The sequence below is a fragment of the Strongylocentrotus purpuratus genome, unplaced genomic scaffold, assembly GCF_000002235.5.
Source record: "Strongylocentrotus purpuratus isolate Spur 01 unplaced genomic scaffold, Spur_5.0 spur5_scaffold_14, whole genome shotgun sequence".
In the NCBI taxonomy this organism is placed as follows: Eukaryota; Metazoa; Echinodermata; class Echinoidea; order Camarodonta; family Strongylocentrotidae; genus Strongylocentrotus; species Strongylocentrotus purpuratus.
In genome coordinates, this window is record NW_022145599.1 from 12,697,030 (window position 1) to 12,968,113 (window position 271,084).

General features: G+C 36.8%; 11 protein-coding genes across 22 annotated transcripts; 8 read left to right on the top strand and 3 right to left on the bottom strand.

Annotated features, from left to right (window-relative positions):
- Positions 1-1,642: 1,642 nt before the first annotated feature.
- On the top strand, positions 1,643-6,892 carry LOC579227 (brain protein I3). Of its 3 annotated transcripts, none has more exons than XM_011683499.2 (3): positions 1,643-1,773; positions 2,490-2,622; positions 6,305-6,892. In XM_011683499.2, the coding sequence occupies exons 2-3, from the start codon at positions 2,511-2,513 to the stop codon at positions 6,616-6,618; spliced, it is 426 nt and encodes a 141-aa protein (XP_011681801.2). In that variant the 5' UTR covers positions 1,643-1,773; positions 2,490-2,510; the 3' UTR covers positions 6,619-6,892. The 3 variants fall into 3 exon arrangements, with proteins under 3 accessions (XP_011681801.2, XP_784448.2, XP_030840074.1); XM_779355.5 differs by having other exon boundaries at positions 1,644-1,773; positions 2,485-2,622; XM_030984214.1 differs by lacking the exon at positions 1,643-1,773 and adding an exon at positions 1,912-2,086 and having other exon boundaries at positions 2,485-2,622.
- Positions 6,893-16,907: 10,015 nt separating this feature from the next.
- Positions 16,908-122,989, top strand: LOC590908 (TRIO and F-actin-binding protein). 2 transcript variants are annotated; one of them, XM_030984215.1, is made up of 21 exons: positions 16,908-17,928; positions 43,775-43,826; positions 46,573-46,676; positions 58,134-58,279; positions 64,026-64,246; positions 70,930-71,038; positions 73,372-73,480; positions 78,953-79,047; positions 80,509-80,626; positions 104,022-104,177; positions 107,968-108,110; positions 109,574-109,706; positions 110,501-110,673; positions 111,503-111,632; positions 113,152-113,228; positions 114,045-114,155; positions 115,727-115,828; positions 116,434-116,572; positions 116,956-121,143; positions 121,659-121,833; positions 122,415-122,989. In XM_030984215.1, exons 1-21 carry the CDS (start codon positions 17,838-17,840, stop codon positions 122,506-122,508), a joined length of 6,666 nt encoding a protein of 2,221 aa, XP_030840075.1. In that variant the 5' UTR covers positions 16,908-17,837; the 3' UTR covers positions 122,509-122,989. The 2 variants fall into 2 exon arrangements, with proteins under 2 accessions (XP_030840075.1, XP_011681803.2); XM_011683501.2 differs by lacking the exons at positions 16,908-17,928; positions 43,775-43,826; positions 46,573-46,676; ... (4 more) ...; positions 78,953-79,047; positions 80,509-80,626 and adding an exon at positions 88,313-88,838.
- Positions 122,990-130,596: 7,607 nt separating this feature from the next.
- On the bottom strand, positions 130,597-133,183 carry LOC105446534. Its single transcript, XM_011683505.2, has 2 exons — positions 133,068-133,183; positions 130,597-131,970 (listed from the first exon to the last, which is right to left on the bottom strand). Exons 1-2 carry the CDS (start codon positions 133,086-133,088, stop codon positions 131,302-131,304), a joined length of 690 nt encoding a protein of 229 aa, XP_011681807.2. The 5' UTR covers positions 133,089-133,183; the 3' UTR covers positions 130,597-131,301.
- Positions 133,184-133,508: 325 nt separating this feature from the next.
- LOC583713 lies at positions 133,509-153,112 on the top strand. Its single transcript, XM_030985072.1, has 25 exons — positions 133,509-133,705; positions 134,410-134,440; positions 134,974-135,090; positions 136,485-136,602; positions 137,725-137,790; positions 138,119-138,184; positions 139,078-139,219; positions 141,689-141,728; positions 142,028-142,178; positions 142,779-142,936; positions 143,525-143,729; positions 144,212-144,273; positions 144,668-144,727; positions 145,083-145,194; positions 145,533-145,800; positions 145,987-146,000; positions 146,109-146,153; positions 146,510-147,565; positions 148,096-148,218; positions 148,944-149,061; positions 150,130-150,283; positions 150,962-151,024; positions 151,348-151,420; positions 151,866-151,919; positions 152,365-153,112. Exons 1-25 carry the CDS (start codon positions 133,519-133,521, stop codon positions 152,527-152,529), a joined length of 3,648 nt encoding a protein of 1,215 aa, XP_030840932.1. The 5' UTR covers positions 133,509-133,518; the 3' UTR covers positions 152,530-153,112.
- A 783-nt stretch (positions 153,113-153,895) lies between these two features.
- LOC587145 (protein phosphatase 1 regulatory subunit 7) lies at positions 153,896-165,506 on the top strand. The gene is made up of 16 exons (XM_030984216.1): positions 153,896-154,228; positions 155,365-155,602; positions 156,406-156,495; positions 156,845-156,916; positions 157,292-157,350; positions 157,900-157,952; positions 158,347-158,489; positions 158,971-159,057; positions 159,404-159,475; positions 159,908-159,969; positions 160,389-160,512; positions 160,986-161,068; positions 161,442-161,560; positions 162,373-162,454; positions 163,494-163,634; positions 164,350-165,506. Exons 1-16 carry the CDS (start codon positions 153,999-154,001, stop codon positions 164,402-164,404), a joined length of 1,710 nt encoding a protein of 569 aa, XP_030840076.1. The 5' UTR covers positions 153,896-153,998; the 3' UTR covers positions 164,405-165,506.
- A 3,268-nt stretch (positions 165,507-168,774) lies between these two features.
- On the bottom strand, positions 168,775-172,445 carry LOC100887969 (transmembrane protein 220). The gene is made up of 6 exons (XM_003731312.3): positions 172,302-172,445; positions 171,846-171,875; positions 171,292-171,352; positions 170,292-170,433; positions 169,709-169,768; positions 168,775-168,940 (listed from the first exon to the last, which is right to left on the bottom strand). Exons 1-6 carry the CDS (start codon positions 172,392-172,394, stop codon positions 168,775-168,777), a joined length of 552 nt encoding a protein of 183 aa, XP_003731360.1. The 5' UTR covers positions 172,395-172,445.
- Positions 172,446-172,664: 219 nt separating this feature from the next.
- Positions 172,665-179,052, top strand: LOC100888250 (cytosolic Fe-S cluster assembly factor NUBP2 homolog). The gene is made up of 8 exons (XM_011677871.2): positions 172,665-172,831; positions 174,350-174,438; positions 175,262-175,365; positions 175,801-175,872; positions 176,415-176,497; positions 177,016-177,126; positions 177,644-177,713; positions 178,277-179,052. The coding sequence occupies exons 1-8, from the start codon at positions 172,703-172,705 to the stop codon at positions 178,426-178,428; spliced, it is 810 nt and encodes a 269-aa protein (XP_011676173.1). The 5' UTR covers positions 172,665-172,702; the 3' UTR covers positions 178,429-179,052.
- A 1,820-nt stretch (positions 179,053-180,872) lies between these two features.
- LOC574569 (exocyst complex component 7) lies at positions 180,873-203,583 on the top strand. Of its 6 annotated transcripts, none has more exons than XM_030984217.1 (24): positions 180,957-181,191; positions 182,556-182,690; positions 183,238-183,303; positions 183,822-183,921; positions 184,553-184,637; positions 185,046-185,051; positions 185,543-185,648; positions 186,071-186,188; positions 186,781-186,819; positions 187,326-187,513; positions 188,499-188,563; positions 190,229-190,263; positions 190,978-191,093; positions 191,847-191,951; positions 194,345-194,464; positions 195,244-195,342; positions 195,852-195,911; positions 197,174-197,243; positions 197,739-197,804; positions 198,211-198,331; positions 198,976-199,071; positions 201,226-201,346; positions 202,021-202,154; positions 203,181-203,583. In XM_030984217.1, exons 2-24 carry the CDS (start codon positions 182,640-182,642, stop codon positions 203,275-203,277), a joined length of 2,064 nt encoding a protein of 687 aa, XP_030840077.1. In that variant the 5' UTR covers positions 180,957-181,191; positions 182,556-182,639; the 3' UTR covers positions 203,278-203,583. The 6 variants fall into 6 exon arrangements, with proteins under 6 accessions (XP_030840083.1, XP_030840077.1, XP_030840078.1 ...); XM_030984218.1 differs by having other exon boundaries at positions 180,957-181,181; positions 182,558-182,690; XM_030984219.1 differs by having other exon boundaries at positions 180,968-181,091; positions 182,558-182,690.
- Positions 203,584-207,858: 4,275 nt separating this feature from the next.
- LOC100890455 (cleavage and polyadenylation specificity factor subunit 6) lies at positions 207,859-214,127 on the top strand. Of its 4 annotated transcripts, none has more exons than XM_030984224.1 (4): positions 207,859-208,492; positions 208,652-208,843; positions 209,539-209,553; positions 213,571-214,116. In XM_030984224.1, exons 2-4 carry the CDS (start codon positions 208,670-208,672, stop codon positions 213,637-213,639), a joined length of 258 nt encoding a protein of 85 aa, XP_030840084.1. In that variant the 5' UTR covers positions 207,859-208,492; positions 208,652-208,669; the 3' UTR covers positions 213,640-214,116. The 4 variants fall into 4 exon arrangements, 3 of the variants coding, with proteins under 3 accessions (XP_030840084.1, XP_011676972.2, XP_011676971.2); XM_011678670.2 differs by having other exon boundaries at positions 207,859-208,249; XM_011678669.2 differs by having other exon boundaries at positions 207,859-208,843.
- Positions 214,128-225,982: 11,855 nt separating this feature from the next.
- On the top strand, positions 225,983-237,664 carry LOC581340 (CDP-diacylglycerol--glycerol-3-phosphate 3-phosphatidyltransferase, mitochondrial). Its single transcript, XM_030984225.1, has 10 exons — positions 225,983-226,077; positions 228,142-228,418; positions 229,196-229,273; positions 229,798-230,081; positions 230,744-230,925; positions 231,369-232,141; positions 232,668-232,830; positions 234,920-234,985; positions 235,946-236,028; positions 237,391-237,664. Exons 2-10 carry the CDS (start codon positions 228,173-228,175, stop codon positions 237,508-237,510), a joined length of 1,995 nt encoding a protein of 664 aa, XP_030840085.1. The 5' UTR covers positions 225,983-226,077; positions 228,142-228,172; the 3' UTR covers positions 237,511-237,664.
- Positions 237,665-250,895: 13,231 nt separating this feature from the next.
- LOC581559 (WD repeat-containing protein 13) lies at positions 250,896-267,010 on the bottom strand. The gene is made up of 14 exons (XM_030984227.1): positions 266,710-267,010; positions 265,657-265,712; positions 264,794-264,885; positions 262,919-262,970; positions 261,514-261,644; positions 260,776-260,858; positions 259,894-260,034; positions 258,811-258,977; positions 257,499-257,642; positions 256,181-256,239; positions 255,310-255,429; positions 254,267-254,385; positions 253,493-253,641; positions 250,896-252,841 (listed from the first exon to the last, which is right to left on the bottom strand). Exons 1-14 carry the CDS (start codon positions 266,786-266,788, stop codon positions 252,776-252,778), a joined length of 1,458 nt encoding a protein of 485 aa, XP_030840087.1. The 5' UTR covers positions 266,789-267,010; the 3' UTR covers positions 250,896-252,775.
- Between the last annotated feature and the right edge of the window lie 4,074 nt (positions 267,011-271,084).

The following is a 271,084-nucleotide window of genomic DNA, read 5'->3' on the forward strand; positions in this document are numbered from 1 at the left end:
GGAATATAATTTGTATGTGTTTTATTATTCTTATTTTCTTTTTGGTTAAAAAATACAAAGCATTTTTACTTCTTTACTGCTGATTTTTTTCGGGGGCGGCGAAAAATGCGTTTCGCACCCCCCCCCCCACACACACACACATACACTTTTTGATCGGACCCCCCCCCCCCCTTACCGGCGCCATAGAACCATCTTCTCATCTTCGAAAAATCCAGAGTCTAAACTGGGAATAATCTTACTCACCTTAATTTTGCACATGCACTGTCGGAAGATATTACTGTGCGTTTGAATTTCTAAAGTAAAAGAAACTGAACAACATATGCAAGAAATTAATTTTTGATAAATACTTTTCAAAAAAATTGCCAATTATTAATTTTTTTTATAAACGGGTGAAAATCGGGGTGTCTGGACTGTCTCCTAAGGAAAATCTCAATCCAGTGCATGGGCCACTTAATTGTTACCAAGGCGTGGAAAAAGGAGGAACATGGAGAGAAATAGAGAAATATAAAATTCGAAAGAGGTGAAAATAACGATTGAACTGCGTCTGCGGCCGCTTTAAGTACAAAGAGATTTGCGCTTTCAGTCTAAATGCCGACTATATATCTTTTCATTGGAAAAATTAGCTGCTGTATTATGCCTTTTCCTCCAAAAATGGAAAGACATCTTTCCACGTTTAATAAACTTTCAAGATTTTTGCATTAAAGATTTGAAACGTTTCGTCATATTACTCCTGTACTACCCTATCTCGTTTTAGTGTAAAAACTGTATGCTGCTCCCTGATATAATTTTCTGTTTTAAAAAATGGATTGAAAATGCTATCACATATTTACATTCACTAAAGGAGAAAATGAGAATGCTTGCTTGCCTGCTATAATGTGCATGGTCTGTTTCAGACATTGGCGATATAAGTCTTTCCATCCATTTTTATCTTTGGTTCTTTGTAATGTAATCTTGCTTCTGTTTCCATGCAGTTAGTATTCTGTTTTCTGTGCCTTCTCTTCTCATGATATACCCAACAAACTGTAGTTGTCTTTTCTGTATGATGTTAAGAAGGGATCTATCGACACATGCCTTATTTAGCACTTCTTCGTTTGATATCCTGTTAGTGTCTGACTGTCAGTCCAATTGGTTTCCTAAGCATTCTTCTATTAAGAACCACATTTCTACTGCTTGAATTTTGCTGTTAAATGATTTATTGAATGTCCAAAATTGTCCACTTTCGCAGCCGTACAGAAGGACGGACCATACATAACACTACAGTACCGGATATTAGTGGTCATGTTTCGATTTCTTAGCACATTCCCCATTTTGGTAAAGGGGGAATCAAAAACTACCTACATGTAATTATGACAGCCAGCCTGGTTATAGACTCGCTGATCAATGCCTGTATTTGTGCCAATCGGACGTACTAGGAAAAAAATGGCAAAGAACAACTTTAAATCTCTTTTTTGTCTTCAATGCTGTAGCTACGTTACCCAATACGGCATATAAATTTCAAAATTTTCTTAGAACCGACGTATATCATAAGGAGAAGTGTTTCGTCACATGTCTCGAAGTTTTAAAGAAATGCCGGTTTTATTCGAGCTGTATGCGCTCCTTGTGGTTGGGGAATTCCCTATCCTCTTCGCGTTCCATACTCAATCATGACGTCATTATGTCAAAGAGTGATGGATAAACATCTCGTGACACAAGCTGAATTCTCTATTTGAAAAGTGTTATGTAATAATTTCTTCTCCATTTCTTGGCTAATTGATTTACCATTTGGGATCTTCTGTAAGTACAAGTTATGTTCTATAGTTTACAGGTTTACTGCCGGCTTTGCTAGTCTGTCAAATTCAAATTTTCGTCTGGAAGAGGGATCTTATGTTATGGGAATGCACTTGTTAATCGTGTAGTCTACGTAATATTTGTACCTGTAATACCGGTATATTTGTACCTGTTTATTATGCCGGTATGTACCGTACGCTGACTGTCTCGCGACTGTTTGCATCACGGCACGTACTGGCATTGGCATTGATGACACTCTACAGCCATTTATCCAGAGTACTACTACCAATCTTAATGACCACCAGCTGCCCAGCATTTAGTAAAATCTTTGAAAAGCGAAAAGTGTAAAATGTTGAAGTTGCAATTAAATGAAATGTAGCTAGGCTTAATTGAAATTGTGTAAATCATGTTTCGCATTTAGATCTAGATCTATGTCATTATGAAACCTGCGGTGTGGGTGGGCACGCGTTTGTGTACGCGTACTTATATTGTGCATTAGGTGATACATGACTCCCAACAATTATTTTAAACATAGACCTATATCACACCTTTTTTTTGGGGGGGGGGGGGCTTTCAATATTTTAGAAAAAAAGCTTATCTGTCGTTTAACAATCAGGTTTACAATCATCTATCACAAGAAATAGCCATTCAGCGCCAATCCATAGGCCTAACTTTAGTACTTAAAAACATACTTAATTTTCTTCTTTTTGATCCTAGTTTAGACCTTCTCCATAAAACCAAAGATGGCATCAGGTTCAGCACCACCGCTGTACGCAGGAACAACGAGTAAACCCCCTCCATACACTCAACTGAAGGAAGAAGGTCCTCCGTCGTATGGATCAATCACTCAACATCGTAAGTCTCTAAATCTTTCTTGTCATACTATACCCAACTACTACATTTACATGTAGGGTGCTGCAGAATGCAGACATTCTTGCCTTTGATGATATTAAGTCATATTAAAAATGTAGGTGTACCGGTAATACTAATTGGTTGCCTTTTTATTTCTCTCTCAAATTTAATTACTGGTTTGTTTACACAGGCAAATGTAACTAATATTCTAACATTCATATTAATTTTCGAACATTGTATTGATCAAGTTGTCCTTAGTGTAATTATTTCTTTTAGTCCCCCTTGCTCATACAGACATTGGTTTCTCAAATCCTAGTTTTTGAAGATGAAAAAATTGAAAAATTTATTGTGGTTCTATAAAAAGAAGTTATTATGGAACTACATAAAACAGGAACACGGAAGAATAGGTCTATGATAATGATTTCGATTGAAGGATTGTACTTTTCAAGTTTTGGGGGGTGAATACAGATAGCAGCATTGTGTTTCTAGGAAATGGGGATAACCAGGAAAAAAGTAAAGATATTTGTTCACATCTGAATGTGCATGAAAGTATGATTGCTTGATAATACAGTGTACACAGCATATTTTTATGATACTGTAGGTATATCATGTTTTGAGGTTCATTTATCTTAAAAATTTCCATTAAAGGGTGAATGAATGTGTTAATTTGTCCCATACAACATAAATGTATGACATCATAAATCCATTTTTTTCATCCATGAATGCAACATCTCTTGTAATATGTGACAATGACTAATCTTTCTTGTGGTAGTAGTACCATGACACGTTACTCACCTTTGATGTATGGTGGTAAAGATTTAGAATATGAACTTACATTAATTTATTTGTTAATGTGTAATAATATGATCATAGGACATTGTTATTCATTTCAATTCAATTCAATAAGGGTTTATTCGTATGATGTTCTGGCAGCCGAAGCTGAATTGCAGATCATTTGTACAAGTTAAAAACATCATGATATTTAAAATACACTGAGCATTATACATGTTGACATAAAATAAAATTAATGACATATAAAAGGATAAAAATACTGGACACATTTATACACGTAATAGGCAACATCATTAAACATAAACATATACAAAAATATATGAAGCTTACTTTTTTGAATAATAATCGTTTAAGATACGAACAAAATAGGGAATATAGCTGTTATTAAAGCGACTAGTTTTACAAATAAATTGAGAATATTTCTGTACATTTCGTAAATTAAATTTAACAATTCTTTGACTTGGTAGCCATAACGAACACAAATCATGCTTTTCTAATTTAATGGCGAAATCAAAACAAAGTTTATTCCTACGTTCTTCCAACGTTAACAAATTGCACAGTTCTAGAGCATGATTATATGTTTCATAATTAAGTCCCAAAATAATTCTACATGCCCGTTTTTGTATTCGTTCAATATTATCTGTTTGTATACGTGTTAGGTTGGAATAAAAAAGTGGTGCACAATACTCTAAAATTGGTCTTATGTATCCGGTATAAACAATAACGAGATCAATAATAGGTAAATTAAAACGTTTCAAGGTACGTAACATATATAACTTTCTATTGCACTTCTTTAACATTTCCTTTACTTGAGTATTCCATTTTAAATCACATTGAATATAAACTCCAAGAACTTTGATTACATTTTCTTCATTTAAAAGTGTCTCATCAATATACAACAGTTGGTGAGTTTGATTTTTCATAAAAGAGACTGTCATAGCAATGCATTTAGTTGGGTTAAGTTTCATATTATTGAGTAAAGACCAATTTTCTAATAACAATAATTCCGATTGCAATTTTGATATTTGTGTCCAAGTCCGGCTTTCTACTATAGTTAAATCATCCACATACTTATAAAAAGGGAGTAAACAATCATGACACGCATCGTTAACCATAATTAAAAATAATATAGGCCCCAATTTTGTACCTTGAGGGACTCCTACATTGTTATTTTTTACATTTGAAATACGACCTTTATACCTTACTACTTGTTGGCGGCATTCTAAAAAATCTACTATTAATGAAATGACACATGGTCGTACATACAATTTAACAAGTTTACAAATTAAAATATTATGATCAATCCGGTCAAACGCTTTAGAAAAATCGGTTAAAACTATTGTTGAAATTGTTTTTTGTTTATCTGCATTTTTGTATAAATTATGTAACATTGCAATTAAATAATGGCAAGTAGAAAGACCACGACGATTTCCATACTGGTTTTTATCAATAATATCACCAATATCCTCACACAACCACTTAGTAATGAAAGTTTCAGCTATTTTAGCAAAGTAAGAAGTTAGGGCTATGGGCCGTAATTCAAGTAGAGTTGGTGGATATGATTTGGGTACTGGTACTATCTCAGCATACTTCCATACTTGTGGAAACACCCCTTGCTTAAATGCAAAATTAAGAATATAACATAATGGAAAAGATAACTCATAAGCAAATTCACGTAATATTCGGACAGGTAAGTATTAGACTACACAGTTTCTTTGACTTTGTGTACATATTTCTACCATTGTTATCTATCTGTATGACTATGTATTTTTACTTTTATTTGAAATCCAATTTCAAATTTTTGTTGCAATAAAGAAATGATAATAAACAAATATACCATGCACTGAGAGGCTCTAGCTGAAATAATGGACCAAGTTGGCGGGACTAGCACTATTTTTCAAGGGGCATAGCCCCCCCCCCCCAAAAAAAAAAGGTGCTATTTCTGTTGCCGAGGAATCCATAATTTCACTAGTGGCTTGAAATAGTGCATGATATATTTGTTTTTATATTTTTCAAACCAACCTTCATACAAATAATAATAATGATATTATACTGTCACTGAAGAAGTGTAGAGAGCATTGAGAGCAGCGCAGACGACCGTACGTATACCGCGACCTAGCTGACAACAATATCACATTGATCTTGATCGATCATCATCGTCATCCATGGTATAGTGCCACTATACCATGGCTGACGTCATGGTATAGCACATTTTTCTTATCGATAACATCATAGCAATGTTATGTTTGGTCAAATGATGCTTTGTTGATCAATCACTGAAAAGGATTTCATTAATCAAAATTATGATAATAAATATCATTGATCTACATGTAGTACCTGTTAGTTTGATGACCTGGATGAATCAGGTTCTGACAAACTGTCATGTGATTGTCATTTAAATGTTAAGCACTTTCCCAGATCAATACACCCACATAATTAGAAGATCCTGTTAGATGATCCCTGATCACGAGAAACCCACTGCTGCATGTGGTAATTCATTTGTCAGTCAAAACCACAGATGATCTTGTTTGACCTGTTTTATAAAAGCCTTACAACATACATGTACATGCCCCCCCCCCCCCCTTGAAGATTGTCCATCATTTGATACCAAGTCTGCAAAAAGTACAATATTTAGACTGTTTGGTTCAATTTAAACTTCCAAATTTAATTTATTTTCAGGACATGAAATGAAATTTGACCATGCTGACCAAATACACCTTTATTGAGCTCTAACCTAAAATCATTCTATGAGACCTATATGCGGGTGGATGGTGCATGGTCACAAATGGAGTCAAACGTGTTCACTTTTTTCTTCTCTGTATTAAAGGGGAAAACCATCAATGCCATTTCTTGATAAATTATGCTCATTTTTTTTCTCTTTGCATAAACATAGCCAGCTACCCAGGACAGCAGCCCGCACCCGGCTACCCCCAGCAGCCTGGCTTCCAGCCTCAAGGGGTTCCTCCACCACCCAGTGGCACCCAGTACTACCCGCCCCAGCAACAACCTATGGTAGCTCGGCAGACGACGTACACAACGCAGGTGGTGGTGGTAGGGGGCTGCCCCGCCTGTCGCGTTGGAACCCTGGAGGACGACTTCACACTCCTCGGCCTCTGCTGTGCCATTGTCTTCTTTCCTCTTGGCATCCTCTGTTGCCTGGCGATGAGACAGAGACGATGCCCCAATTGCGGTGCCACCTTTGGATGATGCGGCCACGCCCACCTGTCAATCAGGTACTCCGGAGGAAACCTCTGGGTTTTCCTCAATAGATGTGATCTTCAAACTCTAAATCTCAGCGCAGCTTTATGATAACCTAATAAAGCGTCTTTGATCGAAGTCTATATGTCATACATGATTTTCTTCTTTTTTTAATCTAAAATTTTATCAAATGATCTACAATCAAGGTTTCCTCCTCGATGGGGGAGGGGCCCTATACTCAGGTTTATATATTCATGAAATGAATTTTTCATTAAATGCAAAATTAATTAATTACCACGAAAAGCATTTAGTCATCTCAAGAGAACTTCAGTGACTTGAATCAATATTTTACTCCTTTCACGCTCTATAATCACTACTCATTCAAGTTATTTTACATTTTTTGAGGATCCTACAGGATAACCCACCAAATAGCAAGCTTACTTTATGATGAATGAACTTGACCTTGCAAAAATACCCCACTTTGAGCTTTTTTGATAACCTTTTTTTAAATCCATGAATCGAATTTACTGTGAATTTTAATTATAAGGTGCTGAGATTATCTTAATTTCATAATTTGTTATTGCACTTCAACCTTTGCACTTCGCAGTGATTATGTATGAAAAAGCTCCTAGTTATTTTTCAAACGCTAAATGTATTATTGTAAGCTTTGATGATATCTACTGGTACTAATTTAAGATATAAATATCACTTATGTTATCACTGGTGCATATTTCAGTTTCAATTTCTAGTTTAAATGAGAATAACCTTTTAAATTGCTTTACGATTTTTGTTTAAACATTTATATATACACTCTTTGACAGTTACAAGAGTGCGCATGCGCCGACATGGGCGCCATTTTGAATTGCGAGTAACGCCATTTTGAATTGCAAGTAAATATTGCGAGTAACAGTTATTTTATGCAGCATGCAACGCACATGTATCGATATGATGTGAGTGCGCAGCACAGTCAGTGACGCAACAATACATGGGCGTCTGAAAATGCTGATGATGCAATGTTTACTCGCAAATTAAAATGACGGCCTTAACCTTGAAGAGGTATATTTGCCTTTGCTCTACAATAGATAAGAGAATAAATAACTTTGATATTGCTGAACTCGATAAAGATCAAACCAACAAGTACATTATCACACTCTTTTACTTATACTTTTTTGCAATTCAATCAAAATATAGAAGGAATTCACAGTAGGATAGTGCAAAATATGTGGAAAATAATCTTGCATAGATGCAGAATTAATGTTAAGGTTTTTTTTTTTTTAAGTGTCTGATCCAAATTATATTTTACAAAGTTTTGGTCCTAATACATTTTTTTGCTGAATCTCAATTTCCTGCTTTTTACCCCTCAGTAAAAATAAGCTTTAGTATGATGTAGCCTACATTTACATGTAGCTTGTCCAGTGTTTGTTATAAATGAAGGAGAAAATGTGGTTATGTTCGGAAGCAGTGAATCATCTCTTATAAAGCAAAGTTTAACAAAAGAATACCTGTAGTGATATTAATAAATTGAATTGGTCAGTCATACATGTAATTCTAGTTGTTAAGTATGCACCACCTTTGTCCTTTTAATGCTTTTGAGCATTGCCATAGGATAGTTTCAACAGCCTTCAAGATAAAATCCCCTTCTTAATTCCTTTCCTGTGTGACACTACCAATGAATCAAACCGTGAACAGTGTCTAATTCATTCCATAATCCCTGCGCTCTTATCCATAGGTTGTATTCAAGCAACAATGTACATGTAATTTACCTTTTTGACTGAAATGTACATAATACATGAGTAGTACTATCCCTTATCATTTCATTTGGAGCCATACTGCTTATCACTACCTATTTTAACAGTGATAAAATAAACATGATATAAATCACAATACCACACACAACAAAATATACAAGTACCGGTATGTGAAATTAATAATAATAATAATACACAATATTTATAAGGCGCTTAATACTGGTGTCTCTAAGCGCACCATATTCTGACTAAACAATTATTTACCAAAACTTATAATAAACACACAACTTAAACATCTGTTCTTTATTCAATAAATCATGCATATATAATTAACAGACAACTACCTTTGCCATTATACATTTGCTTATTTAGGCACAGGTATTCAGAAATAAAATTGATATATTAGTTTGGTTCCTAATTTTGTGGGTTAGGAACTTAGAAAGTGACTGTGCAATAAATATAGAGCAGGCTTTACTTTTTGTGGAAAAAAATTCTTCGAAAGTACCATCCTTAAATCATGAGAAGACTAAAAACATCATTTTGTATTGAAATTCACAGGCGTAGAATCTGGAAAATGCTATGATACATATTTAACCATGGTAATTTGGCATGGCCGAGTGTATGAAAACATCCAAAATAGTCATTTGAGAGGGTTTCATAGATGCTTAAGATGCAAGTCATGCAACTTTATTAAGAGTGATAGAATTACCTGCCATAAGCTACTGTTCTGTATTTGAATTCTTCATCAATTGATCTCACTCGTATACAAGTTTGTCTCTTTTCGTATAAAAATTGTCACACCTATTATAATGATGCCTGTCTATGTAAAGACAACCCAAGGGAGACAATAAAAGTAGTCTTCACAGAGAGGTGGTCTTTATGTACAGGTTCCTTTAGTACGTGCTTCAATGAGAAACCATATTCAAGGGAAACAAAAAAATTGTGGTCTTTGTAGACAGATGGTCTTTGTAGACAGGTTCCTTTAGTACATGTTTCAATGAGAAACCATATTCAAGGGAAACAAAAATTTGTGGTCTTTGTAGAGAGGTGGTCGCTAAAGCAGGTTTGATTGTACATGCAGGTGGAAATACTAAGAGCAACAAAAAGAACTGGTATCACATATTATGTAACAAATTTTATATTATATTACTGGCTCTGAGATGTCTGCACTTTTATTAATGGTGTTATAGTTTTGTTCAATTGCCTTTTATGGACAGGTGAGGGTTACATATTATCTGGAGAGCCAGAAGGGCATTAACTTGTATCTTTTAGAGTTAAAACCCTAATGCCTCCAGACCAGAGATATATGATGACTGATTATACATGATTTTTTAGCTTTAGAAGGATGTATCAGTGAACACAGAGTTACCCTAGGCCTAGTCAAAATAAAATAGTCTCAAAAGTAGTCCTAAAATAGTGAAAAACAGTCATATTATATTTTACTACTTTTGTTCATCTAGATATGTTTTTCATCTACTGTTTTGTTCCAAATCCTTAGTCTAAAACTATAGTGTGTTGTTTTTTTCCAAAAGGAAGTAAAAGTACAAAAAATAATATATTTTATAGGAAATACCATACAAATACAGAGAAAATTTAATATTTTTTTTTGCATTTGAAAAGTGACTAGGGTAACAACACCCTTCTGCCTCTTAACAGATGTAGCATGTTATAGATTTCTTTTGTGACTTCATTCTCGTTGTCAATAACCTTTGATCAACAGCCAAGCCATGGTTAACATTTGATGTACAGGCCTGTATGTGACTGCCTATTGCATTACAACTTCCATTCATCTAGGGAACATGTGATGATGTGATTGAAAGTTATTTCATGTTATAAGGTGTTATAGATGTGTATGAGAGAAAGAGAGAGAGAGAGAGACAGAGACAGAGAGAGAGAGTGACAGAGAGAGAGAGAGAGAGAGAGAAGAAGTTGAAAATGCGTATGGAGGAAGATAAAAGTACCCAGGATTTATATTGTTATGTAATCTTAAATAAATATATATTCTTCATTGAAATAAGCGAATTTGAATTTTTCAATGTTAATGAAATGTGAATCATACCCATTTCATATTTTGCATGCTAAACTTCTATTTCAAGTTGTCTATCATGCTATTGCCGTATTTCTTTTGTAAACTTTGCATTCCATTATGCCTTCATTGTTTAACATAAAAAAGTATCTTGATATTTGTTATCCTCTTTTTGTTTTGAATTATGGTTATTTTAATAGGAAGGTAGCCAGCATGATCATGTCTCAAAATATATCGAGAGAAATGTTTGTTAGTTTGTTATGCTTGGATGTTACTGTAAATAAGATTCTTTTAGGTCATATTTTTTTCATTTTCTTTTGATGAATATATTCAAGATATTTTATTATAAAATTGACAATCTTGTGTGGACAGTGTGGTAAGTTGTAACCATACCAGTTTAAAGGTACTATTATGGAGTTATGATGCAAGGTCAGCTTGCAAATATCAAACAAACATACCACAAATTCAGATGTAATTTCCTATTGATCATATTGAACAGTGACAATTTTGTGTATAATAAAACTTTGCAGTATTTCTTTACAAGAATTTAAACATAACACTTGCAGCTTTTAGGTATAATTCAACTATTTTGGTTGTAGCTTTGGGTATTTTACTATTGTTTACATGCATCCTCAATTCTCTTTCAGGACAAAGTAAATTCTCATTATGAATAAGAGGAAGTTTTTGTTTATTTTAAACATCTTCCAACCACCCTTGACTTTAACAATATTGGTTACTGCAATGTCTTATGCATGGAAATTCTCTATTTTGTTTTGCTTACTCTAGATTCATCTTGTTACGAAAGTATAAACATATAAATCACTTTTGCCTTATATATGTAGCTATTATATTATATTATATATTGCGTAAACCACTTTACTATACTTCATTCTTGAATGTATGTCTGGTATATTTTGAATCAGTATTGTCAGAAGTCGAGCTCATTCAACAAATTGAAGTATATTGTTAAAGTGATTCTAAATGAGTCATCTTCCTCATGTTGAAGAAATAAAATAAACAGAGGAAACATTCTCAGGGTGACTCATCCCATTAGGCCTAAAAAGAAAGATGTTGTATTGCCCTTTTGGTGCCAAAACATGGGTTGGTCGCTCAGAAATCTTTTTTTTTTTTCTCTTTTTTTTTTCTCCGTCCCTCTTTGGGCTGATATTTCTCAGTTTTGAATGCTTTAATACATATTTTGTTATTCATTAAACACTTCCTTTTTTTTAAACCTTTAAAAAAAAAAAAATCCAACCGTAGATTTCAAGTTTTTGGGTCGGTCACAAAGGGCAATGCAACGTCTTTTTTTTCTTTCTTTTTTTGTAGGCCTTATCATGATACTGATTTGTATTATCATTTTCATTTTTACTAATCTTGGATATGATCTGTACTCCAGTTGACATGAGAAATAAGTACTAATTAATTCGTGCAAGCACAATCTTTGATAAACGCTCAACTGATATTTATAATCATACGCATTGTATGTAATATAACTTGTATTATTAAAATGATTAATTTGTTAAATCATGGTAGAATATTGTTTTGTGTGGTGTCATTGAGAAAAGGGGGTGTTTCAAAATTAAGATTACTAAGAGAAGAAGAGAGTGAGGGTTAGTAAAGATAAATATAAAGACGAGTGTGGGGGAGAGAATGAGAGAGAGAGAGAGAGAGAGAGAGAGGGAGGGGTGAACTGACAAGGTATGAGGTCAACATGAGGATATGATATTGGAGTTGGAAAGAAATTACTTGGGGAAGAAAAAAAGAGTGGAGAAAAGTTTGAAAAACAAATAGGTATCTACTGAGAATATACAATCCTCCCGATAACCTGACAAATGAGGGAGAGAGAAATAAACGAGAGGGAGAAAAGAAAAGGAGCATCCCTTACACAGTGGTCCTGTTAATTAATAGCATTTCTTACCCAATTAATATCGGTGCACCCTCGGCCCCTCCCGCCCGCTCCTTGATGCCAGTGCCCCATTAATACATAGACACAAATGGATTTACAATGAAAATGTGGGCGTTATACAGAGAGAAGAGGACAGAGAGATAGTGTATTTGTATACGATGAGAGGAAAAGATGAAGAAACCAAGAAAGACGGAGTTGGTAAAGAGACAAAGAGAGGAGAGAGGATGTGAAAAAATGTCAGAGGTACAAAGTCGAGGAGATCGGAGAGAGATACAGATAGAGAGAGAGAGAGAGAGAGAGAGAGAGAGAGAGAGAGAGAGAGAGAGAGAGACAGACAGACAGAGACAGAGATGAAGATAAGGAGGGGGAGAGAAAGGTAGAGAAGGAGTGGAAGGATTATCGACTTCCAATATTTCTAATCTGTAATCAAAATTGGGTCCATGATGACACTGACATTTTCTTAAAAACATAATAAAAAAAATTACTATTATGAAAGAGATTCCAAATGCTCTTCCAAAAGTCTTTAAAATTTAAAGTTTTTAAACGAGTCAATATAATGATATGAAGCTTGATGATTAATTTCAAAAGGAATAGGTAGAAAAGGCTTCAACAGGGCATGGAGGAAGTTTTGGTGAATACAAATACATGTGAAAGTAAAAGAAGGATATGTAACATACAGCTTCCATTTGTCTAAACATGTTTTTTTTCGGGAGAACAAAGTTTGCCACGGCATGCTCAGGCAATAGCGCCATCTTTTGACGTGATACGGTGCACTTTTAAAAACAGCAAAGACTTGAACTATCGTAATCATAGAGATTAAGTATACATCTCTATGATCGTAATAGAACAATAAATTTCTAATTTCGACTGAGCATCAAACGTAACCATAACGAAATAGCTTTTCCATATGGGGGACGTATCTACAATAACTTGAGAGCCATTGTTTTCTCACTTTAACCAGAGTATAACAATGGCGTAGATGAAGAAGAGAAACTATTTAAAAAGTTGGCCATTTATTTGCATGGGTGGGAGGGGTTGTTTGATCTTCTTCTTTTCACATTATTTTTGCTTCCCTTTTCTGTAACCTTACTTTCTGTGGCTTTTTTTTCTCCGTGGAAGGGTGGGGGCATTCGCAAGGAAACGTAAATGCAGTCACTCAGGAAGCGCTGGTGATATATCTTGAGGAAAAGGGATGATGTAAGCAGGAGGGGTCGAGTCTTTTCTTCTTCTTTGTTACCCCCATCTCTCTCTCTCTCTCTCTCTATCTCTCTCTCTCTCTCTCTCTCTCTCTCTCTCTCTCTCTCTTTCTCTCTCTCTCCCTCTCTCTCTTTCTTTCTTTCTTTCTTCTAAAGTTGTCAACAGATCATTAATGCAGAACGCAGCAAGCGCTCATTTTTTAATGATATAATATGATATAAATATATATATGATTGTTCATGCCACCATAATGAGGATACACCCATCCAACCTATCCGTCGTAAAAGCAAAACGCACTCTCATCGATCAGTAACATCTGTTATTGAGAAATATCCGAAACGTGTCAAATTCCATTTTCTTACTAGAAGAAGAGAGCTCATCCACCTCATGAGTTGGAGGGAAAAAATTGGAATTTAAAAAAAATAATCGAAGAAGAAGAAAAAAAAGGAGACTAATAAGGTGAATTAAAAGGGAAAAAAGAAGGAGAAAAAAAAGGAGACAATTAAAAGAAGATGAATTAGAAAAAAAGGAAAAGAAGAACAAGAAAAAGAAGAACAAGTAAAAGAAGTATATCAAGAAAAAAAAAGAGCAAGAAAAAGAAGAACAAGATGAAGAACCAGACCAAGAACAAGAACAAGACGAAGAGAGAGAAGGAGAAGACGAAAAAAGAAAAAGGCTGAGAAGAGGGTGGGGAAGACTGGGTAATCAGGCATAACAAGCCCAATATCGTCATGTGAGATGACATCTCCTGCATGACCAAATATCAACACTCCCTTTTCTTGAAGTTACGAGTGAGCGAGCAAAACTTATGATAATTTATAGTAACAGCATTATTTTGGCGTTTTTTCCAGCAAAATATAAGATAGGAAAGAAAAAAAATCAAATTGGTTTATAGTTCGCAGCCCAAATATTATTGATATTTGGCGTATATAGGCCTATAACCAGCTTTTTGTTATAAATTGGGGAGGAGGATATAACGTCGATAATCGATATATCTCGTCACATATTATATGTATTTATATATATATACCTCAAGTAATTTTCTTCACTACACATTCATCATTGTCTTGCTTTCTTAACGATAATTCGATGACATTTATGAAATCAACCAGGCCAAATTGAAGAAATTTGTTTGACTACTTTATTATTTGTTTTCATGTGACAATATCAGACTCTAGACCGAAAGAGCCGTATCAATATTAAATGATGATCCAGCAATCAACACATTTTACATGTAAAAATATGCACAGTCATTATGCTTCTACCGTTTTATTTTGTTCCCACGTTTTTTCAGCTCATTTCTTTTTCGGGGGGGGGGGGGCGTTTGCCACAACATGGAAGGGGGTCGGGTAGGACATGAGTTGTTGTGAACGTTTTTGTGCAAAGTGTGACTTTCCTAAAAAAAAAAAAAACTAACGTGCTTTTCAACCCTTGATGTTAATCACGCGTCAATAACTCAATAACATGCAGACTCTGGAATGATGAGCGGAGAAGGGTGGATACACCCACACCCTTCCCAAAATTTCAGGGCCCGCTGAGGGAGATAATTTGAATAAAGATTATAACATTTCCATCGGCTTAATTATCCCATTATGCTGACCCAATCGTTAAAAATAAAGTGTGTAATGTGAATTTTGATATTGGGAAATCATTATAACGAATGCTGCTTGATATATATTCATAATATATTTTTTGGTTTGTTTAGGAACTGTAAAGTTTCCATTTCGTTTTATAAGTTATTTAGACTCACAGTAAATCAATCGTTATGTAATAATAGGCCCTATATTGTTTTTCTTAAAATAAAGGGAATTATGTTGAGTGGATTGGATTTTCAATCAGTGTCAGTATATAAAGCAACCTCACACAAAAACAAAAGTTATTCTTGGAGATTGCGCTTTCCATTGCACCACCCAAACTTTGGAAATTGGCCCTAACCTATCACTAGATAGTAGATAGACCCAAGAATAGCCTCATCTGTTTTAATCGCAGTTTTGTTTGAAGACGCACTACGGTTTTCAGCAGCTTTCGAATACCGGTAGTTTTCTTTCATTGTTTGTCTGTAAAGTAGCAGTGTTGAGAGTTTTGTTTTCATCACAACGCAGTAGCGTATATTTATATAGGCCTACTTGTGTATATAGCTGTGCTATATAAATAGCTCTAGTTATTATTATTCATTATTATCTTTAATATTTTTTTTCTTTCTTATCTCTGTAAATGATACGATTTCAAGTTTTAAATTAATAGTTTTGTTCATGTATGAAGTATGCCGGGGACCCAACTGGAAATAACATGAGTAAAGTAGCACTGTTTGGAGTTTTGTTTTCATCATAGCGCAGTATAGCGTATATATTTTGTGTGTGTTTATACCTGTGCTATATAAATAGATCTAGTTCTTATTATTCATTATTACTGATATTAAGTTTTTTTCTTCTAATTTTATCTGTCTGTAAATCTGTCTGGGAGTGTCGTGGTCGAGTGGTTTAAGGCGCTTGACTTGAGATGCGAAGGTCGAGGGTTCGAATCCCGACACGGCACTAATATCCATTGGCAAGATATTAACCTGCACTTGCTACTCTCCACCCAGGTGTTAAATGGGTACCCGGTAGGATGCGACCGTCACTGTTAGTCAAACAGCTTGTGAGCGTCACGTAACGCCCGGCTGGAATGCTCCCCAGGGAGTGGAGGTTGTGCACACAGTGTGTGCGGGAAAGCACTGAATCCATTGACCGGGGTAATAGTATATTTGTAAAGCGCTTAGAGACATTTGTATTAAGCGCTATATAAAAATTAAATATTATTATTATTATTATTTTTAATACGAGTTTAAGTTTTTAACTTACTAATTTTGTAGATGTACATGTATTTCGGGGACCCCACTGGAAATAAGCTCTCGAGCTTTCCTGGGTTATCCTTTTTTAAGCTGACCTAATGTTGATTTGTCATTTTATATCGTTGTATGTTGGAGCCTTGTCGAATAAAATCAATCATAAAAATGTTACTGAATGCCAAAACTGAAAACTTAGCCATGACAGGACCATGCAAAATAAATGACAACAAAACCTTGAGTTATATAAACTGTCGCCCATTAATTACTGAAAAAATTCTATTACCTCTTTTTATAATTTGTGAAAAAGGTGATAAATATCATTTCAAATGTATATTTTCTCTAGATCAATTTGACTCTCAGATTGATCAATAAAGTTCTGCGAAAATCTAAACTTTATCAATCAAGAATAAATCATATTGTCACAATCATTTAATAAAAGATAGGTACGAAATTTGTATTCTAACATTATGTGCACCAGTTTAAATAAAACAACGACAACACAATCTTGAGTTCAGCGATATACGGGGCCGAGGCAAGGAATATATTGTGGCCGAAGTTTAGCTTGGTGCCAAAATTGGAAGCAAACGAATCGTCTAGAACCCACGGGTGCGTTGATGGATGAAAATGGGTTGGCAGGTGCACTCGAATTTCAGACTCTCATCACTTGGCTATGCCGTAATTTCTTTCGCTTCGTTTCATCCGTTTAATGATTGTGGATTAACTGACAACTTCCTTTATTACTCTGCTCATCTTAATTCGGAGCAATCCGTTGGATATATTTAAGGAGTAATTCATGATTTCTTCTTGGGATCGGTTTTGCAACTGCTGCGGAGAAGATTTCGCGGAGAAGGGTGTGTTACGTAGTCCAAGGCAAGGGGAACGGCGCGGGATTAGGCCCATTCAATGAACACTCGACCGCGTATGCAACACTGGAAGTGCCGCTGAATGGAATGAACCCGCGATTGTTGTGGTTTCTATTCTCGTTCCATGCCCGCCTACAGAGCGGCCGCCTCCCCGATCAGCAATGCTGTCATCTTTCTTGCTGTTCACGAAGTTGAGTACAACTAGCTTAGCTAGATAATATTTGGAGTGTACGAAATTAGAGACGTGAATTTTGGCTCACAATGATTTAAATTACAAACCTATCGAGAGATGGAATTACTGTCAGAAGGCATGGATAATAACAGTGGAGGTTAACTGCTTTCTAAAACTTTCTGTGATTCCTTGCAAGAGTTGTAGTTCATTATCGACAATGACATTATTCATCATGATGAACTTATTTGGTTATATGATAAGTTAGTGACGACTGTACTGTTCAGAAAAGAGAGAGAGCTAACAACAGTTCTGTGTTGGCTTGGACCCTGCCCTGGCCCTAATTTGTCCTTGGAAGTTGGATTTAAAGTTGGACTAAAGTACTACTAATTGGGAATACATGTAGCTGTAGCTGTAGACGGACTTTGTGGCAAATTTCCATCACATCACCACCATCATCATCGGCCTGTTATCTGTCGATACTCCACCAACATGGGGAAGGACAGTGAACTTGTTCAGGCTGTGAAGAATGAGGATTTACTGACTGTCCAACGGATTATCAGTAAATTAAAATCCAAACTCAGTAAGTTAATCCAATTTCCTTTTGCTTGTGTCGTAAAATGAAAGATTTTGTTGAAGCAGCGTGTGTGTTATTATATTATGTTGGCCCCTCTATTTCTCTCATGATCTTGTAACCTACAATTAATGTTAAATTGTGTTAAGGACAATACAGCTGAATAAAAGGAAAATAGTAATTTGAAAAATGGTAAGAATGATAAACATTCAACAAATTTTGAGTAACCAAATTACATTGATTATGTAACTGTAAGTGAATTATAAAAATGAAACTTCTGAATGAGGAGAATAATGATTGTTGCACCGCAGAACCACCAATAGTAAAGTGGAAATTATGTTGGTTTATTATAACATTTAAGGCTCGGTTTGAAAAGACCATTGTTAAAGTAATTTGGCAGTGATGACACTTGTATTTAATCACTGTCAAATAATTTTAAAGACTAAATTATAATTTAAAAAAAAATCAAGAAATAATAATTTCATGATTTAATGATACTTTGATAGCCATAATTTAATATCCTTTTCAGATCAGAAGAAATACATGTATATAATATATGCATAAAGAAACATATTTAAAGAATAATTATTAAGCAAAAACAGGTGTACAAACTAGTTGGCCTTGTATAAAGAAAAGAAAAGAAAAACAGTTTTCAAGAGATCAATTGACATGACAGCTGGCCATTCGTGACAGTGTGTGCTCACTAGTATAAAGCCATGCGAGTTTTATGATTTTCAGACTAGAATTGGACCCTGAATCTTGACCAAGTTTTGCGTTTATACAGGTATCTATCTTCAAACATGCATTTTGCTATACAATGTTTTATGATATGAGGTAAAGACTAGAATAATAATCATTGTATTGCAGGGCTTGACACCAACAGGCATCTGGAACACATGGATGCTCAAAATCTAAGGCCGTCCCTCCAAACATTAAAAAAAATGTACGTACATGTACAGCTCAGGCATATACTTGTAGAGAACAGAATTTAAGAGAAGAACAAAATCTGAACCCCCTTACAAAAAAAGTATGAAGCCCTGTGAATTCTAGTAACAAGTCTTAATACAACCTTTACTTGATCTAAAGATAAAGACAAACATGAAGAGTGCTACATAACCTCAATGTACAATACATGTATATCTTTTTAATTTTGTGAGAATGTAAGTTGAACTACCCTGTATGATTAGAATAAGAAAAAAGAAAAGAAATCAACCACTTACTGTACAAACACATCAACCACTTAACAAAAACAAACACAAAACAAACCAATAAAAAACAACGTTGATTTCCCTTATTTTACTGTACTACAATCACAATGTTCAATTTATTATGTTGTACCAAGTACAAAGTGTTAAACTTTAAGCTGTAAAAATGATTAATGAACATCTACTTGTATGGTACATGTTTCTATATTGCCTACAAAAGTCATTTTACATTGTATATCTCTTGGAATCTATCCCATCTCGTAAATACTTGCAAATGTTAAATTGAACTTGCTATTCATGGCTGAAACTTTAATGAGACATCTACGTACCAGTAAATATACTAAATAACTCTTCATGTGATAGCGCATTAACATGTAACGGACTGGTATCAACTTACCGTACCCCAGTACCTACAGGTACATATAATCTATGCATCGCAAATACATACTGGTACTTATTGAACGTAGTACTCTGTATGCACATTTCATTGTACATCTCGATGTGCAAGTTGTCCATCCATGCCTAGTTAACTTAATCCCCCACACAGCCTATCTGATGTTTATCAGCCAAGCCAACTGTCTGCTCAGAAGATTTAAACTTATGTCTGTTTATCATTCTAAACACATTGTGCGTGACAGACATTTAAGTACAAGATACATGTACATCCATGTTTTCAACTATACTATTTCCTTTGTATTCAGCATCTTAGCATACAGAAAAAGGTTTTTATTTGTTTAATTAGTCACTGGATGTTCTTGTCTTGATAAAGGATGAATACATGTGTACACACAGCACAGTGCGTGCTAGAGGGTGCGATTGCATTCATTCACTTTTCAGTCAGCTTTGCAGTGCCTCGCATTAACGAGACGATTATGCATAATAGTTGTAGTGACTGTAGTCATGAATGAGAAATTATCTACTGTACATGTACATGTATGTATGTCTGTTTTTGTTGTTAGTCTTGTCAAAGAATTTCAAGGGAAATTATCGGCTTACTGGTAGTTTGATTCAGGTTATTTGCCTGTGTACAGTATATACACACTGTAGGTCTTTCAAACAATTGATCATTGTGTTGATTGAAAGGGGATATACATTGTAGACCTTCAAATAACAGAATTGGATACCTTAGTCATACTGTGGATAGATGCTATTTTGGTTGCTCTTGCATTATCTCTCAACACTCTTGTGGAGAAGATGTAAAAATACATCCTAGATTAGAGGTTTATTACAGCAGAAGACATGATTTAATAATAGCATCTCCACTGCGCCAGTCGATCAGAAAAAGTTATTCCAATTTTCATGGGAGGGTGGCTAAAATAAACAAGACCTTTAAAGTCCAGTGCTTCTCGCACAAACACGGAGGAGGGGTCAAGTATGGGGCACGAGGCATTCTCTCTCCACAATATGTGACGACTGAAGTGGGATATCCTAGTCGCGCTGTATAGCACAGTCCATTTGCCAAATGCCCAGCTTCAATCTCACCGATGACAAACATCGTGGGTCAGAACGGGATGCGACGGCGAGATGTGTAAATTGGCTGAGCATCTGGTTAGAGTGCCGTTAGCGGATCACCGAGGGATTTGTGTATGCATTGAGCTGGCATCCTTCCGGCAACATTGTCTTCATAATGAACGCCGCGAATTGGATGAGATAGAGTCGCGCTATATTCAAGGCCGTTCGGTTAGAAATCGCTATATAAATGGACATGTCTTGCACAGTTTGATTGGTGTTTCAATACACTGCGGTAACCTGCGATTGAAAGATCAATTTCCATGCAGGTACTGTGCCGGGGTTATTAAGGGAAACCCTGCTCCTGAATGAATATTGAACCGAGTGCACGCAGATGAAATTTGAGACATTTGGTCAGAGGCAGTCTTGTAAACTGTCGATTTCCATCGAGGGGTCGGAAAGGGTAATGTAATGGAAGTGTAAATCAATACTCGAGGGACTGCACTTGGCGATATTTGACTTTTGTTAGAACAAATAGGTACATTTTAACCAGATAGAAAACAAATGGCTACATGAGCATTTTTTTACAGTTGAGGAGGAGTTGAAATTGAAGAAGAAAAAAATGTACTATTGGACTTGTCTCAAAAAGAGCCTAAGAAAAGTCTCCTAAAATAAAAAGAACAGAATGTAGACCTGAAACATGAACATGTATTTACCAATGTACAGTATGTTTTACTGTAGAATGGAAATGATTTCATTCTTCAAAGTCTTGTTTATACATTGTGTACTTGTACATGGTTATGTTGAGTTTGATGATTTATTGAAGCCTAGAGTACATGTACCTGTACATGTACAGTGTACATGCAAGGAGGATATTCTCTTTGGTACATGTACATGTACAATTCTCTTTCAGTCACTCCTCCTCTCTTCCCCTTTTCCCCAACCAATTTCTCTGTGCCTTTTAATTTCACCTCAATTATCAAGTCTCCCTTGTAGAATTCTCATCTCACATCAATGTCTATTAAATAGTCAATACACCCTGCACTCGTCAGATAATTCTTTAAGAACATATATTTGAATGATGATGCTGTTTGCACTTGTGATGTAATATGACACAGCAAGTTTGTGAGAGATGAATTGGCTCTGTACACTGTACATGTATGTGGTCTCATTGCCTCCATGTTCATGAAGCAGCTAGGGTCTTTGTTTGGAATTGTGTCAAGGGAACGGAATAATTACGTCTTAATTATCTTAATCGATTGGGTCAAGTCTTGGCATTCCACTGTGACATGAGTTAGAATATTTGTTTATATTCTGTAGTAACATTATACAAGTATGCTACATGTATGTGTGCAATTGCTGCTTTAATACATGGATGAACATGTACATGTGTAGTTGTGTACATGTACATACATGTGCATCTTGTATGATTAATGAATTGTATTGATTCATGTAAAACCAGTCTGCATAGGACTCCTGTACATGACTGTAGTTTCAGATTCATGTCAATACAAGCAATGTTGTTGCTTGTGTTTATAAATGCGATTTTAGTGTGATTTTATTCCATTTCTCAGTCATTTCAATCTGAATGAAATTAAGGATTTACAACCAAATACAGACAAACCCAGAATAAACATCTTGGGAATGTTGCACTATTTTCAACACTGCCAACTTTACTTGCCCAACTATAGGCTTTAATAAAATGTACAGTGTTCATGTACATTGTATATAAAAATGATATATACACCTGTACATTATTCCCATCAATATTTTCTTCACATCTCTAATCAATGTACAGCATGTGTAGCTGATCTCATTTTATTTCTCATCACACTAGTTCCCGGCAGCAGCAAGTACACTGTACATGTTATATTTTCTCATCAAGTAGACTGAAAGAATGGACTGCCTGAAGATGCTATTACTATGTGTCTCATACATACTGCAGTTGTTGGCTTTATGACAAGATCGGCATGCTATGCACACATGAGCCCACCCTCTTTAAATTGGATTCTGGTAGAATGGCCGCTGCTCGCTCCACAAATATAGCCGTAATGGTTAGATAGCCGACAGGCAGCATGCATCCCTTGACTCATCTAGACCCATTTAGAGGGGGGAGGCTACCAAACAAATCTGTCTTCGGCAGCTGTATGGGTGTATTGTGCTGCCAAAACAGAGTTAAAGAGAAAAAAACGGAGGGACAATGCTATTCTCGTTTCAAATTGAACCAAATTGAAAGCAAATGTTTTGTGGCAACATTCAATTCAACCCTGAAAGGGTTTTTATCGATGGGGTCCTCTTTCTCTCGTTCATTTTGTGAGGGTGGAATAAAATGGTGGAAAGGGTAAAAGGTGAGATAAAATTCATGCTTCATGACTAATCCAACTACCCCAATTTATAATATCAAAAGTACTCTTCTTATTTTGCAAAACTTTGTATATTCCCAATCATTTTTTTTCTTCCCTCACTGGATTGCACTTCTTGTGACGCTGGTTCGGGGGCCCCCTCCAGCAATTATGTGTCAATAGAGGATTGTCACCTTTCGCCCTGGAATCTGATTTGAAAGCTTTTAGAAGCAGCACCACTGATAGAAGATCAGTTTTTCAAATTAAACCTTAACAAGATTGTAGGGCTTTAGCCGTTACCATTGTACTTTTCACCTGCTTGCTTGTGCTGTCGGCCTCCCGATGAATAGGGTTTCGTGCATTATTGAAGAATGTGTCGTAGCTGTCCTGAATGATGGCTACATGTACCTTTTATCTGTGATATATTAAAACAGGGATTTACCGGTTTCAGGCTTTACATTAATAATTTTTATATTCCTCAGTATTAGGAATACCCTGGGAGCAATAAAAGAGAGATGAACTTTATAGTCATGAGAACATTTTGTTGGTGGTTATGGGGGGGGGGGGGAGGGGCTGTGAGAGCTGAAGCCTGAAGGTCATTGATAGTTAAAGATGGATGGTATTGGAGTGCACATGTTTTCTATATGATTTTTTTTAATTTGTATAGATATATTTATAAATAAAAAAACTGATGTAATTTGCCTTCATTCTTTATGTACACTGTACTATTAAAGCAAAAGTTAAAAAAGGTGAACGAAGAGTAGTAATTCTTATCATTTTAAATACTTTTAATACCTGTACAGTATGTGTTGGCTATAATTAGATATTATACCAGTAGAATAGACTTGTACAAATGCACATGTTCATTTTTCTGTGACATTAATGTTGAGCTGACAGTCTCAACTTAACCTACACGTACATTGTATTTGATGAAGAAAACAGAACATTCTTTCAAGTTGAGTACATGCAACAGTAGGTCCACATCTCACTCCATTCCATGGTGTCCATTTTCCTCCCAATTTTTTTCTCTCCGCATTACAGAGAAGACATATTCAATGCGATACAGGTACTGTAGATGTATTTTGTATCCATCTGTATTCTGAACTCGATACGTTATTTCACACATGCCCTCAGCAAACGCAATCCCTGAGAAGCATAAACACACATTTAGTCGCACAAAAGGCCATTCCGATTGAAGAGCGGGTTCAAGTTATCAAAGGCCCGGGGTCCTCAGAAGAGGGGCATTCACACATGATACCTGTGTACTGCACTCACATGTACAGGTATCTCCTTGAAAATTAAGTTCGGGAAGTTGTGTAGTGAGAACAGGACTTTGGGCTGTGAAGTAAGAACAGAAGTTTGAGAGGAAGTTTCTTGTGATCTGTCCAGTTTGGAAAGTTTTGCAGCAAAAGAACTGGATTTTTATGGGAAGGTTCTTGTGAGCTGTCACGACATCAATTGTTCCAACATAAAGTGCATACATCGTACACAACATGCATAAATGTACTAACCTTATATTTGAGCTACAAAAATGCAACGTAAAAAACTTAGCCTGTCAGAAACTTATACTACAAATTTAGTATTTTCATAGCTCAAAATAGTTGTTTTTCTTTTAAAGAAAAAAAGCAGGGAATGTCTCCTCAGTAGGTCACCTTCATTGTCCTCAGGAATGACCAGCAAATTCTTTCAGACTATGTATTTTTCTTGAGGACTCTTCTCATCAATTTGTTGACCATGAATTTGTGTCCAAGAAGGGAACTTGTAGGGCTATTTGGAGACTCGCAATTTGCATTTAAAAAAAAAAAGGGGGGGGGGGAAATCATTCCTTACTCATGTCTTACACATTAATAATTACCCTTTACCCCAGTATATTTTGAGACTTACATGTATTTGACTACATGAAATTGAGCATTACCTTTACACTGTATATAAAGGGAATATTCTGTAATTATGATACGTCTAGAAGATTTGCTGATGTGAAGTATGCTGCTGGAATTGTTGCCTATCCTAAGGAAAGGTAATCTTAAATGTGAATGCAGCTATAGAAGAGAAGGAATTGCAGGAACTGTATCCCCTTTGAAGTATGCTGCTGGAATTGTTGCCTATCCTAAGGAAAGGTAATCTTGAATGTGAACGCAGCTAAAGAAGAGAAGGAATTGCAGGAACTGTATCCCCTTGGAGGGACAGGTGCAGTAGCAGTATAAGCCAGCCAAGAGAGGAATTCTTTAGAGGGATGCAGAGGTATGATGTATCAATGGTTAAACATCTTAAAAGAGAGGGGGTAGAAATACGCCGCATGTCATTACGCAGATGTATCGCACAGCAACGATGAATGAGTGCCCTCACACTGTAATAAAAGAGTCCAGGATGATGCTATAGACATAGTCTTTGGATGTGATTAAACTTGCTGGATGTTATTCATTGTTGAATAATTTGAAACTGTTATTCAGAGCTTAAAATCCAGTTTCTGTTTACCGGTAAAAAAGATTTTAAGGCTATCGTGATGGCATACCTGTACATGTAAATCAAACCAAGAATAAGGTATTAAATGAATTTGCTATTTTCATAAAATGATGGAATATGTACACAGAATTAAGTCTTCTTGTAGTGAGTTCTGCGGGCAGATGAAAGACCCCTTTGCAGTTGTACAAGTATACATGTATAGGTAGTATGTCCCCTGTTCAGGGATACAGTATAATGGCTCTTTTAGATTGTACTACTACTTTCCATTTTAAGGTTGTGTGAGTTAAAATAACAAGGACAAAAACAAAAATACTGTTTCCCCTTGAAAGAGGGTCAAGTGAAAAAGTAAATTATGTACACTGTAAATAAAATTATTGGAAAGGGCACATTATCTCATTCAAGTACAGTATGTTCCAGTCATATTTTTGTATGAGGACTTGAAAGAAATGGAGAGAAACATGGATAGTGATTTACAGTGTTCCGTTGTAAAAAGGCATGTACATGTACAATGTACATGTAAATGTTAGTCATATTACCTCCTGAAAAGTTTCAAAAATGTTGAGGTCAATAACAATAGAGTCTCTTTCCTCTAATCCTCTTGTGATGATGGAGTAAAAGGTGAAGTGAGTGACCCACTTCTTTCAAGATAATAAAGTTCATGAAAGTACATGTACTTGTACAATTGTACATGTCCTACAGTAGTACATGTACACTGTACATTGTATATTTGATTAAATCTGTTGACATTTATGTCTGCAACCAGTCTACATGTACACATTACAGATAACTGTTTTGTTTTGGTTGTTTCAGGATTGTTTTCATTGGGCAAGACTTCTACATGTACATTTGTGAATATATTTTATAGCATTGTTAAAGCAGTAATGAAGCGAAATACTGAACCAAACAGATTCAGAGCTTTCATCCACAAATGTACAAGTACGTCTACAATTTTTGTTTTGTTCATAAAAAGATCAATTACAATTTACAAATTAAGAAAGGCAGACATTGTTTCATAAGACATATTGTCTTAACATGTATTTAAATAGTGATTGTTTTGCCCATGGTAGAAACAAAATAGGCCTACAAGCTACATGTACATTACATCTACATATTTTCATTTCATACATGAGCAGTATCTGGCATACATGTACTCTGTATTCTGTACGTCATCTCTATCAAAGGGTTCTTGAAATATGATTCCATTTTTCCCCATAGGCTTAATCCAGGGACGACCCAGTTCCTGTATGCAATTGGTTAAGATCTTTTCTGTATCCATTGTGTAAAATGTCCACTTTCTTTGAAGACACAGGCCACCAAGAGGTACATGTACATGTACATTGTAAACGAACAGAGAAAAAGCATACATACTGTAGACCTCACTAGCAGATACCAGAGACAATTTCAGTCAATCAACCTGGTGCTGTCGTCAGAACATTGGGGGTATTGAAGTAAATTGGGTCCCTGTGAGGATTGTATGTTTTATGAATCAGTTTATCAAGTATGACAAGCCAGGCATTCTCATAAATCAGGTATCAGAGACGAGGATAAAATGTGCACTTGCTTGAAAGCTTCCACTGTCACATTTTCCCCCTCTTTTACCCTCTCCTAAATGGGCAAAGACATAGCACGAGGAGCAAGTTCATGTTGTCTTTTATGCCTTGGACGATATTGATACCCAATCCATGCACGTAAATTATAGCAGATTGGTCGGATAAAATTGCCTCTGGTATTTGATTGGGTCATTCCGATTGCTCTATCTGGGTTGCTCAAGATTCGTTGTCCTAGATTAGGTCATTGATTTGTTTACGAGGATGTTTTGACATTCAAATTGAATTTTTGAGAGAAATTGCTCACATCGATGTCATTGGTATGCATTACATTAATGTAATACTGCTGTAAATCACACATCCAATGAATACATCAATTGTGTACTTTTTATTAAGGGTTTGGCTTGTTATTTGTTTCTGAATTTGAATTGTAGTTGGAGCGTGTAGTGTGCCTTGGGCTGAAAGAAGTACAACTTTAGGCCTTTACACTTTATGTAAATGTAGTATTGTAGGTCAATGTTGTATAGAGATCTGAATGTTGAGTTGATAAATAATGGTTACTTTGCGAGTCCACTGTGTTACCATTTTGAGTGATTTACATGTATGGCATTTCCTGCACAAAAATAGCATGTGATCATAAACATGTTGGCTTCCTCAGCCAGCTTTTTTTCAAGGATCTTTTGTTTTCTCATATTGAACTTGGGGAAATTTGCTCAATACATTTGCTAATCCCATGAGTGGTAAAGAATTATATATACTCTTTTCACACTGGTTTTGCTTAACCCCGTACTTTGCTTAGCCCCGTACTAAGGCTGCGACGGGTAGTCGAATGCTCGAGTACCCGCACGGTTGACAACTACTTGGGTACGATTTCTTGTACCCGAATATTCGGCCGCAAAAAAAAAAAAATGTCCAGACCCACGCTTACCCGTGCCAGGGAGAGCGGCGTCCGCTGGCATGGTACCGTCGGTAAAAATGTTTCCCAACTCAAGCACTGTCAAACTCACCTTTCAGAAACTGGGACCAAATGTCCAGATTTCTGTTTGGACTTGGAGGAAAATGGATTATTCTGCCATCTTTGGTTTTTAAAACAGCATTGTTTACTGTTATTATTCTTATTAAATCGGCGCCTTCAACTGCAACTCAAAGTAAAGTTGCATGCGTTTTCAGCGAGGGACCTGAGAAACTGCCGAGTGGTATGGTAGTGGCAAAAAAAAAAAAAAAAAAAAAAAATCCAAAAATCCAAAAATTAAAAAAAATCAAAAAAATTCAAAAAAAATCAAAAAAATTCAAAAAAATTCAAAAAATTCAAAAAAATTATAAAAAAACATGGCGTCCGAATATTCGAGTATTCGCCTGTGAGCCTGGGAGTGTACTCGGGTACCTCATTACACTGTTGTGCACAGCCCTACCCTGTACTATCCTTAACCCCGGACTATTTTTTTTGGCTTTTCACACACGCTGTTTTTAGTCCCGTACTAGCGCCTTTTCTGGAATAAGAAAATTCTCGCTGTTCTCACTGCATTTCGTTAACCCCGGATATCGTGAATGTTATTATTGGACATACTTCGCATCTGGCCAGCTGCGATACGCTCTATTGCGTAGTACCGGACTATTTTTCATTTCTGTTCTCATTCATTTGCTTAGCACCGCAATTGCGGGGTTAGCAGGAGTTAGCACCACAATTTCTGAGTTACCCCTGCTATTTTGCAGGGTTAGTTAACCCCGTACTATAGGTGGGGTTAGCCAACTTTAGCCCACTTTGGTAAAAACCAGTCTGAAAGTGTGAAAACAGTAATAGTTTCTTGCTGGAAAAAAGAAGAAGAAATTGAATTAGAACCCTGAATTTGTACTATTCGTAAAACTTTTTCTGCTGCAAGAATGGAACGGTGTACATGTAGTTGTTTTCAATTTGCAGCAGCTTGAGGTACATGTACATACAGTATGTACATGTAGCAAAAATTATTAGCTCTTTAGATTTTAATTGTAAAACTGAGTTATTCTAAATTTTCAACATTATCCATCTGTAAAAATGAGAAAGGCCTATTACAAATGGGCATTTATAGTTTGCAGTACTTTTATGACACAGTTCTTTCATTCATCTCTGTAGGCACTTAATTTTTCTTCAATCACATGTGTCGTCTGAATGAAAAGCGAACGAGGCTTTTTCCTTGATTTCTTTATTTGGGATGCGAGCAGAATAGCCACGTCCCATTTATGTATATATCGAGGGATGGGAATGTCCCACTCTGAACAAATATCCGCTATGGTTGATGAGCTTAATTAGAATAACCTTACTGGAGGCTTGCATCACTCATTGCTAACCTGTGGGGGAGACGATAGGCGTCCGACTACCGGTACTTGTGTAATTTGGAAGTGGATCTTTCCTATCTCTGAAATGATGGAGTACAATTGATAATGTAATGGAATTATTCTGCTGGACTGAATGCTAGCACGCAGAGAATGTTCACATTGGCGCCATTATATTGCATGTTTTTATTGTTAGAAATAATACAGTATATTCAGTTGCAAATGATTTCAGTATTTAATGCTACGGTCACAAAAGTTCGTACGAACAATAATTTCGTACGAATCTCCCTGTCTTTCCATTGTCTTCCCGAATTTCTATTGTATGAAAATCGTTTGTACGGCGTTCGTAGCAGTTCGTAATGGCATTTGTGACCTAGGCTCAAGTCACATCATAATGGAAACAATGTTGTTTGATATCATACTCTTTGTAACATATAAATGTATGTTTACTATTTCACAGGGAAAAAATTAATATTTATTTTTCGGGGGCTACTTTTCAAGCTTGCCTGCCTGAAAATAACATTCTAAAATTGGTTTTCTATTGAACTCTATGCAAATTTATGAGGGCTCTTTCCTGATTTTAGGGGGCTCTTTTGGGCATTTTGGGGGCTATTTCGCCCCAAGCCCCTGTGTGTTTTTTTCACTGCTATTTAAATCAATTCTTTATTCAATTTGAGACTGAAAAAGATTTGTTGTTGTTGTCATGGCATACATTGGTCTAAACATGTACAGTACAGTACATGCAGTGACGATGCAGTTTGGCCCATGTATTTTGTAATTTTTGTTTGTAATATTGAAGCTTATATACATTGTAGAGGGATAAGAAGAGAAATTGTACAAAAGAGACCATACAAAAATAAATGCACCCTGAATCTCGAGTAGATCATGACTCGAGAAGGCCAGAGGTATACTCTGAAATACATGAAAGTACTCAAATTGCCGTAGTGCATCACCAATACTCAATCATGTAATGTACGTGACTGTACACACCCTCCAGAACATTTCTGGTAATGACTTTGCAGGCCGTTGCATCACATGCAGAGGCACTTCGCGGAGTTGACAGCCCGACAAGACCGAGCTGCAAATACCATCATCCAAATTTTGGTTGCTTGGATACCAGAATCAAGATGGGTTTGGGACCTTCACATCTTGTACAAGGAACAAGATGCAAGTCATGGAAGTTCATTATCACAGTGAGGACATCTGTGCGCCACCGCGTAGGCCTCCTTGCACTTTCCTCAGCTGAAGAACCCCTGCATCATGGCTCTGTGCTTGTTTACGATGATCATGGTAGGGTAGGGTCCATGTTTTGACGATGGTCACATTGATTTAGGAGGCCAAGGGTTCTTGGACGATGCGCAATTATCCATTTCAGTTTTTCATCTCTAGGGTTGTAATCAGTTTTAAAAAGAAATTTTAAAAAAATGAGAATAGAAGTTGAATTATATACTACGGTATGTACATGTATGTATGTAGGCCCATCAGAGTTTTAACAACTACCATACAGTTGTATCCATAATCAATTGGGAGTGCTGTGTATTTACAGGAAACTGTGACTGGATTTAAAATGTAATATGATAGTTTGATGAGCCTCCTTTACACAGGGGGTTCACCTACATTGTGCATGGTCCTTCTGCTACACTGGGGCAGTGTGAAAGTACCCCTTGTTTGTTATTCCTTGTGTGTGGAGTTCTCCATAGTAAACATCCCTGATTTATGGTGTGCCAAACATGAAAAGGTTATCCAAACGGGCTTTGATGTACCCATCTTCCTGTGATACTTCCACATTTTAAAGAGCCTTTGTGATTGTGCTTCAGTGATGGCCAGGTCTGACAGAAACTTGTGAACTAGACATTTGTGTATTGAATAGATCCTGAACAGAATTTGAACCGATGTTGAGCAGAAATAGAACAGAATTTGATCAGAAGTTGAACAGAAGTTGAAGAGAAATTGAAGAGAAGTTGAACAGAAGTTGAGCAGAATTTGATCAGGAGTTGAATGGAAGTTGAACAAAAGTTGCAGAGAAGTAACATGTACATGTAACAGAATTTGAACCTGACTTTTTGTTGGTATTGATCGGAACCAAACAAGTTTCATGGAGTGTTGCCCTTGTAGCTACCATTCTTATAAATTTACCAGATTGGGCAAATTTGATATGTAGGTTAAGATGTGTAACGTACAGTGTGTACAGTGTACACATTTTCCAGTTTATGTTGTAAGTAATTTGCTAGTATTGAGTGCCCCCCCCAAAAGTGCTTTAAAAATATGCAAAATGTATATCTGACAGTCCTGTTAGTTCCTGAGTCTCAAAGCTAGACTCCTATGGTGATCACCACACACCACACAACATTTATATGTTGGCATATTTTTAAAACTCATCCAGAAGAACCCTCCTATTCAATTGTACATGTAATGTAGCTTCTTGGTTTACTCAAAGGTTACTTGTAAAATTGATACTCTTGATCTAATAAAGTATTAAAGTAACTACTTCAGGTATATCGGTAGTCCTTTGGGCAAAGAAAACAATTCTTGTTTATTCTAGAGTATTTGATTGAAAAGACCCTGGCTCGCACTGGTCATGGTTTATATATGAGGGTATTGAATATGTTATTATTTAGCGGCGTAAATGTAATTGTAGAAGACTATTGGCTTTATCCTCAGGGGATCACTCGCGCTGCATACTGCCGTGTCGGTCGGTCGCAAGGGGGGCCCCAGAAGTATGCACGTGTATGCTCCGGCATCTGAAATTCTGCAGCATGAGATAGCCCAAAATACCCTGTGATGGCTCGAGAGATAAGCTTGACTGATGTTCAGGGGCCCGTTTCACAAAGCCTTTATTCAATGACAAATGACAAAAATCAGTGACAAATCTGCTGATAACCAATCAGAAGCAAGGATTTCAGTAGCTTATAACAAAAACTGTCATTTGGCACTGATGACAAGTTCTGTGAAACGCCCCCCTGGTTGTCTGGATGACTTCAGGAGGAAAGAAAGAGAGAACAAATCTGTAGCAACTAGCAAGGAATGAAGGCAGGGTAAATGCCTGTGAGCACATGTGATTATGCTGCCTAATGCGCACATATTATAAGCAAGTTGTTTGGAATGGTTATCGTCTGCTCATGATGCATTGCAATTTATATGCATGCATGTGCTCCCCAACCAACGTCTCGATACAGGGGGGGGGGGGGGACATGTGTAGTGCATTCACGAATGTAGCGAGTGTTTGCATGTAGCCAAGTGACTGAGTTTGCTGGTAAATATTCTTGACACTTTAATGGTGGTATAACAAAAGAAAAGAGCAAATATGACATGCATTAAAATCAGAGTGAATGATGGTTTATAGAACTTGTTCATTGTACATTACATGTACATGTACAGTAGTTCTCATGTACATGTAATGTAGTTTTCTCTTTGATGAGGTGTGAAAATTACTTCTTTGTTCATGAAAGCTTTTTTGGATGTATAGCAACTTTTTAGGTCATTGTATGTTTTCCAGAGGTCTTAAAGAGCTTCCCAAAACTACAATGTACATTAATACATTTAGCAGTTGATGATCCTGAGCCTCTGTCAGGTTAAATGGAGGAGTTTTCTTGCTGAAGATCTATTTTCCTTTCCTTTAAAAAACATAGAATTCTCCATTTGTTGATATTTATGTACCTGTAGATCACCAGAATGCAACGTACCGTACACTGTAGAGCAAATATTGTAATGTCAGCCTGCTTTGTATGAATTATGCCTGTGGTGTTTATTGACGACATTGTGTTGTGGTGAGTCGAACATATTGCCGATGGGATCACGATGATGGAAAACCAATTGGCATCATCGCAACCTCTCGCAAGTTTGCAATTAAAAAGTGGGATGTCATATATCGCTTGCATGATTGGATATGTCATTTAACATTCATGTGCATTGTGCAAAGATCTGCACGTCTCTCATGCACATACAATCCATAGCAACATGTACCCTTCTCTCTATGATGAACCTGTCAGATTAAATCCTGCGCCAGTCCGTATACACAACCCATCCCGTGCGCAGAGTGCAAAGTCGCGATTTTGCCAGCATACGACTGAGTGGAGATTGAACGCCATGTGACAACCGAGAATATTAAATCTATCCCCTCTCGCTCCCTCTCTCTCTCTATGACACTGATTCCGCGAGCCTAATAATCCAATTCACCGAGATGACTGAAACTCAGGCATTAAGCTAATGAGTCAAATTGCTCTATGCTTGGTGTAGAGGTGGATGGAGTGAGTGGAATTGCGCTTAATTAAAAGCACTCCTGAATAGAAGGAGTACAGGCTCTAAGCCAGGCAGCAGACCAGGAAGATTTCTTCTTGGTAAATTTAGCAATGATTGATTTTTTAGTTCCTAATTTAATTGGTCTGTGAGATAAGTCCTCTGTTGAGAGCCAGAAGGTCTATGGTACCCTGTGTTAAATACCCTTCTAGCTCTCTGGAGACGATTTAAATAAAATGTACGAGCATGCATGCATGAGCTCATGGCATAAGATCAGTTTGATATCAGAAATTAGTATTTTTGGACTGAAAAATCTCTGGAAACCTATTTAGGGGTGTAAATTTTGTAAGTGAATTAAAACGTTTCAGCGAATCCAGTAAAAATTATATACACTGTATACATGTACATGTAGGATTGCCAAAACATTAATTACACTAACAAGATACCGCTCACTAATTTGAGAAAGATAAAGATGCTGGATGAAGAATTAGGAGATTAAGAAATTGATTAATGAGTGATGGTACTGGGAATAATCACTCGAGTTATAATTAAGTACATGTAATTCTGTTAATGTCTTGTATATTATGTAAAATTATACCCATCAAGAGGGATAGTACATGTACATATAAATTGGTCAGGGTGTGTTATAAAGCCATCGCCATGGTGTTTGAAATTGATGCAGGTTGGGAGAGCTTGTTACGAAGGCAATATGAAACTTGCATAGGTCATCCTGTCCATAAATTTGAAGCTCCACTAGTTCATGGATGAGCGTGATCAGTGAGGCTGTTCACACCGCAATGAGATAGCGCGGTCTATCGTAGCACCCCCTTTTTTCTAGCTCGCGCTAGACCGCGCTATCTCTCGTGGACCACCCCCAAGAGGTGCTCCAGTGGCACGCCGTTTTGGCTCGCCGTGGCTCGCTGTTGGGCGGACCAAAACGACGTTGTACCTTCCAAACCGCAGAGATAGCGCGGTCTAGCGCGCGCTATCTCTGCTGGTGTGAACAGCCTCAGTGACTCTCAAGTACATTTATACATGGATCATATATCCGAGAGAGCAATGCAGGAAATACAGGATTATGTGGTGGTTTATGGGATGAGTGTTTAATGGTATAAACTTTATAAGAGGATTTATATAATATGTGCATCAAGATAGCTGAAATTTGAATACTTACATGCATGTATATATGTACTGTACATGTAGATTTTTTAATTTGCATTCAGATTGAGGACTACATATATTAAACAAGATGGTATTTTGGACTTAAAACACGGGAGAGAAGGAAACAAGATTAAAGAGAGAGAGTTAGAGAGAGAAAGGGAGAGAGAGAGAGAAGGGAAAGGAGAGAAGGGAGAGGAGAGAAGGGGAGAGGAGAGAAGGGGAGGAGAGAGGAGAGGGCAAGGGTTGGGGCTGGAGAAAGAAACGTTTTCATGCATGTCGACCGTGCTTATTAAATGCCTATCACGCAAGGAAGGCAGATTTGAGTGCATTTAGATCATGAGACTGTTCTGAAACTGGTTTTCCACCCATTGCATTGTATGATAATGGCTCAAGGGGGGCTGTCACCAAAATTAAAGTCTTTCTCAGCGAGAGGCCCCACGAAGCATGCACACCTCTTAAATACAGAGGTAAACCACACCAGTGTATTGACTCGCTCAGTTTCTATAGCGTAGGACTACTTGAGGTGCCCCGCTCACACATACACACACACACACACACTCCTAACTTGCCTGCTGGCATTCTACAAAGGGATTAAAATCTTTCTTTTACAGACCGTCCAAGTGAGAAAAAAAAAAGAAGATAAGTCCTGGAGATTTTCGAGGTAATCCTGTCCCATTTTGGTGCCACTTGCATCAGTTTGTGCAAGCATCTTTAGAATTGACGGGCCCTCCCGAAGTGATTTATATTTCATACTGCTTGATGTGCCATAGATTGGTACAAAGGCTGGATTAATTGGATTGATTTGCAAGGTTTTTCGTTAAGAGAACTTGCATGTCACATGTCATGCCTGACACTTTACATACAACAGATTGTAAAGTTGTTATAACCCGGTCTTTAGAGAGAATCCATTGTGGCGTTAAAGTGCAAATGTACGTGGCTAATGGCATCAATCTCTCTTCTCTTTCTTTTTTTCTCTCCTTTCCTTCCCTCTCATTTTTCTCCCTAACTCCCCCCCCCCCCTTCTCTCTCTCTCTCTCTCTCTCTCTCTCGTTCAATCTGTTTGTCCTTTTCAATGGGACAAATTAAATCATCCAGCATCACTCCTAAGGTGTCGATTTTTACTGTCGATTTACAAAGATTTATCTGCTGAGAGTAAGAGGGCAGTTAATTCATTTTTTTTTAAACTGATTTTATTCTGTGGTACAATTGCCTCTTTTTGAAGTAAAAAAAACTCCAACATAAATGTCTGTGTCTCAAGAAACTTTCATTTTTAGCAAGGTACTGTGATGGTTTCATGTATAAAGGCTACATGTCCAGTCTATTAGTGGCTGCGTAATTGCATAGAGCAATGCTTTAGAAATGTAAATTACTGCATTTATGTGATTTCAAATGGATGTTGGTCTATATACAATGTGCACAATTACAGAACCAATTTGTCCAAATGGCATAAACGTAAAGTGATTTTCAGTAATTTCTTGTGTAGTGAACAGAAGTTAAGAAACAATAATTACACTTTTGTGAGAGTGTAATGTGAAAGATGTAAGTTATTAAAGTACACATTGAAACATCGGTGCAATAGATAATTGGAAGCAAGATGGTGCTGACACTGGTATATATGTACATGTTAGAATGTAATTTTTAAAATATATACATGTACATGTATGGTACAAATTAAACAAAATTGTTAGTAGCATTATTAAATGTGATCATTCTTTTGAAGTCAAATAAATTCAACTGCATTCATGACCATGTCAAATCTTGAATATATGTGTGACCCCTTCATACCTTTAATGGTCAATTTATTATTCATAATCTTTTGTCAGGGTAGCCCATTCATCGATAAGTAGTGGTCTTCCATGGGGCCCTGAATAAACATGAACATATATTTACATCAAAAAGCATAATGCTTTTACAGAACAGTTAAAATAAAATTCCAGAGTACAATTCATGTGTTTGGAGCCGGAAGGGCGTTAGTTATTCATGTACTTCCAAACATAGATAGTTAATGCCCTTCAGCCGATGAACAGATGAATTATACTTAAACTCTTGCTGGAGAATTCTATTTCATATACATGTGTAAGTGCACTGTAATACTGTTTTCACACTGGCAATATTTTGCTTAACCCCGTACTATAGGTGGGGTTAAGGGGGGTCTTAGCCCCACCTATAGTACGGGGTTAAGCCTATTCCACTTTCTGTTCAGACTGGCTTTTACCAAAGAGGGCTAAAGTTGGCTAACCCCACCTATAGTACGGGGTTAACTAACCCTGCAAAATAGCAGGGCTAACTCCGCAATTGTAGTGCTAACTCCTGCTAACCCCGCAATTGCGGTGCCAAGCAAATGAATGAGAACAGAAACGAAAAATAATCCGGTACTACGCAATGGAGCATATCGCAGCTGGTCAGATGCGAAGTATGTCCAATCATAATATTCACGATATCCGGGGTTAACGAATTGCAGTGAGAACAGCGTGAATTTTCTTATTCCGGAATAGGCGCTAGTACGGGACTAAAAACAGCGTGTGTGAAAAGCCAAACAAAATAGTCCGGGGTTATGGATAGTACGGGGCTAAGCAAAGTACGGGGTTAAGCAGAACCAATGTGAAAAGAGTATAAGTGCAACATTCCTCCAAGTATCTGTTGCATTCTTTTCTTTTATATTGGGATATACTTTACATGTACTTAAGATCTTCTTCAACGGGGGCCCTATACCTATCTGGCTTCTTGCTTCATTGGAAGTCCACCAACTTTAGTGGGAAAAGACTGTAATTAGTGGTCCAATGTGACATTTCTTAAGTATCCAGACACAAAAAATGCTCTAAAAATCATTTAAGCAACTAATCCAGGGAAAATATTTGGGAAGAAGTGAAGCAAATCCCTGTTTCTGAAGAAACCAAGAAGCGAAACAAATCCACAAAGTCTCGGGACTCACAACGTTTCTACACCCACCCAGTCTTTAAGCCATTTTTACAAAGTTAGGAATGTCATGTTGATCTGACAAAATAGGTGTTTAGTGCAACGGGCCTTGATTGAATAGATTTACCCGAAATCTACATGTAATTTATAATGCAGTGTTTTGTAGTTGTCCAAGTCAGTCAACATATATATCTTGACTTCAAAGTAGGCCTTCTTTTTTTGTTTTTTTAAAAGATGATCAGAGGTGCTAGTAAATGTAATGTACACATACTGGTAGGTAAAATAAACATAAGTCTTTTGAAAATGTTAATGCATCGCTTGCTTGTTTTGTTTATGTTGTAAAATATACTAAAAGAGCAGGTACATGGACATGTAGCTTCAATATATAGTGTTAGATTCTGAAGTATATTTCCATGTACATGTAAGTTAGGAATGGTGGAATGTCCAATTTATTATCCACCCAGAGGGTGCTCAAGGCGTAAATGAAGGAAAGTGAATGATCTGCAATCACATATTGGATCACCTCTCCATGATATGCTGGCATTCCAGTTGTTCATCCGAATTACAAATTTAAATTGTATATTGATTTCCTTGATAAATAACAAAGTAACTAGTGTCTGTAGACCCCTTGAAGGCCCCATACCTTTTTCCTTGCAATCATAGGGAACATCACCAAGTTCATCATCACAGCACCAATAAAAAGAAAGAGAAAGAAAAGAAGGACAAAAATACTAGATAGATAGATAGATAAATGGTATTCATTGATTCATTTCAAGTAACTGAATTGCGCATGAATAAAACATTGATGGAATAGACAAGTGTACATTTCAAGAGATACATGTATCACAGTAAAAAGGAACTGAATTGCACATGAATAAACAAATTAATGGAAAAGACAAGTACACTGGGGAAAAAAAAAGAGGCAAAAAAAAAAAAGAGGCAAAATCATCATTATCATTCACCTCATCATCTCACTCATTGCCACAGTACATTGTATATCATACTGTCATCACCATGGAAACCACCCTCATCAGGCCATCCTCCTCCTCATCAATCCTGCCACCCCCAATTTTCAAATTGAGTGAATATTTATCTCCACCTTTGCCCTGTACAAACAATCACATACAAATACAAATACAAATGTCATCTCGATCCCTTGGTTCCCTACAGTGCGCACCTGTCTTCGGTGCTCCTAGACAGTCTGTGACCTCAGATGACCTTTGCTTCCTCGTACATGGAGAGTTTCTCAGCATATACCCATATTATGTAGTTAATATCGTTTCCTGTATTTCTGCTTCTTTTTGCCTTTCATTCATTGTCTCTTGTGTTGTCTATGACCTCTGACCTGACCTTGTGCCTGTTCCCAGGGACTGAATGATTAGCAGATGCACCTTTCAAGATTCAGAAGGGCTTCACGTACGATTGCTTTTTTTAATCAAATCTGTAAATTGTATACAAGTTGTAAAATCCAATAAAATATTGATTAAAGCCCGTCTGCAATAGTTTGGCCAGGAGGTATTAGATCTGCTTGCATGGTCACTGATATGTGGTTGACCCATCAAATCAGCTCTCAATTAACATAAGAAAAAGGGGACCATGGGAGACCAATGGTCACCGAATATACATTGTATGCTATATAGAGGACGCATGTAGCTATAAGTAGTGCAGTGGGGCTTTAATACACTTAAAATGACAAAAGGATGTGAGTTAAAAGCCCTTCTGGCTCTCAGCAGAAGGCATCATTTTAATAATAATAGTTCGTGCTTACATATATACATGTAGCGCTTTTCAGGACCGCAGGCCCTCTCAAAGCGCTTTACAGATACCGGTATACATTATTGTTTTGAACTGTCGTGATCATTGGGTTCATCTTTGTAGCCTTCCTAAGAAACGATTATGGACCATGGGACTCGCTAATGGAAATCAGTTGAGCTTCATCTTTAATCAATGAGCTTGTAGGACAGATCCCAAAGACACTTGACACTCTCCTCATGCTCTCCGTCTCTTTCTTCTCTGCCTCTCTCTCTTTCTTCTGTCTGTCTGTCTCTCTCTGTCTCTTTCTCTCTCTCTCTCTCCCCCTCTCTCTCTGTCTCTCCATTTTCTGTCTCTCTCTCGTCCTGCATGCCTCGTGATTCCTTTCCATCTTTGTCAATCCTTGTGGGTCCCTCTTCCTTCTCTGTCATCCTCTCATTATTTCTTTTTGTCTCTCCATTTACTCTATCCATCTGTCTCAGTCTCTGCGTCTATGTTTCTATCCTTCTGTCTCTCACTCATAAATATACATTTACATGTGCAGGTATGTCCTCTCTCATGTTTTGTTCATCTATTTTCTGTAATGCTTTCCTGTTTAATACTAGTCATCTTTCTCCCTATTCATCTGTTGGAGGACTGTCCATCAATCTTTAGAAATGCCACTATACTCACAGTGCACAAAGTAATTTTTTCAAGAACATATTTTTAGAATTTATAACCATTTGAGCGCTATTGATCATAGACCAATCATTTACTCCTTTCCTGCTGCCTTTAAAAATTGAACCAATTTTAGGGTTTTGTGAGAAATGATTTCTCATGACATATTGGTAATATTCTCAATTGTCCATTATTTTGATGAAATGCCAAGTGAACATAAATATCTGTGTTATTAGAACAAAATAGACATACCAGTGCTTAATTTGCCTTTATCAACCTATTGCAGGAAGCCAGGAACCAATCTGTTTCTGTCAATCCTGTTATGTATGCTTGAATGGGAATACCTAAGAGAATTCAGCAGATAAGATATTAACAATATCAGTGTTGCTAGTTATGATGCATGCTGATAATCCCATCATTCTTCAATGAGTAAATACTTTTACAGTAAAGATACAAGCTTTTCTTGTGGAACTGAATTGTTTCCCTTTTCAATGCTGGTTTCTTCTGTCATTCAGTAGACAGCAATCAATCTTCCTCATTTTACTCTCTCATTGCAACGCGTGTCTCGACAGAAATTTGAGTAGTTTGAAAAGTTGTTTCAAGAGGAATGATTCAATTTTGATGTTGTCCACTGGTGGCATAGCTCCTTGGGGTGCATCTATCGCAGCACTCATCATGGATGTATTATTCCACGCACATTTCCTTTCTAGTACCCCAAATCATGCACTCTTCATGTAACCCCCATTTACACTATCAAAATTCATGGTATACACTTACGGTACAGTAGTTGTACAGAAAACTGTATAGCCATATTTGATAAAGTGATTAACTTGTCCTAGTCTAAATGTCGTATAACAAACTGTCCTATAAGTTGTTAATGCTTGTTTAAGCATCATTTAAAAAAATAATACTTGATAAAATATCAGGGTTCCCTTTTCGTTTTAACCTGGTATCATATGAGACTGTATGGCAGGCTTATCGTGAGGGCACACTGATGACCGGTAAGCTCTCCTGTCAACTGACCTCTTCAAAAGAATGTTAGTATTGTTATTACATAATTATATATGATACTCATTTTGAAGTGTGTTCGCCCTGTCTAGTATATACGTTTCTTCATACAAGTTTGGTATAAATTCCCTCTCGGATGAACAGGCAGCTACAGTGTACATGTAAAAAAAACTGTACATGTTAGTTGGGTATCCCCCTTGATCTCTCATGATTATTCATGCCCATGCCCTGCTGTGCGATCCTACCTTTTGCTCTGGCCACCTGAGGTCAATTGCCTTATTTTTTTCTCCTCCTCTATATCCATCTAGTCTTAGAATACAGACGCTTTTGCACGTTGACAGTGACAATGACCTTCAGCTTGTTAGTTACAATGAATTTTGAGTAGGCGGTTTGGGAGAAGGTATTATCGATAGGAGAAATTGTGGGAAATGACTACTAGGTGCAGCTCGGGTACAGATCAGGTACAGAAGCAATTCTACATGTTTTTGTCTTTTGTGATTCTTTCTTTGTTTGCTTTGGCCACATGCAGGTGATGAAGCTATATTTGCAAAATGATATTGCATACAAAAGAGAGGTAATATCTTATCTTCAAGTATATGAAGTTTACATTTGATGGTGATCCCCATCATAAAGCCTTGAGCCTTTAAAAAAAAATGTATGTATTCAAACTTTAGGAATCTCGCATTCTTTCTCTATGTACAGTACATATAAATGTAAACATTGACATTATATTCTGTTGATACAAGAAGAATCTGTTTCTGTATCTAAATTTTACGGTGCTCCAAAAATTTGATGATAGGCAAAGATATGAACATAAATGTGATTGTTACCAATCATATTCATTGCGTATTGTGTTGCCCTGCGATCTTGCCTGAAATATTGGAGACTAATCCTGCGTGTAGCCCCTGCATAAAAAAACGGGTCCAGGTAGCCGTGTACACAGCCTGAAAAACAGCCTCACTTGATTTGTTTTTAGACTTGAAATAGAGACGTGTGGGAAAAAATCCAATTCAATTGTGGAGTAGAGAATTGGCGAAAAGGATTTGCAGTCTTATAGGGGAAGGAGGAGGGGGTCGAGCTTTTAGACTGTTTATTGTAGAATCAGTAGTTGTGTATTTTATGCCAACTGCGGGTGAAATGTTCTATTCAGTCGGGGGAAAGGGAAGCCGGACCTCCCCTCTCGTTTCGCGAAACCAACATACACGGAATGTGGATTGATTAGTCATCGTTTGGAGTGAATGGCGCAAAAAAATACAACATTTGAATTACATATTTGCAGGTGTTTAGGAATGTGCTTGGTTAGTGTTGCCTTTGAATGGCTCGTCGATAGCTCTTGGCATTGGCGAAACTACAATGTGGCATTAGTGTTCAAACTCAAACATTTGTGTGTATCGAATATACCGGGAAGAGCGAAATGGGTTTTATCGCTTGCATGTATGATGTATGGTATGTACTGTAGTATGCGGTTGGTGTAACAGTCTGATGATATATTAAGCAGAAGAGATAAGATACCGTTAATGAAAGAGGATTGAAATAATTATGATAAAAATAGAAGGAGACATGAAGACACTAGAAAATGTAGGAAATTGATATGAGAGGAAGAGGGGCATACATTTATGAGGTAGAATGAAAGAGATAGGGAAGAAGAGAGGTAGCTTAGAGAGAGAGAGAGAGAGAGAGAGAGAGAATGGACGAGAAGGGGGAAGGAGAGAGATATAGCTTTAGAGATGGACAAAGGGAGAGGGAGAATGTAAAAGAAAGGGAAGGAGAGAGAGATGGACAAAGGGAGAGGGGGAATTGAAGAGAAAAGGAAGGAGAGAGATAAGGCTTAGAGAGACAGAGAGATGGATAAAGGGAGGAGATAGGGGATGGAAGAGAAGGGGAGAAAGAATGAGAAAGATGGAGAACAAGAGTGAGAGAGAAAGAGATGGAGAGAGAGAGAGAGAGAGAGCGAGAGAGAGAGAGAGAGAGCGAGAGAGTGAGCGAGCAGAAAACAGTCATTAATGTCCCATTTCAGTGAATCACAATATTGTTAGGAAACATATATTTGAATACATCTTTAGTTGTTTCTACTACATTGACATGGCTCTCGTTTACCGTCTGTGATTCAATGAGATCCCGAGGACTGTATTATTGGAGTAATATGGTAATAAGTGCTTTACCCTGCCGCGGCCTGGGGGATTAAATTGAAAAGACGAGGGCCAATTTTTCCATGAGATGATTTTTGAATGACCAGAGAGTATATTTTTGTGATGGAGTCATTATTTGGCAATGATATTCAATTTGGTTGGGGCCATGTGGTGGTTAGTGAAATGATGAAAGTATGATTGCCTGATTTTTATTTGCATGGCGATGTCAATGTGCGATTGTACCCTGTGTGTTTGAGGGAAAGGATAGGAGTGGGGGATGGGGATTGGGGGGGGGGGTAGGAATGGAGGTAGGTGAGGTGAAAAATACATGTACAGGTAGGTAGGGGCATAGTAGGGTGGGATGTGGAAGAGATTGCTTGATTTTAATTTGCATGCCATGCTGATTTCAATGTCAATAGCCTGTGCATATATTTGTGACATAGATATTTAACACCTTAGTGTGAATGTCTACGTGTATGTGGCATCAGAGATAAAAGACTATCACATGTCTGAAAGTTTGTACTATTACTCTGACCGCCAACATATATACAATCTATCATTTGCCATGTGACCGCATTTAGACCAATAGTGTTGCAAGATTATTGGTATGTGAGAGATAAACATGAACTATACTTTAAAGCTGATTAAAAAAAATGTCTCTTTTGTTTTTGTCTCTGCAGGAAAGAGTGTGTCTTCCAAGAAATCACCTCTCAACTTCCAAGATGATGTTGGGTAAGCAAGCAAATATTCTTTTTCTCATCTATATAATTCATCATTTACAAGCATCAATGCATTGTACCTTGTGGGTGTGAATTTGATGACAATTGCAATTTTTCATGCTTAAGTAGATAAAGTGACGAGAGAAAAGTCAAGTCAACAAAGAATTTAGGCAAAAACGACAGAGTGAAAGAAGGCAGGGAGAAGGTGAAGTTCAAGGATTATTTGAAAGGATTTCTTAAAAAGATGAAAAGGATGATGAATTGTTTTGACAGCTTCAGGGTTTGCCAGACTTTTCTGTCGAGGTGTTCGGCCCAGCGTGAATGGTTTCCGTGAGTACATTCACTCATCCATGTGCTGTCAAAAATTTGAAGTAACAAAACACAAGCAACATGGAAGTCTGAAGAAGCCTGCAATAATTGAGTAGTTTTCAAACTGTTCACAATCTGTTCTGTTCTTCCTTCCAACTTGCAGTTTTATTTATTATTTTCTAAAGCACTTTGAAATAGATTATTCTTAGAATTTTTTAAAAGAAATATTATTTTCATATAAAATTTCTACCATGATAATCCTATAATTAGGATTAAAAGAATGAGAAGGCCTATATTTACTTTAACAAGAACTCATCCTCCTCTTCATACCATTGAGGATGGTTAAAGATAAACTTGAGTTCTGGTAAAAAAAGAAAATGAATTCTCACAGAATCTAACGAAACTTACACTGAATGTTCAAGATTACAAATAAATGTCGTGTGCCAAACAATTTTGGAAGAAAATGTATACTGGCTGAGTAATGAGCATAGAAAGATAAGGAAATCAGGGTAGTACTAGCCCCGACACAATGTGTGTTGTCCCATATACATCTATCTGTGTAAGTAATTGTTACTTTACCAAGACTCTGCCAAATTTATGATGATTTTGATGACTCTAGAACCTTGCATTACACACCATTACTTACATGCTATATGATCAACTTTTCTGATCCATTCCACACCTTTTCTTTCACAATGCAATCGCATTACCAGTACTCAAGTTTATCTTTAAGTGCACACTTTTCTATGAAGTACAAAACACTTTTCATGAGGCACAAGTTCCTGCTCTTGTTTGTCTTGATTTCATAATTAATTACTTTCTATTGGCAATTCAAGCAATTAGGCCCTGATAGATACTTATTGAAAGTAGCATGCCAGTGACTTGCGGCTACACGCATGATTGATGTTTCCTCTATTAAAGTAATTAATTCATGAAATTAATTGAACAAAATTAGCTTTATCAAAAGGAGGGTGTGGGGGGCTGAAGAAAGAAAAATATGACATGAGGCAACAATGTACTTCAAGTTATATTCCAAAGTTGTTTAGATCAAGGAAATGAAAGGTTTGGGAGAAAAATTGCACAGAGAGAGAGAGAGAAATAAACACACATGTTATTCCATTTTCTGGTTTCAGACATTACTTGCCTCAGGCTATGTCATTTTGTATTGCAGTGTTCTGGATGAATGGGGTTTCACGCTATTCATTAATTTAGTGGGATATGGTACAGGTTACATTCATACAGACGTGGTTGTGGTTCAACGAGATTAAATCGGTAGATCAGACAAATAAAAACACAAGTGCACAAAACCTTTTTATTGGGATATGGTACAGGTTACATTCATACAGACATGGTTGTGGTTCATCAAGATTAAATCGTAGATCGGACAAATATAAATAAAAGTGCACAAAACCAAATCAAGTTGGATTCTTATTATTCTATTGAAGCACTACGCATGCATTTACCTCTTACATACATGTACATGTAATTAGCATATTTGAAATCTCTTGTAAATGTATTCTATATAAAGCAGAACTTACAATGTAGGACAAGTACAAAGTTTTTGTTCTGAATACCATTGCATATCATTTGTGTTATATTTTTCTATCCTTTTTGGTGGTTCAAGGCAAGTTTATTTTGATTTGGCAAAATTCCAATTTTGCAAATTATGATAACATCAAAAGTGCCACTCATATTCTTGTTATACAAATCATAATGCATTTGAAAAGTGTTGTAGTAATGTAGTGACATTATTGGTTTTAATTGAATTCAGGTCAGCCGTTAGCATCCAGCCTTCATATCCAAGTTAATATGATGTAGCATAATTACAGTGATAAATTCATTATCACCTCCACCACTTCTACTATCACTGCCACTACCACTGCTACAGCTACCTTAACACTTCCAGTACCACTACCACTACTATTATTACCAGCAATGCTACCCCTACCACTATGTCTTCTGATACTGCATCCACTACCACCACCACTATCACTACCAATACCACTACTACTTCCCCTACCATTTCCACCATCTCCACCCTTACCACCCTTACTAGTTCTACTACCACTATCACTACCACAACTTTTACCACTTCCATTACCACTTTCACTACCACTTTCACTACCACTATCACTACCACTTCCAATACAAAGTGTCGCCATTACTAGGTACTGTACCACCATTACTGCTACCCCTACCACTGTCACTTTCATGACCACTGCTACTAACATTACAACTTTTCCGACCACTAATTCTGCTGCTATCACTACCACTTTTCCAACCATTGATTCTGCTACTACATTCATACCCACTTTCAACAGCTACTACTTTCTCTAGTCCTGCTTCAACCACTACCACTCCCTCTACCACAGTCACCATCCGGTTTGTATCATTAATTTCATGATAAACAATGCGTAACAACCATTCATTGATTACTCCTCCTCATGCAGATTCTCCGCACTGCACCACGCCGCCCTCAACGGGAACTGCGGCATCCTGGGAACCCTCCTGGATAATCACCATCACATCATCGTCGATCTCAAAGATAACAAAGGTGAGAGGGAGCCAGGGGACCCATTCCGCCTCGGAAGTGGGAGATGGGGTCATTAAGGCCATTTGCGGAAGATAAATGGCATCATTTGGCGGTATCCATAGGGATACAGTCACTCCTATGGGGATTTAATTGGTGTGATAATGGGTAGTGGATCGTATCTATCGGAAGGCATTTTGAATCCTGTCTACTCCGACAGATTCTGCATGATTTACTACCCCATGTATCATTTTAATGGAGTCTGAAATTTAATAACTATTTGTTCTTCCTCTGACTGCTTTTCTACCGTGTTTGATGAATAGATTATTGAATTGAATGGTAATGGGATAATAATTGCTCCTTTTCCTATACAGCAACTCTACCTGGAGTTGATAAAATTGTAGTGATCTAGCACACACAAACATAATTTATTCGGAGAATGGTTAGAGTCGTTAATCAGGCTTAAAGAGAAGGTTGAGTTCTGGGAAGAGGTAAAAAATAATTTGAGAGCGTTATCATTCTTATTATGCAAGTGTGGAAGAACATCAGATAAGACATGTTCCCTGAAAAGCATGGCTCTTCAAATGCCTTCATATTCTAAATATGTCATGTAACATCGTAAAACTCGGGGGGGGGGGGGTTAGGATTTTTACGCCCCGTGTTCGTGTAGTCCCATGTGTGTACAGTGTTTGTAACTTTACCAAGACTTGGCCAAATTTCTTATCATTTTGATGATTCCAGAACCTTGCAATACACACAAATTCTTATATGCTAGATGATCAACCTGTTCTGGTCGATTCCACACCGTTTCTTTCACAATGCAATCGCATGACCAGAACTCAACTTCATCTTTAAATACAGGTACAGTTTTAAGTGCTTTCTTCTAAATAATCTTCCTAGTCAATATTCTCAGGAGGATTTTATACATTTCAAGAGAAATCAACAAGCTACATACAGTTGTACTGTACATGTAAACCTCCATGCATTGTGAAAGAATTGCCTTGGATGTTTATAACCACAATCCCTTATGCATTGTTGGTAAGCTCTTCTAACCAATTTGTCAGATTTGCCTTGAAAGAAGTTGATAAATGATGATCCCAGCCCCATTCTCAGTGGCTTCAAGCTCTTTTTCACCCCCTAAAAGCAGTATCACATAGCTCCTACATAAAATGTGTTTTCTGTTCGTTTTCATATTAAACATTTTCAAAGTAAATTCCATTCTTGTGGCTTTCTAGAGCTCGTCAACATGTATATAACAAGAATGTGTCATTAGGTAATGATTATGATACTTGACGTACATCTACTGTTAATTGATGAGACACTTATCAGCAAATGTGCCTGTATTTACCACAATAAATCAATGTATCTATGTATTATTTGCTAGTTTATCAAGTTTGGCCTGTCTACAAATTTCATTTCTTTATAAAGCCAAGAAGGGAAAAAAGGGACAATGTTCATATAACTTTGGTAATCACAAAGAGAACTTTAAAAAAAAAGAAAAAAGAAAAGGGAACTTATAAAACTTGAAATGAGCTTTAAACAAGGACAATCACTGATAATATAACTATCTTAAGATATGTACTGAAGCAAATCTCAAATAAGCTCCTGTGAACAAAAATGCTATTTTCTACATTGCTTGCCGATGTTACACTGTACAAGTGCTGGAAAACTAGGTTTAGATATCGTGCTCAGAATGCATCTTGTAAGGCTTTGCGTATGTTTCTTGAAAAGGTCACGTTATGATTATTTGAACTCCTTGGGGATTAATTGACCCGCCTGCACACCTTGAAGTAGAAGCTTGAGTTTCCCTGGCAATAGCTAGGTTCGCACGACAGACCGGAAAGTTTAAAGATTAGCTTGTGGTTTTAAACTTTGAGGTTACATGTATATTGTGGTGAAGGACTTGCAGACATATTCTTAGTTGTGTTAACTTGTAATTTTAAACCTGGAGTGACTGTATGGTTAACGTGAAATCTATGAGCAACGAAGGTCCTCACTCAAAGTTACATACCTTGCAAACATAATTTTAAAGAGGGTTACCTTTTGCAGCATGTATTAAAACAACTACTTCCCTGGAATGTAGTTTAAAACTTCAAGCAGTAATTTCTGTGCGATCTGACCCTGTGTTGTTGTTTAATAGTGGATTGTTTGTTAAAACTTTGATGTTTCACTAATAAACTTAAAGTCTAAAACTGTGATGGTTTCATGGGAACATAGCATATGATAGTTTAAAGCTTATCTGCCGTAGTTTACAGGAGGGATTAGACCGCTCTGCAAGGTCACTGGACAGGTGGTTATCTCATCAACTCAGCTCTCAGTTAACATAAGAAAAAGAGGATCATGGGGGACCAATGGTCACCGATTAGGCATTGTTTGTTATATAGAGGGCGCAAGTAGCTACCAGTAGTGCAGTGGGCCTTTAAGAGATTGTGAGAGATGTGAGAATATTTGTAAAAACATTTTTTTCCCCCATGTAAAATGATTGAAATATCAATGGGGCGAGCAATTCATTCACCTCTATACACGCATTAACGTTGAGATTTTAATCTTGATTTGAATCACTTCACAGGGACATGTAACAATTTATCACTCAAAACACGTTTTCATTTTTTTCCCTCTGGTATACATACACTTACCGAGATGAGATGTTTTCAACTTTTGGCCCAGTATTGGTGCTTGAAGTCAGCCAAACATGGCCTTTTTTATTTATTATATAGCATCGCCTTCAGCCACAGCGGAAGTTTGATCAACAAACCATCCAATCTCTATTCATTAGCACAAAGCATTCAAACAATCAAATCAAATTGTAATTTGGTTCACAGAGAGGGGGGCAAAAGGTTGCTCTGAATACCCCGGTTATGAGAGACCCTCTCGAATGGGAGCTATTTGTTGAGGTGAATTTTGAACTTCTAGAAGTTTGCTGTTCTGGGGTTTGACTTCCAAATTTCCCCCACAAAAGCTAATTTGTTGTTTTGCAAACTCGCGATGAAATGAATGAATGTAAACAAAGGGGGCGACAATGAACCGAGCGAAGAGTCAGAAAGTCTGCTTGATGTTCATGTAGGTTGTACAATCTCAGTCAAATGTGGGTAGACAAAATGATAGAAGTCAGAGATAATGTACATTCATGTTGACGGGGTTCGGAATCCCATAGTTGGCTAGGCTCCATGGGTTGTGATTCTAATTGATTTCACAATGCCATGGCTTATTTTAGGAAAGGTTTGTGGCCGGGTTTCTGGGTTTTGTGATCTCCGTACTACAGTGTATGTCTAGGGATGCCACCCTGTGCAGTTACCTTGTACCTTGTACAGTTGCTCTGACAACATTTGTTCTGGGCTCATTTTTTTTCAAAGATAGAGGGTTAGGGTTAGGGTTGCAATTGGGTATTGGGTTAGGTTTTGGTGTTAGGGTTAAGTATTGTGTTTGGTTGTTGTTAAACTCTTCACTTAGTTCATGAAATTGACCGGCAGTTGTCGTTGGAGTATCTATAAAAGAATTTCCCTAGCCCAAGTATATTTTGAGTGCTGGATACCATGTAATAAACAAAATAGATATAATTTGATTTAATATACTAGGATCCATCCATATAGGCAATTAAAGAGTTATGGTTTATTAAGAGGAACCCATTTTCCTGCCCCCATCTAAAAAACTTTTTTTGTTGGGGGGGGGGGGGGAGAAAGGAGTCTCTCCCCCTCTTTCTTTCTACTTAGAAACCATGTTGACTCAGCTACTGATAGGGTATTGAATTGAACGTTCACATAAATTTGGATTTGTAATTAAACCAGTTTTTATACTAGGTACCACAATCAATAGTAGGATGATGCAAGACGAGGTGTATTATTCAACAAGTTCACGTTTTTCCAGCTACATTTGTCAAGGACACAACATGCTCTTTGTGACACAATAACTCGTGTTTGGATCAATAAACTGGTGCTATGAACAAGTACAGTCCACCTCATTCGACCTCTAATGCTATTTGATATTACAAATATTTTGTTCTATTGATAATAGTATTATCATTGTGATATTTATATGCTTTCTCTTATTTGTAAACATTGGAGTATCCTGTCCTCCAGTATCATGTAAAAAAAAAGCCTTGAATTTGTTGGAGAAAAAAAAACATTAACAAGTTTTATTGTTCAAAATATAAAAAAGTTGAATATCAAAAATGTTGGCCATATATATGAATGCAAGACTCATGTTGATATATTCAATTGCTTTACCTTGAGTCAAATTGAAATATGCTTTCATCAGCATTGATGTAAAGAGAAAATCAGCACGGGGTGGGGGATATGAATTACAAGGTGAGACTCATGTGGGGGGGGGGGGGGGGGTAGAAGGAGGATCTTACATTTTCTGGCCCAATTATATCATACTCTTGTTTGTGTTAAGCTCTGACTTCCAATGTAATGGCAAATTGTCTCCATCGCAAATTATTGCTACTTGATGTAGGTAGAAGGAAACCAACTATGGTGGGTGGGTAGGCATGGGTGGGTAGAGCTCTAGAAAGATCAGCTTTCTTTAAATGCCACCTAATTCCTCCTGTACATGTATATCAGAAGGGCATTGATTCTGTGAAACGGCATATGAGTTAATGCCCTTCTGGCTCCGAACAGATGATATATATTCGCCTGGAAGTATTGGGTGTGAAGCCAAGGCTCGATGAGCAGCCAAGACCTTGAAACGTACCAGTCAAGCGGAATGAACAGAACTGGCAGCGCACAGCTAATCTTCTTATTCGTAGACCTATTAATCGACCAGTGGTATGCGGATAGCCTTAAAGGCCTATCCTATGCCCTACATGTACACATATGTGTTCATCCATTCTTAGTAGGTCCATGGTTCATCTATCTCACGAACCTGTGTGCCTAACACCTATTCAACCCATTTCACTTAAAATAGCTCAAGTACCATATGGAATTCCACATAATTATAGCATGTTTTGAAAAAAATTGGGCATGGGAACATATGGGAAACCTCTCCTCTGCCTGTTTACGATGAAAGGATTTTCCTCGACTGCAGCAAATGAGCAGTGAAATTATATGATAATGATAGGAAGTGAAGAAGCCATAGAGTTGGAGAAGGTGATGGGGCATTTTATTGATTGAGGGACCGATTCATAAATAAACGAGGGGGAAAATGTAATTTCTTTCTTCATGAAGCAAGCTATACAGATAGAGAATAATAGCTGCAGCTACTTTGAAGATTTGAATACCGGTAAGTCATTTGATGTGCGTGATGGATAATATGCATGATAACTTGAGCCCTTTGAGAATTTTAACGAAATGAGATTTGGAAGAAAAGGCTTATAGTTCAGATTTGGTGGGGGGGGGGGGGGGGGGGGGGAGCTGGTACGTCTGTTCTGAGCCCGAGTAGCGCTAACTCTCTGTTAAAGTTTATGAGTTAAATATTGCCCTGATGGCTTCAGACAAAATATGGTGCATAAGCTGAAAAATTTGAAAAGAAAGCAATGATCAGACATTTCCATTACATTACTTATCGGAATTCAATGATTGTAAATTTAGTAATTACAATTTCCCCCCCATTTTTAGTAAGAATAGTAGTAATGTAATTTTTGTTAAGGGTCTCTAATTTCAATAGTGATCGTATCGTTTCTTATGTTTTGGGTAAGCCTAAAGTTCAATTTTAAAAGTAGAAATGGCATCTATACGACCTCTAGGAGCCGAGACATTGATTTGTATTAACGCTCCTGAAGCTTATGAGCTATTTTTAAAGGGCTAATCTATCTTTGTTTATGCTGTGTGTAGGTGTAACAATTTTTGTGAACTTTATACATGCAGACTTGACTTGTTTGAAGTAAATGTAGGCGTTGGTATCATGTTTATTTGAATGTCTAACCACCGTTCAATACTGTGGTAAGATACATGTTAGCTAAGTTCACATGAGACTCTGTGAACTTAAAATTTAGCTTTTGGTTTTAAACTCAAGGATATTATCTTGTACTTGAGGACTAAACTTTCAACTTTGCTTGCTTGAAATTTCATACCACAAGCAATGTTATGATAAACATGCAAACGACTATCAAAGTTTACTCTTCAATTAAATGTATACGCCGTGTGAATACAATTTACTTTGAGGTTTTTCCAGCTTAGAGTTGCAATCATTGCTTGCCTATCTTGTAGTCGATTATAGCGAACGCTTGTTTAGGTCCTGTGTGAACGCGATTTGTTTTCAGTACGGTCCCGTGCGAACATTGCTATAGAAATCTATCCGTCGCTCAGTAGACCGAGCATATAGTAGAGTATGTTTTGAATGGTTCTCATCGTAGGCGTACTACTACATGTACTACACTTCATACGTTCTTATTGAACTGCTAGGTATGTCAAGTATTAATGAGTACCTATTAAGTGTCTCACGGTGGGCATTTAACAAGCTTGTTGTATTTGAGTAGATGTGTCTGTAGTCTCAATTCCAAACCCAACTTCAATTATTAAGATATATGTGTATTGATTGACATTCTGTTGATTATGTTAACAAGTCAACATGATGTGATGAAAAATTGTAAAAGCATGTATTTCCATTGGCTTTTTCTTTGAACTATGATACTTTTAGGTCTTCAGTGTATCTAATGTTTAACAGGCTGTTAAAAGGTGTCAATCATTTATTAAGCCTGAACCTATAGACTACTTGATATCGATTATGAAAGGATACTTAATTGATGAGGTAGGGATTAGGAAGTCAATTCAGGTAATACCCCTGGAGTAGTATGAAGTCTGCATTGAGACATCCAATAAGAGGTTCATCACAGAGATTTACGTTTCTGAGAAGAGAAATTATCATTTGCTTTCTCATCTGTTTCCATCTCTAGTCTATTTCCACGTTCTATTTCCACGTTCTATACTTTATTTGATAATGCCCTTTTTGCAACTTCTTTGCAACTTCGTTCCAAATTTCCAATATTGCTATACATGTACTTTCTATTGGTTAATGCTACAGTGTATTTTCATCTATATATATATGTAAATCTATAACAGCCTCAAATATTTCATACATATACACTGTACATGATCTATAGCTCTATTTAGTGCCAGAAGGGCATTAACTCATATATTACACATACATGTACATGTACTTTAACACAGTGTTGACACCATTCTGGCTCTGATCAGTTGAATTATGTTCTTTTGAATTAACCATACCCATTACAGATACCTACTCCTAGTATAAGTAGATGTCCTATTGGATCTAGACATATCAGCATTTCCTGTAGGGTAGCAGGGAGAAAGTGAATGCATAATATCCAAATCAAACAGAGATATCTTGCGCTGCATGCATATTACCCCCGAACCCCATCTCATTTTCTTCAAATCCACCCACTCCATCATGATCAAAGATTGTTGGCAGGTAATATGCTAAGCGCCGGGTAAAAGACGATGGGAAAGGGTTCCCCATTGAGCTGCAGTCAGGTATGTCCTCCGCGTGGCTATTGAGGCACTTCCAACCAGAACAGCGCAGGAGTGAAGGTTTATATAAAGGAAGACCACAACAATACCTTTTATTTTTATAATGGGGGTATATGGATTATACTGACCTTAACTGGTTTTAGATTCCTTGACCAAGCCTTGGACTGTAATACCTGTACCTTGCCGTGATGAGATCTAATAGTTTAAATAGTACACGTAGGTGATCATTAGCCCCCTCTCTGTATTAAAGGCCAATGGGTCCAGTGATCATTGTGCAGGCATTGCCCTAGCTGAAGGCTTTTCTAGGCTCATTTACATTGTAAAAAAACCCAATTTGAATAACCATTATTTTTTCAGTATCATTACACTACTGAGAAAAACCCGTCAAAAATGTGGGTGTTAGCTAATTCTGATTTGTGTGTGTGTGTGTGTGTGAGTTGTGCGCCTGAACTTCTTGTCGCTTCTCTGAATGCAATAGCATTGGAGTTAGGAGAGTCACGTGAGTAAAAACCGGGATAATGAAACAGATGTTTTTTTCGAGAGCAAGCATTTACACTTAAAAAAACAGCAGTCTACACACCAGAGGTATTTTGTTTAATTTCGTTTTTTTCGTCGTGTTTATGGGTAGTTGCGTAGCACTTTCCGACAACAATTTGGAATGAGATAAGTGTAAATGCCCCTCCTGTATCCTTGAATGATTCAGTTTATAGTAAAGAAGATTCAGGTTTTTAAGAAGATAGATGTGATTAGTTTGGATTGATGTATTGTATTGGAATGTTCTAATCTGTCATTGACCTAAAAATCCATGATCTACTGTACGTCATAACATAAGAAGAAGAAAAGCGTTCAAGAAATGCACAATAACTTGATGAGTTACAACGAGGACCTACTGTATTTAAATTCAGGAAAGCATTAGACATATGTAACAAGATGCTTTACACAGGAAGATGTCAGTCGATATTTAATTGATTCAGTTATCTTGGCATGTTATCGAAATGACTGTTATATACATGTATCTTCATTCGTAAATAAAATAAAATATTTGATATTCAAATAGTAATTTGATGCCTCTTGATTTAAACAAAAAGTTTTGTTGACAGTGCTTAGAGCCTTTCAGGGATTTTGTTTTCAGGAAAAGGTAGGCCTAGGTACTCACCCGATGTACCTGTGTAAAAAGAGGCAACTTTACATAAAATGGTTTAAGTGTATTGGCATGAAGAAGAATTTTTTTTTAAAAAGGAGAGGGAGGAAAAGTAGGAGGAGGAGGGGGAGAAGTAGGAGAGGTAGGAGGAGGGGGAAGAAGAGGAGGAGGGGGAAGAAGAGGAGGAGGAGGAGGGGTGGACTTTAGCTTCCTCTATAACATTGTCATAAAACTGAAGGCATGATAGATGGATTTCATGTACATGTAGATGTATATGAATGCATGGGAAATGTCTGAATTTGCTGTCAATTTTTCCTCACTCTACTATCATTCAACACTTGACACTCAAGGCAATATGGCCTCAGATATAGGCAGGTGGTCACACTTCAACTTATATTCTGTTCTTAGAGTCAAGAGCGGTCAATCACTCGCTGGCCAATGGCCCGAATTAAAGCATCATTACCATATAGGGGACACACATCTGTAAAAGGCATCAGCGGGTAATGTGTCGATAATGGCAGTCCCGAGTGTGCTTTTGTTATGTCATGTGAGCAGTTGGCCAATTCCCCTTGTTTACAAGTCAGGATATATGAATTGACATTCCAATGTCATGTTTCCAAAATATGTTTCTTTTCTCTTGATTTTTGTTGTTGCATGAAAATAGTGATTTATTACAGCAAATTAACACATATTTACTCAGATTTAAGTTGTTTATGAAAAAGAAATGGATATTTACACGAAAATGCCTAAGCTTGCAAGTTGCAGGGAGGGTGTTTATGAAATGTTCTAAATTTGGCACTAAGAAGTGGAACAGTTTAGCGTAAATACCACCCAACAAAAGGCAAGAAAATGTGAGTTTCTATTCAAGCATGCTTTAGGGTTCAGAAGTTCAGCTGTTTTTCCATCGAAAAGGGATGTAAACATGGTGTGGCTCGAAACTATTTTGCAGTTTAACAAATATCAGCTTGGAATGGAATTAGCTTTGATCGAGAGCTCAGCATATTGCAGACCTGTAAACATATGACGGGGACTACACAAGTACATCTCACATGTTTTCCAACTCTCAATAAGAGAAAAAGACTTAATTTTTTATCTGGCTTTATTGTTTTTCAAGGTTTTTTTGTTGGTAATGGTGAAATATAAGGGAAGCTTTGAAAGAGAATTTGATAGATGATATGAGAAGGTGGCGGCCTGATGCTCAATCCATGACTCAAAATTTCTAGAATCAAGAATCTTTCCCGGTGGGGTCACTCAATGTGACTTCCAGACCACATGACCGTTACCAAAATCGCGGAAAAAGGGGTCAATTTCAAGCACTGTCCGCGGACAAAATATTCCTCGAAATAAAGAAAATAGGGGTGCACAGGTGTCCCCGAAATTGATAAATAGGGGTCAGGAAAAGGGAAAAAAGAAAACCGGGAAGGGAAAAGAGAAAACCGGGAAGAAAAATTCTCGGAGCCGAGTCTTGTCCTTGAAATATGGTAAAATAGGGGTAAATTTGCGAAAGTGTCCTTACAATCTTATAAATAGGGGTATTCCAAAGTACGATTTTGTCCTTGTTTTGAAGTAAAAAAGGGGGTTAAATTTCACAAAATGTCCGTGAAATTGACCGCAAAAGGGGGTTAAATGCATTGGTGGTAACGGTCATATGTGTCACTTTTTGCAGGGGAGTGACCCCACCGGGGAATCTTTCTGAACAACCTATATTGTACATGGGTACAAGAGTTGACAATTCATCTGCTAAGGGCCAGAAAGGAACTAGGAACTAATTGATAATACATGTAGATGTATTCCCTGCTCACCCTTAGCAAATTTTGTTGACAGTTTTGACAAACATGTAAGAATCTTTTAAGAATTTACAGGCATTGATCAATAAAATAGATAAAAAGATGGCATTTGTTATTGTGTCTGTTATATACATGCAGATACGTTCATGATGTTGCCATTTTGATGCAAAGTTTACTCAGAGCAAATAGAAGAGTATATATTGACAGCATGTGAGGTCAACCATGGTTCTTTGGTTAAACAGTTTTGTTTGGCAGGCTTCCTTGGTTAACACGGATTTCTTGTGGTAACAGGGAAAGGACATTGTTTAAACTGTTCAGCGTGAATGACTTTGACTTTGAAAGTTTATCAGTTCACAAATGTTTGAATTTTGAAACTGTACATTTGTAAACACATTTTAACGTACAGTTTATTGTTTGTGTTGTCGTTATTGAGATTCTGGATAGGTTTAAGGTTAGGTTAAGGATAGCGCTTGGTCCATGAATTCAGTTAGACATTTGGTTAATTTTAGTAAATTTTGTTAAACATTGGCCAAGGAGCGATTGTCGCTAGAGCAGTAGTATCGCAAAATCAAATATTGTTTGAAAGTGATGTTGAAGTTCAATTTCATATTTATTTAGTGTTTTTGCCCTTCAGGGATGAGACCCCATCACTATGGGTATGTTTCAGGATTAGGTGTAGATGAATTTGATGAATTTGAAATTTGTTGGATGTGAACCTGAAAAGTTGACCAAGGAACAATTGTGGCTAGAGCAATTGTCACGCAATCAATTAACTCTTGTTTGAAAGTTTCACTTTTCATTGTTATCCAATTCTTTCCCTTCAGAGATGAAACCCCTTCACAAACATTAAAGTCTATGAATAGGTTGATGTATATGTAATTAGGTCCATGGTTGAAGTTAGAGATTCAATTGACTTATTCATTTATTTCTGATATTTATACAGGGTGGCACATTTCACCAATTATGGTGGTCTTCCATGAGGCCCTGTTTTGTAACAATGCTGTTAAACTTACAAGTTGATGAACATTTAGGAGCAATTGTTACCCGAGCACATGTGGTACAATCAGCTACCGTTTGAAAGTGACACTGAAGTTTACTTTTCTTTTATTTCTTCTTGATTTCTCTGTAGGAATGAGACCTCTACACTATGCAGCATGGCAAGGAAGGTTGGAGCCCGTCAGGTTATTCCTGCAAGCGGGAGCAAACCCGAACGAGATGTCCCTGGACTCAGAGACACCTCTCCACCTTGCATCGCAGTATGGAAGCTACTCAGTGGTAAGCATCGATCAAGCCTTTGTACTGTTAACCCATCACCTTCTGGGACCGAGTGGTTTCTGTACTAAGCCAATGAGCTTGATAGAATTCAGTAGTCAAGAGGTTAAATAGCAGATTAAATGGACTTGTAGAATTGAAGAAAAAAAGAAGAAAGATGTGTTGTTAGAAGACATGTACTGTAATCACACAAAAAAAAAATTGTATTAGATTTTGTTAACGATTTAAAAGCACAGAGATGAATTTATTTTTTGTATTTTAAAAGCCCTGTACAGAAGGTATTACTTGGATTGAACTTCTGTATGTGCCATATTTTATATGAAAGGCAGTGTGTCTGCTTCATATAGTTAACTGGCAATTTACTTTTACCTTTATATAGATTATACATTTGGTATATAAGCTTTCACATTTCTGTACAGAAGAATATTTACTGGTAAAGCTTATACATTGAATATAAGATTCCAGTATGGGACCCCAAAATGTATAGGCCTGTCAGATTTTTTGATTTTTTTTTAAAAGTCGATGATTGTACCTGTTCAAGTTACATGCAGCTTAGCTCAATGGTGTCATGACTGAGAAGGTCAGTTTATACATAAAGCAGATTAGGGATGGAAATCCAATGTTAGACAAACACAATTTACCTTTCAGAAGTCACATTAGATACCCTGATCATGATTAATGTATTCTAGAGATTTGTGATTGAGCATCACTTTAGCCATCTATTGGGGGGTCCTTCTAGGATTGTAAGGAACTCATCTTACCAAAACACTGGATAATCTCTTTTTTTCTATATTCATGAATAGAAAATGATAGATGATTCTGCCCTAGGATTCCTTAGTTTGACTTATCCATGCGTGATACAGTTTTGTATCAATGTCTTGATCTCAGTGGTGCCCCTTTTGACTATAGCTTGTGAAAAATAAAGGATCATGAATACTAGAATAACAATGTAGCATGAAGGAAAACAAGAAGAAGTACGGTAGTGTATAACTGTGGGCTGATACTGTTTCCCTCATTAGCCAAACATTGCTGGCACAGCTTTCGCTTTCCCCATGTTTATCGAACAACACTATTATTTCCTTTCAGCCCGCTCGCCCTAGAGTGGCTGACGTCTGGCATTCGCTTTCCATCAAGATACTGTTTCATTTGCTGTCTTCTCCCATTCCTCTAACCTCATCAAACCGAGAGGCATCCTAGAAAAGTGGTCTGGGGTCAGGCGCATTACATCCATTGACACGGTTTCATGTGGTCGTGTTTTGTGCTCGGTCGGCCCTCTTGAGGTCCATGTTACAAAATGGTTGCATCCTCAAGGAGGCAACACGATCCCCGCCTCTCCTCTCTCAAGGCGCTGTCTCCTGTCCTGGAGAAGATGGCAGCGGAATAATAAGGCGCGTCTTCATCATCTCGAGATTGCCAAATATCAAGCTATTTGAACTATCCCGATCGCAAACTATCCACCCAAATTGCGTCTTCATCAGCCAGAAGTTGCAATTATCGGGACATTTGGTCGGGATTGTCATCGAAAGATATCTTGGGATAGTTTGCAAAATATCCAGCTATTTGTTCGGTGGGCCTTCACCAGACCAAGACTCGCACTATGCGAGAACGCTGAGCAAAAATCTCTAGCTAATTTCTCAAGGTCGGGTTTCGAGGTTGAATCTCGAGCTGACGAAGACGTGATTTGTAACTTCAGGATTTTTTCCCAAATCAGACATAGCGGGCTATTTGGCAATCTCGAGATGATGTAGACGCTCCTAGTGATGCAGAGGGGTTATCGTAGCTGTGGTGGGGGTGTGAGGGAAGGTATAAAGCTGTAGAATTATGTAGAAGTGATTGGATAGAGGGACTGACTGTCTAACTGTCGTCTGGGGTTGTTGTTGTTGTGTGTGGGCCCAGCCCTCCCCCTCAGTGTGAAGTAGGGGTCATGTTTGAAGTCAGGGCTGTGGGATCTCAGACAGACACCAGAGGGTTTGTTCACACTGGCATGTACATGTAGATTGAAGGCACCCTGGGTAGCGTTTTATGAAACCGTCATAAGTACAAGTATACTGACATCCCATTGAAATGTGTGTTTGCGCTGCCCTGTTGAATAACTTGCTATCAGCATAGAAAACAGTTGGCTGTTCTGTTCATACCAGGAATGGGAAGCGTTTCTAAGGAGTGAAAGGTGGCCGAGAAAAACACCAACAGAGGAATGATGCATTTGGAGTCGGGCTAACTCGGTCCAAAGACAACTCGGCCCAGGTTAGGTATAGGATTAGGTTTAGGGTTAGGGTTAGGGTAAAATGACAAAAACTGACCGTTTTTGCAGCTATCTTTGGTCCGAGTTGGCCCGAATTCATGCATTTGACTTGTATCTTTGGTAGTGAGAACAGACTGAAAGGGCTTGGTTATAGGTCAAGGGGCGGGATCAGAGTGGATCAGAGGCAAATGTGATGAAGCGAACTGGACTTATGACAAGGACTTCCAGGTTTGTGTAAACACCATCAAGAGCCTGGACTGGAGGAAGTGGAAGAGGAGGGTCCCTGGTCCCACCCATATCCGCAGGGCCCTCCCGGTTCTAGGCCTAGTCTACTCAGTCAGGTCTGTCAAAGTCTAGGCTAGACTCTCTAGTCTCTTTTTTGACAGACTTGTACTTCAGTGGACTTGACTGCTACTATGCTCCTAGTGCCTGCTGCTGTCACAGTAAGGTCAGGATTGTTATGTCTGAGAATGTTATAATGATGTCATGTGACACCTGTTTACAGGTGATGATGATTGAGGGAGATGAGGAGAACAGAGAAATAAGATATAAAAAACTATTCCCTTTTCAAACTCATTATCAAAAGTTCTTAACAATTGCCTAGTGGAGTACTCAAACATAGTTGATGGTTTAAAGTGGTCTGTTGACAAGACTGTTTGAATGATCTGTTTATCACATTGACTTACATTTTTATCCTGTCATTGGCAAGTTTGTTGACCCTAACTTTTAAAAGATACATCAACAAACTCTTCAACAAACTTTTTATTGAAAGTGAAAAAATTGATCAGGATGATGTTCGCTTCAATTAGAACGTAATACGTGGGATAGGTTTCTTTGAATTTCACCTGGAAAATATCAACTCTGCTATTACATTGTAGCTAAATATGGAAAAGAAAATAGGTCTATTCTATATGAGGGAACATATGCCGCATGACATCTCAGGAATGAAAATCAATTTGTGTGGACTCCTGATTTTCTTGAACTTCTGAGGAAACACAACATATACATGTAGGACAAAAAAAATCAATATGCATGATATTACATCACTGGATAATATAATTTAGTTTACAAAAAAATCCATTTAAGATGTACTGAATATTTTCAAGGTGAATGTCTTTGCTTATTTTCATCAGTTGAAGTTGAACACAGAGGGACCTACATATGTATCAGTTCATGTTTCTTTCTTTGTTATTGGGGTAAGAACGGGTGTTATGTCTTACTATGATTATATGCTGTCAGCGTAGTCTCACCATTCAGACACCGTGAAGCACATCGACTGAAAATAGTTTGTTGCCTGCAAGCTACTCCTATAAAGCGAACAGCTGGCCCTTGACATATTTCAGAACTTTGGGGATTTAGAATGCCACAGTTGTTCTGGGACTACCAAATTGGTTCCAGAAACGATTGATCTGTAGACCTTAACCAAAGGTGACCACACAGGGAAGTAGTTCGCTTCTATCTGTCCCCATTTACCCCAGTTAATTTCCGACTTGAGAACTTTTGTGAGAGCAAACTCCTTTCCCCATTTTTTCCCACAACTTCCGAGGTTCACAAGGCTACGAGCCCTCTTGAGAAATCCAGCGTTAATTTGCATCCAGTTTGTGGGGTGAAACAAAATACGATGTTTACCTCTCTGACTGAACATTCATTTGGGGATCGTTTGTCACTGTTTAGGTGAAACAAAAGACGTTATTTGTCTGTTTTCAACTTTGGAGGGTTACCTGTAAATGACCCGAAGTGATAATTTGATATCATAAAGTCATTTGTTTCCTTAATCACCTGGGAATAGGAGCATTTGGGAAGTTGAACATTAGACCCCTGATAGTTGCACCTTTGCCCATTAGTGGAGGGGGGGGGGGGAGCAATTGAAGTGTCATGACTGCAGTAGGCTACATATTTTGAGCATGCGGCAGGCATTTATGATTTAACGTATGCTTTGTGCTTATAGTTATTTTGTCAATAATGAAAGGTTGGAAAGTAAAGTAAAGCACGAAATGTAGGCACTTTATTAATTCATGTTACTTAATTCATTTCCCCCTCTAGGCTATAGGGAAGAAGGATATAGCTTGCAAGTACGCTTACTTTATTAATTGTGCTACGGGATGGAAGGGGAGGAGGGGGAAGGTGGGGGGCTATCTCCAAAGGCGGTAATACATCCAAGTAGTGACTCCTGTATGGAAGATTGAGGGGGAGGGGCTTCACAGTATACTCGAGTTGCAAACCAGGGGGATTAGCAATTTTGTGGAGCATTTACTTTAATATTTTACACAGTATTTTTCTTAAACTTAAATAAGATAAATCTAGGCCTCAATCAAGAGTAGGACTATGCCTTATTGAAGATTTCACCAATATCGTGGGTGTGATATCGGCCTAAAGGGTAAGGAGAAAACCAGACTCCATTGCTTGCCGCTCAAAGGTTAATAAAGTCGGTGAAGGTCAATACTACCCATTTGGGAATGGTAGCAAGAAATTAGTTTGTGATTTCTTTGGTCTTTTTGAACTCCCAAGTGGGAGTGACCCAGTGCTCTCTTTGATTCAGGCCTGATAAAAACCCGATTTAAATCGGTTTCCCGATTTTTTTTATTTTTCCCGATTTTTTCCCGATTTTTTTTTTCTTCCCAATTTAAAAAAAAAAGAGAGAAAAAAAATGATTTTTTTTTTTTTTTTTTTTTTTTTTTTTTTTTTTTTCCAGATTTTTTTTCCAGATTTTTTTTTCCCTTCCCTATTTTATCCTGATTTTCCCGATTCCCCCCTTATTTTCTCTATTCTTCTTTATTTTGCCCTATTTTTTCCCCCAATTTTCTTACTCGAAAGGGGGGAATGTTGTTAGATGCCATTTTTTCCCCGCGAATCCTCTTTTTTTTTTTTACTCAAGGGGGGCGTGGTTGAGGGGAAAACAAAAAACCTATTTTTTTTTTAGTGCTCACTATCACCCCTGTTGATTTCAAAGGTTGGTGCCTATTTACAGAACTCAACACGTTTTTTTAAAAACCTAGCTGTGTGTGTTATGTAGTATTGTAAGTCATGAAAGCTTACAAATGTATGTAGAAATCATTTTAATTGCAATTTGATCTTTTTATAATTCAGGAATGATGACAGTTCACCAAAATATATTCCCGTGAGATAAATGAACTACCATCCCCCACAAAAGAAATTATATAAAAATATGAAATTGATGGATGAGAAAGTAGGAAGAGGAACGGAGAGAAGAATTTGGAAGAGGGAGGAAAGGAAGAAAAGGAGGGAAATATGTATTTTGTAGGGGAAGGGTTACACTATAGAGAAGTACATGTATATAATGTAAATATTTGTACCAATATAAGCCCTGTCTGAGGAAGCAGCTTCAAAATCTACAGAGCTGGCCTTTTTTTATTTTTTATTTCTCTCCTGTTTTTTCCAAATTTATACCTAATGACATATAATTTCTCAAATTTTCATTTTCTCTCCGTACAATCCTGTATTTTCTTTTAACATTCCATCTCATCTGTCACCTTTTCTGTACTTCAGGTTGAAGGGTTACTCCAGTATGATGCGGACCCCACCGCCAAGAACAAGCAGGGGAAGACGCCCTTGGATCTAGCGGCCGAGTTTGGGAAAGGAAGCGTGTCGGAGCTGCTCCTGAAAGGGAGACACTGCACCACGCTGATAGCAAGCACTTCCCACACCGGCGTCACCATGCATACACCCCTACACCTTGCCGCAAAGAATGGCCACAGCGATGTCATAAGGTAGGGAAATCATTTGGTCTGGAAAAAAATACACAGGAGCTCGCGGCGAAGTAGCCTCCGAAATGCCAAAAAGAGCCCCCAAAAGTCATAAAAGAGCCCAAAAACTTTGCATAGAGTTCAATGAAAAACAAATTAAAGAGTGTTATTTTAATTCAAGCAAGCTTGAAAAGTAGCCCCCGAAATGTTTGATTATTTTTCCCCTGCATTCGGATGTGGTGTACTTGCCAGAAATGAGGATTATATGGTGCAATTATCATTATTATTACTATTTATTCAGCATTTCAAAGATCCAATAAAATGAAGACTTGAGATATAAAGAAAGAACACATGATTTAGCTAACCCAGCCATGCTTCTCAAAGTTGATTGGAAGTTTAAACAAATGTGGAGTTCCTTCAATTAATTTTTGGATAAATTAATTGAAATAAATCCCACACATGATTGAGGGCCTTTATCAACAAGTTGACGTTGGCATATCAGACTTGTACAGAACTTATACAATTCATTATTAGAATTAATAGCATGGTAGTGCATGATGCAAAATTGATTCAAAAAGATTTGAATGTCAAAGACAACCAAGAAATACAAAAAGAAATTTCTGAAAATGAGTGCAGCCATTCAACCCAGCTTCAGGTTTATAGAGCAACTACAAAACTGCAGTAGTGTGAATGGTTCAATAAAGATAAACTCTTTAATTGAAGTTATTTGTGAGGCTTTGTTTGCTAGAAAAAGGCGGCAGAGATCCTAATAACTTTATAATGAGGTTATTAGACACTAATCACTCACTCAATAATTCAGATTCTGTCTACCCTATCTTGCTTTACAACTTCCAAAATGATCCTTAGAAGTGATTCTCATTAAAAGGGAGATTATAGGTCAATGAGGATTATATACATCTGGCAAAATTTGAAAAGCACTCCTCCTATATCTTAACCTACACTATTGTATCTTATTTTAGATGGTTTGTGAACCCGTAATAGTGACATACATTCGTGAGTCAGGGCCTTGTTTCATAAAACTTGTTATCAATAAACAAATACCACAGATCTATAACAAATCTGCTCACAAGCCAATCAAATGTAAGGATTTCAATAGCTTATAATATCAATGATTGTATCTTGTATATTGATGACAAAATTTTATGAAATAGGGCTCAGAAATATGATCCACAAACTGCTTTGATATGAAAAGGCCTCTCCACGCAGTTATACATTTCTGCAGATTAAGTCTTTATTTCATCAGACAGCATTACAGTATTCAAAGAGTGATGAGAAAGTAACCAAATCAATACAAGCAAAAGTCGAACACAAAAGTGCCTTTGGATATCAGATATCAAGGTTCATTTTAATCAAGTTAAAGGAACAATGTTCTCACTTTTAGAATCTAATGGATTACATTTGCACGTAATACATCTTAGTTGTGTATACCAATATTTGTTTGTGTGTACATCGTGGCACGCACTGCATTCTGCTACTCAATTGGGTAAGATGCCGGATGTCTCCTTCGTACATCCATCGCAACCGCACATCAGCATGCCACACAGAGTATGTGTTTGTAATCACGTGTTACATAAACGTTGTAGCAACTGGCGGGGTCCTTAGTGCCCCCGAGAAAGATTGTGACATATGTCATCTGGCTTTGTTGGCTTCGTTTCTTGGTGGCTTGTTATCTGCAGATAGTTATGATTGATGACATACCAATCAGAAACAGCTGAACGTCGTATCACTATATTACATAGACTTCTGCAGCAGTTGTAGGGCCACAGCTTCGTTCTCATTCGTCATGTCTTCTGGTAGTTAAGCTCACTATGTGTTGGGTCCAATAACATTCATCTTGCCTTCACAGAAATGAAATTAAAGTTTTATCACTATATCACATACATGTAGACTTTTGTGGCAGCTGTATGGCTAAAGCTTCTTTCACACTCATCACATAACTTGAAGATATTAAATTGAATATCTTCTGACTATATTACAGTTGTCTCGTAATCCAGTGACCCAGGTTCGAAACCAAGTAGATTCGCTAGTGCCCTTTGGTAAGGCATTAATCCTCAATACCAGGTCCCTCGGAGAGGACCGAAACTTGTCGGCCGTCTGGTTGCTACCTTATACAAGCATTTATGCTTTCTTAGCAGTCGGGTAAAATAACCATCACCACCACATGCACCATAACTTCTAGAAATTCAGCTCAATATCAGGTTACTGTATTACGTATACCGGCAGACATCCGTGGTAGCCGTGCAACCTCACCGGGGCTGTTCACATCTGCTTTGCCTTCAAGATATGCAGGAGAACAGAGATGAAGTGTTGTCATGGTGATCAATCTCTTGACGATACTGCCATCGGGTTTAGATCGATCATTCATGAAGAAATACAAAAATGTGCATTGCCTTTGAGAAGGGGAATAGATAATAAGATTTTTGTTATATCGGTGATAAATGCCGCACAGATGACACACTTAAATTGCGTTACAAGTATACATGACAATAATGGTATACTATGGTACACTATTGACATATTGCCGTATGGCAGCCATGCTAAAGCCAGGGTAATAATCGGGAGCGCCAGGAGTGTCACGTATGACAGACATGAGCACTACACAAGAACCCATTATTATTATTATTATTGTTGTCATCTGGCTTCAACCAATTCAAGATTTCTATCAAATTCTTAAATAAATAAATTGAAATGTTGGCATTTATGGAGACATTGCAGTGTCATTATATCTGTAATCTAGCAATTAATTTGTAATTTTGCATTTTGTAGCAAATTAAGTAAGAATGTGCTAGTCTGGCATACAAATAACCATCCTACCCCAAAATGGAAGTTTGAAAGGGCAGGAGAACAGAAAAAGTTAATGTTGCTCAGTCCATCAATATGATTTGAAATATTCATATGTAAGCAGGTCGTCTACTATTTATATGTACAGTTATATTTAGATGCAATGTTCACCCCGACTTGAGTGTGTGTTATTTCTGATAATATACAATGTCGATTGCAGATGATATTACAGTTGACACAATGATATGAGACTTGATAGTCTGGTAACCTGGGGGGTGTTTCACAAAGATCCTAAGTCAAAATTAACTCTAAGTTGGACTTAAAAATTATGGAGAGCCATTTGTAGCCTTATAATGAAATATATTCAAAAGCAAAATTTCAAGTATTTTAGACTTTTTATAAATTCCACATCAAGAACATGAAAGCTCCTTGATAATAGAAAATATGAATGATTTGAATTAACATTTTATGCCTTTTAAATTAACTTTAAAAAAATATTTTCATAGATGGTTTCCATAATTGTCAAGTCCAACTTAGAGATAAGTCCAACTTAGGATCTTTGTGAAACACCCCCCTGGTATCCCCTTGTAGTTGGTTCATGAAAAGGCATTCCTTTTAACCCTTTCGAAGCCACCGAGAGGAATTTTGTGTTAAAGGGTAATGGTGTTTTGGGTTTGTAATAATGGCAGGGTTAGAAATATCTTGTCAGGTTTTGGTATAAAGTATTACATTTTGAGAGAAATTGACTGGCTTATTCCTATTTATGAATATTGGATGGCTTATTTTTGACCCACAGCATGTGTTTAAAAAACAAACAAACACAATTATTAATCCATAAACACAACTTACATATTTATGAGATCTTGTAATATACACTTGTGTCAGGGTAACTGGCTCTATTGAGTTATTCTACTTTGCTTATTATGCAGGTAGTATACATTTTGTAACCAAATATCATTCATTTATAGTCATGAAGTTTTAGTGTAACACGACCCAACACCAACGAAAAAAATACACGGTGGCGACGGGCGATTCGCCCCCTAAACCTCTGAAATCGCCACGGTAAAAATCAAGACGAGGGCGAAAAAAAAATCAATATATCTTGAAAAATCGCCCCCGCCATAAATTGATATTCCCTATGAATTAATAAACCAATTTATTGATGTGTCTGAGTGAAATCTCTGTTCCAACTACCAACTCCAAAACTAGAAACTTCCATCAACATTTTAAAAGTTTTGTGAGTTGCAGCGGATCGGCGGTCGTACCTACTGTAGCTAGATCTACAGCGGTATCCGCCTGCCTGCGCCTAAGCTCCCGGCGGCCGGACAGGCCACCGACCCCGATGTAGTTTCGTGCACAGCATGAATGCATACGCAGTTCGCACACGTTCACAATACACAGAAACGTACTAGCTCAGCTCCAGCGCGCGCCCGCACGCTCCTAGTATGAAGCAAATAAGTATTTGCGAGTGACGAGAGCTCAACTGCTAGCAACCAAATTGGTACGTAATATGTTTATTTAGTCTTTTTTCTGGCCCTAATTTTTATCATGGACAATGCAATCCCATTAAAAAAAATGTTATTCCGTCTAAAATTGTGTTATTTATAAGTTAAAACCATTAAATGCGAGTATATTTTTACTGTTGTCCCACATACTGATATATTTGTAATAACGAAACGTGCAAAATCAATGCCGGATTTTTTCCTGTAAAATCGGTATAAAGCAAGTTTCGTACACAGAAATTGAATTTTGTTATAAAAAAACCGTAAATAAATACATAAAGGATGTTCCTACTCCTCAGAATCTTTCTTACAACTGTTTAATTAAATTAAATTATTTATATACGATCGATGCCAGGCCAATTGTCATGAGTGATGATGACATCAATTTCTGTCTACGAAATGAAACCAGCTTTGGCTTGGCCTTTAGAATTAGAGTCTATAACAAAAAAATAAGGCCATTATTTTGCATGTTTCGGCATAACAAATAGACCCTACATCGGTATGTGGGACAACAGTAAAAATATTTACTCACATTTAATAGTTATAAATGGTCTAAATAACACAATTTTAAAGGGAGTTGGTCTACATTTTTTTTTAATGGGATTGCATTGTCCATGATAACAATTAAATTTGGGACAGAAAAAAAGACTAAATAACATATTACCTACCAATTTGGTTGCTAGTAGTATGATGGCTAAGGAAAAACACAACTTATTGTTACAGCTTACAATATGGCTTTAAGGAAGTAGCCCCTTGGTTTTTTTTAGGCAATGGGGAAAAGTAGCCCCCATAAAAAAATTAATTCCTAGCCCGCGTGTCAGTGATAATATTTTCTTAGGATATGAAAAACGAACAGTTAAACAAAACACTCCTTTTGACAAGTTTTAGTTACATGTATATGTAAATCATGAAGCCACACGTTTAACACAAAGTGAATAAATCATGGGTATCTGAATGTCTGCAATACTCTACATGACATATGCACGCTACCATTGTATCTATATTTGCCTTTGCTTGGAATTTAATTAGGTAAAACCGCGTTTAAAAAAAATACAACCTTTAAAAAAAAAAGCCCCCCTGAGCTCCAAAATAGCCACCGCAAAATAATTAAGGGGGGCTATTTTTTTAAGGGAAAATCTGAAAAGAGCCCTCGTAAAAAAAAAAGTAATTTTTTGGTTGCCCAACACCTGAGCCCTGTCATATAAAGAATTATGATTGATCCAAATCAATTAAAATTCCTCCCATCAATCGCAAGTTTGGAGTCTCCTATGTCTTATGTACATAGTTGCGATTGATATCAATCACAAATAAGTTGCGATTAATAATAATAAAAATAATACACAATATTTATTAGGCACTTAATATGGGTGTCTCTAAGCGCACCAAAGTCTGACTAGAAAATTATTTACCAAAACTTATAATAAACACACAACTTATACATCTGTTCTTTATTCAATAAATCATGCATATATAATAATAAAAATAATATCAACTCTTTATAAGATGGGGCCTAGAACTGACAACTAACCAAATGAGAAAAAAATCCATTATCTCGTAATGCCAAGAAAGGATGGGATTGGAGTCAGGATTGTATGAGCTGTTTGGTTCAAGGGTAGTGTCACTGAGATGTTTTTAAGTTTTGTTTGATTCTGTAAGAGTTTCTTCTCCACTATAATCTGAACTCAAGATAACCTCTAGAAGCTACTTTTTTTCAAGTCCATTTCATGTGTATGTTCTTAGAAATGTTAACACTTCAATTTTAAGGCTTACATTAGCGTGTCGTTGTTGTAGCATTTGATCAGCTCATTTCTCCGAGACATTGTACAGTTTGTCCAGCTTCCCATTACTCTAAAGTAAACATTCCTTCATGAACTTTGGATGGTTTGATGGTTTGATGCACTCCATGAATGTAGCTTGAGTGAAAGATTAAAACAAAAACAACAACAAACCTTGAATGTAACATATATCAATATTTGATGATGTCATAATGCTACCGTGGGAAGAAAAAAAATGAATTGTCACAATGATTGATGTTGTCTGTTCAGAGCCAGGAGGGCATTAACTCTGTGTTAAAGTGTATGGGTAAGTGCCCTTCTGGCTCCAAACAGACAATGTATTTTATGTCTGATAATATACTCTATGAACTTTACAACCCCTCAAACTAATTGACCGATCAAATGACTTCACATTCTAATGCAATGAGTCAGATTTCTATTGTTCAGATGCAATGCTTGCCCGCTCATCCACTGTACATGTATATTAAAGCTATACCTCGATCCCCCTCTCCTCTGAAGCTCCTACCCATCTCCCCTGAAGCTGTATCATTAAAGCTTACCTCCCCCTCTCCCCTAAAGCATGTTTCATCTAATGAGTACGATTCCTTTCTGGTTTGTTTTCAAACAGGACCCTCATTGATGCTGGGATTGACTTAAACAGGGAAACGCCTAACGGGACAGCCCTTCACGAAGCAGCCCTGGCAGGCAAATCGGAAGTCGTCCGTCTATTGATTATGGTGAGTAGGCACCCCCTCCTGTGTCAGGTGTCATGGTCGAGTGGTTGGGGTACTTGATGCTTAATGCTTAGGTCATGGGTTCAAGCACTTGAAAGTTCCGTTTGTCCTTCGGAATGGCATTCAAAATGGAGTTTTACAAATGAATGCCTAAGTGGGGACTTCACAGGATGAGAGGCATGTTTGAATGGATTTGCCAGTCATCTATTGTCCTGTCTTCTTCAGCTCGAGATTGCCAAATATTCCGCTATTTGAACTATCCTGATTGCAGATTATCCAGTTAATTTGCGTCTCCATCAGCCGGAAGTTGCAATTAGCGGGATATTTGGTCAAGATAATCATCCCAAGATATCTTTGGCTAGTTTGCAAAATATCATGCTATTTGGCAAAATATCCCGCTATATGTCCAGTGCGTCTTCTCCAGCCCGAAGGCTCGCACTATGCGCGAACGCTGAGCAAAATATCTTGAGATAATTTCTCGAGCTCGAGTTCCAAGTTTCGAGGTCAAGTCTCGAGCTGATGAAGACGCGATTTGTAACTTCAGGATTATTTCCCAAATCAGAAATAACAGGCTATTTGGCAATCTCGAGCTGATGAAGACAGGCCTTATGCAGACACTTCAAGGCTTGTTCCATTCCATCGCAGGTATAAAGGTTTCTACAATCGATGCCTTCTTGTACTTCTAATCTGCCAATACTACACTAACAGGGCTGGTGACAATTTAGATTGTAATCAGCAATTTAAACCAAATAATGGAAATTACAATTAATCAATTGAAACACTGATTTTTTAAAAAGACTATTACTACTTCTGCTGCTGCTGCTAATAGTGCTTCACTACTGCTTTGTCTACTTCTTCTACAAATGTTATTACTCTTCTGCTAGTTCCGGTACTTTTAATGATAGTACTTCAACAGGTACTACTCCTATTTGTTACACCATATACTTCTGAGTTCTGACATGTGATATTAATATTGCATATTCAGTGCTCCTAGTGAGAATCCAAGTACAAATATACAAATCTCTTTTGTGCTGACTTTTATTGTGGTACATTCTTTCCTTTTATCTCTTCATTTCGCCTGTCTGCCCTCTCTGAAAATAACGAAATCATCTTGTTTATGAGTTAGTAAATAAATCAAAATACAGGAGAACGGTGTCAAAAAGTTTGGACTTCCATTCCGCCTGCATATTGTCAAACTCAGCCTGAAGGCATTGTACTGAAAAACAATTTTGTACCAGAAAGTGTTTAATACTGGCATGAGCAGTCCTTCAGAATGGCATTCATAATAGAGTTTTACAAGTTTTACAAAGTTTTACCAAGTTGAAAATAGTTTGGAGGTAATCCTTTTCTTTGTAAGATCAGTGGGTGAGACACTGGCAGTGATACAGTAGATGGGAGATAATAGTTGTTTACCAACATGTAGGCGGGTTTCTTTCTTGCTGCTGTGTGAACGTGAGTGACGCCCTACCGAGTCTCTCACGCTTTTTTCTTCTCTCTCTCTCGAAAGTCGAGCACGAGTGAGCTAACCTTTCAATAACAATATTGAAATAGTAGAAGTTTGCAACAATGAAAGTAGCAAAAATGATTAAGTAAGATTTAAAAGCTTTTGTTTAGGGACTGATCATATCTGCATTGCATTGTGAATGGGAAAAATATCTTTTCTATTTGTTTTTTGAAACTTGTCCTTGACTTTAGGCTGACATGGTTGGTCTGTTGTAAGTGTTCCTTTATTAGACGGGGACATGTATTTACATACCGGTTACCGGTATGATATAAATTTCATGCATGTTGCGGAATATCATGCAAGTTGCAACGCACCGTTGGGAGCATTGATTCCAATTGTTTATACCTCTTGATAAATGTTGCTGTGGTAACGTACATGTACTAGTGGCAGCCGTGCGTTCATTCAGATTGCTTCGTATGACGTGGTATTAGTATATGTTTAATTTGACTGTTACGTGCATGATTTTGTTTGTATCCTAACAATTACTGAGACTGAGCGGAAGCAACCATACATTTAAATTTGTTATGTCAATACAGATCTAGAAGCCAGAGTGATTTGAATTTAATCATGAGGGCATTTGTTGTTTGTTTAGTGTTTTTTTTCTCCATAAATTCCATTTTCCATGAGTATTTCATGGATTAAAAAAAAAAAAAAATCTGAATCTCAGCAGAAAATGGCTACAAAGATATATTCTGAGTCTGGAAACAATCTTTTGGTACCTCAACAAATTTCATCCAGTCATTTAGCCTTGTTAAGCCTCAACGATTTTTTACTAACCTATTTTGTATTTCGGTTCTCTGTTTGTTTTTCTTCCTTTCCTTTGTTTCTACAGAGTGGCATTGATGTACTAAAGAAGAACTCTCACAGTCAGACAGCTTTAGACATCGTCAACAAGTTCACCCCAACCAGAGCTGCACAAGATATCAAGCAAATACTAAGAGGTAAACATCAATCGGTAGAAAATAATAAAAGGTGTTTAAACCAAAAACCCGGGCATTCCTATTCATATGTCTTTGTGTATAGATAGTTTTCCTCTTGCTTTAAAGATGTTTATGCATGGGTACATAGTCGTTCGTGAAGTAGGCAACTTGGCAATCACTCCCGATCACTACATTACACTGAGCCAATGGGTATTACGCTCCCATGCATACGTCCGTGTGCTGCCCTCTATATACCCAGCAACTTTAAGCTTAACCCATCGTCTACGGGAACCAGTTGATTCCTTTGGGAATGGAGGAATACAGTAATCAGCTTAAAGTCAACCCAATATAGTTCCACCTTGAAATAAAAAAATGTACTACTCCCGGGTTGAGAGAATCTGCTAAAATATCAGGCAATGTCCATACCAGAGTATTAAATTATGCGCAAAGTTTGGTCAACTAGCCCTATTTTTTCAAAAGTATCAAAAATGTTATAAGTTCTTCCGCATCTCATAGAAGTCTACCCGTACGTTCCTTGACATCCTGTAGAAATGTGTGTTATAGGATTAGAATCTGATTTTAACAGGAAATTCAAGAACTTAGTGACAGTTTAAAGATACTGTCTCATGGATATCATTTGGAAATACTACAGCATTTGTTGCTTTGTTGGGCAAGCATAAAAGAAAAAAATGTGCACTATATTGTGTCCAGCTGAAATGGAGTTGGCCAAACTTTGTGTATAGACTGCCCTGGGTCAGGCATGAGTCACAAACTCAAAACGAACTGAGTTGATCTTTTCCTCATAATCCAAGAGCAACAAATCATCAAAGCACCATTCAGCATCATGCCTGATGATTATGAACACTAATAATGGATCCAGGGCAGTAATTCTTTCATATTTTTTCTCCCAGATTTCAATCAGTTTTCCCTTAGAAATACAGCCCTTTCTAATAAAGTCAATTTGTTAGACATGGATGTCTGATTCCGTTGAAATGGATCAAAATTACCAGGCCTTTGAAGGTCATTTAAGGTCACTGGAAAATATTTATAAATACACTTACATCAAATCATAACACATCAGAGGGTGTTTCACAAAGACTAAGATCGACTAACTGGCATTAGTTTCTCAAGGGACGTACAAATCATAGTCACAAATCTACAGAATTTACATTTTTTGATAATTCATTATTGAAGTAAAAAATATTATCTCAAGATCATAATGGTGAGAGCAACCAGTGGCATGATTGGTCTGCCATAGTTAAGTCCAACTTAAAGTCTTAAAGTCGATCTTAGTTTTGGGAAACACCCTCCTGGTCTTGCATAATTTGTATGCCTTTCCAATGGAGGTAGTGTTTGATATTCATTCTCCCTCCCCCCCCCCCCCCCCATTTTCTGTCTGTGTGTCCATCTAAACGTGTAGTGCTGTTATTCCCGTTTCTCAAGAATTTTTAAAGGATGGACTTCAAACTGATTACCACTGGGGAGCACCACACGTAAAAGATTTGATTTGATTTTGAGACAAAAGATTTTTGAAGTGTTGAGAATATAAAGTTCATCCTGTTATTTGTTCAGTGATTGATGACTTTAGCCTCTGATACTAAAAAGCGTTCGGCAAGTTGCGAAATGTGGTTTTTAAGAAGAATGATGAATATCCCTTGGTTAGTAATGAGGAAGTTCTTAGATGAGCTGGAGTGCAAAGGAAAATAATATGTGAGATGTTGATTAGACAGTTGAAGTTCATGGGTCACATTACACATAGAGAAGGCCTAAAGAATCTTGCTTTGACAGGGAAACTTGTGGGAAGAAGGAGTAGGGGAAGAAGGAGGATACTTTGGATGGACAGTCTGCAGAAATTGTTGGAAGAGAGAGGAGTGAAAGAACTGGGAGTGTTGCTAATAGAGAAGGCTAGGAACAGAGGGTTGTGGAACAGCATTATCGCCAAAGTCAACTGATATGGCATTTTATAGAGAGAGAGGGAGAGATCGATGACAAATGTGTAAGGTTGTTAATTAGGAGCTCCCAATATTTTCTAATTATACCTATGACTCAGATGATAAAAGCAAATTTCAAGCCTAATTATGATAAATTTAATGGATTATTTGACATTGCCAACAAAGGAATTTACGTTGGTCATTGCAAAAATATCTTTCATGCGCACACACTCCTTACGTTTATTTATTTCCTTTGGGCCAAAACAAAATTATTGATCCTTTTTTATTTATTTAAAGAATATCCTTATTTTCATGGACAATTGGCTAATGAATGTGGGAAAGAACTTTACATGATGATGACAATACTTGTAACTACGAATACTACAATCACAAATCCAGTAATTAGTTTTCTAGATCAGAAACGATGTTGCTGCCATGCAGTGTGATGTTTATTACCTGGATGTGTCGGTGGCAATCCCCTTTTGATCAAGGTATCGTCGGGAGATGCGTGATGCCAATTATTAGTCCCTGATCACAACGGCCTCCCGAAAGTGCAGTGGGTTTGGCGTATGACCCTGATGGTGAATGTAACAAGGCAGAGTACAGGAAACTCCTCCTATTAGTAGCTTTCCTGTCTCTCTAAGCCTCTGTTTTAATCAGAATCCAAATGCCTATGTCGGATTTATCAATTTGCTGATGTGGTTCGAGTATTGTTGTTTATTGTCTAAGCAGTGCACAGTCACAGACAGGGTTCGGGTGTTGCTGCAAAGATGCTCCAATTGCAAGCAATACTTCTTGGATGATGAATGGACAATAAATCATTGTTTGGTCAAAATGGTTTAGTTGATACTGTACATGTAGATCACAAGTGGCAGTAAGAGGCAACCATCTCCTTTTATTCCTTCTCCATCGGCACTTTTCAAATTAATATAACAAAATTCCCCCCAAGATGATAATGTAGGGACTCTTTAGAGTTTCAAGGGCGATTTCAGTAGCTCTGGCAGCAAACGCGCCTTGCTCCATTGTTGATGTTTGGGCTTTGTTAAGGCTGTAGCGTTAGAGTTGCTATTGGGGTTTAGGTTAATGTTTAGGTTTAGGTTTAGGGTCAGGTTTAGCGCGAGGTCCAGGGTTGAAGTAAAGGATTCAGTAAGTATAGGAAATTGGCCACACAGCAATATTTACCAGGCCATATTTCGTAAAACTGATTCATTGTGTGTTTTTAATGAGGACAAGAATGCTCCTAGTTCAGACGGGTCGCCTTCTAAAGTCAATTTATACTGAATAGGAATTTTCAATACACTAAACCAATAGGAATGTTTCTGATAATGTGCTTCCGTCTGGGTTACAACAAAATGTATTATCCAGAAATCTCCTTTCTACTGACAAAAAAATGGGAAACTACGGAAGCAAAAATGTAGACGACTAAAGATGCATTTATTTAACCAAAAAGTGGGGGAAAACTTGGCAACTGTAGAGATCTTCATAGATAGATTAGCTAGGTTTTGGCTTCTTTTTAGGAAATGGAACTTATTGCCTACAGCAATGAAGAAAAAAAAACACTTTTCATTGTCATGACCTGATTGAGTGACCCCCATCATGTACTCCATCAACTATGTGCATCACCCAACATTGATGTAATGCTATACTCACAACCACTTAGTATTAAATGGTATCACAGTTATTACTAGTTTAAATGTTTTATTACTAGTTTAAATGTTTTATTTTCAGGGGTGGTATTTTAATTAGTTTAATCCAGTTCTCAAAACTAGACTAAAACCGATTATGAAGATTAATGATCATTTGATATTAATTCTGCTGTTAATTTGTTAATTGATTGATTCTTCTGGTACCCAGTGCACTTATGATCATAGGTAGCATTAACTTTAATACCTAATTACTCAGTTTCTATTGTGTCATATGATAGTTTTGAAATCTAATAATAACTACATGTAATAGAAGAATTGAAAGTCAACTTAATGCAATATAAAACAGTAATTTATCAATAATCGTTAAAAGTTCATCCTGATTACTATTCTACAACTAATTCCTTTTCAGAACAAAAGCTAATTAGAATGGTCATAACAAATTGATGACTAACGTGAGAAATTGTATTTCGTAAACTGCGCTGCCAGTAATTATTGCCTACGCTCAAATTAGTATGTGTTTATGTGCGAGTGTGTGCCGCGATGCGTGGAGTTCATGACATTATGTTTACATCGACATGAATGTGACGGTAATTGGCTCCCTCTGGAGTCCGACTGTGCAGCTGAATGCAAGAACCGTAGAATTTATCACACGATGGAAGGGGGAAGGAATGCTTGGCCCCAGCGGGATATCCCCTTAGCTCTTAGAGTGTGCTCCAAGGTGTAAATGGTGTCTTCGCTGGTTAGGGTTATTGCTGAGGTGTTGAAATAGGAAATAATTGGGTGTCCTCTAAATAGATATTCCCCACTTTTGAGAAACCCCAAGGGTTACCTGTGAGTTGAATTTATCACAAGAAGGAGGCTTGCTTTGAAATTTGATAGGGATTTTCACCTGCATGTTAAGAAACGTAGTTACCAAGCACTTACTAAGTACATTACTTAAGTATAAGTATGGTACTAATGTTGTAAGAAGCTATTGCAGTATACAGATAAGTTACATGTGTACATACATCTACCAGGAAGGTGCTTCATACTTATGAAGTGTGTACAGATTAAAGAGATCCTTGCAAGTAAAAGCTCCTATATGCACCAGAGGTCCAATGAGAAGGATTATAGATGTCATTGAGGATGAATGACATCGCCAAAGGATGATTTGATATTTTTTCCAGAAATACTTACTCCAGGTTTCATTTTATCAAAGATGCAGTGTTAAGATCAGGATTGCAATCCGTCCTACGTTAGGTTTGGTGTAGGATTGCAATCGGTCCTACTTAGGTTTGATGTAGGATTAGATTAATAGTGTCCATGATTTATGTTGGGAATTTGTTTAGTGTTACAAATTAAACACATAATATCAATTGTTGCACGAGCATGTTGCTGTACAACCTCGGACCTCCCAAGACCACTAGGACACTGCCTTGGTCTTGAATCTGGGCCATGTTTTGTAAGACTTGTTATCAATAACAAATGCTAAAGTTCTATGACAAATGTGCTTTCGGCAAGCCAATCAGATAGTCAAACCTGCTTTAGTGACCACCTGTCTACAAAGACCACATTTTCGTTTCCCTTGAAAATGGATTCTCATTGAAATGTGTACTAAAGGAACCTGTCTACAAAGACCACCTTTTGTGTTTCCCTTGGGTGGTGGCTATAGACAGGTTTGACTGTACATTAATTTCAGTAGCTTTTAAAGGTTATTGTACATGTATGTAACTTTTTTTTAATAACAAGTTTTATGAAACAGCCCTTGATTGCCTATATCTGAGACTGTAGCCATATCCACCTCGCCATTCTTTTAAAGGTATGACAATTATCAGGATGCTGTACGTAACTAAAATGTTATTTACCACTGAGAACACCTTGACCAATGCTAGGTGTCGTATCTAACACTGTTGTTGTTTTTGTTGTTTTAATTACAGAAGCAATAGGAGGTTGTCAAGCTCAAGCGATCAAGGACTATTTACGTATCCATGACCGGTCAGCCATTTCATTCAAGGCCGGGGACATATTAACGGTAAGTAATATGAAGCACGTCTATATGGGGAGACAGGTTTTTAATTACCTGTGTTAGGCTCTGTTGCTTCATATTATTAATTGAATGGTTTGCATTCTACCTATGATGCTATTAGAAAAAAAATGAAAGTATGTATTTTATACAGGTAATTGAGTTATTATGATGCTAATCGTTGCATTAAGTGATGCATCATCGGTTTGGAGCCAGAAGGACAATAACTCCTACCATTTTACACAGAGTTAATGCCCTTCTGGCTCCACATAGGTAACATTTAGATTATTGATGGTTTGCAAAAAATGTGTCAGACTATTTCCATTATCTTGTCATCATTTATTGAAAATTGATTGGGGTGTGTAAATGGGCAATCCCACTTTAACATGGGATGGATTTCTCCATTACTCAATGAAAATCAATGATTAATCCTTTTGCATCTTCTACTGAAAAGGCTCTCCACTATCAAACATTTAAGTGATAGAACTCCCATCCCTCAGCCATTACAATCTGCAATGTACCTTTCATTTTTGGATTTTAACCCATTGCTTCTAGAAACCGTGTTGTTCCTGTGTTTTGCCTACGGGTATAGCAAATGAAACAGTTCAGTTGTTAGTGGGTTAAAGTAGAAAGGAAAAGAAGAAGGTCATCTCATCATGTCTGGTGACCTTAAAAACATTCAGGTACACGTAGCTCCTGGAGGCATGGTAAAGAAGCTGGTTTGACATCAATATTTTGACATGATTTCTCTGTGTTATGTCAGAAAGAATGTGTGTGTTGTTTCAGGGGGTCCTATTAGACACCTTTTGTTAAAGGTCTTGTTATGCTAAGAATTGTACATGGAATAGGAAGAATATGTGGTGGGCAGATTAAACAATTAATGCTTATTATGATCGAGTACTCACTACCTATGTTCATGGGGCACCGTCTTAGTTTCAAACTTTCTGAAGCCTCAAAGATTTCAACAAGGACCCTCTATAAAAATCACAGTGACTGACATGGCACTTAAACAGGGACTGCTTGAAATATTTGATAACAAGTTGGGCAAGCAGTCATAGTTACTACATCTGACAAAACCTTGGAAGTCCAGATTATTCATTGTGATACTACTATATTCCCATAATATGCAATTTTATGTGAGAGAGATATTAGCAAAAGGTTCACCCCCATTGATATATTTAAACAAAATATGTTGTAAATATTTTTGTTGTGAAGGCTTCGGTGCCTGTCTACTTTGGGTATTAAGTACATTTGAGATTTTTCATTCAGAATTTGTCGAGAACAGTTACATTCAACCATGGAATGCTTATGCCTGGAGCTGGTATATTCTTTAAAACCACTTTTACTCCACAAGTTTCCTGAGGCAGATATAATCTTGTTAATGTAGCAAACTTTATTCTTCTAGCTTGTCATTAAGAATTAATAACATAATAATTCATTATGGGGATTTTCCCTTTTTCTCTCCCTCAGGTGCTGGAGAGGCATCCTGACGGGCGATGGAAAGGGTCCATCATGAAAGGAGGAGTGGAGTCTATAGGATACTTCCCTGGAGACTATGTACAGCTAATAAGTAGACCGCCCTCTGGAGGTAAGAATAAAATCACTCCTAGATACTCTAAGAATAAGTCTGTGACACCAAGCATAAAGAGAAGAGAGATATTGAGTCAAATTGAGGGTGACAAATGATTAGATGTCATCTTTATTAGTTCTTTTATTTATTTCAGAATCCAAATTTGCTTTCTGTTGTTTGTGTGTGACTAGTGGAATTTGAGCTTTGTAAACTCCTTGAGAGTTTACATTTAGGAAAGGGGATTTTCCCTTCTTTATTTTTTGGCAAGCCAACATTTTATTAGTGAACTGCATTCCATTGAAATAAAAAAAATATCAAACAGATAGTTATTATTGTAAAGTTATACTATTTTCTATGTGTACAGTGGTGTTGATAAAGCTGGTGATGATTACACTGATTTTGATAATGAATAATATGGTGATGATAATGATGATACTGATTATGATTATTATGATGCTGATGAAGATAACAATAGTGATAATGATTATGATTGCCTCAATGTTCTGGTTCATACATGTGCCATTTACACTTGAAAAACATAAAACTGTAACTAAAATATGTGCGAACACACCCTGAGTCACATGCAATCATCGACTTGGTGGTTTTGTTAACCACATGACCAAACAAGATATGGTATTGTGTGAATATTTCAGTCAAAAGCAGCAACAAAAGGTTACAAATTACCTGAAGTACTTTCCAGATATTTATCTTGATGTAAATCTTTAACTCTATACTAGGACACTGTAGACCTTCATAGTTATTTGTCTAAGGAAAAACATTTATTTTCTTAGAAGTGTATTTTGACCTGTTTCTGCAGAAGGAAATGCGGTAAAATGGAAGGTGTTCTTTCTCAAGGACATGGTGTGGGTGTGTTTTTAGGTTAAAAAAATTCAAGAATGTTCATCATTCTTTCCAAAATTTTGTTTGTACAGTGTACATGTGTCTTTTTTTTTAGTGGCAATTCATTGACTGAGACCTGATACACACATGTAGTCTAGTCGAGTGAACATCGTAAACATTTCTTTTGTTTTGTTCGATTTCACACTTGTCAGACGACGTTGTTTGTCGGTGGGAGCATGCGTGCGTGCAGGGCCGTTGCGCTTGTTTGCGCAAGTTCAAGCCTGTACAAATAGGGATACCAGTACGTGAATGCATGAGTCTGGGGGTTGTCTACCTACCTGTGTGTATGTATGAGTTATTGTTCATGTTCGTGTTATGATTGGATTTATTCGGAACTTGCTTTAATAATTCCTGGTGCCTGAGAGAGAACCTTCGGAAAGGTGAGAGGTGTATGCATTCTTAAGTTATGTCGGTGTTTGGCCCATGAATTTATACATACCTGCCTGCCCCTTCTGTGAAAGCTTTTTAGGAAAGGATGAATAAGTAAGCCGATGACTTTGCTTTTCAAAGTACGTTTTTGTTTTAAAGGGCATATGTCTGTGACAGAAAGTTGATTTGGTTTGCAGTAAAACTGACAGCATGAAGAAATTGAAATATGCATTCCGATCTATATGGAGTTAGTAATTTTGTATGAAATATGAATATACATTGTAGCCACTAAGTGAATCCGTTTATAATGTTTATGGAAAGTTGAAAGTAATTTTGCTATTCATGTTCTCAGATCAGTTATGAAGTTTAGAGTTGTTGTATATCGGCAAATGCTTTATTAATTGTCTGGAGAATGTTAGTAATATTTTTTTCAACATACATTCTTTCAGTTCAGTGAATTATCCGGCAGAAAAGTCAAATTATACTTCAAAAATGTATTTGACATTACTTCTCAACCACAAAAATACCATTGAAAGAATTAGTCAGAACTTAAGAAATAATAGTAATAAAGATAGCTCACATATCTAAAATATGAATGATGATGAATGAACCGAGCAGAACCATACTTCCTAACTGAATCACCAGTGAACAGATGATTCTGTTTTGCAAGCATGAATGGTGATACACAATCACACATGCACATATGGATCTCTATGGAAAGATCAACTGCGTATATGAGAAACATATGCTCAGGTGTGCATACTCTACTATCTACTCTTCTTTGTGCTGTTTGGAGCCAGAAGGGCACTATCTCATATACTGTACCACATAGTTAACGCCCTTCTGGCGCTGAATAGACGTTAAGAGCTGCGCATTGGGATGACCTGAAGGATCATTTTATGTTGATATTATCGATCGATGAAGGATGTTAGCTTCAAGCAGATGATGACATACATACAGGTGAAAAAAGTATGTAAAATGTGCTTGGCACATCTGTGTAGTTTAACCTAAGGGTTGTAGACATTAAGTTTATATTCAACTGTTGAATTCATTGGATACAGTTGGTCTGTTGGTCTGTGTTATATAAAACGTAATGTCAGGTTGTCATATTATACGAAAAAAATAGTCCCTCGTTTGAAGAAAACAATGTTCTCTAAATTGAAAAAGTAAGAATACATAATACTGGTATCTCATTTATTTACAATACTATTACAAGTGTATTCAAAATGAGTTCATTTTTAGTGGCATTTAAATCTGATTCGAAGAAATCTTAAATTATATTTTTCTCAATTTCATTTGGGAGTTCTTATAGTGTTTAGACTTGATTGTGAACACTTGGAATGATAATTAGATTTTGGCATGAAATAAAATCGACTGAAGCCATTGTGTGTCAAATAGATGTTACATTGTAGAGCAAGGCTTTACATTTGGTTCCAGCCTGTATCTACTCGTACATGACCCTGTCAAACAAGTGAATAATAATATTGTTAGCATTGTGAGTAAGTGATGACAAAATTATGTTTATACATTCTAGAACCATGAAGTATGCTAACCCCTTTCACACTGCTTATCTGTATTTATTACACAAATTATAGAGCTTTCACAGCAGAATGCATTACAGATCATGTTAAAAAGCAATACTTAATGATACTTCCTCATGGAGATCAAGCCGGAAAGATCCTAATGACTTTTTTCTTCGATTGATTCCGCTAAGTATCCATGAACATTCTGTATCTCTTATCCAATCTGATATGCTCATCTGTATACAGGTACAGCACTTCTATATCTGTGTGTGGTTGTGGTTAGATTGGCGGTATGCCATCTTGTACACTCATGTAAAACAAACAGTTGATTAATTCCGGGATTAATCTCACTATGCAAATCAGGCATACAGATAGAGGGTTGGACGGACTCTCGCTTTCAGTCACCGACAGATAGGTGGATAAAGAAACAACTACAAGGTTCGGAACTCTTGATTGCAATCGTACCCTCAGTTTGTGACGGAGTCCATGGATTAGTCATTTAGTCAGTGTTGTGCTCATTTGTACTCAAAGCTGAAGGCAGGAAAGATCCAAGTGTACGTCTTTGTCTCTTCATTATTGATTGAATTGAACTTGCGGGTTGCAAAGTGATTATTAAACAATTGTTTACATCGCGTTATTCTGTGTTTAACCATATATTTCCAATTGCCAATGGATTTAACTCGGCTAATAAAGTAAACACTGCTACACTATTCCTTCTTGAAAGTTAAATCAGTTGGTCAGTGTTATTCTCATCTGCACTCGGAGCTGAATGCAGGGAAGACGTATATCTTGGATTCTAGGTTAAATTGAACTTAAGTGAATTCAAGTTGTTTTGATACCACTCGAGTGCATTGAAAGTGTCTTGTTTATGCCATGTTTTCCTGATTGTTATTGGACTTAACTTGGTTTATGGACTAGAAAATGCTGCACCGTTCCATTTTCTATTGTGAAAGAAAAAGATTGAGGTAAGTTCTGAGCTTCCCAATCGCAATCAGTAAATCATCAAATGATAACTGGATATTGACTTGAATGCATTGGATAAATTTGATGTGCACTCTGAGTTTATGAGGAGATCATAAGTGCAATGTGCATTGTTTACCTTCAAAGATGATCTATTAAAGTGTTGTCAAAGTTAAAGGTTCTATGTTCCATTTGCTGGCCCAAAAAAATGAAAAGGTTAAATTTAGAACTTCCCTCATAACAAAAGGGCTTGAAAATAAGTATTTAGTTGTCGAAATGACTTAAATGATTGCAGTCACCTAAGTAATAAACTGATTTTCAGACCCTTTTACCGAAGGGTCGTACATTTTATGCTGCACAAAGATACTTATTATTATATACACATTTAATTGATTCTTTAATCAAAATAGACAATAGATGTTGATTGCTTGCTTGATATACCATTTTTATTGAAAATTCTCTTGATTATAGAGCAGCAATTGAGCAAAAAAAAAAGAAGATATACTGGTAAGGTAGGTTTAAGTTCAATCTGTAAAGGAACTGAGATATATATATTTACCTCTTATAGTTGATTGCCAACCAAAATCTGGCAGACAAATTTGGACTCATTTTCATGCAAAGTAACAGTGAAACATTGCTACACATCCTGAACTGTTATGTTATATGATTTCAAGAAACACACTGTTGTAAATTTGTAATATACCAGGAACATGCACTTAAATGCTTTATAGCTGTGTTTAATGCTCTTGGTTTATGCAGGATGTCTCTAGTTTATGTTTGCCCTTGGTTTTTTATATCACATTTTATGGCGTTTGGTGGTTAGAGTTGGTAACCTTTCGGAAATCGTCATGGTATTGTGTTATTTTCATCATCATGATTTATTCACATGATTATTCACATGAAAAATGATATTAATGTGATATTTGTGATTTAACACAGTTTTTATATGCTTATGAGCAAAGGTTATTTATTAGAAAAGATGTAAGATGTTTTCCTCGAGGACTTTCCTTGAAATCGGCTTCATTATATGCGTGCGAACGCTTGTGAGTCTGTAGTTAATATTTGATAACACTCTCCAGGGACCTTGAACATGTTATGTTGTGATTCCTCAATGGCCTGATGGAGGAAGTAAAACTAATAAGTATGATATAACATAGGAATGTGATATATGTTCATATATTTGTTTTAAGAGTGATCATAATATTATGATGTATAGTGAGTGGGAGTCAGAGCTTGATATTAATAGGGAAAAATATCAACATGTTTTGATATCAAGGGTTGAAAGAAAGTGAAACCATTTTCATTGGATTAAATAGCTGATATTATATTTAATGTTTTATAGTATATCATTATATTACATACTCATATATATCCTGTAATGTGATACCCAAAATGTGATTTTCAAAATGGTAGAATTAACACTTTAGATGCTAGATGTAACCTTTGAAAATATTGGCTACTTTTGTTGCTGTTCTTGCAGAAAAGATAATTAGAGATTTTTTTTTTTTTTTTTTTTTTTTTTTTTTGGGGGGGGGGTATAAAATCTGTCGTCAGGACAAACACTGATATTCTGATCACAAAATATTTCAAATAGTTCATTCAAGGCACGCAACTTTGATCTGTAAACAACATGTTGTTTCAACTTTGGCACAGAAAAAAGAAAAGAAAGAGAATGATCTTGCATTTTATCAGCAATTACGTAGGCACATTGTGATTGTCTTCTCACCTTTGAGACTAACTTCAGAGATTTTTATCTCGTCAGTTTAATCGTCTTTCGATGACATGAACAGAATGTAATGTCATTAGAAATCGCTTCTGATGTGCTTGTAATGTGTGTGTGTTTTCTACTGTTTGTATGTCACCGAACACTATGTCTTTGAGAATTGAGAACACCAAGGAGGGAAGGTAGTTGAGGAGATTGTCGAGTAGGAGACACGTTCTTGTGATATATGATGCTGCCGCGCCAGGGTAAATGCAGGTTAGCCCAGCTCTTTTTTCCCAGGGCTCTAGTAGAAGTTGATTATAATGATCGCAATCATCTCTGTACTTCGGATGTTGTACATGTATGTTGTGTGCTTTACTATTGCAGCAATTACCTTTTTGAACGTTTCTTTCATCCGCAGCTGAATGTATTTTGTATAAAAGCTGCGCTATATAAATTATTATTATTATTATTATTATCCCAGTTGTACCATTGCTATGTCGGTGGACAATTTCTTTGTCGTTTTCCTAAATAATTCAGTAGGATTGTAAAGCGAATTTCTTTCTCTCAGTAGGATATTCAGTGGGTTTTTTCTTTTTAGTAGGATGTATTGTGGATGATTATAAAAATGGCTATGAAACACAATTGCAACCCCGGCCTGTTGTATATATATATATCTAGTAGAAGTCATGTTCGGATTAAGTACTGTAATACATTTTTGTAATGTTTGAACATTTCAATAGGTGGCGCACAAGGCTGTTGAAGTTGCCTTAGGTTGATTTTGTAATAGTCTATGCGATTATGTTAGGCCATTAAAAAAAATATACATGTTTAGCATGAATTTTTTGGTTTTTTGTGTATTTTTTTGTGAATTTTTTTTTTTTAAAGAAAAAAAAACATAAAAACACTGCTAAAATGGATCTATTTCTGATTTAAGGAAAAAAAATGTCAGCGGCCATCTTGAAAAATAGCCAGACTGTCAGGGAAAATGTACCGAGCGGCCATTTGGAGCGGCAATTTTGAAAGGAAAAAAAAAAAAAAAGAGAAAAAAAGGGCCTCCTCCCTATTTTTTGAAAAAACAGGACGCTAAACATGTTTTTTTTTAAATTTGGCCTTAATTGGAGAAATCATTCTTTGAGTGAACGCATGAAAGCGTTTCAATACAAAGAGATCTTAGAAAAGAGAACTGGAGGACATTATTGTGCGAAAATGTGATTTGAATCTACAACAGTCATGGGAACGGTAACTGTCAGAAGTGAGTTGAGTTCTATGTCTATGGGTTTATGTTGAGAATGGAACCAATTATTTAACATTGATAATTCAACTTATAGCTTTAATCCGTGGGAAATGCTTCTTTGTAGCCGGTGTATATTCTGGGCCCATTTTTCATCCTGATTCTTGGGGGCATTTTAATTCAATAATGCTAAATTACTGGTAGACTATTTTCCTACTGCTTCCTTTCAAAGATATTTTGTGCTGAATCCCTTTTTGTCTCCCAAATGATGATTTCAACAAAGTCCTTGAAAACGTTTAGAGATTCACAGTGTGTTGCTTGTATTTGTAGAACTTGTAACTTCATTTATATATACCGGTATTCCAAAATGGTTGTCTTTTTTTCTTCTTCTGTAATTTAAGCCGGAAATGGGTCATTAGGTTTGCTTTCAACAACGCATTTACGACTTGTCTAAATGCATGCAGTTTTCTATTGTTCATGCTGATTGAGAACCTTGGTATGCTGTTGTTACCAACTTTTGTGGTTTAAGGATGTTGCTATTGTTTTGTTCCATAGGGGAATATGTGAGAAAAGTCTACATTGTTAAGAGTACATGTATGTACCTGACGCACGGTTTTCAAAATATCGAAGGTTAAATCTCAAAGATATCACTGATATTTTCCCCCAAGATCACTCATTCAATTTACGATACAGACTCTATGTCGTCAAGAAGTTGTCCTTCTGCTGGAATAGTTTGTGATTTTAGCACAACAAACGCTTGATCTTTTTTTTTATTCTCTTCTCTTCGATTTGACCGCGCGGGCTTGTAGCGGTAAATTGGTGCATTCTTTATTGAATCAAAGTGAAAATGAAACCAGAAAACGAAGTTAGAGTCCACTCAAGCAACCTATAATTGCTCCCACCACATATCTGGGACATATTCTTGTCAATCTGGTCACTCCTCTACTCATGCCCAGAGTATGCATGGTGATGGTCTAGAAACCAGACTCCATCATGTTACAAACGCAAAACTTACGTATCCCATCGGAAAGTTCGACGGGCGACTTCCTCATTAGCCTGCCATAGATTAACTCAAGAGCTTTGTTGTTTTGATAAATCACTCAAGCACTCGTCTAATCTCAAACTGAAATTGGAAGTTATTTTCCGATCAGATAAGGGACGAAGGGTCTGCGTGCCCAGGCTAAATATGGAATATGTACCACACTCTTCTTTGGGGAGAAGCCTATGTGTAGAGAGGCTGTGTATGTACAGCATATTATGTGTACGTGTGTGTTTACAGGTCAGAGCCCAGAGCTTTGTCACTGCTCTAAAGGCACACAACTGGCCTCAATATCAGTGCTCTTTTGAAATGATGATATCGTTTTAAACATGCCCATGGTGTGGCGCTGATTTGGAAGAGTGCAGTGGACGTACGAGTGGTTCCGCACGGATTTAAAAAAGGGGATACTGTGTTTTATCCAGCTTTGCGTTTGTTTCACATGATTAATTTGATTTGTATTGTGGTCAGACACGTGTGTCTTTAGAAGGATATACTCGGATCAGGTAAGAACATTACAAAGTTGTTTGTACCGTAGTCTGCCAGTATACTGGTGGAAATATATATATGTATGTTTCTCTGCTTTGCAGCATAAAAGCATGTACGTGCAATGTGGTTTTGACTCTCAGACAATGACCTCTTAGTTGCTGTACACTTGTTATCAATGCAATACTTGGGATATAATCATGATACTGTTATGGTATATTATTGCCATTTTGCTGGGTTGATAATCATAAATCATGTTTGATGCTGTAACTTAACGTGGGGATAGTATTACAAAGAATAATGTAGTTTGTTGTGGTATGGTCCATGTGCAGAAGAAGTGTACAAGGGATTGTTGTGTACAGACAGGGCAGGGCAAATGCACACAACCCAGGGGGTGTATTTTTTATCCCTCTCGAAACTGCCCAACAATGGAACATATTTATCAGTCTCATTGTGATATCAAGTATACAGTGCTAGTTTTACAGGTAGAGGAGATTTGTGATATGTTTGTAGTGCAGTACTTGGGAATATATAGTGCCTTTAGTGGCAATATGTTTATGTGTACCGGTATGTCCTGTTAGTATTACTTTACAAAGAATCTATACCTTTACCTTGATCTTGTTTTGCTTTTTGGTATCTCTCCAGTGAAGTTTCCCTTGAATCTTTACTAGTGCAGAAGAATATACAAGTAATGCTGATATCACATGAACGGGTAACATTACTTCTTCCAAACTGGAATGGATATATTCCTGTCATGCATTTATAATCAAGTGAAATGTGATGATAATAAATAGTAAGCATGTTGAGATGGTATTTGATTTAAAGAGATATGTATCTATATTTCTGTAGATTATGAACAGGCATACATGTATATTATCCACATTATAAAAAAAGGAAATATGCATTCAGGAAAGAATTAGGCTATGCAAATGACTCTTCATTATTATTATTTCTGTGCTCATTCACTGCCATACTGCCTCTTTCCTATCGGTTCTACAATTTATGGGCACTATGTTAACTTTTATCTTGTCTGGTCGTTTACCAATCAAACCATGTCATCACAAAGTGTACTGTGCTTCTACTAGATGGAGGACACATTATTGTCTCATGGCCATCTCTGTAGTGTAATAACCTCCATACTATTACTGGCCTTTTCAATCTACCCCCGTTCTATGGACACTGTTTTGTTCGTTGCGTGACAGAATTGTGAACAGTATCTAGGATTGCTAGACCCCTTTATACAGGTGGATGAATGATAAATACTGGCTGGAGTCATTTGAAGTGCTTCGCTGTGAATAGAGTCTGTTTGAGAGTCAATAAAGACTGTATCTACACCCGATACTTTCAATTCCCTTTACATTTATCCCTTTGGGAGTGGTTTAGCTGAGCTATACACGTTGGAAGTTGCAGCCAGTGATCCAACGTCTTCACATACTATTTATAGGTTACAATGTCTGTGCACTACATAAACATTATTACATAACTCTTAAACATTGTATTATGCACTCGTGTAAACAGTGTTACATAACAGTCCAAGAAATGAACAAAGGGCGTTAATACCTACCCTGATTTGTAGTGTCATGTTTCAGTCATGTGAGAAATTACACAGCCCACAGGGATCACTTGCCATATATGTAAGAAACCATTCAAACAATTGATGTAAAATATATACAATTGCATTGATAATTTGATACTTTATCTGCACTACTTGCACATTCAGTTTTGTGTATTATTTAAATAATGTTACAGATACCGTAAATTTCTGTGTATAAGATGCACCCTATTTTGGGGGGAAAACACCCCGGCCCCCAATATTATATAGAGTCCTTACATGATTAGATTTCATAAGATTTTTGATAAACAGGTTATTAGGTGGTCTGTCGTTTTCGACAGATCACCTATTGTTTTCGTCAGAATTTTCTTTCTTTATTTATTTATTTATTTATTTATTATTATTTATTTTTATTTCTTCCCGTTTTTTGTTTATCGGTTAACTCAAGATCGGTTGTTTTAATTTCTTTAAATTTTGACACAGTCATAGGTCATTGTCATGAGACGTGACAGGAACATTTTCAAGGTCATCAGATTATCGTGACGTCATCCAGGCGCCATTTTGTGAAATCACGTTATCCATCATATCTTCGTGATCCATAAGCAAAGGTCATTCATATTCATATCACATATACTTCAGGTCAAGGGTCAACAAGTCATGTCATCAAAGGTCACATAAAGGTCATGACGCGCACGTACGCGTGCGTCAAAATTTACAAATGCTCAAAATCACTTAACTATTAAAGGAGAGTACGAATCAGGTCATTTTAAGCATTTCAAAATTTTCCGTCCGTAAGTGTCCCCGCGCGCGTTGCGCGCGCTCATAGCGCGCAGAAAAGGTCAAATTCAAAATTTTTACATGATTTAGATTGCTCTTACCGTAAATGACAATTTACATTTTTTTTCAGTCACCCTTGACCTTTCATAAGGCCGTGAGCGCGCGTCAAAGTTCAAAATCCGCGCGTGCTGCTATGGGCAATATAATGCAAATTTGATCAAAAACATGCCATTTTAAAAATCATAATAGCTCTTCAGATAGTCCATTGACCCCAACTTTTATATCATGGTTAGAAAAAGCATGAGTTTGAGATATGATTCCATGTCTCATTTGACCCTCAATTGACTCATGACGTCATCATAATGGCCTCCGAACTCAAAATTTCAATTTGCATATTATGACGTCATCATATTTTTGGAAAATTGATTGTATCTTTGTAAATATTGATTAATTTTCTTCCAAATTTTGATATGTTCTACCTGAGTATATTCTCTACAAATGCGGTCACCATGATATTTCATTTTGACAATGGTATTATGGCGTATTTTTGCGATTAAAGGAGGCATGTCAATTTTTCACATTTTGCGTGTATTCTCTATGGGACATGACTTTTTCTCAAAACTGGATCTACATTCTCGTCTTTCGCGAGCAATATCTCCGCCGTTTTATCTTTGTTTACGCTGAGCTTTGAGTATGTTGTAGCTGAGACAATAATCTATCACAAGTGTGTCCTTTATTTTTCGATCAGATGCCGGGATCATGCTCATATTTCACTTACAAAGTGGGATTTGATAATTCCATTTTCCGTTTACGTGTAATCTCTATGGGAAATGTTTTGGTATATCGGTAACGCACTTGACTTCCGACCTCGAGGTCCCGGGTTCGAGTCCGGGCGTCTCCAACAATTTTTTTTCTTCACTTTTTTTTCTTTTTGACCTTTCACTCTACCATCTCCTTTGAATATTAAAACACGTACAATCGCAAATAATGTAATAAACAACCATATTTACTTTATTATTACCCTATTATCACTAGATCCATTACTTTTGGCGTGTAATCCTTATGGGAGATGACTTTTTCTCAAATCTGGATTCTACATTCTTGTCTTTTGCGAGCAATATCGCCGTTATTTCGGCTTGGTTTTTGTTGATTTTTGAGTATGTTGTAGCTGAGACTATACGCTATCTAAATGTTTTCTAATTTTGTTCAGTCTGATGTCATCGTGGTCTGTTGATGATAATCATCAACATCATCATCATCATCATCGTCATCACCATTACTATCAAGATCATCTTGATGATCATCATTGTTTACATGTCTATATAACTTCTCCCTTTCTCAATATAGTAAATATTATAATCTCTCATAAGACTTGAAGACAGACCACCTAATTCGTCCCCATGACGAATTAAATTTCTAGTTATGAAATACCTTTACAAGATGCTTTAAAAAAAAAATATGTTTGCATTACTTAATGAAAAACAATTAAGCTTGGTTTAACTGAAGTCCGAAAAGACTTTTAATTTGCGGTAGGGTAAAATTATATGTCAAGGACCAAGTGGATCTGTGAGGCATTTACTAAATTGTCCATGCACCAGTCCTGAGTGAGCTTCGCGGACTTCTATTGTATTATGACATTGGGACTTGACGTTGCATGCTGTTACGACATGGCGCCACCGTTTACATCAATTGTTTTCATTGTTGTATCAGTTGTTTTTCCTGAAAGGAAATTCCCAGCCTCCCCGTTGATATGACAAGCTTTTCCTTTATTTCCACATAATAGGACGCATGTATACACATTAAACCACTGCAAGTAGGTAATTTTATTTGATTTATTTAGGCTTGATTGTAATACCATGCAGTTCTATTCTTAGCATACAGAGTCCGTATGCAGAGTGAGTTATATTTATGTACAGGATCTACTTTTGAGCCAATCTTGTCTTTGCTTTGTACATGTTATGAAACATGTAGTTATTTTAGTATATATTTCAAACTATTTACAGGAGTATTTCATGTCGGAGATGCTGTGTCATCTGTCTACTTTTTTTTTGGTGAAGGGGGGGGGGGGGAGGATGTTTAATAAGGTATTTTATTAGTACAACATATTAATTCATTATTATTTTTTGTTTGGGGGTAATGGTGTTCATGCTACCTGTATCAGATTGCTAAGGTCTTTTTATAAAACAAGATTTGCAAGATTAAAAATGTATCGGAAGCATTATAACCAATGAGAATCAATTAACAATAAAATAATTGATATTTTTGTAATGTAGTGTACCTTTGGGTGTGTGTTCTGTACTGATGAAATGAACACAGAGTTCAGCAGAACATTACATGTTGACTGTTATTTAATTAATGATTGCATATTTGCATGCATTTGAGTGTAAACAATAGTTTGTTTTCGTAGAAAAAAGATGTGGTGATCAGATTTCAGGTCAAAGGTTAAAAGTCAATGTCCGAACAGTCCACTCAGTTCACTCAGACAATACAGTATCGCTTTAATCTGAAGGTAAACAAATGCAAATTGTCATTAGCCAAACAATGCATTGAGTGGGACGAATATATAATGGGATTGTTTTTCTTTCGGTAGTTATGTCACGTGTATACCCTGTAATGCCGTGGTGTTGACAATTTTCACCCCACATGTGCCAGTGTTTAAAATAGTAATTGCATGTGTAGCAAAAGGATATTAAGAGAAGAATGTATTACAGTACATTATAAAGCAATAAAATATTGTGAATTTCCTTCTACCAGCCTTGTGCAAAGTTCTAGAAGGCTTGAGACATATTTTGTTCTTATTCTTATTTCCCTACTACATTCCAAAATATTTAAGAGTTAAAGTACAATGTAGAGTCTGTAGTTTTGCAGGATGTTTACCCCTAAAAGGTTACCTTGAATAAACGATAAAAATCATTAACCATGTCTAAATTTGTTTAAAAGGGGTTTGCTATATTTGTTGCTGTTGTAAGCTGGGGATTATGCAATTTCTTAATTCTTATTATGACATTTCAATGGTAGATTTTAGCTGTCACATGTTGACTGAGTATAATAGTAGTGATAATAATGGAAATAATAGTACATCACTTAGAAACATTGGTATTAAAGAGAAGGTTGAGTTCTAGGAAGAGAGTTGAAAAATAATTTGTGAGCATTATCATTGTATTAAGTAAGTTTGGAAAAATGTTCCTTGAAAAGCATGGCTCTTCAAATTCCTTGATATTCTAAAGATGGCATGTAACATCATAAAAATTGGGATGGATTATTATGCCAAATTTTTGTGTAGTCCCATATACATATTTCTGTGTACAGTGCTTGTAACTTTACCAAGATTGGGCCAAATTTCTTATCATTTTGATGATTCCAGAACCTTGCAGTACACAGTACCAATACTTATATGCTAGATGATAAACCTTTTCTGATCGATTCCACAACATTTCTTTTACAATGCAATCGCGTGACCATAACTCAACTTGATCTTTATTTTTAAGCGCTATATGTAGAGTATCGCTCCCACATCCCACTGTGGGAAATTTGAATAAAGTCGGAACATTCTTTTCTTGCTGATGGCCACAAAAAAGTGTAGATACCTTGAAATAACCTACTTGAAATCTTTAAGTGAACTTCTTCGAAATCAGACACAAAGTTGAAGGGCACGTGAAGGTGAAGATGTGAAGTAACAGGAATATATATCGTCTGTATGATGCCAGAAGGGCGTCAACTCTGTGTGAAAGTATACAAATTAATGCCCTTCTGGCTCTAAACTGACAATATAATAATAGTATTACCGGTAGTAATATTGGTGATTGATCATTTAGGAATGCTAAAATCAAAATGTACCATAGCACTTTAAAGGTAATACAAAATATTGAAAATTGGCTGGATAGTGATTCTTCACAATTTTGATATATTTGGATGCCCCTGTGGATGTATTATAAGCACTTGAAACTTTAGCCCCTAAAACACTTCTGTTTTTGAGAAAAACGGAATATAAAAATTTACGGGTGCTCCCGGTAAATTTTGATAAATTTCAAATAGCTCCTACGGCGATACTATGGTAGCTGCGACTATGACAATTTCAGAATATGTAGTTGTGATACCTAATTTTCAGAAGGGTATAGCCAATCGGTCTATTTTAGTCAAGAAACATTGTTTTATAGCTTAATTAATATCTTGACTTTAAGAGGGAGCTATACAACATAAAGAGTTTATTATTTACAATTTCATAACTTTAGACTCGATTTCAACCGCGAAAAACGATCACTGAATATTGTGGGATCGCATATGCTTCCAATATGTTAATTTGAACCAAATTCATGACCCCATACCAAAACTTTGTATTACCTTTAATACAAAATTACAGAACGTGAAGAATGAGATACTGGTATTTGGTGGGTAAGTGACTGGAAGAAATGTCTGGATGAGAGAAGATGAACGGTGATAGTGAGATTAGGAAGGCTTGGAATGGAATCACTGTCTCCTCCACCCATATGTTGTCTAGACATACTATGGGTGAACTGCAGTGAAGGGTTTGAAATAAAACACCATCGTATACGTAACTACATCGGCCATGTTCACATCATAACTGATCTCCTTGTCTTTATTTCTTTTGATTATATACCGGTAGAGAGAAAGTTATGAAACACTTTCCAATGAATAAATCATTTTTTACTTGCTGAGTTTACATTTACATTTGAAATTTAATCTGTATTCTTCCTGGTATATCATGTTTACTATTCACCATGTAATGGTGTTTTCATGTATGTCTTTATATGCATTTTTATGTTATGCAGGGCCCCCGAGTATAACAGTATTTTAACTATTGATGGGGCTACCCTGTTGAAATAAAACTAAATAAATAAATAAATAAATAAAACTCCTGAGTTACTGATACGAGTCCTGCCCACTGGATTTGACCATATGAAATTTTCTTGCAAAGTTGCAATATTTGACCAAAGTATTGAAGCAGATTTTATGTTCATTCTAGGAAATTAGGAATCTTTCTTAGTTTCATACACAAGATCTGTCTTGAGCCAGAAGGGTGTTAGCTCTTGTGAAATGATATGGATAAATGCCCTTTTGGCTCTAAACAGACAACAAGTACAAGTAGTTTCCTTGAACTTAGTTTTGATGCTTAGCAAGCCTTTGGGGGGATGTGTGCAGTCAAAGTAGGCAGAAAATTGATCAGGAAAGACTTTGTGAAGTGGAAAATGATAGTGAGACGACTGGAATATCCTGTCTGTAATGTAATGTTATGTAAATTCTACTTTCATTCGTAGAATTCTTTAAGCTTCCCTCCTGTATGGACAATTGAAGTGGAAAGCTATGTTTTCTCTTGTTTAAGTTTAGCATTTGATTTTGAAATCAGATACAGTGCACATACAAAAATGAAGTAGTGAAAACAAGACAGTCTCACATGAAAATGGCAGAAAAAATATACCGGTAGGAGCCTGTTGTTTAGAAAGTTTTAAATCAGAGTGTGACATCATGTATTCTAGCTTTGTCATTCATAACATTCTATCATATATTGTTATTTTGTAACCGGTAATACCTTTGTCCTTTCTGAAGATGATATCCGCTAAAAGTCAGAAGTGTGTCATGTTTTATCCTTTAACTCAAAAGTAACGCCCTTCTAAGCTCTGGCTTTCAAAGTCGAAGTAGATGTTATTAAACGTGTAGGTTCTATTTCATGCATCTTGATGAATGTAATTAGGAATCGATGCCTCTGAGTTATGCATCAAGTTCACACATTCTACTGTAATACATTTTTTATTAAAATGTATTACACCTTTCCATTTTTTGTCACCACCAGTTCTCCACCATACAAGACTTCGGTCTCAATAGCCTCTCCATGATTTAGCAGGGTACACTCCCTCATTTCTCAAGGGTCTTGTATATTAGATGTATTGTACCGTGGGGGAATCTGAGAGGGCAACATAAGCCCAACTGTTTATGGCAAATGTGATCCCCAGCCTATAGGACATTGATCCTGTACTCCTGAACTTTCAACTTTGACCTTTTTGTGAGTAGTTTTAAATGACATGATTTGGAAAAAATCAAACCTGTCACATAGAATTTGGCTATGCAGCCCAGTCAGGAGGCAGCTATACAATGTTTCTTTTCTTCGGGATCCGTTGATTGAAGACTCCTGTTCTCCCTGTATATTATCTGCTGAGGCTGAGTGCCAAAGCAAGGCCTGTAATTTCTATTTGATTTGATAATTATTTTGTTTGTCATATCATACTTTCTATTTAGACACACTTAGGCAATTATTGACTTCTGAATTCTTACACAGTTAGTCAATTAACTCATTGACTACTGAATTCTTCCACAAGTACTGGTAGTCAATTAACCCATTGAATACTGAATTTTTTCAAAGCTAAATAGTCAATGAATCCATTGACTACCGACTTCTTTCACAGCTAGTCAATTAAACCATTGACTAACAAATTCTTTGACAGTTAGTCAATTAGCTTGTTGACTTCTTGTACTGATTTCTTTCACAACTAGTCAATTAGCCCATTGACTACTGAATTCTTTAACACAGTTAGTCAATTAGCCCATTGACTACTGAATTCTTTAACACAGTTAGTCAATTAGCCCATTGACTACTGAATTCTTTAACACAGTTAGTCAATTAGCCCATTGACTACTGAATTCTTTAACACAGTTAGTCAATTAACCCATTGACTACGACCTTCTTTCACAGCTTGTCCCATTAGCCCATTGACTACCGGTACTGAATTCTTTCACAGTTAGTCAATTATCCCATAGCACTGTGTGCGCTAAAGTAAGCCCATTAAACTTGGAGTTCATTTGTGTAAGCGGTAATTACATGAAACAAATTTGAAACTTGAAATGAGGATCTAGGAGTTTCATTGTGTAAAACAAATGATGCATGTTTTAATTCATTTGTAACAGGATCTGTCTGCTCTTGTTTAGGCTGTTTATGGGCCTATCATATAAATCCATTAGAGTATGATAGATGCATACAGCCTCAACTTGAATGTTGATAGATCGCATAATGAACTTATTCGCATGCATCATTTCTATATGAACAGGGGGTGTTTCACAAAGCTCCTAAGTTGAACTTAACAATTATGGAAAGCCGTTGGCATCTTAGAAAACGTTTTATAAAAGTTATCTTAAATTGGAAAAAATGTTGATTCAAATTATTCATATTTTCTATTATCAAGGAGGTTTCATGTTCTTGATGTGGAATTTATGTAAAGTCTAAAATGCTTGAATTTTTCCTTTTGAATATATATGGTTCTCGGTTCTCCATAAAGTGTAAGTCCAACTTAGAATTAAGTTTGACTTGGGATCTTTGTGAAACAGAGATGGCTGGATGATGGTACATATCCCTGAACTGTAAGTTAACGATGTCTGTTAGAAGACAATAAAGTGAGCAATGGAGTGAGTGAGTAGGCTTTCATGTAAATCTGATGAGCTGTCTTACTTGGAAGAGGACCCTTCAAATCATCTCCCATTAGCCTGAAGCGCGTTAACACAATGTAAAATCACGTTTATGTTTACGCCCTTCTGGCTCTCAAGTCTCAACAGACAATATACCGTATGTTAATGTAGGACAAGGAGGAGGAGGAGGAGGAGGGAAATTGAGCTTATCCAAATTCCTCCATGAAGGTGGATTGTTTATGTCCTGACGTCAATACGGAGCGAGCGAGAGCTGCTCTAGCAAGACGGCTGGCTAGGATCCAACAGCTCTTCGGCTCGTATTGGCCTCTTGAGACGCCTTGAGATGACTCCCCTTGCAGTTGTTTAACCCCCATTCAGACAAGGAATACTGTACCATGTTTTCTATGATGACTTCATAGATAATGAACAGGTTTAAACGGTTCGACCAAAAATAGGCTCCCGGTGTGCATGGGTCCCCTAACTCTTGTGCTGGACCGATGATTTTGAAAACTTGAACAGTGGACCTATGCATGCAGATGTAAATTTTTTTCAATCAGGAGTTTCTTATGCGGAGCCATAGTGTGTGATCATAACTTTGAAGTTTTACTTGTGTTTACAAAATCTTAGGGAAAAGTTGGAGAGCGAAATACAGGCTTGTCCATTGTATGAAGTATTCCAGTCTTGCAGTATACATGTAATTACAATAACTGTTCACAACTCCATGCTTTTTACCCAAACATATATGTGCATGGCTCAGATCAAGGGTACACTTACAAAAATGTAGATTGAACACTGGGAAATTGTTCAATTATCCAAAACCATGAGACCCAGACACAAATTAGCATTTTTATATTAGAAAGTACCATTGGGGGAAGCTCCAAACAAGTTTTCAGCTTCATTGAGTTCAAATTAAAGATTTTAGAGCAATTTTATGATGAAAAAAGGCCTATTTTCAGCACTTTTAACGTTACATTCAAAACATGCACTAATTGGATACCATATTTTTACTAATGGGATGCAAAACTTGTGATTTTTTTAAATCTTGATGTAGAATCTATGTAATAATTAACATTTCTGTTGAGTTAATTCCTATTATTTTACTTTCTTATTCCATTTACACGTGATACAATTTTTGTGATATGTACATAACTTTGGTGTCCTGCAAATTTCAAATCTTACTAACTGAAGAATGGTGTATAAATAATTGATTTATTTACAAGCTTGCAATGTTATAATGTTTAGTTTCACTTTATCTTTGATTTCTAATCAGATCATTTCATTCTGGGTCATGGTTTTAAAAATATTCAGATTTCTGAAAATGGAAAATGTTTGGTGTCCTGCAGTTATGAACAAACCATGCAACAGAATCTATACAAAAACTTATTGTATTCTTTCAAAATGATAATGCAATGGTGTATATAGGTGAATGAAGAGCACTGATAACATTGGATTCCCCATTTTAATTGTATGTGTGATTTAATCAACAATGAATGGACACCGAGTTATGTACGTGACGAGTTATGTACGTACACCATGTTGTTTTTTCTTCAATAAGACCCCCTATATTTAGTTATTTGTTATGGTAAGGTAGTAAACAATGTATAAGACATACATTGTACACACGTCTGATTTGGTGAGAAGAATATTACAAAATATTGCAGTTTGAGCTTTTTCATGTCATGTACATAACTAAGACACCGTTATGAAAAGACACCGAGTTATGTACGTTACTACCAATCACAATTTGAAATAAATTATCATAAATGAATCAATTTATTTCTGTCAGCATGAATTGCACCCTTCTGCATTTTCATTTAAACAAACATTTATTGAATTTAAGGAACAAGAAGTTATAATTTGAATGTAAAACTACTTACTTTTGGTGTCCACAGTTATGTACGATTAAGTACAGAAATCTTACATTTCAGTCCTGAAATAGTAGTTTACAAACTATTTACACTTTGCAAATTATGTTTCATTCAGGAAACACATCATTACTTCAATTGAAGTCGATATTAGACTAATGCAAAACCATATCTGACAATAAGGCAAAGAGAAAGCATCTAGAGAATAAGATGTACTGTACATAACTCGGTGTCCATATTTGTTTTGGCCAAATTCTAATAACTAAATTGAAAAAAGTTGATATGGCAATGGTTTTAAGTTTTGTTTAGGGTATGTTTTAACATCTCATGTACTTTGTTGAGAAAAATTTAAATTATAAGAGAAATATCAGCATGAAGTGGACACCGAGTTATGTACGTAACATTTTTGATGATGTGATATTTGGCTACTGATTGCCGCTTAATGGCAATTTGTTAAGGTCTGATTTTCTAGCTATGTGTTGCATAATGTTTGCAGATTACAAAAATAATGTTGCCACAGTCTATAATTGACTTTTAAAATTCACCTCATATGTAACACTTTTATGCCCTTGATCAGAGCCTTGCACATATATGTACATAAATCAGTGAAAAAAATACACGGGGGCTCGGGGCGAATTAGCCCCTGAAATGCCCAAAATAGCCCCAGAAAATCAGAAAAGAGCCCCTGTAAATTTGCATAGAGTTCAATGCAAAACAAATTTTAGAAAGTTATTTTCATGCAGGCAAGCTTGAAAAGTAGCCCCCGAAAAATAAATATTAATTTTTTCCCTGACATAAATGTTAATGTATTATGTGATCTGTGTAATGTACACTCTTTTCCCTCTACAGTGTGGATGTCTGTTTGTTTCTATGGGGAAATTCTGTTAAAATATGTCCTGTTTAACATATTCATGCTATCCTTTATTTTACACAAAAAAGAAAAGATGAGACAAAAATGAAAATCACTTAAAAAGACAATGAACTAATATTGAATTCTACAACACAACAACTTGATATTAATTATTCTTGTATAGCCTCCATCAGTATGGTTGGAATGCTGTCCCGTATGACATACATCGAATCACCCGTACATGATGATTTACCTTGTCTGAATGACCCCTTAGGAGATGTGCATGGTGTAGAGTTCAATGAACATGGACAGTGCTTATTGATCACAGCCTTCGTGTTAGCAAGAACCTACTCCAGGGCAAGAGGAATGAATGCATCCCGCTAAAACAGGAGACAGACATGACGAGGGGATTTACAGCGAAAAGCCCCCTTACAAAATAATGCAGATGGTTTTGCGTGAATTCCCACTCGAGGGCTTGTTTGGACAATATGGTTTACGCGAAACAAAATATTATAATCCTATAATGGGAATCAATGTTGTAGGAAATTGGCATCATTTAGAGATAAACTTTCCCACTTGTATGTTTTGAAAATAAAAGGATGTGATTGATAGCTTATTGGCTTGCATGTATTGTACACCTATGTGTTCATGTGTGTGAGAGAGAGAGAGAGAGGGGGGGGGGGGGGAGAGAGAGAGAGGTGGAAAGAGAAGAGAGAGGGGGAAGAGAGGAGAAGAGAGATGGGGAGAGAAAGAGAGAAGGAGAGTAATCTAGACTTCAGAAGAGAAAAAGAAAGACTTTAAATTAGAGAAAGAAAGAAATCCTATCTTTAGAAGAGAAAAAAGAAAGAAAGAGGAAAGAGACAAAGGTTAGGAATCACACTTGAGGCTTATAAGGAAGTTCTATCATCATTCTGTCTTTTTCACGTGCTTGTAATTTGATTTGTTGGGTGTAGTAGGTTTCATCTTGAACTCTTTCATTCTTTCATTATCAATGACCTTGTATCAGGCAATATATGATCATAAACATGGAGAGCAACAACATTTGCTGGTAGTCGTGTATTCATGAATTAATTGCAAGTGATGAAAATGTAACTGTATCCTATTGACGATCAATTACGACTACCGGTACCCGTCGATTTTAAGATACTTTCATTTTAAGATCTGATCAGATTACAGAGTTGTTTTATTGATCTAACTAGGGTTTAAATTAATAGCTGGCTAGGTGACATTGACCAGAGGACCATAGTACACGTCTCTTGATTCTCCATTTGAGTTCTTCTGCCCTCTTGTAATATGCAGCATAAGATTAGGACTCAAATGAGTAATAAACTGTATGTTGAGTTGCCCTGAAGTGCATTGGAATGAATTTGCTTGCAAATGACTTAACAAGGATTGATCAGTGAGATTGATTGTCTGATTGATTGTCTAGTTGATTGTCTGATTGATTGCTTGATTGATTGTCTAATTGATTGTCTGATTGATTGCCTAATTGAATGTCTGATTGAATGTCTGATTGATTGTCTGATTGAATGTCTAACTGAATGTCTGATTGATTACCTGATGGATTGCCTGATGGATTGCCTGATGGATTGCCTGATTGGTCAGTGAGATTGAATGTCTGATTGATTGCCTGATTGATTGTCTGATTGAATGTGTGATTGAATGCCTGCCTAATTGCCTGATTGATTGCCTGATTGTGAGTTAGTTCTGGACGGACTGGATAAGTTGTTGGTCAGTTAGTCTCTTGATGGGTTGATGTCTGTTAATTGTTGATGATTGATAGATTGATGTGAGTGTGAATGCTTGATTGTCTGATTGATTGTCTGATTGATTGTCTGATTGAGTTGTCTGATTGAATGTCTGATTGAGTGTCTGATTGAATGTCTGATTGAATGTCTGATTGATTGCCTGATTGAGTTATGGACGGAGTGGATGGGTTGTTGGTCAGTTAGTCTCTTGATAGGTTGATGTTGGTTAATTGTGGAATGATAGATAAATTGATGTCAGAGTGAATGCTTGATTGAGCAATAGATTTATTTTACTTTCTTCCTTGTATAGTGAAACCTGTCAATAAAGACCACCAAAGGGAAACAAGAAAAGTGGTCTTTATAGGCAGGTCGTCTTTATGGGCAGGATGTCTTTAAGTACAAGTTCCTTTTAAAGGGATCGTTTAACAATGTTAAATCTGAGAAACACGGTCCTACATGTTACCAGTGTCTGTGATATGGTGTAATATCGAAGCCCTAAAATAATCGCGCTTCAAAATGATCAAGAAGTGCCTCAAAAAAGTAAAAATCTTTGAGTGACCGGTTTTACCATACTCGTTTTCCCCAATAGACTGTAGTGTTATGCAAAATTTGTAATTCCAATCATAAATATCTTGAGAATCAGACAGACGATCGGCTTGTAAAAGTCATGGGGTTCCTGACTGACCTAAAGGTATATAATTATCGTTGCAGCATGTGCTAAATCCTGAATTTTGTTTCAGAATCTGAGACAAAGTTACCGGATCCCTTTAATAGTAAATGTTTCAATAAGAAACTTTTTTTCAAGGAAAACAACAAATGTGTCCTTTGTAGACAAGTGGTCTTTCTATACAGGTGGTCACTATAGCAGGTTTGACTTTACTTACATGTATTTCATGGATATTTGTTGATTTACATTTTGAACCACTGAACATTGACTCATGCCACATCACCAACATTCAACATTCTCCTTTATTCTTTCTTTTATCTTGCTTCTCCAGGACAAGCTTTTCTGCCAAGTTATGGTAGCAACATCATGCCTACTGGTCCCTACAGGAACCCCTCCAGAAGCCCCTCAGTGGACAACATCACCAACCACCGCTACTCCACCGGTTCAACGGCATCCGCTAGCTCATCAGGCACCTGGTCAAATAGAGGTAAACATAAAGCTACCAGTATCAAGGAGGGGGGGGGGGGGGGAGGGGGGAATTATCAGCTCAGTGGAAAAAAGGACTTTATACACCAATCTTGCAGGGAGATAAACCCTGCAACTTACAATTTATTTAATAGCTTAATGCAATAAGGACATTACGGTCATTTAGAAGCCAAAACACCCATCTTGCAGAGAAATAAACCCTACAAGTTGTAAGCTTAATACAAAAAGGATATAATGGCCATATAGAAGCAAAAAAAAAAAAAAAAACAGTGCATAAGGGATGTACAGCCATGTAATAGCCATGTGCAAGCCAAAACACCCAGCACATTGAAAGAAAAACCTATCAAGCTTTCTGTTAAGTGCAAAAAGGATGATGGTCAGGTTTATAGATCCAGTTCGTAGAACCATTCTGTAGATGAGCAGATAAAGGTCATTCGTGCAAGATTAGAAAATCCTCTGACTCTCTGAGACAAAAATATGTGCTTGAGCTTATGAAGTTTTGTGCACTGTAAGCATTACATCATAACAGGTCGTTCCTTGATACAAGGTCGGAAAGTTCGTATCTTTTGCACTAGGCGGAAACAAATGCTATCCATTAAGCACTTCCAGTACCTTGGGTGCGATACACCTATCTCTAAAATGTGCAAAGTGTGACCACTTCCATGATTTAAACATTAAAGATAAACTCCAGTACTGGTAAAAAAAAAAAAAAAAAATCTCACAGAATCAAATGAAACTTACACTGAATGTTCAAGATTACAAATAAATGACATGTGCCAAACAATTTTGGAAGAAAATGTATACTGGCTGAGTAATGAGCATAGAAAAACAAGGAAATCAAGGTAGTACTAGCCCCGACACCATGTGTGTTGTCCCATATATAGCTTTCTATGTGAGTGCTTGTTACTTTACCAAGACTCGGTCAAATTTTTTATGATTTTGATGACTCCAGAACCTTGCAGTGCACACCAATACTTACATGCTACATGATCAACTGTTTCTGATCCTTTCCACACCTTTTCTTTCACAATGCAATCGCATTACCAGTACTAAAGTTTATCTTTAATTATGTGCCAAACTACATGTACATGTACGAACTGGGCCCTGTTTCATAGAACTTGTTATCAATAACATTAACAAGTTACAATAACTGTTAGAAGCTACTGAAATCTTGGCATTTGGTTGGCAAGGAGCAAATTTGGCAGACATGTAGATATTATTAAGAATTTTTGTTATTGATAACAAATTTTATGAAACAATGCCCATGTCTATGGCTTATGATATTAATTTTGCATTTTTGCTGAAAAGCGACAAAGTTACTCTCATAAGCGTACTGTAAATTTTATATTTGAGCCTTTGAGAGGGGAGTGGGAGTTGCCTCTGTATTTTTACAAGTCTGTGTAAATTAATTCTTAAAATTATTTTGTATTACGCAACAGCAGTCAAATAGTTCTACGAACCAGTGTAGATAATGTGAAAGAAAACAATTCAGATAAACAGCCGTTTGATGGCATGGGTTTCCTCTGCACCATATGGTAGTGCAATTAGTTGTTTTTCCTTTGAAAAAACCACCATGTCCGGTATAGGAAACGGCGTGCTATTCCCTGACAGATAAAAAGAGTTAAGTGTTCTACTTCAAATTCACACTGGCATCCCACTCTCGTCTGCTGTCTAGTGCCATTGAAGTGCTGACAAGGTCTCAATATTAATCAGGTTCATCTAGATTTTGTCCTCTTTTCCTCTATTTCGTGTCTGTTAGCTTTAAAGGTAATGCAAAGTTTTGGGAAATTTTGAAAATTTGATTTTAGTCATTCTTTAAAATGTTGATATATTTGGATGCCCCTATGGATCTATTATAATCACTAGAAAATTTATCCCCTAAAACACTTCTGCTTTCGAGAAATTGAATAATAAAAAATTTAACGGTGCTCCTGGTAAATTTCAAATATTTCAAATAGCGCCTAAGGCAATTCTTTGATAGCTGCGACCATGAAAATCTCAGAATATGCAGTTCTGATATATAATTTCCAAACGGGAATAGCAAATCGGTCGATCGTAGTCAAGAAACATTGTTTTAGAGCTAAAATAATATCGGTCGTGAGAGAGCGCTATACAACATAAAGAGTTTATTATTTACAATTTCATCACTTTAGACTCGATTTCAACTGCGACAACGATCATTGAATATTGTAAAATCGCATATGCTTCCAATATGTTCATTTAAACCAAATTCATGACCCCATACCAAAACTTTGTAATACTTTTAACTGCACAGGGAACAGATAGTCAGTTGAGAGCAGAAAGACATTAACAGTGTGTAAAATGATGCAAACTGACACTGTATAAGTTAATGCCCTTCTGGCTCTCTCTTAATAGCAGACCATGCACATGAAATGCTCCAATAATGATACAATTTTTTTTCAAATTCCGTCAATGAAGGGAACATTTTCCTAATGGTGTTGTATGACCACAATCCTGAAAGAAATATAAAGATCCTTGGATCAATACAAGTAGAATACTGTGATGAATTTACATTTTGTGGAGAGGGATTTATAAAGGGAACGTTTGCACAGTTTTCACCAAATTAAACAAAATGAGAACAATCCCTTTTATGATTGACAAGTGGAACTTCAGAATATTTCCCTCATGCCTCGTGTTCAAGTAGAGAATAAATAAAAGTCCATTAGGAAATGAGGATGAAATCATGATAAAAAAGGAAAAAAACCATAGTGAAAGCTTTTTTGAGGCCGCAATCCTAAGTTTTTGGTACGATTCCATTACAATTATAGAGCATACAATAGTATTCACATTTCATCCGCTTTGAACATACTAATAATGGTTTTAAAGAAATTATCTCTCCTGCCATGAGAATATTGCAATCAAATATACTGCATCTGTATTTTTATGTGCATTACCATTATTACTTTCTCTTGGGTAAATCCATACTGATTTTCATCTGAAAGAGTGAAAGGCTTTTAAACTCGACACACTTTGTAGTAGAGCATGGAATGGATGGATGGGAGAGAACTTTGCTCTCAATAGATATCTAGACCTCACGCCCGCAGATGAAATGAATACGAAATGCTTCACTTTTCAAAAAGCAGGTGCTTCTGAATAAGTTTCCTCAGAAGAGGGAGGGGACGGGGTGTTATGTTATGACAAATTTGTTTTTGATGAGCGGTACATGAACATGTAGGTGTCTTTTTTGTTGTTGTTGTAATGTTTAGTCAGATAAGTTGTTTACTGAAGAAATTTATGTAATTCCCCTCCCCTAAATAAAAATTACTTTCTATTGTTAAAAAATAGGGGGAAAAATCAAGTCTTTTTCTTCTTCTTGCTACGCTGTACTGTTTGTAATTTCCAACTAAACATTGTATAGTTCTATATTTGCCATGTATATGACCAACATAACAGCAAATAAAGTCTTCTCCCCCCCCCCCCCCAAAGAATTGTCCATGTATATGACCAATATTGATACAAATAAAACCATCCCTTTCCAGTTTCCACCTACTTGAACATTCATGACGATTCTTCCACATCCTTGTTTAATTCAATTCAAGGTCTTTTATTCACTCATTGTAGCCAAAGGCTAAATTGCAAATGGATTCACAGAATTCAAAAATTAAAAACATCATACCAATTAAGAAGAATCATACACAATATCCTAGAAATACATTTAAATACAAATGAAATGAACTACACATGTATAGTGATAACATCTAAATATTGCTTACAAACAAAAATAATTTGGGAATTGAAATTTAAATATTATCCACTTTTCATTATTGCAGAGAGCACAGAGCACTCGACACCGATGAGAAACAATCTAGGTGGACAGCAGCAACAGCAGCAGCAGCAACAGGGGTATGAGCAGGACCCTTCTCTACCCCTAGCTCACTCCTACCCAGGGGAACCATCGATGGCCCATGGCATGGTAAGAAACAGTCCCTCTAGAGCCAGGCTCCCTCCAAGTCATGCCTTGTTCAGACGTGACTTGGTCGAGTGCCTCAAAAACTTCCTAACCCATGACAAAATACAATGACACAAACGGTGGCGTTATATGGTCCAAGCTCCAGCGACAATTGCTCCACTGTCAATATCCTACACTTACCCGATTCTTAAATTCAACCTGGGACTGAACACTCTACCTAATCCTTACTCCCGATACTAAACTTGACATATATTCCAATCTAAACGCAGTCCAAACCTATAACTGGGACAATATAACTCCAGGAGCAATTTTTTCCTAAGCATATGTTAGAGCTTCTAAGCTGTTTTCATCACAAATGTGTATATTATAATGCACATATCACACATAATGCATTTGTTGGGTGCAGCAACATTTTCCAGTCAGTAACCTGAAATACTTTATTTTATGCAGTTTTTTAAATATATTTTTAGCCTGTTTGGAAAGGGCTATTAGGTTCCCTCACTCTGTCATATGCCCATGTTGTCATGGCATTTTCCCTTCCAACGACACAATGTGTCAAATGATGTATTGATAGCCATAGGCTTAGTGAAGAATTGCTTGATAGATTGATTGTTAGGCTCGTAGTGAGTGATCATATTGCTCCGTTTTTAACAGCATATGTTTGGTTCGCCATCAAAACGATAGTATGTTAGGGCTGGGATCGATTTTTGTGTTATGATGCTATTTTGGTGAAAATTGAGTGTAATTTGATAAATGTTTGCCCTCTTTATGTTGCTGAGGTGATGTTTGACAGTAATAATCAATATACCGGTAAAATTCCTTTCAGGCAAAATGAATTTGTAAGCCACAAGAAATCCAAAGAGAGATGCAGCAGAAAATATTGAGTGAAAGAATAGATGAAAACGGTAAAATTAGAGTGGCAAAAGATCTAGAACAGGCAAGACATGAACACTGCTCTCCTCATTTTGTCATGTTGTTTTTAATTGAGCATGAAGAGGTGGGGAGAAGAAGAGACATATGAATGATGATAAGAAATATATTTCATGAAAGATAAAAAAAATTAAGATGACAAAGATCATCGGTTCAAAAAGATGGTGAATTTGAATTAGTAATCAAAAATCTTTAGGTACCGGTAAGCAAATTAAACAGCTGTTGATTAAACCATTTTTAAAACCATTTGATACAACACTGTAGTATTACATGCATATCTAATTCCATTACATACTCAGTTTTTAAAGCCTGAATTCACAAAGATTAAAATTTGAACCATCATCTAAACCATCGTTCAAACTGTATTGCCCTTTCATTGGACATGAGGCCATACATGTACAGTGGAGGTTTCAAACATGGTTTAAGATAAACTTCCTTGTGGACACCGGCCAATAGGTTTCAATCCGATTGTCTCAAGCTTTGTCTACCGGTATGTATTAATAGATACCATGTTGTTGTTATCATCTTGTGTACAGGATCTTCCCCCTCCACCACCCGAGATGTTGCACCATGGGGGTCAATCACCGGCCATGGTACCCCCAAGCCCTACCTCGAGGATGAACCATGGTGTTCCTAGTTCTCCTCATTACCCTCCACACTCTCCTAGTGGTAAGTTTTTTTTCATCCATTCTCACAATCAATTTCACCAACTAGTAAGTTATTATCCCTCTGAGCACCAAAAGTGGGAACTCTAAGTTTGGGCTCTTTTGACTAGAAGTAGTAGTAGCAAGAATGAAAATGAGATTTTCTCAGGGCTTTTTTAATTAGCCTTCTCTCTTTGCATCATCAATGTTGATCCGTCTCCCGCTCCCACCAAACAAACTCTGATAGATACATCATGTATTTTGTCAAGGAAAAGGACTTGTATCTTTTGAAAGAATATACATATACACTAGGAGGGAAGTACAACATATTTTTCCTCTTTGAATCTGTATTTTTTAATTTTACAAAGCTTTTCCTTTTTGTTGATGTAGACCATCAACATGGATACTTTTCTTTGTATTTCTAAGGGAAATAAGTTTTTCTTTCTCCAGGATATCAGTTACGTAAGGTAACATGAGGGCAATACATGGATATATTTATATGATCAGTCCCAAAGCCCGTTTTATTTCCTTTATCCAAATCACTTCCTGCAACATGTTCCTGCAATCAGGTGCTTCAAACAAAAAGTTTCACAATAATAATAATAATAATAATAATAATAGATCACATTTATAATGTGCCTAATACTTTGTTTCTAGGGGCAGTATATATTTTTACCCAAACCCCTTTTCAGTTCCTTAATTCAAATCACTTCTGGCAATATGTTTTTGTGATCAGGTGCTAGTTTCCTCAATTTCTATAATTCCTGCCACCACCATTCCAGTTAACCTTTACGCGTTCAATTCCTTTCCTCCTTGCAGGCAATGGTGGTTATTACAACCAGTTTCAGTTCCCCGCATCAGCCGGTAGTTCACCCAGTAGGCAGCCGTTTAGAGGTAAACCAAGTTTTGACGATCCTCCCTGGCTCAGAACACCCCAGTCAAGGAATAGACCTCCAAGCGGTGCGGACTACCCAGAGGACCATACTGCAAATGTAAGCATTTCTTGACATATGTGATTATTGTTATTAAACAGATGCAGAATTGAAAGTTGCTTGCTTTTGTCAATTTTAACAATCTGGGCCCAGTCTTAAAAAAAGTTGATATCAATCGCAACTTATATGCAATTGATATCAATCACAAGTATGTACATAAGATATAGGAGACTGCAAACTTGCGATTGATCGAAGGAATTGCAATTGATTTGGTTCAATCGTAACTCTTAGTAAGACGGGGCCCTAGCCTTTGTTGCATAATGGGACATTATACTGGTCCAACAACTCATCTGTGTGGTATGCACTTCAGAAAGAGAACCATATTTTCAATGCTAATATTTAGTGTTTGCAATTGACCTCTACTTTGAGAAACTGGCTCAAACTATTTCTGAAATATCTATCATGCTGTAGATTTATTTTTATAGATAAGAACTGACTGGAGATCACACTCTCTGAAAAGCACAACATGTGTTCATATATGAAACACATTCTTGTAAATTTTGTTTTGGATGACTAAATTAGTTTCTGCATCTTTCTTTGCTCATTACTCAGCGATCAGAAAACTCCAAGTTTTATCTATGTCCTATACTTGTAGTCTTGAACATTGAGTGTAAGTTTGGTTTGATTTTAAGTTATGGAAAAGTGAAAACCAAGAATACCTGTGAATTGAAATAATGAGGCATTCATAGGAATGCTAATTTATTTATCTGTTATATTCAATTGCAACCTATCTGGTCTATTTCTACTTTAATATAAGTGATATACCGGTACCTGTCTAGGTGATGCAATATTCACCTCATTAATCCTACTCTCCTCTTTATCGACCTAGGGTCAAGCAATGAGAGGTCACCTAGGTATGATGGGTGGTCACCAATCATTACAGAACAACAAATCTATGATGCATGGCCACCCGGCCCACAGTATGGACAACATGCTTGCCTCGGACTTCCACTGTAATGGTGAGTACCAGGACGGTGGATTTATCCCAACCCTTGCCGACCGAATCCTCTGACAAATAATCTGGAATTATTAAATCTGTGATCTGTATGTGTTGTGAATATGCAAATACATTGCTTTTGAATATTCATGTTTTCGATGTGAGTTGAGAGATTGAGCTAACCGACCAAATCCTCTGAGAAATAATCTGGAATGATTAAATCTGTACATATGCATGTACACTGTATTTGTTATGAATATGCAAATACATTGCTTTTGAATATTCATGTTTTCGATATGAGTTGAGAGACGGAGCAAACAAACCTATTGTATAGATTTCGAGGAAATGGGCTACCTGATTTTGTGCTTGTTTTGTAAAGTTATCAGTATGGGAATAGATGCTGTAATATTGTTTTATCTCCCAGACATACTGTAACATATGTGCAGTTAATGGTGCATTGAATAAAGATAGTTGAAATGTCAGAGATGACATAACCTACCTGAAAGTTTGATGATATGCTGGTGATATTTACCCATATGGTATGAACAGTTTAAATATAAATAAAAAAGATAACAATAATAATAATAATAATAATATTTTTGCTTACATTGCGCTTGATACATCAGGAATTTCCTAGTTTCTAAGCGCTTTACATTTTTACCCCGGTCATGTTTACCGGTAGGTTAGATTTTATGTATTGAACAGGTCCTTATTCATTCGCATTGGAAAAGAAAATATGTCACCCACTTATACCTGTCCCTATATTATTTTCTGTTGATGTTTGATTAATAATCTCATTGCTTTAGGAAAAGGAAGTATGTTATTCTTGCACCTGTCTCCGTTCTGTATTGAGCAAATATTTGTCAAACCAACGAGCAAACTATTTTAATTCCTTGGCAGGATTGGTTGCCCACAGGGAGGAAGTGGTTAATGTTCTGCAATTTAAAAGTGTGTTTTAGGCTTGTTTTACTTGGATAAGAGCCCAGTATAATGATGAGGTTTTGAGGATACAGGATCCTCTATATTGATTTGTATGTGTTAGATTCCCACCAACCTCACAGTACTTTTTTTTTCCTCCTAAAATGGATAGTCCCTGAGATCGATGTAAAACTAGTTTAAAATTGGGGGGGGGGGGGGGGTGAGGTGCCGTTTTTTCATGACTTGCTTGAAAGCTTCACGCAAGCGCTAGGCGCCTAGCTTTGCTCAGATTTCTAAAACTCTGACTAAAACCTTTTTTTTTAAACTCTCGCTATTACCACTGTTGGCAATTCAAGAGGGTATGTTATGCTCCATCTTTTGAAGGAGAGAGCCTATTTTATATGGATGAGCTATGAGGATAGATGACTTATACAAGTACTATCTGTCTGTGTTGATTTGTATTCTTTAGATTCAGAAAGACCTCACAATGATTAAATAAAGTAATTCAAGAGGGCATTTCATGTTCCATTCTCCATCTTCTGAAGGAAGAGAGTCTATTATATCAATGAGCTTTGAGGATAGGTGACTGACACTATATGTCTGTGTTAATTTGAATCCTTTAGATTCCCAAAGACCTCACAGTGATGGTATATCTGACTTCCATGTGGATGCAATATCAGCTCAACATGAAGGCATCAAGGTAAGAAAGAATCCTCTCAATTACATCTCTCTCGTAGCCAATCAGTTCAATCTAATTCAATTTAATTCAATTCAGTTTACTCCTTGACAAAGAGTTTCCATTAAAGATAAGCTTAAGTTGTGGTAATGATAGCAAATAAATTCTCACAGAATCCAACAAAACTTACACTGAATGCTCAAGATTACAAGTAAATGGCATGTCCCAAATGATTTTAGTAGAACATGTATAGTGGCCGAGTAATGAGCATAACAAGGTAAGGAAATCAAGGTAAGTAGGCCCGACACCATGTGCTTAACTCAGGTCACTATGTGCAATGATAGTTGTGGTTTTTATTGAAGATGATTTCCAGCAAGTTTTTGTGTGTTTGTTTTTATTTTGCTGGTTCAGACATTTTTGTTTGTTGTCGATATTGATCAAATGATACATAACATATTGGTTCTCTGATCTTTGTGACAGTGCTGTCTTCGTAATCTTTAGCACATGCTTTCATAAGTTATACTGTTTGTCCCACCCTCCTTTCTCTTTTTGTTGTTGTTGAAAAATAAGTTTCATTTTCACTTCAAGACTGTGAAACTCAAGATTGTGAAAATACAAATTGATAATGAGCTCTTGAACAGTTTGACTAGTGAGAGCATTCAATTAAACGTGCACTTTCACCTATAATTTTGGCTAAATTCTGGATATATACCATTTTCCGTCATATTCATGTTGGTGTAATTTACGTTGGACTTGATGAATTGAACTATATTGTGATCCCCTATCATAATGATGTGTCAATGATTAAGAGAACAATGTTCTATTTCCTTGTTACTTCAGGATGCTGATAGAATATATGAATGGTTGAGGAGACAAAGGTTAATGGAATACACCAATAACTTCACCAGGTCTGGATACGACATGCCAACGATAGCCAAGATGACTCCTGAGGTAAGGACCCTCTTTATTTCAATGTCTTGCCGATAAGCCAGTCCGTAAATAGCTCCGGAACACATGACCCCAAAATATCCAGATCTTTTACACGATGGATACGTCCCACTTGTGCATTTTAGAATAATCACTGCCGAAGTGATGGAGGTGCTTCATGAATACCTTTTGTTTGCCTCTGAGGAGAATGCTTCCACCTGTTTATCAGATAAATGTACTGTCGGTGCATATATGAATACTAATTACGTAACTTTCATGAGCACGATACCAGTATTCGTCTCAATGGTTTTACAATATGGGAATGAACGACCTTGATCTATCTGCCCATGCGCAAATCCTAATTACGAAATCGCTTGTTAATGCCTTCTTTCTAATAAATGTGCCATGGTCTAGTGGATAGGTCACTGGATTGTGATGTACAATGTAGGGTTCAAATTTCTGTCAAGGCATTGATGTCCTTCAACAAGACATTAATCTCCATTTGCTACTCTCCACCCAGGTAAATTACATGGATAGCAATAGATTCATTCAATGCTTCAATGCTCTGTTATTGTAGCTGATCTAAATCGTGCTTAATAATAGTATTCAGTGCTTTGTATACTCCGGGAAAATTCACTTTATGCATCCATCCATGCATCCAAAGTATTCTCATTTTCAAAAAACTAGAAATTGGATAGTTTTCTTCCAAAATTGTTTGGACTTTGGCTGAGTTTATCATCAAGTCAGTCAACATCATTAACAGTTATCATTGACAGGTGTTTAAGAATGCTACAAAGTATTCCTGAATACATGTCAGATTAGGCTAATGACTTCCCGTAAGCTCTAACTGTCCATATCAGTTTTATATTGTGTTTCCACATTTTTGGGGGAAGAATCAATAATATAAAGAGGAAAGGGAAAAAAGAAGGAAATTGTGAAAAGTCATTTAAATTAAATGGTTTGTCTGCATGCTGGACATGACTGATTATAATTTGATTATTATCGTTAAAGTACACTTGGAGGTTGATAACTGTTAACATGCAGGTTACTGTAAAACCATAGACTTTTGGAATGTCTACAAGTGGTCCCACATTCAGAGTAATTTCATTAATCAGTGGAACTGTTGAATTACAACGGTGAATCTTTGCCATATTGCCTAAAAATAGCTGTCATTAATAACTTTTGAAGTTTCATGTTGCAAAAGCTTCTGTTGAGTGTTTCACAAAGACTAATATAGACTGTAAGTTGGACTTTTAAAACTAGAGCAGGCCATTCATGCAACTGTTTGCTCTCACTATTGGTCTCTCAATTATGATCTTTAGATAATATTTTTTCCTTCAATAATGAACTATCAAAAAATGTAAATTTGTGACCACGATTGATACGTCCCTTGAGAAACTAATGCCAGGAATGGTTAGAGGAACTAGTGGCAAGAATGGCCTGCCATAGTTAAGTCCAACTTGAAGTCGATCTTAGTCCTAGTGAGACATTCCCCTGGTCTTACAATAGTGTAGAAAAGAATAAAATGTTGTGGGACTCCCTTTCACAGTCGCCTTATGTCATTGATTCAAACTCTTATCTCATTGATATTACAGGACCTGACAGCCATCGGTATCACCAAGCCCAGCCACAGGAAACGCATCACAGCCATGATCGCACAGATGAGAGAAGCAGATCCGGTGCCAGGATATATACCGGTAAGGCTATTTTCACATGTTAAAGTTGCTCATGCGTGGGTATATAGAGGGCAGCACACGGATGTATGCACAGGAGCATAATACCTGTTGGCTCAGTGTTATGTAGTGATAGCCAAGTGGCCTACTTCACAAACAACTATGTACCCACGCATGACATCTTTAAGAGTTTACAATCTGGCTTGATGGAGCTAGATAAAGTGACAAGTACAAGTCTCAGGCATTTCCATTTGCTACCTGTAGAACGCTTTATCCTAGTCCTGGGCCCGCCTTTTAAAAAGTTGCGATTGATATGGGTAGCAACTTTGTACAAAAGAAATAAGGGACTGGAAACTTGTAATTGATTAGAGAACTTGTGATTGATGAGAGGACTTGCAATTGATTAGAAGACTTGCAATTCATTCAGATCTCAATCTTGATTTTTTTTTGGATTTAAAAAAAAAATTTAATTCACGGGTTGACGTAGGGATATGGCTGATGGTATTGGGATCGCAGTCAGTACCACAATACCTTGAGGAGCAACGGCTGCAGAGTTGTGTCTTCCATTAAACTATGCTTTTTCAGAATCACTATAAAGACTGACCTCGATAATTTTTTGCTTTTTACAGGGTGATGTAGGGACGTGGTTGAGGCTTTTGGATCTCAGTCAGTACCACAACACCTTGAACACCAACAGATATGGAGTCATGGAGGAGGTCTTTCACATCACGTGGGAGGATCTTCAGGACATTGGCATCGATATGCTAGGTACGTAATTGGATCACTACCTTTTATTGACATCATCACAGGCTTGTCAACTGTTATACCATTATTATTTGAAAGCCATGTTGATGAATGGATACTTCTTGAAAAATTTGTTCAAAGTCTTTTGTTTCTTTATTCCTTTAGATTTATAATGGAGATATGAAATAATTGTATTTATAACATCAAATGAGCTAATGATTAAAAGGATGATTGTGAAAAGGAGAAGAGATATTAACCTGCAGTGCCTTCTTACCTAGACTAAAATCACATACAACTCAAATGGTCTGAACAAAATTAGAATGGTGACAAAAAAAAGTCATAAAGAACAGTCTGATTTTTCTTTTAAGAAAAGTAACAATATTCCTTTCCATGATTCTCCTGCCTAGGTCACCAGAAGAAAATCATGCTTGCAGTTAGGAGGTTAAAAGACTTGAAGAAGAAGGGCTGGGTACCCGGTCATCAACTCAACAGCGACTCCGGCGGCAGCGGATCACCTCAATCCTCTGTCGATGGCATCACACCTCTTCCTCCAGGAGGATTGCATCTACCGCTTCAAGAGAGGGCATCACCGCAGTCACCGCAGCAGGAGTTTGTCAACCCGCCCCTCGCTAGGAAACATTCTGGAGTCCGCAGCAGCCGCGAGAGTCTGAGCAGCGATATCAGCAACAGGTCAGCAGGGTCATCGTCACAGGACACAACGACCCCCCAGGATCCACATCCACCGATGATGCACTTACGGCATCCCAAGCATCATGCGGATGCAAGTTATGTACCGGCGACTGCAACGATGAACGTCGGTGATGATGGGAAGCGTACCCCATCCCCAAAGGATACACCGACAACAGAACCAAAGAATGCCAAAGAAGGAAATTACGGTTCTTTTTCGACTTTCAAGCAACCCAATGGCGGTGCTGCGCAGATTCTGCCAGTGCAGAAAGGGCCTCAGGGTATTGATAAACTTATTGGTATCCATAAGAGAGAGCAGAGCAACAGGGATTCGATCGAGAGTGCGTCCAGTTTCGGGTCAGGGTCTGGGTCCGGTTCAGGGGATCATTCTTTTATGGGTTCCAAGAAATCGCTACCCCCTGCACCACCAAGAAGGACTAACTCCATGATAACAACAGTCCCTGACCCAGAGAAACTAAGGACAGCTACAATAGGTAGGAAGAAGTCCATGAAACCATACCATGATAGGGAATCTGCTGTAGCATCTGGAATGGCCAGACATCCAGAGATCACATCAGGGTTTGCAACCATTAAAAGAACTCCTTCAAGAAAGACTGATACATTACGGAGAATGCAGAGATCACAATCTCATGACAGCGAGCCCTTGTCAGCCATAATCAGTAGGTCATCAGAAGTTCTATTTAAGCCGCCTGCGGCACCTTCAGTTCCAAAGGTGACACCGGACATGAGAGCTGGTGTTGGACAACCTGGACACCGTGTGGCCCCTTCCAATGGACAGGAAGATATGAACAGTAGTAGGGTACAACCAGTAGAGGTTGGTGCAATGCAATGGGGAATGCAGGCTCCAAATCAAATGGTGAATGCAGGTGCTCCTCCAATCGAAAGGACTTCCCCCAACCAGATCCAGCACCAACAAGCCCATAATCAAATTCAAAATCAAATGGTGAATGCAAATCCACAACAGTTTCAAAGAACGAATTCTCCCAAGCATACCTATCAACAAGAAGCCCATAATCAAATTCCAAATCAAATGATGAATGCAAATCCACAACAGTTTCAAAGAACGAATTCTCCTAAGCATATTCATCAACAACAAGCCCATAATCAAAGTCAAAATCAAACGATGGATGCAAATTCACCACAGTTTCAAAGAACGAATTCTCCAAATCATACCCATCAACAACAAGCCCATAATCAAATTCAAAATCAAATGGTGAATTTAAATCCTGCACAGGTTCAAAGAACAAATTCTCCCCAGCATACCCATCAACAACAAGCCCATAATCAAGTCCAAAATCAAATGGTGAATGCAAATCCACCACAGGATGATATGAATGTAGCACAAGCTCAAAGGACTTCACCTAGACCGACCCACAATCAAGTGGTGCGCAAGGATTCTAATTCTTCTTCAGTGTCCATGCCAGGTGGTAGGCATGGCATCCCTACACCATTCGCGATTCCTCAACAGGATGCTGCGGTGCACCTCCAAAATGCCCATAATCATCATGTTCAGGTACAGCAAGAATCCAGGCAAGATATCCCACAACCCCAGAGTATGAATGCCCAGCAGGATCACCCGATTTACTCATCTGTGCAAGTACCGCAGTCCCCTAGGAAAAACAATGAGCAACCAAAGAATTACCCTTTGTCGGATCAAAACCAAACTAGTAACTATAGGCCTGTTGTTGGAACGCAAGCTATAGAACAAGCACAGAATATTCTTTCTGAAGCAATAGAATCTCAACAGGCGTCAACATTTCCTAATGGCAGCTACCCACATTCCAAAATGCATTTACGCAATGAGGGTAACAATATACTTGATCCATCTAACACGAATACCAGTATATGGGACCAAGGACGATCTTTACCAGATAGCCACACAAAGTCTTTATCAAGAAATAGGGCGGCAGAGATAGAGAGGAGCCTCCAAGTTGAGAAACAATCGAAGCAATCCAACAGCTATAGCTTTGTGATGCCTCCACCTTCTACAGCAACTGTATTAGACTCTGGGAGGAGAGCGTCAGCTGTCTCTGCTGCAGGCAGCGAAAATAGTAGCAATAGTTCTGAAGGCGGTAGTCAACCACGAAGACCAGGCAGCGCAGAAGTGCTGTGGAAGAAGCAGTCCCACGGAGACGATAGTACACCAGTATTAAACCCTGTTCTTTCAAATCCTCTACAAGGTATTTGGAGACCAAAGTCGAGACATCAAAATCGAAACTCAAATGCTGAAATTGATGAGGATTTGACAACAGACGTCTCGTCGTCGTCCAAGGGATCATCGTCCTCCAAAGGATCAGAAGAAGATTCGCCCATCAAGACGCAAGCAACGTTTTTGCAGCTGAAGAAACAGTTTCTGAACACCGACTCTCATCCTTTGAATTACCAAACTTTGAAAAGACCGCCAAAGAAACCTGAACCTCTGGCACCAGAGTTCAGGTCACGGTCAAGGTCGTTCACTGAACAAGAGGAGTTCAATCAGTCACCAGTCAGCAAGTATGCTCCTTTTAGCTTTGAAACCATGAACCGTAACATGAATGCAAATTCTGTAGGAGAGGAGGAATCCTCATCTCCTAGACTGTATGAAGAAATTGATGATCGGTTTATGTCTTCCTTCAACAAGTCAAGTCCTCGAACATCACCAAGACATTCAACCGTGAACCAGCCCCAGCAACCTAAGCCAGTTCCTATTCCAGTGGTACCCGGGTCTGTACCTCAGCGGCAACCTTATATGCAAGCACCATTTGTCCCTCCTCCCCCAGTTGGTCCACCTCCAGCTGTACCAGTATTACCCAACTCTGTACCTCCAGTCGCCCCTGAGGTTCAGACTCAAGTACAGGTACCTAATGCATCTCCTGTAAGGGTACCTGCTCCTTTATCACCTGCCCTTCCACCCCCACCACCATTATCACCAATGGGACGAGCTGCAATTTCTTCAGCACCATCACCACCAATGCCGCCACCACCTGCACCTATTGCGTTTGCACCTCCAGCACCACCACCAGTACCAGCTGTCTCACAGCCGCCCCCTCCTCCTGCCCCTCCACCACCTACAAACATGCAGCTGACCAATATTAAACAGAGCAGGAAAGCAACCGCAGTGCTACCAGTGAATGGGAAAGGAAGTAGCAGTGCACCCAAAAAGATGATGGGTGACATCGGTGGTGGTGGTGTCGATATGATGGCTGAACTTAAGCTTCGCCAGAAGAAAAGACAGAAGGTGCCAGTAGTATCAGAGAGCTGGGAATCAAACTCGGACACTATAAAACGTAAACCACCTTCTCCCAATGAAATGGTTAATGAAGAGGCAGCTGTACCTTTTAGTGACTCAAAAGAGATGCCACCTCCTCCAACCGAACAGACAACGTCACCACCCTCTGTAGAGGTGAAGAAACGGGCTGTGCCACCAGTAGTCCTGCCCAAGACTCGATCTCCACCCAAACCTTCAAAACCTCAAGAGACACTTCCCCCAGCATCCACAAACGCTCTATCACCCAGACTAATCCCCATTGAGGAACCAACAAGTAGACTGGTTCCTATCCAGGAGCCCAAGAACAGGCTTGTCCCCATCGAGGACCCCAAGGATATAGACATCTTCTCATCTGACATGGATAAATTGGAGGATCACGATGAGGTGGTGGACTCAGATAGCAGTGAGAGTAGTGATACCCTTGAGACTGGTCTCACCGGTTTTGAGAATGAAAATACAGACACCATCAAGAAACAGCCAACAAGACTTAGCCCTAGGAGACAGACTGCCGGAGAAAGTGGCTCCTATGGTGCAGAGATTTTCGCAGCATCTGTGCCTTCATTCCCTGTAGAGAATCCGGCCACCATGAGCTACAAGCCAGTTGAAGATGCTGCTGCAGATGCGGACTCACTTGGTGAAGGTACTTAATCTTTCCAAAGTCTATAATTGTAGTATGAACCAGAATGATATACAAATATGTACATGTCCATGAATTTTAAAGATGAGAAACAAAGACAACTTTTAAAGTCAATTTGATTTACTGTTTTGTTATGGCTTTGTGCTAACAAAGCTGTGACTTTTGATCCTTGATTCTAGAGTTGGCATATAGCAATAAGATTACTTAGCCTAATAAAAAGTCCAATCTGCCTTGTATTTTAATCAATTAAATTTGTGTACTTAAAAATATTGCTCAAACCACTTGTAATCACATGAATTATATTGGTATCCCCAGCTTCCTTATTGGGTAACTTAGTACATGTTGAAGGAATCTTCATTCAATTTTTTTTTAGACAAAAGTGTTCTGTCTTTAAGAATTTCCAAATATTTAGTACTCTCATTCATTCTTGTGTTTAAATACACATTAATTTGATTTGGAAGGTTATTTTCCAGTACATCTACAAAAAAGTTTCTTCCTCCATCCTTTTGCATTTACAGCCACCATCAAACTTGAGGATATCTTACGGAGCATGGCCATGGAAGATCCCATGGGAGAATTTGCAGATGATAGCTGGACTCCACCACCAGCTCCAGTCCTCAAACTCCAAACCTCTCCATCATTACCGTCTCCACCGCTACCACCACCACCCGCAGAGCTGGAAGCTAGTACCAGGTAAGAAGACCACACCCATTCCTGAGGGGATTTAACAAAACTTGTCATCAGTGACAAATTTATTTTGTTAATAAGCTACTGAAATCCTTGCTTCTGATTGGTTATCAACAGATTTGTCACTGATTTTTGTGATTTTTCATTGAAAAAAGGCTTTGTGAAACGTGCCCCAGATGTTTGTTCATTTTGTAGAGATGGATTGTCTACGGAACATTTATTTATTTATATCTTCTTTTTTGTTTGGGGGTGGGAGGGGGGTGGCTGTCTTTGCTGTTGTTTATTTGTTCATAGTTAAATTTTGTTTTGAATATATGCACTGAACAATCTTTACAATGTGCTTGTCTGGATGATAGAAGAAGACAGCATAAGCTATTTTCAGTCAAATCTGAGAGTCAGATAAGCTGTCCATGGTATGTAGGGGACTAACCGAAGGATGTCAATGTCAAATTTGAAGCTAGGATAATATTGAGTATAGAAAACTATTTCAGATAGTGTCACTTCTCCTCCAAAATCTTGCAGAACTGTTAAGGAAGAGATCCATTGTATTCTTATTTTCTGTTGAAATTTGGTTTGATCTTTTACAGTGAGGAATCAGGAGAAGATGGCAAGGAGGTTTTCAACGACATCGAGTCCATGTTTGCCAATCTAGCCCTGGACTTGGACAGCATGATGGGCTAGTGGAGATGAGATCTCTCCGAAGGTCACCCGCCAACATTGATGGGAGCTTGGACCTTTGGCGTAGGGCTTATCTAGAGGGACAATCTCTCGATGCTGTACACCGCTTAGGGTCTCCTCGCCCCACTTTGATAGGAGCTGGTTTGGCCATCGAACCTTGGACAGAATGAGATGAGCCCACCATGTCTGCTGCCTCTAAAGTCACTTATCACCTTTGGCCTAGGGGGACAATCTGACCTGAGCCCGCCATCTCTGCTCTAAAGGTCACCTAGGACTGCTTCGGGGGTGCGAAATGGTGCTAGAAGAATATGAACATCAAATTCAAGAACACCATACAGGATTGCTTCAATGAAAGATTTCTCGTCCACACCATCGACTTGCATTATGCCAGAGACCTAACCACATAGAAATCTGGAGGATTAGGAGCTTATCTGTGGTCGCACATAAAAGTGAAAGTACATTGATGAGGAAACCTTTGGGGCATGAATGCAGCGATCCTTCAGGTCATAGATTAAGAAGGGCTTCATTCGTTGATGGGCGGATGGATGAGAGCAATACAGATTTGGGACCGAGAACCTTCACCATGATCTTCAAGCGGTTCTCGTGTTCCAACTTGTTCCATCTCCTCCCTTTAAGGTACGACTGGAGAAGTCCACGTGAAAAACAAACCTGCTCTGCACATGTTGTAGTGTGTTACAGCATACTGAACAGCCATAACGTTCATCTTTATTTATGTTTTTCGTATATCTTACTCTGCAGGGAATACATTCTTTAAACAACAAAAAAATCATTCACAAATAATGAAAATCTGTGATTTATTGTCTCATTATAATTCTGTGATTGATTATCTTAAGTATGGTTTTGAGTTTTTGCGTTACCGCTAAAATTCTCAATAATTTTACATTCTGTGGCAATAGCCTAATCTTACTTTATAATCCACTCACTCACTCACTCGCGAAACTAACTGTTTTCATATCAAAATAATTTATGTGCATTTGACAAAGCCTGATAGATAATAATGTTGATTTTAGCAAGGGGTGCATGAGTTTTGGTAATTGAGAGCACAATAGTTTTCTTTGGGGCAAATTTGGGGGATTCAACCTTTAGGTCGAGATGCAGTTGATAAATAGTTGTCTCTGACACTTACGTAATGAGTTGAATCTAGATGATATATCAATCTACATCCACATACAGGAACATTCACAACTGAGCAAAAGTAGATGACGATGTCGAGTGCAAATAATGTGGGGGTTTCGCTTGATATATCTTTCTTTTTGAAGATGGTTGGCTAAAGTGGTGGATTGTACGTTCTTAAATAAGCCATTGCCTTGTCAATCAGAAAAATACCTCGACTTTATTTCTCATCTCATTATCTTTATCTATTTCATTATTGCTTGTTAGGTGTTTCCCCATTTAGAAAGAAAAGGGACACCTGGGCCCCTTTTCACAAAATTTGTCATCAGTGACAAATGACAGTTTTCTGTGTTATAAGCTACTGAAATCGTTGCTTCAGATTGGTTATCAGCAGATTTGTAACTGATTTTTGTCATTTTTCATTGGAAAAAGGCTTTGTGAAACAGGTCCCTGTTTTTGTTTTGAAATTTCACTGATAACCCCTTGACTACTGAATTTTCTAGTTCTCATAGACTTAACACAGGAACCACCCGGTTTCCATAGCCAATGGGTTACCTTTCTCCGAAGTACATGTATATACATTTATGTCATGGAATAGTATTTAAAGTCTATATCTCTGTTAATACTTCCAAGTGATATGCCTGTTTAAAAGAAGTAGTAGACAACTAGACATAAACCTTCAAACTCATCAAAATAAAAATACTCAGATTGTACGATTACTTTATTTAAACTCCAGATAATTTTTACTAACAATAGCAATCAAGATATTTGAACCAGTATAAATTTATTTAGTCATGGACGACGTAAAATGTTCCATGTAATGATAAACACAAGGTATGCAATCAGTGTCATTTTTAGGAAATATATCCAAGATTACTACCGGTGATACTGATACCAAATAAGTTTCATGAGAAGCAGATTTCCTTTTGTAATTATTGGACAGACCTACCGACTTAACCCAATGATTTACTTTTCTACAAGCAATTATTTTTGTTGGGAGATTGTGCAGTAGTGGCTTCAAAGTTTGAATATGTGTATTTTCTATGCATGGTAATCGAATCAGCAGTGATTTGGAAATTGCACGGCAACTTCCTTTTTGTTTTGTTCTTTTTTGTTAATGAAAGGTACATAATGAGCTTCTGCTTCCTTGAATAATTTATTTGCAATTGCATTATATTTTTCTTCCTTTCTTTTATATATTTTGGATCATGGACCAAAGGGATATAAAATATACTAGAATAATTTATTTCTTTAATATTTTATTTTTGTTTCGTTGTTGCCAATTTGATTTCTTCCATTTGATACTGATTGTTTAATCCTCAGGGAACGTAGCTTAGGACCATCATAGAGTTGTACCATCTGTACAGATACACCGTTATTTGAAGAAATTATCAGATGTGTTCACTTATAAATTTAGGGGATTTAAAAAAAAAAAGGCTTATAAATGTGTTTTTGCGATCTACACAGCCCCAGCACTCATCACATCGATACTGACCTTTTGCTAGTAAGTTGCATTTATATACGCACAATGTTGGTGTTGTAGTTGAGATTGTAGGAGAATTAATTCATGTATTTGATGATGCATGTTTATCAGAGGTTTATGACTACTCAAACAGAGTTTTAATTGGGTCATTTTGAAGGATTACATGTCAGGTTTTAGACAGAGATGAAAATGATAACTGTTTAAACCTTTTTAGATGACATTGTTTGAATGCAGCTATTGTCAAGGGTACATGTTGTTTCATTTTGTGTTGTTGATGTTGTTTATTTAAAAAAACAAAAGACAACTATGTATTATTGAACAAAATGTGTTGCCTCTTGAAAAGAATTTGACACCTTGACAAATCTGAATGACTACTTCAAAAGAAATTTAGAAACATAGACTAATGCTTGTATGAATGGAAGTACTTGCTCAAAAACATATTTATTGTTGGCATTATGAAGGTACATGTGGTTAATGACGTTCATTGAAGTTTTAGGGATTTTGGAGTGTTTTGTATGTTTGAAGAGAATGATCGATACTAGTAAGCCTAGATGTAGTTACTGGTACTCATTATGCTGATGCTGATTTGGCAAACTAATCCATGGTTTCAGAATAATGACTCAATTTACTGAACTGGGACTAAATGAATCGCTTAGATAAAAACATTGTGGGTAGTAGCTATATGTTGCCTAATCAGCTTTCAAAGTTAGTGCATTTTAAATTCCTCATTTTATTGCCGTTTTGTTTTTGTTCCAAATTTCAATTTACATAAATACGCAAATCTGGATTTGTATAGCGCCTAATACAGGATATACCGTCTCTAAACACTAAACAGATATTTTGACCCCGGTCATTGAATTAATTCATGCACAGTGTGCACAATTTTCACTCCCTGGGGAGTATTCTTCCCATTTGGTCGCCATTTTCTATCACAAAGGCTTTCATCATCCTAACAGGTCCCCATTTCACTCCTGGGTATGGAGCGGCAAATGTAGATTAATGCCTCATCAACAGACACTAGTGCCGTGTTAGGGATTGAACCCGTAACCTTGTATTTCCAGTCAAGTGCTTAAACCACTCGACTATGGAATGTACATACAGCATATTTGTCGCTGAAGTACTGCTTGACCAAATGAGCAACAATATGTACACTGTACATCAACGTGTGATATAATTTCTTGTAATTACAAGTGAAGCATTAAATTCACTTCAGCCAACATATTGGTTAAAATTGTTAATGTATAACCTGTGAATGATAAATTATTGGAAGTACTACAATTACCAGTATTTTTTTTCATATCATGTTTATATACGATTGGACATATCATCAGAAAACTTTGTCAAAGTCCTAAAATCATGTCTTCAATTTTGTGGATGATAATTATCTGCGAAATTTATGTACTATTCTTTAATTTCTTGTCATCCATTTATTTTATTGATGATGTCTTTGTATATGATACCTTGAATTACTTTTAAAACCTTTTTTTTAAAAATCAAAAGTAGGATTGAATATTTATATAATTATACTTTCCAGGTTCATACAAAAAAGGTTTGTTGGTAATCACAGTGTCAACATAAAATTATCTTTGGAGAGAATACAGACACAGAGTTAAACGATTTGTTAGAAAAAAGAATATTATATATTTACGGTAAAAAATATTGTGCTCTTCCATTTATTCTACTCACATTTTTATTACCTCTTTGAGCAACTAACAAGAGATCTATATCACAGAGTTATATCAGAAAACTATAACCATTGAAAGCTTGTCCTGGTACTTATATGTATGCCTTAATGGTTTACAATAGAAAGCCAAATTTAAGTCAATAACAGAATATCAAACTAATTTTTTTTTTAACTTCACCAGGAAGATTACCCATATGCTTTAGAGTTAAACATATGTGGTTCCTTGCTTTATTATAAGGGTTGTATTTATTCTATGTTCTTCATAAATCCATAATATTCCTGAAAGGCATGAGAAAGCAACAAGAGATTATTTTTAGAGAGCAAGTGAGAGATATATATATATACATATATACCGAGTATATCTATTTGGTTTAAAGATAGTATACGGTATACTTATAACATGTATACACTTGGCAGGATTGCCATTGCAGCAATAAATTATATCGATGATGGACTTTCCCTTATATTACCTTGCTTCACGTACTACATAATAACTCATTAGTATTTTCTTGCAAACCATTCGCAGCGAATTTGTGTCTAGTATTTATGCATGTGCACTTGATTATTAAAGACATATGAAGTGCCGAGAGTGTATGATATCATATGTCGTTTCTGGTCATCGATTATAGAAATGATTGTTGTAAAGGGACAAGTCATGATTGTCTATAACGTCTTTTTAAAAACATAATCCTGTTTGGAATCATTGCATTGTTTTGTTACATGCTGGGCAAGGCTGTTACTAGCTTTGTTAAAGATATCCTTTTGAACTGCTTTTGATGGTGCATTGTATTATTTGAAATCGTTATGTTGTAGAGCATAATATCATTACAAGTTCCTGAAATGGAAGAGGCATGCTAAATTAGGCAGTCTTTACTTGTAAATGAGAACATTTTTGTATCGAAAGAATTGTGTAAACAAAATACATTTGTGTATGATAGTAATATAGATATTATATGTATATTGACCTGAAGTTTGTATAACTTAAATTGCTTTGTACAGAGAGATCTCCCGACAGTGAAGAACATATCTTTATTATTCTTAAGAATAGTACGATAAAAAGAAGATTAATTTGTAATATGTTGTTTGCAACGTGGCCGATATTATGTATGATGATAATAATTTGATATTTGAAGGTGAACATTTACGTGTATTATATCTAGGCTTCTAAAGGAGAACTGTAAAAGATTGATTGTACATAAAGTATGAATATATTTGTGGCCTTCCACTTTCCTATGTACATGTTCAAGCTGTTCATATAAATTGTTCATATGCTTTTTCAGAGATCTCCGAGGATGAGGAGAGAGAAATATGACGCAAAAATGGAATAAAAAGCAACACCCCAACTCGACTAGTGTTTTGGATCATTTTGTGGGAAGCATGTATGTGTCAGAGGATTTAAAGCAATAAGAAAATGGGGAAAGAGGAAGAAGAATGAGAGATAATACAATAATAGTTACCGGTAGTGAGATTTGTACATGTAGGAAAGACTAAAGAAGTGAGATGAGTGTGAAAATGAAAAATAAGAAAAGTAATAAGATTAAAAAAGAGGAGAGGGAGAGAGAGAGAGTGTATGTAAGGGAGAGGGAGAAAGAGTTAGAAAGAGGAGATAGCGTGTGCGAGTGAGAAAGAGAGACAGAAGGACAGACATACAGCCACAGAAAGAGGCATTCAGGTCATTGAATATAACACAGAATAATAATGTATATCTAGGTACAGAATAAACATGATTGCTGAAGGGTTGGTCGATGAAAGAAGGGAACTTGTGGTAAACCAAACTAATATTGATAGCATATTGAAGCACTTCCTAAATATACAAGTTTAAGAATACCTTTGGATATTTTGATAATCACAGGGCCCAGAAAGAAATAGTTCAGTTCAAAATTTGTCAATACACTGTGTCAACCCAGTTTTACTCAAATCAAGTACGGTAGTCATCAATGATACAACAGGACTCTTCAAATTGGCAGTCATACAAATGTATATATTTAATTCCATAATAAATAAACAAACCATTCAAATGAGCACATATATATATTTGACAGCTTCTTAGTTTTCATATATATTGCCATGGCAAAGCACCATCTTAAACCTGAAGTCATCTTTGTGCATTAATGACATATAGTAACAAAAAAAACTTCTACCGGTAGTCCCTTTTCCAAGTTTTAATATTCTTCTTTTTTCCCTAAGCATTAAAAACCCTTATTAAAGATGGCTGGTATATCAATGTGAGACCAACTAAAGGGTGGAAAATTTGGAATCATGTCCTTTGGCTTTACTGTTCCAGAAAAACACATTATAAAGTTTTTTAAATAAATATTTCCATGTCCATATAATCAACATAAGTCGTTTCATCCGGCCTTACACTGTCTACATTGAAAACAGTGAAAGGTGAGAACTTGTTTACTGGTACATAATATTTCCATCCATTTCACAAAGATTATTAAAAATCATAATATATGACCACAATATATATGTTCAAGTGACTTGGGTCTTTCTGCTTGGCACGAAACTAAAATTCCAAAGGTTGTAATATATACATCCTGGAGAAGTAATACCATTCATTCCTTACATATAGAGTTACCAACTGAATTATTCATACCCCTTGTAAATTAGAAGTACCAGTAAGCCTTTCTATGTCATATTCTTGAGAAAAATATTCCAATTCTTCAAATACATGTACACTGTACTTTAAAAAATACAAAAAAAATGTATTTATAAAGGTATGATACCGTATAAATAATTTAGTCATCTGTATGTCACTCCTCCTTCTTCTATTTATTATCAAAGAGGTAATAGTAACAATATAGTAATAAAACATGTATAGTAAAATAGTAAATACTAATAAAAAGTAGGTGGGCATGCAGGACAAGAAGCTGTTTTTTTTTATTGTTGTTTCTTGATTGCACATACCACCATTTCTGTTGTGCTTCCATTTGCATAGTTAGTTATGCAATAAATCACAAAAAATTATAATGGTAAAAATATGCTGCCTATCAATGCTGTCTATCAAAGATTGTCTTTCAGAAAGAAAAAAAAAAAATCAAAATATTGCACACTTCATCGTTATACTTCTACACAAAGCTTTACATTTAGAATGGGGGAAAGGCCTGGAAATTAAAAATAAGAAACCTGGGCAGCCTTTCATGACACTGTCACAAATACAATTTTGCTGACACCACACTGAGACGCATGTTAAATTGTAATACACTTGTTTCAGTGGGATGTTGGCGTACTTGTACTTGTGAGCCTTTTGTCAAAACGATACTCTGTATTGTTATAAAGTGTCATTAGTGACTTAGTCTTGGTCCTCTACTTCAACTTTCATGCTCTTACCAATGCATATATATATATTGAATGCATAGACCCAGAGAAAAACGGCACCAAGGGCTTACTAAAACTATAGAATTGTATGGTTTGTCTTGTTAATGATTATGAATGACAGGACATTCATTGTTTATTGCAAGAAGACAAATACTTCTTTAAATTCTATTCAGGGATTTAAAACACATAATTTAATCTTTGTTCTCAATGAAGTTGAAGATGCCTTTGCCTTAAAAATATTTGTAACAAAGTGATTCCAGTCGGTTGGAAAAAAATATTAATTGCAAATGAGTTGATGGAATTCATATCATTATTTTGCAAATTTTCTGAAAATATAGTATCAAAGATTTCCTTTGATATATAACATTTGTAGTTTACTTTATTGGAAGTTTGGAAACCACATATGTTTTAAAGAGCATTTACTTACATAAATATGATTTCAGAGAAACCTCCTTTTCTAGATTTAGGACACACGCTAACCTTACCTTTAACTGTTTTAAATTGTTTACCGTATTTAACAATACATCAGCATTCCTTCAAATAATGTTAAAGGGTTGTAAGGCATGCAAAGACAAGCAAGTGTTTGTTAAATTATTAACGATTAATACATATTATAAACATGCAAAAACATCTGAGTGTCATCTTAAATAACATGCATGTACCCTGATGACCTCTTTTTTTACAAAACTGTCACATTAATGCATGGAGCACACAGTTAAAATAATTTAGCAACGTTGGAAGTACTGGCTATACATGAGGCTCCTTTAATCCCAAGACATATTTAATTTTAAAATGCTATTGTAGCTTGTCATCTCTCATTCTGAATAAGATTTGCACAGTGCACATTTTGCAATAAACTCAAATATGCACATTAGACATAAATATAAGTCATTCCAAGCCACCCATCATAGAGAAAATATATTGAATTCCCCATTAACAGCTATATAAGGCCTATATTTTTGCATAAATTTCTATTCATATGAGAAATTTATCAGTTTAAACTAAGATGAGTGAGCAATTGGAGGGCATCAAGAATAAATGTGAATGAGGGCCTCTTTCCTCAAGAAGAGTGGATAAAAAACAATTCCATTCTATTCCAATCCATGCTCATCACTCTTGCCTACTTCGCTACTTCGCTCTCACGGCAGGTCTCAGGGTCAGAGGTCATTCTTGACTACTTCTTTATCCCTAGTTCCATCCGGACAAACATTTTGACGTTATAATCCTCGATCAAATCCAAAATTTCTTTTAGTCTTTCCTGGTGATCCTGGCCATCTGGGTAGTAGTCTTTGACCTCTTCTGCATACTTGATCCAGACACAGTTGACGCAACCACTTTCGCAGCAGGTCTCAGGGTCGGGGGCCACTGGGGGCTCCTTCCTCCTAGATTTCTCATCATCACTGGCAAGTGTTTTTTCCGAAGTGTCACTCAAGGAGTCGTTCTTGTCGCTACCACCAGCACCACTACTACTGCTACTGGCTAGTGAGCTTGAAGAGTCCTCAACAATGGATACTGATCCTGTAGGTTTAGTATCATCTCCAGAATTCTCTGTCATATTTCCCTGATTATCAGTTAAAGACTGTGGTTGAACACTTCTATTCTGAGGTGATGGAGTGAGTCCATTATCTCCTATGTCATTCCCTCCTTCTTTTCGTTTGCCTTTATTATCTTCTTGTATTAACCCTTTTTGTACTGATCCCTTGCTGGAAGCATCAACATGGCACTGTCTAGGTTGATGCTGACTCCCTCCAGCTATGACTTGTTGAAGTGACCCAAGCTGTTTGAATCTAATGCACTGGTGATGATGATGACTTAGCAGCTTTCTGTAGCACATGATAACATTCTGGGGTAGAATAATCAAAGAGAGATACATCATACATGTATATTAAAGCTTGATTGCAAGAGAACAAATTGTACTACAAAACGAATATCAACATACAATTATAACTTTGACAATTACTAAACATTCATGGATCTTGAACAAAATGTTGATAATATTGAAGTTGTTAACACTTTTAGAATTAAGGCCTCATATGTAGTAGTGATGGTCCTGATAGACTGCTAAGAAAGCATAAATGCTTGTAAGTAAGCAACCAGACGGCCGACAGCTTTAGGTCCTCTCCGAGGGACCTGGTAATGAGGATTAATGCCTTACTAAAGGGCACTAGCACATCGACTTGGTTTCGAACCCGGGTCACCGGATTACGCGACCCCTGCTCTACCGACTGAGCTATCGCACCTCGACAATATCCTTTTGATTTGCCCATGCAACTCTGTCTGCTCTCAACTTTCTAAAGCATGTACTAAATACACTACACACTTTCTCTCTCTTGAACACTAACATTTTTATTGGTCAACAATATCCCGCTTCAAGGATCAGGATCAGTAAATCCAAAGATTCGTAAGTCATGTGCCAATAATTAGTCCACCTAATTTACACCATTGCCAATAAATACCTCAGATCAGAGTCCGATATATTACACAATTATTTTCAGAAATAATTGTACACTCATGTAACTCACATTTGTCATAATTCTCCATTCCTACAAAAAATTCTGGTAGTGGTAAAAAAGAACAAATTACAAGCACTCGATATAAATTCGAAAATAAAATAAAAACTGACATTTGTCAACCTTCCCTATTCACAGAGGCGGTCAGAGGTGCCAGATGTAATCTCAGCGGAACAACCGTCGATATCAGAGACTAGACTGTCTAACTCTAGATTTATCATTATTAGATAGAGACTTTAGCTCTCGACTCTTGTCAATCTAATACTTAAAATATTTTTAAAATCCTTTTGGTCTTACCCTAGACCGAATTTTCCGTCTCTTTCGTTCGTTAGCCTCTTATTGGGGTAGGGTCGGCTCTAAAGAGAGAGCCGACCCTACCCCAATAAGAGGCTAACGAACGAAAGAGACGGAAAATTCGGTCTAGTCTTACCCTTGATAGAACTTTATCCATATTGGCAATTATTGCTCTTCTTCTTGAAAATTCAGTTTCAAAACACTTTGAACATGAATAATGTCCATGTATGTAGCTTCCCTGTTGCAAGTCTAGTACTAGTAGGCCTATAGACAAGTCGTAGTAGGTTGTTGATGTTAAGCGGTAGCATCTACATGTACATGCACCGAGTATAATGATGAAAGAGCGTAATCGTCAGTGCAATACAATTTACTGCGACTCCGGGATTCCCCTGGCTTGTGCAAACTAGTTTTGTATTTTACATTATATATAAAATATTTTACGAAATTATATGATTTATCAAATAACATTATAAATTTTAGCCTCAAGATTTTATTATATTTATATTTAAAGACTCAATTTTATTTTAAATGGTAGAAATAACAAAGAGTATTATGCGAAATAATATGAATGTGAGTGATGTAACAACATGGCAGCGCCCTGTGATGAAAAGTCGTCGACCCATGGCTCACGAATATTTTATACTTTTCCAAGGGAAAGGAAACCAACTGTGGGACATTTGCATCAGCAAAATGAAGAGGAATTCCAGAAATACATTAGGGATAATGTCATCGGGAATGATTTGACATTTTCAGGGCCGTTCGGACCCCGAAAAGGTAACGAAATAATCACCGCGAGTTCGATCTTGTGAATGTGACCCATGATGCAGTGATGCAGATGTGGGGGTTTTCCCTGTTCATTTGGCGGCGCTAGTGTATTCCGAATCCATTTTGACACGTAACTCTGGCGTGGAGAAACCCTACTAAAACATACCAAAAAATCAACTAAATCTTCATCAATTGTTCAAATAATAGTTATAATTTAAAAGTTGTTATGTTTCTTACCTGTTTGAACTGAAGTGTTTTGTGTCAATTTTCTTATCTCTTTTGGAGTATTTTTCGTAAAAACAAAAACACTATTTCTAATTCTAGACTAATTCTAGACTTTCTCACATGTTTCATGGGCCTACTACTAGACCTAGCTCTATAGCCTATAGAACTAGGCATTCTTGGCTGTACAGATGTGTGGTACATGTATACAAATTTATTTAAACTTTGCAAATGTGTGAGTGGACGAAAAACAGACTCTGGTCTGGATTCGCTGATTTAAATTTTCAAATCTACGAATACAGCACAACTTACTTTTTCCTCTTCTATTTCTACTTCTACAAAGAGTTAGAATGTATCCTTTATATAATTATACCAGTAGTTGGAATATTTTAAACATGCATATTATTACAGAGGTCTGCTTGGATTGAAGTGTGTCTAGTAAAATATAAAATATGGTTAATAATGCTTGTATTACTTTGTCCTTTCTCCAGTTACCTATTGTGATTACACAGCATCAGGAAAGTAAGTAGATGTTCCTTCTTGCACATGTTAGTTAAAAGTAATGTTACTTTTTGTGATAGCATTATGAATTATAATTTTTTTTTCTCTCATCTTTACATTACATGTATGCTATGATCAAAGTCATTAAGTGTGTACCGTTGCTTTGCAACAGCAGAGATTGATGTTATTCTTATTCAAAGGTGAAGTTTGAGTCCATCCATCAAGCATTGAGGCCTTGAGGGGCATGTATGCTATGAGGGGGGGGGGGGGGGAAGGGGGGCACCAGTCTTAAATAGAAAAAAGAAATGCAGTTTTACAAGGTTACTGATTAAAGGAAGGGGGCGAAATGTGGTCCAGGCATCTTCTTTCTCACCTTTTCCCCTGTCTCCCTTTTGGTTTTTCCTTGTGTCTTTCTTGTCACAGCTTGGTGGGAAGAGGGGGGTGGGGGGGGGCACATACCCCATGCTCTCATAATGTGAATAAACCCTTACTTCTGCTTGAAAACCCAGATGAACACTGACTGAATGCAAAAGTACTTTCTTCTAATCTCCTAGGTCGTTAGGTTTCCTTGAAGACTACATCAGGGAGAGGGTTCTACCCACCTATGGCAACACCCACACCACCACCTCTGTGACATCACTTCAAACAACTCTCTTCAGGCATGAAGCAAGGTAAGTTCTTGTGGAGGGGATGTGGTATAGTGGTTCATTCACTTGCCTCTCAATCTAAGGGTTTGAATCTCAGCCAGGCACCAATGTATTTTGGCAAGACACTAATCCACATTTGCCACTTTCCACCCAGGTGTAAATTGGTATCTGACAATTGCTGGGGTAATGGATGCAGGGCCCTCAAGAAAGACCCCTGCTGATTCTTATGTGGCCTCCCTGGGTAAATAAAGTTATGATTATTGTTGACAATATAAATATGATAGTAAAATTAATGTCTCATTTACCCAGGGTGACCTCAGAGGTATTGATATTGTTCCTCCAAATGGCCATGCAATCATTACTACTCTTTAATTGAGCTACTATCATCACTCAAGAAGCATGCACAGAATTCTTTGCCAACATGTTCCCATCTACTTTAACTGGGTTGAGAACTTGAGAGTGGCAAGTATAGATTTGTTTATGTTTTTCCGAAGGACACTACTGCTGGGGCAAAGATTTGAACCCTGTACCATGTGCTTCATGGTGTGATGACTCAGAATTTATTTATTTATTTATTTATTTATTTATTCCGTTTTATTTTAACAGGGTAGCCCCGTCAGTAATCAAAGTACTGTTTTCCAGGGGGCCCTGTACATAAATGAACATATATGAAGAAACAAATTACTTGAACAATATAAACATCATGGAAAACATCAATACATAGCAACATATAACAGAAAGTGAGTAAAGAGTAAGAGTGGATAATGAAACAAAGCCGTAGTAAGAATGATAAATTTCAATGAGCAATTTCAAATCGATAACAATATACTCTGATTATTATCAATGATCTATTTAGATTTTAACAAATTATTATATTGAGAAATTTATGTAAATATTCATGAAAGAAATAAATAAAGAAAGAAAGGCAAATTTATCTTTAAGATCGCTGCTTAAAATAGAGAGAACAAAAATTATTCTTGGTCGGGGCATTTCGAACTGAGTGGGGTAGGCTATTCCACTGAAGAGCACCATCAACTGAGAAGGCACGTTTTCCACATTCTGTTTTAATTCTTGGAATAATGACGCCCAAGTTGTCAGCATTCCTTGTTGAGTATCTATGAGTATGGGCGGACAGGGTGAACATATCATATAAATATGATGGGGCACTATTATTCATAACATCATACATTAATTTACTTTTATTAAACTCCCATCTTTTTTCCATGTCAATCCATCGTAGGGTACTAAACATTTCAGATGTGGGAATCAAAGTATTTATTTTCAGGACAATTCTTGCCATCTGCTTGTGTTGCATGGAATTCTCCATAAACATGCAACTATACCAAGTAAAATTAGCTGTTATTACTTTTTTCTTTCTTATTTGCTGTCTATTTTCTGTATATTGTCTGTATGTTCAGAGATATTGTACGGAATGCTGTGAATGCCAGTGAGCATGATGCGGTCATCTTTACAGGGACTGGATGTACAGCGGCCATTCACAAGCTTGTCAATGCCCTTCATCTCACCAGCCCTCCGGTAAGTACATTATACAAATGAAGCTCAGGTTTGAGTGCGTCGGTAGGGATTGTGTGCACTAGGTACCTTTGACTGGTTTTAGACCAAATTCAAAGGTACCACATGCACACAATTCCAACGACCCACGAATTAAACCTGTGCATCATCTGTTTTGTAAGATGGGACCCCAAAAATTGTCAAAAATACAAAATGTTGTTATTTTACTGATTTACCGAATGCATGGCAAAATCATGCGTCCGGTAATTACCGGAGGCATGATTTTTAACTTATTAAACAGATTATAAACAGATTTAAACAGATTATAATTATCAAAAAACAAATAATTATCACCCCCAAAAAAAATTATCAAAAAAAATCATTAAAAAAAATCATTAAAATTTTTTTTTTTTAAATGAGAATTAAAAAAAAAAAAAGGATATCGGTTGTATCTATCGCCGATATCGCGTGCATCCAGTAGAAATAATTACATGGTAATTGACCAATCAGATTGCAGGGATTTTTCTACCCATCTTATAATATGGGATGTCATCTTAGTATGTGCACACCAGACGGTTAATGGATGGAAACACAGTCAAACCTGTCTATAAAGGCCACCCAAAAGGTGGCCTTTCTAGAGAGATCCTACAACACACATCTCTTCCAAGAGGGTTCCAATATGGGTGACCACTATAGACAGGTGGCTGCTAAGACAAGCCTGACTGTGATTGATAATGAAAAGGAAATAGAATAACTAGAGGATAAAGATAATAATATTGATACAAATTATGATAATGATGATTCTAACAGGCTTCCGGGACACATGGATGCCCAAAACCTAAGTCCAGACCCACACAATTTTGAACATCTTTTCAATTCAATTCATTTATTTTAGTCATAAAATCATAACATAATATATATATACAAACAAAAGTAACATGAAACAATCATAATCTTTCATAGAGCTTGTGCATAAAGATGTTAAAAAGTTCAATGTGGACTCCTTTTCATAAAGTTAGTGTCAAGCCCTGCTTATCATTACTGCTGTTTATAACTTTTACATTTGTATGTATGAAAAGAATGAAAATTATCACATTTTTGCTTGATACATATAATGTTTTGTCTGTAATCTTTTTGTGTCGTAAGGTGGTGTTTGTAGGACCATTTGAGCATCATTCAAATCTGCTACCATGGAGAGAGACAGGGGCAGAGGTAAGCATTATTCCATAATTATTCTTTGGTTCTCATAACTGAAAATAGTTGATTTTCTCATCTGAGTGATGTAAATTGGGCGAATACATATAAACGTAATGTTAAAACACATAAACATCCTGATCTAATTGGAGCAGTAGGGTTTGATATATCTTAACATTATTTACTTTTTATGCAAGGGTGGTGAGGTATCCATATCTGTATACATCAAGATATGCTCATGAAAACATAAGTACATTGTGATTTCCTTTCATTTGTATTTGGTTTGAAGTAAGTTTGAAGTATTGTTTTATCATTTTTTATTTCTCTGCTCCATTGAATGATTCAGATGATAAGAATACCTGAAGATGCTGATGGCCTGGTTGATACAGCTTTACTAGATACGCAGTTACAGGTGAGAATACATCTGCTTTTTATTTCGTTAATAGCCCATCTTGGTCATAGTTATTTTCTCTGTTCCTACTTTTTGTTAAATGATATAAAGCACCAATGAGTTGGCATTGGACATATGACTCACATTCACTTAGTAAGCAAGTACTTTCACCTGAAATAAAGATGTACATGTACAGTGAAACCTGTCTATAAAGATCACCCATGGGAGACAAGAAAAGTGGTCTTTATAGGCAGGTGGTCTTTATGTACAGGTGCCTATAGCGCATGTTGCAATGAGAAACCATTTTCAAGGGAAACAAAAAATGTGGTCTTTGTAGACAAGTGGTCACTATAAAAGCAGGTTTGACTGTATTTCACTGCCTGTATATACAACGTAATAGACCAGTCTTATGATTTTGTCTTGTGTGCTTTGTAATTCTCTCTTCTCAAGCTTGGAAGAGCTCAGGTCGACAGTTGATTAGCACTTATGATTTAAATTCACTGCCTTTTCTGTCTTTTCATTTATAATCAAGTACCTCATCACAAAAAAGGGTGTTATCATTACTATGTCACAACTTGTACACATTAAAGTAAAAGATCACAAAGACTAAGATCGACTTTAAGTTGGACTTAAATTTGGTAGGCTGAACATGCCACTGTTTGCTCTCACCGTTATGATCTTTAGATAATATTTTTTCCTTCAATAATGAATTATCAAAAAAATATTAATTCTGTAGATTTGTGACTATGATTTATACGTTCCTTGAGAGACTAATGCCAGTAAATGGTGAGAACAAACAGTGGCATGAACGGCCTGCCATATTGAAATCCAACTTAAAGTCGATCTTAGTCTTTGTGAAACACTCCCCAGTTGTAAGATGTTGACATTTATTGTTTGTTATGCTATCTTTCCAGGCATGGAAGAGCTCAGACCGACAGTTGATTGGTTGCTTCTCAGCGGCGTCCAATGTGACTGGCATCCTGGTAGATACGGTCGCCATAACAACCATCCTCCATCGACACAACGCCCTTGCCTTCTGGGACTATGCCACAGCTGGTAAGTCAGCTTCATCTGGTCTTAAATCCCCACTGCACTACTTATAGCTACTTGCACCCTCTGTATAGCAAACAATGCCTAATCAGTGCCTGTTGGTCCCCCATGATCCGCCTTTTGTTATGTTAATTGAGAGCTGATTTGATGAGATAACCACCTGTCAGTGACCTTGCAGGGAGTTGTAATCCCCGCTGGCCAAACTAGTGCAGATGGGCTTTAACAGATTACTCTATCGCTTTTAAGATACATTGTATAAATAATGTGTTTTTGTAAGAGTTGTGTTAGACTACAATAACATTAATATATGAGGTCTAGAATCCACATGCTTACTTGCTTGCTTAAGTCGGGTCAACTGCCCGAGCTGTGATGGCCATCCACACATTCCTGTCCAGCATGGCTGCTTTTATCTCTGACAGTTCAAGTCCCGTATCCTTCTTGAGTAGGTCTGTATAAGTAAGATGAGGTCTTCCAGGTTTCTTCTTCCCGTGTTTAGGCTTCCAGAGTAAAAGCTGAGATATTGGTTCATTGATGTTCCTACAGCTGTGGCCTGCAAAACGTAGTCTTCTTTCCCTGATCTTTTCTGATACTTTTGGTAGATTCCCGTACAGCTCCTTATTGGTCATATGCTGGCTCCAGTGCACGTTGAATGCTGTCCTAAGAAGTCTGGTGTAGCAACCATCTAATTCTTTTGCCAGCTTTGTTGTAACTGCCCATGCTTCGCAGCCGTATAGAAGCACAGATTCAACTGTAGCAACAAACAAACGTTGTTTGAACTGCCTAGGAAGAGAAGATTTCCAGATTCTTCCAAGCTTGCTACACGCTCTCCATGCTGCTGACTTACGAGCTTTCACATCTTTTTCTGTGCTCACCATCAGTGCTCCCAGGTACTTGAAATCAGGTACATTCTCCAACTGAATTTCATCATTTGTTTTTATAGTGATGATCCCCCTGTGATTGAATGACATGAACTTGGTTTTGCCTGAATTCATCCGGAGCCCGACCTTGCCTACCGATGTCTCCACCCTGCTCAGGAGTTTTTGGGCTTGCTCTAATTCCTCAGATAGCAGGGCTATGTCATCGGCGAAATCTAGGTCTGTTATGATTTACGGACCAACTCTCCTACTTCTCCTTCTTTCTAGTTGGAATCCAAGTTCTTCTTCATGGCCGTCTATAGCTGCTCGCAAGGCATAATCGAGGACTATTACAAATAGGTAAGGTGCAAGCGTGTCACCTTGAAGCACACCAGCCATGATTTCAAAGAGGTCAGTCTCTCCATCAGGTGATATTACTTTTGCTTTGGTGTCATCGTACATCTTGCCAATAGCATTCACCAGTTGTTCCGGTATGCCATATGCAGTAAGGATCTTCAACATCTTGCCTCTGTGGATGGTATCGAAGGCTTTGCGAAAGTCAATAAATGTGATAATAGCCGGGAGCTGATTTTCTTTTACTCCTTCTATAAGCCTGCGAAGTGCCAAAATATGTCCCACCGTGGTCCTTCCAACTCTGAATCCATTTTGGTTGGTTCTCAGGTGACTATCAAGTACAGGTCTGATCCTGTTCAAAATCAATCTATTGAAAGTTCTGGCCACGATGGAGCTTAGACTGATTCCTCGATAGTTTCCTCCTTGGCTCAGGTCTCCAGACTTTGGTATTGGTACAATGTTCAGTATGGACCATTGGTGGGGCTTTTCTTCATTGATCAGAGCGTTGTTGCAGAAACTCAGAATGATTTCATCCAGGTCACATCTTTTTAGAACCTCTGGTGGTATGCCATCTTCCCCAAAGCTCTTCCCTTCTACTAGTGACTTTATTGCATTTGAATATTCTTTCAGATCAAATGGCCCTGTCATAGGGCGCGTTTATTGACCGAATTTTTGCCTAGAATCAGGTTTCTCAAACGTCTTTCAGGCAAATTTGAAGGTGATAAACTTTTTTAAACGTCTTTAGATATGGGCATATTTAAAGACGCAAAAAGGTGTGTTTTGAATGTGACATACAGCCAGAATCATGTTTCTGAGAGATGATAAACGCAAAGCTGTTTTGAACCCCACATACAAATCGGACCTTCCCAGGCTATTTTCCGGTTCGGAGATAGCGCGCCATGTGTTGTTGTACAAGCATGTGTGTGTACTCGTTCATCTAGTTGACCTCCGAGAAATTGTCTGCTTCCCGGGTCAAACGACGCAAAGCAGCTGCGCAGAGACAAGGCCTTTATTTGAATCGTGAAGAGACGATAAACGTGACATCCCGCAAATCACGGTCGTATAGTGGGGTTCGATAGTGGGGTTCAATAGTGGGGTTCGATATGTACATATCTAGTGGCAAGACACGATAAACGCATCCTCAAATGCTTCTTAACATAAAACCTTTATTCATTTGTATTGTAGCTCACTACAAAAAAAATCTTTGTCATGTAGAATATTTAGATGTTCCTCTTAATTTTGTTTCTTTATCTGTTGTTCTTAACAGGACCATATGTGAAAATAGACATGAATCCAGTTGTGACAGGGTAGGTTTACAAATTCAATATTTATATTTTTTGTGTGAATTTCATTGAATTGTTCAGTGCATTATGTTTATGTTTGTAACAAGATGTTATTGAGGTTATATTTCTTCATTTGTGTTGTTTATAGATGCATGGTTGTGTGAGTAATGAGGTTTCATTCATATATTTTGTACTACGACTAAAACAATAGAGATCATAAGAGTGATTTTTCGCCCTTTGCAAATTAAAAAGTCGTTGAGCTGTGATGAAAGCTTGATATTTGATGACTTACCAAAGTTTGTATCCTGTGTCATGCATTTTAGAATACTTCCTTCTCTGGCTTCCAAAGATGCTATCTTCTTTTCTCCTCATAAATTTGTGGGTGGAGTGGAGACCCCTGGGATACTCGTAGCAAAGAAGGCCCTCTTTGTCAGCCCAACACCAACCGGTGGTGGCGGAGGCAGTGTTTTCTATGTGAGTATCCATGATATTTTGTTCATTCTAAATCTTTGAGACTCTTTTTAAAAGAGGATTGTATTTTGTTATAGTCTAAGTGTAACTGTATGAAGTGTTGTCCTGTTTCCATAAAAGTATATAGAACAGTATTATTTAACAGGTACATAAAAAACTAAATTTACAATTTTACATACAGTTATATGAGTCATCAAGATAGAATCAATTAATACTATCAAAAGTAATTTAATCAAGTCAATTAAACTCAAAGAGATTGATTCTCATGGATATGAATTTTATACACTCAAGCAATGAATCAAATATGAGATCGAGTCAAAGACGTTTATTTCATTATGAGAACCGATCAAACTTGGAATTAAGTTGGAGACAGTGAGTTAATTATAATATCCAGTCAAACTGTATTACTTGTGTGCTTGAGGTCAATTGAGGTCAAAGTCAAATGCAAAATCAAAGCAAATATGGCTAAGCAAACAATAACCAGTGAAAATGTAATTTCTGATTTAGAAAATTGTTTGTTAGCATCGTAAAACCGTTATTTTGACTAACCCTTCAGATTGTCAGTAATACTCAATCACACCACCGATATTCCTTTCCTCGTAGGTAAGGAGAGAGAGTCATCGGTATCTGAAGCAGATTGAGATAAGAGAGGAAGGTGGTACACCCTCTGTTGTTGGCGCTATCAGAGCAGGGCTCGTAATGCAGCTCAAAGAGACCATCGGACATGATGTGATTATGAAAAGGGAGAAGGAAATATGCAGGTAAGAGATTCAGTAAAACCTGTCTTTAAAGACCACCCAAGGGAGACAAGAACAGTGGTCTTTATAGGCAGGTGGTCTTTATGTACAGGTTCCTTTAGTACATGTTTCAATTAAAAACCATTTTCTAAGGAAACAAGAAATATGGTCTTTGCAGACAGGTAGTCTTCTATATCGGTGGTCACTACAGCAGGTTTGACTGTATATATGATGAGTCATGATTTTCTCCAGACCTACATCAGTTGTTACGTTTAATAATGTGAACAAATTATCTTATTTTGTAATTGATACACAGAAAAATATATAAGCTCCTAGAAATGAGGTCTGAAAGTAACTGTTTCAAAAGTAACAGAAATAATTCAAGTGTTTCAAATTTTTCTGTTTCATTCCAGTTGGGATGATAGAAAGAAAAGAAGAATGAGATGATAATAGGGAAGATAATGCGAATCAGCAGCAATTATGTTAATGGTTTTAAACACATGGAGAAATTAAGAAAGATGAAGTAGAAATTCTTTCGCCAAGTTTTTCATGTTTACTTAATTACTGAACTTTATGCAATATTTCTTTTCTCTAAACTTTTTTTTTGTCCAGCTCTGTCATGCAACGTCTCTCCTCCTGCCCCAACCTGGTAATGCTTGGGAGCACATCCCGGCCACGCCTTCCCATCTTCTCCTTCCTCATCCGTCATCCTCACACCAGGCAGTTCCTCCATCATAACTTCATCTGTGCTCTGCTCAATGATGTGTTTGGGATACAGGCAAGGGGAGGCTGTGCTTGCGCCGGACCCTATGCTCAGGTAAATTTGAGAGGATGAAGATACATTCCTCAATTCTTTGTTTCTGATGTAGGTTGGATACTTCTGGTTTATGTGTTTGAAAATGATTCATGGGTATTTCAGAGAGCAACATGTAAGGCATGCCTACAAGCAAAGAAAGAAGAATTCAATATTCATCCTCTCTACCATGTAAAGAAAATATAAGTTGGTATGAAATGAGCTTGAGAAATTATGAAGCTTTTTGACAGATTTGTTTTCTTACAGTTGTCTCATTTCATGCACCTTTTTATTTCTTCTTTATTTACTTTCTGTCTTTTATTTTTATTTTATTACAAAAACAACAAAAAACATATCAGGATGTTTGAGGCTCTTGGAGTCAAAACAATCTTTTCTCTAAGGAATTGTTTAGGAAAAGAAAACCACAGCATGGATTGAGACATGAAACATGGTACTGATAAAATATTAGTAACAATAATGATATTATCCTATTTCTGTCAATGCAGGACTTGCTTGGTATCGATGAAGAACTGGCAGAGAGATTTGAAGATATGCTGCTTGAAGACAGGTATGTGACTAGAATGTATGTTCACATTTTTAACAAAAAGGGGAACAATAAATGAAGTGATGGTGGAAATGGTGGAGGGGTCCTCTTAGAGGAAATTCATACGAGAGAAAATTACTTATATTTAGAATGGAAGTGAGTTGACTTATCATCAGTAAGAGCAACATGCTGCAAATCTGTTTAACTTTATTTGTCTACGACCTTTCATGGTTGTCTCTTAGAAACATGTCCATGTGTCTTTGAAAATATGTTTAGTCAAGTTGAAGTATTTCAACAAAATTTAATATAAAGTATAAAGTGGAGTGTATGTAAAAAGAATGTCTTTCAGGCCTTGCTATGTAATAGAAAATGAATGAATGTTTTCTTTATTTCTTGTTTCTTTTCTTTTTTTCTCCAGTCGTTTGGATAGGGTACACCTGAGGAGGTACAGTGAATATTCAGAGAAAGAGATTCTAAGGTAGGAATAGAATCCTTGATGTTCAGTTACATTCAAAATTATATCCCATTACTATATTAATGTAGATAGGTATTTTGCTTTTGATTACATTGATAACTAGAAAAGACATATTTGATATTATTTAATTATTTAAAAAAAGTTTGGTATTAAAATTGCATTGATGTGATATATCAATATCCTGGATATTCCTTCAGCCTAAACCTGATACTAGAAGCAAACTGTGAAGTGAACTGTGCTGTGAATATTAAATGAAACCTAAGAAATCTTTTGGTAAAGTTTAATTTTTAGATTTAGCTGTTTGAATTTATTTCTCATGATATGTGAAAGAATGAAGTTTCATGTTTCATTATTCTAGACCTGGCTTCGCAAGACTAAATTTCCCATTCTTTATGAGTGAGGAAGAGAAGAACTTTGTCATGGAGGCTGTTGCCATGGTTGCAGAAAATGGATGGAAACTTCTACCACAAGTAAGTTTAAAAATTCACCTTTTTTTCTGTCCCCATCTTTTACCTCCCTGGAATTTAGTGCATGTCTTTATCAGTGTTTGAGAAGTAATGAAGATTTTTTTCTTCTATTTTCTATTTGTTACTTGACTCCCTCTCTACCTGTCCTCATTTCTCTCCCCCACCCCTTATTCAATCCTGTCCTTTCTCTTTCTCTCTCTCTCTCTCTCTCTCTGTCCTCATTTCTCACCCCCCCCCCCCCCCCCCATTCACTTCTGTCCTTTCTCTCTCTCTCTCTCTCTCTCTATGTCTCTCTCTCTTAATCTCTCTCAATTTCTCATTCTATCTCTCTCTCTCTCCAGTACATGTTCAACCCAGAAACCGGTGAATGGAAGCAGCAGAGGCACCAAGTCTTTGAGGACCGTCGCTGGCTGGGGTCCATCTCCTACGCCTCCGGTCAGATGACCTACCCTGAACCCCGTGTGGTCAAGAAGAAAGGTCCACTTCCCACCGACTTCCAGGTAGGTGAAGAGATACCAGTTTTCAAATCCAGACACCTCCTCATTCAGGCTTTATCAGATTTCATGTTTGTACAGCACAACATGTCAGAGTCTCATTTCAGGCCCACTGGTTGAAACCCATTGGTATCCCTGTAGTTATTATGGTTCTATGACAAATGCTCTGTGGTCAATCTCCTACACTACCTGAATTCCTAAAAGCCCTGAACCCAACACTATATGTGAACTTAACCGTAACCCTTATCCTCAACTTAACCTAAAGTTTGATCACATCCCTAACCATATACTTTTGAAATAGATCCACATGGATTGGTTGTTCAAAGAAAGAAAAGAGAAAGAAGAAGCCTAAAGTGATGGTGAAAATGATTCCAGGAATACAAAATTTATTATTTTGAAATACTTTCTTATCTCACATTACAGCATTGCCTCCGGATAGCTGAGGAGCTGTTCCTGAAGGCGGAAAAGGTAAGGAAGACACCCTTCAATGTGTTCCCTTAAAAAAAAAAAGTTGTATTAGTAGTGTAATAGAATATTTCAAAATTAGCATGAGATAAAATCATGCAAGTTTTCCTGCATTGATGAATTAATGTAAGTTGTTATTGAGACAGTGTTATAAAACGCTTGTGGTGATTATGTTTCCTAAAAATATATGAAAACTTGCTCTGCATGACATAACAGAAAGAAATTGCAATCCATACTTAGTTATGTTAAAAATTGTATAGGATGTGTTATCCATATATCTGTTTCAAAATCTCTCTTGTTTTCTTTGTTATTGTGTGACCCTATAATTATCGACACCCAACCTTTAACCCTGCTTTCAGACTCAGATCCACCTCCCTGATCAGACTCTCCTGTTTGCCGAAGAAACATCCAAGCTGAGATGGTTCATGCTTCCCAGTGAAGCCAACCAGGCACTCAAAGACAAAAACAAGAAGATCGTCCCAGCTTCAAGTCTCCCTTTCGAACCTCCATCCTACCCGCTTAGTGAGGAAGAATTGGGTAGAAGGAGAGAACATCTCAAAAGATGCCAGCCTCCTGTGACTTCCACAAGCACTCAGGAAAAGGTCCAGAAAGGTCAAAGGTCAGTCAACGGATACTCATCATCATCATCATCTGGAGATGGAGTGGAGCAACATCAGATGGGTGTGGCCTTAGGGTTGGGTCAGGATGCAGGACAAGATGATAGCTTGGATGATAGGACTAGTGAAGATGTTCCACAGAGGAGCGGTGATGCCCAGAGGTTTATTGATAGTGTCAATGAAGGATTTGGAGTGTCACATGACCCTTCATCAATGTCACCTGATGTGTCACCTGATACTTGTGAGTCACATGCCAACAACAGGATAGCACAGGAGGAATCGGGAAACAAAGGATCCGGTGTGCTGGCAGGTGATGTTGGTGAAAGGACAGCTAATGGAAATGGAGATGACGTTGAAGTTATACATGTAGGAACTGCAAGCTTAAGTGACCAAGTTGAATTGACTAATGGAACCCAATCAGTGTGTGAAAAAGCCCCTTGTATAATGGATGATGCTACACTTAGCCAAGATGGTTCCCTTTTGCACAGAACAGAGGAGAACAGTGCCATAGGTAAAGTAAAGCACAACTCTGATATACCAGAGCAGAAGGAAAATACATTTAACAATGTGAATTCTGGCAATTCAGACAGTTGCATACCATGTCAACAACAGAGTACCATATCACCATCATCTGAAAGTGCACAAGTTTTCCAACATAGCAGAGACAACTCAGGGGCTAACGGTGAATGTCAGAAACAGGAAGCTGTTCAGCCAAATAGTGAGAGGCATGATGGGAAGGGCGAACCTGCTGTGAAGTTCAAAGTGCCTACGAAAAAGATCTTCAAACCTACCTTGCAGGTAAGGAAGGTTACATCTTAGAATTAGTAAGACAATGAGATAATCAGTGTTAAAGATGATTATCCCAATGAGTGTATTAATATTTCCATTTCTACAGTTACAACAAGCAGTAATAGTGATAATATTGATAGTTATTGATAGCATTGCTGATAATTGATAATAATGAAGAGTCATGTACAGTTGACTCAGCATTTGTTGAATCTGTTACGACCGTTAAAAGATAGCAAAACTCATGCAAGATTTGACTTAGGAAGTGTAAATAACACATGTGTTGTACTGTTGTATAATTTTGTCTGAAAATTGGTAAGACTTTATATTGGAAATTAGACCTGTGTGACTGAGAGTTATGTAGAGTTAAATGTACTTCTGTTATATGAAATATACTTATTACAGAAATACAATAATTTTGTGATTATTTTCATTTCCAACACTGACAATGATGACAAAATTACAATATGAATCTCACAGTTCCACTTCTTGACAAGACCTTGATAAGTCACTCATTTTTTGTTTAAATGATGTTTTGTTAGGCCTTGGATGAGTATAAGATGCTGAGGGATGGAGATCGTGTCTTGGTGTGTTTATCAGGAGGCAAGGACAGTCTCTCTCTGCTTCACTGTCTCAGGCAGTATCAGTTTGCTGCCAAGAAAAAGGTGGGTAGAATCTGTCACTATGAACATGACTGACAAAGAAAGCGGACAAAATATACAGTTCCTCAGTTAGACAAAGGAACATCCCTTCACTGCTATTATTTAAAAATGTGTAGAACAGGTGTCACATCCATATTCACCTTTTTACATAATAGCAGTGAAGGGATGTTCCTTTGTCTACCTGAGGAACTGTATATTTTGTCCGCTTTCTTTGTCCGCCATATTCATAGTGTGTTACACAGGAAAGGGGGGGGGGGGGCAGATAAAGTGAGACATGCTGTAAATGCAGTTTCCCATAATGAACAAGACTTGATTGTAAATGATGAAATTTAAAGAAGTGGCTGTTAAATTTGAACATCAGTTTGATGATCTGATATTCCCTTTGGATTTTACATATTTATCTATATTTGTATACCAGTACTTTTAAATATCTTATAGAGCACATATTGGTATTTATTTAGATTTTATCATTTGCCTATATATATTCCAATTTATGATAGTGTTTAAAATGAAAAGATACATACATTTATGTTGAGTTATGACTTCATGAAATTCTGGCTGTGACAAGCCATTCGTTACCAAAAGTTGAATGTTATTTATTTTGACTGGTACAGTTAAAATAAAAGACAAACAAATACTTTAGACCAACTTTACAGGTATGGTTGATAATCTTTTGGGCTTAATATGAAGTCGCTATTTAACATAAAACTATCTTTTCCTCTTCTTAGGGTATCACCTTTGACCTGGGAGCAGTGACCGTTGACCCTCAGACCCCCTCCTTCAATCCCAGGCCTCTCATTGGATACCTCGCTAAACTGGGGCTGCCTTACTTCTATGAAGAGCAATGTGAGTATCTCAAAACCCATGATAAACTCTTTGATAAAGCATGCTAAACCTATTGGCCCTAATTCACAAAAAAGTTTTAAATTTAACCCATGATTTAAATCTTCATTTACATAACCCATGGTCTAAAGTTAGCGCAAAATAAGCGTGACACAGTCAGATGTCTGATATTAGACGTGCGCAAGGCAAGTAATGGGTTAATTCGGACCATTGACTGTGGGAACCAGGAGCTTCAGATATTTAGGCTACTGGGATTAAGAGGATGCATTAGTCAAAGTAAAAAGGGACTCTCCTATCTAGGGCCTAGGTCTATCCTGCCAAAGACTTCAAAGCAACATGTGGTCAATGTCATGATTAGTGTTCATGTAAAGTCATGTTCTATATAATGCAATATCATTTAAAATGCATGGCTTTCCTGTTGTCTTGTAGTCCAAAAATGTTTGACATGTCTGAGCTGGTGACCTGACATATACTCTGTGACAATTGCTCCAGGCTTTGTTGCACCAAAACAACAAGGCCAGGAATGTAGTTGGGTTTGAGCACAAGTTTAGGGCTAGGGTTAGGGTTAGGGTTAGGATTAGGTACAGTTTTTGCTTCAGGGATGAAGTCCAGTATTTGGTCAGTGTAGGATATTTACCGCATAGCAGTTTTCACTGAAGCATGTGTTGCACAACTTCTGAGCTATCTGTGAAAGACCAATATGCCGTTTAATTTTTGTAATTTGTGATATACCCTCCTACCTTGCTTTTTGGGTTAACCCTTTAGCAACTAAACCGCTCGCAACGCCACTCCTTTTACTCACTGAACCGTCCAAAACTACCCGTCCGTTTTTGTCTGTTTTCAACGCGCTATAGTATCCGTTCTATGGTCTACCATGATAAAGTTATACGTGCATAATCCTTACAATGTCTACAATAGGATTCTGCATAGGAAAATAGTGCATGTTTCATACTGTTCGGAACAATGTCAAAGTGAGAGCAATTTTGCAACATCTTCCAGTGAGTAAAAGGCCATTTTTACAAAATCTCAAGTTGCTAATGGGTTAATATGATCCTGTGTATTCATTCCTAGGTATCATTGATCAAGCGGCCTCCCTGCCTGATGGCTGTGCCTCCATCTGCAGCTTCTGTTCCCGTATGAAGCGGGGCAGACTCTACGCCTGCGCAAGGAGGGAGGGATACAACGTACTTGCGATGGGTCAACATCTAGATGACCTCACTGAAAGGTATACAAGCAAGACTCACATGAGCAGAAATATTGCTTATTGTAGACAAATTCAGACACAAAAAAAATTGATAGTAAATGGTGTGTCTTCTTGCCAAGCTGGTCCTGTAAAAACATGAAAGGAGAGCATCATTTCTGGGACCAGTTTCACAAAACCTTTTTACAAGACAAATGACAAATATCAGTGACAAATCTGCTTATAACCAGTCAGAAGCATGGATTTTAGTAGCTTATAACAAAAACTGTCATTTTTCACTGATGACAAGTTTTGTGAAATACCCCCCTGATGTTGTGACTTGCTCAACAGTGCAGTAGCTCAACGATGGGCTAGGACTGAATAAGCATTAAATCAGTTTGAATGATTGCCTTTTATAAGATAAAAATATGTTTTTGTGAATACAACATCAGAAATTAAAAGGGAAGTGAAATTTAACTGTACATCTGCACATTGTTGTGAGATGTATTTTTCAAATGCCCTTCACAAATTGACTTTGGACTATTAAAGTTTGTTTACTTTTCCTTTCAACATCCTCAAGACTTTGTATTGAGTTTTGTCCATGGTACACAGATGGCATGTTTTCTCCTTCATCTCGCCATATACACCTGTGTACCTCTATGTGGTTTTTCAATATCATTTCAGTTTGAAAGTAAAGATTTTATTGCTGTTATTCATTCCTAGCTTCCTGATGTCCGCGTTCCACAATGGTTTTCTGAGAACGATGAAAGCCAACTACACGGTCAAGTAAGTAGAAACAAAATACTGGTTGTTTCATAACCAGGCACAAGAACTTTTACCAGTTTTTTTTTAAATGTTAAAAAATAGCATGCATTACAGCTAGCAAATATTTATAGCTAATACCTCAAAGTTGTAACAATCATTGATCAGGACATGATATTAAATTGACAAATTTTGAAAATATGATCATAATAATTGCAATCCAGTATCATTACAGATCATGCAGCCAGGAGAAAATTGGCAGTTACGTTTTGAAGAAAATAATATTTGAAGACTTCCTAGTAATTTTTGTCTCCTTTCTCCAATTTTTCTTCTTCTATAATCCACAGGGAAGGTGATCTGAGGGTCATTAGACCATTTGTGTATGTCAGAGAGAAAGACCTCAGGGATTTTGCCGATCAGGTAAGCTTCCATTTCACTTTATTAAACAAAAATTATCTGCTGATTGTTTTTGATGTACACATAACTTTTCTTGCTTCAAAACTCAGATAGTGTGCTTTCATTAATACCCACACCACATGAATTGAAATGTTATATGAGAGACATAGGGAAAATGATTGTTCCGTTGATTCACAAGTACATTTATCGATCATCAAAATACTAATGGACTGTGGAAGATTATGTCAAGTTATATTGGGAGTATCGTGCGATTAAGGTGCTTATCATGTATCCAGAGGTAGCTTGTATATAAAAAGCATCCACTAAATTATATAACTGCATTTTATGAAATGAAAACAGGAAAAATTTATGTACATGTAATTACTCTGTGAGTGTCATGTTTAATAATGAAAGTCCCAATATTTTTCTTTCCCTAAATATCTCATAAATTTGTATCTAACTTCAACAGGCTAAGCTTCCTGTAATATCAGAAAACTGCCCGGCCTGCTTTGAAGCACCGAAGGTAATGAAAAAGTCTAGTCTGGAAATATTATGATGTTACTATTTCTAGTCTCTATGAAGTACCTGCAATGTAATATGTAATTTCTAAGAAAAAGAAACGGGAGAAAATTAAAAAGATAAAAAGTTAAAGATTAATGAGGAGAAGAAAGAAGATGGAAAAAGTGATGAGAAGTAGGAATTGAATTTAAAAATCATTAGGTTACTACGGATGACAGGATGAGGCAAAAGTAAACAATGGAACAAAAATAAGAAGGATGAGAAGAAAGAGGAGAAGAGGAGGAAGATGAAGATGAGCTATGAGTCACTCAGCTTTTTACAGCTCTACTTTTATTTAAATTTCATATTTCGTTTTTTTGTTGTTGCATTGAGCTTTAAACATTTTGCCAGCATTCTTTGTATATTCTAAAACTTTTATTCATGGTTATTACCCTTGCTATCCTCTACAGGAGCGTCACCGAGTCAAGCAGCTGCTGGCATCCCAGGAGCTGTTATTTCCCAGGTTGTATCCCAGTCTGCAGACTGCACTCAGACCACTCATGGCAAAGAACAAGACTGGGATGGAGTCTACATTAGCCAAGATGAAACATGATGAAGACGACCTTGAATTCTGATTTAATTCTGATCACCACATCATGCATCTACTTGCAGCCCAGGAGTTGTTGTTTCACAGGTTGTACCCAAGTCTGCAGAGAGCTCTTGAACCATTAATGGCAAAGAATAGGACTGGTATGGAGTCAACCCTAGCCAAGTGAATATGATGAAGATGACCTTGAATTCTGATTTAGGATGACCAAACCAGGAGAGGCGGCAGCATCTTCTTCCACATATATTTCAATGATGTTTATAAAATCATGTAGATTCGTTATAATTTCTTTCTGTCTGAGAAAATAGTATTCCAAGATGACTAGTTTTCTTGGTATTAAAGCAATAAACTGCCATCTGTAATTATTTTTTTATTATTTTTATTTCTTTTCTTTTTGTTTGTTTCCCTGCTTAGACTTGTCTTCATAATTATTCTTGTATGCTTCAGGAAATACACTTTTTATGGTCTGTAATGCAGATTGTTCTTTTCGACAGGTTATATTAGTCCAGTGAAAGTCGATTACTACGTTTAACATCTTTTCAATTTTAATTTTAAAAATTGCTTCATATGTCTATCCCCAGATCCATATGAAGGGAAGGAAATGTGATTTTTTTTTAATTGTAACTTATATGAAGAATAAATTGAACATGAATATCTATTATTGCATTTGTTTTCATTTATGTGTGTTTGGAAAGTTATGAAACTAATTCATGAGTGAGTGAGCAATTAGTTGAATGAGTAAATGTCCAATGAAATGTTGATGTTTTGACAACATATTGGTTAGTTTTGAGGAAATTAATAAATCATTTTGATGATGACATGAAGTGAATTCATTGGTTGATTGAGAGAAAGTGGTCAAATGATGGAGTGATAGGTTGACTTCCTTATCATGATTCTTTAATCTTTGGGAAAAGAGAGATGGAGAGAAGGAGCGAGAGAGGGGGAGCAAAAGAGAGAGGAGAGGAGAAAGAGAGAGTGGGGAGGGGGATCTAGAATAATAAGGGTCAGAGAGATACAAGTCCATGAATAGACTGTAATGGATGATAGCTTGACCAGTAGATTAATAAAGAATAATTGATATGCATGTGAATATATTACACTAAGCCAAGCCCCCCCCCCCCCCCCAACAACAAAAAACACACACACAACAGCAATTACAAACAAAGACAGGAACAAAGAACAAGCTTATTCATTTATAATTTTGTTCTTTAAGAATATACATGTTCTTTAAAAAAAAATCTAAATTGAGCTGCAACACTCCCTATATTGTCATAATTCTCTTACTTTCATTACTTTAACTTTTAAAAAGGGGGTTAAGGGTGGATACAACTGGGAAAGTCCAAATACATGTATCATTGCATTGTCTATGGAGCGCTTTTTGTCTACGTATTTTGTGGATAACATCTGGCGTACCATAGCGGAAACGTATCGCAACCGGTTATCACTTGCGAGAAATTTATTTAAAATGCCACTGGAATTTACATTATTATCTTCAGAATGAGTGCTGCTAGAAAGATTTCAAGCAGCAGAGCTGCATCTAGTACAATCAAGGGTAATAATCGCAAAGCTTTGTCGTCAATTAAGTCTCATATTTCTAGAAATGGCGACGTTTCTACCGAGAAGCGAACGACGACTGTCGTTAAAAATGGATCTGTTGACGGTTTCCAAGCAAAAGGAAAAGACGAAAAATTGCACAGATCTTCCCGACAACCACACTTAAAGCAGAGGTTAGTTAGAAATGTTCTCTTTTTCACATATGTATCTGTTTGAAGTAATTTATTTCGTAATAAAATGCATTTTGCATAAATTAATGTCTTTTGTTCTGTCTTCAGTCCCACTCTATCATTTATCTGTTGTGTTTCTGTGGTCATTGATCTGTTGATGATTTCTACTCTGTGAAGTTCTGTGATGGTCCATTATGACTCAATGCAAGGTGAAGGCTGAGCCGGCTAATTCATGCTTATGCCGAATACACTCAGGTACTTTTGCACAAAGTTCAAATGTGACTGAGCTAGCTAGCTGAAAAATGAATGATGCAAATATTAACATGAAAATTGTGAATTTAACTTTCAGAAACTGTGACAGCTTCTTCAGTCAGAGAGTGTTGTTGCTTTAATTTTTAAGCGTTATCATTCAATTAGGAAAATTCACGCCATGTTGAGTGGTTGAGTACTTGAATAATTTTGTTCTGTCTTCAGTCCCACTCTATCATTTATCTGTTGTGTTTCTGTGGTCATTGATCTGTTGATGATTTCTACTCTGTGAAGTTCTGTGATGGTCCATTATGACACAATGCAAGGTGAAGGCTGAGCCGGCTAATTCATGCTTAGATCTATGCCGAATACACTCAGGTACTTTTGCACAAAGTTCAAATGTGACTGAGCTAGCTAGCTGAAAAATGAATGATGCAAATATTAACATGAAAATTGTGAATTTAACTTTCAGAAACTGTGACAGCTTCTTCAGTCAGAGAGTGTTGTTGCTTTAATTTTTAAGCGTTATCATTCAATTAGGAAAATTCACGCCATGTTGAGTGGTTGAGTACTTGAATAATCATCCTTGGTTGAAATTGAACATGTTGAAGTCTTCCTTAATCTGTCATCACTTTGTGTGTAGGAAAATTTTCAAAACACCCTCTTTTGAGTCTTTAAATTATCAAACACCACTGTACAAAACTCAACAAAATTCATTCGAAATCGGTAATGTAAATGTTTTAATTATGAAATACTGCTTGATGAATGGCAATGTTGATCCAGACTCTGTTAATTATTATGAAAAGATTTTTAGTTAAGTAAGGAAATAGATATATATGTGATTTTGCCTTAGATATGTATTGAAAATATTTATTTTCTTTTCATTTCAGCACTTCAGCCAGGAAAGCTTCTCCAGTGCAGAGAAGACCTTCGCCCTCTTCTTCCTCCTCCCATCCTCCATCGGCTGCCAGTGTCAATGGAAGACATCAGAGACTTCCAGACAAACCGGACGGCATTGTATTTACCAACAAGGAGGCGGTCAGTGCATGGGTCAATGGAGGGGTGGAGGACCATGAAGGGGCAGGAGGAACAAATACGCCTGCTGGCAAGATCATCCCTAGAGATGTAGTAAGTACCAGGGCCAGTTCTCGAAACCGTCGTAACTTCTTGACTATCCTATTGAAACGTGTGTTATAGATTAACACGCGTTTCAATGGGATAGTCAAGAAGTTAGACTTATGACGGTTTCGAGAAATGGGCCCCAGGTAGTGAGGAGTAAGGGGCTATGTAATTAGCTGTGGAGCATTTTAACCCATTGCCTGCTGGAACTGAGTGGTCCCTGTGTTATGCCAATGGGAAATAGATGATCAGTAGTTAACAGGGTAACTCCAAATTGACTGAAAAGACGGTATTAACCGTTTTGAAGGTTTCTGGAGAACTGCGCTGTCTTTCTGTCTTCTTTGTTTGTGTGTGTTTCAGAGATGCATTAAAGATACTCTCAGTTTTATGTGGGTCACACTGCCCAGTGAAACTAAGGTTTGTGAGATATTGTTTTAACATCGTGCACTTTAAATTCTATACTGATTAAGTTAGATGATACAAATGAATTGTGGAAACTGGCATAGGTTACCCCTGCCCCCCCCCCCCTATACTCTCAAAGGCTTATCTAAAGTATTTATTCAATTCATTCGTAGATGTCTAATTCACAGAAAGAAGTGCAGAAACATTAAAGCAAGAGTTATTGTCCCAACGTCAAATATCATGCTATAATTTGGACCAAATTCCTAATCCTTATTTATAGTTTTTGAATTCTGTCAGTGTACAACTTTTTGATGCCAGTGGCCATATATGTATGCGAAGAAAGCACAGTATCCAGCTCACAAGTAGGAATTTGATCAATTCATTCTTTACTGTATTTTTCTCTGGAACAGTTGGAAAAGAGTCAAGAAAGTGAAGTTACAAAGGTGTATGACGTTGACCTTCATGGAGTCAACATTGGAACCATCAAAAATTTGGACATGGTAAGTAACCCCAAAATAATGTTTGAACTGTTGATGACAACTTTATTTATAATTCTCTCCACTTTTTTATTTTTTTGCATGTATATTTGGTTTTCTTAATGTAAGATTTTATCGATATTTCTGTCGTAAGAATGGAGACAGAACAGAACCAGTGTACTATCATATGAAAGAAAGAGAATCAAGTAGCTTGATTAATTCATCACTGTTCAGATGTAAATGGTTTTTATATTAATAAAAAATTTAAAGAAAGATGCTGAGAAAATGTTATGAATACTACTTTCTTGTTAGTTATTTGAAACAGTGCAACATATCATTATTGAGGAAGCTCCTTTCCCCCTTTTGTTTTCAGTTTATAAACCTGAGAGTACTGGATCTGTCCTGCAATTGCATCAGGAATATTGAGAATCTTGCCAATAACAAGGTAAGTGACAAGAAACTTTACATTAGCTACTTAGGACTTGGTTGCCATGAAACATATTTTATAATTCTGTGAAATATATCATGTTTAATCACGCGGCTGATGAATACACACAGGTTGTTTTTTCACCCATTTTGATGCCATCACAACATACATTATATCAAAAAATTTGAATGGAAAATACAAAATGATATTTAGTTTCAAAGTAGATCAAGTCGACCCTGCTCCTATTCTTCAATTTGAAAATGTTTATGTTTCCCAACATGTTTGAATATTGACTAAAATACTTCTGAAAATCGTGGTAATTTTCAGTTCTTAACTATTTCTCTTTCAATTAAAGAATTGTTCCTAAAACTTTGTTCTTGACTTGTTTTTCAGGATCTGAGAGAACTGAAGCTGTATGATAATAGGATCAGTGCTATTGCTAACATTGAGAGGTGGGTTGCTTTTATCATGTCTGTTTTGTTAATACCAAGGAGCAATTTTTTTTAATTTTTTTTTAATTTTGGTGGAATGGATGTGATAATTTATGTTTGAAGGTATCTTTTAATTTCTATTGTTTTCTTGAGTCAGAAAAACTTAAATGGGTCCATCATGTGTGTAGTCCTCAGAAGGGCTGTTGAATAATTATTTTGTGGGTATAGTTCTGAACTTGTAGATCTCTCAAAGAAAGAGATGATCTTGATGTTTTGGACAGTGTGCTCCATCTAGCGCCGGGAGAGAATGGCTAGAATGTGAGAAAGCATGACAATATCTGGTGAATATGCACCTTTTTCTTGGGCTTATTAGATTTGGTGCTTAGATTGCTGATGAAAATGTGACAATGGTTTACCCCAGTATTTTAGGTGTGCATAGTATTTCAGTCGTTATCCTTAATCACTGACCTTAAATACAGGGGTGGGTTAAAAGTTTACAACCATACTGGAAATGCTTGCAACAAGATTTTTAACTGTCTATGATGTGATGTTGATCTTATCTATTTACAGGTTACAAGAGTTATGTTCACTGCAACTCCAGCACAACAAAATCAGAACAATAGGTAAGAAAGTTAAGAATCATTGTCATAATTTCATGGTTTGTCAGTCATTGAATTCATGTGTCCGATATGTTTTGTAATACCTTGTACTTATTATATCCTATGGAAGAATGCTTTTTGAAATGAATAAAGTATGTTGGTAATTCTAACCTAATATGAAAATTACTATATCAAGCATTTATGTATAATCATAGATCATAGATCTTTTGCATTTTGTGAACTTCTGATGCCAAACAAAAGATATACCGGTTAGTGAACAAAAAAATATGACAGATAATAACAGTTTCTATGATGCACACAAAAATGATAGTTATACTTCACTCTGTACGAGGTGACATACATTTAGACTGAGCTAGAATGTTATCAGTTAACATGATATCTTTTCTTTCCTTTTCAGGCAAAGGGCTTGCATTATCAAGAAAGCTCAAGATTCTTAGATTAGATAGCAATTATTTGGGGAAGATAGAAGCCAGGGAGTTAGCAGCATGCTCACAACTCACCTATCTAGATGTCAGCTCCAACAAGCTTGATAGCTTATCTGTGAGTACTCAAAAGTGTAGTAAAATTCTGTGTACTTACATGGTTAACATGTATTTTACCAAGATGAATCTATCATATGCCAGACATACATTATATCAGATATGGAAACTATTTTGTCTGATGAAAAAAAATTGAATTAATTTTTGTCTCCCATATTTCTATTACGGTCTTTGGAGTATGGTGACATTTATTGGCAACATTAAGATAGGATTCAAGTTCTCTGTTTTGAATTGTTTCTAATCTTTGATCATTTTTATCTTGAAATAAAAATACTTAGCCTTTGAGAAAAGGAAACCGTAGGCTAAATTTTCTGATTTACAATACGGCTCTTAAGATGCATAATAATGTATTGAAACATTTCTCTTACTTGTTTATGGAAGTCTTTTAAGCATGTGATTGTATTACTAACTCATTGATAAGACCTGAGTGTTCATTTTTATGGTCAGAGAAGATTAATTGTAATTTGTATACTTTTCTTTAGGCCTTGAATGCCCTGTCATCATTAGAAGAGCTCAGAGCAACACACAATTCTTTAAGAGCTGTTACAGATCTCAAGAGATGTCGTAAGGTGAGTTAAAAAATATAAAAAATACTTTTATTTCACAGGATTGTTATAGAAACAACAGAGGAGGAGTTTAAGAATAAGACACTTGAAAAGCAGGACAGAGAAAGGAGATGATTAATGAAATTAAAATTTGGTTGAAATGAAAATATAGATGACAGAAAAGTAGTATTCTTCTAAAAGAGATAAAGAAGAGAGAAAAAAAGAGAAACCTAGGAGCAGTTTTTAACGTATCATAAATTGAAGTTCAAGATGAAAGGGATGATGAAAACTAAGGATAAGTGCTGCATAACTGTACAATGAAAAACAGACAAATGCTAATAATGAAATATATTGTATTTTGTCATCTCAGCTACAAGAGCTTGATGTATCCAACAACAAGATAGCAGATCTAAGTGGACTCAAGAGCCTTCATAACCTGACTGTGAGTACTTTAACATTTGTCTGAGAGAGAAAATACTAGTGACTAAGAATAAAAAATGCAACAGATATTTTCTTCTTTTTTTTAAATTGTGGATTTAATACTGATATTTTTTTTCTATTTTACATGAAAACATACATACACTATGACTTTTTTCATCACCTGAAAGTGTTTTGTTTTATAGTCCATTTTAATTTTGCTTTTGACTGAATTTTGTTCCAAATATGTGTATCTTTCTTGTAGTTTCTCATAGCCTTTATATTTGTCAATGTTTATTTGCCAATTGTTCCAAGTTTTAATTGTCTGTTTGTCACATTTTCTTATAATCCCTCTATGACAAATATTACAATATTTTTAGTTAACATACCATGTTGGATTTGTACCTGGAGATTTGCAAGTTGGTCATCCTTCATATTCTGTGTTGTTTCTTTTTAGGTTCTGATGATATCTCACAATCAGCTGACCTCTGACACTTTGAAAGCTGTAGACAAGCTAAGGTAAGTTCATCTCTTTATTCTCTTTACTTTCACCATTAAATTGTGTCCTTTGCATCCATATATCTAATTGTTACTATGACATCACAATAAATTCATTTAAAAAAAAATGATGAACTATTGTGCTTACAGAGAAACTTCGTGATTATGTATCATAGGGATAGGCACATCTTAAAGAATACTATTTTGTCTTATCTGGACTACTATATACATCATACAGTATTACACCCTCCCCTTTCTAGACACGTCTTGCATAGGATAATAACTCCCAGATTGATTACAACTTGTGTCATTGTAGTAGATGAATTACTAGTTGACTATTTTAAAGGAATGGGAAGGTGGAGCTGTGCTTCCTCATATCCCATTTACATGTCTTGAGCTCTATGTATTAATATCTTGTGTCCTAATATTTTGTCTTCCAGGGCGCTACACACGATAGATATCTCCCACAACAAGCTCACTGAATTGGATTTCCTTGTAGATCAGTTCCCCGCCCTTGAAGTACTCAATGTCAGAAACAACAGGATCGTCAGGTGGAAGGCAGTGGTAAGACAAATGACCTCTTTTACATCATACAATTTAAGTGAAAGTTTGCTAGCTAATTTTTGAAGCTCCCAACACTTTCGAGGGGCTTTAAAGTACACATAAGTCCATCTTGTCATGATTGGTTTCCAATAGGATAAGGATCATATATCTTATTACTCCTTCAACCTTTATCAATATAGTGTTCTGTGATGACAGAAAAGAGCACATGAGCAGAATACATGTACATAACTATTTTAGAATTCAAAATCTTTTGATTGAAAATTTTATGGTTGAACCACTCTTCCGAACCCTTGTAATATTTACATGTTTGTATATGTATTACATTGTATACATAAATGTATTTTTATTCTATATTTTAACAAAAAAATGATTTAATTGTTTCTTCTTTTAATTCATGCAATTACCTGAATGACTTATAATTAATCATCTGAGGTTATTAATAATCATATATTGCTTGGAACCATATCATGCAGCTATCTCTCCATAGATGTCAGTGTCTGTCAGAGCTCTATGTTCAAGGCAATCCCTTCACGCTACCAGAAGGAGAAAAACCAAGGTAATTATTTAATGTCTTTCAGATTTGATTTCTTAATTGAGTAATATATGGGCATATCTATTTTTGCTATACAAGTTACCATTGTTATTCACTAATAAGTAATCGATCGCGATTTTGCTTTTAACACTCTAAAATGGCAAATTAAAGAGTTGTTGCATCATTTAATGATATGAATGTTTATGTTCATAAAGTTTTTTTTTAAACTATCCTTTTCCGCTGTTCATCTACCATCCATCTACTTGTATTTTTGACATTGATTATCAATTGCCAACATAGAAAATGGGTTAAAATGTCATTCCTTTTGTGTACACTGTATTTGTATGATAAGGAAATGTAGTGCCTTGTATACAGTGTTTATCTTATTTTTGAATAGCTATCACCAGGAGCTGCAGGCTACTCTCTTGGGTCTGGAGATTCTAGATGGAGCTGTGGTTAAGAGGAATGCAGGGAGTAAAACAGCCCCCATCATGAGACCTATGTCAGCATCAACAGGTATGATTAAAGGCTAAAGGGGGGGGGGGGGTGTTTCACATTGACACTAAGTTAGACTTCACTATGGCAGGCAGGCCATGCCACTGTTTGTCCTCACCCTTCACTGGCATTGGTCTCTCAAGGGACGTACAAATCATGGTCACATATCTACAGAATTTACATTTTTTGATAATTCATTATTGAAGGAAAAAATATTATCTAAAGATCATAATGGTGAGAGCAAACAGTGGCATGAACAACCTGTCATAGCTAAGTCCAACTTAAAGTTGATCTTATTCTTTGTGAAACACTCCCCTGGTGTACTGATAATATCAACAAATTCTTAGTCCTGATTGAATTGTCTGTATTGCAGTTTTACAGTGTTATGTAAATTGTGGGAACCACAATAGAAAAATCTATGTATCTTTAAAAAAAAAGTAGATTTAATGTGATATAAATGGGTATTAACTTTAGAAGAGAACCAGATTCACTAACACCAACATCTTGAATGTTGATGTATATATGAAATACAATTCATGTACATTATGTGCATCTATGAATCATAAAAAGGAACATTGTATTGAAGGTCTTTGAAAATGTAAATGGCTTTCACATGTATTTTGTGAGAAGAATGTTGATTACATTGGCTTTTTTGTTCACGGAATGATGTACCTTATTCAGGTTTTAGACCATGTCATTAGCAAATATAGCATTGATAATTTACATAGGATTTATAGGCTTTTTTATATCAACTAAAATGTGATATATAAATTACCAAGCTTAAACAGAAGAAAGGTTTTTATATTGTGTATTTCTTTCTATTCTCATTACAGTGGTGAGTGCAAGACAGGTGGAGAATCAGCTGAAGCATTCAGACCAAGACCTGGCTGATTTCATGACCAGCCTCTCAAACAGGTAGGTGGAAGATTGGTAGATGAATGGATGGATGGATGGATGGATGGATGGATGGATAAGTAGATGGATGCATGGGTATGAAGGATAACTTGGTGTGTGGTTGGAAGGATTGGTGAATAGTTGGATTGACTCTGAGTGTTAGATGAATGAATAATCGGATAAAGGAATGTATTGATGGAGATTTGAAGGTTTAGTTGAATGGATTGATTCATGTATGCATAAAGGAATTGATTTATAATTGTGTAGGTGGATGGATAAATAAAGAGATTGATGAATAGATGGAAAGCTATAATAGAGGATGGATTGGTAGATCAAGTTATTAAAGGTAATACAAAGTTTTTGGAAATTTTGAAAATTGGTTGGATAGTGAATGTTTACAATTTTGATATATTTGGATACCCCTGTGGATGTATTATAAGCACTAAAAAAATTAGCCCCTAAAACACTTATGTTTTCGAGAAAAATTGAATATAAAAATTTACTGGTGCTCCCGGTAAATTTTGATAAATTTCAAATAACGCCTATGGCCGTACAATGGTAGCTGCGACCATGAAAATCTCAGAATATGTAGTTGTAATATATAATTTCCAAACGGGAATAGCTAATCGGTCGATTTTAGTCAAGAAACATTTTTTCATAGCTAAATTAATATCTTGACCTTGAGAGGGAGCTATACAACATAAAGAGTTTATTATGTATAATTTCATAACTTTAGGCTCGATTTCAACCGTGACAACGATCAATGAATATTGTTGGAACACATATGCTTACAATATGTTAATTTGAACCAAATTCATGACCCCATACCAAAACTTTGTAATACCTTTAAGTGGATGGTTGAATGTAGGACTACCTGTATATTGTAGGTAGGTAATTTATAGTACATTCTCCACTGAATGAATTGATGAATGGAGGGATGGATTGTATTCATTTTTGAAGATGGCTTGGAATCTCGATCCTTACTTTGTACAACTGAATCTTGACAAATTAGCATCCCCCATCTAAAATATCCCTTCAATCATATCTCGTCTTCTGTCAGGTTTGCCAACATCCGTACCGTGTTGAACACCCTACCCAGCGAGCCTCCCAGGCAGAGACCCATGACGGGATTCTCAGATGATCTATCAATACGAAGCGTGTCCGCCATGTCAGACGGTAGACCAAAGACCAGGTGCAACAGGTAAGGACTGGAAAATTATTGAAATTATTCAGAAAGAAAGGGATAAGCAGAAGGACAAGAGCAGGTTTTTTTTAAAACTAGATTCACCTTTAATATAAGTTAACCCATTGCCTAAAGGAACCAGGTAGTCCCTGTATTAAGCCTATTGGAATGAAAGAGTTCAGTAGTCATGGGGTTAAATTAGATTTGGGCATTTGTCCATACTCTGGGATGCCAACACCAATTACACCAATTTCTTTTCCCAATTAGCTTGAAAATGTTATAATGTTGATGCCCCATATGTTCTGTACAATATTAAGCCTGAAATTATGCAAAAGCTCGAAACCTGGCATCCTTCCATACTATACGAATGCATCAATTTTCATTTCAATTTTTGCTTCTATTAGAAATTGCATTAGCATTTTAATGAAGCTAAATTAAAAATGCATTAAAAAAGAAGAAAAAAAGAAATAGGGTTCTCGGAAGACAATTAGATATAAGTGAATACCCACTAGATGTACCCCAGACCATGGACGATCTACTGAGCTGTGACATGCTGAATGATACATGCACTAAAAGGGACCGGCAGAGGCCAACAATGGGGCTCTTACTTTGCTAGGCAGTCAGAAATAGTTGTGCAATGACTCCAATTGATAATAATACCCTGTAGATTTTCCTATTTCATATCATCACCAGAGTTGATTGTCATTATGTATGACTTGTCTTCTACTTGCAGCCGCAGCAGAATTGCAGAGGCCCAGGCCTTCGCATCCCAAAACTTTACAAGGTAGCTGAACAAACTGATGAGCTTATCATCCCTTGCAATTGTAAGCTGTAGAGGTCACTGGTCAATCTCCGGTGGGAGGCCTGTATATCTACTGTGGTTTATGTATCTTAATGTGAGATATAGATGTCATTGGTCATTGTAGGGTTACACAACCCTGTACTGTGGAGTGTGGAGCCTTGTTACAGTGGACATCTTGGTCCCAAGGAAATCCCCTTGTTAAATTGAAACGTGATTAAACACAGCTCAAACACAATAGGACACAAGAAAGTGTTACCAGCAAAGACTTCATTGTCATAGTGAGTTTGTTACTATGCTCTGCTTTATAAGGTTCCATGATTTTAAAATCCAGTATCCATTAAATGGATGGGACGATGGTCTGCTATGGTGACAAGGCGACCATTATTGCATTTTGAAATCAAATGGCATTTTCTCTCATTGATATAACCATATTGGATGCTGTAGATATGAAAATATATCAAGTTTTTACCCGAATCCACTTTAGAGCATTAGTGATATCTGTTATTGGTCAGATTATGGGAACCGTTTCCATCAGATTTTTCCCTCAAATTCAAATCAATCAGTATTGCACTTAAGCGTATGTGTATAATCTTCTTGTGATTTATAATATCAGTTTGTAGAGCAAACTGACTGGTTTGCATCTTTTCCAAGTTGAGCATTGTACAAGTATTATATATATATATATACTCTTACTTCACATGTTACATATTGCAGTGAGAACAGTCATTCTGATAGTATCTCTCATAATGCGCAGCCAGTGCAGGCGCTGGCAATGCAATTTGAAAGTTGAAAGTAATCGAGTGACTGACTTTTGTTTCAACTTTTATCATCAGCATGAGATGCTGACTGAGAGTGATGTAAACTTTATTTTGAAAAGGAGTTTCAGTACTTCATTTTAAAGTCAGTTGATATCACATAGACCTTGTTAGAACACAATATCAATTAGATGATACAGGCTTTATCTTATTTATTTTTCATTTTGTGTCCAGTGGTTGTAGAATTAAAAGAAAAGAAAAATTGAGTGTATCACAAAAAAAAGCACTGAAGGGTTACCAGTGCCATTTCTCATCTAGAGCACATACCAATATTCAAAATAATTTTTCACCTCATACATGATTACTTCATTTACTTGTGACAGTCATATGCAATTCCCAGATGCGAGTCACTGGTTAGAAAAAAATCATGTCATTAGGAGTGCACATGAATGTTATATAAGCTATTTGAGGCTAAGAAATAAAAGCATTTTGTATTCTTAATTATCCAAAGTGTATAAGTTTTAGAACCACCTTGAAGTGAAGATTTTATTCATTTTAGTGCAATTTTCATTTTGCAGAGAATTTTCTGTACCTTGTACACATTCATATCATTGTTTTGTTAAAACTCCTGTGAAATAGTGAATTTTTTTTTTCAATTCTTAGAGAGAGTGCATAAGAAAACTAATGAAGGGGGAGGGGGTCTGTGAGACCAAGGCTATTTAAATAATTTCTATCTACTGTCTAAATTTTTCATAACTTCTGAAAAATTTTCTCATGTGATTCTCATCTTCATTAATGGATTTGAAAGTGTCAAAATTGATTAAAACTTGAAGTAAACTTGAGTGCTTCGATAAAAAAATCCCAAATTATATCTCAAAGTCTATGCAGGAGATACCAAAACACATTCATTACCATGAGATATTTTGATTGTGATCAAAATGGGCAATTCATATCTGGACCAAGCATGTTTTAATTGCCACATATTTTGGAGGATATATCAACTTTATTGTAGGCCTTCTTGACTTGACCAGTTCCTTTAAAACTAGACTAAACCCTGCATTCCATTTTCTCCTCTTAACTCCTATCACTGCAATTTAACTTGTAAAAATGCCATTGTTTGACATAGATATTCATGTATGCAACCTGAAATTGTGGTGACTTCTTATGTAAATAAATGAATTATTTGGATTTCAAATCAATTGCTTTTTTGTCTCGTTCTTGGAAAGTGGCAGCATTCTGTATTTGGAGACACATTTTTTCCATTCATTATTTGATTGCTCTTTATCACATAAATTAATGTCTCATACTTATTAGTTTTATTCATCATCATTATCATAACTTTTCAGAATTACTCTCATAAGTCACTTTCGCTAGTATGCTACAGATGCACTTTGTCAAACCATATGTCCATTAGATGTTCAATACAGAAGAAATCCTCAATTACCTATTGCATTTATGCACAAAAACAAGACATGTTTCAAGTAAAGTTATTATTAAAAAAACTTATTAGAAATTTATTTAAGAGTTGATTCTGATTTATGGCAAATTTTTTACTGAATTCTCAGAAGTGATAGCACACTTAAAGCTAAAGACCAGTTATTGTCATGCGATTGCATTCTGAAAGAAACCATTGTGAAATCGATCAGAAAAGGTTGATCATCTAGCATAGATGTACTGCAAGGTTCTGGAATCTTCAAAATGATAAGAAATTTGGCCAAGTCTTCATAAAGTTAGAATCACTGTACACAGAAAGATGTATATGGGACTACACACACGTGCGCGACACGTGCATTTGTATCTCTCAACAGGCGAGAGATACACTAATTTACCAAATATATCAATTAGTAGGCGGTTTCCCATCAACATTTTTATCATGTATTATTCAAAACATATTCTTTCACATGATTGGTAATAAGAGCTTCCATTTCATTTTTTGACATTGGGGCATTTCCAATACTGGCCTTTACCTTTAAATAGTATTAAAAGACTCACTAGCATTGCATATGTTGTGCATGTATATGATTGGGTTAAAATGTACTATAAAATAATGAACATACATGTAAATTTATTATGATAGAAATGAATAATATTACACGAAAACAAATAAATATCATCTCCATTCACTGTGTCTAATACAGTTAGTTAAAATTAAACATTTAAACTTGTAAACAGCTCTTATAGCACACCCATTACATCTCCGTTACATGTAGGGGGAGAAATCTTAGGTTGGAATCTTTTCTGGATGAATAAATTAAGTATGTAGGGAAAGTTAGGAATGCATGGCAAGATAACTGTGAACAGGAATTGTTCTTATCCATTATCAAAATATGGCAAATATTCAATTATGTCTTATCTCATTTGCCTTAAACAATCACTAGATAGCTTTTGGTCAACAATACATGTATATTGGTCCTTGAATGCAAATAAAAACATAAAATAATTATAACATTGTTCTAATATTTTGAAAGGTAGGGCAAACTTTGGAACATGCCTCTGTAAATCTTATGCATAAAAAATTATGTTGGTCATTAATATGTTGGTCCTTGGATGCATAATAAGTAATGAATAAAAGTTGGTATACGTGAATAACCTTTACATTGCTATATTAATGAGTTGATGAAATGCAAAGTTATTCAACATGAAACTTCAGATATGTGTCGTTTGCCTAGCAGAAGGGCTTTAATTACCAGGCGCATTCTCCATAGATTGGTGGAAACAATTTTTAGTGAAAGAGATGTTTAATACTGGCATTTACATGTTTACCTAAAGAATGGCTTAAACTGGTTATAAAGCTTGAAAGTGAATACAATTCCATTAATTCAAGTAAGCTATATCTCAAATTCTCAATCAGTAGTAACTCCTCATCTTATAAACATATATCTAAGAAATATCCTGCACATTACTGATACTTTAATAGCACCATTCACACTTCATACAGACCTGCTATATGGTGGACTATTCCATTTGGTACAAGAGGTGGTATAAAAACAGAAAACAAACATCGTTGATCGATGGGTCGGGCTAACTCGGCACTAGGGCAAACTCTGTGTCGTGCGGCGGTGAGGTTTCAATACATGTAGTGCCAGCTACACACTGGACCTGTAAATAGCCATAAATTTCATGTTGCGCAGAATTCACCTCATGAAATTGAGTTTTGAAGGTACCGAGGAGTGTGGGTAATTTTAGTAATGCGCCAACAAAATGATGTGTATTATTTGTTTTATAAGATTATGTTTTATTTGTTTTATAAAATGATTTTTAATAACATGATTTTACTAATAACCGGTCATTACCATTGGATAATGACCGGTCATTATCCAAAATTACGTGTTAGGCAAAATAAATGCCTAGTCACGTGTACGCTTTCAACCAATCATTTTATTAGGATCCACGTCATCAAAAATATAATAATACGGTGAGGGCGAGTTGTCCGAAGTGCTGAGTTAGCCCCGATCCTTGATCGATCCATCAAGATCATTGCAGACCTGCTGTATCTTAGACTATTGCTGCTGGTACATGGGGTGGTATAAAACAAAATTAAAGATTACAAAAAAAACACCTTCAGCTTAATCAGTCTTTCTCATTTCCCAATGCAGTTTTGTCACATTTGAAAGCTGGGCATCTTTAGCGACCCTTTGCAGTGATCTGGTTGAATTTGATTAAAGTCTTTGTTGAAGTACACGGAAGCCCAGAGAATGAAGGGTGTTATGATAAGAAGGACAGCGAGCCATACCACCAGCCGGGGAGGGCTAGTCATTCCGTTTGTCCTGAATGAAAAGGAGAAGGAAAATATTTCAAAGTCATACTAAAAATACTATTGACATTATCATTATTTCTTGTCAGTTTAGACAAATTGAGGAAAAGCTTAACAAAGACTGATCTTGTTGAATTTGTGAAAAAAAGGTATTTCATTTTAAATATTCATTCCATTTGTCCTGGATGGAAAGGAGAAGGAAAATATCCAAAGTCATCAAAAATTATTGATTCCAGACGTAACTTATTATTGCCAGTGGGATTGAGAGACTTTTTCCTGGTCAGTTTAACAAGTGTGGAAAAAAACTTAACAAAGACTGTACTTGTTGAATTTGTTGTAAAAGGAATTCTATTTTAAATATTCATTCCATTTGTCCTGTATTGGTTGGCAATAAATATTTAACTCCAGATTAACAATGTGATATAATGATAATTGCTACTGAGTTTATGAAGCATCACTTGGGCCAGTTTAGACAACAAAGCTAACCAGTGAAAAGAGTTAAAAGGTGATTTTGGCTCTGCACGTACATGTATGTTTAGAACTTCAGATTTCAAGAAGTATTACTGTATAAAAGTATATGTCCCAAAATCATCCATACAATCAAAGTTGAGATAAGCTTTTCATATCAAATTTTCTGTATTACTGCATTTATACTAATTCCATGTTGTTAAGCACATGTGATTTTTATAAACCAGGCAAGTTATCCAGCTGACCATTTTGCATACATGTGAATGAAAGTTTCAGCTGTCAGGAAAGAGAGTCATGTTTAATTTTAACTTACTTGGTTTGTAGAAAGCATAAAGTCAGCCATACACAGACCAGAAAAAGCCCAGCAAATTCTCTGCAACAGAAAATATATTTGGTGTTAATTGCAAAATATAATAACGGTCTTTAAAGAAGAAGGTAGGGGATTAAAAAAAAGCCAGTTTTCTTACGTAAGTCAATTCCTGGAAATCAACTGTCTAGTTAATATCAACCCATTGCAAAGGGGGAACCAAGTGGCCTCTGTATAAAGCCTATGGGAATAATATCATTCAGGAGTCAATGGGTTAAAAATTGTACAAATAAAATAGCATAAAATGTTTGGCTTCTTTAAAAATAATCAAAGCCTATTAACCTGTCAGTCATAATTCTCTCATTCCTATCCGCTTTATACAGGTACCATTTGGTTCCTGTATAGGCAATGGCAATCTTTGTTTATAAAATAATAAATAATAATAAAAACGGTGCTTATAAACTGCGCTCAACATAAAGTATAATCCTTTTCTTAACTGATAATGGAAATATATCAGCCAATAACAAACATCACCCACGATGCCAATTCATTTCAGAATAAACTCTATAAAAACCCAACACATCTTTACCTTGCTTCTTCCATTTCAAACCACTGTTGAGCGTGCTTGCCTGCAGCCCCACTGGTCAGGTAGATATGGGAGAGAATATACCCCTCTCCACAGGCACAAAGCACCAGATGAAACGCTGTCATGTAACGCCATAATACATTATCTAGAGAAGAAATGTCAAGATATTGATGTCATAAATACATATTATGCAGTTTCTGTTTATTGTCTCCTATGAAAACAATTCATGTTGCAGAGAGTGAGTGCAGGTATCATTAAATAAATGTGAAAGTCTGCAGTTTAGAGTAAGAGGACAATGAAAAGTAAGCATTTTAATACTAAAGCAAGATAAAAATAGTTATGAATTAAGCTAACAGAATCAAGTTTCATAGTTTCATTCATCTACTGAAATTAAAAGAGAAGACCCTTTACATTAAAAATTCACCAGAATGCTGTGATAAAGTAAATTGTGTCAGCATTTTCTTGTCACAGAGAATAGAACTTTTAATTGAAGTACATCATTCCTAAAGTACACAACACAGCAAGACAAACCCATTACCGGTATACTTAAAGATAAACTCCAGTACTGGTAAAAAAATAAAAATAAATTCTCACAGAATCAAACGAAACTTACACTGAATGTTCAAGATTACAAATAAATGACATGTGCCAAACAATTTTGGAAGAAAATGTATACTGGCTGAGTAATGAGCATAGAAAGACAAGGAAACCAAGGTAGTACCATCCCCGACACCATGTGTGTTGTCCCATATATAGCTTTCTATGTGAGTGTTTGTTACTTTACCAAGACTCGGTCAAATTTATTATGATTTTGATGACTCCAGAACCTTGCAGTGCACACCAATACTTACATGCTACATGATCAACTGTTTCTGATCCTTTCACACCTTTTCTTTCACAATGCAATCGCATTACCAGTACTAAAGTTTATCTTTAATCACAGTACAGAACCATCATAAATGGTTTGGGTAATATAAATTACTTCCTAAGGTTGTCTTTTTACCAGATATGCTTGGCCTCACACACTGTGCTACACATAGAAATGCTGGAATACCATAGGCAACCTGAAAAGGAAATGATCGAAAGTCAAACATATACTAGTAATGAAATACTTTATTTGAAGAAGAAAAAAAACGATGGATGGTATTCAAACAATAAAGTTGAAAGTAGATCCTACCTCTTTAAGTCTACTGAATCTCATTCGGTATTGAATATGAACAGCAGTCATATCTGGTCAGGTTAATTTGGTATGTACATTTATGTGCTATAAAGAACTTGTGGAATGTATTTTTTAATAGGCTGATCACAACATATTGACATTTTATATGTATTTATCTACTTCCTTTTCACTCATCGATTGAGTTATCCATTTTTAAGTAAAATCCGAAACTTAACACATGTATTAATATAGATCTAAAGATTACCAGAGCCAATCATACTATAAGAAAAGGAAAAGAAAAAGAACATAAAAAAAAACAAAAGAAAAGGAAAAAAGTAAATTATAATAATAGAGATTGGCCCATTGTGGGGTTGGGGGTCTACGACTACTTTACTTACCATCCATATCCCTGCATCAGGATCATTATGCTGCAAAAGACGAGATATAAAATGGGGAAAAAACAGGATCAATAAATGTAATTTCTACAGATTTCAGGAGATGATAAAGTGAAAACTATTTTATCAGTTTTTATGTGTTGTTTCTTTCTACCGTAGTTCTTCTACATCTACTGCTGATCCTGGATTGTCTCTCACAATTATTTGTCATGGCTTGCTGCCTTCCAAGTTTCATAACTCGATAAATAACAAGTATGAGTGAAAACCACATCACTCAGAGAAAGACGAAGCCAATATAGATCTAGATCTATGTAAGTTAACACCGACTGTCTAAAGAGTGAGTGAGATCATCACAAGACACAACCCAATTTTATTACATGTGGGACTGAAGAGAACAAAACTATGCCAAGGAACCGGGGTACAAACAACTGAAACACACATCTGAAGTAGAATACATACCTGTACATATGATGCGAGAGAGAAGAAAATTGCCATGAACAAATTCCCTATCCGCCATAAATTGTGAACAGCCAGAATTGCAGAGAAATCCATAACATAAACATGTAAAATCTCTTTTGCACAATGCCCAAAAATTTTACGGTATCTCGTAAAATGCAAACTAAAAATAAAATGAACAATGATCGAAACTTGAGATAGAGCAAAGTTTGTTATGATTTTTTTGTTTCAAATTTTTATGCTTATCTCAAGTTATGAGATATTGTGAAGAAATATCCTACATAATAAATTATTCCGATTTAAAATCACTAAATTGGATATACTAAGTTGGATATAGAATGCAAGCTTTTTACCTTTTCAATTAAAATTCGCCTTTTCGAAGATACCACTCTACCAACTCGACCATGGACGAAGTCAAAAATAATTTGGCGAATGTGAGGCATACTATTCTTGTTTTGTCGGGAAAGGGAGGCGTTGGAAAAAGCACAGTAGCAACTCAGTTGGCACTTGGTCTTAAAAATGCAGGAAAGAAGGTAAGGAAGTTCTCCCCAAAATAGGTAATGAAAAAATGATGAATCATATACCTTGCTGTTGCCCCACGTGTATAACTTTGTGTGGTATCCTATTTACTGAAGCTAAAGGCCAATGAAACTCGATTGTTGTGCAATTGAATTGCGAGGTTTCCTTCCCTTTTTTTCCAGCTCATAATGAGGCAACTATTTCATTATTCATTATTTGCAAGATTTCTTTATGTAAATATAGTTGTAATTTTGTTAACAAATCGACTGAAAGTGTTATAAAAACAATGTTTTATGGAATTTTCAAAATAAATTAGAGTAAAGGAGCCCGTTTTCGGCCACTTAAGACAAAATCCTATTTTTAGGACTCTTTACTTCCTATTTATTATCATTTATTGTTCAAATCATGAAGCAAATATTATTATTATTTAAACAAAAAAAGAATCCCAGAAAAAAAATCACGAATTGCCATGACAATATTCATTTCAATTTTCACTGTTTTGGAGCCCGTTATCGGCCGAGCGTTTCAGTTTATGGCCGCATGTACAAAGTCAATAGGAAGCGCTCGCGCGCGCCGTGCGTTTCCGCGCTGATGTACAGCACAAGCGGGCGGAGCAGGTATCCCACGCCGGAGCTCCCTGGTGCTCGCCTGGCCGAAGACGGGCACAGCGGTGATCGGAAGTTGGAATCTGAATTAGACAGAGATATCGTGTGTGCGTCGCGGTGTGCGGCTGCATTGATTTAATACATGCGATGACATACTTTTGAGCTTGCGACTAGCACAAAATCGGGCTTTAAATCTGAAAAATACTTGAAATAAAGCTCATTTTATGGTACCCATATTTCTTACAGACACGCGTAAGATACTCGATTTTTCAGATTTGGGTAGCGGGACCGGCGATTACATCGCTAAAATGTGATATTTTAGGATATATTTTCCATTGCAAATGTGGTTCTTCAGTGACACTGGCATGGTATGGTATGTGTGGGATATGTGTTATGCTATTATGCGATGTATTTTACAGTGATTTTACCTTGTATCCAACCAATCGGCCGAAAACTGGAGCTGGCCGATTACGGGCTCCTTTACTCTATTAGGGGTCTATTTTCAGATTTTCAATTGCGAATGCAAGCGAAAAAAACGTAATGTAGACGGACGGACAGGAAACTTAATATTGAGTTAAATGGGCCTAACTGACGGGGCTAACGTAATTGTGTACTGGGATAGTTAGTTACTGGTATGTGTAAAGTCTCTGGAGTGATAATGAGGAAACCAATGCATACTGTGACAGAATGAAACATGCCCAGTGGTGGTGCGAAAGTGCCATGATGGGGCCTGTTACACATAAAAGTGTGTAGAGAATTGGAGTACTGAATGTTAGATTGTTACAACAATGTCATGAATCTGATTGTATATAAATGTTCATATAAACGAAAATGATGTCTTTCCAATGAAAAAGGTGAGATCCCATTATTAGTGACTGGATATATTCACTCCCTTACAAATAAATTGTATCTCTTTTCATATTGCAGGTTGGAATCTTGGATATTGATCTATGTGGACCAAGCATACCGCGTATGGTAGGAGTGGAGGGACATGATGTACACCAATGTCCACAAGGGTAAGGAAGATGTATATGCGGAGGTCGACAAAAAAAAGGGTCCAGTGGACACGCGACCCCAATTTACGCAAGGGTCCCATGCACATAGACCCCAAAAGTGTAAATCTTTGTGGGCGGACCCTGAAGTATGGAGGGCTGGGATAGGTTAAAAATGAATTGGTAAAGTACAAGGAGGATTGCTACAGGGAAAAGAAAGAGGTGATATAAATTCAAATTCTTAAGATCCTCAAAAGGCATGTCACAGTTGTGGTCTGTAGATTCAAAAATATGAGGACCTTTATTTTAAAAAGTGCTCTCCTTGTCAGTGAATTGAAAATCTATGGAAGTTTTTGTTTTTGTTAGCAATTTTGATCCTACATTGCTCACTCCCTTCCTTAAAAATCTAATGAGTAACCAAAAGTCAAAGAAATCATTAGAAAGTTTGAGATGTCACAGAACAGCAGAAAGAAGATTTAGGGAGAGATAAAGAGAGAGAGAGAGAGAGAGAGAGAGAGAGAGGGGGGGGGCTTGATATGAAAAAGGAAAAACAGATTTTCTTGTTTTCAATGGTTTTGAGAGAAAGGGTGAAAACAAAGTGTGTCTAGAGAAAGAAATCTGGGGTAGAAATAGAGTAGATTTTAAAGAGAATAGTAATCAGGTGAAGATAAAAAGTATCTGAAAAGAATATCAAAGGCAAGCAAGAGGGGACAGAGATGATATAGAAAGATAGACGGAGATCAAGAAAACATGATTAGGTATAGAATTGATTATTCTCTCGAGGTGGTTGCATTTCTCAGTACCGTTAATCATTAATTTTTATCAACATACTGTACCTCTTCCACAGGTGGGTTCCAGTCTATCCTGATCCCAATCTAGCGATCATGTCCATTAGTTTTCTTCTAGGTAATCAAGATGATGCAGTGGTATGGAGAGGCCCCAAGAAGAATGGTATGGTTAACAGAAACTTTTCATCTCACAAAATATATCATTAAAAAGATTATATTTTTGGGATAATGACTAATGAGTTTCATGTTGTTTGGAAGTCTCATGTATTGATGCTAAAAATATACATAATAAATAGTTTGCATCAAGTAGTATGGATTTAATGGCTTTAACTTGTTACCATTGATTTTTTTTAAGTATTACAAAATGAATAAAGAATAAAAAGATTTACAAAATATCAAGTATCTATTTAGAATAACAAATACAATCTTAATTATGATGATGAAAAAATGTTGTGCGTGAGAAAGCACAAGCAAGACACGGTATTCAACCCAAAAATGTATTCATGATCATGTGAAGGCTTATCTTGTAAAGGGGCACCTGGTTGTAGCAGTACTTTTTTTTTCTCATCTATCCTCTCGCTCTATTTCTTTCTTCCAGCAATGATAAAGCAGTTTTTGACTGATGTTGTGTGGGGAGAGTTGGATTACCTTATCATAGATACTCCACCAGGTTAGTATGATCTTTAATCGTGATTAATTCAGAAAGTAGAGTCTTTACCTAATAAAGTTTTACCAATTTGGATATTGTATTCATTCACTAAATACCGGTATGTTAACATGTACTTCATTCAATTTATTGTATTGACATTACTAATAAGTGATTTTATACCCAAATTTCTTCTATCACCTGACAAGTCATATCTCTTCTAATCTTTGTTGTTTGGTAGTTGGAATAGATAAGGAGGTCAAAAGTTAAAATTTTGCATTTCAAAATACTTAACGTGTTCACCATTCATTGTAAGAAACTGTCAACCAAAGCAGTAACAAGTTGGACATACTATTAGAGCATTGAGGTATCACATTAACATGTCAAAGAATTTTTGTGTACATATGAATCATTTGCTTAGCTTACTTAGATATGAAAACTAAAAAAGTAATTGAAAATATAATAATGTTTGCATATAAAATTTTACATCAATTACTGACTCTATAGAGCTATCGACTGATTTGAGCGTCGGCCAACCTTTTACAACTTGTTGACAATCTCTATAGGTACATCAGATGAACACATTACAGTGGTGGAGAATCTCCAGTCTCACAACCCCGATGGCGCTGTCCTTGTTACAACTCCTCAGGTGAGAAGGTCATTGATGTGCTCTTTGACATGGTTGACCCCTGTTGCCAATGGTTCTCCAGAATGGTTCTCTTTTGAGCATTCCCTATTCATCCTACCTTTGAAGGAATACCATGTGCTATATATTAGATATTTCCTTTTCAGGGCTTGGAGAGGAAAGAAAATGTGTCCATGTGAAATGCAGTGTATACATATTTTGCATTAAAATGATAATGATTATGAATATTATGTGTAATGAATTAGAATGATTATGCTTATTACTATTATGGGTATTATGAGTTCTGCATTTGTAAAGCATGGAAAGTATGCTTTCAGGCTATAAATCCTTTTTCGATATCTCTCACAGCTGAGCATTGTACCTCCATTCACCAATCATAACTAAATAGATTGAATCAAATAACAGCTCTTGTCATCATTTGAAGATGGTACGTTATAGTTATAAATGACTGTCGCATGCATTAAATACTATATGAACATGATTTGTAGACTGATTTCTTTTCTAATTTGTTATTTCTGTAGGCTGTAGCAGTAGGAGATGTAAGAAGAGAGCTGACGTTTTGCCGGAAGACAAAGCTTCGAGTCTTAGGACTGGTAGAAAACATGAGCGGGTTTGTCTGCCCTCACTGTGCAGTAAGTCTCTCTATTATGACATTGAATGAAGATATGAACAAAACAACTTATAGCCTGATCATGTAAAGAAATCAAAGAGGTTATTATACGTTTCAAGAAAAATATGCAGTTACAAACAGTTGTTAAATTAATATATCCAGTAGGCACACATTTTACTTGAAATAATTCTTGGGAATGATGTGTGAATATTGATAATCACATGAAACTCTACTCTTTTTTTTTCTCCTCTTTCAATGAATAGATTAATATTTTCCCAACATTTTCCCTTTAAAATGTAGTTTTTAAAAGGTTTTGTATGCTTGTATGCTACATGTAACTGCAGTATATGCAGTAATATCATATTGTAATCTACCGGTAAACAGAAGTTGAAAATTATCACAATGTTTATATATCATGCAAATGAGGCAGTAGTTTTACCTATGCTTAGGATAAATGTATTCTTTAATTCACTTCTCAGTCATTGTGTTGAAGCACATGTATTTTGACAATGTTTGTTATTATAACTTGCTTGTTGCAGGAATGTTCCAATGTGTTCTCACAAGGAGGAGGAGAGTCCCTGGCAAAGGAGTGCCAAGTACCCTATCTAGGTGAGTAGGTATCCATCTCTAGAAACTACGGCACGTGCTCCAATAACATTTGCTCTGCAGTCAGTTTCTTTCAGTAACCACATTCTTAAGTTCATTCATGGACTCAAAACTCTACGTAACCCTAACCTTAAACCCAATCAAAAAGGTTCCCCCTATAATTTGTTATGAATGCCTGGAACAAATGTCAGATTACGGGGTGTGATGTACATCTTCAAAATCATAAAGAAAGAAATGGATGAATAGAGGAAGGGAAAAGAGGAGAGGAGGTTATATAGGGGCAGAACAGAAGGGGTAAGGAACAAATAAAAAGTAGAAGAGGAAGCAGAAGAAGAAAAATGAAGAGAAGAAAAAAGTAAGGAAATGTTAGAGGAAAAGTAGGAGGATACAGAGAAAAGGAGAAGTAAAGACAGAAGTGGCAAGGAATAAGAAGAATTTTAGCCACAAGAATTATCAGGCATTTGAACTTCCAAACCAGTACATGAAATCACCTTTTTAATGAAAATTCTTAATATCACTCCATGAAACGGTACAAGATATGTATCTTTTATTTTTCTTTTCCACAGGTAACATTCCGCTAGACCCTCAACTGGCGAACTGCTCCGAGGTCGGTCAGAGCTTCATTGAAGCCTTCCCATCATCCCCTTCATCACAAGCCATCCAGAGGATAGTGCAATCAGTACTAGCGAGCACCAGTACATCTCAGGATACAACGTGACATCTGTGTGCCTCTCATAGATTAACAAATACTAGAGTCTGTTTTCAGAGTACTGATATGGACTGATTTGAGGGAATGCAGGAAGCATGCCTCACCGTTTCATGAAGATTACGATTCATGCAGGAACAGAAATTAGTAGCAAAGCTATTTAACTACATTTACTATAATTGCTTACAACATCTCCATCACGTTCCTATTGTCTGTTTCATGTGATCTGATGTACACGTAGTAGAAAATTGGAATGATGAATTAAATGAATGTAGGCATAGGCATATTAGAGACATGGTCACATTCATCTGTTACGCAGAAGACACAGATAATGCATGACATACATCCATGCAGGTAAACAAATATTTAAGAGTCGTGGCTGTTCCACTGACTTATAATATTGTCATTTTGGTAAAATTTATACCAATTCTGTATACAACCCTGTACCGGTAATGATAGAATTCTGGGTTTATGTAGCACTTAAAGTGATAAGGTAACTTTGTCTCAGATTCTGAAACAAAAGCCTGGATTTAGCTAATGCTGCATTGATGATTATAAACCTTTAGGTCAGTCAGGTACCCGTGACTTTTACAAGCCGATCGCCTGTCTGATTATCAAGATATATATGATTGGAAATCGAAATCAAATTTTGCCTTTTGCTAACGGTTTTCATGACACTACAGTCTATTGGGGAAAACGAGTTAAAACCGGCCACTCAAGAATATTTACTTTTTTGAGGCACTTCTTGATCAATTATTTTTGGACTTCAATATTACACCATATCACAGACAATTATAACATGTAGGACCATGCATCTCAGATTTAACATTGTTAAATGATGCCTTTAATACATCTGCGATGTCTTTAAGAGGGTTTCAGACACATGTATATTACCGGTTTAAATTATGATGAATGAAATGAAACCAATGCTGCTGAAAATTTTAGTACCAAGTGTCAGTCAAGGTTTATATTTTCAGGTTCAGAGTTGGAAACTAGAATCAATGACGATTAGAGATAAAATAATGTGCACCTGATTCAAGCATTTTCCCCCTTTTTTTCCCTTTGGTATTTTTCTTGTCAATGAAGCAAACATATTTACAATACTGTGTATAGATCTAGAATATTTTTTCAAATAGTGTTTTGAACCGTTGATACATTGAAACAAATTTTGTTGATTTTTATTGTCAGCACAGCAACATTACCCAAAAGCATTAAATATGCAACCCATATCTTATATCCAAGGCAAGATCATCCTTTGAAAGAAAAATTATGTCTTGTGTTGACAATCATACCCGATTTGAAAGATTTTCTTTTTTCACTTATTTTTTCATTGACCTCGTTTTGTGGTTGCTTGAATTACCTTTTTTATGCTGCTTTCTGTAAAACCTCTTTAGACACCAACTGGAATGTGATATTTTTCATGCCGTACATGTATATATCAATGAAATGTATAACATTAAAAATGAATATATAAAATTATGAATGGCTTGTAAATGATTATGTTTAATTAAGTTTTAGTCGTATTGATTTGATGGTATGGTTGTTAGTGGAGAGAAAGTGTCTAGTATTAAAGAAGGTGGAGGACTAATCTACTAAGACGTTTTTTGTAAGAAAAAAGATGTGACAAGAGTGGAGAGAAATGAGGATAACTTAATGCCTGTCTAAGACTCACGGACATCTGCAGCCAAGTTGCATTTCTGTATGTTGATGATAGAATACAAGTGCTATTTCCTGTAAACATATGCATCCGTACATGTATTTATTATTTTTTTATTTTCATTTGTAATCGCACATCCTATCTCACACACTCTGCCCCCCCCCCCTCTCTCTCTCTCTCTCTCTCTCTTCTCTCTCTCCCTTTCTCTCCGGGAGAGGGGGGGGGGGGGGTACTGTGAAGGAAAATCCACAAAGAATTAAATGATTGGAAATAGCTAGGATTATGTCATCATTATTCAGGGGAAAAATAAAGTACAAAGCTAGGGCGCATTATATAATTGCTACATTGAAACGGGTCACTTCTCACATTTGTTAATGATTTTAGCAACCCTGTGGGACTATTTGCAATTCAACATGAACTTTCCTTTGGAATGTATTGGAAACATAATTTTCTGCGAATTACATGCTTACAATATCATTATCATCCAAACCCTGCAAGACTTATAAAGTGGCACGGATCAAGGAAGTATACCAGTAACAACCCCTAAAAACCAAATATTGCATACCCTAAATAGGCCTACACAAACAAACAAAAAATTCACTATATAACTGTGTTCACATGTTCAAAGGCCCTCTGATAAGCGTTCGGACCGAAAAGGCACCTACATTTAAGATCGTGGTGAGGCTGTGACTAGTTTTACTATTTGAAGACACTCTATAAATAAAGCAGAATGTTCTCAATTTTCTGTGCTTGTTTGCAGACACCGTAATTATCTACATTGGTAGATATTGGTTGCCGTGTTTATTTGATGAGATGCAGTGAATTCCGTAGGCTACCGTTTTGAATTAGCAGATCAATTTTGTGACGAACACGGTATTGGGCGTGTTTGTACTGTATACGATGCACTGCACTGCACGGCTGTGTATGCATGCAGTCTGTATGTAGCTAGCTAGACGTGTTTACGATCATGGGCGGAAGTTTTGATTGCTGATTCTTGCTACTGGTTTCTAGTAATTCGGTAAAATCTGGTTGATAGATATTTTTTTCCCCTTCTCGTGAAATAAGCCACTGCACTGTTCATTGACTGAGTGTAAGCTGAGTGTAGAGTGTAAGTTAGCAACTTTTCCATGGCATACAAAAAGAAAAACATGATCATGATGATGATATTTGAACTGATCTGACTGTGAGAGTGACTGTGAGTGTGATCATGATTCCATGGCATGACCATGAATCTGAGTATTACATCATAAGGGGCGTTGGTCTATGACGATCGTCTACAAAAAACGAGGATTTCCTCAAAGTCTATAGTCTATGCAGACAAAATGCGTCCCCCAAAATAAGGATTGTTCGCGGACGTTTTTTTTCTGCAGATATTCAGGCCGATCGATCCATGCGTTAGCGATGCGAAAAAACGGATTTAGCGTATTAATAACTACCCCCAGTTCACTGTCTACTTTTGTGGGTTGTCCGTCGCCTTGAAGATTTAACACTCAAAATGTGAAAGTCTCTTTACAAAGTCGATGTGAAATAGAAAATCATTGCGGAAGCCGTTTTTCGCATCGCCAACGCGAGGATCAGAAATGAGAGTCGTCAGCGAATATGCAGATGATCCTTATTCTCGGACCAGCGTCCCTACTGGTGAGTAGGGGGGAATTGGATTGGATGAGGAGACATCAATTTGATGATTGAGCTAACTATATACATGTAGGCCTTAGTATAGGCACTTGTTTTCAAACTGAGTAGGGTAACGCGCCCGGTATTACTAGGTCAATTTCCAGTATTCGATCAGACAGCTCAGACAGCTGTTTCAACAGCTGTAACAAACTCAAAAGCCTGTTAGAGGACCAATTTTTCTTTTCTTTTGATATACCATACATGTATTTGCCAAATAAAGGAGGTACGTATTCTAATGTGAGCGATTCCCCCTTAAGTGACCGAGTACTGGGCACGTTACCCTAAAATAGGAAGCCCCATATGCTCCGCACAGTAGCGCTTCATTGCGGCACACGCGCAATAGCCAATATACCGAAAGCTTCAGCTTCTGTCATTCTGATATCGACAGTCGTTCCGTTGAGAACAGTGCAGAGATGCCAACCAGTAGTACGATTTTATCGTAATTACAGGTCCGGGCAGTCCGGCTCCACTGATTGACCGCCTCTGTACAAAGGGAAGGTATTTAAGGTACGGGGATGGGGAAGGTTGACAAATCACAAATGTCAGTTTTATTAAAGAATTCCACATACCAGACGATTATTTCTGTCTAACTTAGACAGTAAGGGAGCAAGTGCCACCTGGTAAATGTAGATCGTACTATTGCATAAAGGCTTTTTTAAAGCAGACAGTCGTTAGCATCAAAATACTACTGCCTTTCTTCCAGCCACATGACGATTTATTTTCAATTGCCATTAATGTCGACTTCCAGGTGTAAAATGTGGTAATTCTTAATTCACATTTTTTAATTTTTTTTTTATTCACAACTTGTAGAGGCCAAGCTGATGTAGCTAACTGTAAAGCATCCAGGATTAAAAGGGCATCTTCCAACGTTGAGCTAACGTCGCCTGAAAATATGGAAGATACAGCACAGAAGATTCGGATGATAGAGGAGAAATTGGCAGTCGTAAGTAGACAAATTTGCTTGTTTGTGTCAGGATAATAACCTATCCATTGCTACAGATATGAACTGTATGCTTTGTCTATGATAATAAATTAAATTGAAATTGCAATTGAAAACCATATCGCTGCTCAAGAGCTAAAATACATGAAATATCTTCATACATCATACATAGAAATACAGAGTAAAATGCAATTACACACATGTACATTTAGATCTAAATTTGTTTTTAATTTACAAAAAACAGCCATTAACGAAGTGAGCCAAGAGAGGCACAAAAATAAGGAGAGAGAATGAGAGGGTTGTATCATTTATGGCTCAAGCTTCAGGATTATTTAGTACATATTGTTTTGATCATATGCAGTTTATATTAGTGGTCAACCAATTGACAATATTGTCTACAATCTAATTTACAACAATTAATTATTGTATACATTCCTGATATTCTGTCGATCCTGTATTGAAAAAGAAAAAAAATAGGATTTTGCATTTGCAGTAACATGTTTTGTATATTTCGTATGACATTACATGTTTCGCTTTTATATCTTTCCAGGATGCAGAAGAGCTGACTTTCATCAAGGATAATCTGCACAAGAGTCAGCATATGAGCCAAAACATGGTAAGTTATGATAGAAGCTCAGATAATATTTTAGGTTGCAGTATAATATGTTCAGTAAAGTGTGATACATGTACATCTCCACTTAGTATTGTTGGCAACCATCTCTTAAAGGTTGATTATATCCTGTTGAATGAAGAAAAAAAAACTTCATTTTGAACAAAACGCCCTTGAAATGGTAAATTAAAATGCATTGTCACTGACAGGTTAATGCCTTTATCAGCTGTGCTTTACCCAGTTGAACGATATACATGTACAGTAGGTGGTAAAGCATTAACATCTAGTATCAGGTTCGTCATGTATGATTGTTCACCTTAATATCAGTTTTCAGATATCACATAAATAGGAAATAGGAACAGAAATCATCACCTTCTTTGCCAGGTCACATAAAGAGCACTCCCTTGATATTTGTGCATCAGAGATACAGTTTTAAGGATTAATTATATACAATTTAATGATACTCAAGACAGGCCTTTAATAGAGGAAAGATGTCAATGTATTGTGACATGTTTATGTTGAAGGTGATGATCCTGACATCTTTTGAGAATCGTCTTCGTCAGCTAGAAGAAACCATCCTACCTGTCCATAGGGAGACTGTCACCCTGCAAAAACTACAAGAGAGTATCCTTTGCAATTTAGCACCATCCTTAAGAGAAAAACAAACCAAAAGTGCTTTAGAATGAAAGTGCACCAGTCACATAAAAGAATCATTTGTGTACAACTAGAGTGTTTGTTATAGTCCAGGAATTGGGATTTTTTTTTTCTTCTTCAACCAGCCTTTAGAACAATGTAATTGTGTTTACACTTAGATTTTAGTCTTTTGATTGCATGAATATACAGGGTGTTTAAAATAATAAACAATGATTTTAGTGTAAAGTAGTGTGGGAAAATCTTGATTGTAGTGAATTAAAATCGTGTAAAGGTCAGATATAAGATACAAACTACATTATTTTGGGATTGCAGGATTGTTTATTCTTGTCTGTAGTTCTTGCACTTGGCATTTTAGTAGTTGAATCAGAGGGTTTTTTTAGGGATGGGGGAGGGCTATTAAAATTATTTCAAATGCATCAGTATGATTCCATGGGACCATAATATTTGTGATTACAAATATTCTTAACATAAAGCAGGAGGTTTTATTGAACATCTGACATGATGATATCATTTGAACAATCTTTATATTTGTTTGGAAATAATACGATTGAGGTTGATTGAAGTATTCAGTTTGTGCTTCTTAACTCATCATTCATGTAAGATATTGAAAGCACCCTAACTTCATTTGATCATATTTTGAGCTATCATGATGCTGTCAGGGAACTGGAAAACACTATCAAAGAAGGGTTAGTAAATCCTCATTCCTCCTTTCAATAAGGTTTGATTTGATTTGATCTGATTTGATTTATTTATTGGTTTCTGCATCTTTTTTCTTTCTTTTTCATCATTCATTTTCATTTTCTTTTTCTCAATCAGCATGTCACATTTGCGGCTCTAATCCTTCTGTTATTTCCTTCAAATATTGAGCTGCCCTCAATTGAAAATGATAAGGAAAAGTTATATTTCATATCTATATATCCTTTGATTTTATTTGTTCCTTTGAATCAAATTCTAATAGACAAGCAGATTTTTCTGGAATCTGGTAGTAAATATTGTTCAGTTCTTCATTGGGATAATATGTATTAGACATTTGTTTCTTTTTGCTCATTTCCTTTGTGTTCATGCTTTCCTCTTTCATGGAATAAATCACCCAGATACCGGTAAGTAACATTGTAAGAACTGTGGTTTGCAGTAGCTTTCGGAGTGAAAGATTGGAGAATGGTGACCTATTAGTTATTTATTAAAGGGATTGGGTATCTCCGCCTCAGATTCTAAACAAAATCCTTGATTTAGCTCATGCTGGAATCATAATTATAACCCTTTAGGTCAGTCAGTAATCCCATGAATTTTTTAAGCCGAACACCTGTGTGATGATCAACATATTTTTGATTGGAATTCAAAATTTCAAAACTGTTTTCCCCAACGGATTTTATAACACTAAGATATTTACTTTCTTAAGGCACTTTATGATCGTTTTGAAGCACTATTTTTTTTAGGGCTTCATTATTACACCATGTCACAGACACTGCATGATAACACGTTGGGCCATGCATCTCAGATTTGTAAAACTGAAACATTGTTAAACAATGCCTTTAAAGAAAAAGAATTCCAAATTTACATCACAACCAACATTTTCTGTGACTTTGTACAGGCCTGGTGGAAACTATGAGAAGTACCTCAGCCAGATGGCACAGATACAGGAAGCTCTGGACTTCTTTGCCAAGAACAACCCAGAAAGTCCTGAGTTGTCCAAAGCTGTGAGTACAACATCCTCATTATATCATGGACTTAGTCATTGCTGAACCTATATTAACATCATGATTTACTAACTTATTGGTTAATCAAAGGTATGAAAAGACATTTGTGTGAGGCTATTATACAATTTCAAATATTTTTGTTGAATTTGATACCGGGTACTCAAAATGAATGGCCCTTAAACAGTTTGTATTTTCTTCACATTGCCAAAATGAGATTTTGAACAGAGATTTTCCTATTCCTGTGACACCAGAATTGTACTTTAATAAATAAGATTTGCAATATTTTGAATGTAATACTGCTTCACCGACAAATTTACAAAGATGGTTTGCAAATGCAGAACAAGGATAGTAATAAAAAGGAGAAAAAAGAAAGAAAGACCAGACTATTCTAAGGTTAAGTTTAATTTTCTTTTTTCTTGCAGACTTCCATCTTCAATACAGGGAAAGAACTGCTGCAGCATGAATTCCGGAATATTCTCTCCAGACACAGTAATCCAGTCCCTCCCATCACTATTCTAGATATCTTAGGAACAGACGAAGGTAAACAAACATTCCTTCGAATACCGGTATAAACTTTTAGAAGAAGATCATCAAACAAAATCTGAGTTTTTAAAAAAATTTAGCCATCGGATCTGCAATATTACATGTATATTCAGGGGCAAACAGTTGCCAAGATTTACCAATCTTTATTTCTTCCGTAACCCATTGAAGCTTTGAAGTTTTCTGTTTTCTTGATTTACAAAAACATGTATAATCTATCACTTTATATATGCATGTTTATCTAGGTTTATTTTTATGAGTGAAAATTAATTGAATTGAAAATGAAGCTCTTACACTTATTGTTGAACCCATTGTTCATGTGATATTGATGGTCTATTTATTGAGCACAGGCGAATGTGAAAATTCAGTAGTCAACTAGTGAAATTGTTTTAAAATGCCTGTAAAACTCATATAAATTCCTCCATTTGTTAAAATCTGGTTTGCAAGCTAAGTGATATAAAAACCTTTAGTCGATTTTCAAATTTCTTTTGTATATTTCTCTTTGTTTGATACTCTCAATGTACATGTATGTCTATTTATCTGAATGTTTCTAAATTGATTTTTTTTTCTTTTCTTCTCTTGATTATTTAAGAGTTGGCCCAAGAGGATGCCTCACTAAAACAACTACCAGGTAAGAACCAGGCTTGTGTTCTATTTCTAAAAACTTTTGTCTTACCCCAGAATCCTACTTTTCATCACATAAATATTAATCATTGTTTCTGAATGACATCCTCATGGAGTCTTGCCTTGTATGTACAAGTTTTAACAAAATATGAAACCATTGCCATTTCAAAAAAAATTGTTGATAGCTGTTTGGCATTAGAGTTTTGAGTTAGCTATTTTGATAAGTGTTGTGAATGGTTGGAAGCTTGGCTGTTAAGGAGACAATGATTACCATTATCATCTGTTCTTCTTCTTTTTTATTCAATTTTCCCATCACAGTGAAGTTTACAATACAAACAAGATCGCTAAATCCAATAAACTAACTAAGCATAGTATCTAAATTTTGATATTCTGTACATTTCATTGCATAAATTGACATAATGTTTTGGACAATTCTTTAGCTACAATTGTTAGTATAGCCTTTAAAGTTGATTGAAATTTAAAAAAATTGGCTTTGAATTATCTTCTTCTCAGATGATGTCATAGAAGAGCTTTCTGAGATTGCAAAATGGCTGCTAGACAAAGGTCACTCCACAGAGTTCATTGAGATCTACCATTCCACCAGATCGGCCACACTGCGCAAATCCATGGAGGGACTCAAGGATCACCTTAATAGTAAATCAGGAGGGACAGGTCCTGGTGGGTCATACTCCCCTATGGTGGTAAGTGGTTTCTTCCACAATTCCCAGTTCATATAGTTGCAGTCTGAGCATGAGCAGGTAAAAAGGTCATTGCAGACCAAATCATGAAAAACACAGAAACAAAATACTGGATACGTACTCATGAAAGTTATGTTATCATTATTCATTCATGCACAAGCAGTGCACTCCATGATACACAGGTGGAAGTATACAGGCTATTTATGTAGCACCTCCATTGCTGTAGGAGTGATTATTTCAAAATGTACAAAGTGGGACCTCTTCTTGTTTTGAAGATCTGTGGATATTAGGGGTCATTTGGGACATGTGCTAACCGTGAACTGGTCTATTCTTGAGTAGTTTTGACAAATGTATGTGTATGTTGATCTTTAATTCTATTTCATAACTCCAGAAATGTACTACGATTTAAAATGTATAATATAATAATGCACCACAACCCAGACTGTGATAAGAAGTTCAAACTTATGTACATATCAATTCATATCCGTTGATAAATTACAAATTTATAATGGTGTTGCTTATTTCTCACTTGCGCCTTGTACATGTCTGAGATTGGTTTGAAGATATTTAAAGCATAAAGACATTGCCTTCAAAAGTATGACGTCCCTCAAAAGAGGTTTGTATCATTCATTCTCATCAATATATAATTGATGGCGATGTTGTTAAAGATGTTTGATGTTTGAAATGTAGGAATAAAATGAGATATAAAAATTAAGTTTTAAAGGCACACTGCCATACTCGTAGCTACTTGCTCCCTCTATATAGAAAACTTCCCTAATCGGTGCCTGTTGGTCCCCCATGATCCTCTTTTTCTTATGTTAAATGAGAGCTGAGTTAATGAGATAGCCACCTGTCACAGTAACCTTGATGGCTCTCTGTGTGGTCTAATCCCTTCTGGCCCAGTAGTGGTGACGATCTTTAAGGCAGTTGGAAAGCACTTTCTAAATTTATATTGTTTAATTATTGTCATGATTTATGCATGATACAGATAGGAGGTAAACTGCATAAAGGAAAAGAACAGCCAATCAAAAGAGCAAATCATCTTCTTCGATCGTAAGTACCGCTAGCTACAATTTATCAAAATATTCTTTCTCAAGCTCAAGCTCAGTGTTTAAACATTTGTTGTGTTTAATAAACAAGAACAGTCTGAAATATTTTCAGATACACGGTACCTCAAGAAGTATTATGGATTTACAGATTTGTTACAGCTCTGTTTGAAGTTAATCAAATATGGCTTAAAGGTGACTCGATAATATTGCCTCAGATTCTGAAACAAAATCCTGGATTTAGCTCGTGCTGCAATCATAATCATAGACCTTTAGGTCAGTCAGGAATCCTATGACTTTTACAAATCGATCGCCTGTCTGATTTTCAAGATATTTACAATAGGGAATCAAAATTTCATTTTTTTTTTGTTTTCCTAACAGTTTTTATAGCACTACAGTCTATTGAGGAAAATGAGTGGTAAAATTTTACTTTTTTCAGGCACTACACGATCATTTTGAAGCAGACACTGATAACACGTAGGGCCATGCATCTCAGGTTTAACATTGTTAAACAATTCCTTTAAATTGTTGGTATGAACTATTTCCATATTTCCTTAAAGAGAGATATTTATCTCCATTTCTACACATTATCTTTCATATTGGCCTTGTGAATGGCAAGTTGCACAATGAAGGCTTGTACTAAAGAGTATTACTAACCGTATCAAACATCTGAGCAGGGCAATTTTTTAATTTTATTGCCCTCAAGGTTTGATGAATAATCCAACAGGCGAAAAAAATATTATTGACCACTCAGAAAAGTCAATGGGATTTTGTGTATAATTTGCCGGTCAACACGGTTATACAGTAAACTAATGAACAAATATTATTGCTCGATCTGAAAAGTCAATGGCAAAATGTGTGTTAAACTATTGAGCAATAATATAGAGCCAGTTGTAATTTACATCCTGCACCAGCTACTGTAATTTACATCGCGCATCGTGTATAAGAAAATGCGCACTTTGCGCGAACTCTATTGTGACGTAACAATCACACCCTAGGCACACTGCTTGCAGTGTATCGAAAATTTGTCAAACTCTGGATGGACAGTGCTGGTTTGACGATGTTTTTGCAACTTCTAATGTTAGGAAACCCAGGGCAGTGTAGGCTACATAATTTAAGAGTATAAGATAGTATGAGTTTCTTGTTTGCTCTAGATGTCTGATGTGGTTAATAATAATAATATTGACTGCCTAATTCAGGGCAATACGACTTGTCATATATCACCCTCACCTTCGGTTTGGGCGATATATGTTGTATTGCCCAGAAGGCAGTCAATATTACTTAATTACAGTCAAACCTGTCTAAAGCGACCCCCAAGGGAAACAAAAAAGCGGTCTTTGTAGAGAGGCTCCTTTAGTACATGTTTCAATGAGAAACCATTTTCAAGGGAAACAAAAATAGTGGTCTTTGTAGACAGGTTCCTTTAGTACATGTTTCAATGAGAAACCATTTTCAAGGGAAACAAAAAATGTGGTCTTTGTAGACAGGCTCCCTTAGTACATGTTTCAACAAGAAACTTTTTTCAAGGGAAACAAAAAATGTGGTCTTTGTAGACAGGTGGTCACTAAAGCAGGTTTGACTGTATTAGAATTTATTGTGTAGAGCAGGTTTGAACCTTTCAGTTACATTTTAAGATGATCGCATTGCTTTCTCCTGTTTCTCTCATATTCAGAGGAGGAAAAGGAAAGGTATCTTCACAAATGTTGGGTAAGTTTACATCGATTTCATTTTTGGGGATGGTCAGAATTTTGTTTTCAATGCCAATTTTTATTTATTTACTGCTTTGTAATAATTTCTTATATGTGCAGTTCATTGTGCCCTTTTTTATTACTTTTGATGAACTGTTAGCAACCTAATTGATTGTTAGACCAAATGATAATTAAGCTGTGAATATTGTACAAACTGATGAGTAGAACTCATGAATGTAATAGGATGTGGGTTTGATAAATATGATATGAAACCAGTTTTATTGCAGACAAACTGGGTGTAGACAGAATTGAATTAGAAATGAAATTAGAGGATTAGATAATAATTCGGCCAAATGATTAGAGCCCATTGTGATTTATAGTGTTTTTAGACCTTTTAGACCTTCATAAATGTTTTGATTTGATTTATTGGTTTCTGCATCTTTTTCTTTTTTTTTAATCATACATTTTCATGAACATAATATGGTTTGATACAATATTTTAAGTGTATATAATTTTATACAGATAATAAACAAAATTAAACAAATATATTGAATGCATAATCAACATACATTAGATGCAGGAGGGCTACAGAAATAAGCAAAGTAGCTTTTTTGTTTTTTATGCTTCTACCCTCTGAAAGTGGTTCTGGAAGCATTACCAATGCTTTTTTGTTTTTCTCTTGTATATTTGATACATTCTGACTGATTTTACTGCATTTATGATTTTGGTATAGGCCATAGGAGGACAGGATCTAACGTCTCAGAGACTATGACTCCTAAGGATGAGCAGCTGGACCCAGAGACGGCCTGTTATCTCTTCCGAGTCTCTAGTCTGATCAGACTCATGCAGGTATGTACCAACCTGGAAATCTTTCTCATCTAATACAGTCAAACCTGTCTAAAGCAACCGCCCAAGGGAAACACAAAAGTGGTCTCTGTAGACAGGTTCCTTCAGTACATGTTTCAATGAGAAACCATTTTCACGGGAAATAAAAAAAAGTGTGGTCTTTGTGGTCACTAAAGCAGGTTTGACTGTATCTGTCTTTCTATACCTAAAATGCTAATATACTTGTCTTTTCTATAAGTATGTTCCAGTTCATATCTAGTTTGCCTTTTTTATGAGGGGTTATGGGCATATAGATCAAGTTATCTGCTTATTTTTATATTGTATCATTTATTTGACCTGACAATTAGAAGTGGCATTCATAATGTTTACTTTGTAAGCAATATATGGAGGAGTTGAAGATGCAGCCCAAGTAAAAGGTGGAGAAAGAGAAGAATGGAGAGAGAGAGAGAAAGATAGATAGAGAGAGAGAGAGAGAGAGAGAGAGAAGGAGGAGAAGAGAAAAGGATACAGGGGAAAGGAAGAAGATAGAAAGCAAGGGAGATCGAGAGAAAAAGAGGGGAGAAGAAAGAGACGAGAAGAAAAGAAAGAGAGAGAGAGAGAAAGAGACAGGGGGAGAGAGAGGGATGGGACAGAGAGCACTTCAAAAGTAAGGTAATAGACTGAAAAGAGACAAAAAGTAAGATTATAGACAGAGATGAGACGCAAGGATTACGAGTGAGGAAGAATAAAACGTTATTTTCCGTTTTTCATTTTTAGAGTGAATCCCAGCTGATGACAACTATCATACCTGATGAGCACCAGAAGAAAACCTTTGATAGAATCATTGAGAAACCTTTGGATACCATTCTACATGATGGAGAGGTAGAATAGACACAGGATTGCTTAATAGAGACATTTGATTTCTTTTGGTAGTTTTCCATTTTTGCCGAGAGGGTCATTCCATGTCAAATCACCCAAAAATTCTGAAAATCTTAACCCGACCATTTTTGATTTTGATGAAACTTAGTATACTTGTTGAGTGTGATCTCACAGCACCAAATCCAAAATTTTAGGTCAATCGGGTGAGGGGTTTGGGAGATACGGCCCACCAAATTTTGAGATTTTTTCAAAAATGGGGGTGGCGGGCCTACCTTTGAACCCTTGTATCTCGGGACCTAATGGGTCAATCTTCACAAAAATTGTATTGTTTTAAAGGGTATTCAATAAGGATTCCAAATCTGCCGCCATTTTGAAGTTTCGTACATGTTGGGGTACTTTGACCTCTTGACCTCAGATTTGACCTTGAAATTGACCTTGTGGATCACGTAACTTTGACAACATTTTTCATGAAATGTAATCTCTGACATGTTCACTAAAACATATTAAAGTTTCAGAGATATAATATTTTTAGTTTTGGAGTAATAAGGATTGAAAGTATCCATGCTCACAGATATTCACAATAAACCCTATTATACTGTATACAATACATGCAATATGCACAGTACAACATACCTCTGCCACATGTTTTTTTGTTTTAGTCACATCCATCTTAAATGTCAGCAGTACTTGAATAGAAATAAAATGACAAGTTCATATAGGCCTAAAGGGTTAACAGGATGTATGGCTTTAGACCTCTGAGTCGGTTCTAGGATAATTACCCCCTGGAAAATTCACCCCCTGAAAACTACCCTCTAAGGACAATTACCCCAGAGGTCAATTACCCCCCCCCCCCCCCCCCCCTATTCGTTAAAGTGGAAGTCCAACCTGATAATAAGGTGGTTTTAATCAAAGCAGATTTATTTTTGGGGGTATATTATTCTTGAGGGGTAATTTTCCCGGGGGGGGGGGGGTAATTGTCCTAGGGGGAAATTGTCCGGGTGTTGATTGTCCTCGGGGGGGGGGGGGGGGGGACAGATTGTCCTAGGAGGTAATTTTCTGGGGGGTAATAATCCTCTGGGTGTGATAGTCCTTGGGGGGTAATTGTCCTCAGGGGGGGGGGGGGATTTCCTGAGGGTTAATTTTCCAGGGGGGTAATTATCCTAGAACCGACTCAGAGGCCTAAAGCCATACATCCTGTTAACTCTTTAGGCCTATATGAACTTGTCATTTTATTTCTATTCAAGTACTACTGACATTTAGGATGGATATGCTTAAGACAAAAAAGCATGTGGAACATGTATGTTGTACTGTGCATATTGCATGTATTGTATACATTATAATAGGGTTTATTGTGAATATCTGTGAGCATGAATACTTTCAATCCTTATTCCTCCTAAACAAAAAATATTATATCTCTGAAACTTTTACATGTTTTAGTGAACATGTCAGAGATTACATTTCATGAAAAATGTTGTCAAAGTTACGTGATCCACAAGGTCAATTTCAAGGTCAAATCTGAGGTCAAGAGGTCAAAGTACCCCAACATGTACGAATCTTCAAAATGGCAGCATAATTGGAATCCTTATTGAATACCCTTTCCAACAATACAAATTTTGTGAAGATTGACCCATTAGGTCCCGAGATACAAGGGTTCAAAGGTAGGCCCGCCACCCCCATTTTTGAAAAAATCTCAAAATTTGGTGGGCCGTATCTCCCAAACCCCTCACCCGATTGACCTAAAATTTTGGATTTGGTGCTGTGAGATCACACTCAACAAGTACACTAAGTTTCATCAAAATAAAAAATGGTCGGGTTAAAACCATTGGGTGATTTGACATGGAATGACCCGAGACTGTTTATATTTGTTCATTATTATGGTGTTGTCGTTTTTTACAATTGTTGTTCTTGTATTCTTTCAGGCTGCCTTGTTATGTATTCTATTCCTCAAAATAAAAAAAGTGTTATTCATTCTTCTAGATTACTTGCCTATTTTGAACAGTGGTTGCAACAGTTTCCAGTACAAAAAAAAATGAAACTAAGTTCAGAGAGTTTTCTCTTTTAATCAGATATGTACATATTTTTTATAAATGTATGTACATGTTCAACCCAGAATCAATTAATTTTTCACTCTTGTTGTAATTTCTCTTGCTAGCCCACTTCACATGAAGAATTTTAATGGTGTGTTGGCCTATTCAAAGATTTGTATGCACCAGGGTGAAGGCAAGTTCTTTGTATCATACTGCACTGTTCAGAAATTAAATACCTGAAAATGACCAGTTGAAGTAAAGCTGCAATTTTAAGTCGAAGTAATTTTGTTGTAAGAAATATATTGCTTAAAAAGTGCTTTTACCCAATAAATGTGAATTAACTGTATCTATAAAAATAATTTTCTACAGCAAATCATTAGTGCAGCTAAGAGAGCGATAGCCAAACATGAATACTCGGCCATCTTGGGTATATTCCCTGTCCTGAAGCACCTTCTTTCTGTCAAACCAGACTTTGATGAAGCTTTACAGGTAAGTGCTATCTTAGGGGATGATATCATGAATTTATATGTCTTATTTCCATTTTATATTAATAATAGGTCAATTTATGTAGCACAACTAATATATGAATATACTCTACTGTGCTTAATACACAGAATCATATTATTACCCTGGCTGTAGCTGAGCTGTCATAATAAGGCGCTCAAGCATTCAAGGAATTTCTTCCCACCGGGTACTCATTTACTTCACCTGGGTGGAGAGTGGCAAATGTAGATTAATGTCTTGTTAAAGACATTAGTGTCGTGGGGGACTGGAACCATGTCACTTTTTACTTTAGAATGTTACTTGAAGGGTGAGTGCAAAAAAAAACATATGCAGAGAAATATACCGTCAGGGCTCGGTTTCTTGGAAAATAGAGAGCTGACAATCATGCACAACTGACATATCATTTGATGGTTTGACTGAGTAACATCGAATCAATTGATACTGGATCATCAATGACTAGAAAGATGTACAGTCAGACCTGCTTTGATGACCACCTGTATAGAGAGATCACCTGTCTACAAAGACCACGTTTTTTGTTTCTCTTGAAAATGATTTCTCATTGAAACATGTACTAAAGGAACCTGTACACAAAGACCACTTTTCTTGTCTCCCTTTGGGTGGTCTCTATAGACAGGTTTCGCCGTATTTGATACGCAGAGAGGCCAAGCAAGATGCACTACCTCATATTTCTTGTATATATATATATTGTATGCTTTCTTGATTTTGTATGTGATAAAATGTGCTGTCATGATTTGTGGTTGCAGGGCACAGCACCCAGCACACGCAACAAGCTTCCCAGTCTTATCACAAGTCTGGAGTCAACGGGTTCTAAGGCTCTAGAAGAGTTCTTCGATATCATCAAGGTAATTAATTGTTGGGTATTTGATATAGCCCTTTCCCATAAGGCATCGTAAAACCTCAATGAATCATCGTGGAAAAAATAAACTAACATGAGCATAGTGAACCTCTTACATCTAATTTTCTATATCTTATAACACACAGATAGATGAGTATGGTTAGGGGCCTTTGTTCTGTGCATAATGCCTTTTACTTATCACCACTTGCCATACATTCACACATAAATAGTTTTAGTTTACTGCAGCGTTTTATCTCATTATGTGTGAATGAGCACTATTTGATATCATGATCTTGTTTAAAGTGAATGTGATTTGCATGAAATATGGGAAATATACAATAATTCACCTATGCTCACATAAAAATTACAAATACAGCTTCTTTGCAATAGATGTCAGTACCTATTATTACAGGTAGTGATTTCATGGTTGAGGGTTTCCTTAAGGTTTCTCTTTCTAAGAACTTTGTCTTTCATCAACCATTCATCATCAGTTTTCCTGTCTTCTTTCTCAAACAGAATGACCCTGACAAGTCAAACATGCCGAAGGATGGAACGGTTCATGGATTAACCAGCAATGTAAGCATGGGGGTGTTTCACAAAGATCCTAAGTCAAACTTAACTCTAAGTTGGACTTCAACATTATGGAGAGTCATTTGTAACCTTAAAATGAAATATATTTAAAAGCAAAATTTTAGTATTTTAGACTTTTCATAAATTCCACATTAAGCACATGAAATCTCCTTGATAAAAGAAAATATGAATGATTTGAAACAACATTTTATGCCTTTTGAAATATCTTTTACAATATATTTTCAAAGATGCTAGCGGCTTTCCATAATTATTAAGTCTCACTTAGAGATAAGTTCAACTTAAGATCTTAGTGAAACACACCTCCCCCCCCCCCCCATGTCTCCACGTGATTTGTGCACTATAGAGGAAATCGTATCCACTGATAGGTGATGCTAAATCCTATTAACTAATCCAGTCTGCAAGTACAGTCAAACCTGGTTAAGAAACCACCTATCTACAAAGACCACATTTTTGGTTTCCCTTGAAAATGGTTCCTCATTGAAACATGTGCTAAAGAAACCTGTACTTAGATAGTTTAGATAAATAGTTTATTGGTTTCCACAATATCTCATTTTACAAAGAGTGTAACAACATATTGAAAATGATTATAATATACATGTACATACAATACCGGTACACACTATTCAGAATATTGTCCATTAAGTTGAACTTAAGAGATATAGTGGCGGAGCCTATGGAAAAGCAGAGCTTGTTGTGGATAGAAAACCACCTGACTGTAAAGACCAATTTTCTTGTCTCCCTTGGGTGGTCTTTATAGATGAGTTTCACTGTATAAATGTAGAGTGAACTTTAATCTATATGGAATACATGAAGGGACATCCTACAATATGTAATCATTCAACTTAAATTAAAATAAAGATGACTTTATTTGGAACCTGTTGACATCCAGATTTGCTGTATCATTAGTACGTATTGCATAATTTTTCGTTCATAATTGATACGATTTTGCATTATGGATGTGAAATTTCCAACATGATAAAACTTACAAGCATTACATCTATGATTGCTAATTCTTTCTACAATCTTTGTAGAATTATAAATTGTTATTTTTGGATAAATTGAGATCTTTAATACCTCATTGAATTCAACAACCATGTTTAATTAAATCTTAAAAGTGTTCACTAATGAAATCTTCTGTTGTGTTGATATCTTGGAAAATTGAGAAAATTGTAATTTCATGTGAGAAAAAGAAATCCTGCATATATCAGTGACACCTTTTGTTTATCCACTTATGTTTTTCTCAACAGGCACTAATCTTCCTGGATAATCTATTAGATTTTGTAGAAACTGCAGCTGCTATGCTTGCCACACAGAAAGGTAATTATAAACAACTTCATATTCAATCTTAGGAATGAATTTTATTAATCTCACTATAAAAATGTAGTCAAAGTGCGCTGAAACCATTTAAAGATGAAATTTGACAAAATAATAGTTGGATACAAGTGTTATATAACCCTTTTTAAATTTCATTGTATTCCTTTTCTTACTCTATATCAAATTTCTAATCAAACTTTGGAATGAATTTTATTAATCTCACCATATAAATGTAGTCTAAGTGCGCTGAAACCATTTAAAGATGAAATATGACAAAATAACAGTTGGATATGAGTCTTATATAACCCTTCTTAATTTTTATTGTAAGGCTTTTCTTACTTTACATCAAGTGCAACAAATGTATCAAAATTATTTATCTTGTTGTACATTTCCTGGATTATGACCTTGTTATTTCTTATACAAAATATATTTGTTTGAATGTCAGTAGATTTATATACATTATCATGTGTATTTTCTTTATTTTTATTATTCTTGCAGACCCCACCCTTCAAATGCGTAGTGCAGATCCTAAAGCCAAGCAAAGAAGAGTTGCTACATATGTTGGTAAGTGAGGAGTGATTTTTAGGAAAACTAGAATTACCTACATGTATTCACATTTTAGTAATATTTGAAATATAAAGGCAATCATAAAAATTAATCCTAGTTAATGATGATACCTGATGATTTCATGGGATTCACTAATGTTCATGTACGTATCCAATTGTTATACTCCTATCTTGAATGTGTTTGAATGTGCATAAAATATCATGTCATAAATGTCAATAACAAAATTTGGGAGGAAAAATATCAAATCAAATATCCCAAATAATTAAGAAAAAAGATTACCATTAGCCTTTAATGGAAACACTTACAACAGCTTGATTTAGTTACACATTTTACTTTGGTATTGCAACTTCACATTATTCCAGTATTTGCATTAAAATGTTTGCAATGTGTTTCTTATTTTCAGGCAAAGTTCTCGGGGCTCTTAGTTTGAACCTAGACCAGAAGGCCAAGACCTATTCAGACCAGTATCTTGGAGCTCTCTTCCTTCTCAATAACTACCATTACATTCTGAAATCACTCCAAAGGCAAGTTATTTGATATTATAAAAATGTAGTCTGTATCATAATGCCAAATCCTCTTTATCTTCAGTCTTTGTGTTGTCCCTCATTTATTCTAGTTTTGTTCTCCCCACTACCCTAACCTCAGCAGATGGCAAAAGCACCCCCCCCCAAAAAAAAAAACAAACAAACAAACAAACAAACAACAACAACGAATGAACAAAAATAGAGGGGGAGGTAAAAGAAATAGAGAGAGGAAGAAAAGGAGAAGGTAAAAAGCAACATGAAAAGAAGATGAAATGACACCTGCCGATGCCTTCCTCTCACTCGTTTGCCTTGTTCCCTCACCATACATCCACCTCGTAAGACTGGACCCCATTGAGAAAAGTGCCCCCTCAATGGCTACGCCCATTATGCCTGAGCTATGCAACTGTGAATATATGGCAGCTCCTGTTTGGAGCCAGAAGAGGAAATTAACTCATATGTTTGTACACAGAAATAAACACACTTCTGTCTCCAAACAAATGATTTATGTATCGAATGGGATTGATTCAAGGGACCCTTACAATGAGACATATATTTATTTGCATTGTGAATTGTGACTGGGATTTTTACTATATAATGTGATGCAATAGTAATTTGTTTAATTGATTTTTTTTTCTTCATTTTAGGAGTGGATTACTCAAGTTGGTTGTTTTAAGTAATCCTGATATCGAGACTCACTATGAAGACATCATCAAGGAACAGAAGAGGGAATACTCCAGGAGGTAAGCTGCATCCAGTGTGTGTTTTGACAATGATTGATTGATTGATTGATTGACTGACTGACTGATTGACATATTGATTGATTGATTGATTGATTGTCTGACTGGCATATTGATTGATTGATTGATTGATTGATTGGTTGACTGACTGACTGGCATATTGATTGATTGACTGACTGACTGACTGGCATATTGATTGATTGATTGACTGACTGACTGGTGTATTAATTGATTGATTGATTGACTGACTGACTGACATATTGATTGATTGATTGATTGACTGACTGACTGACATATTGATTGATTGATTGATTGACTGACTGGCTTATTGAATGATTAATTGATTGACTGACTGACTGGTCTATTGATTGATTGATCAAATTGGTTGGTTAGTCAATTGACTGATCAATTGGTTGGTTGATTAGTTAGTTTATTGATTGATTGGTTGACTGACTGGCATATTGACTGATTGATGGATTGACTGACTGACTGGCTGTCTGTCCTATTGATTGATTGATTGGTTGGTCGGTTGGTTGACAAGTCGATTGACTGATCAATTGATTGGTTGGTTGATTAGTTAGTTTATTGATTGATTGATTGACTGACTGACTGGCATATTGATTGATTGATCGATTGATTGGTTTGTCAATTGACTGATCAATTGATTGGCTGGTTGATTAGTTAGTTTATTAATTGATTGATTGACTGACTGAATGACTGGCCTATTGATTGATTATTTGTTTGGATAGTTGATCGTTGGTCAATTAATTGATTTGTTTATTGTGATTGATGGATTTATTGATGATTATTTGATGGATAGATGGATTGATTGCTTGATATGTATGTTGTAATGATGCCAATACGTTAATCACATTGTCAATGTTGTAAAAGTTGTGTTTATCCATTACACCGAATCAAATCAGTCTGTAATACCAGCAAAATCAAGTTTCTGTAATAACAATTTTTAAAATAATTTTCTGAGCAGTATTGATTCACATTGGCTCACTTATATTTTGCTTGTAATTGGTGGTGGTGGTTATTTTACCTGACTGCTAAGAAAGCATAAATGCTTGTAAGTAAGCAACCAGACGGCCGACGGCTTTAGGTCCTCTCCGAGGGACCTGGTAACAAGGATTAATGCCTTACCAGAGGGCACTAGCGCATCGCCTTGGTTTCGAACCCGGGTCACCGGATTACGAGACCACTGCTCTACCGACTGAGCTATTGCACCCCCTCACACCCCCTCATGCCCCCTCTTGAAATTGAAATTTTCTAGAATCCACTGAGTCAAATCAGATTTAAGAATAAATATGCAATTCATCATCATTCTCAAAATTCATTAGTAACTAATTACTCTCATATCTACCACTTAAAAAGAGATCAAAGTACAAGGTAGATTGCTTGTGTTTACTTTTATATAGTTATTCACATTAATTGAAGAACTTTGGTGTACCATATCTTATCTTAAATGCTCTTTCAGAGTCAGTTACCTACTTATTCAAATAACTAATCAGTAACTAATGAACTCGTTCAGGTATGTATGGCAAAATACTTTCAAATTATGACCTATGTGTATATTATTTATTTGCAAAGGCTCTGTATGGCCAGTCTTTGCAATAGCACAATCCAAGGTCCGATATGTTTTATAAGGCTTATTTCGTGGTGAACCATGGAGTTTGAAAATAGCTATGAGCCTGCAATTTAATGGCAATCTTATGCCCTTGTAATAAACTTTGCTTTGGCCTCTTCACCCGTAATAATGTCTTGCCATTATATATTTTACTTGATAATTTGACAACAATTGCTGGGTTTGTTTGTCTTACTCTTTGTTTATTTATGGGAGGTAGGACATTACTAAAAAGTGGTCCAAAATTTGCTGTATACATTGAAAGGTTATGCAGGGTGTTAAGTAAAAGTGTAACAAAACAAAAATGACAGATAGAGAGAAAGAAACAAGAATAGATGTGTATTTTCCTTTTATGTACAATGACAGTTATCAGTATTTATTTAATTAAAGGGATTTTATGCAATTCAGTATGCCATGTTTTTTTTCTGGTCTGAGTTACATGAAACATACTAACATTATTTATATGGCAAAGGGCAATTGAAAAGAAAGATGTAACAAATCATTCATCTAATTTTTGTTTCTATGTCTAGTTGGAACAAGGTCCTAGCCTACATCTTAGAAGTGAACAAACCAGTGGGTACCCAGCGGCTAGCCCAGGATGCAGCCAAACTCAAGGACAAGGAAAGACAACAGATCAAGGATAAATTCAAGGTACGACCATAGGAATGTTAACTATGAGCAGTGATGCCAGCGCTGTAATTTTCTTAGATATCCTATCTTGACTGGAATTTACTAGCTTCCAAAATCAGTGTTAGTGCTCATTACTTTTCATGCCTTTGTGTTGCCAATATTGACCCATTCCTGTCATAGATTACCGATCGTTGACAAGGTATTCAAATAATATGAATATTCATATATTTGATCCAGGCCTATTGACAATTATGAAATTTGTATTAATAGATGAGCTAGACTTGCTGAAAATCAGTCTTTGTGGGCTGGAATTAACATACCGTATTTTAAAGAGAACAAATATTCAATTTGAATTGTTTTCCTATTTTAAGGACATATTGAGATGAAATAAGAGAATGTGTAAAATCATTTGTGATATTGATTTAAAGTAATGAGTGATATCATATTTAGTCAAAACCCTATTTTGAGTACTCAAATTTTTATAAAAGTGAACAAATTGAGCAGTAAAAGAAGTAAAATATTTTCATTTTTCTAAATAGATAGGTGCCTGATAAAGTGAGAATTTTTCAAATGTCTGATTAAAATAAATATCTAAAAGTGAATGTAATTTTGAGACAATCGGAAATTATAAAGGAGAAAAGGGAAGACAATTAGACAATGTAATTATTACTAATTTATCTCAATCATCTTGTCAGGGATTCAATACTGAGCTTGAGGACCTCCATCGGACCCAGCGGGCCTACGCCATCCCAGACATCATCCTCAGAGACGCAGTGAGGAGGGATAACAGGGACTTCATTGTACCCCAGTACTCTCAGTTTAGAGACAAGTAAGTCACATTTACATTTCATTTAATTAGATTTAGAATTAGGAATATAAATCATAAACATGATGATATTTGGGGGCTCCAAAAAGACACCCCGCCCCCACACCCTAAAATTGACATTTTTGTTGGGAGCTCCTAGCCTAATATCGTTTAGTAGGTCCTAAGGAAGTGCTGTACCAAAAATGGTGCTTTTATCCACAAGTAACAGTAATTTCACTAAGCCACCTGACTAAAAGTCTCTTCAAGGGATCCTGTTTTAATGTCGCAGCTGGGGCCGTTTCATAAAACTTGTTATCAATAACAAGTGTCCCATTTCTATAATATATATGCTCTCAGCCAATCAAATGCATTGATTTCAGTAGCTTTTATGAAACAGTTGCAAATTAAATCATTCATATTAGCCGCCTTTGTTTATAGTGGATCTGACTTTTGCCCCTGCAACACTTGCTTCAGTGACATTTGCTCTAGGGTTTATTTCATCAAAGATAGGGCTTGGGATTTAAGTGGGTTTTAGCTTTGGATCTTAATAGTGTTAGTCAGTACAGGTTCAAATTTAGAAATATGTTAGTAGGAAACAAAATATGAATGCTGTGTGATTATCACTGGAGTATAAGTCGTACAATCTATTTTCAATGCCCATCTTTATTTTTGTTCAGTTTGAAACACAAACACACTTCACTTCAAAGTAGTAAGACTTGGGCTTTTTTATAGCTACCATGTTATATTGGTTTGAACCCCAAAACCCAAATTGGTTTTGTATGAAGGACATACAGTCAAACCTGCTTTAGCGAACACCTGTCTACAAAGACCATATTTTGTTATTCCCTTGAAAATGGTGTTTCATTGAAACATGTGATAAAGGAACCTGTCCACAAAGACCACTTTTTGTGTTTCCCTTGGGCGGTTGCTATAGACAGGTTTAACTGTATCACAGAGAGCAGAATGCCTAAATTGCTAAACAGACATGATTCTGGCATCAAATTTGATGTACTTTCCTCTAAATTGTTGGTTTTTATTTCAAAATTGCAGGTATTTCAACGCAAACTTCACCAAGAATCCAGAGAAATACATCAAGTACACCCCAGACAATGTCAAAGATCTTCTGGATAAATTCTTTGACCTATAAATAAAACTTTTATGTAGTAGTTACATTTTCCAGTTGGTTACAAGTGAAAATGAACTGTAGCATGGGATCCAAATATTGTCAACCTTGGAATTCTGGCATTACTACAGGGTACAAATGCATAATACGAGTGTGACAATTACAACACTGCTCAATGATGTTGTACTTTAAAGGTTCAATAGCATGAAGGATCATTTGTGTACAACTAGAATGTATCAATTCAACCTTTAGAAAACTTTTATAATTAAGGGATACAAAGAGAATAAAAGATGACATAAAATCTAACCCACAGAAGTTAGATGATTATATCCTTAAAGGTAAAGACCAGTATTGGAAACGCCCCAATTTCAAAAATGAAATGGAAGCTCTCATTACCAATCATGTGAAAGAATATGTTTTGACTAATACATGATGATAAAAAATTTGCCGGGAAACTGCCTACTAATTCATATATTTGGTAAATTTGTTTCTCTCATGGTCTGTGAGAGATATAGGGTAGTCCCATATACATCTTTCTGTGTATAGTGCTTGTAACTTTACGAAGAATGGGCCAAATTTCTTATCATTTTGATGATTCCAGAACCTTGCAGATGCTAGATGCTAGATGATCAACCTTTTCTGATCGATTCCACAACGTTTCTTTCACAATGCAACCTTTAAGCTAGGATTAACTAAACTACATATTCATAATAATAATAATAATAATAATAATAATATAGCCTAATATTCCACTCCAAATTTTATATGTTTGATTTATACTTACAATCATTAGACTGATCTAAGTACCTTTCTTGATAGATAGTGGCAATGGAGATAAAAAATGTATCCCTGAACAAAATACTATACCACACAACTAGTCTAATGTCAGTCATATTGAGAGTCCAAAGTTCTATATATTGTATTTTTTTAAAAATTTGATTATAATAATTCTGGTTTTGCTTCAATGAAAAGTGCATTTTATTTGTCATGTTTGTAAAAAAAAAATCTGACTATTTACACACTTGAGCAGGCATGGTCTTGTTTTTAGACTGGGCATACATGGATACGTCTTAAAATTAATTAAGAACGAGTCCATATCATTCTGAAATGATTTTGAAGTATATGAAATATTGATATTGTTTTATAAAACAGGTCATAACATCAAAGTCTGTTGTTGTAAAGCTATGTTGGATTATTATTATCTTAGAGGGATATTGCATATGTAAAATGTTATATACTATGTTTTTCTGATACAAACCTGGAAAGCTATTCAGCAAAATGGTCATGTTGAAACAGAAAACAGGTCTCCTCATTTTCACTTCATTCTGATTTCAATTTACCAAATGTCTGCCAGCTCTCTATGAATCACATTCCCTTTTTCCTTTCATTATAGAGGTATTGTTATCTGTAATGATGGGAGTGATCTTCCAATAAATTATGTGTTTAGTTGGCTGTGTAAATACATACCATCAAGACCTGTAGCACAGTAGCACAGTAGCAGTGACCTATGTGCAGGTTGGAGACTGTTTCAGTTTCATTCAGCATCTTGGGTTTTGCTAATTAATGGGTTGACTTGATGAGCAGCTCTTTGCAATGACATCAGGAATGCATTGTATTGTCACATGCAACAGACTTGAAGGAAGCTGTTAAACTGTCAGGATTAAAGCATTGAATTAGAATTAGACATCCCTGATGATGTAAAAGCAGCAAATCTCACCAATTCATGCTAATGAGTATGATTTTGTCGCTTCATATTTAATCAGATCAAGTAACTAACATGAAGCCAAATAAAAGTTGATGTATCATTCCCATAATTATTTCAAACAAAAATAATTTGTTTGTGTGAAAAGAATTACTCTTATATTGTTTATTTCTCTCAATTGAATTAAATCAGATATTGTTTTGCATGGAATTGAAAGATAGAAATGTTATATTCTAATGAAGGAATGCATGAAAAAGATATAATTTTCATGTTTCTGTAAATGTACTTAATGTAGCCTGTGTAGTGTAGAGAAGTGCAATATGTAAATACATGTAGGTCTATATTATTTTGTTATCATCTATTACCAAAAGAAAATGAATGCAAATAAATGCTTGAAATTGCAACTTTGGAGAAAACTAAAATGTTTTTTGTTATTTATTCTACCATGCATAATGTGAGAGCAACTTCTAGTCAGTAGTACAATATTATATTATATCAAAATTATGTTTAGGAATTAAAAAAATGACTGGAATATTACAATCCAGTTTGAAAACTATTTGATTATGTCTTTTTATGAGCATTGAACTTTGAAGCTATACAGTAGCTATTGTAACCTTTAACTTGTATCTGTGCGACCCTCAAATCTCAGAGAAAGATAGAGAATGAGTGAAAGAAGATGAAGAGATAGAGATTTGAAGATGATGATGGTGATAATGATGGTGGTGATGATGATGATGGTGATGATGATGATGATGGCGATAATGATGATGATGGTGATGATGATGGTGATGATGATGATGGTGATGATGATGGTGATGATGATGATGATGATGATGGTGATGATGATGGTGGTGATGATGGTGGTGATGATGGTGGTGATGATGGTGGTGATGATGGTGATGATGATGGTGGTGATGATGATGGTGATGATGATAATGATGATGATGGTGGTGATGATGATGATGATGATGATGGTGATGATGGTGATGATGATGATGGTGACGAGGATGGTGATGATGATGGTGATGATGATGATGATGATGGTGGTGATGGTGATGATGATGGTGATGATGATGATGATGATGGTGGTGATGATGGGGGTGATGATGGTGATGGTGATGGTGGTGATGATGGTGATGATGATGGTGATGATGATGGTGGTGGTGATGATGGGGGTGATGATGATGATGGCGATGGTGATGATGATGGTGATGATGATGGTGATGATGATGATGGTGATGATGATGGTGATGATGATGATGATGATGATGGTGATGATGATGGTGGTGATGATGGTGGTGATGATGGTGGTGATGATGGTGGTGATGATGGTGATGATGATGGTGGTGATGATGGTGATGATGATGGTGATGGTGATGGTGGTGATGATGGTGATGATGATGGTGATGATCAAAGAAGAAGAAGAGAGAGGTCGAATGAAATGAAAGGCAACCGATATCAACATTTTAGTTCTGTGCAAAGAGACTTGGTACACATTACATTACAGTTATTTGCTCAGATGGATTATTTGCCAAGATATAAGCAATGCATAATCCAGTGATCATGGGGAGGCTTTAGAATTACAAGAAATACATAAATATTGAAACAAAAAAATTAATTACAAATATGACAGAACGTGACTGAAAATGTAATCTTGTTTGCAACTGTGGTTTAGTCCATATACTTGGGAATTTCCCTTATTGGATGTATAATTCCATAAGTAACCTCAATCATTGATGACTTGAAATTATATATTGGCCCCGATCTGCTCTTTGACGCGAATAATATCCGCCTCTAGTGGACGTATAATGAAAATTGAGGAGATGCAGGTCTTCATTTTATCTGATTCAAGTCCGAATGTATGTCTGGAAACGACCTGTTTAAATTACTTTGAAAGGCAGTGATGGTTGGATAGTTCTTTGGCCTGGGGGCACTAACCCTATAAATATGACAATAACAAAAACAATGTTGATGAGATGTATTTTAGTTTTGTTTTGTTTTTTACTCTAAAGTTTCTATGATGAACAACCAAGAAAGAAAATATTAATTTGTTTGTAATGCTCGTAGCTATTCAAGGCTAAAATTGTTGCCGGGACATTTAGGGCATATTGGATTTTACCAGGGGCACATTCCCCTGTGCCCCCCTTCCCCCGAGCCCATATATCCCACATCGAGAGGAGGCTGATAATTAGGATAAGGGGTTTAAGGTCCTCTAAAAAAAAAAATGTCCTACCCATTGACCTTATAAACCACACCCATAAATATTCAAGGTTTTATCTAGCATTAATTGCATTCTTAATTAAGTCGATCGGATTGACACCCTCTTCATACAATGCATATATGCCCTTTGAACCCTAGCTGCTATAACACAAAAGCATACCATGCAGCAAGTGTTGATATATTAAACAAAAAGCTATTGTTTTGAATGCACTTTAAACGTTCTTCATATTATAGGGTGATATATATATATATATATATGTATCGCTGTCTTTCATTTGTTCATGTGACGATTATCTGGCCTATAATGGTCATGTACTAGCCTCAAGATGTAAATTAAAATAAAACAAAATGATACATTTGTTCTTGCACCGCATTAACTTGTTTTGGTTCCCGCTGTACAGGTAATCCTACATATCAAAAAACGGATCTTAATTACAAGGTCATCATGTTCAAAGTGATGATCATGTAAAAATAAAGACTTAGTGCCAACGAAAACGCCTGAATGTCTCCCCATTAGGTATAGTTACATTTTAAAGTGCTTAATGATTAAGCACCTTTATCAATATCTATTATAAACATTGTGGTACTTCAGACAGCCACTGCCCATCCTTCCCTCCGTCTTGCATAATTAATCATTAACCTGTTTTGTTACGTCATTGACATTAGAGCCTTCTTGTGTAAAGTACCGATAACGCGAATAATGATCGAAGAGGAGGATATAGCATAATTATATCGCTACATACGTATACTATTTATCTACACTAGCTGGATTAACGAATTATTTTATGGTGTAGGAATCTATTGCCTGATCGAGAGAAAACAACAACAACATCAAAACATATCGTCTTGCAATAACTTATTAACATTGGATTGAAGAAAGACATTCTTTGTACATGTACTAGCAACTTGTAACAATATTTCATCTTTTAGCTGAACGTCACCGAGAATAATCGTGAGTGTATAAATCATCAACAGCAACTTCCAACTCGTGGCACGGAAGTCTATTTTCAACGCGGGGAAATTAATATGATTGCCACATAATCAATGCCTTCGGTTGTTCTATAAACAGGATTGGTACTTCTTTTGTTTTCAGCACGTTCTTCACGTAGCATCTATATTTTTCGTGGTGCTGTTTAACTACCGGGATACGTGATATAAGTTTCGGTTTACATCGATATATCAACTCCTGTACCTGTTCAGCGCTAAGAAGACCACCGCAAGTGTCGACACTGACTAGAAAAATCTGCCTTGTGGAGATAATAAAGTGGATATAAACCTTCGAAACCCTTTTTAAGTTTCAGCAATAGAGTTGATCCAGTAAGATCTAATTAATTATACTTCTGTTGGACAGGTATCTGTGTTTAGTGCATGGTTAAACTATAATTTGCGACCGATAGATCATCTTAATTTATGCACCTTTGTTCTATAGAGATATAAGATTTCAGAGTCATATTTCATCACTTCGTGTATCCGTAGACAAACCTTCTACCAGTCATGTCTTCGGAGAAACCAGCTGATGGAGAAAACATGGCCGCCATGGGGGCACCCCCTCCCTACTCCCCCGGAGAAGCGGGTCCTCCTCCCGCCGGGGCACCGTACCCTCCCCCCGCCGGGGCTCCGTACCCGCCTCCCGCCGGGCGCCGTACCCTCCACCGCCAGGCTTTAATCGTAAGTATTTCAATCGTAATTAATTATCAAGCTACACAACTTTGAATTAAATAGCAAAATTTGAAATTATTTATTTAAAACCATTGACAGTAATTGTTACAAACTTCATAAGAAATCAAATACATAGGCAAAGGGTGTCAGGAAAATATGTTTGCCCGTGGGCATCTTTAATTCATTTGACATATTTATATTCTATTATATTCTATTTCCAGTTATTATTGTTTGTTTTGTTTGGGGGGGGGGGGTATCACCATCGGTGGCAAAACTGTTGAGGAAGAAGCAGTGATTACAAATGCATCCGTTTTTAGGTGATTACGGAGACTTTCTCTTTCATAAATCATTGTGATTGAATCAATAAGTCCTTCGATAATCAAAAGGCTTGTAATTTGACATTTCCACCTTCTTTCATACATGCCCCAAAAGACGAGTAAGTTATCATATCGCTGCTAAGGCAATACTTATATGATTATGTATGATGAGTTTAAATTTTATGCACTATGTGTATATCTCTTTGAATAAAAATGATAAATGAAAATTCAGTATAATCTCATCAAATTGAAGTTTGGAAGACTTGACAAACTATATCGGACTGCTCACATTAGTCTATATATAATATATATAATTTTATATGAAATGCAAGTCATGTCATTTTTATAAATTTTCAGTAATCTCTGTTTGATATCTTTTATTTCCAGCTGATTATTACCCAGGTTTGTACTTTGTGTTTACGTAGTCATGGTATTTGGGCATTTGTCTGTCTTGACGTCATATAGGCCTAATTGAGTCATGAATTACAATCAAGAATAATCAAGATTATACATCTTCATACACTAACCAATCAAATCAGTCATAAAATATTATGTATGGGGTCTTCGTAACTATGTTTAACAATTATTTAAATGACTGAATATTAAACCTCCGTCATACATAATTATATCATCTCCGTTTAACAAGGACGATTCGTTCGTTTTTTAATGCTTTTTTGACATGATATAATCTAAGCTGGATGGATAACATCGATGCAACTAAACACAAAACAAAATCATAAAATAAACATAATCATAAAATATGTTGAGTCATGAGTGATATATGCCTATAAGATGACAAATAGTTATATCATTTTGTTAAACAAGTTTATCGATGATGATGATTTTAGCACGAATTTATCGTTTCTTGAGAGTCCGGGTAGTCGTTATTATAGAGAAAAGGTGAGAGAAGAACAGTACTTATAAGGACAAAAGAATTAAAAGGCAAAGTCCGTTTGAATTTGTTATCATTATAATGTAACAAACGGGCAGTATCATGTTTGTCAACCACCGATGACGCATTCGAATTAAGGGAACGTTTGGTATAGACCGGTATGCAAGCCGGTAACAAATACAGTCATGTTCCTCCACGGTATACACTGTCCTACATTTTGTCAAAATGTTGTTAAAAAGCGAGGACCGAATATAATTTTCCTAACACGACTGCGTGTACCCAATCCCTTTTGCAGCCAACATCACATTCTGTAAAACTTTGCAGGAATTATGAATATATCGTGTAGCTCCTATCTGTTGAATTTAAACGATAGCAGTGTCCTAGTGATAGTATTCAAATTATGCAAGGAAACCCATATATTGTCTAGACTTCATTGTTAGACACTATTGAGTGACTGACTGACTTTTTTTTTCTTTCTTTGGTAATAACATACATAAAATGAGCTGTAAAGGTTACATGAGCATTTTTCTACATCAATAACCTACTTCTTTTAGTGGCCAACATTAAACTGATTGAATATTTGCACATCACAAAACATACGACCATTCGGTATACAGGGGTCTGAAAATTATGCTATGTATTTAAAGGACTGCAATCCCTAAAGTCGATTTGACAACTAACGGTCGTTATCTTCCCACAAAAAGACATTTTCAAGCCCATTTGTTTTGAAAGAAGTTCTAAATTAGTATTATCTTTCAAATGCCATTGGAATTTTTTTTTTTAATTTTTTGTTGGCCCGCAAATGGGACATAGTACCTTTAAGATATATTAGATATGTCTTGGCATATGATATAGTGTGGGTTTTTACAAATCCCAACAGGTGACAACTCTTTCCGCTCTATATAAAAATCGGCAAAGTTTTTATCCACTGCATGCATGGGATAGCGGTTTCATGGTCATGTCCATTTTTCATGTTTTTTCTTCTAATTTCTATCCCAGTTCCATTCGCATAATTTCAAACACCTTGAATAAATGATTTTGTTGACATTTACTAATCTGTCATCTAGACCTTTTTTCTTCTCCATAAATAATGAGAGATATATTTTAATTGATTTCCATGATCTTGTGAGAGGAGTTGGTATCTGTTGTTGTTGATGCTGTTGTTTGTAAAATTCTTTTGTATATTATTATATTTTATTATATCCGTTTTGTTGCATTATACAAAACAATTGTAAACATTTTATTTATAATCATTTCAGACATCTTTTCACGTGAGGTTCATAAGGGAATACAAATACATAATGAGTCCAATAAAATATCAAGTCCCCGTTTAAATTAAGCATCAATTAAGTCATAAACATGGACAGAGATGAAAGTCCAGCGAGAGCACTCCAAAAATATGGCCTACTTTTCGGCATCTAATGGATTATTATATGGGATATGATCGCCGGCGGATTTTCTTCTTTTTTTTTGGGGGGGGGGGGGCACAACCACACACGTGTTCCCAGTCTTGAAACCCATACTGAAACTGGCATATATACAACAGACATTCGCCCACTTAATCGTTTTTCGGAATCGTTCTTCCTACCCTCTTTTACAAAATGCTGGATCTGCCCCTGCCATTTTACCGCAAAATGTAACAGTCATCCTTATTAAACATCAAGATTGATAATTATTACAATGAACAGAGTCATATTTTCATGATGACATAAAGGCGGCATAAAATTATATGTTACTTATTAATGATTGATTGAGTGGTGTAGCCTATACATATCACCTTGGTAAAGGGCACAGTAGTTACATGGCAAGACATGCTAGGGGCGGGTCCAGGATTATTTTTTTTTTAAGAGGGGGCGACATATTCTTAGCAAAAAATGGGGTCATCAAGATGTCTTGGTTTTGGTATCCTTTTTTCTCCAAAACTCTCTGGCCAAGCATATGCCTTTGGGGTTTCAAGGGTTCGGCAGATGCCAGTAAATGTGTCCCCCCCCCCCCCCCCCATGCACCTCCCTAAATCTATCAATGCTGTATTCTGCATTTTCATATACAACATATTTTAAATTTATGGATTCCCTCTACTCTAGACAGCTACGTTCTCAAAACTCTGGCTTACTTGTTACTCCTAGGGTTAAAACAAAGTGGGTGCGAACCTTCGCTTATGCTGGGCCTTCATTATGGAATACTCTCCCTCAATGGATTAAAAATAGCAGTTCTGGCGAAGTGTTCAAAAACAATCTTAAGAAATATCTGTTAAATTTAGCTTATTGATTACCATTACCTTTCATGTCTGTACCTTTCCTATTGCACTTGTGTATATTCATCTTTTGCACAAGCTGCGCCTTGAGCATTTGATTTTCAAGTGGATTTGGCGCCATACAAATCTTATGTATTATCATCATTATTATTAAATCTTATTGTTAACGACTTGTAACAGGAGAATTTATATGAACATCACAGGTACATCTCCTCTATATGCACAATTACCTCACCTGCATTATTAACTCATGCTGATTACTCTCACCACCCATAGTATGTACACTTTGGCATCCACACCTTCCTGCACTTACAATGCCACGAGATCTAGACTAAAGGGCGTTCTTCTATTCTGTCAATGACTAACAGAAAACCAAACACAAGGAATATTAATGATAGATAAGGATCGAGCGAAAAAATTATGATTGGAAGTCTGATCGATCCACGTAATATCAACACATTTTGAGTTCAGTATATACTTGGAGTGTCAATCAGTGAGACAGCGAATAATGATATTGGTCTGATTTCATATTTTTGATGATTTAGGGAGTTCATAATGATGACAGTTTATTGGGTCGAACAAGCTTTCGACTGCCACTATGTCAAAATAATATATTGACTTAGTATTAATGCTCTTGCTCGCTCGGCGGTCATACTCGAAATTGTTACTTATTCACTGCAATTATAGTAATTGCGTGGGCAGTCCGAGCAAAATAAGCCCATGTAATCCTGTATTTGCCAACGAAATTTATCCGCTATATGGAGGAGGAGGGGATATATTGCTCCCCCCCCCCTCCCCTATATTATTGGCACGATAATGCTCAGTGCCATTATTTTGACAATCATAAACATTGGGGCATACTGGCCGGGCGGACCCTTTTTTTCTCACCATTCGTTTGGGGTCATGTTTTAAAAAAAAGTTATTTATTTATTTGACATATTTATACAGGATAAAAAAAGAAAAAATCAAATCAGCAAAGTTCTGTCATGCATTATGGAGTTATGCCGACGCCCCCATCCCTATCGTTCTGACCACAATAATGGCGTGACTGCTCACTCAGTGCTTTAATAATAATAATAATAATTATAGGCATTTCTATATCGCCGTCTGTCTAGAAATTCTATTCCGAGGCGCTTTAATTATTAATATTACCCCGGCTTTAGTAGCTGCCATTACAGTGCTCTAGCATCTCAAGGAATTAATTCCTGCCAGGTACCCATTTACGACCATGACACTTCTTCTATGTTTAGTTTTCTTTTCTTTTTTTTACCAGCCGCCGGCGCCTATCCACCCCAACCGGGCATGCCGCAGGCCGGGGCCCCCTACATGCAGCAAACCGTAGTCCCACCTGCTCCCCAGACCATCACCGTCACCTCACACCAGGCCCCCATGGTGGCTATCGTGGACCAGTGCCCCAACTGCAAGATCGGTGCCCTCCACGAGCAGTTCACCCCGTTTGGCATCCTCTGCGCCATTTTCTTTTTCCCAATCGGATTAATCTGTTGCTTGATGTCACGTCATAAGATGTGCCCTGTCTGCGGGACCGTCTTCCATGGTCGCTAGATGGTTGTCACAAGAACACTGAAATAATTTCGGGGTTACAGTCATGAAGTTGAAAATAAAGTTGGTTTTAACAAATTGGAGATTAAAAAAAGAGAAATTGTATCACTCCACTATTTAAGACTTCATTAAATCTGTTAATCTATATGAAGGGAAGTGTGGTGGCCTATTAGTACAGTCAAACCTGTCTAAAGCGACCGTCTAATGAAAACACAAAAAGTTGTCTTTGTAGACAGGTGGTCTTTAAAGACAGGTTCCTTTAGTACATGTTTCAATGAGAAACCATTTTCAACCGGGGAAACAAAAAATGTGTTCTTTGTAGACAGGTGATCACTAAAGCAGGTTTGACTGTATTAGGACCGATCCACCTGATGAGGAATTTACCAGCTAAAAGTTCCATGAGAAACCTCTTTATGCAGAAGCGTGTATCATAATCCACCAGTCAACCTTCCCCCTTCAAACAAATAATCGGACCGGGACGATTGATGCGCCCGGACTAATATCCCCAGACACATACCCCTAGATAACTTGCTTTTAGGACACTACCCGCATGAACCTAGGACCATTACCCCCCAGACAGTCGACAACTACTTTGAAAAGTAAAGCATTGCCACAATATATTATATCCAAACAACTTCGTTATTGTTGTAGGTGTTTTTCCATGAGAAATTATCCTAGGGGTAGTTGTCCGACGGATATTTTGTCCCATAGTGACATTTAGATATGATAGTCCATGTGGTAAAATTTTCCTATGGAAGAAATGAAAACCACACTTTTATTGTTATTATGTTTAAAGCTGTACATGTATTATGTTTTGACAGAATGTAACGATCATAATTATCATGACCTTGTATTATAATCAAATTATACGAACAATGAGAATGATAACTTTTAAATGTCATATTTGATAAGACTATCTAATCTAATTAATAATTAGATTAAGTTATTCTCGTTTTATGAAACTTGTGTTGTTGAATATGCTTAAAACACATTCAACAGAAAGTGGAGATGACTATTATTTACAAATATTATATGTATAAGTATGTTTCTCTTATCTCATATCAAATTAATTGCTAATTTACCTTCAATACTCGTAATGTATGCGCCTTGAACATCTCTAGAGATGGATATGTTGCGCTTAATTTATAAATATTGTTATTATTATCATTATTATAACAACACGCAACAATCCTCTTCACAACTGTTTTAAAAAATGAACAATTTCGTTGCCGTGTACGTAACATGCGAAACCCAAATGCTCTCCTACAAAATAAAACTGCTTCAATATGCTTTGCCATTTACAATGCAAGTTACATATACGGCATACATAATCAGGGTGCAAAGCAGTGTAGTCAAATCAGTTTATAGGAAACTTAATTACTGAAATATATATACATGTATGTCGATCTTGATGAATTACTATAATCAACTACATCTCTGTATATATATAGACTGATGATGAAACGACCATTAGTTAATTTCAGTAGGAATAGAAAATATAGTGTATACATTTATTACAACTCACATTTGGCTTATCATATAGTTTGCTTATTATATATTAGATATTTCAATGTTAAAGTCAAACTATAATTCCAATATTTCTAAACTAAACAAACCGAATCACAAGTGTCAATTTTAAAGATATTTCCATGCTTGTTTACTGACACTCGTGAGTAGGTTTGAGGTATGCATTTCCAATTATGATCATAAACAGGAGGAAAAAATCTCATTATTTGATAAAAATGAAAACGCGTGAATAGTTATCCACGCTTTGAACCAATATTGCGCCTTTAAAGGCCCGGTCACACAGCCTTTCGCGTCTGTATCGCGGGTAAAATTTCGCGATTTTTTTTTTGCCCGCGGTTGCCCGTGGTGGAAAATGTGCAAAATTGGCTTACCCGCGGTTTACCCGTGGTATGCCCGCGGAACAGACGCCGGCGACTGTTCCGCGTCCTTATCGCGGGTGAAGCGCGGCGGTACCGCGGCCTACCACGCTTACACGCGGTACACACGCTAATGCACGTGATAACAACGCGGTACAGACGCGGAACAAACGTGCTATGACCGTGCTCCACCCGCGATTACCCGCTAAAATTTCGCGTCCAATTCCGCGTGTAACCACGTCTTAACCGCGGCCGTAGCACGTCCTAGCACGTTCGTTCCGCGTCTGTACCGCGTCTTTACCGCATGTGTACCACGTGTACCACGTGTACCGCCCGCGATTACCCGCGGTCTAAATTTTTGGGCAGCCCAAAACTTTTTCGCGCGGCCAACCGCGTGTGAATTTCTTACCGCGTGTAACGACGGGTAAAGTACGGCTGTATCGCGTCTTTATCGCGACCTCAAAGCGTCCAACAGCGTCTGCTTCACGGGCAGAAATTTTTGGCCGTGATTCGGCCGCGATACGCCCGTGGAGGGCTGTGTGACCGGGCCTTAAGCTTTATTAATCTTCGATTATTTTCCACTCCAGTTATTATTGTGATGGAATACAAAGTTTATGTATATACCCTTCAACTAATCGTTATGTGACATAATTTATATATGAAATGCTTAATTTAAGTTTATGTTTGGCGATATTGAGGTATCAAATGAAATATAATTTAAGTCTTAGAACTATATATTGTCTCTATTGTTGTTCATAGACTGTCTTTATCATGGTTATGGGATAAAAGGAAGACAGTATGCTAGTTGTGAAAACATTGAGAAAACATTGAGAGAAAGAAAGAGGGGGAAAGAGGATGCAAGCAGGTGGACAGGCCAGGCGCGGATCCAGGATTTCTTAGAGGAGGGGGCCCAACTTTTTTTTTTTTTTGCTCCCGAAAATCGCGCCGGCCGAAAAGTCGCTCAGTGGGGGGGGGGGGGGGGGGGGGGGGGGGGGGGGGTACAGAGCACAATTTTTTTTTTTTTTTTTTTTTTTTTTGCTCCCGAAATTTGAAAAACGCGCCGCCGTCAAAAATTCGCTCAGTGGGGGGGGGGGGGGGGGGGGGGGGTGGGGGGGGGGGGTGTAGTGAGCACATTTTTTTTTTTTGGATCCTCAAAAAAAATTCAATTTGCACCCCCCCCCCCCCCCCCTTGAGCGCCAGGGGGGGGGGGGGGGCCACCCCCCAAAAAGGTAAAAAATCACGTGATTTTACATGATTTTTTTTCTCAAGGGGGGGGGGGCCGGGCCCCCCGGCCCCCCGGCCCCCCCCCCCCCTGGATCCGCCACTGAGACAGGCTCAGAGAGAAACAGATCGAGACAGATGGACAGAACAAAAGAGAGGGGGCAGAGAGAGAGAGAGAGAGAGTAAAGAGAAGACGAGTTGAATGGAAAGAGAGGGAGTCAGAGAGGCAGAGAGGGGTAGAAGCGGTGTTCCAGGGGAGAAGGGGGCACAGTCATAGGCGTCAATCAGGGGGTGGACAGAGGGACACGTCCCCCCCCCCCCCAAAAAAAAAAAAAAACAAAAAACAAACTTAAGGGTAGGGTATGCCCCCTCCCTACACACACACACATTTTGGAAATCTTGTATTTCGTATGATAGGCTCTATGGGGCCCAACTTCTTAAAATTGTGACTTACAATGTAGATCCTACTCCTAGAAATGAAGCACAAAATATTATGCGCTCTAAATTAGGATTGTGATCAAGGTTAACAAGGGGCGCCGACTTTTCCAGTTCTCTGACTGGCGAAAAACTGGTATTATTATAGATCATGAACCAATAATTCGCGGGGATCTCGGTGGTGTATGCTATTGGTAGTGTGACTATGTGCTACAGGCATATATTAAATACAAATTACATGACAAGATCAAGATCAGCATAAGTTTGGACCATCTGCTCGTAACCGACAAGTCACCGCATTTATGTATAAATGAACACAAAGTTCAACAACGTTGAACAATGTTGGTGGATAACACTTTCTAAAATTTCAATAAATATGACCCCAGAACACATTGTTTGATTATCTTTTATCCAAGCTTTCAATCATTGTCATCGTCATCATTCTGGTTTCTCCCTTTTTATTTACTTTCTTGTCTGTGTAGCAACTACAGCTAGATTTCGTATTGTTCGATATATTGAGTAGATATCGCAGCTTGCCGTTCGTTACCGACAAGTCACCGCATTCATGTAAAAATTGATCGAATCAATCAATGTCAAAGAATTAATTTGCCATCGCTCTATATAATGAATTATATCACATTTTAACGTACCTGCATTCATATCCATCATCTTATATGTTCGTTTAGATTAATTTCCTTTCCATTTCTTTCTCCCTGTTTAATACTGATAAAATGATCAATTTGTCTTAATCAAGGCAAAGATTATTATTCACATTTTCTTTATGCAAGAGAGAGGGGGAGTGAGCGAATATGTTAGCTGAGAATTATCGTGGACAATGAATTACATCCTTGTCAATATGATTCAATTTTCTGCCAATATTCAGAATCTGAATCTGATTAATCCACATAGTACATCAACGCGAGTAACCGCATCCATCGCTACAACCATATGGCAATACACCATCTTGATCAAATATGGAAAGTTTCCAAATGACATTTGAATAAAAAAATCATAGCTCTTGGTTTGAGCGAGGCAGAGGCGCAATCCGTTGTCCTCGCCAACGCCTTCGATCCAAGAATCGTGACAAATCAACCAACGCACCTGAAACGATCATAGCAAAATTTGTTTACATGGACCAGAGGAATCGGTTGCTAGCTGCATTAGAAAGGAGGCGACATCGTCTGGAAGTGATCAAGTCAATGCAAGGATCAGTGTACGCACCGACTCACCCCGGCACTATAAAAGCCGAAAGAGGCATCTCCGCAACAAAAGCTTACAAATTCAGAAAGGAAAACAATTTGTCAACCAAAATTGTTGTTGCCGGCTGCAAAGTCATCCTCTTCACTAAACCAAAATATTCATCGGAATTGCGGCGCTACAAGGAATAAGAGGTGAGAATCAAGTCTATACTCCTACTTGCCTGATAGAGCGAAATTGTACTGGAGAGAAAATAATGTTTTGACAGTCTTCTAAACCTGACACATTTTCACACCTCAAACTTCAATAGTAATCAACGCTATATGATTTAAAAGATCAGTGAGAAATCCATCTGTATTAATAACTGCACTCTACAGAGATAGACAGTTGTATTTCCACTGATCTCGGAAGAAAAAAATAAAAAATAAATAATAATGATGTGCTTTAGCATGGCTCTAAACTTAGATTGGAAACCTTTTCCTCATGTCGTTTTCACTATACCATTTTGTGATGTAATTTCAGAAAAAATATACTTAATCACGTCGCACAATTTAAAAGTTAATGAACAAATTGCACTTGATGAAAATAAGTGTTTATTTCTGATAAGATTATAAATGATTTGGAAATAGGGCGATAATTACCTAAGTCATCTTGACTACCAAATTTGAATATAGGAACCACCTTAGCAATTTCATTTTTGAGGTACAATACCATTTAGTGAAGAGAAAGGGGATGGGCAATCACACAGATTACTTTTTTTATAGAAAATTAGTAATGCAATCAGCACCTGCCTTTTTTTTTATTCTTAAAATTATTGAAAATATTAATTAATTCAAAACAGTCTGTTGGAGTTAAAAATAACGAACTTTGGCTGGAGTTTGTGAGAAATGAATGAAAGGGTCTACCAGATGTGGGTATTTTCTCAGCTAGCTTTGGCCCTATTTGAACTTTCTTTTTAATTAAAAGATTCAGCTAAATCACGAGAGTCTTGAATCTTCACACCATCATCGATCACACTCTCAATGTGTATAGTCTTAGTTTTCACTTTTCAGGACATTAATCTTCCACGTATTTTAATGTAATTTTTAAATAAGTTTAGTTTTTCGTTTGCTTTATACCTATATAATAATTTGTGTTTACGGTTAATACACTTCAAAAGAGAATTAGTGACCCCGGGCAGTCTGGGCACTGTTTTTGTAATTAGAACGCAATGGAATACAGATCGGAATATACAGGTTGTATAAATCATCGAAAATTTCAAGGAACCTATTATAACAATCGCTTACATTTTGACAATTATATATTTCAGACCAATCAGTAGAGATAAGACTGTCAAAATCGTTCGATGTTCACATGGGACAAATTACGAAAACCCGTCACCTGCTTACTGGAATTACACTTTGAATGAAAATTGGGAATGAAAGCAAACACTGGGAAGTGATCACTCAAGTCGGAAAGCACTATACCAGGTTCAATATCAGAAGATACACATTTTGTACAAATATTATCAATCAAAATGTCACTATTATCTGATATTCGTGTTGGTTTGGTGATTTGGGGAAGAAAGGAATGGAATGAAAGCAAATTTAAGAAATCCAAATATTGAGAATTTGAGTCACACGATAACAAGTTGGCATGAAAGTCGCCCATTATAAAGCACATCTTGTTGGCAATATGAGGTGATGATAAAATAGTCTCAACAATTGATTCAAACAACAAGTAGTGATACCTTTTGAGTAGATACCTTTTGTTATTGTTAGAAAAAACAGATTATGCAATCATGTAGTCGTTAAAAAAGAAAAGAACCTATAGATCGTAACAGAAGTGCAATTGAAGGGAAAAAAAAGGATGAGACGAGAGATCCCCCACCCCATTCTAGCTTGTCACACACAATCCCTTACCCCCCCCCCCCCCACTAAAAACAAAAAATATATATACCTTGTCCTTCACAGATTCACACACACATTTTTAAATTGCTCATATTGTTCAACAATATGCTGGTGGATAAAACTGACTAAAATTGCAATAAATATGACCTCAGAACACATTGTTTGATTATTTTTTTATTCATACTTATTCAAACTATTCAATCATTGGGATTGTCATCATTCTGGCATCTATATTTTATTTAATTTTTTTGTCTGTGTAGAATTTGTATTGTTTGATAGATAGAGTAGATACCGAAGCCTGCTACACCCCATTCGATATAAAATTGAACGAATCAATCAACGTCAAACAATTAATTTGTCATCGCTCTATACAAATGAACTATTTCACATTTTAACATACCTGCATTCGTATCCATCACGAAGGAGGATCTCTCCCTGTTAAATACTGATATATTGTTCAATTTGTCTTAATCAAAGCCCAAGATTATATTCATATTTTCTTTATGCAAGAGAGAGAGAGAGGGGGAGAATTATAAGCTGACAATTCTCGTGTACATCTATGAATTGCATCCTTGTCAATATGATTCAATTTTCTGCCAATATTCAGAATCTGAATATGATAAATCCACATAAAACACCAACGATTTTAACATCACCAAACGCTCCAATCATAGCTCACATGCCCATACATCATGTTAATCAAATATGGAAAGTGTCCAAATAAAACTTGAATTCAGGAAGCCGGAAGCAGTTGGGACTGGGGGGCAAACATTCCAGGGGGCAAACATTCCAGGGGCAGTGACGTAATGAGAAAAAAAGTTCGGAAGGGGGGGGGGGGGGCAGACGAAAAATCTGCATCACCACCAGTCTTACACGTTACATGCAGGTCCCGCGGAACGTTTTTCAAAGTGGAATATTATCGATCAGGTAGAGCGTAAATTTGCGTGGGGTCCAGGGCATGAGCCTCGGCAGGGGGTCAAGGGGCTGAGCCCCCGGAAGCTCAGGGGTTTTAGGTATTTAATTACGGTAAGATGAGCATCAAGGGGGCCCTCTGTAAGGCAATCGACGTGTTCCAAGGGGGGTAGAGCCCCCAGAAGCTCAGAGGTTTTAATATTTAACTACGGTCAGATGAGCATTCAGGAGCCGTCTTAGCAGCGCTCAAAATACACGGGGGCGATGGCGATTCGCCCTCGTGAGCTCCATAATCGCCCCCGTCAGGTTGCCCACGGGGGCGATTGCAAAATAAAAAATCACCCCCGTGGAATTATAAAAAAAGATTATCTTTTCTTATATAACTTTAACACAATATTGAGTATCAATTTTCATACCTTAAACCAATGAAATGGAACTTAGATGGCGCTTTCTCTCCCATCTCTATGAGTATTACCGATACAAACAACGGAAGCTCGCAGTGCACAGCTAATGCGGCCGTCATATACTGCGCTTGTAGTACGTACCGGTGTGCACGCTGCCCGGCCCCCCCACTCAGTGTTATTTAGGGTACGCATATGCGTGTTCCAACCGACCCCCCCTTTTCAGCAAAAGTCCGGTGTGTAAAGTCAATACGGCTCGACCTTTTTTCTTTTGTATACGAGCCTTTTTCAGCATCCCCCCCCTTTTCAGCAAAAGTCCGGTGTGTAAAGTCAATACGGCTCGACTTTTTCTTTTGTTACGAAAAGGACATTTTGGCAACACGCATGCGGTCATTTTGAAACCTGAGTGGGGGGGCCGGGGCACGCTGACGCCCAATATCTGCTGGAGCTGGAGACGATCGCGCAAGGACTGAAACATGGAGAAGTTTTTCGTTGTGAAAAGTGTGAATCCTCTGAAATCTGGTTGTTCTAAAAGACAGGCAAATAATGTAACTCGACCAATAAATCAATATTGAGAAGAAGATCAGCAAAGATGTTGCAGGGGTGGATCTAGGCGGTTTAGGGGGTTTAATCCCCCGATCCCCCTTGGGCTGCCAAGTGAAAATGTGATGTGCATAGAAAAATGCTATCATGTGTCCAGACCTACACAATAGTAGTAGATTTCAGTAGATGCCAGGCAAACATCACTAACGGGGGTTCAAAATATAGCACCAAAAATCGCCTCGCCGCTTTGCGGCTCGTGGACGATGCTCCACATCGTATTTGGTTTACCCCCCCCCCCCCCGTACCCTTAGCAAAAAGCTAGATCGGCCCCTTGTTTTGGAAGGATACGGTAAAGACTAAAAGTAAAGAAAGAATGTAAATAAGGTTGCTCCAAATAATGAGGACGACATTATGTGCAGAACGGGAAGAAATGGAGAGAATGTCATCACGGGCAGGCGCGGATCCAGGATTTCTTAGGGGGGGGGGGGGGAATTTGAAATTATGCGAGCCAAATATTGGTACGTAATGGTAACCAGCATTGACGTAATTGGGGGGGTGCAGGGAGGGGCGATTTTCCCACTCCCTCCTCCGCAAAGCGCCGAAGCTTTGACGCTTCATTAAATCATTAAAGAAAGAAGGCGATTCGTTGCCCGTTCTCGACTCATAAACTTCGTCTGAATTCAGTTTCCCCCTCGAGCGCGATATGCGGAAGTTTTGACGTTCCATTGAAATATTAGAGAAATAAGACGTTTCGTTGTACCGTTCTCGAAAATAATATAGTACTCGTCTGAATTCATTGTATCCCCCCCCCCCCCCCCCCCCCCCGTCCGCGCGAAGCTTTGACGTTTCATTAAATCATTAGAGAAAGAAGACGATTCGTTGTACCGTTCTCGACTCTTAATCCTTGTCTGAAGCCAGCCCCCGTCCCCCTCTTGCACGAAGCGCGGAAGCTTTGACGTTTCATTAAAGTATTAGAGAAAGAAGACGATTCGTTGTACCATTCTCGATTCTTAATTCTTGTCTGAATTCGGTCCACCCCCCCCCCCCCCCCCCTCCCGCGCGAAGCGCGAAAGCTTTGACGTTTCATTAAAATTATTAAAGAAAGAAGACGATTCGCTGTACCGTTCTCGACTCGGCTCAAGGGTTTTAGGCACTAAATTACGGTCAGCTGAGTATCAAGGGGCCCGACTTAGGGCCCTCAGTTGGGTCCAGGGTCAGAGCCCCGGAAGCTCAGGGATTTTAGGCGTTTAATTACGGTTAATACCATATTTTGTTGTGACACTGGCAGTTAACTATTTTTTCTTTCTTTTCATTTCTCTTTATATATTATTTTTTTTTAAAGTGGAGGGGGGGGGCCTCAAGGCTCCCGATCCCCGCCGTTCCGCGGGCCCTGACGTGTAGGCCACTAGGCATCTCAAGAAGCATATTTCTTGCCTGGCTGTAAATTTAGGAATGTGTCATTTTACAACAAACGCATAAAAAAGTATAATTTACTAAAAAATCTCGGAAAATTATGTCATTTCAGCATTATGTGTAAACCACCGTTATGGAATTAGAAATAAACCACGTTTGAATTTTACTTCCCCCGAGCCCCCTCCCCAATCAGTACGCCAGTGCCCCCCCCCCCCTGATTTACACTTTGTTGGCAACTGATCTCCCCTACGTTTTTTCTTTCTCTTTTTTTTCTTTCCCTTTCTCTCCTCTTTCCCTTTCCTTTCCCTTCCTTCTCTCTCTCTTTTAGGTTTTCTATCTCCCCTTCTTTTCACCCTTTTTTTCTTCTTCCTCTCTTTTGGTCCCTTTAGCTCTCCTTTTTTCATTTTCCCGGGGGAGGCAAAGGCCTTTTGCCCCACCCCCATCCCGATCCGGAAGTTGTTGGCGGGAAAATTGCAACTGATATCCCCCTTCTTTTATTTACTTCTTTCTCAATTTTCCTTCCCTTTATTTCCTCTTTAGTGACTGGTCCCTCAGAAACTAGTGCTAAGCCAGTCACAGAGAATTCATGATTTCAACTGATGCCTGTCAGTGCATTGTAAATTTGATTTTTCTTCAAATTTCATTTAAAAATCTTTTCATATTGAGAAATATGGGGCATTGGCGTATGTGCTATGGTTGGAGCGTTGGATGCGTTGAACAGCGTTGGTGTATTATGAGGATTTATCATATTCATATTCTGAATATTTTCAGCGAATTGAATAATATTGAAAATGATGCAATCCATAGTTGTACTCGATAATTCTCACTTAACATATTCTCTCTCTCTCTCTCTCTCTTCCTGTCTTGCATAAAGAAAATATGAAAATAATATTTTGCCTTGATTAAGAAAAATTGAAATTTTATCAGTATTAAACAGGGAGAAGAAAAGGGGAGGAAATTAATCAAAACAAACATTAAAGAATCCAATTCAGTGTTCTTTCGTGATTCATAAGAATGAAAGTACATTAAAAGGTGAAATAATAAATTGAAGAGCGATGATAAATCAATTCTTGACGTTGATTGATTGAATAAAAAATAATGAAATAATATGGTCTGAAGGTCATATATCTTCGAATATTAGAAAGTTTCATCCACCATCGTGTTGTTGAACACTATTTGCAATTTAATTTCAATGCGGTGACTTGTCGGTTACGAGCAGAAGGTCATTTCAGGCTTCTATATTCTATAATACTATCAACAGATATCTGGATAGAGACACCTCGTCACATCAAGCTACGAGAAAGTATATCATCATCTCACAGAATTGTACTCGAACACCGCATCGAAATTCTTTTCACCCTTTTTTTTCTTCTTCCTCTTTTTTGGTCCCTTTTAGCTCTCCTTTTTTCCTTTTCCTTCCTTCTCTCTCTTTTTTTTAGCGGGGGCGGGGGAGGCAACAGCCTGGGAGGCAAGGCCCTTTCGCACCCCCGGCCCCCCCCGATCTCCTTCTTCACCCTTTTCTTTTCTTCTTCCTCTTCTTTCTTTTCCTTTCTCACCTCTTTCCCTTTCCCTTCTTTCCTTCTCTCCCTCCCTCTCCCCCTCTCTCTCTCTCTCTCTCTCTCTCTTTTGTGGAAGGGGGGGGGGGGCAAGACCCGGTAAGAGGAAACTTTTTTTTTTTTTTTTTTTGGTCTCAAAATTTGAAAATTTGACATTTGGCTCCGTTAGGGGGGGGGGGGTAAGGTCACCTTTTTAGGTCAGTCATGGGAAAAAAAATTTTTTTAATAATTAAAAAAAAAAAAAAAAAAAAATCCAAAGGGGGGGGGGGGGGGGGGGGGGGGTTAGGGAGTGGTGATATGGTAGGGGGGGGGGGGGGTTACACACATAAAAATACCAAAGGGGGGGTTTAACCCCCAAACACCCCCCCCCCCCTGTGTACGCGCCTAGTTCCCCGCCCCATTCTAACTTGTCTCACGCATTCCCTAAAAAATTTCCAAAATTGCAATAAATATGACCTCAGAACACACTTTGAATCTTTTTTAATTGGCATCATAACTCTGCCACCACCATATCTCCTACTACCGCCCTACCTGTACTACCACCCTGCCTCCTAGGCTCCTACTACCATCCTATAGGCTGTAGGGCGATGCCCCCCCCCCCCCCGATAACAAAAAAAAAAACCTCTCTCTCTCTCTCTCCCTCTCTCTCTCGGCTAGCTCCCTGCATTTATGATGTAATACATGAATATTCATGATTTATTCCCAAGATTCGATTCATGCGATCTGTGGAGTTTTCCAGCTTTCTCATCTCATGATCAACAGATGATTCTGTACGTATTTATATCACATTGTGGTATCAAAGACTATTTATTTATCTCAATGTAACTGTTTTATTAGATGTCTTTCAGGGAGTTTCAGCCATCAGCTCTAGTCCTAAGCTATGAAACTGGGTAGTGAAACTGCATGTGTCCCATGCACTCTAATTTATGTATGGTTGCGTTTTGGTGGGCACTACTGTATGAATGGGCGACCAAAGTTCGCGGACATTTTAGAACATAGATCTATTACAAAATGTGATATTCGATCTATGATTTCTCATATTCTACACAAATTTATTTATTTCAATTATTACCAAATGGACGGCAAAGTTTTTTACTAGACTAGAGTAAAGGAGCCGGTAATCGGACAGCTCCAGTTTTCGGCCGATCCATTGGATGCATGGTAAAATCCCTTTAAAATACATCGCATAATAGCATATCACATATCCCACACATACCATACCATGCCAGAGTCACTGAAGAACCACATTTGCGATGGAAAATATATCCTAAAATATCACATTTTAGCGATGTAATCGGCGGTCCCTCTACCCAAATCTGAAAAATCGAGTTTCTTACGCGTGTATGTAAGAAATATGGGTACCATAAAATGAGCTTTATTTCAAGTATTTTTCAGATTTAGAGCCCGATTTTGTGTTGGTCGCAAGCTCAAAAGTATCTCATCGCATGTATTAAATCAATGCAGCCGGACCCCCCCACGCACACACAATATGTCTGTCTAATTCAGATTCTAACTTCCGATCACCGCTGTGCCTGTCTTCGGCCAGGCGAGCACCCGGGAGCTCCGACGTGGGATACCTGCCAAAAAATAGGATTTTGTCTTAAGTGGCCGAAAACCGGGTCCTTTACTCTAGTCTACAGATTAGTTCCAACTAGAAAATTTACTGTCGAAGGATTTCAGAGATATCGCGATCTAAAAATTTGATGTCCGATCGTGTGTGCGCGCAGCATCTAAAAAAGTCATAAAAGCAAAGAGACCTAACTTCACGCATGGTGGTTTACAGTTGATTTATCAAAAAATGTGATCCATCAAAAATAAGGTAATAGACCTATCATAATTTGCAAGGCAAGATATCGTACAATCAGTTGGTACCACTCTTTACTTACAATTTGAGGATTTCTGCTCTCAAAATGAAGATTTCCAGACCCTTATCGGTAAATTGATATTTTTTAGAACGGACGCAAATAACTGCAAAATTTGCTGATCTTTTGTCTAAATTTTTACAATTTCGCACCCAATTCTAAAGAAAATTTTGTTTCTGGGTAATTTTATGATCCTCTTTTCCATTGGTGATATCAGATTTTCGAAATCTTACCGATTTTTTTGTGAAAGCGAACTTTGGTCATGCGCAAACTTAGATCACACCGCCATACTGCAGTACATTCACGCAATATTTTGTAAAACCTGCAGTATCAAACTTTGGGCTGACCGTATTCAGCTATGTTCTGCCATTTTCTAATTTTATGATGTTTTTTTTCAAAATGAAGGGAGATGCCAATTTAATACTTTATAATGAGTGTATTTAATAGTGATTAGTTTAGTATACAAACGCACAGAGATCGCTGAATTTAGGGAACTCCCTTGCGCACATGCCATTTTACACTAATCTACTAGTACTAGCTATTATTACTAAAGCTGAGACATGGAGAGAGAGAGAGAAAGCCAGTTACTATAAAGCCCAAGGTCAAGGCTGAGCTGAAAATTTATGCTGCATGCATGCCTGAAACTGCTTTTTATCCATTTTGTTTTTCAAGAAAAATGCAGGATAATCACTTTTAGAGCAATAGTGTGAGTGTCAATGAATTTAAATACTCACTCAGAATTTTGTTATGAAGTGCAAATTTACTCAATTTTGTATATCATATAATTTACATTTAATTCTGTATGAAATGACCAAACAGAATATCTACAGGTAACATGTTAAATCTTAATCTCATTTACTTTAAGAAAGTCATGATCTTGAGATAAATTGCTCTGGAATTAATGCTTTTCTTTTCAAAGGTAAATTTTGGAATATCATGAGATTATTGTATTTTCTTTTCTATCTGAATTAGATTTACTGACTGATACAAGGAAAATAGCACCATGCATTGTTTGTTCATCAAGCAGATGAGGGGTTTGGTGAAAGTCAGACATTCACTGGCGAAAAAACATTTTGTGATTGGAGTGGCATATTCCAGCTTCAAGATGAGACCGACCAGACCGTCAGCAGCAGATGGGACCGAACGTCTGCCCTTCCAGTGGCTGAAGCTGAGAGCTCCTGAATTCAGAGTCAGTGGAGAGCAGATAACTGTCCTTCAGGAACCATCAGAGTTCTACAATGCAATCAAGGTTCGTCTCAATCTGGGGGTGTTTCACAAAACTTGTCACCAGTCACAAATGACAGTTTTTTTGTTATAAGCTACTAAAAAACTTGCTTCTGATTGGTAGTTAGCAGATTTGTCACTGATTTTTGTCATTTGTCATTGAAAAAAGGCTTTGTGAAACAGGTCCCAGATCTTTGAAGTGAAGCTTTTACATATTCCTCCTTTTAAGGCCTTTGATTTGAGACACTTGCAAAGCACCACCAGATGGTGGCCTCTACCTAAATAGCAAGGAAGAAGAAAAAGTCTGGATGTTTTTGTCCATACATTTCTGTAGATGTAAGAAGTGTTGAAAAATAAAAAACTTTTGAGTTTGATAAGAAAATTTTTTGAACTTGTACCGGACTGTAATTTGCTGATTGCAAAGTTGAAGAATGTAAAACATACATGAAATGAGTTTTATGATACCTCTTTCAATGATCTTTTTCAAAATATTTCAGTGATTAGAATTGCCTGTTTTATGACGATCAAGGGTGTCAATTCTGTATCAGTAATTAATTCACAACAAAACAATACCTTGGTGCAACATATCTTAGCTGACAAATTGAGCGACAGTGTCGAGATGTCGTCGATCTTGTAGTCATGATGGTTTCAAGAAATGGGCCCCCGGTCTATTGCTTATGGTTGGACAAATGCATACCGGTGCTCATACTGTGCATATGTATAAAAACTTATATAAAAAAGATTTATGTAACAATTGTCTACTTTGTTCATCTGTGAAGATTCTCTGTTTTCCTCATCTTAGGATAATATCGGTTTGTCAAAGAAGAGCATAGTCCTAGCTTCTCTCTACCTCGGTGATGGGCCAATGGAAGAAGAGCTGGTAAGAAACATCCTTTATTATATTTTACTGACAGGTTGCTCTAAGTAAAGTCAAGATTTTGTCCTTCTGTTTTAACTGATTTCAGTTGATCATCAATTTTAGAATGCTCTAGATTATTGATAAAGCAATTAATTACAGCATTTAATTTATTGCCTACAAATGTATTGAAGTAGATTAAAACAAGTGAGATACTTTACTACGAGAGTGAATGTAATAGTATGTCTTTTTTACATTTTTGACCAATTTCGTATTGAAAATTTGAAAATATATTTGCTGTATCAGAATGTCCTTTCCAATGCTAACAACATCTCATATGACTTTGAGTTTGTTTTTCACATATTTGCACTGTTTATAGGAGGTAACATTCAGCGACAAGTGCCTATATGTAGCTTTGATTTAGTGGGTCACATATAGTTAGCAAGTTTATTATTACTCACTTAATTGATTTTCCATGTAATTCAAGTAGGAATAAGAGTCAGTGAGATAACAGACACGATTCAACTGAATTTCCACTCATCTTGCAGGTGAAATCCATACATGATGCTTGCGAGAGAGCCGAGAGCGAAGGGGAGGAATTGAGCATTCATGTCCTACTGGACTGCGTACGGGGATCACGAGGAGTGAAGAATTCCCGCACCATGCTGCAGCCGCTCTTGAAGGACTTTCGGGATCAAGTGACTGTATCACTCTACCACACCCCGGAGCTGAGGGGTGCAAAGAAGGCCCTCATCCCAGAGAGATTCAACGAAGCCATCGGTCTTTCACATCTCAAAGTGTACACCTTTGATGACACTCTGCTGATGTCAGGGTGAGAAGCAATAACAATAATAATAATAATAGTTCTTAAATAGCGCATTTCAGGACCGCAGGCCCTCTCAAAGCACTTCTTAGATATATATTATTGTACATCGGATTCAGGCTTACCCGCACACAATGAATGCACATTCTCCACTGCCTCAGGAGCATTCCAGCCAGGTGTCATTTTTACAAGCGGATACTTGCTCATCTTACCACATTAACTTTTGCATCCTACCGGGTGAAGAGTGGCAAATGTAGCAAAAATGTGGCAAATGTAAATAGCAGGAAAAGAACAGGGGAAAGAGTAAATGAATTCTAAAATTTCTATTTTCTGCAAGGATACTTGGGTAACGCAGAAGAATTCAACTTTAATAGTTACTCATGTACGACAAATACTTGTTGGTGCATGTAACGAAAGACAATTATACATAAAAATTGCATTTTGTTCTTGATGGTTAGAAATAAAGAAAGGATGCAGTAACTTTTTTTATTTTAAAGATTTCTTTTTTTATTAGTAAACACATACTTGATTCACATTTAGTTTTCAGTGGTGATTAGAAGCAATTTACATTCCTTCATCAGACTTTTATAAAATTAGAAGAAACTAAAAATTCAATAATACACTGCAATTATGCTGAATCGCTGTCATGTCAATGTTTTTTCTTCTTGCAGGGCCAATTTAAGTGAGATGTACTTCACTAACAGGCAAGACCGGTACATCCTCATCAAGAACTGTCCAGAGTTGGTCAACTTTTTCAACGAGCTGGTTCTTGCGGTCAGCTCTCTGTCTTTCCAACTCCATCCGGACAATTCCCTAACTCTCCATTCAGCAGACAGTATTCATCCATTTGAAGGTGGGATATTTTCTGTCTTATTTTCATAGAGTGCTTGATTCTTCTTCTTGAGTCTTCACCAATGTACTGGAATTGCACATTCCAATTTTTTTTAAATTGATCAAACTTTTGATGAGCGATGATAGTAGTGATTTTAGGTACCAAACTATCCATTCACGATTCTGTTTGCCAGTTAATGAAACATAGTAAATTTTAGTAAAAAGGTATGTACCTTTAGCGGAAATATAATCTCCAAATAGCATTTGATCAGAATGTTATAACAAATTTATTATTTTATAGCGACCAGGTTGCATGTAATTTTGTCAAATGTTGTCAGTGTTCTGTGAGGAGTTTAGGACTCTATATTGTTTTGTATAATTGATGCTTTTTCTTCAGAAAGGTAAACTTTTAATATGATCTCATTAAATCTTGATTTATTTGTTTCACTTAATTTTGTATTTCAGGAGACCTGGAGGAGTTCAAGTTGAGAGCATTCAACAAAATACAGAATGTTTTAGAATCCCATGAGCATGACCATAGCTTAGGTTCATTGAAAAAGTGGCAGAGGACAGTCACAGGTAGCAGTAAAAGCGATTGCGCAATGAACAATCAACGAGAATGTAGAACTGACCAAAGCAAGCTAGGGCACGCAACCACAGATCACAAAACAGTGCAATCTTCCTTAGGTAGTGTTTTAGTCGCACAAGAGTCGGGAGGTGTGCATTATGTATTTGATGCTTCTGCAAATGAAAGAACTAGTAAGTGCAATGAAGGAGACGTAACAGATGGGTCAGTAGAATCTCAGGGAGACGGTTGTCATGGTGATTTGAGACAGGGTAGAACTGATCATAACTCTGTGGAGGAAACTGTGGATCAGGTCAAGGTTCAGTTGCAGGATGAGGACGCCATACATGTCAGGGGACAGGATGCCCATCCGTTTGTAGGAAATAGCAGACAAAGAACGTTGGATGACACTAAAGCAACGGCATCTCAGGGAACAAAAAGCCTTGAGGATTGCACCAAAGACATCAAGGAGGCTGACACGGTGATCTATCCCTTGGTTCAGATGGGTCCTCTGGGTATCACGGTAGACCAGGAGGTCACCAGGCAGCTGCTAGGTGAAGGGGATCCAGAAGCAGTGTGCTACTTGGCATCAGGGTACTTCAACCTTACCTCAGAGTACATGGACACCATCTTGCAGTCGAATGCTACCTTTGAAATGCTGATGGCTTCTCCCAGGTAGGTACACTCATGATTATGCAATGTTTGCACAAGTGTGTGTTCTATTATGAATATTCATGATGATGCAATGTTTGCACAATTGTGTGTTCTTCTTTTGACATGAAATCACAGCATTTGATATGCTTCAGTTGAACGAGTGACCATTAATATTTTTGTCTCAAAAATAAGTGATAAGAATCTTACCGAATCTAGCATCCCCCCTCCCCCCCAAAAAAAAGAGAAACAGAGAGGGAGAGAGAGAGGAAAACAGGTTATTAATGAAAAAATAGTTTTATCTTTTCTTATGAATTAGTTGGGGTATGGTGTTAAAGTTGACATCAGTAACCAACCTCAGTGTAACATTTTTAATTCTCAAAGTGACGTATTTTTCACTAAAAAGAAAGCCCTTACAAAGTTGACAGGAACCTTCTAATTCCTATCTTGTATTTTATGCACCTTTACTGTAACTGTTGAAGTGTATTGTGACTTATGTGAACTGTATTAAGATATAAATTGAGATTATGCCCTTCTTTTGCTATTTGCAGGTGAATGGATTCTATGGCTCCCGTGGAATATCAGGATACATCCCCCACTCCTATACCTTCATTGCACGCGAGTTCTTCAGGGCGATACACCAAGGTCGACAGCAGCGCAGGATAACGCTCTATGAGTTCTACAGAGTTGCATGGACATTCCATGTCAAAGGTAGGTCATATTGCTTTCCTTGCCTTTTGCGATTTGCAAGTGATTGATCCGTGCTTGGGCATGTGCTCTCTGGGCAATAATGGTGTTCAGACATTTGTTCTGGCAATATTTAGTAAAGTTAAGGGTTAGGATTAAGGTAAGGCATACTATTTGTTTCAGGATTGAAGTTACAAATAAAAATAGCATACATATGATATTTACTGCAGAGCAATTGTCAATTGACAGTATGGAAGTTTACACTGTTAAAGTAGATATTCATTGATTTTAAAAACTAACTTTATTTTCATTATTGCAAAGTTGAAACTTTGATTCGACAAGGTTATCAAAATTCAATGCTTGGAAACAATCGAAGTAATGATTATTATAAATTACAAAACGCTTAAATTTAGCCCTGGCATAGCACCTGAAGAACTCTCCGAACGCTGCTGAGATGTGTGAGATCACAGTATGGACATGACTTGCACAAGCAGACGATGTCCCATGACATCTCACACATTTTTTAGTACCTGTGTTTTCATCTTCTCTCAAGTTCTTTCTCTTACTTCACTACCGTCAGGCTAAATGTATAATCTATTGCCTCACTCTAAACTCTGCGCATGGCTTTATTTTGATGAAAAATGCAGCGATACAAAAATAAAGGAATCTGTCGCTTGTAAACAAAAAAGGATGCCATTGTATATTCAGCTGCACACACGGGGGTATGTTCGGCGTTTCAAGAGGGAACAAATGCCGTCCTTAATATCATTCCGGGGGATTTTCAATTTGAAAGTCTGGTTTCTTTGATTGTTAATTAACCCCTATCCTGTGTATTTACAAGCAAAAGATTTTAGTTATCAGAATCAGGTCATATCCCCTTTTAAATGGTTTGATATGCCATTACATTTATATACACTAAACTCATTATATTTTGAGAAATGATAGCCGTGCAATTATGTTCATTGTCTATGGGATGTCGTCTGCTTGGGCAGTGTTGGTCCATATAGTGACGTCATTAAAACATCGTTATTTTTCCGGCGAATCTCTCATAGATCCCAGCTGCTATGGAGATGGTTGTATTTGTATTTTTTATAAATCACCCGATATGTAGTTGACCTAAAACTTGTACGATGGCCATATGTTAGCTTATCAGTTTCTAGTGATACATTAGTTCAAATATTTGTGATCTTCTTTGAATTTCACCTTTAATGATGCCCTCCTCAAATTTCAAAGGCAAGATATATGAAGAGCTTGTATAGACCCCCCCCCCCCCCCCCAATTTCCAAGAGAAATACAGTATCTTTGCCCAAAATATGTAAAATATCTAAACTCTAAATTTATGCATACTTCTGACTTTCTGAATGGATGTCAGAAGATTAACTGACATAGCAACAGCTAATGTATGCAAAGTAGGTTCCTCCCATCCAGATGCTATCAAAGGTTATGAATAAATAGCTCATCATCCAGGGTTCTTGTGGGAAACATCCATAAGTTGGGATACATTACAAATCAGGTCTATTGTACATGTAGTCTATGTCCTAATTTCTTTGAAATATATGTTAATTGACCAGGATGAAATGTACAATGTGGGACTGGTCTTCATGCATGACAGATGTTAATTTGACATTCCTCATGAACAAAGCACAGATGTTCCATTGTTAGCAACATTGCATGTTGGTATCTGAGAAGAGAAGACATGTACATGTATGGTGGGGTTGGGCTCTGTGGAAAGCCACTGCAAGGTTTATTTTTGCCAGCATACAACTGCATACTGCATGCATGTACAATGTACTACCTGTATTTAGCTGCCAGTAGTCGCCAATCCATAAGCTTATGTTGCAGGTATTCAAATTTACATGTATGTCCTAATTCTTGTGGGTAAATTGACTATCTCATGAACCTTCTGGAACATTCAATTTACCAACAAAGTGTAGCTGTTAATATTATGAATGATTTACATGCCGATGCTCATGCAAATAGAAAAAATTGCTAATATTTGGAGATACAGCATGTTTTTGTCCATACCGGATATATAGAGATAAATTGGTGATAATCAAACATTATTCTTCAGCTTTTCTTAACAAATATTCTGTTTCACCTTTTATTTTCACAGGGTTGTGGTATTACCTCCCTGAAGAGAGTCTTCCCTCTCTCACTCTCATTGGATCTCCAAACTTTGGTGAGTAGTCATCATCATGGGATTTTCAAAGAAACAAAGTCTGCGTTATGATTTTGGAAAGCAGGGTATATCTGTCTAGCATTACTGTATGTTAAAGATATGATGCTTATGCGTGTTCTGGATCCAATTACATGTGTAATTTTTTACATTAAAAAAGGCTTATAGTATGGCACCAGCTAATTTAATGGACAATGCAAGGTTTTGGTGTTGAGATTGCCCTGGTTCCAAATACTGACTAATTTATTTTTTATTTTTTATTTTAGGGTGATTCTATTAAGATTACTATACTTTATAACATCCCCCATAAAACATTCTATAGCAAGGATATCAGTGTCACTTATAGAAGCCCAGACACATCAAAAGTAATACAAAGTTTTGGTACGGGGTCATGAATTTAGTCAAATGAACATATTAGAAGCATATGCAATTTTTCAATATTCAACCATTGTTGTCGTGGTTGAAATCGAGTCTAAAGTAATGAAATTTTAAATAAACTCTTTATGTTGTATAGCTCCCTCTCATGACTGATATTACTTTAGCTTTAAAACAATGTTTCTGGACTACAATCGACCGATTTGCTATTCCTGTTTGGAAATTATATATCAGAACTGCAGATTTTGAGATTTTCATGGTCACAGCTACCATGGAATGGCCTTATATAGGCGCTATTTGAAATATTTGAAATTTGAGCACCGGTAAATTTTAGATAATTAAATTTCTCGAAAGCAGAAGTGTTTTAGGGGCTAATTTTCTCGTGCTTATAATACATCCACAGGGGCATCCAAATATATCAAAATTGTAAAGAATTACTATCCATCCAATGTTCAAAATTTCCCAAAAGTTTGTATTTAATACCTTTAAAGCTTGTTCACCTAAGAAGGATAAATCATATGTATGAAAAAAAAGGGCATTACATACGTTTGTCAGCATATGCTTATTGTGTCTTTATGTCTCTCGCAGGTCATAGGTCAGTCCATCGTGATCTCGAGGCTCAACTTGCCATCGTTACCCAGAATGCCTCACTCAGGGAGCAGTTACACAACGTAAGCAATCAAAGTCCTCCACTTACAGTGATGCTTCACCTCAGAAATCTTGCAAATATCAAATAAGTGGAATAAAGCCAACTCCAGAATAATCAGGAACATTCTGTTCTTAAACATCGAGTGTCAAATAAACTCTAAATTTCATATTTTTCCTCTTTTAAAGTTCTGGTCATGTGATTATTTTGTAAAAATATAAAATGTCTGGAAATAATTAGGAACTTTTGTATTTTCAACATTTTTGTCTCGCCTGCGTAGCAAAAAAGCGAGACGAGGCACCGCTTTTCCGGTGACGGCGGTGGCGTCAACATCAAAAACTTAATCTAAGGTTAAGTTTTTGAATTTTTTTATATAATTTTGAATGTATAAGACCTTAGTCAATGAAACTTGGACTATAGAGTTATCAAGTATCCCCAATCATGTGAGTGGAATTCCAGGTCACAAAATCAAGGTCAAAGGTCATTTCAGGTCAACAAACTTAGACTATGTTGTGGCATCATCGAAAACTTAACCTAAGGTTACGTTTTTGAATTTTTGATATAATTTTGAAAGTATAAGTTCTTAGTCAATGAAACTTGGACTATGGGGTAATCAAGTATCCCTAATCATGTGAGTAGAATTCAGGTCACTAAGTTAAGGTCAAAGGTCATTTTAGGTCAACAAACTTTAAGACTTTTTTGTTGCATCAACATCAAGATTTTGAATTTTTTAGCATATTTTCAAAAGTGTTTGTTCTAATCCATGAATCTTGTACCCAAGGGTTATCAAGTATCACAAATAATATGACACAAATTCCAGGTCACAAGATCAAAGGTCATTTTAGATCAGTAGTCTTGAATTATGTTTTCACAACTTGATATGAGAATAAATGAATCAATTTTTGTTATTTGTTCATGATTCTTAGTCAAAATTCACTTCAAAATGCTGATTATATTCAGAGGATTTTATTTTTTTGGACCTGCCAATGGGCCACCCTGCCTATAAATAATGTTCCAACCTCAATTTTCATCGTATCGAATTGCGTAATGCAGGCGAGACCGCCCAAGAGCGTTTCCCTTGTTATATTAATTCTTCCTTCACGATCAATAGAAAAATTGCCTGTTTTGGTTAGCTTTTGCTTGCCATATTGCAAGCTACTTCAGACCGATGCCATAGCTGTTGCTGGTGCACTATGACGATGCAGTATGACCATTTTCACTGAGCAATTATGAAAGGTTGGTTATGTAGTACACACTTATTGATGTAAAGCCTTTGAATAATCAAAATAGATGAAAAACTAAATATTAAGAAAGTAGAAGGGAAAGCAGTATGTGTGAGAACCTGTCAATGATTACCCTTTTCCCAATTTTTTTTCTTCCATTTCAGGAGCATGAGCGTCTGTATGCAAGATCAGAGAAAGTAACAGCCGACACGTTCACGCAACCTGAGAGGAGAGTACCGCTTTGGACAAGACTGGTTACCATAGTAACGCGCAACTTCTTTTGAAACAAGGGTCAAAGCTTCCCTAAGAGTTGTGTGAGTACAGGAGCAAGGATGCTCTGTAAGCAGACATGTCCAAATGGTGTTGGGCAAATAAATCTATCAAATTATATTTTGAAGACATTTGTATGTTACTGGACCCAATTGGTCCAAAGAATTAATATATTATTTCAAATATATATGGAGCTATATAATAGTCATCAACAATTATATTTATCAGTTGAATGTATTATACGACACAGAGGGTATTTGTAATACAGTCGAACCTGTCTATTTAAGCCATCCAAGGGAAACAGAAGAGTGGTCATTGTAGACAGGTGTTCTTTCTAGATGGGTTCTACAAAAAGACACATTTTGTTCTCGAGGGAGACAAAATAATGGCAACTTTGAACAAGTGGCCTATATAGAGAGGTGGCCACTAAGACAGGTTTTACTGTAATTTGTAACAAGGGTAATGTAGCATTTTTGTTTCAATTATTTTATACTATGAGTTTTGGAAAATTACAGACAATGTGTATTTGTAATTCCCTGTGTTCTTTAAAGATACTTGCATGTTGGAAAAATAGGGAATGATCTACTCTAGACACCATTTTTCCATGACGGAAAATATTAAGCCAACTCAGGAATATGCAGTGTGCTACTAGTGTGTTTGTATTTGATTTGTAACACGAAGTGTCACCAAAGATGAGTATTTAAAGACCATATCCAAATTCTGAATTGAAAAATGAAATGGATATATTATACATCAACTGAAAGTTTATAAGCCATAGATTACAATAATATCAACAACAATAATTGCTATTGACTTGATGACATCATCTTATGTGGAGTATGCATATTCACAATCACTTTGTTTTAGTTCAGCACGGCTCATTGCTTCAGCAATAGATGAATCGATGGGGTCGGGATGTTATGTCGTCATTAGTGACGACATGTAGGCTTACCTATCGCATCCTTGAACAATTGTTGGTTAACGTTGTGCTTGTTTCCTAGCGACAGAATTTTGGCCTTCTCTTCCCGGCCTAAGGAAACCATTACTTCAGCAAATTTTACCCCTGTTGACCCTTAATTTGGAGGGTTGCGGAAAAAGAGGTTTTAATTTGCTTGTGTGCAATAATAAAAGGGTAATTACTTTTTGTTCCTTTATATTTGTATCCTACATTCAATTCAGTTTTCCATTTATATCAAGTTGTATTTTCATCGGATAAGGTCTTTAAGTATTTGTTTTGAATAGTTTAATGAAAAACTGTATTTGCAGTAAATGATTTATACTTTGATATTGATCTGTTTTGAATATTTTCAACTATGAATATTTGTTTAGTTTATTGATAACTGGTTCTGGTACTACCCTACATGTTTTTTTAGGTTACCTCATATTCTGGAGTGGGGGTCATATTATGATCAACTGCTGCATAAGAATGGACACATTTAAACTTTTTGTGTCAGAAATACAGACATTTTCATCTCCCCATCAAACACTGTTTTGCTAGAATTTAACTTTAGCTTAGACATGACAAGCCAGGCCTGTATGTCTTCTAAGCACTTCGAGAGACGTAAATACGCACATACCGCATCCCCAGGCTTGGTAGGATCAAACATGGTAAACATCTGAATATCATCTGCATATACATGATGTTGAATTGAATGCTGACTTATGATGTTTCCTATACAATGAATGTAGTAAGTAAACAATTGTGGTCCAATAATGGACCCTTGCGGTATCCCAAATTCAGTTGAAGACCATGACATGTGGGTGGGCAGGGATTTACTGGCTCTGGTTCGTCGCAGAGGAGGGGCCCTCTCTTCACTTTTACCTGTGGGTTGATCTCCATCAGGCACTAGAAAACCTGCACATGGCAGCAGCTTGTTGCGATGTAGGACTCTTGAAGGACCAGTTCCATCCTCGTGCATGACTGGATAGACAGACAAGTCGTCTCCTACTTTCTTGAGTACCCTGTACACGTCTGGTTCCCAATAGGACTGGAGCTTGTTTGGTCCTGGAACACGCTTATGATTGCGAACAAGGACTCGATCACCTGTGTCCAGTGGAAGACTTTGCCTTTTCCCGTCTTTTCTTATTGGTGATACATGCATGAACAATGTCTTTCGTAATGTCCTTATCTGTCCAAGTGCATAAGAATGTAACCTCAACATTAAATAAATCCTCATTTTCCAAACTTTGATATTCTAGTAATTTAGAATCATTTGATTTTTGGTGGACGGGTGACTTTTCCTGTTGTAAAATCACAGTGTGCAGGGGTGGCTTGCACTCCTGCAAGAACACATCCGTCAGCCTGTTTTGTACCAGCAGATACCCGAGCATTTACAAGAAATTGGTTCCAACTCTTTAACATTGAGAATGGAGATGTCACCTACCACCTTTACATTTTGCATGGTTGCAGGTTATGGAAGTTCAGTGAATGGCAAGTCATTAAGTAATAGCAACAAAATGTCAGTGGTAGTTTGTGCAACATCTTTATATTTTCTTGGGATAGTTCCAATATCCCCAAGGATGACTCGGTAGACTTAGCTGATACCACCTGCTCTAGAAAGTCTGAGAATTGATGGTGTCCTCCAGGATCCTTGTCAAAGATATGTGGACAGGTGCCCAGCTTCTTGGAAAATGCTGTACTGATGATACTGCCACTGCCATATTTTTTTTGCAACAGTTTTGTTGCTTAGAAATATGCCTCGTCTGTGCCTCGCAAGATGTAATGCTCGACGACCGTCTTTGGCTCTCTTGCTACATGTACGTAGCTATTCAAGTAGCTCGGCTTGGTAGCTCCGACAAGCGGTTTGGTTTGGAGTCAACCAAGTTTTAAAAAGCATTTTCCAAAGTCGGTATTAAATGCAGAGGAATGCCGCTAAATGCAGGTATTTCCAACTTTGGAAGTTGACTAGCAACAGCAAGTCTCTGCGTCATGTTTTGTTGCATAATGGCCTTTGCCATCTCAGTCATTGACTCTGCCATCTTTTCGAAACCTGTCTGGTTAGAAGTACTGTCAAGAAGAGGAGTTGTTGCGCCGGTTGCCCCGTCCCGCTGAGATTTTAAAAATTTATGGACGGAATCCCCTGGCTGTTCCTTTGGCAATTCAATATTTCTTCCATCCAAAAAATGTTATGGGAGTCCCTTTAAATATTTCTCAAATTTATAATGTAAATGCAAGGAAAACGTGTCCTTATACGTTTATATATTCTAATTTTTTCTGCGAGAAAGGTGCACTGCCCCCTTAACCAGGGGTGCTACCCCTGAACCCCCCCCCCCCCCCCATGTAATCATCCTTCTTTTGGGGAATTTCTCTGTTTCAGCCATCCCTGTCCTCACCTTGGTTTTGTTATAGCTTGATTGATTGTGCCAAGTATTGTATGCCATCTTCCTCCTCACTTGGATCTTAGTTGGGATTGTCATAATATCTGTGACAGCTGTTGATTGAAGTAGGACATTGAACAGAGACCTGTACTTGGACTTCTCCAAGAAATGCTGAGCTCTCTTCTTTACAACACTCCTGAAATGGGCAGTTTCTAGGCCTGGCAGTTTCTTCCCGGTCCTTTGTCTCCAATCTTGAGAAAGCTTGTTCACTTTCATTTCTGCCCGAGCCCATTCTAACACTCCGGAAGTGGGCAGTTTCCAGGCCTGGCAGTTTCTTTCCGGTCCTTTGTCTCCAATCTTGAGAAAGCTATTTTACTTTCATTTCTGCCCGAGCCCATTCTAACACTCCTAAAGTGGGCACTTTCTAGGCCTTGCAGTTTCTTCCCGGTCCTTTGTCTCCAATCTTGAGAAAGCTTGTTCAGGGTCATTCCATGTCAAATCACCCAATGGTTTTAACCCGACCATTTTTGATTTTGATGAAACTTAGTGTACTTGTTGAGTGTGATCTCACAGCACCAAATCCAAAATTTTAGGTCAATCGGGTGAGGGGTTTGGGAGATACGGCCCACCAAATTTTGAGATTTTTTCAAAAATGGGGGTGGCGGGCCTACCTTTGAACCCTTGTATCTCGGGACCTAATGGGTCAATCTTCACAAAATTTGTATTGTTGGAAAGGGTATTCAATAAGGATTCCAATTCTGCCACCATTTTGAAGATTCGTACATGTTGGGGTACTTTGACCTCTTGACCTCAGATTTGACCTTGAAATTGACCTTGTGGATCACGTAATTTTGACAACATTTTTCATGAAATGTAATCTCTGACATGTACACTAAAACATGTAAAAGTTTCAGAGATATAATATTTTTTGTTTAGGAGCAATAAGGATTGAAAGTATCCATGCTCACAGATATTCACAATAAACCCTATTATAATGTATACAATACATGCAATATGCACAGTACAACATACATCTTCCACATGCTTTTTTGTTTTAGGCATATCCATCCTAAATGTCAGTAGTACTTGAATAGAAATAAAATGACAAGTTCATATAGGCCTAAAGGGTTAATGGCTTTAGGCCTCTGAGTCGGTTCTAGGATAATTACCCCCCTGGAAAATTAACCCTCAGGAAATTCCCCCCCCCCCTGAGGACAATTACCCCCAAGGACTATCACACCCAGAGGATTATTACCCCTCAGAAAATTACCTCCTAGCACAATCTGTCCCCCCCCCCCCCCCGAGGACAATCAACACCCGGACAATTTCCCCCTAGGACAATTACCCCCCCCCCCCCCCCCCCCCCCCCCCCCCCCCCCCCCCCGGGAAAAATTACCCCTCAAGAATAATATACCCCAAAAAATAAATCTGCTTTGATTATAACCACCTTATTATCAGTTTGGAATAGATTATAGGGGAGGGGGGGGGGTAATTGACCTCTGGGGTAATTGTCCTTAGAGGGTAGTTTTCAGGGGGTGAATTTTCCAGGGGGTAATTATCCTAGAACCGACTCAGAGGTCTAAAGCCATACATCCTGTTAACCCTTTAGGCCTATATGAACTTGTCATTTTATTTCTATTCAAGTACTGCTGACATTTAGGATGGATGTGACTAAAACAAAAAAACATGTGGAAGATGTATGTTGTACTGTGCATATTGCATGTATTGTATACAGTATAATAGGGTTTATTGTGAATATCTGTGAGCATGGATACTTTCAATCCTTATTACTCCAAAACAAAAAATATTATATCTCTGAAACTTTAATATGTTTTAGTGAACATGTCAGAGATTACATTTCATGAAAAATGTTGTCAAAGTTACGTGATCCACAAGGTCAATTTCAAGGTCAAATCTGAGGTCAAGAGGTCAAAGTACCCCAACATGTACGAATCTTCAAAATGGCGGCAGATTTGGAATCCTTATTGAATACCCTTTAAAACAATACAAATTTTGTGAAGATTGACCCATTAGGTCCCGAGATACAAGGGTTCAAAGGTAGGCCCGCCACCCCCATTTTTGAAAAAATCTCAAAATTTGGTGGGCCGTATCTCCCAAACCCCTCACCCGATTGACCTAAAATTTTGGATTTGGTGCTGTGAGATCACACTCAACAAGTATACTAAGTTTCATCAAAATAAAAAATGGTCGGGTTAAGATTTTCAGATTTTTTGGGTGATTTGACATGGAATGACCCTTCAGTTTCATTTCTGCCTGAGCCCATTCTAACACTCTCGAAGTGGGCAGTTTCTTTCCGGTCCTCTGAATCCAATCTTGTGAAAGCTTGTTCAGTTTCATTTCTGCCTGAGCCCATTCTAACACTCTCAAAGTGGGCAGTTTCTAGGCCTGGCAGTTTCTTTCCGGTCCTCTGAATCCAATCTTGTGAAAGCTTGCTCACTTTCATTTCTGCCCGAGCCCATTCTATTACAAAGCGTAAACAAGGTGATTCTTTAATATAAGTTTTGCACACCAGAAATGTTTATGTGTAGGACAACTGGCCACTGGATATACATGTACATCTTAGAAAACATCATCTTATTATTAAGTTTTATTTCAATTCAACCATAAAAAGTACATTAGATAATATACAATATAGAAAACAGAGAACACACACAAAATATATCAGACATTTCACTGTGACTTGTGTTATTATTCAAGGAAGATTGTACTTTAAATCATATGCCAACTCTTTGTCAAGTGCTAAATTCTTTAACTCTAAAATAAGACCCGATGCCAACAGACAGGCATTATTTTTCATTGAGAAATGAACATTCTTGTTTTTCCATAAACTTTATTTCATTCAATATTTTAAAAATACAATTGATTCTTCAAAATACAATTTTTCTCATTAACATAATTCAATTACTTAATACATGTACAATTCTTGATACATGTACAATTCTTGAATTAGGATCTAATTTTTTTTAATGAAATAATTTAAAATATTAAACAAATTGCCAGATTTTTTTGTCGATCACGTTGTGGTTCATGTACAGGCGTAAAAAATGGGCACCTGCACTACCGGCATCAGCAGGATTGGTGCTGGTACTGGCAGTCTAGGCACTCCCTCCTTCTTCAGGGATCAGAGGAAAGGGGGAGGCGTACCCCGGAAGTACCCCCAATGGAGTGAAAAGGCATCCAGTGCCCAGGCCCCCAGATCCTGTATCCGCGAGCAATACCTCGGAAGACGGGGCTTTAGAATGGTGGCAAAAAGATCGACCTCTTAGAGGATCCCAAGCCACCCTGAGCTGATCGAACACCTCGAGATTGAGGTTGTCTTGCCCGGGAATGTAGGAGGCGATCGGGACACCACCCCAGCTTGTGCACGACGGACGGCTGCTGGTTGGGCTGGAGGTGGTTGGACCCCAGCCTGTGCAGGATGGATGGTTGCTGTTTGGGGAGGGATGTGGTTGGACCCTCTGGTGACATGGCCTTTCAAATGCTGCCTCATGATGTTGATGTTCATTAGGTTGTAGGTCGATGTTGAAAAGTGGAGCATCGTCTAATATTCTGGACGGTGTAACAGCTAATGATGTGAAATTTTGGCTTGCGGACCTGTTTATCATTTGCACGGAGACCGGGTTTGTACCATCCTGATAGACTCCAAGTGATATTATTGGCCGTGTAGAAATCAAGCACTTCGTTGATGTGCCTTCTGACAGCAAGCATTTGGATTTGCGAACCTTTACTCTAGTTCATTTTCAGTTGTTTGGCCATTTTATTTCAGTTTATATCCGTTTAAGGAAGTCTTTCGTCTACGGCCGATTGTCAACGAAACGGAGTTAAGTCTTTTCAAAATTCCGTTTGTTGCTTAAGGCAGGCAGCCAGTGAAAACGAATTTGTTTGATAAAATTATGGATATGCAAGCACTAATTTAAACATACAGAACTTTGTTATTCCTAGCTCATTTTTCGTGAATGAGGTGTCATATGAAAGGGCAGAAACTCAACCTTCTGGAAATGTGATTTTCTCTTTGAAATTTAGATACCGTCCGCCAAATTACTTTTTGGTTTCCTCTCTTCAAATTCATTTAAATCACTCATGCATGAAATATGCATCAGGTTAGTTGCATCAAATCAAAGAGCAGGATCTAAGCTTTCCAAACATGTGTCATTTATTAATTATAAATGTGACTAAGTTATGATAAAACATCGATAATTCTCGGTTTCGTTTTTTCTGGGACGCACTGTATAACAAAAGTTGATCGATAAGTCATATAGCTATTTCTCACCATTGCAATTTGCTGATATATGTCGTCATGAGTCCAGTGTTTCACCTGTTGTGACGGCTGCGCAAGACCACTCCGCAACTCATGGACTTCACTATTGGAGGGCTTCTCTTCAGCCGACAAATGCGTCCTGGCAACATCAGCCCGTACTTCCTTCCGGGAATATAATCTCATCAGGCTCCTGCTGAACTCTGCCAATGATTCCCCACTCTTTTGCATCAATAACATTCAATTGAAATTGTGACGCACGTGAGGTTGACGGCAATGGTGATGTTGGAGGGGACTGTCTTGACCGTCTGCAAGGGGAAATGGCCTGTGATCGAATCGAATGTATTGATGAAGTGGAGCCATGAAAGAAAGGTTGCTCGTTCTGATGGTGTGGCCGCAGTATTGGGTCTGGAAGCGAGCATTGTTCCCCCATGTCCTCTCTGTGATGCTTCAAATGAAAAGACATTGGCTGGCCTAACCATGGAGTCGTGACGATCTGTCGAAATGATTTACTTTACCTCAATCACTTGCTTCCCATCTTGATTTTTGGCGTTCTGCACATGATCTACTTGCATCTTGGCGGCAACATCACTTCGTGGGCTCACGAAAACCACTCTTTGCTACTTCAGGTCGCCTGACCACTTTTCCCCAGGCTTCAGAGAATACCCTGGCGATTGTAGATTTAGTGACGTAGTCAATATGCTCGTTCTGCATAGTGCCACTGTGACTGCAACAACCTTAAGATGGTTTAATCGAGAGGCTGCATGATATGTGGAGCATGTGCAGAGAATCGCTATAGAATGATCTGCCTTTCCCTGCAAAATAGTGCAACCTCTAGACTCTGAGGGCATGATAGACCATCTACAAACAAGAGAACTTGTTCGGGAACTTTCTTCTGCATGATGAATGGATGAAAAACATTAGCCACATAGCTGAAAAATGACCTTATGTCTTGCCATCCGTTCTTGGTCCTAGAAAAGAATGTTCCATTAGGAGCCTCCTGGTATGCATTTCCATCTATGAGTTGTTGAGCATGAAATATTAGCCACAAAGCTGAAAAACGACCTTGCTTCTTGCCATCCGTTCTTTGTCCTAGAGAAGAATGTACCCTTAGAGCCCCCTGGTATACATTCCGATCTCTGTGTTGTTGTAGACCCGGTAGAATAATCATTAGAGGTAAGAATTCACCTGTACCTAAGACGGTTACTTGCGTTTTTTCAGAATTTTTAAATTCAGGAATACGCTTTTCACCCTTCTCTGCTAATACACGATCACGCAACCTGCCACCCAAAGCAAATCCACTCTCGTCTGCATTAAATAGAGGATGTGGGTTGTGCAGTACTGAGAGGGCCCTCTCCTCTTGCAGATACAGTTCAAAATCCTTGAACCACTTATCTATCCTATGGCTCGACACCATGGCTCTCTCCTTTCCCATCGGTTGGGGTCTTCGATACACGAGTTTGGGATGTCTCGCCCTAAATCCTCTCCACCATTTGTCTCCTGGCATGTTGCTCTTGAGCAACTTGGACGTCCCTCCTTATCGAGAAATCTCACAACATAAATGAATATGAAAAAGTCCTCTTGCAGATACTGTTCAAAATCCTTGAACCACTTATCTATCCTATGGCTCGACACTATGGCTCTCTCCTTTTCCATCGGTTTTGGTCCCTCCTTATCGAGAAATCTCTTGATATCCTAAATGAATAGGAAAAAGTTCAAGAAAAAAAGATATAGAACGGCTTGTACAATTCATAAATTATGATCGAAAAACAAAATTGAATCAAATCAGTTCATATATGAAACAAATTATAACCCCATCCCTTCCTACCCAAACCACTGCAACTCACTCATCTGCACACGTACACATGCACACTCATATATACCCGAACACACCACAATAACATACACTCACACACAAAACGCCCTCGCCTATGACCTTTGTGCACCTCCAAAGCTCTCTTCTTAGTCCCGAAGTGGGCAGATTCCAGACCTGGCAGTCTCTTTCCTGTCCTTTCTCTCCATTCTTGAGAAAGCTCTTTTACTTTCATTTCTGCCCAAGCCCATTCTATTACAAAGAGACCCTCATTACACCTCCACAGAAAATGCAAATACTACTTTATTTTTGGTTTTGAATATTATTATGGTGCAGGTTTGCCTTCCTGTTATACATCTCCAGTAGAGTTATCTTGTCATCCAGCTTTGAGATCTCTTCTTGGCACTGTGTGCAGGTTTTGGAGATGTCTCTCTTCGAGGTTAATAGGGTCTTTCTTCTTTTTGAGGTATGCCATTTCCCTCCTCACTTTGATCTTAGTTGTGCTTGTCATCGCATCTCTGGCTACTGTTGATTTTAGAAGTATATTGAATAATGACCTGTACTTGGATTTCTGCAAGAAATGCTGCGCTCTCTTCTTCGTGCGGAAGTGGACAGATTCCAGACCTGGTAGTCTCTTTCCTGTCCTTTCTCTCCATTCTTGGGAAAGCTCTTTTACTTTTATTTCTGCCCAAGCCCATTCTATTGTTACAAAGAGACCCTCGTTACACCTCCACAGCAAATGCAAATACTACTTTATTTTTGGTTTTGAATATTATTTATTGTTTTGAATATTATTTATTGTGCAGGTTTGCCTTCCTGTTATAAATCTCCATCAGAGTTTATCTTGTTTTGTAGCTTTATAGAGATCTCTTCTTGGTACTGTGTGCGGGTTTTGGGGATGTCTCTTTCCAAGGTTAATATGAAACATTCATTAAAAAGGGTGTAACTTTTGTGTCAAGTATTTGTTGAAGGATTGTAGCTTCAGGTAGATGCACTGGGCATTCAGTGAGTTTCTGTTTCACAGGAGTATCTGCACGTCTTGCATTCCGATTGACACCAGGAATTCCTGCCAAGACATTGACAAGCTTCTCAGTCCTCGTCCTTTCTTGCTATTCTTGCCATTCTTGCAAAAGCTCATTAATCTTCCTTTCTCCCATCTAAAAGTCGTCCAGTCGAATTTGGCCTTCTGGTTCCTAGTGTACAGGTTTTTCTTCTTTTGGAGTTATGCCATTTCCCTCCTCACTTTGATCTTAGTTGTGCTTGTTATCGCATCTCTGGCTACTGTTGATTTTAGAAGTACATTGAATAATGACCTGTACTTGGATTTCTGTAAGAAATGCTGAGCTCTCTTCTTCGTGCGGAAGTGGGCAGATTCCAGACCTGGCAGTCTCTTTCCTGTCCTTTGTCTCCATTCTTGGGAAAGCTCTTTTACTTTCATTTCTGCCCGAGCCCATTCTATTACAAAGAGACCCTCATTACACCTCCACAGCAAATGCAAATACCAATTTATTATTGGTTTTGAATATTTATTGTTTTGAATATTATTTATTGTGCAGGTTTGCTTTCCTGTTATAAATTTCCATCAGAGTTATCTTGTCTTGCAGGTTTGAGATCTCTGCTTGGCACCGTGTGCGGGTTTTGGGGATGTCTCTTTCCAAGGTTAAAACTTTTGAAGAGTTAAAATCAACCGAATTTTTAATGTCCACCATCCGTTGGTTTATCGAACTAACCTCTTTTCAAATACTCTTGTTGAAAATTTGGAAATATAGTTCTATAAATCTGCCAAGGTAACAGTGGCGTTTGTGTTTTGAGGAGAATGCTCATGCCATCCTGGCAGATCTTTCTGGAGGGCTAGGCCCAGGACCAGCATGGTTTTTTGGGGGCAGTAGCTCGATCGGGTTGTGGAGCGCGATGAATTTATCATATTAATAAAAAGTCAGGTACTATTTGGTGAAAATAAGGTAAAATTGGCAGAAACCAATTCTTGCCAAAAATGAGTTTGAGTTGAGAGAAAAAAGGCAAGGAAGGCTACCTAAATGAAACAAGTTTCTTTCACTTCATGAAGCAACGTTTCTGTTTTATTATAAATAAAGTTATATCCATCCAACATGTAATAATTTTTATTTTCTAAATTTAGCCAAGTTTCTGTTATACCAATAGCTGTAAGAAATTTAAAGAAAGACTGCTAAAGTAGGCAGAAATTTAAAGAAAGACTGCTAAAGTAGACAGAAATTTGATCAAAATTTTCGGCCATACTCCTCGAGTTAACTCATGCGGGATGACTTGAATCCCACATGTTCTTCATGTGAAACTGTATTCGTTGCAATTAATATACCTAAAAAAGTATAGTAATTGGCGTAATCTACAGACCCCCGAAATCCAATTTGTTTAATTCAACAAAAAACTATTAATTGTTAATCGTACTGAATCAATTTTATAGACATCTGGTCATAGCATCTGTGGCTACTTTTGATTTGAGTCTGACGGAACTTTCGAACTAGAAAAACCGGCTCAGAAGCTGGTGTTATTCATATTAATTCAAATACAGTAACACGTACCTCCTGTAGAGCGTGAAAATACGAAATGTGAAAATTTAATTGATAAAAAATGGCTGATAAAATGCACCTCAAACTGCGTTTAATGATGCAACTTTCTTTCACTTTATTAAGCAATGAGCACACTGATTTTCTCTCCTGCCTCAGGTTTATAAAATAAGCACAAGCTGCCCTCATTGATGCATTCACTGCCTTAAGAAAAGAGGGGGAAAAGGTGTAAATATTCTTATGCAGCTTAGATCAGGGTTCTTCATTACATGTAGAGCATAAACATACATGTATTAGGGTAGGCCAGAAATATTTCTAAAATGTAGTTGCAGGGTCACTGGATTACTCAGTATACATATTAGTAGCCCCTTTCTGGGGACGGTGAACATCTCTTCTCTCCATTATGAATGATTTTTGTCAGTACATATATTAGTTTCTTTTTTTCATTTAATTATCAATGTTGTTGTTTAATCATTGGTGGTAACATAATTGGGACAGATAATTGTGATCTAAATTTTCAGAGAAAAATGGTATCCTATTTGCTTGCAGCATTACAAGTGTAAAGGGTCATTTCTATGCTTGTTACCGAAACTGCACTCAAAATAGGGTTTAAAGGCCCGGTCACACAGCCTTTCGCGTCTGTATCGCGGGTAAAATTTCGCGATTTTTTTTTTTTTCGCCCGCGGTTGCCCGTGGTGGAAAATGTGCAAAATTGGCTTACCCGCGGTTTACCCGTGGTATGCCCGCAGAACAGACGCCGGCGACTGTTCCGCGTCCTTATCGCGGGTGAAGCGCGGCGGTACCGTGGCCTACCACGCTTACACGCGGTACACACGCTAATGCACGTGATAACAACGCGGTACAGACACGGAACAAACGTGCTATGACCGTGCTCCACCCGCGATTACCCGCTAAAATTTCGCGTCCAATTCCGCGTCCAACAGCGTCTGCTTCACGGGCAGAAATTTTCTTACCGCGTGTAACTACGGGTAAAGTACGGCTGTATCGCGTCTTTATCGCGACCTCAAAGCGTCCAACAGCGTCTGCTTCACGGGCAGAAATTTTTGGCCGTGATTCGGCCGCGATACGCCCGTGGAGGGCTGTGTGACCGGGCCTTAAAGCAGAGTGTGGACTACATTTATTTCATGAACCCGCATGTAACAGTGTAGAGTTATGATTGTTAATGCAATATCAACTGAAATTTTGTATACATGTGTCTTTTTACTGTGAAAATGCAATTATATGAATAAAATTTGTTTTAATAGTGTGGGAATCTGTCCGGAATTTGGCCTCCTATTTTACCCATAAGATTGGACTGCTCAGTTACTTGGACCACGTTTCATTTTTTAGATGGTCCAAGTAACTTTGAGGGGTTAATTTGTATGTCTGTGTTTCTGTTGAGTGATGGTAGATATTTTATAATAAAGTGAAATGAAAAGATACAACAAATGGGTCTCATATTATAATTTATTTTCATTGGCATACAGTATAAATACATTCTTCTTTTTGAGGTACATGTATGCCATCTTCCTCCTCACTTTGATTGCGGTTAATTTAGTGATTCCATTTCGTCTATGAGATTTGACCCCCTAAACTTATATCCATTGCCAAAAAGGTTGTCGGCCGAGTTTATATATTTTTGTAATATACAACCATTCTTCTAGTAGGACCCCAGTTTCTAGGGGATGTCCGACTACTTCCTACTGACAAATGTTGGTGTATAGGGGTAAAATCAATGTTCTCTGGGGGCTAAACCTGTTGGCTACAGTCTGGTTGACAACCTTTTAAGACCGAGTTCTTGTTAGTAATTTTGAGGGGTCGAATCTTGAAGTAGAAAAGGAGCCTATTTCAAGGCATTCACATTAAAAAACATTACTTTTCTATACAAAGAATAAGTACTGCTGAAAACAAAATTTCATCATAAACATACACATCTGTCATTTCTTTTTTATTCATATTTTCTATACAAAATAAGTACTGGTGAAAACAAAATTTCATCATAAACGTATCATATGAAAAAGTATTGAGCAAGTCGAAGCTATTTTGTCCCACACATACTGATCATATCTAAGATTTCACTGGTCGAGATTCTGTGCAAAGTGTCCATTACAACATATCTATTTCATCAAAACATGAAAAGTGTAGTTCTGTCTGGTATCTATCTAATATTTTTAACTGTAGTTGAAAGCCTACCAGAAGCTTGGATCAGAGAAATATATGTATGGGGCTGGGACTTGCCCTAAAATAGAATATTTAGAATAAACTTGACTCATTTATTTAAGCAACTGGAATTATATTGCACATACATGTAATGCATATTGTGAAAAAAAGAAGAGTTGAATAAAAACTATATTTTCTCTGAACAACAAATTGTTTTCATTGAAAATTCTTGTACTTCTGAAATCCCATTCCATGGTTTCAGTCTCACAATGCACTCTCTCCGAAAACAAACATGATTTTAATTTTCCAAAGAAACCCAAGAACTTTACACCAGTTACAGTACATGTAACCCAGTAAATGGATATAGTTCGTCCACTTATTACGGTAATGGAAGGCCGAATGTCGACCTTTGCATCCTGTATAGTCTTGCTGGAAAATAGTAATCACGTAACCGGTACCATTTAGATTACCGGTAGTTGTGCTTTCATCCTTCCTCATCCCACTTTTGGGATAATAAACAATCTAAACAACAACACAAATGTTGCCAACAGCCCAGAAGAAGACTGTAACAGCTTTCTTGAGGGATGCTCATGATGTACATATACTTCCTCTATGCCCTATAAATATCAACTTCCTTCTTTTAGCTGTGGATCTTAAACAACAGCAAAAGTTTCATACATGAATATTGAGTCAACAGCTTGGGATCCTTTCGCTAAACGTCACCTAAAAACACTGCCCTGTATGTTGGTTGGTAGGCATGAAAGCATCAATCCCAAGTTCCCAACTGAACATGTCCGACTGTTCACCTCTGCCTTCTAGCTTCTCTTTCACTCTCCTACAGCATGAGGATGTCTCCCTGAAAATGTGTGACTGCCTCTAGCTGGTTCTAGCTGGTCCTCTCTTCTTCAATCTTGCTTTTTGTTCAAGATGACTGCATAGACAAGTCGCAATAGTCGGTACACAAGAAGAATCGTCAAACTAAACAACATCTCCTTCTTGCTTCCTAAGGCATCCTACGATCATATTTTTACCAGGTCATCGAATCTCCACCTGGGCCTTCATGTAGGTAAAATACCAATGCTACACAAGCATTCCCAACAGTCAAAGCACAATGCCCCATATATCTAGAATGTAGTTTGTTCAAGTTGATAATAGTTGTTGGATTGATATCATTTCTGCTCCAGGATGTGGGCTCCTCCTTCATCTTGCTGTCTCTTCCACACAATCACCAAACCCTGATATGAAAACAAAGAAAAATCAAACAAAATTATCTTTTACTTTTAAGACAAAGCATATTTGCTATGAAGGGCAGCATCAACATAATACATTTCTTGCATTTAAGTTATAATATTAAATATTTTATTAAAACTCTTGGGGAAATAAGATGATTAAATGAAAGCCATTAGATTAATTTGAAAAATATCAACTTCGTATTACAAGCTTAGATTCATGAAAGAAAGATTCATGAAAGATTCATGAAATAATTACAAAACTTCTGAATAACTAAATACTAAATAATTTCTGATATACGGGTACACATCTCATCATCATTTTTCACCGTACGAGGGGTTACTGACTTTGGTGCCATGATGACACTCCCTCCCTCCACTTCTTCTTGTCTCCAGAACCCTCCTCATGAAGACTAACCATGCTGCTTTCTTTCGTCACCATATCTTCCCATGAAGATACAAATACAGTGAAACCTGTCTATAAAGACCACCCAAGGGAGACAAGAAAAGTGGTTTTTGTAGACAGGTGGTCACTAAACCAGGTTTGACTGTAATACTATTCATATTTGTATAATCTTGTACGCATACCTTCATCATTACAACAATTTTGAAGGTGTTCAAACCACATCTCCTTATACTACTACACAACATTCTCACCTCAGCATCTGATGTAGCGAGCAGACTCTCATCATAGTTGAAGCTGACGCCCAACACAGGAGCAGAGTGACCCTGGAGCTTGTTCACACATGGCTTTAGTTTACGCTCAATGTCAAAGAAGTACACACTCAAGTCCTCACTGCCGGTCACTGCAGAAGAACACAAAGGAACAGTGAAGTTTATAGGGGAAATTTCTGGTGTTGTTCTGCTGCAACAGTACCTTTAAATTACACAACATTTAAGTATACATATTATGCAACTGCAACATTCTGAGCCTCTTTCAGCAATGTCTTATGTTGCATATTTTTTATTTTAGATCACACAATCGCATAAGCAGAAGTAACAAAAGTGCCTGTACATATCCATTTAATAGATTCTGCAATTAGGCCTTTAAAAAAAGGTATTGTATTGCCCTTTGCGACCAACCTAAAAATCTTGAAATATACAGTCGGGTTTAAAAAAAAATGTATTAAAGTATTCAAAACTGAAAAATATCAGCCCAAAGAGGGAGTAAATTTTTTTAGGCCTTATAGAATATAGTTTCTTATCAAAATGAAGCACCAGCAATCAAATAACAAGTATCAAACTCTTAAAATTGGCGACATGCGAAATGCAAAAATCATTTCCCATTTCTTCCTCTCTGCTGCATCGTGTATTACTAATTCCACTGAAAATTAATATTCTGCCAAAAGATTTAAACCCGATGCAAAATCATATCCATGTTGCCAATTTGAGGAAACAAAGTGTACGATAGGGTTCAAAGGTCATCCTTACCCACACACGCTCCTTCTCTGAACGACATGAGAGGACAGAATGAGCTCCTGATGGTCTCCTTGCGATGCTTGATGGAAAACGTCTTCTTGAGACTCACCTCGCCGTCACTGCTTGTTATCCTGTTAGCAAATAATCATACATGGAGTAATTATAATAATAATAATTGCTCACAATTTATAATGCGCCTAATACTTTGTTTCTAGGCACAGCACATATTATTACCCCGGTCATCAGAATCAGGCTTAACCACAACACAATGTACATGTATGCACATTTTCCACTCCCTGATACTAGTGATGATGACAGTGTCGATCGATGGTCATAAAGGTGTGATGGTGGTGGAGATGATAAGATGATGGTGGTGATGATTATGATGGTGCTGTTGATGACTATTATGATCATCATCATGATAATGATAACATGATGATGGAGCTGATGATAAAAATGATGGTGATGATGATGGTGGTGGTGGTGGTGCTGATGCTCTTTGTGATAAAAATGATGAGGATGATGGTTATATTATTACCGGTATACTGTTTTCATAAAGAACAATATAAAATAAAACGAGATATAATTAATGCTGAATTGAAGCAAGTGCACTTTTAGCAGTTTCATATTTGAAAGATTGAAAATTTACTAACTAACCCCTTGCATTTTTAGTCAAAAAGAGGATGTTTTTCAAATTTTTCAAAAAAAATTGACCCTGGTACCCTTTTTTATGAGCTGGGATCAAAATCGTATTGGATTGATGGAAATACATGAAAATTTGAAGGATTAACAAATTTTGATGATGGGCCAAAATGCTGATCTTCGGTTCAACAGTGTGACCGAGGTATAGTATCTTGCGGTTTTGTCAAAAAAGGGCATTTTTCAAATTTTCATGAAATTTTCCCCAGTACCTTTTTTTTCTTCAATGAACTAGGGTCACATTCAACCTTGATTGATGAAAAAACACGCTGACAGCAAATGAAATGCATCAGGCTTCAGCAGTATTGTGGAACAGAGCACTTATCTGTTACATAAACTAGTAATTGATGACTTACTTGTAGAGGCAAAGTTGGTTAATAGCACAGTTGATGAGCAGCAGAGGGTCCCTTGCTTCTCTAGATACCCAGGCACGGAACGATATACAGGTGATTGGACTACCTTCACATACAACCAACCTGATATAGCATACAGCAAAACATACAGAATAATTGGTAATAAACTGATGATAACAATATAAATCACAGTACAAGTCATTTGCAAACTGCCTTAATTTTACGCTAGATACCCAGGCACGGAAGGAGATACAGGTGATGGGACTACCCTCGCATACAACCAGCCTGTTTTATCACAAAACAAAACATATAGAATAGTCAGAAATATACTAACAATATAAATCATAATATATGTAATTTGCAAAGTGCCTTAATTTCACTATAGATATCCAAGCATGGAAGGAGAAACAGGTGATTGGACTACCCTCACATACAACCAACCTGTTTTATCACACTACAAAACAAACAGAATAATTGGTTATAAACTATTGATAACAATATAACTCTCAGTTAATGAGTACAAGTCATTTACAAAGTGCCTTCACCACATGTACCGGGTAGAAGATAATCAGTCACAGTTAATGCATCCACACTAAATATACTAAGCTAGAAATGGTGGGGGAGAGCTCTCGCAACGTTTTTTTTTACGTACTGAAAATATTGATTAAAGAAATGGAAAATGTAGCAAATTTTTCTTCAAATGCATTCAGAAATAAGAAATTTGTCACAATATTTTTTTCAAACGGTACTGAAAAGTAGCGATTACAAAATTAGGAAAATGTAGCAAACTTTCATTCAGATGCATTCAGTAGTAACAATTTTGTTGATATTAATGGTGTCACTTGAACAAACTAAACAGCTCAAGGGTACATACCTCTTGCCCTTTGTGAGCTTGCCAGTCGCCATGTCGTATTGGAATGATGAGATAACACCCTGGTGAGGGATAGGAAATAGTATATTTTTTATTAATGAAATCATGTTCAGTGAGTGGTGAGCATAGCATCATGTGACCAAACATAACACTGCTATGATGTTACAGATAAGAAAATTGATGGATGATGTCATAGATATGGGATCGATCAAGATCAATGTGCTATCGGTATCAGCCATGTCTCGGTACGGTTGTCTGCGGGGCTCTCACTGAACTCTACACTATTTTTTATAAAGGTTGGTTTGAAAAATATAAAACAAATATATCATGCACTATTTCAAGCCACTAGTGAAATTATGGATTCCCCAACAACTGAAAAAGCACTATTCCTGCCACCTCGACCCATAATTTCAACTAGAGCATCTCAGTGCATGGTATATTTGTTTAGTATACAATTATATACTGTCATGAGACGGTCCGATTGAAACTATCTTCCCCAAGGTTGCGTGACTACAACTATTTTCAAGAGGTGTGCAGCCCGAAGGCAAATGGTTTTCTTCACATCACCGAGGGTTTCATATCTTAACCTGAAGCTCGAATACAAGCAGTATATATTTTGGTTAACATTCATCATCTTTAATTCAAAAGCCTAAATCTGCTGATCTAATCATTTGCGAGACTATCATATCTGTGATAATGACATCATCACGTTCAGGTGCCTAAAACAAAAGATATATGTACCGGTATGCGCAAATTTATATCATCAAAAGACAGGACGCATTTTTTGTGTATGATGTCATATGATGTATATCTGTGCATGAATCATGATGTTGGATGTTATTCCTGATGGCAATGTGGGCTCATAAGCATAAGTTCTGTGTCGATTGCATTTCATCGCATGACGTGCACTGGACCAATCGATTGCGCAGATTCTTTTTATGACGTATATATACTGGTAAACCAAAATTGAAGAGAAACATCAATTCAGCTATTCACAAAGTGTTTTACATGACTTTAAAATGCAACTTCTGATCATTATATTAATTCCTGCTAGATTTAATTTGGATACAAACAAGTTGGTAGTTGACCAAGTAGGTCACAAACAATGAAATGCCATAATACTTGGTGATGAACTGGGGGGGGCGTTTCACGAAACTTGTCATCAGTGACAAATGACAGTTTTTGTTATAATTGTGAAATCCTTGCTTCCGATTGGTTATCAGCAGATTTGTCACTAATTTTTGTCATTTGTCATTGAAAAAAGGCTTTGTGAAACACCCCCCTGGACACAGAAAAACCAAATATCTCAGACTTTCCTTACCTTATCATCCCCTCCCCACAGGAGGGTTCCCGAATCGTTGAAAGCCAGACACAGAACCTGACCGGTCAGTTTGCCATGACCGCCCTTGGTAGGTTTTCCTGTGGATACATTCATGACCTGAACGAGACCTCTGGAATTGCCCGTCTAAGAGAAAAAGACCGCTCAGGAAAGTGTACGCAAATTTTTTCTTTATTAAAGAGTTTATAAGTCCTGGGGGTGTTTCACAAAAAACCTATTAAAGTCGAACTTAACTCTTAATTGGACTTTAAAATCATGGAGAGCCATTTGTAGCCTTACAATAAAATATATTCAAAAGCGAAAATTCAAGTATTTAAAACTTTTTATAAATTTCATGTCAAGAACATGAAATCTCCTTGATAATAGAAAACATGAATGATTTGAATCAACATTGTATGCCTTTATAAAATAATTTTCATAAAATATTTTCATAGATGCCATTTTTTCCAAAGTGTTAAGTTCAACTTGTGAAACACTTTCCTGGTTATGTAATGTGAGAAAAATTGTTACTCCATAAACTTGGAAATCTTGTTGGTTCATGAGATAAATAATAGATACAGCTCAACAGGAAGGATTAATACTTGTATATAAAATCTGACTTCAACCTAATGAATTCTAACTTTTCTAATTCCCCTAAGCTTAATAAAAAAAACCACCAAGTTCACATAGGTAATTGGTTACATATGAAGATGTAATGTACATGTACATGAACATAGAAATAATTAGCAAATGACAAGCACTCAAATCTACAAAGAAAGGTGTGCTGATGATTGATGAATATTTATAATTAGTTTTAAAATCACAGAGCTACATTTTAATTCAAAATGTAAGATCAGACAATGACTAATCAAACAAAGTGAAGATAATATCTACAAATTTTAATTATTTCATATTTATGAACTGTAGAGAAAAAGTACAGCATTTCATTCAAAAAGGTTTTTTAAACATTTGGTTACCTCAAACAAAACAATTTATAAATCAGGTTTCAGAAGGGCCACAACAATAAGCTAGTTCACGGTTGCAGTCTGAGCATGAGCAGATAAAGGTCATTGCAGAACAAATTTTGAAATACACGGAGATGAAATAATGGATACGTCCTCATGAAAGTTATGTAATCATTATTCATTCATGCACATTCAGTGCACTCCATGATACACTGACAGTGGTGGAAGTATTCTTTGAAAAGGGGTAACAAAGGCTATTTATATTTCAAAATGTACAAATTGCTAAACGTGAACTGCTCAATAAAGCTATGGTTGAGGTCATGGGTCATAGGTCATAGTAAAAAGGATACGACCACCATGTTGTTATTGAGAGGCTGGAAGCAGCACGCATGCAGAGGTGCATGCTGGGGGTCTGAGACGGTACGAGCGCATGTCCCGCTGCTCACCGTCCACAGACGGGCTGTTGCATCAAGGGAACATGACAAGATCTGGTCGTTGGACAGGGACCAGCTAAAATCTAGAAGTAGAACAGATTAAATCATAAAAGTGGAATTTGTAAGAATATATTTCAATGACATCATGTGAAAAATAGATGAAAAATGCATTTTCTCCCTCCAATGCAGGGAAAAAGTAAACCAAATCCAACTCAATAATGAATAATCATGAAAAAATTGATTTCAAAAGGATATATATTTTATTTTATATTATATATACTCCTAAAATTAATCAATAGATAGCCTATGGCCAAGGCTAGGCTGGAATCTAAAAACCTTGTAGGAGGTGAATTAGGAATGTGTTTTAATTTTATCATCAAAAACATCCTTTCAAACATTAAAAACACTTTTTTTAGCTGAATGACAGAAAACCATTCAGATGAACCTAAAGCTTATTTACCTAAAGAAAGTGAATTGTTTCTTAAAGAACCATTTGTGTGTCTGATGATATTGGCCCATAAATACACATAGACAAAATTCAAGTCTACAGGAGTAATCAAGAGCGTTTCACAAAACCATCAAAAGAACTAGTTTACCAACATCCCATTGTAGCATGTGTATTAAAATTAACACATGATTCAATGGGATGTCAGTGTACTTGTAGTTAAGAATGGTTTTGTGAAATGATGTCCCGAGCATCATAAACTCCATTTTCATCCTCCTCGTTTATTGTACAGTGAAACCTGTCTATAAAGACCGCCCAAGGGAAACACAAAAAGTGGTCTTTATAGGCAGGTGGTTTTTAACTACAGGTTCCTTTTATACATGTTTCAATGAGAAACTATTTTCAAGGGAAACAAAAAATTTGGTCTTTGGAGGCAGGTGGTCTTTATGTACAGGTTCCTTTCGTAGATTTTTCAATGAGAAACTATTTGAGTGAAACAAAAAATGTGGTCTTTCTATACAGGTGGTTGTTAATACAGGTTTGACTGTACGTACCTGTGATTCCTTTGGTGTGTCCCTTCAGGATACAGACCACGGTGGCCGGTGAAGGCAGGACCTGACAGACGGAGATGGTCTTATCCAGGGAGCTGCAGGCTATTCTGGACTTGTCATCGTTGGCGAACTTCACCGCAGTCACTGAAATCAAGAATGTGTGATCGAATCACTCTCTGTTAAAAATCACTAGTCTTTGAATTCACTTCAATTGCATTAGTTCTTTTTTATAATCTTTAAGAAGAAAAAAAGTATTATTTTTCAAGGTTATTATAACATATTTATCAAAGCTTCTACCAACCAAAATTTAGCATGCAGGTTTTCATTCACTTCTAAGGACTTTCTAAAGCCAAGGACCTTGTTGTCTGTCTCTTTTAATCCACATGGACTATTTCATCTTTCTTGTCTAAAAAATGTGTTTCAAGTTTATAAAGGTATCATCCTATCTAATATATGTACTATAGAGGTTTTAGTATTACCCTGTTGCATAGCCACTAACTTATAAATTATCTACGCTCTTTGAAAATTTCCCAACGAATGGTTATTAACCCATTAGCAACTAGAGATTTTGTAAAAATGGCCTATTACTCACTGGAAGATGTTGCAATATGGCTCTCATTTTGACATTGTTCTGAACAATATGAAACTTGCGCTATTTTTCTAAGAAGAATCCTACTGTAGACTTCGAAAGGATTACGCATGTATAACATTATCACGGTAGACCCTAGAACGAATACCATAATGCGTTGAAAACAGGCGGGCAGTTTTGGGCGGTTCAGTGAGTAAAAGGAGGGGCGGTTTAGTTGCTATTGAATTAACAAAAATAAGCCATTTACAATAAAATTCAGGAAATTATTGAAATGAAGAAAAAGTGTGAAATGTTACCTGCTCTTTGGTGGTGATCAAAGATGTGATGCATGCCGGTGAAGGCATAGTTCTCAGACAGCGAAGTCCCTCCAGCCATTGCCCTGTGAAACGAGAGCATCAAACATTGGTTAATTTCAACTTTGTTTGGTATGCCAAGTACAGAATACAACAGTTTCTTGCCAAAAAATGTGCCACCTAATGCTAAGTACATGTTGTATCTCTGATACACTATAGCATGAATGCTTTGCATGAGAGTTAAGGGAGTGTCCTTTCTACTTGGCTGTTGGTAGTGAAATGGCTTGGAAGCTCACAGCAGTGACATTCTTTCTATAGTGGCATATGGTATGCTATTCAGGTATCCATCTAATTGTCACTGGCCGGTTTAATTTGGTATGTGAATTACAGCTGGCATGTATGTCATGTTCTTCTATAACAACTTGTACATTATATACGCTACCACATGCTACCTTGAAAAAACCATTGGGATTTTGAACACATTCACTGAAAACTGCGCCTTGTAAGGAAATCTCATCATCATTGTAAATTTCTCTCATCCTCGACATTTGAAGGCAAGCTGGGGTAATTTTCTGTTGGGCAAGAATTTCATTGCATGCATGACCAGGGGCAATGGGTCAGAAAACTTAATTGTTATCAATAACAAGTTAAACTATCTGTTATAAGCTACTGAAATCATGGCACTTGATTGGCTGAGAGCAAATTTGTCATAGAATATCAGCATATGGAAACAGGACTCACTTGCTGGCCCCGGCATCTTTGGTAGGAACCAGTCCAGTAGGGTCCTCTGCCATAAGGTCCAGCTTGTTGCCCGAGCCACGGCTGTGCTGACGACGATGGGTTCGGATCTCACCCAGACTATCATCAAGCATCTACATGTATAACAAGGCATCAGAAAACCAAGATATTAACATCTGAATGGTGAAAATTATTAGTATATCAGTGCATATATTAAAACAAATTGATTTATATATTCACTATTTCATCTATATTGTGAAACAATATGATTTAATAGACAAAATAATTATTATCCTGACCCCTTACCCCTTACCCCTAATTCATTACTTACTGTATATATAAATACTTATATATGTATATTAAAAACATTCCTTACATGCAACTCTCCACTCCCTCTGAAAATGTAAAAAACACAATGCACAAAATTACTGTTTTTTTTCTTTCTTCTCTCTTTTAAGGAGATGTTGTTGTTTTTGGGGTAATATTTTTTTGTATTTTTCCTTTTTGTATTTTTTACACTGCAAAAGGAAATCAATTGCTCTAGGTACATACATATATAATGTTAAAATTACATTTTGGCATATGCCAACATTATATATGTTTATAGTATATACATCATGTTGAAATATCACCTACAAACTCTTTTTATAATAAGTCATATCAAAACTACGGCAATGAGCACAGGAAGAATGAATTCAGAATTATATACAGGATGTGAACAATGTGGAGAGTATATGACCTCTCCTACCCTAAAATGTAACTGGGGGGTGTTTCACAAAGACTAAGATCTACTTTAAGTTGGACTAACTACGGCAGGCCTTTCATGCCACTGGTTGCTCACACTATTGGTCGCACAATTATGATTTTTAAATAATATTTTTTCCTTCAATAATGAACTATCAAAAAATGTGAATTCTGTAAATGTGTGACCATGATTTGTATGTATCTTGAGAGACCGATGCCAGTAAATGGTGAGAGAAAACAGTGGCATGAACGGCCTGTCGAAGTTGAGTCCAAATTAAAGTCAATCTTAGTCTTTGTGAAACACTCTACTGATGTGATGTCTGAATCCAATACAAGAGTGTAGAGTAATGAACATCTACATGTTCATTGTAATAGATACATATGTAACTTAAATAAATAAGTAACTATTGGCCTTTATTTGATAAAAAAAAAAGATTTTCATTACCTTGATTATTTCTCAAGAATCTCTGTTTGGCAAGTAAAAGACTAGCAAAAACCAAGTCCACACTGAACACTGCATGTACTCACTTTTTAATGCATTATGTTCCTTTCTAGTATTTATTAAAGCAAAAGCACAGAAACGTACAACTTCATTACATATCAACATGGATTAATACTCTCAATTAGAAGAAATATGAATGAAATACTTTGAAATTAGACTTACATCGAGATTGGTGCGGCTCCCTCGAATACTGGCGCTTCTGCTCCACAGACTGCTACTATGAGAGAAAATGAAAACAGGGTTCAAACAGCACCACTCCCAGACACATTGAAATGCAGATATACACTCAGCTGTGTTTTCACTTTCACTAAATAGTGTATTACCACAGACTATGAAAACAGGAAGCTTCACCTGGGACCCGTTTCACAAAACTTGTCATCGGTGACCAATAACAGTTGTTGTTATAAGCTACTGAAATCCTTGCTTCTGATTGGTTATCAGCAGATTTGTCACTGATTTTTGTCATTCGTCATTGAAAAAAGGCTTTGTGAAACAGGTCACTGGTGTTAAAAGTTTGATATGAACCTACCACTGGTTCCATCAACAACGAAGTGCAAATATAGTTCAAGCATTAATTGAGCATTTGACTATCAAGTGGATTTGGCGCCTTATAAATCATATGTATTATTATTATTATTATTATTAATGAAAGCTGTAATGCGTTGTCTTATTTTATAGTTTGTATAATAGATCAATAAAATATTATTCAAACATATTTGTGGCTTATACATGAAATATTATAATACTGCAATGTAATATTATAGTATTAATGACTGCTTTGAGAGAAATAGTTGTTTTATTACGCTCAAGGGAAGGTTAGAATTGTGCTATTCCCCGAGGCTTGCCGAGGGGAATAGCCCAATTGTAACCTTCCCGAGAGCGTATGAAAACAACTATTTCTCGAATATTAAAGCAGTCATTAATACTTTTATATGCCGAAAAAAAATAGACTAAAAAATGAAAAATTAAAAATATTTATCATTTTTGTCGAAGACGGGATTCGAACTCTTGCGTACAACAAGAGGTGTACCTAAAACCAACGCTTAGACCACTCGGCTATGGCCCGCCGTTAACATGCTTGGCAGTTTTCTCCAATATATACATTAAAATGGATTGAAACCGGCTTCGCGTGTGATGAATGCTTCGCAAAAGCTCCATATACGGACTCTTCTTTTACTTTTGCAATGCATATTGGCACGAACTTAGATCAAGATCTATCGGCAGATGTTGTTTTTTTGTTTTTGGAAGTTTATTTTCGTCTTCATGTCAACAATGCAAGATAAAATTGTCGGTAAGATCGATCGAGATTCAATTGTATTGAAATTACCGACCAATCCTTCGCACACATACGGCATCCTCCATCGCTCAAACCATTTTTTAACATGTAAACCTATGGGGTAACCATGGAGGCTGACCAACTTTTTTTAATAACCATGGTTATTAAAAATATTGAAATGTTTTATGCATGGTTACCGAGAATTTTACAGGAACAGTTGAAGTTTATGAATGCAATTCGACCAATCAGATGGCTGGATTTCTTAAGTGAGGTATATAATCCCTTTTCATTGTAATCACATGTCACTTTTATAATAAATACTTTTAGTCTTAGTCGTATCACATCAGGAATAACATTTACATTATAAAAACAATTATGTTATTCTCTAGTTTTCAAACAAAAGATTTCCCTAAACATTTGAGAAATCATAACCAAACAAGATTTTCTCTGGTATACATGTTGTAACAAAAAATAGAAACTGAAATTTTGAAGAAATCATGGCATTTGTCTTCAACTTATCTTCATCAAACATTTTATTTGCTCTTTTGAGATGGAATTTACAACTCTTTTATTTGATAATAATAGGGTTACTACCAGAGAATGAAATAAGAAAAATAAAAAATAAAAAATAAAACACTTCCAGTTTCCCAATAAAATTAAAATAGATCATGAAGACATCATCAATTTTCCCATATATCTCAAATTATTAATGACAACACCTCTAAAGACAAAACATTCTAATTAATATAATACTGACTAACCTTTGGTCAGAGAGTGAGATACTGGCACCATACTTGTCAGTTAGAAGCTGCATTCTTTGTTTGAGATATTGCTTTCTCAACTGGGGATCAAACTGTTGATATCAAGAGTACAGCAAATATTTTGAATTAGAAACAAAATATTTCATAACGTTCCTTGCATCAACTGCGTTAAATTTGCATGTGCTGTAGCTATTCCACTTGAATTACAATTATAAACAAGACAATTTTATGACATGAAACTTTTGCAAATTGTTAGTGATGGCCATTTTAATAATCAGCAAGAAACTTTCACAAATTGCAAAAATTGAGTGTTGTTATGTCGATTGTGATTCAGTTATTTTGTGGGATGAAACTGTCACAAATCTGAACTGCTCATGAAATTCACAAACATTTCATTCATGCATAATTGTCTGGTTTTACAGTAATTTGATTTCTTTAATTTGTGAAAATAAAAAAATGGATGCAAATTGCTGCAAATAATGCATTTTACTAATCTTCTATAAATACATTTTTAAAGATAGCAAAATTAGGTACAACTCAGTATAATACAACAATCCCAAACTGTGTACTCCATATTTGGAAGAACGTGTTAAGATTGGAACAATTTACTTTTCAAATCTAACTTTTTTTTTAAATTGGCAGGTGGCAACAAACGTGACTTGCACTTTCTTCTTCAATCTCTCTTCATCAACTTAGTGCTTCAGCGACAGTGAAAGCCAAGGTAAGCATTACCAGTTCATCTGTTTAACTGTATCACTTTTAGTGAATTTTAGTACATGTTAATGTACACTGTAATTGATGATTACATTTTTATAAATAGAATCCTAAAATGTTATTCATTATAACTGTTTTCTTTTTCTTACCCCAGCCTTGGCACTATCTCTTAACAGCTGACTCCGTCTTCGGATGTACAGCGTTCCTGTAAGATGAGAAAAAAATGGTCAGGGCAATGTAGACTAGACAGTCTACATGTATTCAGTGACAATTTGGTTTTCTATGTTTTACAAATCGCTATTTCACAAGTGTACAATTTTTGTACACTTGTAAAATAGCGATCTGAGACATTACGGCAGTGATAGATAACTTCACACAGGCGCGCACGCCTTCCCGCAACCAACCATCGGTATGTACTTGTATTGTGCAGCGGTTTGCCGTGAAACCTGTGAAAAAGTGTATACTAATATCGACGTTTCTCCGAAAAATAACAAGAACCTGACACAAAACAGGTAATGAACATAACAAATTTTAACTCATGATCTTTATTTGGACATTTAATGAATAGTTATTTCATCTCCACGCCGAAGTTACGGGTCAAATTTTATATTGATTTCTGAAAAAGCACTGAACTAGATCTAATCGCTATTATAAAGCTATCATCAAATTGGCAAGGCAAAAATCAGCTGTTTTCATACACCGGAATGTTATGTGTGTTCCCACTTCCCAGCCAGGATCAACATCGCAAACTCTAAAAGTTTAACATGTATAGAATGTCTTTGTTTTTTCTACTCCCCAAAACTCAAAAGATAAGAAAATTGACAGGAAACTAGTAAGAAAGATAACGACATTTAGTTTTAAATCATGACTTCAATTAGACTCTAGACCTTCTAATTTAAAGCCGCTATTTTGAACAATTGTGGAGGATTTAATCTAGATGATTTTTGGTGTGTTATAGTTGGGTATCTCCACGCCGGAGTCACAGGTCCAAATGGTCACAGTTGTGAACAAGCGCCAAGTTTTCACCCCACCCGGCCCGATCCAAAGTCCAAACTATAGTGACTAGGCATAGGTACTAGGCACTAGCATAGCACGAGACGAGGTGTCGCCCGTCTCTCGGGCAGATAGTCTATGGCAGAGCCGGTGGCTGGAGATAGGGCGTGTCCCTCGCACGGAGATTAGGAGGGATAGAGTCTACTTACTAAACTGTGGATTATTTGGCGTTCTATATGTGTTGTATTTAGCATCTATAGCTAACACTTGCTGCCACATCGTAGTCATGTTTGATTCAGGATATTTTCCCTGTATTTTTGTGATTCTTAAAATTGTGTAAACAAATGTTGGTTGTTGTCCCTTCACTTCTGGAATACGCTATGGTGTATGACATGTGGAAGTGCGAAAATGAAAAGGGAAAGAATTGCATTCATGAATACGGTGGTGAATGGTATTCGGCTTGAACTGTGAGATTGTTGATTTAATAGAATTAACCACCCCAGCCCCTCTGTTCCCTTCAAATAGAATTCTTCAAAACAATGTTACATTTATTATGAAGTAAAGTACATAAGTGTCCCCGTCAGTTTTCCTCATTTTTCTCTCTGTCTTTGGCAAATGCATGAAGAAAAACATCCATGCTAGCTCTTCCTGTCGTTTCAACAAATTTTCAAGTTTCTTTTTACAATATCTATTGTTTCATTTTTCCTGCAAATCCTGCTGCACATACCACTTCAATCATATTCTAATACACATCGTTCACAAGCAAATGACACACATAATCAATAAAACTAGCATTCTTTCAATCCTTTGAAAATTATGACAATTTCATAAAATGTATCGAGACCTATGGCAGAGCTCAACAAGTATACAAGACAAAAAGGGGATCCCCAATATTTTGCTTGGTACCCAAGGAAAAAGTGGGAGTACTGTCCCATTCTTAGAAATGTATTCAATGGAAAAGCATGTATTGAATTATGATAACCCCTCTCTCTCTCTCTCTGTCTTCTTCTCTTTCTGCTGTTTTCCCCCTTTTTTATATTTGTCACTCTCTCATTCTTATTTTATTTATGTATCATCCTCATCTTGTCATCCTGCTACCGTTTCTTATTTGTCTTTGTCTCGTTAATTGTGTTTTGATTGTCTGTCATGTTTTGTTTTATTCCGTAATTTAAAAAAAATTTAGTTATGTATGAAGTTAATTTATTAATATTGTGCGAACCTACACCTAACAGGCATTGCTTTCAAGTAGGTTTTTTTTTTCATTTCCTGTAACCAAATAATTTTGCATTACAATAACTAAAAAACAATGTCAAAGAAATTTTAAATGCTAATTTCTGTTATATCATTGTTTATTATTGTCTGTCATTGTTTATATTATGTGAAAAGAAATGAAAATAAATTTGTATAGAGCGACTGTATAGAGCGACTACTACTAATTTCTTCCTCATGCGTACATATACACTACACACAGAAGAAAATAACTAATACGCCATTGTTTGTTTTGTAAGATATCCTGATTTATTTCTCTTAATAAAGTATAGTCATAAGAAACAATATCATATCAGAAATTTATACTCAGAAATTTTAAGAGAAAATATTTGAACCTAGTTTCTCATAACGTGGAAAGGAAGAAGAAAATTCACATTGCTTCTTCCATAATAAAAGAAAAGAAAAAAACATATACTGTGAATAGATACACAGAAATGTGTAATAAGGTTTGCTAATTTAGTGCTATATCCACATTTAAGTTCCAGTAGGTACACACAAGCATCGTATTCAGCAAATGCATTACATCCATCTGGAAATGCGGGTTCACATGCAGATATCATAAATGTCACTACGTAATTTAATCAGAAACTTAAAGCTACGGTACGTTTATTTATTGTTTTACATGTTTTTGTTCACATATGCAGTCCTAAAAATGATTTTAAAACCATATTTCTATAATATATGCCGTGTCGACTGTGTATGGCATGATCGACTATACGTTGTTGCATGAAGTTAATGAGATGAGAGATATTCTGCACTTACATCTAAGCATGGCTTCCCCCAAACTCCCCTCCCAATACTTTCACAGAAAGTGATGCAGGCATGCTCAATACCTTGGATAAGTACATAACGTTTTTTTCCACATAGGAAAGTGGAGAGCATCTTAAAAATAATGTATTCTTATATATCACGAGGCAACACCATTTAAGAGCAACTCTGCTTTGTGCTTTCGTGTTCCTTAATGGATCATTTATCTAGCAGGTGAACATATAGGGGGAGAAGAAAATATAATAGAAAATATAGTGGAGAAAAATTAACATTTATGACTGGAATACCTGTCAAATTACAGCCAGTGTCAGAGTGCTGTATCGTTAACACAGGGCACCGAGGACAGATTTACGGACGAGGATTATAGTCGACCCCGACACCACAGGTCTCTCGGAGAAGACCTAAAGCCGTTGGTCCTCTGATTGCTTACTAAGGAGCATTTATGCTTTCTTAGCAGTCAGGTAAGCAATCACCACTACCGCTGCACAGTATCACTGTTCTTCTCAAAGTTCTCACCACCAACAATGTTCAACAAAGCACCTCATATATGAATTGTTCCTCCAGGATCAGAATTTGCCATGATTTTTCTGACAGAGTGGAATGTCCTTCCCACAACAGCACGGCTATACTAAAGGCTGAAGTGACCCATTGGCAACAGAAGTAGAGTTAGTGGCCCAAATTCACAAAAGAGGTTTAAACCTTCATTTACATAACCCATGGTTTAAAAATGAGCGCAAAATAAGCGTACCTTGCCTTGCGCGCGTCTAATATTGGACCTCTTGACTGTGTTGCGTTTATTTTGCGCCAATTTTAAACCAGGGGTTATGTAAATGAAGGTTTAAACCATGGGTTAAACGTAAACCTCCTTTGTGAATTCGGGCCAATATGGATAAACCAGTGGTATTTCAAGCTTTCGAGAAGTATATTGCCTGTCTTCAAGCAGTCTTAATTAAGTTATCTTTCCTCTATCAACTATGCATATGCAACTTGGAATCACTGGAATACTTAACAGAAACATACAGCTTTGGAGCTTCCCTTCCCTTTCTCCAAGAAATTAGACAGATTGGTGCATCTTTGCAAATATAAGTATATATATATATGACCTATGAAGTGTGGACAGTATTTGTTGGGGCCCATTAATGATTTGATACCAACATGGAAACCATGCAAATTCTTTTGTTTTTGTTTTGTTTCACTGATTTTTACATACATTTTCGTACCCAATTTAAAATTGAGAGGGTGTATATAAAACAATTCAGCATTTACCACAAAATAAATTAAGACACGTTGTGGACAGAATGGATATTTCTCTTTTTTTTCCTGTCAAATTTAGCTAATCACAATCAAGGACCTAAACAAAAAATACAAAAAAGAAAGAAAATCTTTCATCATTAAGAACAAAGAAAAATCTTGACAGGATGACATTGATACACACTACATCAGTTAAGTGACATCACTAATTTTAGTTAATCTAAAATATTCATAGTGGGGTGCAGCATTTCTATTAATAATACCTTAATTAATATAAGAACAGAATAATAGATAAATATAAGCCAAGGCTGTGATTGTCATTTGCACCTTGTTAATAACTAAATATATTTTGTTATTTCAAAAGTATTTGCCCAGTGTGGTCTAAAGAGGGGTTTAAACATGTACATGTAACAGAGATAGTTTTAAATCTTTAATGTACAGGTTTGAAAATTAGCTACAGGTTTTCATACTCTTTCCATGTTCCAATTATAAATGTTTGAAGTTTTGTTTGTGGAGCGCCCTGTTTTGCCCATTACAAACAGCGCTATACAAAGAAAGTAATACTTCATCCAATAAAGATGAAAGCAACAAAATATAGTAAAGTAATTACAAGGTTCCCACAACCTGGACTTTGTTTACATGACTTGACAAGTTTCTAGTCAAGTTTAAACCTCTTTGGAAGTGCTTTTTTTATGACATAGACGGAAGCATCTTCAACAGGTTAAAATGACATATTTGTGGCATTTTTACGCTATATTATCACAAAATGACTCTCATCATCATGCTCTTACTCAATTCAATTTGAGTTTTGCTCTTTTATCAAACTACCATCTTTCAGGATATAATGTTACGACTAACTGACAAACAACTTAAATATACATGCACTTCTGGGATACATCACTATTTAGCAGGTCATTATCACTTGTTCATTAAACAATTTTGTTAAAACTTTGGCAGTGGACACCTTACCCTTACGGTTTTACAAATGGTTGGAACAGCCGATGAAAAATCCATTTAAACTCATATTTTACTGAAGGGTGGTACATAAGCAACAATTTAAAGCCTGTCTGCACTAGCTTGGCCAGGGGGATTAGACCTCCCTGCAAGGTTACTGACAGGTGGTCTTCTCATCAAATCAGCTCTCAAATAACATAAGAAAAAGAGCATCATGGGGGACCAACAGGCACCTGTTAGGCATTGTTTGCTATGTAGAGGGCGCAAGTAGCTATAAGTAGTGCAGTGGGGCTTTAAAATGAACAGGACATACTTAAATTGATCATGAGCTATGCAACATCC

Bases quoted from the DNA above. Each gene is read 5' to 3' on its own strand.
- LOC579227 (XM_011683499.2), top strand. From the start codon at position 2,511: ATGGCATCAGGTTCAGCACCACCGCTGTACGCAGGAACAACGAGTAAA. The intron at 2,623-6,304 runs GTAAGTCTCTAA...GCATAAACATAG, and splicing joins TGGATCAATCACTCAACATC to CCAGCTACCCAGGACAGCAG.
- LOC581340 (XM_030984225.1), top strand. From the start codon at position 228,173: ATGCATTGTTTGTTCATCAAGCAGATGAGGGGTTTGGTGAAAGTCAGA. The intron at 229,274-229,797 runs GTAAGAAACATC...CTCATCTTGCAG, and splicing joins GGCCAATGGAAGAAGAGCTG to GTGAAATCCATACATGATGC. The intron at 232,831-234,919 runs GTAGGTCATATT...TTATTTTCACAG, and splicing joins ATGGACATTCCATGTCAAAG to GGTTGTGGTATTACCTCCCT.
- LOC587145 (XM_030984216.1), top strand. From the start codon at position 153,999: ATGAGTGCTGCTAGAAAGATTTCAAGCAGCAGAGCTGCATCTAGTACA. The intron at 157,351-157,899 runs GTGGGTTGCTTT...ATCTATTTACAG, and splicing joins GCTATTGCTAACATTGAGAG to GTTACAAGAGTTATGTTCAC. The intron at 158,490-158,970 runs GTGAGTACTCAA...ACTTTTCTTTAG, and splicing joins ACAAGCTTGATAGCTTATCT to GCCTTGAATGCCCTGTCATC.
- LOC590908 (XM_030984215.1), top strand. From the start codon at position 17,838: ATGGGGAAGGACAGTGAACTTGTTCAGGCTGTGAAGAATGAGGATTTA. The intron at 46,677-58,133 runs GTGAGAGGGAGC...ATTTCTCTGTAG, and splicing joins CGATCTCAAAGATAACAAAG to GAATGAGACCTCTACACTAT. The intron at 71,039-73,371 runs GTGAGTAGGCAC...TTGTTTCTACAG, and splicing joins TCGTCCGTCTATTGATTATG to AGTGGCATTGATGTACTAAA.
- LOC100890455 (XM_011678669.2), top strand. From the start codon at position 208,670: ATGTCTTCGGAGAAACCAGCTGATGGAGAAAACATGGCCGCCATGGGG.
- LOC100887969 (XM_003731312.3), bottom strand. From the start codon at position 172,394: ATGGATTTCTCTGCAATTCTGGCTGTTCACAATTTATGGCGGATAGGG. The intron at 170,434-171,291 runs GTAAAAAGACAA...TTTCTTCTCTAG, and splicing joins TGTGAGGCCAAGCATATCTG to ATAATGTATTATGGCGTTAC. The intron at 169,769-170,291 runs GTAAAGATGTGT...TTTCTGTTGCAG, and splicing joins TTTGAAATGGAAGAAGCAAG to AGAATTTGCTGGGCTTTTTC.
- LOC583713 (XM_030985072.1), top strand. From the start codon at position 133,519: ATGGCAGCGCCCTGTGATGAAAAGTCGTCGACCCATGGCTCACGAATA. The intron at 135,091-136,484 runs GTAAGTTCTTGT...CTGTATGTTCAG, and splicing joins CTCTTCAGGCATGAAGCAAG to AGATATTGTACGGAATGCTG. The intron at 144,728-145,082 runs GTAGGAATAGAA...TCATTATTCTAG, and splicing joins TCAGAGAAAGAGATTCTAAG to ACCTGGCTTCGCAAGACTAA.
- LOC105446534 (XM_011683505.2), bottom strand. From the start codon at position 133,088: ATGGATAAAGTTCTATCAAGG. The intron at 131,971-133,067 runs GTAAGACTAGAC...ATTCTACCCCAG, and splicing joins TGGATAAAGTTCTATCAAGG to AATGTTATCATGTGCTACAG.
- LOC574569 (XM_030984217.1), top strand. From the start codon at position 182,640: ATGGAAGATACAGCACAGAAGATTCGGATGATAGAGGAGAAATTGGCA. The intron at 191,952-194,344 runs GTAGAATAGACA...AATTTTCTACAG, and splicing joins CCATTCTACATGATGGAGAG to CAAATCATTAGTGCAGCTAA. The intron at 201,347-202,020 runs GTACGACCATAG...TCATCTTGTCAG, and splicing joins AGATCAAGGATAAATTCAAG to GGATTCAATACTGAGCTTGA.
- LOC581559 (XM_030984227.1), bottom strand. From the start codon at position 266,788: ATGACTACGATGTGGCAGCAAGTGTTAGCTATAGATGCTAAATACAAC. The intron at 264,886-265,656 runs GTAAGAAAAAGA...TGATATCAACAG, and splicing joins GAGATAGTGCCAAGGCTGGG to TTTGATCCCCAGTTGAGAAA. The intron at 258,978-259,893 runs GTACGTACAGTC...TTCTACTTCTAG, and splicing joins ACACACCAAAGGAATCACAG to ATTTTAGCTGGTCCCTGTCC.
- LOC100888250 (XM_011677871.2), top strand. From the start codon at position 172,703: ATGGACGAAGTCAAAAATAATTTGGCGAATGTGAGGCATACTATTCTT. The intron at 174,439-175,261 runs GTAAGGAAGATG...CCTCTTCCACAG, and splicing joins GTACACCAATGTCCACAAGG to GTGGGTTCCAGTCTATCCTG. The intron at 175,366-175,800 runs GTATGGTTAACA...TCTTTCTTCCAG, and splicing joins GAGAGGCCCCAAGAAGAATG to CAATGATAAAGCAGTTTTTG.